The sequence below is a fragment of the Trachypithecus francoisi genome, unplaced genomic scaffold (genome assembly GCF_009764315.1).
Source record: "Trachypithecus francoisi isolate TF-2019V2 unplaced genomic scaffold, Tfra_2.0 Lachesis_group17, whole genome shotgun sequence".
NCBI classification, from domain to species: domain Eukaryota; kingdom Metazoa; phylum Chordata; class Mammalia; order Primates; family Cercopithecidae; genus Trachypithecus; species Trachypithecus francoisi.
The window spans coordinates 53,536,501-53,824,858 of record NW_022681462.1 but is presented as its reverse complement, the minus strand read 5'-3'; the positions used below and the strand labels follow the sequence as shown (position 1 = coordinate 53,824,858).

The 288,358-nt window shown below is 40.1% G+C and overlaps 3 protein-coding genes across 16 annotated transcripts; 2 read left to right on the top strand and 1 right to left on the bottom strand.

Moving 5' to 3' along the window:
* Positions 1-115,513: 115,513 nt before the first annotated feature.
* Positions 115,514-237,845, bottom strand: ASB3 (ankyrin repeat and SOCS box containing 3). Of its 9 annotated transcripts, none has more exons than XM_033175719.1 (10): positions 237,562-237,845; positions 211,904-212,112; positions 199,777-199,935; positions 177,951-178,063; positions 177,200-177,335; positions 163,872-164,049; positions 161,774-161,971; positions 147,012-147,275; positions 140,698-140,828; positions 115,514-116,197 (listed from the first exon to the last, which is right to left on the bottom strand). In XM_033175719.1, exons 2-10 carry the CDS (start codon positions 212,097-212,099, stop codon positions 116,010-116,012), a joined length of 1,563 nt encoding a protein of 520 aa, XP_033031610.1. In that variant the 5' UTR covers positions 212,100-212,112; positions 237,562-237,845; the 3' UTR covers positions 115,514-116,009. The 9 variants fall into 9 exon arrangements, with proteins under 9 accessions (XP_033031610.1, XP_033031611.1, XP_033031609.1 ...); XM_033175720.1 differs by lacking the exon at positions 237,562-237,845 and adding an exon at positions 237,360-237,554; XM_033175718.1 differs by lacking the exon at positions 237,562-237,845 and adding an exon at positions 236,686-236,818.
* Positions 214,252-221,676, top strand: CHAC2 (ChaC glutathione specific gamma-glutamylcyclotransferase 2). 4 transcript variants are annotated; one of them, XM_033175733.1, is made up of 4 exons: positions 214,380-214,490; positions 216,383-216,453; positions 218,242-218,282; positions 220,480-221,676. In XM_033175733.1, exons 3-4 carry the CDS (start codon positions 218,280-218,282, stop codon positions 220,861-220,863), a joined length of 387 nt encoding a protein of 128 aa, XP_033031624.1. In that variant the 5' UTR covers positions 214,380-214,490; positions 216,383-216,453; positions 218,242-218,279; the 3' UTR covers positions 220,864-221,676. The 4 variants fall into 4 exon arrangements, with proteins under 4 accessions (XP_033031621.1, XP_033031622.1, XP_033031623.1 ...); XM_033175730.1 differs by lacking the exon at positions 216,383-216,453 and having other exon boundaries at positions 214,252-214,490; positions 218,242-218,277; XM_033175732.1 differs by lacking the exon at positions 216,383-216,453 and having other exon boundaries at positions 214,287-214,490.
* ERLEC1 (endoplasmic reticulum lectin 1) lies at positions 236,807-270,896 on the top strand. 3 transcript variants are annotated; one of them, XM_033175727.1, is made up of 14 exons: positions 236,807-237,246; positions 244,700-244,804; positions 246,282-246,362; positions 247,860-247,937; positions 248,074-248,137; positions 249,082-249,116; positions 251,759-251,982; positions 252,075-252,204; positions 259,621-259,782; positions 260,536-260,595; positions 264,559-264,683; positions 266,350-266,427; positions 266,671-266,746; positions 269,988-270,896. In XM_033175727.1, the coding sequence occupies exons 1-14, from the start codon at positions 237,085-237,087 to the stop codon at positions 270,057-270,059; spliced, it is 1,452 nt and encodes a 483-aa protein (XP_033031618.1). In that variant the 5' UTR covers positions 236,807-237,084; the 3' UTR covers positions 270,060-270,896. The 3 variants fall into 3 exon arrangements, with proteins under 3 accessions (XP_033031618.1, XP_033031619.1, XP_033031620.1); XM_033175728.1 differs by lacking the exon at positions 260,536-260,595 and having other exon boundaries at positions 236,906-237,246; XM_033175729.1 differs by lacking the exons at positions 251,759-251,982; positions 252,075-252,204 and having other exon boundaries at positions 236,918-237,246.
* Positions 270,897-288,358: the final 17,462 nt, after the last annotated feature.

Below are 288,358 nucleotides of genomic sequence, written 5' to 3'. Positions count from 1 at the left end.
TTACCCTCTGAACTGAGGCAGCGGGAACCTTTTTTTTTTAATAATACCACTTGGTTTTAGCAGTGAAATCACTACTAAAAGGGAGAGTATTGTGCAAATTAAAGTTATAATTAAATGCTTGGTACTAAAGTAATCTTGGGCCAGTCTTTCCCTTTGTTTCTGCTTTGGAGACTTGGGGTTCCCCAAATCCTCTTGGATGACGTTCAACGGCCAGCCCTGGCATTAGAGGGAGGACAGTTGTTCATGTTAAGACAGCTCCAGTTTTGCATGATCAGCAGCCATGCTCTACACAGGATTAAGATTTATCCCTCTGATAATATGAAAAACAAGTAAACAAAAGGCACAGCTTGAAAATAATGATTTACCACAGAACACATTTTGCTTTAGTCAAACCTTTTTTTTTTTCCGAAGGAAAAAGTGTGTGGGCTTATCTCTTGAAAATGCAAGCATGGCTGTGAACACTGGGGAAATTAAAAGACTGAATAGAATAGATTTCTTATGTATGCCTACGCAGGGAGTTGCATGGCTTATTTATTAAGTTGTATGCTAGGGGAGGATTATCTGCTTCGGACTTATCTATTACTTTGTGACAGTGATTTTTAAATATGGGGTAGTTTTGCATTGTATAAAGCCAAGTTCAAATGGAATCTTAAACTTAGTAACTTTGGGAGCTTTGGCTACGACTTAGAATTTGGAAAATCAGAGACATAAACATTGTCTTCACCGCGAGCCTTTGCCCAGAAAAGGAAGGAATTTGATGATATTCTATAGCCTTTTGACATCGCATCAATTATTCTTTCATAAAAATAGAGGTCAGTAGAACATTAGCGCAGGTGTCTAGAGTAATGAATGCTGCCTAACAAGGCTGATGGTCAGTACATCCCCCTTTACTGCAAGAGCCAAAAAAGAACTAAGACAGAGATGTCTCTGTCATGTGAGAAAGAGATACATACTCTGGAGTCACATATTACAACAGGGAAACAATGGACACAAGTGTGAATATCAGTGCAGCTTTCAGCTCCGTTCAAAGGCAAGAGTGGTCTCATTTATTAAATGGGATAGTTATGAGCTGGTGCCTTGAAGTTATATGTCACTAGTTAATATTCTGCACTAAAGATGCTTCTTATTTTTAACGTGAAAAGTATGCAATAGCTATTAGTCAGTCTTCAGAATATTGCTCAGAATCTAAGTTAATGCTATTACTCTTATTGTATTTGAGGAGAATAAAGAGAATACATATACAGAGAATAAAGATGTATATTGACCTTCAAGAATGCTTGCCCCTAGTCCTGATCAAACTTACACTTTTGACAAAAAATATGAGTCTCTACAAAGAGTTTGTGAAATACTCTGTGATACCTCTTTAAAATGACATTATCAAAATATCAGTTCATTTTGGACCAAAGCATAGAATGTGCAACATTAAAAATAGGATGGATTTTGTCCTACCCTGATACCCACAGTTATGCCTGCAGCTCCTGCACAGGTAACCCTGTTATTGCCTCTTGACAATAACCCAGTTGGACAAGATATTTTATTAGAAAATTCTTTTGGAATGCATGGGCCTCTTGCTATTAGAAAATACTTTCTAACTAAAGAAAAATGTATTGTTTCCATTGAAGGGAATGAGTGGCCTATTATTTCAAAGCAGATCCTTTCTTCCACAGATAAGTCAGTCAATATTTGTTTTCATTCAAGAATCAGAGTTCCAAGCTAGCACAGTTCTTACAAGTATTGTCATGGTTGATAGGCACTAGGAAACACAAGTATAATGAAACTCATCCCCTGCTCAGCCCTGGGCAAACTGGTATGGTTAGTCACACTATTTTAATAGCCAGCAAGAAACCAACAGTCCAAAATCCCTTTCTAATACCTCTTTAAGAATCTAAAAGTATCTTATTAAAATGAATCTCCTTTTAGTTCCTGAGTTCATATCATACTTCTAAATGATGCAGAGTAGCAGGTATATTTGCTTCTAGGGATGCCATAACCAGATGACTTAAAACAACAGAAATGTATTCATTCACAATTCTGAAGGCTGGAAGTTCAAAATCAAGGTCTTGGCTGGATCATCTTCCCTCCAAAGGCTCTGGAGAATGATCCTTCCTAGCCTCTCATATCTTCTGGTGGTTGCTGGCAATCCTTGGCATTCCTCGATTTGTGGCAGCATCACTCCAATATCTCCTTTTGTCTTTACATGGCCTTCTTCCCTGCGTGTCTACTTCTCTCTGTGTCTCTCTTCTTCTTATAAGCATATGAGTTATAAAGGATTTAGTGTTCACCCTAATTCAATAGGACCTCATTTTAACTTAACTTATTACATCTGCAAAGATCCTATATGGTAACATTCACAGTGCAATGAACTGAATGCATGTCCCACCAAATTCATATGTTAATTACCCAAGGTGATGATATTAGGAGGTGGAGTCTTCAGCAAAAAATTAGATCATGAGGCTGGAGCCCTTATAAATGGGATTAGTGCCCTTATTAAAGAATTCTCTTGTCCTCTCAGCGCCATGTGAGGATTCAAAGGGAAGTTGCAGTCTACAGCCTAGAAGAGGGTTCTCACCAGCACCTGATCATGCTGGCACCCTGATCTCAGACTTCCAGTCTACAAAACTGTGAGAAATGAATTTATGCTGTTTATAAGCCACTCAGTCTATGGCACTTTGTTATAGCAGCCCCAACAGATTAAGACACACAGGTACCTGCAATTAGAACTTCAATATATTTTCCACAATGGTTGAACTAGTTTACAGTCCCACCAACAGTGTAAAAGTGTTCCTATTTCTCCACATCCTCTCCAGCACCTGTTGTTTCCTGACTTTTTAGTGACCACCATTCTAACTGGTGTGAGATGGTATCTCATTGTGGTTTTGATTTGCATTTCTCTGATGGCGAGTGGTGATGGGCATTTTTTCATGTGTCTGTTGGCTGCATAAATGTCTTCTTTTGAGAAGTGTCTGTTCATGTCCTTTGCCCACTTTTTGATGGGGTTGTTTGTTTTTTTCTTGTAAATTTGTTTGAGTTCTTTGTAGGTTCCGGAGACTTCAATATAGCTTTCAAGGGACACAATTCAACCTATAATAGTAAATCACCCCCATCTTCATGATTCCAGTGGTTCGCACCTCTGAACACACATTAGCATTACTTGAGGTAGTATTAAAAACAAACAGGCCGGGCGCGGTGGCTCAAGCCTGTAATCCCAGCACTTTGGGAGGCCGAGACGGGCGGATCACGAGGTCAGGAGATCAAGACCATCCTGGCTAACACAGTGAAACCCCGTCTCTACTAAAAAATACAAAAAACTAGCCGGGCACAGTGGCGGGCGCCTGTAGTCCCAGCTACTTGGGAGGCCGAGGCAGGAGAATGGCGTAAACCCGGGAGGCGGAGCTTGCAGTGAGCTGAGATCCGGCCACTGCACTCCAGCCTGGGCGACAGAGCGAGACTCTGTCTCAAAACAAACAAACAAACAAACAAACAACAACTCCTCCTCCATTCTCCCCACTGCCATAAATTAAATTTTAATATCTAGAGCAGAGGTGTCCAATCTTTTGGCTTCCCTGGGCCACATTGGAAGAAGAATTGTCTTGGGCCATACATAAAATACACTAACACTAACGATAGCTGATGAGCAAAAACAAAAAAAAATTGCAAAAAACTCTCATAATGTTTTAAGAAAGTTTATGAATTTGTGTTGGGCTGCATTCAAAGCCATCCCTGGGTTACATGCAGCCTGTGGGCTGCGGGTTGGACAGGTTGGACAGGCTTGATCTAGAGGAAGCCTGGATGCCATTATACTTTAAAGCTCCTCAGGTAATCCTCATACACAGCCAGTGTCAATAACCCCTCACAACCTTGAGGAATGATATCTGTAGCTAAACACAAGAAGGACTACTAAAACGGCTTTTACTATGATTTTCTTTGTCCAAAAATGTCCCCTACAAGCCAGCCTGGTTTTAAGATGTAACTCAAACTCTTGCAACTTTTTCAGTAAATTTTGAACTGACAGTAAAAATGTATATTTTAACACTGAGAAAGTTCCCAACAATCTAATTCATCCAAAAGAAAAAGTATATGGTGATTTAATCTCAAAAGTCAATTTTTTAAAATGTAAAGTTAATGTAAATACCTGTTTCACTGTTTCGACTGACCGGAAACTTGTCTCAGAGCAAGATAAGTTTCTTGAACATGAATGTTCTATGTTGTTCATTCCAGGGATACTAATAAATATTTTCAACTAGAAGAAACTGTGACCTTTCTAACATGAATGTCAACCAAGAATGCAAACTTATTTACAATAAATGATTTAGGGGAAAGAATTCCTAGTTTCAGATAAGTGAGGTTTTTCTCCTAGACTTTCTGACTGCTTAGTGTTTTTCTCTCTGCTTAAGCTGGAGCTAGGAAGGTACTTTCTGTATTTGTTTCCTCACTCTCATTACCAGTTCTTTGTTTTTGTTTTTTTTTTTTTAATTAACATTTCCAAGAAATCACATTTTCTGAAGAATACTCATGCTGAGATGACAGGCAGCAAGCCACTGAGATCCTATTATATGCTGGATGGGCCAGGAGGACCAAGTAAAAATGAAACAGGATGTTCATTTAAGCAAATCAAATATACTCCCTCATGCACCCATCCTATTTCTTTTCTCTGGGCGCTGAACATCCACATGACCACAGTGCTTTCACTGAGGTACTTTTCTTTCCTGCCAGATCTGGAAGGGGAAAGATTCACTTCTCTTTCCCAAAGTGTCAAGTTTTGTTGTTATTGATGCCGCCAAGCCTGCAATTACTTGATGAAGATAATGGGCAAAAGCACTTAAAGGGCCACGCTTTGTGGTTCCATTGTCATAATCCATGTAAAATGAACCAGAGCCAACACAGCCTGACAAGCTTTCAGCCTAGTATTATTGGGGGCTTATTTAAATTACAGGTTTGATTAAATTTGTCATTTGGCCATTCTACTTAGCACACTTGCCTTTTCTTTTAAAACTAGCCTCAAGAGAGACATTTACAAAATTCCTTTGTCCTGCTGTCAGATGTGAAAAATGTCAGTGGCATGGGTGGTCACAGGGAGGGGTTGAAGTGTACTTAGAATAGTAAACTTAAATACAAATGGAATTTCACAGCTAACTATTCTTTACTGCTATGTCAATGGATATAGCATATGTATTTATTCTTGTTTTAACTCCCCTATTAATCCTGCCATAGCACTGGGAAAAGAGTGCTGTGAAAAGCAAGTTCCCATATAATCCTCTTCTCTCTTTCTTATCCTGATTAGATAAGCCCTTAACAAAGCATAAACTATTTAAAGCTACTGCATTCAACACTAATATTTTAGCTGAGGCGTAAGGATATCACTTCAGATGTCCTTCTCTGGAAAAGAACAGTATTTCCCTGAGAAGTCAGCAACATACAAATATGTTTAAGATTGGGCAGTTAGGTTTTAGGCCATTCAAAGTCTGTACCATCAAAAGTGATAACTAACGACACCCTCACATAAATATTTTATTGCAGCAAATGTGAAGGTATCTTGCAACAAAATTAAATCTAACATGTATGATACATAGCAAATTTCATTGTTCATTTATTCAAACAATAATTACTAGGCATGGACCCAGGGCCAAACACCATGCTAAGTGCTGGGAAAACTTAGACACAGCCTCAGTGATGAACTGGGAAGATGGGCATGGAATGGATAATTGTAAGAGGTTCTGATTAAGTTCTGTAAGAAGACGGTGTGCCTTGCTGAAAATGACCAGAGAAATGGAACTCTGTGTCTCTACCTTATTGTGGGGGTGGCAGGGAGGTTGTGAAAGGCTTGACACAAGAGATGACTTGGGCATAGATCTTTAAGAATAAATTATTTACAAAATTAATCAGCCAGGGAAGGGCACGGCAAGGAACAGCAGATACAAAAAGTATGGGGTTACGAAATGGGGAGGTAGATCCAGGTGAAAGTTTGAAGTTTAGCCTGAGTGTCTGTGGAGCGTCAGAAGAGAAGTAGGAGATGCAGAAGGCAATACAGACAGAATCATGAAGATGTTTTGTGTCAAGCTAAGTAGTTTGAGCTTATCTTCTGAGCCAAAGGTTGTGTAATCAGGTGGCTCTTAGACATAGTTAATGGCTCCACATTGTGTTGTGTTTTGTTTCCGTTTGTTTTAAAATATTGAGCTGATATTTAAAACTCAGGAGTTTCCCCCAAAATAATCTGACATCTGGCTTTTTTAATTTTAACATAGAACTTCTGCCAACACTAGGCCTATGTTTCCACATGGATTTATTTATTTTTACTTTTTTTTTTTTTTGAGATGGAGTCTCGCTTTGTCACCCAGGCTGGAGTGCAGTGGCACGATCTCAGCTCACTGCAAGCTCCACCTCCTGGGTTCACACCATTCTCCTGCCTCAGCCTCCTGAGTAGCTGGGACTACAGGCGCCCACCACCATGCCCGGCTAATTTTTTGTATTTTTAGTACAGACGGGGTTTCACCGTGTTAATCACCTGTATTTCAGTAGCAGCTGGCTTCCCCACACAGGAAACATATTTGGCCACAGTTCCTACCATTCCCTATAATATTTCCAGTATGAACAATGAGTGTTAGCTGCCATTTATCATTGAACATAGCCTTGTTTTCCTTGTAGTAGAGAGAAATGTTTCTCTGTACCCATTTCTGTATCACAGAAGGGGAAATAAGAGACGGTGAGGAAGCCGGGCGCGGTGGCTCAAGCCTGTAATCCCAGCACTTTGGGAGGCTGAGACGGGCGGATCACGAGGTCAGGAGATCGAGACCATCCTGGCTAACGCGGTGAAACCCCGTCTCTACTAAAAATACAAAAAAAAAAACAAAACTAGCCGGGCGAGGTGGCGGGCGCCTGTAGTCCCAGCTACTCGGGAGGCTGAGGCAGGAGAATGGCGTAAGCCCGGAAGGCGGAACTTGCAGTGAGCTGAGATCCGGCCACTGTACTCCAGCCCGGGCGACAGAGCAAGACTCCGTCTCAAAAAAAAAAAAAAAAAAAAAAAAAGACATGGTGAGGGGACACATGATTATTCACAGACTAGTCATTTATGTTACCTGCCTGGCTTCTAAAGTTTACAACCCTAAGTTTGTAATCCCTGCTCTAGGCAGAATGAAGGTAGTGACAAGGTGAAATACCTTTTTCTAGTAAGTTTTAGGGCTTTGACTGGAGCATTATTAAGTACTATCTGACCACAGAACTCAAAATACTTGAGTCCTGTCTTAGATTTTCTTCCCAGTGATCATCTTGAGGGAGATAAACTCCCATGTGACAAAAGAAAATGGAAAGCATGACTCATTTCATCATTATAGACCGAGCTTGTGCCCACCATCCCATTGCAGAGCTTGTTTATTAAACTGGACTAAAGCACCTGGTTTAGGCTTAACACAGACAGGGCATCTCTAGGCCTCTTCCAGCTGGGCAGGGCTCAAGTGATAGTACCAGTCCACAGAGTGCTTCAGAGGAAGAGAAAGAGTAAGGTGGCCACACCTGGATTGCAAAGGTAGGTTCTGACTCAGCTTACCCCCTGGGACAGGACAGGACAGAGGAGTCATATTCATGGACATGGTCCTGCATATTTATAAGGTGAGCCCAACCATGTCTGGGAATTTGACGGCCCCTCTGCCTGAGACCTTCAAAAAGGAAGCTCTGGTTATAGCGTGAAAAAGGTGGCTTGAGAATGGGGAGACTGGTCACAGGAACAGCACTGAGTAGGCAAATTTAGTTGTCTGTGCAATAAGTGGCACCTCATAACATCAAGGTTGGGTGGAAACAATTTGTGTTTAACAAATGGTACAAATAGAACAGCAGGGTAGCGAAACCTGGTACCACCTCCCCAGTACACATCCTATGCACTGCACAGGTCACCTCAGCTCCATTTATACGCCACTAGATTCTAAACCAGGAAAATTAAGTGGACAAGACAAAAATGGGTCCCTGCGGAGTATCACTTTATACTGAAACTAGACTTGGCAGAGGTCTCAGGGAAATCCATTAGGAGATTAGATGCCCAACCAGGGCACAGTTTAAGGGCAAGGGGAACATTTTGTTGACAAAAGGTCTCTCCTGCCTCTGTCATGACTGGGAAGAGAGGCAGATCCGCCTCTGGGAAACAGACTGCTCGTCCCACATAGAGACACAAGTAGCAAAGGCGAGACTGCATGTGTCTCCCTAAGAGAGGGAGGCTTGGGTCAAACACTTCAAGCAGATCAAGTCAGAATCTGGCACAGTCTTCCCAAAGCATGTGGTCAGAGGAGGGCAAGTGCAACTGTTCCCAGGGCCACATAGGACCGATTGCTACTTGGCTCTAACTCCCCAGACTCCCATTTGAGTAAGGAGAGTGCTCAGCTGCAGTAGCAGAAACACAGACTTTTGGGTGGCTTAAGCAGAGAGGGGTTTATTCACCTCATGCTACAGAAAGTCCAGCATGAGCAGCCCAGACCTGATGCAGTGGCTCAGCCATGTGGCCAGGGATGCTACATCCCTCCTCCATCCTTAGCTTCTTGGCTTGTCACTTTATGATTGTTAGCAAGAGGTTGCAGGCTCCCTACCCCATCCACAGCTTCAGGTTCACATTCAAGGCAGGATGCTATCTACAGACAGGAAAGAGAATAAAGCAACTTCTCAAAGACAAGCAGAGATGAAAGGAGGAGCCCACGGCATAGCCTGTCAGCTTCCTAGATCTCCCAAATATGCAGCTCAATTCCTACCCATGCATTTCTGACAACACCTAGTATCCATACAATAAATGTTTCATTTTATTTTGTCTTGTTTACACTAGCTCAATTTGTTTTTTTGTTGTTGTTGTTGTTGTTGTTGTTTTGTTTTGGTTTGGTTTTCATTTTCGTTTTGAGACAGCATCTGGCTCAATTGCCCAGGCTGGAGTGCAGTGACGCCATCTTGACTCACTGCAACCTCTGCCTCCTGGATTCAAGCGATTCTCCTGCCTCAGCCTCCCAAGTAGCTGGGACTACAGGTGTGCACCACCACACCTGGCTAATTTTTGTATTTTTAGTAGAGACAGGATTTCACCATGTTGACCAGGCCGGTCTCGAACTCCTGTCCTCAAGTGACCCATCTGCCTCGGCCTCCCTAAGTGCTACAAGCCACCATGCCTGACCTACGCTAGCTCAATTTTATTTCTGTTATCTGCAATTTTTAAAAAGTGATATCTAATGCATCCACAAGGTCAGATACACCTGTGATACCCTGAGATACCTCAGGGTTTTGTGTCCTTTCAACTCTATGCTGAAGGTCCATTTCTTTTTTTTTTTTTTTTTTTTGAGATGGAGATTCGCTGTATTGCTCAGGCTGGAGTACAGTGGTGCGATCTCGGCTCACTGCAACCTCCACCTTCCTGGCTCAACCAATTCTCCTGCCTCAGCCTTCCGAGTAGCTGGGATTACAGGTGCCCACCACTACGCCCAGCTATTTTTTGTTTTCTTAGTAGAGATGGGGTCTCACCATGTTGACCAGCCTGGTCCCGAACTCCTGACCTCAAGTGATCTGCCCGCCTCAGCCTCCCAAAGTGCTGGAATTGCAGGTGTGAGCCACTGCACCTGGCTGAAGGTCCATTTCTTAGCATTTCTGTAATTACAACTAATGGCTTATACCATAACAATAGAAACGGAAGCTACTATTTACTGAATACATGCTATGTGTACTGTTCAGGACATTTTACATTCATACTTTTCATCCTGACCTAACCTTGACAAGTAAATGGTCTTATACATAAGGACCTTGATGCAGAGAGAAGGTACTTTGCTGAAATGGAGCAGCTCAGAATGATAAAAAGCTAGATTGGCCTGACACCAAAGCTCATTCTCCTCTGCTAGGGTTTTTCAAAGTGTGATCTGAACCATCTGTATGTATTAAATTTACATTGAGTATTGTTAAACATTGAGATTCTTGAGTCATTTTGTTTTGTTTTGTTTTTTATTTGTTTGTTTTGAGACAGAGTCTTGGTCTGTCACCCAGGCTGGAGTGCAGTGACGCGATCGCGGCTCACTGCAAGCTCCACCTCCAGGGCTCACGCCAGTCTCCTGCCTCAGCCTCCTGAGTAGCTGGGACTACAGGCGCCCGCCACCACACCTGGCTAATCTTTTTGTATTTTTAGTAGAGACAGAGTTTCACCATGGTAGCCAGGATGGTCTTGATCTCCTGACCTCGTGATCCGCCCACCTCGGCCTCCCAAAGTGCTGGGATTACAGGCGTGAGCCACCACACCTGGCCCCAAGTCTTTTTTTTTTTTTTTTTAGACAGACTGAATTAGAATCTCTGGGGTTGAGACTGGAGGATAGAATTGGGAATCTGCAGTTTAAATAAGCTTCCCACATAATTCTTCTACATGTTAAAGTTTAGAAAACATAGCCTCTCTCCTCTTAGAGGCCCTCCTATGGTTAGTTCTTGCTAGGATGTTTCGTGGAGTCAACAGTAGTATAAAGAAAAATAAAAATTAAAAATAAGAGGCTTAATTGTCGCTGTTGAAAAGAAGCAAAGAAACTTCTTCTTTTGCTCACAGGATTTACTTTAGAAAACCTATAATTATAAGTACTTTCTCCTCTCTTTGAAATGCACATAAATCCTTTTGAAAACGAGATAGGTCTTTTACACGCTTAATGGCCCAGGAATGTCTTTCCCAAGGACCTGAGAACCATCTTTCTGAAAAGCAATTGCCAGGGAAGATAGTCCCCCATCTCCCAGTTTCTGTGGGAAGGTAGGAGCCTAACTTCCACGGGTGCCTTGTTTCCATTTGCAAAACTCTCTCCTGTCATAAAGATAGGGGTTTTGTTTTTCTTCTGGATAAAGCCAAAAAGCTAACACTGACGGTCACCCCAGTTACCAGGAAAAGTCAAAATGAACTACATATGACAAATGGTGCCATCAAGCCCTCTTGCTTGAGGACTAGTTATCGTATCTTTTGAAAACATTTGCAATGGGTAGTAACTGCTTGGCTATAGAAGGGGATGAGATTGCTTTCTGTCTCTGAGATCTCTTAGTGGATTGCCTATGATGTGTATCACACTCTGGTTTAATGCTTATTCAGTAATACAACTGTTTTTTCTCTTCTACCTTTGTGGACAGGAATCCTGGGTTAAGATAAGATTTTGTTTTTAATTCCATTTCCCCAGCAGTAGCAATGTTCCTACAAAGTAGGATGACAAAAAAAATTTTGAATGCCTCCTGAATCAGCTTGGTAGAAAAGATCCCTGGAAAAATGATACGTTTCATGGCCATATCGGGGCAAAGATATAATGCACAAGAGACATGGGCCACAGCCTCATCTCACATGTACTGCACACTCCCCCTTACGCTGTGGATAAATCCCCTCCAAAGAACCACCTCAGTGTTTTCATCGGTGACCAGGGATTCCGTAACAAGACATAACCACATGGAAGCTCAAGTCACTTCCCTACACAAGATTCCGGTGAAAGTGATTACCCATGAAAAGGTCAGGTTAGAATGATGCTGGGAACCGTACTTGTAAAAGCTCATTTCAGGCAATAACACACAATGGAATAAGATGATCCAGTCTAGAAAGGTTAAAACTGAGAACTTCCACCCACATCCTTCCCTGAAAACTCACCTCCACCTCCCCAACTCCCCAACCCCCCAGGGCAGATTTTCCTGTGAAACCTGAAGAGGCCTGGGTTCTCTGCACGAGCTCATGCTGCAGGCTGGGCTGGTAAACTAACCCCACCAGCAACTGAAGGGAAGCTGAGCCAGGGACACAAAGGTCCTGGGGAAAATAAATCAGTTCCGTCAGGGATGGAAGCACTTATTTTCCTTAAAACTACAGAAAGAAGACTTACCCTTCTGCCATTCTAGAGTTTTCATCTGCAAGGTAGATAAGAGAAAACTTAACTGAAGGAATTGAGGGAAATGAGAGTCAAGAAGATTCCAGGAGTCTCTGTGTTTGGTTTTTGCTTTTGCCCTCAGTTATTCTAGTGCTTTCTATGTGGAGAAATTGGCCGAAGCAAAGAAAAGATGGCATGAGAATACAGTTCTCAGAACTCTACCAGATGACAAATGGAGAAATGAGTATTATTTATCTTTACAATAAGAATGTTTACACATTTACATAAGAAAATCACAATGTTTTCTTTATTAAACATTTTTGATTGCCAGCTAGGGTACTAGGTGCTGGGAATAAACAGGTGAACAAGATAAACACAGTTCTGTCCTCCTAAAGTTTACAGTCCAATTAGAGGAACAAACAGTCCAACGAGACAACAATCCCCAGTTGTATAGTAAGTACTGAAAAAATAACTAAAAGGCTGATATGAGAATGACTGGAAACACCTTTTTGAGTTAGGGTAACTCGGAAAGGCCTCTCTAGGTATGGCACTGGTGCTGTTATGCTAAGAGTATGCCTCCTGGATAGGATGTAATGAAATGGCACTTCACATCCTCCCGACGTGAGAAATCATGAGAAAAACATCAGAAAAGCCAGAATGAGGAGCAGTCTACAAAATACCTGACTAGTACTCCTCAAACTACCAAGGTCAGGAAAAACAAGGAACATCTGAGAAGCTGCCTCCGCACAGAGCTGAGGAAGGAGGCATGACAGCTAAATGTGGTGTGGAATCCCGGATGGGGAGAGGAAAAGGATGTTAGTGGAAAAACTAGCTAAACCAGAGTAAATTCGAAGTTCAGACTAACCATCCCAGTGTCAACTAGTGGGTGTTGACAGATGTACAGTAGGAGACATGATGAACATTAGGATAAGCTGGGTGAAGGGTATGCACTATTTTCTATAACCCTTCTAGAACTTTACTGTGAATTTGAAATTTTTCCAAAATTTTAAAATTTATTTTTTTAAACGTAAGATGAAAACACACTAGCCCTGCAAAGATGGTACATGTGTGTATCCTAGTACGTACAGGATCCTGTTCTGAGTGCTAAGGATTCAGTAGGGAACAGTCTTCTAGTTACTGATTCTTATTTGATTTAGGAAAAAAGAGCCATACTTGGCACACAATGCTTGCCAATTTTTAACCAGCCAATGCTGTGATATTTCTTGCTCTCCTAAATTTTCTAAAGCAAGCTGAATTGGTTGGCTCAAATCACTTAAAATATTTTGTTTCAATTATTTTCCACAGAGTCAATTAAAAACTCTTAAACTGATAAGCATATTATGAAACAAGGAAGGAGGCCGGGCGCGGTGGCTCAAGCCTGTAATCCCAGCACTTTGGGAGGCCGAGGCGGGCGGATCACGAGGTTAGGAGATCGAGACCATCCTGGCTAACACGGTGAAACCCCGTCTCTACTAAAAACTACAAAAAACTAGCCGGGCGAGGTGGCGGCGCCTGTAGTCCCAGCTACCCGGGAGGCTGAGGCAGGAGAATGGAGTGAACCCGGGAGGCGGAGCTTGCAGTGAGCTGAGATCCGGCCACAGCACTCCAGCCTGGGTGACAGAGCGAGACTCCGTCTCAAAAAAAAAAAAAAAAAGAAACAAGGAAGGAAACAGAACTGACTTCATCTTTCATTTAAAATTACCTGCAGCCAAAAGCAACGTTTAAGTTCCCTGTTTCTTAATGTTTTCTATTAAATGAATAAAAAATATAACAATAATCAAAGCTTCTTTACGAAAAATCCAGCGTTTGCATTTTCACTCACTTGCAATTCAGTTAAAGCATAAATGTTGAAAGAAAACTTCCTCTATGCTTTTAAACACAGGAATGGACCACTTGCCCAGAGCCTGGGCCCAGAGCCTAAGTCAAATCCTTGACTTATCTCTAATTTAACTCTAGGTTCAGACTCTTTGTCATTGAGTATAACAGTGACAATTCACCTTAGATTTCCATTTAGATGAACGTGCTTCTGTCCCGAGAATAAGTGTCCAGCCCCCGCTTCATCTAATGTTTCCAGCTAATCCTTAACAGCTCCAAAACTAACTCCAAAGAGAGCAACACAGTCAAACTGTGTGTCTCTCTCTCAGGACAACGTCAATAATGTACCCACGGGCATTCAGAATATAATTGCAAACTTCAGCCCAAGGCCAATAAAACTTCTTATCCAGTAGACAGACAAATAAAGCATGTAATAAAAAAAAATAAAAATAAAATAAATAAATAAATAGGATGTGTTACGTGGAACGCCTTGGTTGAGCTCACTATGGCTATGCCCAAAGTATGGAGGGGAAGATACAATATGAAAGGGTCATATGTAACTTCATATGAAGTTGCAATATGAAAGGTTTAGCAGTCCTTTCTTGATCAAGAGAAGACGTTGCTGGGTACTGAATGTGTGGCCCACCTCCACTCCACTCAAGAAAGGTAATACAAACAGTTAATCTAAGCTTTATAACTGTCAGAAAGCAGCAATGTGCAACACTCTACTGGTCGCTCTCTAGCACACTGCTGCAAGAGTGGTCGTGGGGAAGAGGTGCCCCTCCGAGATGACAAACTGTGTCTTGGATATCCCCTCTCTGTCTTACTCTTCCCTCTCTCCAACCACTTCCAACCGTCACTTACAAAACAAGACCACAACCCAACTATCCATAAGTCAAATCTGTCACTGCTGAGGGAGGACACATTCTGGGACAAGGAAACATTAACATAAAACAAGGCTGAAATAAAAAGTCAGTGTGTGGACACTTATTTGCCTCAAATGATTGAACCTGCATTTCCTCTGTGCTGGGTAGAGCTCTGATATTAATATTGAATACTTTCATTGTGCATTATCTCTGGATCTCTAATGTTTAGGACTTGGAGATTAGTTTTGCTTTTCATTTTAAACAAAAAAAGCATTTGCTGGCTGAAAGTCGTCTGTTACTGGCATCCCACTTTTCCCTTTATTAGCTGCCCAAAGATATATGTGTGTGTGTGTGTGTGTGTGTGTGTGTGTGTGTGTGTGAAGAGCAGAAAAGCTCAGTTGTTTGCTTTGCAGCTATCAAAAGACTTTAGAACTGAGCTTGGGGGGGTTGGGGAATGACATAAATCGGTTGGTTTCCACGTAGGTGTGGATCTGAGGAGGAGGTAGTGCCCTTGAAAACATATGGATTCAACATGAGGACATTTCCCCACTTTCAAAGTGGGTGCTCATGGTGCCTGCTGTGCCCTGAATCACAGCGAGAATAAAGTTGAGAAAAGAGGTCCTTTTAGGGCTTTCATGGAACAGCCTGTTCCATGTGGCTCCCAATGGCAAGGAAAATGAACAAAGCGGTACACACTGTTAGCTGCCTACATAGTACCTATTCCTCCTTCTTCCTGCTAATATAACCTTAATTTTGACTGGAGTGAAAATATGTCCCACCCCACAGAATAAATTTTGACTAGTCTAAATCAATCATGACCATCCCACTGCCAACTTTCCCAGACATTTCTGTATCAAGGGATGGCCATATGATCCAGTTCTGTTAATGACTTGTCAAGGAAAGTCAGGCAGGGGCCTTCAGGGAAAGTTGTACCTTCCTAACAAAAGCAAGAGAAATGCTTAGCACTATCTTTTTCTTTCCCTTTTCTTCCTGCCTTGAACACAGATGTGATATTCAGCTGGAACATTTTGCTATCCAAAAAAAAGGCCAAGAGAATCTTAGACATGCTAGCTCTAATGTCACTGAGCCACTGAGCTAACAATATCAGCTTGTTACATGAAAACAATAAGCCTGTAGTCAGGGTTTCTATTATTCACATTAGAAATCATTTCTGGATTTAAATATTTGCTCATCTTCTATTGCTTTGATGGAAGAGTATAAAACAGTGTTTTCTCTTGAGGAACATCAATCCTTAAATCGATGTTTATTTGGGATTTCCTTTATACTCCATTATCTGTTCAGCTTTAAAGTTCATGTTTCCATGATGGTCACAAGAACCTGCCCTAGTGAGGGACCAACCTGTAAAGAAATGACAGCCGTGTTTTTCCCTCACAGCTCAGAACTGTCTTAATCAAGGTAAGACATCTGCCTACCCTCTGACCCCTGGATTCTCCTCCACCCATACTAATCTGCCTTAGCTACATACAGATAAATGGTTTTCACAGCCAGTTAACACCGTGGTATGGTGGGAGGCTCAGGTGCAGAAGGAAAAAATTATTCTCAGTAAAAACAAATATAAAAGAACTGCCAATGAGAAGAAGGTGGATTTTAATATTAATGTCACAGCAGGAAAGTTTGTGCAAGAGTATTCTCCTATAAAGGGAAGAAAAGTTTGCCTAACAGAATGAAAGGCTAATATCTTTCAGTAATTGGCAAAACAGGAAAGACAATCAATCATTCAGGACTCAGGGTCATACATAGGCAAACAAGCTGTTCATCTGGTGACAGACAGTCTTGCATCAACTATAGATGACTACCTACTGTCAAGTGGCCACACAAACCCCATGGTCTCTTGGAGAGCTGCTACAAGAATTAAGTGCTGTGTGTGCTGAAAAACACTGCCAGCGTATAGTAGGTGCTCAGTAAATATTTATTTAATGAATGAACATTTTCTGACTTTGAAGGGACAGAAAGCCACTAGCTTCTGCAAAGTGACACTGGCCATATTTCAGTTTATATAGAAGAAACATATGAGCAAGAGGAAATTACAGTTTACCCAGACTATGATGAGATGACCTGGTTTCTGACAACACCCATATTTAACCTGCAGGAAGCAGCCTATGTGCACCCAAGCATTTTGTACGAAAACAGGGATAATTTTCAGGGAGTGTGGTACGGGCTCTGGAATTAGACTGTCAGGGTTCAAACTGAACCCCACCCCAACAGCTGTGTAACATGTGGAAATATTTAGTTTCCAAAATTATTAAGTCTCAATTTCCTATGCAGTGCAAGACAGAACAAGAACAGTAATGACTGCAGAATTCATTTATGTGATAGTCAAAGAATTAATCTATGTGTAGTACCAATGTACGACAGTCACTCACTAAATAGTAGCTATTTTTGTTGTTGTCAGTTTCCTCATTGGCAGCATCTAACTTGTCATCTCACCCATCAAGCTTAGCCATCAATTTTGCAGAATTCACAATTTCTCTTTTGCTTTTATTCAAAATAATTTGATTTTTTTTTTTTAATGGAGTCTCACTCTGTCACCCAGGCTGGAGTGCAGTGGTGCAATCTCGGCTCACTGCAACCTCCGCCTCCCAGGTTCAAACAATTCCCCTGCCTCGGCCTCCCAAGTAGCTGGGACTACAGGCACATACCACCACGCCGGGCTAATTTTTTCTATTTTTAGTAGAGATGGGGTTTCACCGTGTTAGCCAGGATGGTCTCGATCTCCTGACCTTGTGATCCGCCCACCCCAGCCTCCTAAAGTCCTGGGATTACAGGTGTGAGCCACTGTGCCTGGCCAATCATCTGATTTTTTAAATTTTATTTTATTGTGTGTGTGAGACAGAGTCTCGCTCTGTTACCCAGGCTGGAGTGCACTGGCATGATCTCGTCTCACTGTAACCTCCGCCTCCCAGGTTCAAGTGATTCTCCTGCCTCAGCCTCCTGAGTAGCTTGGATTACAGGTGCATGGCAACATGCCCAGCTAATTTTATGTATTTTTAGTAGAAACGGGGTTTCACCATGTTGGCTAGGCTGGTTTCGATCTCCTGACCTCAGGTGATCGACCCGCCTCAGACTCCCAAAGTGCTGGGATTACAGGCATGAGCCAGCACGCCCAGCCCAATTTAATTTTAACATGAATGATTTTGTCTATTCAGATCTTATGAGGCGTCTCTAATGATTACTGGCAGTGGTTTGGTGCTCTCAGAAGGAAGTTCCAAGACATTAGTCATTCAGCCCAGGGGGCTTGCATTTACAAAGCAAGTGGGCTCCCTGGCCATGGCATGCCACTGGGCTGTGGTCTGTGCTCAAGACAGAGAAGAAGCGTGGCCAGAACCTTAGAAAGAGTCCAATGAAAGGGCTGCTCAGGGCGCCCTGCCTGTCTTTCGCTCTTCCCCATCAGCGCTCCATAGCACCTAATAATGCTGTCTAGGGAAATACACTCATTTACCACATGTGCTTTCCTTGACATTTTTTTAAATTTATTTTTATTTCATTTCATTTTTCAACTTTTATTTTAGATTCAGGAGGTGTACGTTCCGGTTTGTTTCCTGGGTATATTGCATGACGCTGAGGTTTGGGGTACAAAGGATCCTATCACCCAGGTACTGAGAATAGTATTCAACAGTTGGTTTTTCAGCTGTCGTCCCCCTCCTTGTCTCTTCCCTCTAGTAGTCTCCAGTGTCTATTGTTTCTTTGGCATTTTTAGATTCATTAGGAACTCTTCTCCCTGCCTAAGAGCCATCCACTTTCAAGAAGTGGCTCTCCATGACCAAGTTATTACACAACCTAGAAAGCACTTCAATCATAGCTGAAATTATCTCATGTCCCAGTTCGTTGGCTTGTTTATGTCTCCTCCCACTGGGATGTTAAATTCCATGAGGATAAGGACAATTTCTGTCCTGGTCTCCTAACATAGTACCTAGGAAACAAGTGTTGCTTTATATATACACTATAATTAATAATTATTAACAAATATAGTATAGCTTTATTTATTAATTCTAATTATAAATAATAATGTTATCACTAAATATAGTATAGCTATATCTATTCATTATAATTATAGCTCCTTGGAGGCTACCTGACTTTTTTCTTGCCTGTATCCTCCACTGGACCATAATTATTATAGTATATATATGGAGGAATGAATGAACAAACCACAGGGAATACAGAAGTTGTACACTATGTCTACGAATTCAGAGTTGCACAGATAATTGAAAAGTTTTTCTTCATTGTCATTATGATCATCATAAAAACAGCTGCAGATTATTAAGTACCTAGTAAGTGCCAACACTATTGGGCATTTTACACATCTCATTTAATCATCATAAGCCATATGGCATACATTATTATTCCCGCTTTCCAGATTAAAAAAACTGAGGCTTAGAGAAATTATTCGCCAAAGGTTTCCAATTGCCCTTGAGATGGGACTTCAGTTTTCCTTCTCTTCCTGTATTATTATTATTTTTCTTAATTGACAAGTAAAAATTATATGCATTTCTAGTATACAACATGATGTTTTAATATATTTATACACTGTGGAATGGCTAAATCAAGGTAATTAATGTATGCATTACCTTACATACTTATTTTTTTGTGGTGAGAACACTTAAAATCTATTTTTTAGCCATATTCAAGTATACAATATTTTGTTATTAATTATAGTCACCACGATGTACAGGACTTAAATTTCTTAATATGGTTTACAACTCTAACCTCATCCTCTTTCTTTCATGGCTCAAATGCCAATCTAATGTTTCATTCTCTTCAGTTAGAAATGTGGTAGAAAGTGGATTAAACAGTTTATTTTTTCACCTAGGAATTCTGGAAGTAGGAAATGTGGGGCTGTCACAGTGGCCCCATGATATAAGCAAGGCCCCAGGCTCTTTTAATTGTTCCTCTCCACTATTCTGGTATATTGCATTGTTACCTCATGGTCACAAATGGCAGCTGTCCTGTATGCATTGTGTCAGCATTCACAGCGAGGAAGAGGAGGAAGGGCAAAGGTCTGTGCTAGTCAAGTGTTCCTCCTTAATCATGAAACAAAACATTTTCCAGAATCCCTCCAGGAAATCGTGCTAATATTTCATTGACCAGAACTGTATCACATGGCTATCATTAGCTGCAAGAGAGTCCTCTATGACAGAAGGTAGAGAAGAAAAAAAAAGATAGAAATAATTTTCAGGTTAGCCAACCAACAATATCTGCACTCAACCATCCAGAGTTACTGTGAAAGTGACAGAATGGCAACGATTGCTGTTATTCCTAGAGCCTTGCACATGTTCTTCCTTCTTCTCTCTTTACCTGGATGTGTTTCCTCTCCTTTGACATCTTCCCTGGCTCAAACACTTCCCACTATCAAGAGTGGGTAAATGCTGTCCTATCAGTTTTCTGAGCTCCTTGGAAGCTACCTGCCGTTTTTCTTGTCTGTATCCTCCACTGGACCAAACTCTTTGAAGATGGTACCGTGTATTTTCATCACTGTATTCTAGCATCTATCACAGTGTCTGGTACAATAAGCCTTTACTGACTGAATGAAGTGACAAAGCAAGGAGTCAAACTCAGACCTTTCCAATTCCAAAGGCTACACTCTGTTCATTATGTAACACTGACTACGAAAACAATAAAACAACATGTTTTAGAAATTCATTGTAAAAACTCTCCAGCCTCTCATTCAAAGACACCATAGAGTTTTACTGTTTATTATCATCATCCTCATTATCACATTTCTCTCTTGCCGTCTAATAGAGGACCCAGAAACACGGAGAGAAACCAAAAGCTGGGCAGGAAGACAACAGAGCCTGAAAAATAGCCAAACTGAGTGACTAGTTTCCAAGAAAAAATAAAAGCTGAATATAACCAAGAAAAATATTTCAAAGTTCAAGTAGGCAGCTCTGGCATACCTAATTGCAGCCCCAGCACTAACTGGCACTTGCTTTTTATTTTTCCACACATATTTAGTATTTATAGACCAAAGCTCATGTTCTGTGATTTTTTTAAAGTGACTTCCAAATGCATTGCGATCACTCAAAGGTAATTATTCATTCAGATGAAATGTACACCTAACAACCAGAGCTTTCCCAAGCAGAAAAGGCCCCTCGGAGATGGTTGAGAAAATGTTATGCTCAACCTGTTCAATGTTGTTAGAAAGAAAGGGCATTTCTTGTCATCTGCTGGCAAGATGCCATTCCTCCACCTGCCCCTCTCAACCCATGTGAGAGGCAAACCATCAATACCACACTTTTGGCTAACACAATGACAGAAGTAATTACCTTCACCCGGTACAGTCTAAGTTCTTGGTTGGATTTTTGTTTGTTTTCCTTTTTGGCATTTTAATTTGGTCACTTTTTTTTTCCATATTTCCACCATTCGACACTCAAACCTCATACATGTTAAATGAGTCACCCTCTTTTCTGTTTCAGCATATTTTTAATGAGAAGAAACTGTATATTCCATGGTGGCTTAAATATGTCCACAAATGCTTTGATACGTGAAATATGTTCACACCTCCTTTCAAAAAACAAAGCCTAATTCCATTCCCTCTGAACGTGGGCTAAACTCCATAACTCATTTCTGACAAATAGAATAAAATGGAAAGGACAGTGCATAACTGGGAGACTAGGTTGTAAAAGGCATTGTGATCTCTCCACCATCTCTCTCTGTCTCTCTCTTTCTCTCTCTCTCTCTCATTACTCGCTCTGGGAAGAGCCAGCTTTCATGTAACAAAGTCACTCAAGCCTTGTGGAGAGACCCTCATAGAGAGGAACTGAGGCCTCCTGCCAACAGCCACATAAAGGAGCTCAGAAGCAGATTCTCTAGTCTCAGTCAAGCCTCAGATGACTACAGCCTCAGATTGTTTACTGCAAACTCGTGAGAGACCTTGAGCCAAGACCATCCAATTAAGCTGCTCCCAATTTTCTAATGCATAGAAATAAGTGTGTATTTATTTCTATTATAAGAAATAAGAAGTATTTATTGTTGGAAGCCATTAAGTTTGGGGATGATTTATTGCATAAGAATAAATCACTAATTCAATTACATTAAAAATATATACAATTATCACCAAAAACCCATCATTCTAATATGGTTTCCATCTTTGTATATTCTCTTCCACATGTAAATGCTTTATATAATTGTTATCATAAGCTATTACAATTCTTATTCTGTCATATTGTCATATTTAAACATGTCCTTTGCTGTTATAATGTCTTTATAATTGATATTTTTAACATTTAAATAACACTTGTTCATGTGGATATGCCATAATTTTAAAGTAATTTCCATAATATTGAACATTTCAGTGGTTTTCAGATTTTTTTCTATTAGACCTTTTACTGTAGTGCATATTTTTGAATATATAGCTTTTTGCTTCTCTTATTTGGTTAAGATAAACTTTCTATATTCAAATTACTGGGGGAAAAAGTATGAACATCTTTGTGCCTCTCATTAAATAATATCATATTTTCTTTTCAAAAAGATACATCAATCTATCAGCAATGAATAAGTATACCAGCTACACTACAACCATAATTATATTATAAACATTTAAAGTTGTGCTAAAAGGTACAAAATTGCATCTCAAGTTTGCTTTAATTTAAATTTCTTTGATTCCTAATGAGATTGTATGGGTTTCTTTTTTACATGTATAATTATTGTTTCTACTTTTGTGAATTATCTCCTCCTATGTTCTGTGATGATCCTAGTTTTAGTTTCACTTTTCTTATAAATTTGGATGTAAACTTACAGATTGGAAATATCAACCTTTTATAGCCTTTGATCTTTGATTAAAATGTTTTTCCAGTCAATTGTCCATTTATACAAGTTTGCTTTTCTTGGTACACAAAAATTTATAATTTTTTACATTCAAGTATATCAATACTTCTATGTTATTTCTTCCATTGCTTTCTAGTATTGCATAGCTATGAGAGTTCACATTTTCCCTCTGATCTGAACTGCTATTTTCTTCTAGTTTCTCTAGAATTTATGAAGAGATGTTTCATTTTGTTTGTACCCCAAATCCATCAGGAATTAATTTTCATATATACTGTAAAATGTAGATAGTTTTCAGAATTGTTCTTATTTTTAACTAAAAACAGTTCACAGTAACTTGGTTTTTAAATGCCTACAATATTCCTAAGGCTAACTGGTGATCACAGAATTGTCACCGAAACAATGGCAAAGAATGACATAACCAAGACCTAAGATGGACACTATAACTGGAGACTTCTCTCTCTTTTTTTTTTTTTTTTTTTCATGTCGATAGAAGAGACAAGTGCTTCTGGGAGACTGGGCTCCTCCCTAGCCCAAGGGGGTGAATCATGATTGGCCCAAGCCAAATATTTTCTTTTTCGGTGACTGATTCAGGCCTGGGTTTGTCTTACCATGTTGGCCAATGATATGTGAGGAAAAACCTGCTGGGGGCGGGGTCTCTGCCAATTGCATTTCTCACTGAACAGAAAGAGACATACAAAAAGAAAGATCCTTCTTCCATCAAAATTGCTACCTGCCTGTGCCTAGGACATATCAGGAACCTTGCAACCATAAAAAGACAAGTCAGAGAACAAACACTGAAGATGGTGGAGCAGACAGATGGCAAGACGGGTATTAGATGATGGTGTTGTGCTATGGAATTAAGCAATTCTAGCACTGCCCTACCTAAAAATGTGTTCTTTAACAGAATGTGTATTCTTATTGTTACTGCCACTGTCAGATCTCTTTTCTGTTATTTTCAGCAGCAAGTATCTTACATTTTAAAACCTCTTTAATGTTTTTCCCCTTGCTCGTTGATTTCTCACACATCATCTAGAAACGATGTCACAGGTTTAAGCTCCTGATTGTTAAATTCCAAGAGGTAAAAAGCCGGAGTGTATCTGGGAGAGTATTCTGTGAACCCCCCCATTAGCAGGAGACGGGGTCTTCACTCTCCCAAGAGCCTTTGCCAACTCTGTATTTCTCCCATATTCCAACTATGCCTTTGTGCTCAGGGCCCTTTGCCTTCTTTCTCAGTAACAAAGCACACCTATTAGAACCCTAAGTACTTACAGGCTCCAACTTTCCCAACGGGATGAGTTGCAGTGAATGACAAACACCATTTTCCACCGCCATTAAATGCAAATCTCTAGACACTTCCTTATCAGCAACAATACAATGAAAACTGAACATTCTGCTAACAAGATTTTGATAGTAAGAGTCCTAAACTGCCATGTTCTACAAATCCTGCCACAGAGTAACAAGTTTCCCCATTTAGCAACCTTCTTAATAATAACAGCAAATACACATTCAAACAACCTGAGACTAGATGAAAAATTCAAATAAATTAGAAGTTTGGTCTACAGCAGTGGTTTTTAACTGAGTTCCCTAGAACCCTCGAGATTCTCTACAGAAACACCTCAAATGAAAGTGAAGGGGGATTGAGGAAATGGCTAAATCCTGGGCCCCTGCTCAAATGAAAAGCTCTTCTTTTATCTGTGCTTTTAATATATTGGTCTTGTACAATACTCAACTTGAAGAAAGGCTTTCTTGTTGTTGTGAAACACTAGTTGACACTCTTAATGTTTTGGAGGCATAATAAACAATAAAATTTTTGCAAAATTTATACCAAAATAAAAAACCACATCATTAAGGGAAAGACAGGAAGTCAGAAGGTACTCTCTTTTTTCTTGTTATTTTTACTTTCCTTCTTGTCATTTTTAGTATAATAAGTTAATGAAAAGTCAACATATACGTGTATTTTTCATATGAGAACTGAAATAGATGAGACTTTCATTATTGGATCCTTGTGCTCTATCTGGTCTTCTTGATGTATGTTGGATGAGAGGGGATGGTAAGAAGGAGAAGGCTGGTTCTCATTGTTACATTTTAATATGATAACCTGTCCGCACAAATTACTGGCATAGCTTTCATCACATTGGCACACACAGGCTATTTCTATTGATCCTGAAACTTAAAGATTCCATGACCTCATCTGAAGTATGCTTTTTTATAATACACTCCATTTAAAGACCCATTAAAATGTCAGAACTGTCATAAACCTTGTAAACATTTTGTTACTTCTAATGTCTTCAAAATAATAATGCATTATTGATGAAAACTTGGTTCATAATCACATTACTCCCATTTGACAAAGCCAATACAGGATATGCTTTTTCCACATCCCAGAACTTGTTCGTTCCTCTTCAGCCAAGTTACTTTGCTGCTAGGCCTCCCCGGGTTCTTCCAAAGAGTTCTTTGGAATCTTCTCATGTCCCAAGCCAAGACTGACTTGCGGGCTGACTTACTTCAAAGAGGACACTAGTGCAATGATATGATTATAAATTTGCCTGGAGAAGCCACTGACCAGAGAGTACCAAAGAAAGAAGGAGCTGGGGAGTTAGAAATCCACTGCTAGGCCATGAGTGGTGGCTCATGCCTGTAATCCCAGCACTTTGGAAGGCTGAGGCAGGAAGATTGCCTGATCTCGGAGTTCAAGACCAGCCTGGGCAATATAGTGAGACACCATCTTTACAAAAAAATACAAAAACTAGCCAAGTGTGATGGCGTGCCGCTATCGTTCCAGCTATTCAAGAGGCTGAGGCAAAAGGACTGTTTGAGCCCAGGAGTTTGAGGTTGCAGTGAGCTGTGCTCATGCCACTGCACTTGATTCTGTCTCTAAAGAAAAAGAAAGGAAAGAAAGAGAAAGAGAGAGAGACAGAGAGGGAGGGAGGGAGGGAGGAAGGAAGGGAAGGAAAAGGGAGGGAAGGAAGGAAGGAGACAGAGAGACAGAGAGAAAGAAAGAAACAGAAAGAAAGAGAGAAGGAAGGAAGGAAGGAAGGAAGGAAGGAAGGAAGGAAGGAGAAATCCACTGCTAGCTGACATGTTGACTTCTTTGGATGCATAAGGCTTTCTCCTTCAGAAATTCCTAGGTATAAACACACAAACTTGATTTCAGGTGCTTTTTCAATGTAGCATGAATACAAAGAACATATTAGTTTGATTATCAAACAAACTGGTAAAATGAACAAAATTCTCCAAAATATGGGATTCTCCCTAAAAGTAGAGTTGCCAGGTAAAATGCAGGATTCCCAGTTAATTTTGAGTTTCAGATAAATGACAAATAATTTTTAGTAAAAATATGTCCCAAATAATGCATGGGACATGTACTAAAGAAAGATTTCTCATATATCTGAAATTCAAATTTTCCTTGGCATCTTGTATTTTTATTTGCTAAACCTGGCGATGATACTGGAAAGGTACATTTTAATGCCTCACCTAACATTAAGAATGCTGATGGTGCCAGCTTAGTGGTCCCCAATTCTGGCAACACATTAGAATTACCTGTGGTTGCCTAGGACCACTCTTTAGAGCAGCTAAATCAGTTTGAGGAATAGTACCCAGGCATTATTTTAAGCTCCCCAGGGGGTTCTAATGGACATCTAAGATTCAGAATCACGCTGCTGGTAGATATAATAACCCTCTCAGAGAGGCACATCTGAGGCATATCAAAGATGTCTCAGGATCTAGTGATAGGGAAATACATGTATTTTTTAAAGCATATTCAACTTTTTAATATAAATTTATATTTGAAAAATAAAATTGGTTTGTTATAATCTACAAACAAATAAGAGTAACCAAGTTATTCAAATCTGGACAGCTAAAAGAGACAATAAAGCACACAGCCAGAACCTGGGGCAAGTCCCAGTGGGGCAGAGCACCTGGGAATGGAGAACAGGGGTCACAAGGCAAAGAACAGGCAGGATTTAATGGGTGCACAGATGCCCCAGGTCAGAGGGTAACAAAGACCAGGGTTCAGGAAAACAGACAACAAGAAGTAGGTCATCGGGCCAAGAAGCTAGACAGTCACCAGCCAGGCACCAGCAGGTGCGCAACCAATCACGTAGTTCTGCCAATTACAGGACTATGGGGGCATCAATACCAGCACCTGGCTGGCCCAGGGTTCAAAGGTGACATCGGTGTGAGCACTTGGCTAGAGTGGGGAACAGAGTTACAGAGAAGGGCAATGGTAAATTCACTTCTCTGAGTGAAATGCCAACTGACCGCACCTATGGTGATTTGAAACGAGTTTGACGCTTAGAAGTCACAGATTTAGTCCTGCATATTTTTTTCCCTTGAGACAGGGTCTCACATGAATGCCCAGGCTGGAGTCCAGTGGTCACAGCTCACTGCAGCCTCGACCTCAGCTCCGGTGATTCTCCCACCTCAGCCTATCGAGTTCCTAGAACTACAGGTATGCACCACTTGTAGCTAGCTTTTTGTGGGGTTTTTTTTTAGTAGAGATGAGGTTTCACCGTGTTGCTCAGGCTGGTCTCGAACTCCTGGGCTCAAGCAATCCACCCAACTCAGCCTATCAAAGTGTTGGGATTACAGGCATGAGCCACCATGCCCAGCCTAGTCCTGTGTACTTTAAGTAGGGTGATGTGTTCAACCTGAGTTCTTTTCTGAAAAACAAGGAACATAACCTTCTTCGCAGGGATGTGTAAGCAACATACCCAGAGACAAGCTTGCACTGAATGCTACAGCCCTAGAGCAGAAGCCAGGCACTCTGAAGTCACCCACTGCCCAGGGAACCACAAAAAGGAGTGCTAAATGTACTACAACTCTCATTGACTACACAATAATAAAAGTCATCTTGAATTTGCTAATCCTCCTCCACCTCCATTTTATGTCCTAGGTCTACATTTTACTGAGATTTCTATTCTCCTAATAAAATAACATCCTGCTTTTATGATCTTCTTCATGTTAAAAACCTTGAACCACAGCAACCCATCCCCCAAAGGCATAAAAGTAAACCAAAAAGCCATATGGCACTGGTATTAAAGTCAGCATATTGTTGTGTTGTGTAATTCACCATTATTACAAATGATTTCTCAGTGATACTATGGTATTAACCCACTCCAGTGTGCAATAATTCATTGTAGTTCTGTTTTCCACGAAGCCCAGCCGGCTGTATTTCAAGTGGAGCTCAGCTGAATTTAACCGCACAAACAAGATATTGCCAGCGCCATTCCCCTACCTAGCCAGCTGACTCATGTAAACTACATGTTTCAGGCCATCCGCAGGGCTTCTAGCACTCAGCACACAAAGAATGCTGCAACTCCGTATCTACAAGATCCCATCCTAATTTGTGGAGATAATCCGTTCCATCCATCCTTAAAGACATCTGAGGTGATTTTTGGGCAAGATGGCCGAATAGGAACAGCTCCAGTCTCCAACTCCCAGCGCGAGCGACACAGAAGACCGGTGATTTCTGCATTTTCAACTGAGGTACTGGGTTCATCTCTCTAGGGAGTGCCGGACAATGGGTGCTGGTCAGCTGCTGCAGCCTGACCAGCGTGAGCTGAAGCAGGGTGAGGCATCACCTCACCTGGAAGCGCAAGGGGGAAGGGAATCCCTTTTCCTAGCCAGGGGAACTGAGACACACAACACCTGAAAAATCGGGTAACTCCCACCCCAATACTGCGCTTTAAGGAAACAGGCACACCAGGAGAATATATCCCACATCTGGCCGGGAGGGTCCCACGCCCACGGAGCCTCCCTCACTGCTAACACAGCCGTCTGCGGCGATCTATCCGCAAGGCAGCAGCGAGGCTGGGGGAGGGGCGCCCGCCATTGCTGAGGCTTAAGCAGGTAAACAAAGCCGCTGGGAAGCTCGAACTGGGTGGAGCTCACAGCAGCTCAAGGAAGCCTGCCTGTCTCTGTAGACTCTACCTCTGCGGACAGCGCACAGCTGCAGTCCATTAGGGGAAAGAGCGGGGGCGGTGCAGACGCGAACGACTCTGACAGCTTTGGGGAGAGCCGTGGATCTCCTAACGCGGAGGTTGAGATCTGAGAACGGACAGACTGCCTGCTCAGGTGGGTCCCTGACCCCTGAGTAGCCTAGCTGGGAGAAATCCCCCACTAGGGGCAGTCTGACACCCCACACCTCACAGGGTGGTGTCACCCCTGAGAGGAAACTTCCAAAGAAAGAATCAGACAGGTACACTCGCTGTTCAGCAATATTCTATCTTCGGCAACCTCTGCTGCTGATACCCGGGCAAACAGGGTCTGGAGTGGACCTCAAGCAATCTCCAACAGACCAACAGACAGTCCTTCTGACTGTCAGACGGAAAACTATCAAACAGGAAGGACACCTATACCAAAACCCCATCCGTACGTCACCATCATCAAAGTCCAGAGACAGATAAAACCACAAAGATGGGGAAGAAGCAGGGCAGAAAAGCTGGAAATTCAAAAAATAAGAGCGCATCTCCCCCTGCAAAGGAGCGCAGCCCATCACCAGCAACGGATCAAAGCTGGTCAGAGAATGACTTTGACGAGATGAGAGAAGAAGGCTTCAGTCCATCAAACCTCTCAGAGCTAAAGGAGGAATTACGTACCCAGCGCAAAGAAACTAAAAATCTTGAAAAAAAAGTGGAAGAATTGACAGCTAGACTAATTAATGCAGAGAAGATCATAAACGAAATGACAGAGATGAAAACCATGACACGAGAAATACGTGACAAATGCACAAGCTTCAGTAACCGACTCGATCAACTGGAAGAAAGAGTATCAGCGATTGAGGATCAAATGAATGAAATGAAGCGAGAAGAGAAACCAAAAGAAAAAAGAAGAAAAAGAAATGAACAAAGCCTGCAGGAAGTATGGGATTATGTAAAAAGACCAAATCTACGTCTGATTGGGGTGCCTGAAAGTGAGGGGGAAAATGGAACCAAGTTGGAAAACACTCTTCAGGATATCATCCAGGAGAACTTCCCCAACCTAGTAGGGCAGGCCAACATTCAAATTCAGGAAATACAGAGAACGCCACAAAGATACTCCTCCAGAAGAGCAACTCCAAGACACATAATTGCCAGATTCACCAAAGTTGAAATGAAGGAAAAAATCTTAAGGGCAGCCAGAGAGAAAGGTCGGGTTACCCACAAAGGGAAGCCCATCAGACTAACAGCAGACCTCTCGGCAGAAACTCTACAAGCCAGAAGAGAGTGGGGGCCAATATTCAACGTTCTTAAAGAAAAGAATTTTCAACCCAGAATTTCATATCCAGCCAAACTAAGCTTCATCAGTGAAGGAGAAATAAAATCCTTTACAGATAAGCAAATGCTTAGAGATTTTGTCACCACCAGGCCTGCCTTACAAGAGACCCTGAAGGAAGCCCTAAACATGGAAAGGAACAAGCGGTACCAGCCATTGCAAAAACATGCCAAAATGTAAAGACCATCGAGGCTAGGAAGAAACTGCATCAACTAACGAGCAAAATAACCAGTTAATATCATAATGACAGGATCAAGTTCACACATAACAATATTAACCTTAAATGTCAATGGACTAAATGCTCCAATTAAAAGACACAGACTGGCAAACTGGATCAAGAGTCAAGACCCATCAGTCTGCTGTATTCAGGAGACCCATCTCACATGCAGAGACATACATAGGCTCAAAATAAAGGGATGGAGGAAGATCTACCAAGCAAATGGAGAACAAAAAAAAGCAGGGGTTGCAATCCTAGTCTCTGATAAAACAGACTTTAAACCATCAAAGATCAAAAGAGACAAAGAAGGCCATTACATAATGGTAAAGGGATCAATTCAACAGGAAGAGCTAACTCTCCTAAATATCTATGCACCCAATACAGGAGCACCCAGATTCATAAAGCAAGTCCTTAGAGACCTACAAAGAGACTTAGACTCCCATACAATAATAATGGGAGACTTCAACACTCCACTGTCAACATTAGACAGATCAATGAGACAGAAAGTTAACAAGGATATCCAGGAATTGAACTCATCTCTGCACCAAGCGGACCTAATAGACATCTATAGAACTCTCCACCCCAAATCAACAGAATATACATTCTTCTCAGCACCACATCGCACTTATTCCAAAATTGACCACATAATTGGAAGTAAAGCACTCCTCAGCAAATGTACAAGAACAGAAATTATAACAAACTGTCTCTCAGACCACAGTGCCATCAAACTAGAACTCAGGACTAAGAAACTCAATCAAAACCGCTCAACTACATGGAAACTGAACAACCTGCTCCTGAATGACTACTGGGTACATAACGAAATGAAAGCAGAAATAAAGATGTTCTTTGAAACCAATGAGAACAAAGATACAACATACCAGAATCTCTGGGACACATTTAAAGCAGTGTGTAGAGGGAAATTTATAGCACTAAATGCCCACAAGAGAAAGCAGGAGAGATCTAAAATTGACACTCTAACATCACAATTAAAAGAACTAGAGAGGCAAGAGCAAACACATTCAAAAGCTAGCAGAAGGCAAGAAATAACTAAGATCAGAGCAGAACTGAAGGAGATAGAGACACAAAAAACCCTCCAAAAAATCAATGAATCCAGGAGTTGGTTTTTTGAAAAGATCAACAAAATTGACAGACCGCTAGCTAGACTAATAAAGAAGAAAAGAGAGAGGAATCAAATAGACGCAATAAAAAATGATAAAGGGGATATCACCACCGACCCCACAGAAATACAAACAACCATCAGAGAATACTATAAATGCCTCTACGCAAATCAACTAGAAAATCTAGAAGAAATGGATAATTTCCTGGACACTTACACTCTCCAAGACTAAACCAGGAAGAAGTTGAATCCCTGAATAGACCAATAGCAGGCTCTGAAATTGAGGCAACAATTAATAGCCTACCCACCAAAAAAAGTCCAGGACCAGATGGATTCACAGCTGAATTCTACCAGAGGTACAAGGAGGAGCTGGTACCATTCCTTCTGAAACTATTTCAATCAATAGAAAAAGAGGGAATCCTCCCTAACTCTTTTTATGAGGCCAACATCATCCTGATACCAAAGCCTGGCAGAGACACAACAAAAAGAGAGAATTTTAGACCAATATCCCTGATGAACATCGATGCAAAAATCCTCAATAAAATACTGGCAAACCGGATTCAGCAGCACATCAAAAAGCTTATCCACCATGATCAAGTGGGCTTCATCCCTGGGATGCAAGGCTGGTTCAACATTCGCAAATCAATAAACGTAATCCAGCATATAAACAGAACCAAAGACAAGAACCACATGATTATCTCAATAGATGCAGAAAAGGCTTTTGACAAAATTCAACAGCCCTTTATGCTAAAAACGCTCAATAAATTTGGTATTGATGGAACGTACCTCAAAATAATAAGAGCTATTTATGACAAACCCACAGCTAATATCATACTGAATGGGCAAAAACTGGAAACATTCCCTTTGAAAACTGGCACAAGACAGGGATGCCCTCTCTCACCACTCCTATTCAACATAGTGTTGGAAGTTCTGGCTAGGGCAATCAGGCAAGAGAAAGAAATCAAGGGTATCCAGTTAGGAAAAGAAGAAGTCAAATTGTCCCTGTTTGCAGATGACATGATTGTATATTTAGAAAACCCCATTGTCTCAGCCCAAAATCTCCTTAAGCTGATAAGCAACTTCAGCAAAGTCTCAGGATACAAAATTAATGTGCAAAAATCACAAGCATTCTTATACACCAGTAACAGACAAGCAGAGAGCCAAATCAGGAATCAACTTCCATTCACAATTGCTTCAAAGAGAATCAAATACCTAGGAATCCAGCTTACAAGGGATGTAAAGGACCTCTTCAAGGAGAACTACAAACCACTGCTCAGTGAAATCAAAGAGGACACAAACAAATGGAAGAACATACCATGCTCATGGATAGGAAGAATCAATATCGTGAAAATGGCCATACTGCCCAAGGTGATTTATAGATTCAATGCCATCCCCATCAAGCTACCAATGACTTTCTTCACAGAATTGGAAAAAACGGCTTTAAAGTTCATATGGAACCAAAAAAGAGCCCGCATTGCCAAGACAATCCTAAGTCAAAAGGACAAAGCTGGAGGCGTCACGCTACCTGACTTCAAACTATACTACAAGGCTACAGTAACCAAAACAGCATGGTACTGGTACCACAACAGAGATATAGACCAATGGAACAGAACAGAGTCCTCAGAAATAATACCACACATCTACAGCCATCTGATCTTTGACAAACCTGAGAGAAACAAGAAATGGGGAAAGGATTCCCTATTTAATAAATGGTGCTGGGAAAATTGGCTAGCCATAAGTAGAAAGCTGAAACTGGATCCTTTCCTTACCCCTTATACGAAGATTAATTCAAGATGGATTAGAGACTTAAATGTTAGACCTAATACCATAAAAACCCTAGAAGAAAATCTAGGTAGTACCATTCAGGACATAGGCATGGGCAAGGACTTCATGTCTCAAACACCAAAAGCAACGGCAGCAAAAGCAAAAATTGACACATGGGATCTAATTAAACTAAAGAGCTTTTGCACAGCTAAAGAAACTACCATCAGAGTGAACAGGCAACCTACAGAATGGGAAAAAATTTTTGCAACCTACTCATCTGACAAAGGGCTAATATCCAGAATCTACAAAGAACTCAAACAAATATACAAGAAAAAAACAAACAACCCCATCAAAAAGTGGGGAAAGGATATGAACAGACATTTCTCAAAAGAAGACATCCATACAGCCAACAGACACATGAAAAAATGCTCATCATCACTCGCCATCAGAGAAATGCAAATCAAAACCACAATGAGATACCATCTCACACCAGTTAGAATGGCAATCATTAAGAAGTCAGGAAACAACAGGTGTTGGAGAGGATGTGGAGAAATAGGAACACTTTTACACTGTTGGTGGGATTGTAAACTAGTTCAACCATTATGGAAAACAGTATGGCGATTCCTCAAGGATCTAGAACTAGATGTACCATATGACCCAGCCATCCCACTACTGGGTATATACCCAAAGGATTATAAATTACTCTACTACAAAGACACATGCACACGTATGTTTATTGCGGCACTATTCACAATAGCAAAGACTTGGAATCAACCCAAATGTCCATCTGTGACAGACTGGATTAAGAAAATGTGGCACATATACACCATGGAATACTATGCAGCCATCAAAAAGGATGAGTTTGCGTCCTTTGTAGGGACATGGATGCAGCTGGAAACCATCATTCTTAGCAAACTATCACAAGAAGAGAAAACCAAACACCGCATGTTCTCACTCATAGGTGGGAACTGAACAATGAGATCACTTGGACTCGGGAAGGGGAACATCACACACTGGGGCCTATCATGGGGAGGGGGGAGGAGGGAGGGATTGCATTGGGGAGTTATACATGATATAAACGTCATGCACATGTACCCTAGAACTTAAAGTATAATAAAAAAAAAAGATATCAAAAAAAAAAAAAAAAGACATCTGACCTTGTCACTCAAATTAAACTAGAAAATTCTGAGTCAGGTGCCCAGCTTCCTAATTTCTTGATGGGCAAATTTGAAGGTAGTTAATGAAAGTCACAAGAGAGATTGTGAAATTTCTCCCAATTATTGAGGAAGATGTAAATTTGCCTTCCTTTCACAGAGGGAACTTGGTACTTAACATGTATATTAAACAACGTACATTAAACAGCATACATTAAACAACATACACTAAACAACTATGTAGGAAACTTTTATGTATACATAAACTACATTACATATGTATGCATATAAATATGTGTTTGTCATCTTGATGATCCCAATCTCACAATTCCTTGGGTTCACCCTGTCTCTTAATATTCAAGTAAAACGATTCAAACACAACCATACTACTGAGGAGACAAGCAGACCCTGATTATCTAGGAACTGGCCTGGTACTATGAGCCACACCTTGATGTATTCTTTTGTTGAACACAAATAACTTTACAGGACCATCAGCATCAAACAAGGCCACTCTGTGCCCACGATGGATCAAGACAAAAACAAGACCACTCCACATGTGTGAACATAGACAAAGCAGGAACATTGTCCAGCCCACGAAATACGAGATGTCCTCCTCTCTGAGCTAATGTGGGCAACTGCTGCTTCTTTACCAACTATGGTTTCAGCCTCATTCTAGCCTGCCCACCCTTGCATAAAATAGTTAAGATAACCAATCATAGAATTATCTCCGCTTCCTGACAGCATTCAATTAGAGCAAAGCCCACTTCCTTAAAACCTCCCCTAAAATCACCCAACACAAGACCAAGCCTTTTTAAGTCCATTCACTGAGACACCCCACAGCTCCCTGCAATGTAAGTTCTCCCCTGCTGCAGCTGCAATGAGTAGTAGACCCAAGTTGTTCAACTATTAATACATATGTGTTCCTGGCGGTCTTTGGCTACAGGATATTGAGACACGGAACATCAGAATTTAACCTCATCTTTTCAAATGCCATTTCCCCTGACATATTTGAGAGAAAGGGGTTATCTAGCTTCCATACCTGGGTCAATCCTGCTTCATGGCTATTCTCTGGATCCTAACCGACATGCTCAGCTCCATTTTAGGAGTTCTGGGACCACTGTCTTTTGCCCTCTTTCTGCAGAACATCACAAATACAAGGTTATGAGCAAAATATTTGTGTGAGGATTTGGAAGTAATGGAGTGCAGCATGGAATATACAACTTGAAACTGACTATCATAAATAAGTGCCAACATTTCTCAAAGACTCCCTCACCCCTTCCCTCTACTTCCCTCTACTGCCACCTTCCTTTACCCCCGGCTTTTTTTTTTTTTTTTTTTGAGACGGAGTCTCCCTCTGCCACCCAGGCTGGAGTGCAGTGGCGTGATCTCGGCTCACTGCAAGCTCTGCCTCTTGGGCTCACGCCATTCTCCTGCCTCAGCCTCTACAGGTGCCCGCCACCACGCCCAGCTAATTTTTTTTTTTTTTTTTTGTATTTTTAGTAGAGACAGGGTTTCACTGTGTTAGCCAGGATGGTCTCAATCTCCTGACCTTGTGATCCGCCTGCTTCGGCCTCCCAAAGTGCTGGGATTACAGGCAGGAACCACCATGCCCAGCCGTCTTTCCCCCTAACTTTTAAACAATTTCTCACTATCTGGGTTCTCCTTGCTCCTCTACCTCCATGCCACCAGCTTTGTTTATGTGTTTGTCCTTTCATCCTTCTGTCATCTGAACCCCCAAACTTCAGTTTCCAGCAGCCTCTCCCCAACATTCCTCATGTTTATTTGCAGAGCCTCCAAACCCTGAGCTCTCTTGCCCACAGAACAGTGGTGGAAACTTTATCATGCAAATCATTTCTCTCATTTGCATGCCCTACCCTAAGCACCCTAGCAGCAGCTGGCATGGAGGTGAATGGTGTAGTAAGCAGAAAAATCAACATTTCTATACAAGCACCCCAATAAGGTATATGAATTTTTAAAACAAAAGAAAAACGTTCCTCCTGGATGGAATTCTGCTCTAATCCTACTACAGTAGTGGATTTCAAACTTTCTTGGTTGAGAACCTCAGTAAGAAATAGATTTACATTGCAACTCAATATATACACATACAAACATGATGGATGAGAAAGACACTGAGAGAAAGAGACAGAGAGAGATCTCTTACCCTTACTAAAATGCTCTCTGGCCAGGCATGGTGGCTCACGCCTGTAATCCTGGCACTTTGGGAGGCCAAGGCAGGAGGATTGCTTGAGCTCAGAAATTCAAGATCAGCCTGGGGAACATAGGGAGATCCCGTCCCTACAAAAATAATAATAATAATAATAATAATAATAAATTAGCTAGGCATGGTGGCAGACACCTGTGGTCCCAGTTACTCAGGAGGCTGAGGTAGGAGGATCACTTGAGCCCAGGAGTTTAAGACCAGCCTGGGCAACATAGTGAGATCCCATCTCAACAAAAAATAAAAAATTAGCTGGGTGTGGTGGTGCATGCCTGTAGTTCAGCTACTCAAGAGGCTGAGGTGGGAAAATCATTTGGGCCTGGGAGGTCAAGGCTGCAGTGTGCTGTGATCACACAACTGCACTCCAGACTGGGCATCAAAGTGAGACCCTAAAAACAAGTAGTCTCTACAAAAAAAAAAAAACACACTACTTAGCCGAGTGTGGTGGTGCACACCTGTGGTCCCAGCTACTCAGGAAGCTGAGGTGGGAGGACTGTGTGAGCCTAGGAAGTCAAGGCTGCAGTGAGCCGTGTTTGCATCACTGTACTCCAGCCTAGGTAACAAAGTGAGACCCTATCTCAAAAAAAAAAAAAAGTAAAACACAATAAAAATAAACTGCTCCCTGATTATTTTCCTTTTTAATTCTACTTTTTTTATGGAAAAATTCTAGTTGGCTGAAACCTGTTACACTGATTTCATTACCCACTAATGGATCTCACATGGTAGTTTGAAAGTGCTCTCCTAAAGCAACTAGCATTTAAAATGACAGACTTTTCTTCCCACTATAGGTAGAAAGATAGATCTTACGTACACACACACACTCACACACACACACACACACTCACGTGAGGTATCACCTGGCAGGTTCTTGAGCTGGAGGAATAATACACAAGAGAGAAAAAATGTGAATCGCCTCTTCTCTGTAGCTTGAATTCACCTGACTGCAGCAAGGCTCAAAGTAAAGTATCAATTCATATGGCGACCAGTTCATCTGAAGGAGTTCCTTTCAGGTGAAGAGATCTCTTGAAGCCCAGCCAAAGATGGAGCAAACCAAGACCCAGATGAGAGGCAACTCAGGATGTGACTTCAGTGGCCTCCAGGAACAGACACAAAGAACCCAGCGGCCCAGCAGTTACACAGAACTGCAAAGTGGGAGAATGCAGATAGGCAAAATAAAGAGTAGTAAGACCACAACCACAGCTAGGGCAGTTCAGGGAGCCGATGTCAATATAGAGAAGGAGAAGTGGTTGACGGGAATTACAGAGGGACAAAAAGCCCCAGAAACAGAAACCAGCCATGGAAGAAGGGGTGGAAACCACACAGGTAAAGTGATACCCTGGAAACAGACCCAGAAACTAGAGATCCTACAGGAAATGGATGCAGCTTCTTAGAGCTGTAACATACCTTTCAACGGATTGGCAGCTCTCCCCTGAGCAGAAAATCCACCTGTGAATTTGATGGTCCCCCATATTTTTGCAGCCTTATTTTGGAGCCTTGTTCTACAAAGGCCAAAGACAAAGTACGGTACATTAAGCCAGGCAAGGTTAATGAGAATGATGATGATTAAACATATTGTTTTTACCAAAAATTTGAGACAGTGACCCATTTTGACTACTTTTCACACCTTTACCCTTAATTCATACATCTTCTCAAATAGAGGTTTGTAAGTGTGCATTCATTATCTTTCCCTGGAGTTATAAATTCATTTTCACTGACTTTTAAGCTCTAGACAGCCTTGCTAGTATGTTTACATTGTGGTGTTTATTTTCAGAGGTAGAACTGCAATAAATGAAAAATATTTTCCCTTCAGTAGAAAGGGCAATATTATACTTAGATATTTTTAAGTATGAGTGGTTATTTTTAAAATGCTAAGACAAAAATATTATAATTCTTATACATTGCTGACAATAATTTTCTGAGTGTTTCCAGTTTAAAGACGAAGTAATATTCATGACATGAACTATACTTCAAACTGAATATGGAATAAAAATGTATTTAAATAATGAGAGCAAACTGCATATCTAAGTGTACATGCAAATCAGCTTAACTGTTTTATGTTAGAGTTACTGTGATGGGAAATCACCATAATAAAAATAATAAAGCTACTATTTTTTGAGTACCTATTTTATGCCAAGGGCTGTGATGGATATTTTTTATGTGCTCTCTTAGTTAATAGTCACAGTAACCCCAAGAAGGAGGTAATGTTAACCCTATTTTGCAGATGATGAAATCAAAGTACAGAGAGATTAAGTCATCTGCCCAAGGTTACACTGCTAGTAAGTGGCCAAACTAGGATTTAGACCTGTATCTCCCCCAACAAGTCTATATTTGCTTCCTGTTTCTACATTGCCTCCTCCATCTCAACCTCTGGGGAAATGACATCCAGGTGCTTATTCTGCTTACAAGGCTTTGCCCAGTCAAATGCCATCATCTTTAGAACCTGCCAGAGAATACGGATGTGAAAACTCTAGACAGTTATGTTCTCTCACCGAGAAGTAAGCAGACGGTACACACTCATGTGAAATGCAAGACAGACTCAAGTGGGTTTCCGAGGATTTCTTTTCAGACATGAGATCTCAGCAAGAGCCTTCTAGGACACCACCAACGTCTGCAGAGCCTGGTTTGGCCCGGGGCTTCAGATCATTTTGGATGTTCCCCTCAGCAGACTGCAGGCTCTGTAAAGACCATTGTACATGGCACAGAATGGACTAGTCACTGAGGACACAATAAATGCTGATTGTCTGCTTAGGGTTTCTCCCACAGAACACTGCAGAAGGGCTCCATCCTACAATGGCTCACACCATTTTCCCTAATCCTCTGTTCCCATAATTTCCCTTAGAAGTAAAAGCATCTCGGCCGGGCGCAGTGGCTCACGCCTGTAATCCCAGCACTTTGGGAGGCCGAGGCGGGCAGATCACGAGGTCAGGAGATCGAGACCATCCTGGCTAACACGGTGAAACCCCGTCTCTACTAAAAAATACAAAAAACTAGCCAGGCGAGGTGGCGGGTACCTGTAGTCCCAGCTACTCGGGAGGCTGAGGCAGGAGAACGGCGTAAACCCGGGAGGCGGAGCTTGCAGTGAGCTGAGATCTGGCCACTGCACTCCAGCCTGGGTGACAGAGCCAGACTCCGTCTCAAAAAAAAAAAAAAGAAGAAGAAGAAGTAGAAGTAAAAGCATCTCCCACCCTCCCTAGAGGCACCTTCCTGCATTCAAATAAGAGCTCAAATAAGTGCTTCAAGGCACAAGTCTGCTTCATTATGTTCCTCCACTGGCAGGAAAGAGGGGCTGAGGAAAATTCTCCTCCATCACATCCTGCCTAAATTCCACAGCAGCAGCCCAGGTGTTCTTTAATAAGGAAGCAAAATGGACACTTAAAATGGGTGAAAAAGTATTCATTCTTTGACCAAGAAGACACTTTGCATCATAAATATTCAATGTTAATTAGCTAGTAATTCGTGTTTCCTTGGATTTGGAACCTGCATACACTTTTTAATGGGCACTGTCTTCTCTCAGGAGTAGCCATCTGTAGACTTTTTGGCATAATTATGTGATATGTGAACTAACGATGATTACTTATACTAATATAAAATTTTTAATAGGGGGAGGGGAGAAACAAAATAGAGACCAATCTTCAAATTTAACATAAATGGAACAATAAACAGTCATGAAGGAAATTTTTATGATACAATAACTGTTATTAGCTTGATGTGCTGACTGAGAAAAGATATAGTATGCATTTTTAAAAGTGACTTTTAAGGAAGAATAATTTGTCTGCATAAAATATGATTACTTACCCTCATAAATGTTTATTTGAATTTATTGCACTATAACCAAAGCCAACTGCATCAGCCGCAGCAGGGAAACCAAATTTTGAATTGCAAAGCAAACCAAAGGTGTGACTGGGAACACATCAGCATCCAATGCTGACTCAAAGAAATTAAGACAGTTAAAATTCTGCTGATTTTTCAGCATGTGAGATTCTAATGAGGCGGTATCGTTTAGAAACAGAAAAAACTACAACTCAGACTGGGACCCACCTCTTCTGAAAAAACAACACCTGGATGACACCGGTCAGCACCTTTCTCAGCTTCACCTCACTTTCCACCTGCCACCCACACTAGAATCTATCAACTGGCAATTTGAGGCTGAATCCAGCTGCAGATGCCATTTTCATAAGTTTACATTTAAATGCATTTAGAAGAGTTTAAAATAAAGCTCAAGTGGGCTGTGCTTTCCCAACTCACCGGTCTCCATCATGCCCTCTCTTCTTAGGCTCCTACCTTCATTCAGGTACCTGCCCCATCTAGTGGGCCCTGGAACCCTTGACCCACACACATGCCTTCCAAGGACTCATGAAATACTCCTGTCTACAGCCAAACGATAAAACCAAAAGCCCTTCGAGGACAAGGGCTCACATTGTCTCCATCATTGGCTAGAAGGAGAAGAATGAGAAAAGGAGGAGGAAGAAATCTTGATCCTTAGATGTGCCTTTACACTAATTTTCTCAATTGAGGCTGCCCAAGGAACCACACAGTAAGTCAGAGGTAGAGGAGGCTCCAAGGCCTCTCCTCCCCTTTTCCCAGTGCCCAGCTCTTCCAAAGATCCCAAAACTACCTCTACTCCAAACCAAGTGGATGCTTTGCCCGCAATCACTGATAAAAGATACCAGATATTATCTGCTGAGGAACATCTTGGAGGACATGAGGAAGGACAGGCAAACCTCTGCAGAACAGACCAGGACATCTTGAAATCTTTCCACCATGTGGAAATAAAGTTTTTTTTTTGGTGATGATCCTCCATAATCAAATGACTCTGTTTTTTGTTGTTGTTGTTGTTGGTTGTTGTTTTTTTTGTTTTTTGTTTTTGTTTTTGTATTATCCAGGAAAATGTCTTTAATTTTGTGATTTTTGTTTTTAGATTCACAGGAAGGCTTGGTTTCTGATGTTACCTTGTTACTCCTTTTAACTTTGTCACACTAAGATAACACAAAGAGGGACAAGAAAGGGGGTGGAAATGAAACAGTAAAAATGTTGAACCTTACAATGTGCCAAGTACCAGTCTTGGTGAATTAACATGTGGTATGTCATAAGACCCTCACGCATCTACATTTTAGGAATCAGGAAGCAGGGCTGGGAGCAGTGGTTCACATCTGTAATCCCAGCCCTTTGGGAGGCCGAGGCGGGTGGATCAATTGAGGTTAGGAGTTGGAGACCAGCCTGGCCAACATAGTGAAACCCCGTCTCTATAAAAAAAAAAAAAAAATACAAAAATCAGCTGGGCATGGTGGGGGGCATCTGTAATCCCAGCTACTCAGGAGGCTGAAGCAGGAGAAACACTTGAATCTGGGAGGAGGAGGTTGCAGTGAGCCAAGATTGCACCACAGCACTGCAGCTCCAGCCTGGGTGACAGAACAAGACTCCATCACAAAAAAGAAAAGAAAAGAAGAAAGAGAGAGAGAGAGAAAGAAAGAAAGGAAGAAAGGAAGGAAGGAAGGAAGGAAGGAAGGAAGGAAGGAAAGAAAGGAAGGAAGGAAGGAAGAAAGGAAAGGAAAGGAAGGAAGGAAGGAAGGAAGGAAGGAAGGAAGGGAAGAAAGATCAGGAAATAGGAGTTAAGTAGCTTGGCCAAGGTCCCAGAGCAAGTAACAAAGTAGCTGGCCTATAATTTGTCTTTTAGAACTGCTGGCCAACTGCTATTTAGACTCACTGCTTCATTTTTTAGGATTGTATTACATGGGTTAGGCTTTGATTTGTAAGTGGAAATAAAAATGCAACATATTTACTGTGACATCTGCATTTACCTAGACAACTTTCATTTCCCCTTCACATACTTAGTTAAGGCTTTCGTGGTCCACAGTTCATTGAATAGCCACAATTTTAAAATCTGATTTCCAGTGTGTTTCTTTAAAGAATGTAGTTATAGGCCGGGCGTGGTGGCTCAAGCCTGTAATCTCAGCACTTTGGGAGGCCGAGACGGGTGGATCACAAGGTCAGGAGATCGAGACCATCCTGGCTAACACGGTGAAACCCTGTCTCTACTAAAAAATACAAAAAACTAGCCGGGTGAGGTGGTGGGTGCCTGTAGTCCCAGCTACTTGGGAGGCTGAGGCTGGAGAATGGCATGAACCTGGGAGGCAGAGCTTGCAGTGAGCTGAGATCCGGCCACCGAACTCCAGCCTGGGCGACAGAGCGAGACTCCGTCTCAAAAAAAAAAAAAAAAAAAAAGAATGTAGTTATAGAGGACAAGAAGGAGCAGTTGTCAGTATTCATACCAATGCACTGAGACAATTACTGGAAATTTAGCCTGAAAGAGGGTTTTTCTGAACTCTACTAATCACTGTTTCAGCTCACTTATTTCTTTCAGTTATAGAAGAGCTGAGGTTTAGTGAACAATTTCAGCTTCTTCCTACAGAGAGCTCTTCACCAGTGGTTCACTTCATCTGGAGAACCAGCAAATAGCTCAAATGTCAGGGCTGATGACTGTATTTCTAGACACCAGGTTATGACGGTGTCCACTATAGGAAGTTTATTTTGTCTTTTTAAAATATCATCATGAAAGCATCCTCACAGCATGAAACCTGAGAAAGAGAGCTCAATACTTCCTACAACGTGTCAAGAGGAGCATTAGCCACAACAAAAAAATTTACAATATTTTATTTCCACGTTATTTCCCTAAGCCCCCTGTTGTCCAGACCTTTCTGGCCTTCAGAAACCACAGGTAGCTTCTGGCAAAGCTTGAGACAGATGGCAATGTGAAGTTCCTGGCAAGTGAGATAAATGTGAGCAATATCAGGCACCCACCTCACAACTTTGGAGGCTCACGACGCACCAGCTCCTGCCTGAGGCCTCAGGAAGGATCGCCTGCTAAAATAATTTTCTGGTTAACGAGAAACCCATGCAACATTTTATGCCTGGGTGTTTCAAAAGCCCCCTCTGAGGGATCCACACTCTGCATTTTAATTTAGGTTTACACGTTTTGTTTTTTAATAGAATGAACTGTGCCTAACAACACATTTCACAATATAAAATAAAAAGTCCTTGATACAGTTCATCTACTGGAAGGTTTTAACTCTAAATCCAGAACAAATAAAGCAAAGTAAACACAGCAGGACTCCAACTTTCCTCTTCCAGCATTTGCTAATTTGTTTGGCCATAGATTTAGGGGAGATTGGGGATATGGAGGAAGACAGAGGAAATAGTAAGACACAGGAACATTGGTGACATGCTAAGGAATCCTTAATATCATCTGGAATCAATGATCTTTCATTGAAAATCAGAGTGCATAAAACAATGTCCTGAATTCTTCTTACTCATTTTGCCACATTTGCTGGAAATCAATCCTTCTGCAATCAGCTCAGACTTCAAATAATCTTTGAGAGGCTTTATGCCCTTACAGCATGTAAATGTGTATTTTAGATCCATTTGAAAACACAATAGAAGGGTTAATTTGAAGATCGTAGACATTTTCTATTTGTTTTGGTTCAATTCCACAAGATTTTATAGAGTTCCAGGTTGGTACACAAATTTTCTAACAGAAGCTCTGTCCAGGAGCTGTCAGTGGCCTTCAAGAACATCCACTTTATCCCGAACTCTGATGGATGAGAAATAAAACCCAGAACACTTAGATGATTTGCCTGTAATTACACAATATGGGGAAGAGGTACCTTCAAATGTATCATCAGAAGGTCGTGTTTTCCATGTTTGGCATCTGATTCTCCATCCGCATCAGCAGGACTTGAAGGCACCAGTGTCCTCTGGGAGACAGACCCATTTCTCCAAGGACTTGGATGTGTTTGACTAGTGGGATTGGGCAAATGACACTCCTTTAGAGAATCTTTTGTAATTACACCAGTCATGAACATATCTTTGCTTCATTCCATAAGCCTGGCAACTTCCGAAAATCTAGAATTCTCCTTTCCATTTATTTTCCTTTGTCCCATGAAATCATCTGAGATAGAAAAATAACTGTGCTATTTCTCTACACTTCATCAGTCTAAAAGTTAAAAGAACTGCAAATGAGGCTGAAAAGGCTCCCTTCTTCCTATTTTCTGAATTATATTCATCCTCCAAGACTCAGTCCCAACAAATCTTCACAAGATGTTTCTCAAACAATCACAACCCACGAGGACTTACTATGGATGTTAACTTCAGTATCATATATTCTTCAGGTCTCTTCCCAAGTTGGTTTCTGTAAAAACTGAGAGTTAAAACGAAGAATAAATATGAAGGCCAAAATATTGACTTTATTACTACGTGATTTTGCTAAGAGTAACTGCTAGTTTATTTATTTAGGTATACTTACCCCCAGTCTCAGGCAGCCCTGGTGCAGAGCAAGAGGTGGATGCACACCAAAGTGAAACACACACCTTGGAAGGGAAGCATTGAGGAAGGCCCATGCTCGGTGTAGACAAGCGAGCTCCCAAGAGGAGAAAGAAGGATGGAATTGTCCTGAGCTTGCTGTTCAATCCATGAAGGTGGAGTGAACAATGGGGAAAGAGAAACCTGGAGTGTGCTCCATCCAACTCCCCCTCAGAAAAGCCAGTGATGGGAAAAATGTTCTCCTCCAGTACATAGTCTTGCATTACATTTCTCTATGCATGTTAGTTCTCTTCTTTCATCTGGATTTTTAAGCTTCTTCAGGACAGAAACTATGTCTTAAATGGCTTGTGTCCCTCACTGAAGCAAATACAATACTGAGTAAATAATGAATACTTAATACATACTTGGTTTTTAAAGGATTGATAAGAGCAAGGGTTATACAAAGTTAACTTTTCAAATTTGTGAAAAAACAAACCTTGAAACACTAATGTGTTTCATCAGTAGGTTGACTAGGTTGGACATGGATCCAAAGCCAAATTCTCATATCCAAAAGACCTGACTTAAAACCATGCAGCCTTATTCTCTATTACAAAAATCCTCTATGTTGTTATTTGGAAAACATTATCACCTAAAGACTTTGAGCATAATTTGGCATACATTCATTCTCTACACACAACCTACATGTTTGTTCTCCTTTAATGAAATGGTCATTAATAACATTGCAAGGTTTCACCAAAAGAAAAATAAATACTTATTAAAAGAAATAAGAATTAGAAACTGCTGGCCGGGCGCGGTGGCTCAAGCCTGTAATCTCAGCACTTTGGGAGGCCGAGACGGGCGGATCACGAGGTCAGGAGATCGAGACCATCCTGGCTAACACGGTGAAACCCCGTCTCTACTAAAAAATGCAAAAAACTAGCCGGGCGAGGTGGCGGACGCCTGTAGTCCCAGCTACTCCGGAGGCTGAGGCAGGAGAATGGCGGGAACCGGGAGGTGGAGCTTGCAGTGAGCTTAGTTCCGGCCACTGCACTCCAGCCTGGGCGACAGAGCAAGACTCCGCCTCAAAAAAAAAAAAAAAAAAGAATTAGAAACTGCTGCTTAATGTGCAAATATGGGTAGGATATGCCCAAATTCCTCCAAATTGGTTGATGAAAGTCTTGCAGTTATGCTATAATCAGAAGAAGAAAAAAAAAAAAAACTAAGCTCTGAAAAAATGCCCTACCAGCACACTAAGAAAATTATGGGTATAAAATTCCTGAGTTTACACACCATCTGCCAAGATATTAAAAATGCAGTTCCAGACATAAAGGGAAGCATAACAAATTAAAGAAATTTCTAAATTGGAATGTCCTGAAATTGAAACTCTAAAAATTCCCCCAAGTGGGAACTGATGAGGTCTTCTTTCTGAACAGACACAGATTGCAACAGCAGTCGTGAAATGGTTACCTACATATTGATCAGTGTCCTCCCCTAGGAAGAGGTCATTTTTAAACATTCCTAAAAGAAAAAGAAAAAACAAACCTCCTTAGTTGCCTCAGCCTACAGACAGATTAAAACTTCCCCACTGTGGCCACTGTCATCCTCGGTTGTCCTTTGTAAGATTAACCCTTTGTTCCAAAAATATACAGATTCCAGGCCCATACGTATTTTGATTTTTCAATTGATACGTGTTTTTACATATTTCTGGGGGTACATGTGATATTTTGAGACATGCATACAGTGCATAGGTCAAATTACAGTATTTAGGATATTTATCACCTTGAACATTTATCATTTCTTTGTGTTGAGAACATTTCAAATCTTCTCTTCCAGCTATTTTGAAATACACAGTATAATGTTAACAACAGTCACTCTACTTTGTTAGCAAACATTATAACTTATTTCTTCTATCTAACTGTATGTTTTTACCTATAAACCTATCTCTCTTCGTCTTCCTCCTACTTCCTTCACACAAATGCACACACACACACCCTTCCCAACCTCTGTTAACTATCATTCTACTTTCTACCTCCATGAGTTCAACATTTTTACCTCCCACATGTGAGTGAGACCATGCAATATTTTTCCTTCTGTATCTGACTTATTTCACTTAACATAATGACCTCCATTTCCATCTATGTTGCTACAAATAACATGATTTCATTCTTTTTTATGAATAAATGGTATTCCTTTGTGTATATGTACCATGTTTTCTTTATGTATTCATCCACTCATGGCCACTTAGGTTGATTCCATATCTTAGCTATTGTGCATAGTGCTACAATAAACATGGAGGTACAAGGTATCCCTTTAATATACTGATTTCCTTTCCTTTGGATAAATATCCAGTAGTGGGATTGCGGGATCGTATGGTAGTTCTGTTTTTAATTTTCTGAGAAACCTCCACACTGTTTTCCACAATGGATATACTAGTTTACATTCCCACCAACAGTGTTTGAAAGTTTCTTTTTCTCCACATCCTCATCAGCATTTGTTATTTTTTGGTTTTTGTAATAGCCGTTTTAACTGGGATAAGATCATATCTCGTTGCAGTTTTAATTTGCATTTCCTGTACGATTCGTGATGTTGAACATTTTTTCATATAGCCATTGGCCATTTGTATGTTTTATTCTGAGAAATATCTACTTTGATTTTTGCCCACTTTTTAATGGAATTATTTATTTTTTTGCTGTTGAGTTCTTTGAGTTCCTTGTATATTCTGGATATTGGTTCCTTGTTGGATCAAAAATTTGCAAATATTTTCTCCCATTCTGCATGTTGTCTCTTCACTCAGTTCATTGTTTCCTTTGCTGGTCAGAGCTTTTTCTTTTTTTTTTTAGATGGAGTCTCACTCTGTCACCAGGCTGGAGTGCAGTGGCACGATCTCAGCTCACTGCAACCTCCACCTCCAAGGTTCAAGCAATTCTCCTGCCTCAGCCTCCCAAGTAGCTGGGACTACAGGCATGCACCACCACACCCAGCTAGTTTTTGTATTTTTAATAGAGACAGGGTTTCACCATGTTGGCCAGAATGGTCTTGATCTCCTGACCTCATGATCTGCCCGCCTCGGCCTCCCAAAGTACTAGGATTACAGGCGTGAGCCACTGCGCCCGGCCCAGAAGCTTTTTAATTTAATACATTCACATTTGGCTATTTTTATTTTCAATGCCTGTGCTTTTGATGTCTTAGTCATAAAATCTTTGCCTAGATCAATGTCTTGAAGCATTTTCCCGATGTTTTCTTCTAGTACTTTTATAGTTTTGGGTCTTACATTTAGGTCTTTAATCCATTTTGAGTTGATTTTTGTATATGGTGAGAGATAGGAGTCTAGTTTCATTCTTTTGCATATGGATATCCAGTTTTCCCAGCACCGTTTATTGAAGAAGTTGTTCTTTCCCCGATGTATGTTCTTGTGGGCCCATAATTTTTGTGCATAAAGTTAGCTAGTGTGCCAGAAAGTGAGGTCCCAAACTCCTGTAGACCCAGATTCCTTATATTTGGAAGAACCTGTTTTCAAGAAATGCCTACCTGAGACCTCTAACCATATCCAAGCCAGGTAATTGCATCCAAGTCAATCCTGGACCCAGGCCAGTGAAATTGCTTCAATAAAATCAGAAAGTTCGAAACATAAATTTGCACAGCTCAAATCCAAGAGGGAACTCACCCACAACTCCAGTTGCGGTGAGAGATCAATAGGCACGATGGGCCCTGCTTGTGCCTATTGATGGCACATATGGAATGTATGGAACATTTTAGAATACATGAGAGCTCCTTCTTCAAGTAACTTAGACATAAAGGTATAGGATCATGGTTCTCAAACTATAGCAAGCATCAGACTCACATGGAAGCCTTAGGAAAACTCAGATCGTTGGGCCTCATTCCTACAGTTTCTGATATAGTGGGTCTTGGGTGGGGCCAGTAAATTTGTATTCCAAAAAAGCTCCTAGTGGTTGCTGCTGCTGCTCAAGGGGGCCACACTTTCAGAACTACTGGCCTACAGAGTGAAATAAGAGCATGTGAAGGGCATGCCCTGGCCAGGACCTCCACAAGGGCAATCATCCACGTGTGCCAACAAACTGAATATGTTCATCGAATCTGTTTTCACTGATGAGCATCTCTTATGCTTCTTATTCCAAATCATGCCCTGTTGACCACAGCAAGAATGTCTCTGCCTTTGATTACCTCTCTCAGGTCTAGGGTCTTAAACAGTCCTCCAGATGTTACCCTTTCTCTGCACTTTGGGAGTCACATTTTCAAAGCCAAGAAAACCAGTACCTCTATGAATTTATTTCTGCAATCCAAAAATCAAGCCATTGCAGATAGAAATGACTGCCCAGTGAGAGCTCAACTACAGTTATAAATTAAAAATAGATCAGCAAAGACATATGCAAAGTCACCTTAAAAAGAAAAATGCCTTGAATGTGGCTTTTGTTGAAATAATTTTTTAAAAACAAGGAAAGAAAAATGCCGGCCGGGCGCGGTGGCTCAAGCCTGTAATCCCAGCACTTTGGGAGGCCGAGACGGGTGGATCATGAGGTCAGGAGATCGAGACCATCCCGGCTAACACAGTGAAACCCCGTCTCTACTAAAAAAATACAAAAAGCTAGCCCGGCGAGGTGGTGGGCGCCTGTAGTCCCAGCTACTCCGGAGGCTGAGGCAGGAGAATGGCATAAACCCAGGAGGCGGAGCTTGCAGTGAGCTGAGATCTGGCCACTACGCTCCAGCCCGGGAGACAGAGCCAGACTCCGTCTCAAAAAAAAAAAAAAGAAAAGAAGAGAAAAGAAAAGAAAAGAAAAATGCCATCCAGATGTACAAGCCTTGACTTTCATCAGATTGAAGCTACTTAGACACCTAAAATACCATCAGTCAGAAAGAAGATATAATTGGTCCTAAAAAACATGGGAAAGATGGGACTTCTAAGAGCCAATCTGTCAGGCCCCTTTGAGCAGCATCCGGGTATCAGTGAAGCATTTTATCCAGTCCAGCTCAGACACCAATCTACCTGCTGTGGATTCTCTTTTGTGAAAATACATGCACTGGGGCACACCAGCAGGGACTTATGACATGAAATATTTAAATTATATTATTAAATCTCTTAGACTTGATTCCATCGTCACCAAGTGGCCTTCTGATAATTTGGTTTCTCATGCATGGGACATATCTCCAGGAAAAGTGTGCCCAGTCAGGCCAACCAGGAATGTCTGGTCCTGTGGTAATAACATTTCTCTTAGTAAGCCGGCGTCCTGACTTCATATATCAGCCTGTTGAGAGCTTTGCTCATGTGAGGAATTTCCCTTAAGTCCAGTTTAACTCAGGAATACCAGCAAGATCTCAGTTTCTAGGTTTTGGAACCCAAAAAGCAAAACTTTGACTCCCCCAGGCGTATGCCATCTTACGAAGCCTCCTAATGAGTGGTCAGCTGTTATGCAGCACCCTGGGAGGATGAACTCAACAAGATAACTAAGACACTTGGTGGTTGAGCAATAGGATCACACTCCATGGACAAAGAAAGTGTAAAAACGACAAGCTGGCTGGGCACAGTGGCTTAAGCCTGTAATCCCAGCAATTTGGGGTACCTAGGCAGTTGGATCACGAGGTCAGGAGTTCAAGACCAGCCTGGACAAGATGGTGACACCCCATCTCTACTAAAAAAAACAAAAATTAGTCGGGCACGGTGGCAGGCGCCTGTATTCCCAGCTACTCAGGAGACTAAGGCAGGAGAATTGTTTGAACGTGGGCGGCAGAGGTTGCAGTGAGCCAAGATTGCACCACTGCACTCCAGCCTGGGCAACAGACTGAGACTCCGTCTCAAAAAAAAAAAAAAAAGGACAAGCTTCAGAGTTAGATAAACTTATGGTAAATCCTCTCTCTATAGCTTACTAGCTTTGTTATTTAACTGCTGACTCTTCATTTTCTCATTTACAACATGGGGAATATGCCTATGTTATAAATCAGAGATTCTCAAAGTGTGTTCCCTAGACCAACAGCATCAAAATTCCTAGGAACTCGTTAGAAATTCAAAATCTGAAATCCATCCCAGACCTACTGAATCAGAAATTCTGGGAGGTAGGCCTGCAATCTGTGTTTTAATAAGCCCACCTGATGCTCACTAAAGCTTGAGAAGCACTGACAGTGATTTTTGCAAAGATGAGAAATTATGTATATGAAGTATTTAGTATAGGTCCTGGCACAAAAGCAGATACTCAAGATATTTTTGTGACTATTATTATTACTACCCCAGTAAATTTGGAGAATGAAGAATTCTTTAATCTCAACACTCTATAACTAATAATTTCATTTTTTACTTGGCCGAAGACACTTGTTTCTTTTTTTGTTTTTGTTTTAGATGGAGTCTTGCTCTGTTGCCCAGGCTGGAGTGCAGTGGCACGATCTCGGCTCACTGCAAGCTCCACCTCCCAGGTTCATGCCATTCTCCCGTCTCACCTCCCGAGTAGCTGGGATTATAGGTGCCCGCCACCACGCCCGGCTACTTTTGTTTTCGTATTTTTAGTAGAGATGGAGCTTCACTGTGTTAGCCAGGGTGGTCTTGATCTCCTGACTTCGAGATCTGCCCACCTTGGCCTCCCAAAGTGCTGGGATTACAGGCATAAGCCACCAGGCCCAGTCAACACTTGTATTTTAAACATATAGTTAAGATCCTTGTATTTGTTTTTGTTGTTGTTGTTGTTGTTTACTTTTTTGCTCGTTTGTTTTTGTTTTGTTTTTTGAGACAAAGTGTTGCTTTATCCCCCAGGCTGGAGTGCAGTGGCGTGATCATGACTGACTGTCACCTCAACTTCCCAGGTTCAAGTAGATTCTCCTACCTCAGCCTCCCAAGCAGCTGGGAGTACAGGCATGCACTATCACAGCTGGCTATATTCAGCTTTTATAGATTTTCCTTCTTTACTCAACAGCATAGATACTTTTTAATATGCTGTATGGTTTTCACATTTCAGTGGTTGCCTAATATTCCATCATTGACATGCTATAGTTTTGTAATTATTTCCTTAGTTTTGACTACTTATAGTGCTTCTAATTTTTCATGAGATGTCCTGGCATATAAGTCATTCCTTTTCTTTGAATATTTCAAACTCCTAAACAGAAAAATATTATGTCACAGTGAATGAATTTGTGTGTGTTCTTACGTATGGTCTAAAAACAAACTAGTATTCTAACGTTTTCACTGGACTATCCTCAACTAGAAATGGCATCCCTTGGGAATTTATGAAGCTGAAAAATTGTTTCTACTGTTAGAAGTGTTTTAAATTACTATCCCGTTTGAATATTTGTACTTAATAAAATGTGATGTGACTACATAAACTGTTGTTTGAGTTGCTCATAGAAATTCACAATTATTCTTACCTGTAAGTCCACATAAATGAATGACCTTTTTTTAAACCTTAAGTTATAATTCTAAACTGGCTGAAAACTGATGGATTCCTGAATTCCTTTATGTGAAAGAATATTCAAATAAAACAAAATTGAAAATAGATTCCTTTTTCAGTCTTATATTTAAATATTTAAATATCTGGTGAATTTTACTATTAATATATAATTATGAATCCTGACTTGTGTTAAATTAATGTATATGATATGTGAATAAAGTGAAAAACAATATGACACTGATGTTTATGTTATAAACAAAGACAAGTATGCTTAATGAAAGAAAAAATAAAAACATAACATTTACTTGTGGTATAGTAACTTAAACATGTAAAAGGTTGATATATTCATTTATGCTTCTGAATTATTATGCTAAAAATATTGAAAGATTAGTATTTTTATTGCTGCTAATGTTATCATTAACATTAGGAAAGATACTGTGTTTGGGAATGTGGTTTGGTGTGATTATAATTGGAAAAATAGTTATTATCCCTAGCTGTCGTTTCACTAAGGTCCTGGAATTGTACATTTTGTTTACCCTTATGAAAAAAAGGGACCTTAAATTTTGCACTTTTACTAAAATTAGAATTTCAACTTTCAGGCAGTGAACCATGAACTTCAGTTCCAAACTATAATCAATTGCAGAAAATGTAAAAATCCAATAAAATAGAGATAAATTATGGGATCTAATGAGAAACCTCAGCAAGGTTACTAGAACAGGATCAATTTATGAAAATCAATATTTCTTTATTCCAGCCCTAATCAAATAGAAAATAACATACTCTTTACAACAAAGCATTTAAGAATCAACCTAAGAAAGAACACAAAAGATTTTTATGGGAACTAATTTAAAATTTTAATTATGAGACATAAGGAAAGGATATGAATGCATAGAAGTGATAACAACATCGTAAAGATGACATTTCTCTTCAAATTAATTACAGACTTAGTATCATTCCAAATACAATTTCTGCTTTGAGGAATGTGATAAAGTCAGTCAAAAAATGTATACAGCGGAATAAAATAACATAACTATGTTAACTTTGAAAAAGAAGAACAAAAAAGGACTCACTCTACCAGATACTAACACATATCACATTCTTTGTATTAAAAATCATATAGTACTCACAGAAGAACAGATAGATACACTAAATCTAGTACAGCTCAAAGACACTTATACACACACGCATGCACACACCACACACATATGCATGCATACAATACACACTCGCACACACATGCAAAGGCACTTGATTTGTGATAAAGTTGAGTACCACAAAGCAATGGGGGACGACAGATTATTTAGTAGATTTTGTTGTATAGACTTCTCGTCACCTCACCTGTCAGCATCCTGTCTGAACCACTATCATCTCTCACCTAGATTCCTTCAAAAGCCTACTATCTGGTCTTACTGCTTCTTCGTGGTCCCTGTCAGCCTATTTAACAGTAATTCCATTAAAACAATCAAATTATGCTTGCGCTTCTAAAATACAAACAACTTATATTAAAAGATACTAAGAACCTTTTCTAGTCCAACCAAATTAGGCAAAGAAGAATGGCTAACAATTTTCACACTTTCTGTAACTAGGCACTATTTGATTTCACGTATTAACTCATTTAACCTTCACAATAAACCTGTGAAATAGGCACTATAATTTCCCTCATCTTAAAGAGTCACAGAGGTAAAGTAATTTACTAAAGGTCACAAGTAACTTAACCTCTCTGTGTACAGAGAGAGTTGAGATTCAAAACCTGGATTTCTGGCTCCAGAATATTTGGGCAAGGTTTGCAGCACAAAAAGATTTGTTGACTAGACTTTTAGATCCTCCATGGAGTTTTATAATAATTCATTAGAACATTAACTCACGATATTCATAATTGATTTTATAGCCATTATTCAATTTCATGGTAGGAGGAAATTATTACAAAATGTATTACAAAAGTCCAGCATATTGCCTGACTCTGCCCCAACTTTCTGATATGTGCCTTCTTTCTACCACACTGCTTTTTATGTTATTCTCTTCTGCAGCACGCACAGTGGACTGTGTTCCTGTGTTCCTTGGTTCTGTGTTCCTTGGTTCCTTTGTTCCTTGATCTCGCCCATGGGAAGTCAGACTATCAAGGAGGCCTGCGCATTCCAAGCATGCTCTACGTTTGGCTGTGATGTAGCAGCACAGGTGTGGAGGTGTAACAAGACACATCACTTGGTTTTGCTGGGGCAAAGATAGGCTGGAAAAGAAGCCAGGCAGTAGAGCTGATCTGGGTTGAGGGGATTCAGTTTGCGATGAAATCAAAAGCCACTTAAATACTTTAAAGCAAGAAGTGTAATGCAATGTGCAGGATGGACTGCAGAGTGTGTGTGTGTGTCTGTGTGTGTGTGTGTGTGAGAGAGAGACAGAGAGAGAGAGAACATTTAATGTGTCAGGACTCGCCTCCGTGTCCAACACATTTAGACAGGTTCTGCCTGAAGCATCTCAATTATCTAAATTATCTAAAAAGTCAAGGACATTAACCTAGCTTTGAAAACAATATTGACCTATGCGGTCATGACCTCAGGGAAAGACTTAATTAAACGCTAAACATGAAAAATTAAATGCATCACCCATTTTTCAGGCTGAGGTTTTGGAATTCGGATAGGCAGGAAGGGAACTGATAAGGTATTTGCTATTGACAACTGACATTATTTTACTTTAAACTTAATATGCATATATAAAGAGCCTTCTAGAATTATCATCGGCCGGGCGCGGTGGCTCAAGCCTGTAATCCCAGCACTTTGGGAGGCCGAGACGGGCGGATCACGAGGTCAGGAGATCGAGACCATCCTGGCTAACCTGCTGAAACCCCGTCTCTACTAAAAATACAAAAAACTAGCCGGGCGATGTGGCGGGCGCCTGTAGTCCCAGCTACTCAGGAGGCTGAGGCAGGAGAATGGCATAAATCCGGGAGGCGGAGCTTGCAGTGAGCTGAGATCCGGCCACTGCACTCCAGCCTGGGCGGCAGAGCGAGACTCCGTCTCAAAAAAAAAAAATAGAATTATCATCAATTCTAACATTAGTTGAATGTTCAATATATGTGCCAGACACTGTGCTATCTGTTCGGCTTGCAATCTCTCATTTGCTCCTAACATAACCTACAGAATAAGGAATTACTATTCTCAGTTTATGGATGGGAAAACTGAGGCCGAAAGCAGTTAAGATACTTGCCCTTGCTGCTAAAGAGAAGAAAAGGGATTTGAATTCAAATTCAACTCCAAAATACAGGGTTTTTTTATTTTTCTTTTGGTAATAAAAGACTTTGCTCATTTGAAAAATAAGATACAAGAGACCATCAAGCAGCAGAGGATAATAGAGTGACCTTGACCTCACTACTCAGTTTGAGAATAAACATTACAAACACAGTTAAGATCCCTTATGTGCATTCCACTCCCTCCCAGCAATAGCCATAAATATGAACTTGGTGTTTATTACTCCCAACTATTCCTTTATATTTTTACTACATATGTGTGTATACTTAAACAATGTATTCTATTGTTTTGGCTGCTCATTTAAACTTTAAATAAATGTTATATTGTAAGTATCAATTTACAATTTGCATTTTCACTCATCATGGTGAAATTTATTCATGTTGGTAACTTTAGCTCTAGTTGATTTATATTCTCTGCTATATAATATTCTACTTCATAAATGCACCGTGATTTATTATTCATTCTCCTGTGGATGGATATTTAAATGCCTTTGACTTTTCATAATTACAAGTAATGCTGCAATGAACATACTTGTACTTTTCTGGTGCAAGAATTTGTTCAGAGGATATAACTAGAAGTAGAATGGTTGGGTCATAGCACACATGCATCTTCAAATTTACTAGATGTTGTAAAATTACACCAAAGTGATTGTTCTAATTGCCACTACCATCAACAGTGTACGGCAGGACCAGTTGCCTGCATCTATTTCAGCACTTGGTCTTACTAGGCTTTTTAACTTTTGTCAGCCCTAAAAGTATGAAATGGCATCCAGTTGTGGTTTTAATTTGAATCTTTCCTAATCACTCCTGAGGTTGAGTTGCTTTTTATACATTTATTTAACTGCTAGTTTTCCTCTTCTGTGATTTGTCTGTTCATCAACTTGAACCAAGAAGATACAAGAAGATGCATGACTCCTCCTCAGGACAAAACATTATAGCTAAGTGCTCAGTTTAAAGATGCTCATTAACTAGCAGAGCAGACAGGTGAAGGCAGACATTTGCACCTCTGCGGGGTAAGTGCCATAGACGCCCACAAGTAGAATGTACTCAGTAGAAAGGTAAGGCTTCCTGGAGAAGATGGCCGTTAGCTAATAGTTTAGTAATTCATGGTGGCCAGGTACAGAAGCGGGAAAGAGCGTTCTAAAGTGAGGAAATAGTATCTGCAAAGTCATGCAGGTAAAGGAGAACCTGATATGTCCAAGAATGTAACAACTAGCTCAAATTAATTGGAACAGAGGCTGCTTAAGGCATACATATGACTAAGAAGGCGAAGGGGCGGCCAGGCCTTGAAGGCCTTGTATTCAGCACTAAGCAATGCATTGTTCTGGAGTCAGAGGGAAGCATTTAAGAATTGTGAGTAGGGGAGTGTCATATCTGCACTCTAGGGCTGAGACAGAGGTACAGAGGTGAAGAGGGATGGGCTGAAATAGAAACATTTCATTCTCTGTATATCTCATTCTCTATTAGCAATGAAAACTGTTAGAAAGCTGCTGCAGTACTGATAAGATTCTATACCAAGGCAACGGCACAAAGGCCAGAGAGAAGAATTGAATTTAGGAGAAATCAAGACCAGGTAATCAACAGAGCTTGATGGTCTATTTGAAGGATACTGGTGGGGTCTGAAGAGTTAATAAGTAGTACCTCCCTTTCCCAAGCCTGAGTTCAGAATCCAATTAATAGATAGACATAGGTGTCCAGCAGATAAATATCAAAATATAAGCTTTATTGCTGATAAGGCCTATGTAGAAGGATATGTCTCAGGCATGTAGCCACATGGGCTTACTAATACCAAATATGATAAAGGAACATGTGTTCATCCAGGCACTGGCAGTCCTGGGCACCTAGAGGACACCCTCTGACTCCCAGGGGCCTGCCAAGGAGCACGTAAATCCTCTGCAGGCAGGTGACAAAACAGAGGAAGGAGGAACATGAGCCACCATGCTCAGTTCCTTCATCAAAACTTAGCAACCAGATGAATCATTCCTCTTCTTCCAGCGTGGAATAAGTGTAAGTGTGTCAGGAGGGGAAGGGGCAACCAAGAAAAATGAGCATTTAATGAAGTGTCCTCCAAATGGAAATTTAAGTGTGGGGAAAAGAAAGATCAGACTGTTACTGTGTCTATATAGAAAGAAGTAGACATAAGAGACTCCATCTTGTTCTGTATTTGAGATGCTGTTAATCTGTGACCCTACCCCCAACCTTGTCCTTGCAAGAGACATGTGCTGTGGTGACTCAAGGTTTAATGGATTTTGGGCTGTGCAGGGTGTGCTTTGTTAAACAAGTGCCTGAAGGCAGTATGCTTGTGAAAAGTCATCACCATTCTCTTAATCTCAAGTACCCAGGGATGCCTTCACTGCCAAAGGTTGCAGGGACCTCTGCCTAGGAAAGCTAGGTATTGTCCAAGGTTGCTCCCCATGTGATAGTCTGAAATATGGCCTCATGGGAAGGGAAAGACCTATCATCCCCCAGCCTGACACCCATGGAGGGTCTGTGCTGAGGAGGACCAGTATAAGAGGAAAGGAATGTTTGGCCGGGCGCGGTGGCTCAAGCCTGTAATCCCAGCACTTTGGGAGGCCGAGACGGGTGGATCACGAGGTCAGGAGTTCGAGACCATCCTGGCGAACACGGTGAAACCCCGTCTCTACTAAAAAATACAAAAACTAGCCGGGCGAGGTGGTGGCGCCTGTAGTCCCAGCTACTCGGGAGGCTGAGGCAGGAGAATGGCGGAAACCTGGGAGGCGGAGCTTGCAGTGAGCTGAGATCCCGCCACTGCGCTCCAGCCTGGGCGACAGAGCGAGACTCCGTCTCAAAAAAAAAAAAAAAAAAAAGAGGAAAGAAGGCCTCTTGGCAGTTGAGATAGAGAAAAGCATCTGTCTCCTGCCAGTCCCTGGGCAATGGAACATCTCGGTGTAAAACCCGATTGTATGTTCTATTTACTAAGAAGGGAGAAAACAGCCTTAGGGCAAAAGGTAGGACTTGCTAGCGCAATGCTGCTCTTTATGCACTAAAAAGGTTTATGGAGATGTTTGCATATGCTTATCAAGGCACAGCACTTTCCTTAAACTTATTCATGTCACAGAGATCATTATTCATATGTCTTACTGCTGACCTTCTCCCTACGATGATCCTATTATCCTGCCACTTCCCTTTTTCTAAGATGGTAAAGATAATGGTCAATAAATACTGAAGGAACTCAGAGACCGGGGCCGGCGCAGGTCCTCTATATGCTGAGCGCCGGTCCCCTGGGCCCACTTTTTCTTTCTCTATACTTTGTCTCTGTGTCTCATTTCTTTTCTCAAGTCTCTCGTTCCACCTAACGAGAAACGCCCACAGGTGTGGAGAGGCAGGCCACCCCTTCATTAAGAATGGAAAGGTCCTCCAATGAATAATAGTAATAAGACTAACATTTCATTTTGGGCAGTGATATGAGTTGGCTCCAGGACTTCTGCGCCAACTCATAGCCCTGTGATTTCAAGTAGGTTATTTATAATAATATGGCTAACTTGTACAGAGAAATCACTATGTACCTCCATGATAAATGCTTTCCATACACAAACTCACTTACTCTTCACATCAACTCCATGAGAATACTGTAAGTATCCCCATTTTACAGATGAGTGAACTAAAGAGTTTAAGCTATTTCTCAAAGTCACCTTTGTAAATGGCAGAGCCAAAACTGAAACACTAGACTGTCTCCAGAGCTTTTGTTTTTAACCAGGACACCTCCCAGTGCCTGGCACACTGAAAACACTCTGTTTTTATTACTATGGCTATTCTGTCATGGTCATCTCTTCACAGAAGAAAGGACGGGGGTCTTGAGGTAGAAGTTAGAAATGTCTGATAAATGTCAAGAGAGGCAACATAATTCAAACCAATCATTTTGGGAGATGGAGTACATCTTCTCTGGATGGCAAAGGAAATACGCTTGTAGGTTCTGCTGTTAGCAGAGATTTTATTCAGCTGTAAAGGAATAAACACAGTACATTCTGGGAACAAAAAGAAGAATGTCTTGGCTGATACAGCATATCCCCAGTGGGGTACGGTGTGTGATAGAAGTGTATTAAGTGCAAAAGGGTCAATTGAGGAAGACAAGGCTGTATTACAATTCTGTTTTGTGTTTAATTTCCTCCAAGAAGAAATAATCAACTTGGAGCTTTTCTACTTCATGTCCAAAATAGTGATGGACCAAATTTGTGTGCTTATAAATACTTTTATTTTGGATAAGGTATGTGCTATAGACTGAACATTTGTGTCCTCCTGAAATTCATAGGTTAAATCCTAGTGCCCAAGGTGACGGTGTTTGGAGGTGAAGCACTTGGGAGGTGATGAAGTCATGATGGTAGAGCACTTGCATATGGGATTAGTGCCCTTACAAAAGAAGCCCTGGGGAGCCCTCATCCCTTCCACCATTTGAGAATGCAGCAAGAAGACATCTATCCATGAACCAGGAAGTAGGCCTTCACCTAACACCAAATTTGCCAGCACCTTGATCTTGGGCTTCCCAGCCTCTAGAACCATGAGAAACAAATTTTTGTTTTTATAAACCACCCAGTCTATGGCATTCCATTACAGCAGCCCAAAAAAGACTAATACAGTATATAAGATGGTAAAATATTCTTCTTTCCCAAACCATGCAGGTTTTGTACGCTGGCAAAGGGATAAGTGGAATTAATGTAATTAGAATTAATGCCATACCTCACTGGTAATAATATTGTTTAAAGTAGACGTGGTTTCTTTCTAAAACAAGCCAGGCTCAGGAAAGCAGGAAAGTGCCATAACAATTGAACCTACTCTAAAAACTGCAAAGTCAAAGCCATGCTAAATGGATAAACGTCCCTCCTCCCATGAGACTGAACTGTGTTGTTTCTAAGGAAAAATGAATGCTTACATTGGTGAGGAGGTGAGTAAGAAAATCAGGCACTGAACCTTCTTGGTAGTAACACAGAACTGTATTCCAAAGATCCACATAAAACTTCACACACAGGAACAGATGCCACCCCACCGCCGCCCCAGGGCCTTGCAAAAGGCTCTGAGACATTGTTCATTACTGCAACTGCAGGAAGCCCCCAGTAAGCAGAATTGCTGCCTGAACCCCATGGAGTGTTGCTCATGAGTGTGCCTGACTCGGTGATCTGAAGCAGGGGTGCTATCTGGGACTGGGGGCTAGCGAGAAAGAGGGATCTAGATCAGGTAACACTCTCCTAGCAAAGTTCCGAGCATGCAAAGACCTCCCCATCTTTGTGCAACTTTAAGTAAGATAAAACTCACACCAAGCTGCCATTCTCAGATTCCCTATCTCGTCAGTAAAAATTTCATAAATTTGTCTAATAGTCCTGTGAGGTTTATGGAGCAGAGACCAGAGTAGCAGGCGGATTCCAGGAAGGGGAAGGACTTACCCACTTCCACTCTGCCACGAGCTCCACTGGAGACAGGCTGGAGGACCACCTTTCCCTTCTTCTCCAAGTGGAGTTTCAACTGGAATGGTGGTGGAGAGACCCCGGGATGCCTGAGAATGCTGTGTTCCCTGATTGCCTCCCTTGCCCAGGTTAGGGAGGAGCACACTCCAGGACAGGACAGAGGGGTACTGATACCCTCCAGTCACACACAAATGCCTAGACAGCATGCAGTGCTGTTCTTCCTGCCTGCCCAGGTGGACATACCCAAGTTGGCAGGGAGGTCGTGTAAAACGAAAAAGGAGCAAGCAGGTGGGACTACTTACTATGTGCTACAAGCTCATGATACATATTAATAAGACAGTGAAGACGAGAAACAGAAACAGAAAAACATTTAGCAAATCTGCAATCCCAGGATCATCTGCTAGAATCAAGTCACAACCCTATCTAGAACTTAGTCTCCTGAATTTCTCCCAGAAGATTTTTCAGGAAACCAGAAGATGTGGGAGTCCTTCCCTGCCCCTCAACATTTAGATAAGACTAACTTAAACCCCTTCTTACTTGCTCTATGGAAAAGTAAACACTTTCCCATGATTTCTGTAAACTCCTAGGAGGTCAAGTTGTCTCGGACCCTCTGCCTCTAGGCTCCTGCTGAAGTTGATCTGTTCCTCACAACATCCACTAAGCATGAACTCAGCAGCCTGTTTATTTCTGCAATCCAAAACATATGTAGGTTTAACATAATCTACTAAAGATTTCTTATTTATTTATTTGTTGAGCCAGAGTCTCACTCCCATCACCCAGGTGGGAGTGCAGTGGTGCAATCATGGCTCCCTGCACCCTCGACCTCCCAGGCTCAAGCAACCTTCCCGCCATATTTTTTGACTTTTTGTAGAGACAGGGGTCTTGAACTCCTGGGCTCAAGCAATCCTGTCACCTCAGCCTCCCAAAGTGCTAGGTGTAATCCTAGCAGTGTGGCGTGAGCCGCTTCTCCTGGCCTCAACTGAAAATTTCAATGAGACAAAGATGGTTTATACCCCAATGACACACACCTCTTCAAACGGAAGGGTAAGTAGCATTATTATGACAGCCTCTGTGGGCGACATGACCAGGGAGTGTTCTATATCCCCTTTCGCCCAGCACAGCCTCTCTGCAGATCAGTGGCCCTGTTTTCCCAATCCATCCTTCCTTCTCTCCCTCACCCTTTTCTTCTCAGAGGAGAAAACAAAAACAACTGGGTGTGGTGGCTCACACCTATAATCCCAGCACTTTGGGAGGCCGAGGCAGGAGGATCACTTAAGCCCAGGAGTTCAAGACCACCCTGGGCAACATAGCAAAACCTTGTCTCTATGAAAATAAATAAATAACTGAGCGTGGTGGTGCGCGTCTGTAGTCGTAGCTACTTGAGAGGCTGAGGTGGGAGGGTATCTTGAGCCCAGGAGTTCAAGGCTGCAGTGAGCTATGATTGTACCATTGTATTACAGCCTGAGTGACAGAGCAAGACCCTGTCCCAAAAGAAGAGAAAATCAAATTCCTCTCCTTGGTCCTGCAGTTCAGTTTAGTGATCATTTGTTGTTGTTCCTACCCTTATAGTCTCATCACTCACTTCACTGCAGTCGGGTATTTTTTAAAACAGACCATTCTCTCCTCAAATTTTCGTGGCAACAAAGCAAAGCCAAGATTAAGGTGAGGCATGGGAGGCTGCCACTGCAGGCCCAACAATGTAACATCAAAGAACTCTAAAATCAAGACACAGAAAATTTTAATGCAGTCCTTTTGTTTGTTTGTTTGTTTGTTTGAGACAGAGTCTCACTCTGTCACACAATTCTCCCACTTCAGCCTCCTGAGGACCTGGGACCACCGGCACATGCCACCACACCTGGCTAATTTTTCTTCTCAAATTTGTTGGAGAGACGGAGTATCCCTATGCTGTCCAAGTTGGAACTGAACTCCTGGACTCAAGTAATCCTCCAGCCTTAGCCTCCCAAAGTGCTGAGATTACAGGTCTGAGCCACTGTCAAATGCAATCTTTTAAAAAATAAAAATGAATGCCAAAAAAAATCCATGATGGAAACAAATCAAAACTGTAAATAAAGACGGCCATGCTGTTTGTTTGTTTTACCACCCTGTGTTATTTTATAATGGGTACAGTCATTCCCAATCGGCCCAACCTCCCTGGGCCATAGGAACCCTGGGCCAACCCTCCCCCTGCCCTACTGACCCCTCCAGGTTTATGAAGGTTGACAATGGTATAAGAATTGGGCCATGTGGCCAGGTGCGGTGGCTCACGCCTGTAATCTCAGCACTTTGGGAGGCCAAGGCGGGAGGATCACCCGAGGTCTGGAGTTCGAGACCAGCCTGGTCAACATGGTGAAACCCCATCTCTACTAAAAATACAAAAAATTAGCTAGGCATGGTGGCGGGCGCCCGTAATCCCAGCTACTCGGGAGGCTGAGGCAGGAGAACTGCTTGAACCTGAGGAGTTGTACTCCAGCCTGGGCAAAAAGAGGGAAACTCCATCTCAAAAAAAAAAAAAAGAAGAATTGGGCAATGTTTGGCTTTACATGTAGCCTTTTTGGGGTTTTTTGTTGTTACTGTAGAGCTTTTATTAACTGTTTCCACTTGTTTCAAAAATAAGAGGATATTCTGATCAGTGTCTCTAGGGGTGCACACTTTTCCTTTTGCCTCAGTCTCCAATGTGGCCATGAGGACACCGCAGTGAGAGAAGTACCACGTTTGCCTTGTGTTAAAGGCGACACTGGTAAAACGCAGAGGGCAGAGGCAGCAGGACACAGTGGGCAAGAGCTCTGAGTCGAGACCAGGGCCAAGGCCTACCTCCTAAACTGCCCGCCATGTGACTTTAGGCAAGGAAGCCATCCTCTGTCAGTTCGGTGTCCTCCCCAGGAGCACACGGATAACAGTCGTGCCTGCGCACCAGAATGGCTGTGAGGATTCAATGAAATATTGATGGTCAAACACTTGGCACATACTCAGTAACGAATAAGTGTTAGCTGTTCTTATTCTTCTGTGTAATCATGTAATAGTGATAATTGACAAACAGGTTCATTGTGTTTAGATGATGTATCTTCTAATCTAATAATTTTCCCAATTAATTGATGATGCTGTCTGAGGGGGATCTTCCTAGCATGTCAAAAAGTTTGTTTGATAGGAACAAATGGCACTTATGCATATTCTTTCTCTTCAGAGATTTATTATTGGTCTTTTCAAGTCTATTTTGATAGACTCAGCAATTCAATCCAAGACTGCAAATTTACCGGGTGCGGTGGCTTACACCTGTAATCCCAGCACTTTGGGAAGCCGAGGCGGGTGGATCACGAGGTCAGGAGATCGAGACCATCCCGGCTAGCATGGCGAAACCCCGTCTCTACTAAAAATACAAAAAAAGAATTAGCCGGGCGTGGTGGCGTGCGCCTATAGTCCCAGCTACTCAGGAGGCTGAGGCGGGAGAATGGCGTGAACCTGGGAGGCGGAGCTTGCAGTGAGCCGAGATCGCGCCACTGCACTCCAGCCTGGCGACTGAGCAAGACTCTGTCTCAGACAAAAAAAAAGACTGCAAATTTGCAGACACTAAGCAGGAAAGCATCAACAGATACACAAAGTGCCTTGCTGCCTAATAAAAACAACCATTTACTGTGTACCTACTACGCACTCTGTGTGAGCAACTTAACAAACTCTAACCTTGCAACAGAGCAACAAAGTTTTGCAACTGACAGAAGAAACCTCAGAGAGTTAAACAATCTACCCAGTGTAGCACGGTTAATATGTGGTAAAATGGAGACTTCATCCTTGCTTGCATAGGCTTGTTTACAGATTAGGAATATTTTTTCTCTTACATAATCCTCTCTTTCTCTCAGGAATTATCATCAAGTACAGTGAAAACAATTATGTGGCCATAGTTCTTAGAGACTAGAGGGCATCTGTAGTAGTCCATCTCCTCTCTGGTGCAATTTTCTGATTACCTCTCAGGATTGAGTCTCTGAATAAAAGCAAATGAAAAATTGCTAAGAGAGGTTAAGCACATCTTCGTTTGTTTTCATCAACTAGGTTTCAAGGTAATAAAAAATCAAACCTTTTCAACAAGTCCTAGGAAAGTCAGGGCTGCTCCTGGAAGCCCATCGGGAAGAACACCAAGCTGGGAAAAATCTTTCTAATTCTCTCAAAACTAAGAAGGGGGCTAGGGGATACACGCAAATGAAAACATGTGAATACACTCGGTCTGTAAATTCCTTTGCAAACCAGGAAGTTTAAGCAGGAGGGCCTTTTGAGAGCCCAGATGTTGTATCATGTCTCCTTCTTTTTCTGCCCCTCAATCTACTTGGAGCTTTTCTTTTTTCCTTCTAATGCTCTAACGCTGATGATATTGTGTGAGATCAGCCTGGGACTGGAGAAGAAAATGCAGATGCAGTTATAGAAGCATGAACAACTGAAGCATGAAACTAAAACGATCAAGAAAAGTAATAGAAAAATCCTAGAGGCTGATTTAAAAAAAAAAAAAAAAAGACAATGCTGAATCTGAATCTCTACTACTGGGTAAATGAGCTGGAAGGACCGTTACTGGAAAGAAAGTGATAATTATTCACACCAACTTTAGCTAGGCCTGGGCTAGCTGTGGGTGGCATCAGAGCAAGGAGAGGGTGTGCTGCTTTGCTGGGACATTCCTTTAGTTTTCCCCACTCTCATTTCTGTGGCTTGGTCAGAAGGGATATCTAGGACCTGGTTCGAACTCTGAGATCCAATTTGGAACAGAATTCCTGCCACCTTCTGGGATGCTACAAACCCAGCTGGAAACCCTGAGCCTCTGTGACAGCGCCACACCATACTTTCCATGAGTTACATCCTCAATGCCTCCTGAGGCTGCTGGCCAAGATTGTGCACAGAGAAGGGAGGCATCTTTCCTGGGGCTGAAAGGAGGATGTGTTAGAAAATGTAGAGCAGAGTACAGCATTCTTCCCTCCTATGGACTCAGAAAAACAAGGCACAGCAAATACCAGCTAGCAGCTACTTTGCATTCTGGGCAAACCCCTGCAATGTGAGACCATCAGGCTGCAAAATCGGCCCCCCAGGCAATAGTGAAATCAGCAATAATGTGGGGAGGAGGAGGTACTAGGAGGAGTGAAGCTGAGGCAGTTCCCATGGCTTTCTGTGTTGATTCCAAAAATTATTGCCAAAACATCAAGTCCAGAGTCACAGGTGAGTGCCCCCATGTTAGTAAATCCTCCCGTTCAGGCTTCTATTCCACACACTACTCCCCAGTCAGACACCCACAAGCTCCCTTCCTGCACATGTGCCCTTGGGCCCTGCAATTCCTTTGGCATGTAAGCTATTTCTCCCTAGAGCAGACATAGCTTAGGGTCCCAGAAAGAATCCTGGGGTCCCAGGATTTGTATGCTAGCATGTTAGTAGAGAGTGCAACCCTCAGGAGCAGGAGTGAGGAACAAGTGGGGGCCAACATACTGATGCGCCATTGAACTGGCCACCGCTAACTGTGACTGCTTGAGAAGTCACAGAACAGCATTTCAGGATTATACCACATGGGGGAGAAAGGTAAAGAATATATCCACTGGCTCCCATTCTCCTTTGTTAGAAGTTTACTACTTGTGGGCGTGGAGGAGTGGGCGGGGGTGCCTGCTACAGTTCAACTAGAAAGCCCTGGGTGGGGAGCAAGAAGGCTGATTAGAGGGCAAGGGACAAGGTGATGTCAGGTTGTACCTGGCGGAATTCACTCAGGGTTCTGCAAAGTTGGAGCAAGAGACAAGTGAGGCTGAGAAAATGCAAACAAGTGCACAAAAGGTGTCTGATACAATGAGTTTTCTAAGCTTTGGGGAAAAAATAGAAAAGCAGACTAACACCTAATGGTTCGAAGAGGCGCATCGAAACCTCTGGGTAATGATAAAACCAGAGGTGGAAAGTTAATGGGACATAAACAGAAACTCTAGCGTTCACAACCATGTGAAAAACAACCAGTCTTCTTCTGGGTACACCAAAAGAAAAAAAAAAAATAAATTGTTCACCTCCATATGAAATGTTCATTTTTATGTGATCATCCACTACCCTGTGATTAGCTTCAATTCACTCTATCAACAAATATGAAATTTGCTGGCATACCCTCGATGACTTTTTGCAATTCCTTTATTCCCCTTGGCATGACATTGCATTGAGTTCTTAAATAAAACAAACTGTAGGGTTTGGATGGTGCTATAATTTTCTGTTATATTTCTGGGAAGGTGCCTAGAGGCAAACATGTGAAAAGGTGAGAGGGAGGGGAATATAATATAATAGTTTAGTAATGCAATCCTCTCCACCCACTTCTCTAACATTAGTTATTCCCTAGACCAACACTCAGCAAACTAAAGCTCACAGGCCAAATCTTGCCACCACCTATTTTGTAAATAAAGTTTTATTGGATCACAGCCATGCTCACTGATCTGACTGCTTTCCTCACTACAATGGCAGAGTTGAGTAGTTGCAACAGAGACGACACAGCCCACAAATCCTAAAATGTTGACTACCTGGCACTTTACAGAAAAAGCTTGCCAACCCGTGGCCTAGACCAAAGCCCTTCGTGAGATTTCTCTTACAGGTGGTATTCCACTTTAGCAGTAAGCCAAGGCTAGTAGCTGATCCCTTGGCTAATAACAAGAAAGTTCCATTTACTAATCACCATTGTGTTGAAACCCAGCTACTCTTCTTTCCATTTGAAACCCAGATACTTCTTTCCATCTCCAAAAGCTGTAACTCTGATACCACAGAGAACAGGGATTCATTAGTGAAAACCACACAAGAGAGGTGGTAGCTTCCCTCTCCTTTTAACTAAGAACACAATTCTCAGAATCTTCAGTCTAAGCCCATGTTTAAAAAGCTACTTTACACACTTGGCCCTGATTAAACTCACATCATACCCGAGCAATCCCAGTAACTGCAATAATATAAGATAGGTGCCGGGGAAGAAAGGATCTCTTTCTAACAGACTAAACAAATAAATATGCTTGCACTGCATCTGCCCAAAGCTCAAGAACCTGTATATATATGACCATCTATGAAAGTGAGCCCAATTCTGCTGGCTTTTAACTTCCTCCCTGAGGGCAGTTTAGGTGCTTTGATGAATAAACCAACTCCTTCACGGCACCAGAGGCCCATGTTAGTAGCCTTTCACAGCAAATAATGTTTTGCTATATTTTTATGCGATTCCAACTCAACTTCTAAAAGAAGGAAAGCAAGATATTCCTTTAGCAAAGAGTGAAATATAAGGAGATGGAATTCTGCCAGATCATAAAATCACAGAATGTTAATTTGCTGATCCATTAACGGGCATAACTAATCTCATAACTTACTAAACTACAATGCAAATACAAAAGAATTTCACCACTTTTAACATTCAGCTGCATCATGAGCCTAACTGCATCCCCACAAACACAATAGATAGAAAAATCCTCAAAAATCACCCATAGCCCGTAGCACTACTCACGTGGGAATGGTAATGACATTCTTTTTTTTTTTTTTTTTTTTGAGACGGAGTCTTGCTCTGTCGCCCAGGCTGGAGTGCAGTGGCCGGATCTCAGCTCACTGCAAGCTCTGCCTCCCGGGTTCACGCTATTCTCCTGCCTCAGCCTCCAGAGTAGCTGGGACTACAGGTGCCCGCCACCTCGCCCGGCTAGTTTTTTTGTATTTTTTAGTAGAGAGGGGGTTTCACCGTGTTAGCCAGGATGGTCTCGATCTCCTGACCTCGTGATCTGCCTGTCTCCGCCTCCCAAAGTGCTGGGATTACAGGCTTGAGCCACCGCGCCCGGCCTGGTAATGACATTCTTACTGGCTTCTCTACTTTGAATTTTCTTCCCCTCCAATTCCATACACATTTCTGCCACGGTTTGCTTCTAAAACATACACCAGAGAATTTCAGTTCTCCTGCTTAAAAATTTTGCAATGACTCCCTCCCTGTTACCTTTGGACAGAGTCCAGGTTCCTGAGGAAATGAGGCTCTTCACAATAAGAGCCAAACCTAAACCACCAGCCTCATCTCGATCTTTTCCTGACTCCACACATGCAGGACATAGCTTGACTGCAATCAAGTGTGGTCTCTGCCCTGGGTGATGACACACTATCCTTTGCTTGGTACACAGTCATGGTCAGTACCTTTTCCTGAATAGCTAGCACTCTGACCACAAAGTGTGAATGGAACCTTAACTGTGTTAAGGAGTTATTTAAAGCCATTATAAGGTCCATCTTGCAGTTGGTTCCTCAAAAAGACCCAATGATCTAGACCAAAGAAGCAAGTCCAGTGCTGCCTTCCTGGTGATGCTAGATCACACAGTCTTCCAGGTGGCCTTTGTTCCCTGCTGTGACTGGCAGGACCCCACTCACACACTCTGTTCCTAGGCATTTTCCTTTGAGGATATGGTCTGATGGGGCTCAGTCTTGATCTCTCTCTATCTATCTTTTTTCTCTCTCTCTCTCCATTTCACATAGAAAAATAGAGGCAGCTGAGTGGGCCAGAGGATCTGCAAGGAATCAGTAGGGTATTTCACAACATTCATTTATTCATTGAACAAACATTTTAAAGCATTTACTATGTGTCAGACTCTGCACCAATATGAGTGTATAAGACAAGTATTCACTACTGTAGGTATACCATGTATGTGCCCAGTGAATGAATTCGTGCCATCAGGAAGTTCACGGTCCTCCGATGAGCAGCTCTTGCCTAACTTGTCAACATCTGTGCCGCTTTCCCAGGTTTCACATGCGTCTTGGATGCTTCAGGGCAAAACCCCAAATATCTATTGTCTAGGGATATCCAAGTCATCACATGGATATGTGGGCTGATCAAAGATAAGAAAGGCTCAGTGGACAGTAAGCTCCGTGAGGCAGGACCCATTACACCACAGCAAGGAGCACAGAGGCACAGGCAATTATAGTCAATTATAAAGTAGCACTGCCCAAGTTTCTGCCACAAATGCTATTCTGTCATTTACATTTCAGAGGAATGCTGCAAACGCAATGTACCTGCTACCCTAAGTGGCTCCTCATTTAAGAGCTTTAGTAATTGGGGCACATCATTGGAATCCACAAAGAGAAAAGACCAATGACTTTCCCTAAATGTGTTGGTCATCTAACTCTAAGTTTGCATGTGGCAGGACCAAGTGGTGGGCTCATCCATCAGGTAATATACAGGCATCCCAAGCAACCCTTACTCAGAGATGCCCACCCAGGTGGTATGTTTGAGGGATTGTGGGAGGGCCTCTACATAAAAATATGAGCATAGCTCTACTCCTTGCCTGTAGTGATGCTTGGTAACCCGATGCATTGGTATTCATGCCTGCCAACAGTTTTTGGTCTCTAAATGTATATACATCTGTATCTTCCTAAGAGTAAAACATTAAGGCTCTAACATCTTGGGATAAATTGCTTTTTGTCAGAGGACTAAACACCAAGGAGAGGAAAGTAGAACCATGTGTAAAATAGACTAGAGGGGTGCAAGTGTGCCCCTGCGCCCACCTCTTTCCCCCACTGACAGCCAGTCACCAAGAGCTGCCTGCTTCTGCTTCACATGAACTAATCCTGCTTTCCCTGTTCCTTCCTGTGTGCTTCCCAAAGTCCTGTCGATCTCTCCTATGGATAAGTGCAATACCTGCAATACCTGCAATCTTAGATCACCAGTTAACTGCAAGCCTTGCTACTGGATTAATCTTCCTAAATGCCAGTGGGATCATGTGCTCTCCCTACCCAGAAGCCTTCAAGCTCCCCACTGCCTTCAGCCCAGAAGCCTCACCCAGTGTTGAAGGCCTCCATAACCTGGCCCTAAGCCTACTTCCAGTACAAATCTTCTTGCTGTCAAATCAGTTTCCTCATTGTCACCGAACAGGCCATGTCCATTTCCAGCATAGGCCTTTTAAGATTTCCTCTCTTTCTCAACATTCATCAAAATCCCTAAATCACTCAAAACCTACCCACAGTACCATTGTCAAGAGGCTTTCTTTGCATACTTCAATCAATATGAAGTGATCTCTTCCTCCCAGAGCATCAGCTTTGCATTGGCCCACTCATTACAGACAGCTGTCCTGCTGGTGAGATTCTCAGATGAAGCTGTCTCATCTTTTATTTAAATAGCAACCTTTTTCTGAATGCAGGAGCCAGGTGTTATCATTTTCATATTTAGCATCTAAAATGTTGCTGTGTTGGCATCCTTGAGAAAGCAGGAAGATCTGCATGTCTTCTTTTGAGAAATGTCTATTCATATCCTTTGCCCACTTTTTGATGGGTTTTTTTTTGTTTTGTTTTGTTTTGTTTTGTTTTGTTTTGCCAACAGGCACATGAAAAAATGCTCGTCATCACTGGCCATCAGAGAAATGCAAATCAAAACCACAATGAGATACCATCTCACACCAGTTAGAATGGCAATCATTAAAATGTTTGGAAACAACAGGTGCTGGAGAGGATGTGGAGAAATAGGAACACTTTTACACTGTTGGCGGAATTGTAAACTAGTTCAACCATTGTGGAAAACAGTATGGAGATTCCTCAAGGATCTAGAACTAGAAATATCATATGACCCAGCCATCCCATTACTGGGTATATACCCAAAGGATTATAAATCATGCTGCTATAAAGACACATGCACATGTATGTGTATTGCGGCACTATTCACAATAGCAAGGACTTGGAATCAACCCAAATGTCCATCTGTGACAGACTGGATTAAGAAAATGTGGCACATATACACCGTGGAATACTATGCAGCCATAAAAAAGGATGAGTTCATGTCCTTTGTAGGGACATGGATGCAGCTGGAAACCATCATTCTCAGCAAACTATCGCAAGAACAGAAAAACAAACACCGCATGTTCTCACTCATAGGTGGGAATTGAACAACGAGATCACTTGGACTCTGGAAGGGGAACATCACACACCGGGGCCTATTATGGGGAGGGGGGAGGGGGAAGGGATGGCATTGGGAGTTATACCTGATGTAAATGACGAGTTGATGGGTGCTGACGAGTTGATGGGTGCAGCACACCAACATGGCACAAGTATACATATGTAACAAACCTGCACGTTGTGCAAATGTACCCTAGAACTTAAAGTATAATAAAAAAAAAGAAGCTGTTTTCTAATATTTTATTAAAGGTCCAAATGTTCACGATTAAAAGTTAAAGGAAACAACAACAACAAAAAAAAAAACAGGAAGATCTGTAAGTCTCACAAAAAGATCGAAGAATCCAGGCGATCACTATTAAAAGGAAATAGTGGGGTCTGAGTCCACAGAGAGCTTCCTTGGTCAACCCTGCCAGCAACTTCTTGAACACTTCTGAATGAGCATAGCCAGAGGACTAAATCCCAACTGCCAGGCTTCTCCTAATGAAACCAGCCCAAATGTTCCATAGAACTGGTGCTAAAAGGTTTGGGGTGAAACAGAGAAATCCATCCTCTGTAGGCTTGAAACTTAAATTTGTCTTATCTGAGATCCTTCAGGAACTCCACCTTCAGGCCTTCCAGATAGGATCAAGGAACTGAAATTCACCAAATCACCACATCCAGACAACAAGATACCATACCACTCACCCATTTTGATTCCTGTTTACCATCTCCTCTTCCCAACTGCTCCCTAATTCCTGGTTTTCCACATGTAGTTACATTTATCTCCTGCTATATAAGCCCCTAATTTTAGTTGGTTGGAGAGACGGATTTGAGACTCATCTGTTCTCCTTGGCTGCAGCCCCCAAATACAGCCTTCTTTCCTGTCTCAGTGATTGGCTTTCTGTGCAGTGAGCAACAGGACCTAAACTGAAACCTTGGGTTTCAGTAACACTAATGGAGCACAAAGCAAAACGAGCCCAAGCTTTAGGACGCACCCCTTCATACTAGACTCCACCCACTCAAAGAAGTCAGGCCTCTGGCTCATATTTACTGAAGGGAGACAAGCCACTGAGGAGATGCAAATTCACATAAATGTAGTGAATTAAGTGTCTATACAAGCACATTTCCTTCCACATAAAGTGATGGTCCCCTACCCCCATGCTCCCTTACTGGAGCCTCCATGGCACTTGAATCTTGGGATAGAAGACAACTCCATAGGCTCTTTTCCTTTAATGACAAAAAAATAATAACTAAATATTCTTTATTTAGTTGTTATATAACAACTGGTCCCTTCCTCAGTCTCTCCTCTTTCTACCCTTGCCCTCCCTCCCTCTCCATGGACCATTACACTGGTCTCCTTTCCATTCTTGAAGCTCTTCTACCTCCAGGGCCTTGTGCTTGCTAATCCTTTCCTTTAGAATGTTCTTCCCCCAACTCATGGCATCTCAGCCCCCGGGCTTATTGCCTGTAGAATCATCATTTTATTAATTTGTTACTTGTTGTGATCTGTTTTAGCCTTCAGTGAGTGCAAAACAAATGAGTGAATGAAATAACAACTAAATAACTAATTAAAATAAAACTAAAAATTTCTCAAAGCCAAACTTCATTATGTCTAAACTCCATGAATCATTCATCTGCTTCAAGTGAAAGAGATCAGATTTGATTTTTATGTTGTGAGAGGGGCATCTTCCCTAGAATTAAATAGAAAATACCCTCATTTGTCTACTGAGCTGTTTTAAGAACAGGTTGTCGTAGGCTTTCTCCATAACTGTATATCCTGAGAAACAAAGGAGGGCTCAGCATAAGGGAAAACATATGAAACCAGAGAGTCCTTTCCATCCCCACATGGAGCTTGTTTCTAAATTAAAACCCGGCAAGAATGACACCTATACCAATACGTGCACACCCTAATAAATTAGCTGCACCCAATTATTAAGAAGGCAGCCTTAGGTCATAAAAACGATTTTGTGGAATTGATCTTAAATGAAAAATGTGTAATTACACTCAAAGTAGTTACAGGCCACTAGTCAATGAAAAATTTATATTTCCCGTGAAGTTGTATAGCTTTCTGTGCATATAAAATTAGTTCGACTGGTAGAACTTACATTACAATCAGAAGTGATTCAGGAGACAGAAACATTTTTCAGTATAAGCCTTTAAATGATTCCACAATCTGGCCAGCTATGCACCCAATGTGCACATTGTAATTTTATTGCTTTTGGCCAAAAGCCACTGTAAGACCAAGCGTTCAAAATTCTGCATAAGATTCACAACATTTTTTAAAGCCATGAATGCACTCTTTTCTATATTCCTTTTGTTTTTCTTTCTCCTTAAGATTTGAAAGACTTATAGTAAAAGCAAAAATGAACTGGAGGAATGGGATCATATAGATGAAAAATTATGGGATTCATCCTTCATTCACCTCTTACTTTATCCCCACACCCCATTCATCATCAACTTCTGTAGGTTTCTTTTTTTTTTTTTGAGACGGCGGAGTCTTGCTCTGTCGCCCGGGCTGGAGTGCAGTGGCCAGATCTCAGCTCACTGCAAGCTCCGCCTCCCGGGTTTACGCCATTCTCCTGCCTCAGCCTCCCGAGTAGCTGGGACTACAGGCGTCCGCCACCTCGCCCGGCTAGTTTTTTGTATTTTTAGTAGAGACGGGGTTTCACCGTGTTAGCCAGGATGGTCTCGATCTCCTGACCTCGTGATCCGCCCGTCTCAGCCTCCCAAAGTGCTGGGATTACAGGCTTGAGCCACCGCGCCCGGCTTTCTGTAGGTTTCATCTGCAAATTTATCTCAAAACCGTACACCTCTCTCCATGTTCACTGCTGACACCCTGGCCCAAGCCCCTGTAACCTTAACCTCTTAACTGGTCTTTTCCCTTCTGCTCTTCATTTTATTTTATTGACACATAATAGATGTACATATTTTCAAGGTACATGTGCTAAGTTAATATACTCATATAATTTGTAAAGATCAAATCCATGTAGCTGGGATATCTATCTTCTTAAATATTTGTCCTTTATGCTAGAAACATTCAAACTATTCTCTTCAAGCTACTTTGAAAGAGATAATAGATTACTGTGAACTATAGCACCCTACTGATCTACCAAACACTAGGTCTTATTTCTTATACCAAATTCTATTTTGGCACCTATTAATGATCTCTTCATCTCCTCTTCCCTACTTTTCTTCTGCTCTTGATCCCTCCAATTCATTCTTCCCACAGTAGGCTGAGAGATCTTTTTGAAAACTTAATCAGATCCTGTCACTGCTCTGCTTCAGACCTTTCAAAGGTATTTGTTACCCTTTAAATAAAACCCAAACTCAGGCCGGGTGCAGTGGCTCACGCCTGTAATTCCAGCACTTTGGGAGGCCCAGGCAGGCGGATCACGGGGTCAGGAGATCGAGACCATCCTGGCTAACATGGTGAAACCCCTTCTCTACTAAAAATATAAAAAATTAGCCAGGAGTGGTGGCAGGCGCCTGTAGTCCCAGCTACTCGGGAGGCTGAGGCAGAAGAATGGTGTGAACTCGGGAGGCGGAGCTTGCAGTGAGCCGAGATCCAGCCACTGCACTCCAGCCTGGGTGACAGCGCGAGACTCCGTCTCAAAAAAAACCCCAAACTCCTGTGCCACAAGAGGCCTTGCTTGATCCAGCTGCTGGCCCCATCCTCAATCTCTCTTTCTACCCTTGCCCTCCCTCCCTCTCCATGGACCATTACACTGGTCTCCTTTCCATTCTTGAAGCTCTTCTACCTCCAGGGCCTTGTGCTTGCTAATCCCTTCCTTTAGAATGTTCTTCCCCCAACTCATGGCATCTCAGCGCCCCCGGCTTATTGCCTGTAGAATAATCATTATATTAATTTTTACTTGTTGTGATCTGTTTTAGCCTTCAGTGAGTGCAAAACAAATGAGTGAATGAAATAACATATTTAAGAAATGGTAAATTCATGAAAAAGTATTTTCATAAATAAGCAAATGACTTAAGGGAAGTTCAGGTTTAAGGTTACAACTTTCTGCCCAAATAGAATCTTTCCCTTTCATAGCTATACTTCTGCTTTTAAATTGCACTAACAATTATATTATGCTAGCAATTTTTTGTTTCTTATCTGCTTAAAGATGCTACTAAAGATAAAATTTATGCTACTAATAAACACATGCAATTTTGTGGCCTCTTTTATAGTAAGCATTTCAAAATTTAAATTACACATTAATTTCATTAGTGACAGCCATTTAAAAAGCTAATCTAGCCCAGGCACAGTGACTCACACCTGTAATCCCAGCATTTTGGGAGGCCGAGATAGGTGTATCGCCTGAGGTCAGGAGTTCGAGACTAGCCTGACCAACATGGTAAAACCCGGTCTCTACTAAAAATACAAAAATTAACCAGGCATGGCCGGGCATGGTAGCTCAAGCCTGTAATCCCAGCACTTTGGGAGGCCGAGACGGGCGGATCACGAGGACAGGAGATCGAGACCATCCTGGCTAACACGGTGAAACCCCGTCTCTACTAAAAGTACAAAAAAATTAGCTGGGCGTAGTGGCGGGCATCTGTAGTCACAGCTTCTTGGGAGACTGAGGCAGAAGAATGGCGTGAACCCAGGAGGCAGAGCTTGCAGTGAGCCGAGATCACACCACTGCACTCCATCCTGGGCGATTGAGCCAGACTCCGTCTCAAAAAAAAAAAAAAAATTAACCAGGCTTGGTGGTGGGCTCCTGTAATCCCAGCTACTCTGGAGGCTGAGACAGGAGAATAGCTTCAACCCGGGAGGCGGAGGTTGCAGTGAGCCAGTATCACGCCACTGCACTCCAGCCTGGGTGACAGAGTGAGACTCTGTCTCAAAATAACAACAGCAAAACTAATCTGTCTTATCTTTTGGTTATCCTTTGGTAATTATATATGACTTGAAAATATTTTCATTAGATAAATATTAAATATTATTCCCAATATTGTAGAATGGACTCAAGAAATTTTTCCACAATACGTACCAACTAACTATATGTAGGTTTAGAAACTGGGGAGATACAAAGAAGTAGAAAATAGAATTGTACCGGCAATGGATCTCTCAATCTATTCTGGAGATAAAACAAAGAGGAGAGGAGGATGAATGAAGGAAAGAGTAGGATTCAAGAGAGAAAGAGAACATCTGGAGAGGGAGTGGTCTGGGCAGAATGGGAAGGCCTCAGATAGGCAAGGAGAGCAGGAAACATTCCAAGGAAAAGAAAAAGGTGACCAACACGCATGGAGAGCTGTAAGTAACTTAGCCCAATTGGACTAGAATTGAAACTGTAGAGCAATAGGAAGTCAAGAGAAGTTCAAGAGTATTTTGGAGGCTGGGCGTGGTGCCTCACGCCTATAATCCCAGCGCTTTGGGAGGCCGAGGTGGGCGAATCGCCTAAGTCAGGAGTTCTAGACCAGCCTGGCCAACATGGTGAAACCCCATCTCTACTAAAAATACAAAAATTAGCTGGGTGTGATGGTGCACACCTGTAGTCCCAGCTACTCGGGAGGCTGAGGCAGGAGAATCGCTTGAACCCAGGAGGCAGAGGTTGTAGTGAGCCAAGATCACACCACTGCACTCCAGCCTGGGTGACAGAGTGAGACTCCATCCCAATAAATAAATAAATAAATAAATAAATAAGTATTTTGGGATGAAAAGTCAGATTTAGCTGGCAGCAACTTAACATGTTTGGGCCCTAGAATACTGAATATGAAGGATTTTGGCAAATGAGTGGATTAATGGGCAATACATCCTTCTCTGGTGAGAAATTGGCCATTTTAGGACCTACATATTTAAGAATATGTCTGTAAATCATACAATAAAATCAGTACTCAAAATAAATGCTTTTTTTTTTTTTAGCCTTCAAGTCAACTACATTTCAAAACTTTTTAATTGCGGAAAATAAGAATTTTAGAAACCTGGCATGAAGCTTGGTCCACAATGAAGGAAAGAAGTGGCCCAGAGAAAAATGGAAAATCAGATTGTAAAATAATGACCACTATGGCCTAAATGCTAGTGTGCCCTCAAAGTTTGCATGTTGAAATTCTAACTCCCAAACTGAGGGTATTAGGAGGTGGGTCCTTTGGGAAATGATTGGGTCATGAGAGGAGAGCTCTCATGAATGGGATTCGTGCCCTTACAAAAGAGGCCTGAGAAAGAATCTTTGTCCCTTCCACCATGTGCAGACACAGCAAAAAGGTGCAATCTATGAACCAGAAAGTGGGCCCTCACCAGACACCAAATCTGCTGGTGTCTTGACCTTGGACTTTCCAGCCTCTAGAACTGCAAGAAATAAATTTCTGTCGTTTATGAGTTATCGGTTTATGGTATTTTGTTCTAGCCACTGTAACAGACTAAGACAATGACCATATATGATTGAGTTGTAAAATAAACACCCATCCATGTATATACATCATTTATTAGCACGTCATTTTTTAAGGTAATTTACAATGATTAAGTCTTCAAAAAAAACTCTGTGAACCTGGTTTCTCAAATAAGAATGAGGAATTGGGTGACATGTTCAAGGTTACAAAAACAATGTAAACAAATAGGTAGGACAAGGACTTTCAAAATTCTAGTGACTTGCTTCTCTGGACCCTTTTACAAACAGTTGCTAAAATCAGTGGTAGTTATTACATGAGCATGAAGACAAGATTATGGTAGTATAACCATTAGAAGAACTTACTAGCTAAAGATAAAGGCTAGAAACACTCATAAGAATAGGAATCCAAACCACCTGTCTGACATACGCTCTTGGGTAGATTTGCACCTGTTCCGTATCTCATAACCATCCTACTTAGTATTTTGTAACTGAAAGAAATGTGTCCTTGCTAGATTATTTGTAATATGTACCCTTAAGACATCAAGACTGCAAAATGTTATTGTTATCTCCTATGGAATGTAACCATTAATCTCAAATATGCTAATTATTTGTGATGGGAAACTATACTCAACCTATATGGTTATGGGGTCTATACCATCACCAAAAATTCCTTCATTCCTTTGTTAGTAGAAAGAGCCACAAGTCTGTGTGTCTGACTCATTTTCTTTAGGGCCTAGTTGAATTAAAGAAATCAGTGGCTCTGCCGCATCATTTTTCAACAATGGCACATGAAAAATTTTACTTTTTGTCAGTCCACACACACACACACAGAAAGACAACACAGATCATCAAAGCAGAAAGTACCAGAGGGAATGAGCTAACTTCAGATACACAAGTTGCACTCTTCCAGTTCAATCTCAGCTCTCTGCCCGCTCTGGTAGTCTATTTGCCAGAATAAGCAGATGCAAACATATATAACATACACCCTACTTTTACAAAGAAATTGTTCTTGGAAAAAACATTCAAGTACTTTTCAACATAGTATAGTTTAAAATACATTAAAGTGATTTTACCAGGGAGAAACGCTTTGTGAAAATACAGTATATTTTATACTAAAATACTAACCTAGGTTGGGAGGTGGTAAAATAAAAAGCCAAAGGAGATTTAGTGGTATCAGGACATGGCTAGGGTTGTACTAGCAACATGTTTAAATTGAAGTTGTCAGTGGAATATTCAGACAACCTTGATCAGCTGTGCAACTCTGAGGGTTGTTGCTTTTGCTGGGAGTGCAGATTCGATGTGAAAATTATATCTTGTGCTGCAATGTTTTTGCAAGATGGAGACATTGGACACAGGATAACTTGTAGCTACCGTGGAGGTGGGGCGGGGATAGCACTCTCTCGCACTGGCATATAGGAGGCACTACATGGAAGGAAGACCGCCCCCCTCCCTTTTCCTGACAGAGCCAAGGAAGAACAATTGAAACTTGAATAAAGCACCTGAAGAAAAGCAACCTGTCAACTTCTAGCCATTGTAACTCTGTTTCTTTGTTCTACATTCACTTCTCACTTATATATGTCAATGGAGAGAATTGGGGGATGGGGAGCTGCAGATCAAATGACTTTTTTTTTGGCTTCTCTTCATGAATCCAGCAGGAATCAGACGGCAGCTTTGATGCGAAGCAACAGCAGTGGGCAGATTCTTTTACTGTCACCAGTTTATGGTTCAGAGATGACCTTCCGAAGGACACAGAGCAAGTGATGGTGGAAGCAGAGCTAGAATCTCGTCCCCTCTGGCTCTAAAGTCTGGGCTTGCTGCGTGCGCAGGAAAGAAAAAAACTCATCGAAAACTGCCACCTGCCTCCCCTCACCTTGAGCTCCCAAACTTTTCAACATGCCACAGACTACACAAGACATTTCATGACCTACGCTCCAGAACACTTAACACACTATGTTGTTTTCTAAAACGGCTATGAACTTGAAAAACAAATGGAGCACATAAGTCCTTGAACATAAATTTATTTCACCTCTGCATGGCCCAGTAAAGATATTTGTTTCATGAAAACCAGAGTAAGATGACATCCCTGCCAAATGATTTGAAATTGCTCCCTTGTTTCTGATAGTTTTCTTTCCTTCAGGCTTTCCAATTCACAATACTCAGGTCTTCTCCAACCACCCTCAAATGTTACTTCTTTGCATCCTGCTTAACTTGGGTGCCTGTCTTACTTCTTTGAAAATGCTTGGTGAGCAGTTACTACTCTCGAAGGACCTACTGTGCATCTCGTCAATTGGGCCAAGTGCCTTATATAGAGTGGACATTTAGTACCTTTCCGGGACTTTTCAAGTTGTATTTTTTTTCTAGTTGTACTGTATCATGCATTGTCCTCTCTCAAGTAAAGGTAAGCTTTGGAAAAATTCATTCTTCTGTATCTTGCAATCCCATGTTCCCAGATACTTCCACTTCTTATCCGATACGACTACCACAGATCCCCTTAGCTATGAGTAATCTACACTCCAATCTGTCTACAGCCTCATTTGATCTGCCCTGAGGCTGTGTAAGCCCACAATATGCCTTCTGAATTATCCAAGATTAAAGCATATTCATTATTATGTAATTTATTGTCTAATCAATACAACAAACAAAAATCCAAACAGTTAATTTGAAGCTTTTTCCAATAGGTATATGTAAGGTATATTACAACATTAAATTACAAAAATAAAAATAAAAAATTGTGACTTTAGAGTTTAGCATACTTTAGTCGATTTTACTAATATATCTCATATAGTATATGTTAACCCAATGTTGGACTAACCAGAACATATCCAGCCCCAATAATAATGTATGAGACTACATAGTCAGTTTTCTAAAAATGTGCTGTGCAACAAGATGCACAGTAAACATTTTTTGAATGATCTTCACAGCTATCCTATAATGTCCTATGAATCATATTATCTAAATCATAATTACATTTTAAGTATGCCTCTCATCTATCCTTCCTAAATGGTATCTTCTGGAGAGCAGGGAACACTGTCTCCTAATTCTTGGTATCCCTCTCAACCACCTCTGCCATTTAATATTGCCTTGAATTCAGTCTAATGAATCCTTCTTTCTAGACAAAGTGAGGGTGCAGGGACAAGGTTCAGGCCAAATGGGAAGACCTGGGAGCCTGGGCACCTAGAGGTCTAACCCTTCCCCATAGACTAATATTGTCAGAGGCAGCAGCATCATGGGAAAGAGCCCAACCAAAGCTCACACAGACTATGCACACAAGCAACTATCAAGGGCTGGAGACAAAACATCTGAATGCAAAGCAGCAGGACCATCTAAGATTTAAGGTCCTAGGGGTCCAGTGCAGAGGAACATGCCTGGAAAACTCTGCACCTGAGAAAGCCGCTGCTGTGCCTTTTTACACAGTGCCAGTAGCTTTAGCTACAGGGGAAGCCAAGAAAGTCACCAACCTGACCAGGATGATTTTCTCTCATTGAATGGGAAAAAAAGTGGGGAAGAAGACAAAACTTTAGATACAATTAACTTCTTCCTTCTATATGTTATACTTTGTGATAAAAAATAATGAATAATTCACATGCTTTTGTTTAGTTGGGTTGGGGAAGAAAAATAAACTCCATCACAGTTCTTTTGCCAGGTTCTCCTAGACTAAGTGGAAAGTGGAATTTCAGACAGTTGACCTTGTTCATGTATGAGCTTCTTGATGGACATCCTGAATGTGGTCCAAGGTGGGAGAAAATGACCGAAAGTGGTAAGTCCCCTCAAGCGATTCCTTTTAAGGAAATGTCTTCCGCCTGGTAGGAGGGGCGTAAGGCACCAGCAAAGCTGTACCAGTTATTTAAATTCGGGCTTTATAATAAGGAACCTCCAGTTTATGAGCTTAGGGTGGTTCCTTACCTGACATGCATTGTCACTGACAACCTAATACACTCCGCTGACAACCTCAACAGAGCTTATAGCTTACTTCATGTGCAACAGCAGGGACTCAAGAATCCCAGCACTTCAGATAGCCACAATATTCCCTCTAATAAGCTTAGACCTTTCTTCAGCTTCCCGATTATTTCCTCTAAGACATACAGAGAGAAAAGCTATTGAGAAGGGAGATATTCCTGCCATTTCTTTTGTACAGGGTATAGTGATTTGGGTTTATTGCTTAAGTCATTAATTTCCCATCATTTTCCAATGAGACTCTCATTTCATTAAAGGCAATAATATTTGATAATCTATTACTATCCCTTATGCCCCGAATTATTATTGCTATATTTTAACATAGAATATAAAAATAATATACATACACTGCCATAGATCATCAATTCAAAGCAAGCCATTCAAGAATTTTATTATCCAATGAAATATTCTCTAGGGAGCTGTATTTCTCATCTTGGGCATTCCAGTATTCTCCAAGTGTCCAAAAGAGGGATATTAGCATGTTCTAAAGCTCATCTGCATTACGGTTATTTGAAATAGACGGACTGCACTGCTGGACCAAGTAAGATTCTTAAAGCTCATCCAAGGCAGAGGGGAGAACATGTCTTTTCTCTGAGACCCTGATGGATTCTGCTAGATAGAGCTCCTCAACTGAGGGCCTGAAACCAGCAAAGAATAAATTAATTTTACTGTTTGGGATAGTGAGATCAGGAGAGGAGAAAAGTAAACACAACTTACTGTTGGATCTTGGATAAGCTACTTACATTTTCCATCTTTAAAATAGTAAGACTTTTAGTACCAAATTGAAAGCACTTCCCCCAATATTTGGTACATAGTTTAAGGCTTAATAAACATTAGTTGCTATTATTGAGTTATTATTATTTCCTTGGGAAAGCAGCATTACATGAGATTAAAAACATACATTAAGGATCAATCTTATTGAATCCTGAATATGATGTTAAGGAATCTGGACTTCAGTTGGCAAGAAAGGAGTCAGAAAAGATTATGGTAACAGGAATGACATGATCATATCTGAGCTTTAGGAAACAAAAAATTAAACCCAGATAGATATAAATAAGGGTAGAGATACAGATTTAAAATTTTTTAATTTCCATTTTGTCCATCTCTCACAATGGTCCAAAACTATTAGCACACTTCCTTCTCGGACATAATTAACACTTTACCGTAAGTACTACAAAATGCCTATACGGCCAATTTATACTTTCTGGTGATATAATGCCAATAGCTCAAATAGGTAGTCTTTATCAAGCAGTCTTTTAATCAATAATCTCCTGTAATAGGCGTTAGCATAATATTATAGATTCTTAATAGTCAAGTGGCTGTCGGCCTTGATTTATATGCAAGTCATTTCAGCTGGGAAAGTTATCTTAGGACACCTAGATGTATAGTCTGAAGGAAAAAAACAGATTTGAAATAAATTTTTAGAACGTTAATTTAAAATATTACATGAAGTGTTTTTTATAAAGAGAAATCCTTGACATTTTTTAACCTCTCAAATTGACAAAGATTTATAAAAAGATAATACCCAGTGTTGGAGAGGACACAGAGAAATGATTGAAACTGCCTTTGCAAAATGATGACTGAGACAGTAAAAGAGATCTAACTTAACTGACTCCATCTTGCTTTTTTTTTTTTTTTTTTTTTTTTTTTTTTTTTTTTTGAGGCGGAGTCTCGCTCTGTCGCCCGGACTGGAGTGCAGTGGCCAGATCTCAGCTCACTGCAAGCTCCGCCTCCCGGGTTCCCGCCATTCTCCTGCCTCAGCCTCCCGAGTAGCTGGGACTACAGGCGCCCGCCACCTCGCCCGGCTAGTTTTTGTATTTTTAGTAGAGACGGGGTTTCACTGTGTTAGCCAGGATGGTCTCGATCTCCTGACCTCGTGATCCGCCCGTCTCGGCCTCCCAAAGTGCTGGGATTACAGGCTTGAGCCACCGCGCCCGGCCTCCATCTTGCTTTTAACCTCCAAACTGTCCTTGTTCATTCCTGGGTGTAGGCTGAACTAACTTTGGGAGAAATTTATACTTAATAGTTTTTAAAACAAAGATGATAACAGCCTTTTCCCAAAGCAGACCTCCTTCTTGCCTGGGGACTAGATTACCTTTACAGGACTAACACTAGCCACAAGATTAGAAATTACAGTTTAGGAGTCTTGCAGCTGGAGGCTACAAGATTCTGACCCTCCCTAAACTGCTCCTAAGATCGGTGCTTCAGATATTTTGCAGACCCAGGACTTGATGGATCAGCTGGCACCACCCAGATCAATAAACTTGTTCATCTGATCTTGCGGCCCCACCCAGGAACTGAGTAAGTGCAATAAGACAGCTTTGACTCCCTATGATTTCCTCTCTGACTAATCAGCACTGCCCACTCACTGGCTTCCCCAACCCACCAAGTTGTCCTTAAAAACTCTGCTCCCCAAATGCTCAGGGACACTGATTTGTGTAATAATAAAACTCTGACACCACCTTTGTAGAGGGTAATTTACTAATATGTATTAAAGATTTTAGGTGCATAACATTTAGCCCAATAATTCTACTTTTTAAGAATTTTTCCTCAGTAAATAATTGTAAATAGACCATAGATTTAGCTACCAGGATGTTAATCTCAGCATTCATTCTAATAGCAAACATTTGGAATTATCTAATATTTATCTAGAAATATTAGTGATACGGCTCCGATGACTGGAGGAACACCAGGGTCCTTGGCCTTGTGCCAATTAGATAAATGACATGAACACATGTGGAGTGGTTTTAAGGAGCAGAGAGTTTAATCAGCAAGAAAGAACGAAAAGGCTCCCCTGTACAAAGACAGAGGGAGCGGGGCTCCAAGTGGAGACAGAAAACCCCAGTGTGCGGTGGAAAAGTAGATGGTTTCTTTGGGAGGCTGGAGGAGGTGGCATCTGATTTGCATAGGGCCCAGGGGATTGGTTTGACCGAGTGTGTCATTTACATAGCTGACAAAAAACCTGGCCCTCCTACTCTAGCCTTTTAATATGCAAATGCGTGGCACCATGATGTCCTGTACACATGGTATTATCTGGAGGTGGCCATGACACTTGGCACACTTGGTGACAAGGAGAAGAGGGCAGGAATTGCCATGTTGGATGGACCCAGTTTCTAATCGCCAGCATTTGCATATCAAAGCTTGCCAGCTTGGCTCTTCAAGCCACCTGCCTGTTAGAAAAGAAATGTTGTGGGGGTTGGTTTTTATTAAAGACATATTCCACTGAGAACCTTTATGCTTTCTAGCTTCCTAAAAAATATTTCTTAATAATTCCTGTATTAATAGGATAAACCAAACCACAGCCCACAGACCAAACCTGACCCCATCACCTTTTTTCATTCAACCTGCAAGCTAAGAGTCATTTCCACATTTTTAAATGGTTGAAAGAAATCAAAAGAAAACGATTTTATTACTCATAAGAAGTATATGAAATTCAAATTTTAGTGTCCATAAAGAAAGTTTTACTGAAACACAGCCACATCCTACTCATTGACATATTGTCTATGGCTGATTTCACGACACAATAGCAGACGTGGGTAGATGCAACAGCTTGTATGTCCTTAAAGCCTAAAATATTCACTGTCTCACCTTTACATGAAAAGTTTGCCAAACTCTGGGTTAAATAAACCATGATCTAATCATAACCTAAATTAACGTAGCCATTTAAAATTATATAGAAGATTATTTACTACTTTGCAAGAATGTTTAATTAATTAAATGAAATAGACAGATTACACCACAATGCATCAAGTTATGACCACATTTTATTACTTTTAATAATACATAAAATAGGAAAAAAAGACTGGAAGAATGTGTAACAAAAATTAATAGTTTTTATCTCTGGGTGATGAGATTGCAGGATTTTTTTTTTGGTAACAACCATACTGCTTACATTTTCTAAAAGAACATATTGTTTAATATTAATAAAGTAGCATTGTATCAGACAGAGTCTAAAATAGCCCCCAATTGTCTTTACCTCTTTCCAGTCACATCTTGTGTAATATGATCCCTTTGAGTGTAGTCATGACCTTTGACTTGCTCTAAACAATAATTGGATATGGCAAAGGTGACAGGTTGTCGTTTCCATGATTAAATTATAAAACAGTGACTTTCATCTTGCTAGCAGACTCTCTATTGCTTGCAAGCAGCCACATTAGGGACAACTATGTGGCAAGAAATGGAGTGTGACCTCAAGCCAACAGCTAAGTAAGATTGAAAGCCAACAGCCAGCAAGAAAGTGAGGCCCTCAATCCAACAGGCAGCAAGGAACTAAATCTTGCCAACAACCATAGGAACTTGGAAGCAGATCTTTCTTTGGTCAGGCCATCAGATGAGATCCTAGCCCTAGCCAGCACCTTGATCACAAATTCATGACAAGATCCCAAAGCACAGGATCTGACTAATCCATCCCCAGATTCCCAATCCACAGAAAGTGTGAGAAAATAAATGTGTGTATGCTTTAAGCCACTATATTTGTGGTAGTTTGTTATGCAGCAACAGATAACTGATACAAATATAAAATACTGGGCCAGGTGCGGTGGCTCACGCCTGTAATCCCAGCACTTTGGGAGGCCGAGGTGGGTGGATCACCTGAGGTCAGGAAATTGAGACCAGCCTGACCAGCATGCTGAAACCCCGTCTCTACTAAAAATACAAAAATTAGCTGGGCGTGGTGGCGGGCGCCTGTAATCCAAGCTACTCTGGAGGCTGAGTCAGGAGAACAGCTTGAACTCAGGAGGCGGAGGTTGCAGTGAGCCTATACCACGCTGCTGCACTCCAGCCTGGGCAATAAAGAGTGCAACTCAGTCTCAAAAAAAAAAAAAAAAAAAAAAAAACTTTTTAAAAAATATGAGTATTTAGAATGATATACAAAGAAGAAAATAGTAACTTTTAAGTGACTAAGCAATTTTAATTTTTTAGATGGTAGATACAGTTAAAAAAGTGAACAGAACAAATTGATGGGTCAAATTTTGCCCTTTAGACAAAATCACGGTGATAGCAAGTGTGTGGGTTGCCTCAGACTCTGTAGCTGCTCATGTCTAAACTTGAATATTCTAGAAAAAAGTTCTAACTGAAACTATCTTTGCAAAAAGTATTAACAACGAGAAAATAATGACAGCAAAAGAGACCTAATCTAACTCCCATCTTGCCTTTAACCTCCAAATCGCCCTTGTTCATTCCTACACTTAGGCCAAGCTAACTTTGGGAAAAATTTAGCTTATAGTTTAAATGATAATAGACCTTCCCCAAAACTAAACTGCCTTTATAAAGCTAATGAAAGGCTACCAGGTTAGGAGAATAAAAAGGACCTGAATTTTGCTAAGACACAAGCATAAACCATTACCAGCCATTATTCTGGAGGTCACACCATTTGCAGTTTCTCCAATTCACTATAGTATTGGCCTTTTGAGATGTCTTTTCAGGCTTCTGCATTTCTGACTACTGGATGACTCCATGCCGACCCTCAATTCTCTGCTCAACCAGTCCTGTGGCCCCACTCAGAAGTGGATTCTGTGCACAAGGACTATTTTCCACACCCCTGTGATTGCATACCCAACCAGTCAGCAGCACCTATTCTCCTAGCCTCCTGCCCACCAAACTATCCTTGAAAAAGCCTAGACTCCAAATTTTCAGGGAGATTGATTTGAGTAATACTTCCATCTTCTGCTTGGTGTCACTCACCTCATGACAATTACAGTCTTTCTTTATCGAAATGCCATGCTCCCAGTGAATTGGTTTTGTCTGTGCAGTGGGCAAGAAGAACTCATCAGGCAACTGCATGACTACTCAAACTTCCCCATAACCTAGATATGCTATTGTCTAGGAATAAAAAGAAATAATCATTTGATTCCCAGTTCTCTTTAGAGTTCTGCACTCCCTTTCCCCCCATCTCCCTGCCAAAGCTCATCCCATTTAAAGTGAAAACTACTACTACTACAGGATAATTACTCCATAACTGCAGCCACCGCCAATATCTAACCTCTTCCCAAGACTCATTACATACAAAAAGAATAAAATAAGCATGCCCTCTTACATTTTTTATATAAGCAAATTATGCACCTTCACCTTGATCAACAGGATAATTACATGTGTAAATTTCCATTTCGACCCAAAAATTGTTTTTAAATAAGTTTCATGCAATTTTTATGTCTAAGAAGCCATTACATTTTTATTACTGAAGCAGTAATAGCAGTTTATTAGATTTTAAAAACTGCCCTACTGACCACTGAAAGCCTTTCCCCTTCCTTAAGTAGCTCTTAAATGAAAAAAAAAAAAAAAGCCATTGTTCATCATGATAACTAGATATTAGTCACAGGTCATAAATATCCCTATTTCTTACAGTAGGTTTTTAGGGAATTAAAATAGGATAAAATGAATAAACTGCCCTCAGAACTAGTTACAAGCATCTCATTTAGGCTTATAAATGTTCTGGAGATATAATCAAAAGATTGCCAAAGCCAGTATTATTTGCATTTTTTTGGAAACCAATAAATTAATAAAGCTGAATTCTGATTGTGTATTGCCCAAAAAACTGTACCACTAATAATGAACAGGCAAAAAGTTCTTCTCCTGAGGTTCCCCCCGTCCTCAGTCTGAATCACACTTAAATATTTATGGTTGCTCTTATTATAGTAAAACTACTCTCACATCCAGTTCCGACAGGGTAAAATCTCCACTTTAAAGGACTCTTCAGTAATTCTGAATGTTTGTTATACAAACTATCTTATAAGCTTTTGCAGCTGGAGAACTAAAGACTGTGAGAATGAAAGCTTATAATGGATGCAAGGATCAATAATAATCTCAAGTGGAGTTGTTCTAAGGGAAGTTACAAGAAATGGATATTCTACTTCTTTGACTTCCAAGTCTCAACATCCACGAAGTCCTTGGGAACGTGGTGTAAGTTTCTATTCTTTATTTCTGTCTGTTTTCTGCCATGCTCCTATGGCCTGAATGTTTGTGTTCCCCACAAAATTCATATATAGAAGCCTTAACTCCAATTGTGATGATATTTAGAGATGGGGCCTTTGGGAGATAATTAGACTATAAGGATGGGGCTCTCATGATGAGATAAATGTCCTTATAGGAAGAGGAAGAGACAAGAGATATTGAGATACAAGTTAAGAAGAAATTATTTAGGCAGACAGTGAGGGTACAGGAGTCCTTGGTAAGGTTTTCCTTCTAATGAAAAGCAGTCCCAAAATCCTTTTCTTTTCTAACAAAGAGCAGCCTGTAAAATTGAGCTGCAGACATAGACAAGCAAACTGGAAGCTTGCACAGGTAAATGCCAGCAGCTGTAACAATAGGAAAAGGCTACCTGGTACTAGGCATGTTCAAAATTGCAGCTCCATGTTCCCTTCTCTTTGCCAGGCATGTGTACGGTAAGGAGCAGACAAGATGGCACCAGCTAAGTGGAAAGCCCGTTTGCATAGTAAGATTAGGGTGGGGTGACCAGCCTTCCCCGCATGCTATGTAAACGTCACAATTGGTCCAACCAAGCTGTGGGCCCTACGTAACTCAAGACACAGCCTCCTCAACTGTCTATAAAATCCAGTGCACTCCACCACAGGCTGGAACTCCCACTCAGGTGCCCCTCTCCCTCACAAGACAGAGAGCTGCTCTCCTTTCTCTTTTGCCTATTAAACCTTTGCTCCTAAACTCACTCCTTGTGTGTGTCCATGTCCTTAATTTTCTTGGCATGAGACAACAAACCTCAGGTATTTATTACAGACAATGACAGCACTTCAATCTCTCTCTCTTTCTCTCTGTCTCTCTCTTTCTCTCCCTCCCTCCCCACCTCCTCCTTCCCCCTATGTGAAAATACAGAAAGAAGGCACCTGTCTGGAAACCAGAAATACGGCCCCGATCAGACACTGAATCTACCAGCACCTTGATCTTGGACTTCTCGGCTTCTAGAACTGTAAGAAATAAATGTTTGTTTGTGTAGAGTAGAAGGAAAGCTTCCTCTCTGCCCACTGAAGTTTTGCTGAAAATGAACTGACAAAAGAGAGATTGATCAGAGAAAGAGGCACACAAAATTCATTTAACATGCACAGGGGAAAATCACAGGAATGCGATTACCCAATAACCCAATGAGGTCCAGATGCTTATATATCCTTCTCCACAGGGGAAGGGGAGATGATGGGTGTAGGAGTAAATGCTTTTCAGGGGAAATGAACGAGTCCAAAAAACAACAGCCTGAGACAAAAGGTGATAAAAAGGTGAGGGGTGGAAGTTCTTGTGAATAAATGTTGTCTTATTATGTAGATGAAACTTCCCAAGTAATCACTCAGAGCTGCCCTCAGGGGAATAGATGAAAAGTCTGTTTGTGGTGGCAACTCTCAGTTATGTCTCTTCTCTTAAGACGGCCTAGGGAGGAGGTCTTAATACAATTGCTTTTCTTTTGGAAACAAGTTTTGTTTTGCTTTGTTTTTCAGATAAGAATATTCCAGAGAGAGTCCCTTCCAGTGCTTCAGGAAAGAAAGGAGATGGGGTGGGAGTGGGGGCACTTGGGGAGGGGAAGGTCAGAGAGAAACTTTGGTTCTGAGGCTTTTCTTTCTTTTTTTTTTTTTTGAGACATTGCCTCACTCTGTTGCCCAGGCTGGCGTGCAATGGCCCAGTCTTGGCTCACTGCAGCCTCTGCCTCCTGGGTTCCAGCGATCTTCCTGCCTCAGCCTCCTAGGCAGCTGGGATTACAGGCACACTCCACCACACCTGGTTAGTTTTTGTATTTTTAGTAGAGACGAGGTTTCGCCATGTTGGTCAAGCTGGTCTTGAACTCCTGACCTCAGGTGATCCTCCATCCCCCGCCCCCCCCCCCCCCCCCCCCCCCCCGCCTCAGCCTCCCAAAGTGTTAGGATTACAGGCGAAAGCCACCGCACCCAGCCTCTGAGGCTTATTTCTGAGGCTTCTCAATTTTATTTACTTCAAAGCATTCGGCATGACAAAGCATTGAAACAGCGTCACTGTCTGGGGTAAACACCTGGGGTTCCTCATCTGGCACCAAGGAAATCGAGTATGCAGACACAAGAAGTGGTTTAAAGAGTGGAGGTTTAATAGGCAAAAGAGAAAGAATAGCTCTCTCTCCTGGGAGAGAGAGGGGTTCCAGAGTGGGACTTCCGGCCCAGGGCAGAGTGCACCGGATTTTATAGACAGGTTTGAGGGGGCAATTTCTGATTTACATAGGGCCCACAGATTGGTTGGACTAGGTGTGACCTTTACATAGTCTGCAGGGGAAGCTGGCCACCTCACTCTAATTTTTTTATGCAAATAGGCTTTCCACTTGGCTGGCGCCATCTTGTCTACTCTTTACTGTACACATGGCTGGCAAAGAGAAGAGAAGATGGAGCCACCATGTTGGGCTTGCCTATCCCTAGGCAGCCTCTTTCCTGCTGGCATGGCTGCCAGCATTCACCCATGCAGGCTTCTAGCCTGCCTTTCTATGTCTCCAGCTTGATTTTACAGGCTGCTCTTTGTTTGAAAAGAAAATGATTTGGGGGCTGCTTTCCATTAACAGGAAAACCTTCCCGAGGACCTTCTTACCCTATCTGCCTAAATAATTTCTTCTTAACTCCTATGTCAGCATCATATTTTGAAGTATCATTTTCTGCACCCAGCAGTTGTTTAAGCCACTCAATTTATGGTATTTCGTTATAGCAGCCCCGACTGTCTAAGATAACTGTATAGGCCTCTCTGGACACCACAGCCACTATGGCCTGAAAATGAGAACAGGGTTCGCTTCCTTTTCTCAAATCTCGCAACACTTTATTCATCCAAAGCCTATCACATTATTCTTCGTTTCATAGTTTTTGTGTACACACAGCTCTTTCCTGCTAAGTAATTTCAGGCTATTCATCCTCCTTTACAAACTTCCTAAAGCCTTGGCCGGGCGCGGTGGCTCAAGCCTGTAATCCCAGCACTTTGGGAGGCCAAGACGGGCAGATCACGAGGTCAGGAGATCGAGACCATCCTGGCTAATAAGGTGAAACCCCGTCTCTACTAAAAAATACAAAAAACTAGCTGGGCGACGAGGCGGGCGCCTGTAGTCCCAGCTACTCGGGAGGCTGAGCCAGGAGAATGGCGTGAACCCGGGAGGCGGAGCTTGCAGTGAGCTGAGAGCCGGCCACTGCACTCCAGCCTGGGCGGCAGAGCAAGACCTCCGTCTCAAAAAAAAAAAAAAAAAAAACTTCCTAAAGCCTTGTACAAATTAGTCCCTTTAAAATGTTGGGAGATGTATAGATTTTTAAAAAGAGATTTAAAGACACATTAACCGATTACAATGCACAGAATTTAACTGAATCCTGATCCAGACAAATAAGTTGCTGAAAAAACTTGTGAGACAATTATGAAAAGTTGAACATTGATTGGGTACTTGACAATATTAAAGAATTGTTAGATGTGATATAGGCATTGTGGTTATGCTGCTTAAAAAGAGTTGTGTATGTATGTATGTATAAATGGAAAAATGATGTGAAATGTGGAATCTGCTTCAAGATAGCTGGGAAAATAGGTGGGCATATAGGTGAAACAAGGTTGACTATGGATTGAATTGGGTGATGGGTACTTGGTATTGTTGCTTTAAAACCACCCAAAGTTAGTAGATTAAAACATTTATTTTGCTAAAGCATCTGTGATTTGGGCAGGAATTGGCAAGGATAGCTTCAAATGATTTCACTTGGTGTCAGCTGGGGTAGTTTAAAAGTTAAAACTTGTAATCCTCTGAAGACTCGCTAACTCACATGTCTGCTGGTTGATACTGGCTGTTTGCTGGAACCTGAGCTGGGGCTATTGGCCAGAACACCTACATGTAGCCTGGACTTCCACACAATATGACAGTTAAATTCCAAAGGTGGAAAGTGAGAAGGGCAGAAGTTGTATTGCCTTTTGTGACCTAGTCTCTTAAGTCATTGCTTTTAACACAGTCTGTTGGTTAGATGTCACTAAAATGCAAAAATAGGTATGAACAACAGGAAAAATCTATGATGTTCTCAGATAGGAAGACACATCACAGAGACGTTAATTGTCTCTAAGGTAATAAATTTATCACAAGCCCAATGAAAATACAATAAAGCATGTTCCTGGGGTGAGAAGAACTATTTAAAGTTTACCTGGAAGAATAAACAAGGAAAAATTGCCAGAACAATTCTAAGAGAGCAGTAAAGAGGAAATGGTCTTGCCAAGCATCAAATATATTATAAATCTTTGATAACTAAAACAGTTTGGTACAAGTGTGTAATTACAGGGCAGACTAATGGAAAACAAAACCGCATATAGAAATTCAGTGTCAATTAATGGTAATAGCTCAATTGGTAGGGAAAAAATGGGCTTTCTAATAAATATTGTTGGGATAACTGGAGAGTCACATGGAAATAATTAAAATTGGATCAGTTTCTCCCATCAACATGAAAAGATGCTCCATCTTACTCATAATAAGAGAAATGCAAATCAAAACTATGCTTAAGTACATTTCTCACCTAAGAGATTGGCAATATCCAAAATGTTTGACAGTTTTCTCTATTGGTACTCTAATACATTGCTAATATACACCATTTGCCCATAGAGGGGAATTTGGTAATATCTAGCAAACCTGAGAATGCATTTACCTTTTGAACAAGAAATCCCACTTCTAGGAATCTCCCAAAGCTGTACTGGCAAAAATACAAACAGCACAAAGCTATTCATTACAGCACCATCTGTAATAACAAAAGACTAGAAATAATTCAAATGCCCATCAATAGGGGAAAAGTTGAATAAACTGTGGAATATCTGCACAGTGAAGGAATATGATGCTATAAAAACCAATACGCTCTCTATATACTATTATGGCGTTATCTCCAGGATATATGTTAGTGACAAAAGCAGGATGAATAAAACTGTATACATGACTTTTCTGCTTATCAAAGGAAGGGTTTTGAAAATATATGCTTATGTTTAAAGTGAATAAAAGAATAAACTATGGGCCGGGCGCGGTGGCTCAAGCCTGTAATCCCAGCACTTTGGGAGGCCGAGACGGGCGGATCACGAGGTCAGGAGATCGAGACCATCCTGGCTAACACGGTGAAACCCCGTCTCTACTAAAAATACAAAAACTAGCCGGGCGAGATGGCGGGCGCCTGTAGTCCCAGCTACTGGGGAGGCTGAGGCAGGAGAATGGTGTAAACCCGGGAGGCGGAGCTTGCAGTGAGCTGAGATCCGGCCACTGCACTCCAGCCTGGGCGACAGAGTGAGACTCCGCCTCAAAAAAAAAAAAAAAAAAAAAAAAAGAATAAACTATGAACAGGCTTCCTTTGGAAGAGGGAGAAATAGGATGAGGAGGATAGAAGACAGAAGCTACATTTCTTTGAATATACTTTTTTCTTGTAAATTTGACTTTGAAACCATATAAATATTCCCACAATCATAAAGCAAAAATAAAAATTTAAATTCCTAAAAGACAAAAATGAAACACAATCCTGTACATACAAATGACTTTAAAACACAGCAATCTGAGTGTACACCCCTAGTGAGCTATACTTAAATGACCAAAAAAAAAAAAAAAAAAAAAGGTGGTTGAGGGGAAATAAGAATTATAATCAGTTTAATGATTGAAGATTGAAGTCTGGGTAGAAGCTGTTATTCCGAGACCATTGTGTGTCAGTCTTGTATAAAACAAATGAGTAATTGTTAGTGTCATTGAGAAGTAGCATTTTCAGCATATAAGAAATACACAGATATAAGATCCATGAAGTTGAATAAAAAATCTACAGTACCGGCCACACGTGGGGGCTCATGACTGTAATCCCGGAACTTTGGGAGGCTGAGGCAGGCAGATCACCAGAGGTCAGGAGTTCGAGACCACCCTAGTGAACATGGTGAAACCCCGTCTCTACCAAAAATACAAAAATTAGCTGGGCAGGCACCTGTAATCCCAGCTGCTCGGGAGGCTGAGGCAGGGGAATCTCTTGAACCTGGGAGGCGGAGGTTGCAGTGAGCCAAGATCGCGCCACTGCACTCTAGCCTGGGCGACAAGAGCAAAACTCCATCTCAAAAAAAAAAAAAAAAATTTACAGTACTGAATTTGAAGTACTTGTATAAAGATTATAAACAGAATGAATACATACAAACAGCCATGCATCACTTAACAATAAAATACACTCTGAGAAATGTGTCTTAGGCAATTTTGGTCATTGTGTGAATGTCCTAAAATGTACTTAAACAAACATAGATGGTATAGCCAGCCTACTACACATCTAAGCTATATGGTGTAGTCCATGGCTCGCAGGCTACAAATCTGTATATGATGTTACTGTACTGAATACTGTAGGCAATTATAAGAGTATTTATATATATAAACATAGAACAAGTACAGTAAAAACACAGTATTATCTTATGGGACCACCATTATATATGCAGTTTGTCGATCAAAACATCATTATGTGATGTAGGACTGTATTTCTTAGCTCTGTACACTAAGTAACCAGTAGAAATGAGTTCCCCAATGCATGTAATATGTATTACAGTCCATATAACACCATTTCTGAAAAAACAAAATACTTTGGATAAATGTATGATTCAAAGTCTGAAGGGAAATATACAACATAAGCCTAAACTATCTTATTACCAGAACACAAGAAAGCTATCAAAGAATATTTAAACATGAATTAAAGACAGGACAATTAATATCAGTAAGAGTAATTAACTGCAACAGATTAGAAAACATCAAAAATCTATGTTTATATTAATGCTGTTTGCGAAGAAAAAGAAACACTTATACACTGTTGATGGGAGTGTAAATTAGTTCAACCATTGTGGAAGACAGTGTGGCGATTCCTTAAAGACCTAAAGACAGAAACACCATTCGACCCAGCAATCCCATAACTGGGTCTATACCCAAAGGAATATAAATCATTCTATTACAAAGACACATGCACACATATGTTCATTGCAGCACTATTCACAATAGCAATGACATGGAATCAACCTAAATGCCCATCAGTGATGACTGGATAGAGAAAATGTGGAACATATACACCATGGAATACTATGCAGCCATAAAAAGAATGAGATCATGTCCTTTGCAGGGACATGGATTAAGCTGGAGGCCATTATCCTAAGCAAACTAATGCAGGAATAGAAAACCTAATACCACATTTTCTCACTTATAAGTGGAAACTAAATGATGAGAACACATGGACACGTAGAGGGAAACAGCACACACTGTGGCCTACTGGAGGAAGGAGGGTGGGAGGAGGGAGAGGATCAGGAAAAATAACTAATGGGTACTAGACTTTTTTTTTTTTTTTTTTTGAGACGGAGTCTGGCTCTGTCTCCCAGGCTGGAGTGCAGTGGCCGGATCTCAGCTCACTGCAAGCTCCGCCTCCCGGGTTTACACCATTCTCCTGCCTCAGCCCCCCGAGTAGCTGGGACTACAGGCGTCCGCCACCTTGCCCGGCTAGTTTTTTGTATTTTTAGTAGAGACGGGGTTTCACCGTGTTAGCCAGGATGGTCTCGATCTCCTGACCTCGTGATCCGCCCGTCTCGGCCTCCCAAAGTGCTGGGATTACAGGCTTGAGCCACTGCGCCCGGCCATGGGTACTAGACTTAATACCTGAGTGGATGAAATAATCTGCATAACAAACTCCCATGACACAAGTTTACCTATGTAACAAACCTGCACATGTACCCTTGAACTTAAAAGTTAACAAAAAGCCTATTGACCATCTTTAAAGGATATTAGAGAACCAATTCATTATTCTGAAAACTGGCAAATAAAGGAAAATAACTTTTTTCTATACAAACCAGATCTCAGAGTAACCAAATTATCAAGGGAATTTTTTTTTTGGAAATTATTACAGCTAATATGTAAAGAAAACTATAATGAATTAATAGATCTAGCTAGTGATCATCAATTGCTGCTAATATCACTAGGAAAGATGAAGTAACCAACATCTGTGAAACAGTACTGCAAGAAAGAAAGTGTATGGGTATTGAATCTGAATCCAAGAAAGCCTCTACATCTTTCATAGGTGTAATCTATTCAGTTTCACAGGGCTCTGAGCTGAGAAGAGTCCCATTTTATGTTCTGCTGCCCTGTTTTGACCAGCCAAGGTGGCTCATACCTGTAATCCCAGTACTTTGGGAGGCCAGGGTGGGAGGATCACTTGAGGCCAGGAGTTCGAGATCATCCTGAGCAACATAGTGAGACACCGTATCTACACAAAATACAAAAATCAGCCAGGCACGTGGGTGCATGCTTATAGTTCTAGCTACTTGGGAGGCTGAGGCAGGAGGATCCCTTGAGCCCAAGAGCTCAAGAATGCAGTGAGCTATGATTGCACCCCTGCACTCCAGCCTGAGTGACAGAACAAGACCCCGTCGGAAAGAAAGAAAAAGAATTAGTTCATTTTTACACTGCTATAAAGAACTACCTGAGACTGGGTAATTTATAAAGAAAAGAGGTTTAATTGACTCACAGTTCCACACAGCTGGGGAGGCCTCAGGAAACTTACAATCATGGTGGAAGGCAAGGAGAGGCAAGCATCTTCTTCACAAGGTGGCAGGAGAGAAAGAGCACGAGTGGGGAAGTGCCACATTATTTAAAACATCAGGGCTTGCAAGAACTTATGAGAACAGCATAGGGAGTATCTGCCCCCACGATCCAATCACTTCCCATTAGGTCCCTCCCACACATGTGGGGCTTACAATTTGAGTGGGGATACAGAGCCAAACCAAGGGAGGGAGGGAGGAAGGAAGGGAGAGAGGGAGGGAGGAAGGGGAGGGAAGGGTTGGGGAGGGAACGGGAGTGGAGGGGAAGGGAGGGGAAGGAAGGAGGGAGGGAGGGAAGGAAGGAAGGAAGGAAGGAAGGAAGGAAGGAAGGAAGGAAGGAAGGAAGGAAGAAAGGAAGGAAGGGAGAGAGAAAGAGCAAGAAAGAAGAAAAAGAAGGAAAGGAAAGGGAAGAAGAGAGGAAGGGAGGGGAGGAGAGGGGAGGAAGAGAAATTTGAACAAGTCCCACATTTTCATTTTGCACTGGGCCCAAAGTATGTTGCATTCATGTCTACATCTGACTACCAATTTACAGGAAGTAAGTGTTGTAGTTTAAAGAGCTGTCCATAGATTCTTTGATACTCCTTCCTTCCAAAATCAAAGCCTAGTTCCTCTCTCCTTAAGTATGGGCTGTACTTTGCGATTTGCTTCAAATGAATAGAATAGATTAGAAATGATGGTGTGTGACTTCCAAGAATAGATTATAAGACACTGTGACATCCACCTTGCTTTAAGGTCACTTGCACTGGAGTACTGCCCTAATCCAGCTTTTAGATCACTGCAGCCCCAGCTTACAGTTTGAATGCAACCTCGTGACAGACCCTGAGTCATAACCACTCAGCCAAGCCACTTTGAATTCCTGACCCACAGCAATTGTAAGGAAAGGTAATGCTAATTATTGTTTTAAGTTGCTATGTTTTGAGGAAATTCATTACACAGGAATACATAATACAAGAAGAAACAAGGAACATGCTCAAGGACAGTGCGGGATTACTATCACCAAAATCCAGGCCGGGCATGGTGGCTCACGCCAGTAATCCCAGCACTTTGGGAGGCCAAGGCGGGTGGACCACTAGGTCAGGAGATCAAAACCATCCTAGCTAACACCGTGAAACCCCGTCTCTACTAAAAATAGAAAACAATTAGCCAGGCGTGGTGGCAGGCGCCTGTAGTCCCAGCTACACGGGAGGCTGAGGCAGGAGAATGGCATGAACCCGGGAGGTGGAGTTTGCAGTGAGCCAAGATTTTGCCACCGCACTCCAGCCTGGGTGACAGAGCGAGACTCCCTCTAAAAAAAAAAGACAAAATCCAGCCTGTGGGAAAATCACCTAACACCTTCAACCAAAACAATTCAAGGAAAAATGAGCACATCATAGGCACCTTTTTTGGATCCGGATTCAAACAAACTACTAAAAAAACAGTTACAGGGCAATTAAAACCATGCAGATACTGACTGGATATCTGATGGTATTAAGAAGTTATTGCTGGCCGGGCGCGGTGGCTCAAGCCTGTAATCCCAGCACTTTGGGAGGCCGAGACGGGCGGATCACGAGGTCAGGAGATCGAGACCATCCTGGCTAACACGGTGAAACCCCGTCTCTACTAAAAAATACAAAAAAACTAGCCGGGCGAGGTGGCGGGCGCCTGTAGTCCCAGCTACTCGGGAGGCTGAGGCAGGAGAATGGCGTGAACCCGGGAGGCGGAGCTTGCAGTGAGCTGAGATCCGGCCACTGCACTCCAGCCTGGGTGACAGAGCGAGACTCCGTCTCAAAAAAAAAAAAAAAAAAAAAAAAAAAAAAAAAAAAAGAAGTTATTGCTGATCTTTTTAGGGAGGTGGGTATGATGATAGTATCATAGTTATGTTTTAAAAGGGGAGTCCTTAACTTCTGGAGATACACACTAAAATATTTAAAGATAACATGTCTAGAATTTTCTTCAAAATGTCTATGGGAGGGAGAGAATTGGTGGGAAAAAGAAAATAAGATTCACGATGGGTTGATTACTATTGAAGCTGGGTGATAAGAACATAGTTCATTTCATAATTCTCCATAGTAAATATTTTTTAAAAAGAAAACCATAATGAATTAATAGATTTAGCTAGTGATCACCAATTGCTGCTAACATCACTAGGAGGGATGAAGTACCCAACTTCTGTGAAGCACTACTGCAAGAAACAAAGTGTATGAGTATCAAATATGAACCTGTTCAAGCGTCTACATCCAGGGCTGGTTATATCAACATACATAAACAAATACCACACAACATTTTAAGACTGGGCTTAACAAAACTAATTCCAAACAAGATGAAGACTATAAGCATTATAATGTTTTATTATCTAATATAATTAAAAGTAAATAATGATTTTTAAGTGTCAAAACCAAACTCCAGACTCCACATTACTAATTACTCCATCTATTGAAGGAAATACTCTGAACTGGAATTGGTATCTTTGGCACATATTATTTGACCCGGTAATCCATAATAACCTCAGAAGTCTTATGCCTTCTTTTTAATTGTTCAATTCGAATCATAGTCGTATTTAGTCACCAGATGGACTTTCTTCTTCACCTACTCCATCATGTTAGAAAGAGTGTAAATTAGCACCTTACAATGACTCATGATAGACTTTTATCATCCACATAGGAAAGCAGTGAGAAGGTTATCCTAACTATTCAATGGTAAAAGGGACATAAACAGATGCTATTCACAAGTCTCAGTGTGCCAGTGGCAATTACCACCTGTTCTGCTCCATCTATTAAGGGCTATGCATGAACAAGAAGCCAAGAGACAGAAAAATCATGCAGACACAAATCTTCACTGCAACAATTGCATTTTAAATTTCTTCATTAAAAATACACACCACACATAATTATAATAGAGTAATACAAAGGACATGCAATTACATGACTACCCTGAGCTGAGACCAGATTGGGGCAGGTTCACAAAGGTCTCACTTCCGTTCTCTTCTTTCCTTTACCAATAGGAGGGAGGGATTGGTTGCTCTATGCAGATGTCTTAGGAAAATAATCAACTGGAGAGGCCTCGTAATTTCTCATTCTTACCAATTCAGAATTTGTCATAACTCTTGGCTTGAGCTTGGCTGCAGGTATCACTAACATGATAAACAGGAGGATTGATCAGCAATACCAAATTGTAAATGTGGTTTAACTATGAAAAAAAAAAAATTCTCCGTCAAACTTGTATATAGATATTTTTTTAAGTGAGAAAAAAATATTCCAATACATATGTTAACATTAATAATGGGTCTGGATAAGACTATAGATCCATCTCTTTTCCTCCCTTCCTTATTTTTTTCTGAATTTTAAAATATATTTATGTTCTTTCTTTTTTCTTTTTTTTTTTAATCATAGCTTACTGCAGCCTCAAACTCCTGGGCTCAAGGGATCCTCCTTCCCCAGCCTCCCAAGCAGCTAGGACTACAGATCTGTGCCACCCTACCTGACTAATGTTTTCATTTTTTGTAGACTCAGTGTATTAGGCCACTCTTGTGCTGCTATAAAGAAATACCTGAGGCTGGGTAATTCATAAAGAAATGAAGTTTAATTGTCTTAAGGTTTTGCGGCTTTAAGGAAGCATGGTGCTGGCATCTGCCTCTGATGAGGCCTCAATAAGTTCACAATCATGGCAGAAAGCAATGAAGAGCCAGTCTGTCACATGGCAAAAGTGGGAGCAAGACAGAAGTGGGGAGTGCCACACACTCTTAAAGAACCAGATCTCCAGTGAACTAAGCGAGAACTCACTTAGCACCGAGGGAATGGTACTGAACCTCTCATGAGGGATCTGCCCCATGATCCAATCACCTCCCACCAGGCCCCACCTCCAACACTGAGAATCACATTTCAACCTGAGATTTGGAGGGGACAAACATCCAAACCTTACCAGACGGGTTTCACTGTGTTGCCCAGGGTGGTCTTGAGCTCCTGACCTCAAGTAATTCTCCCACCTCCGCCTTCCAAAGTGCTGGGATAAAGGCGTGAGCCACCGTACCTGGCTTACTGTTTCGTGAATATCATATATTTCCTTTTAAATGAAACACTTAAAATGTGCTATTATTGTTATTCCTATATGAGAATTAAAAAAAAACATTTATCAGCACAGTGGCAGGTTAATAAATGTCCTTTATTTAAAATTTAAATACATTTCATTCACTAAAACAACTGCAGAATAAATGTACTTAAAATTCGTGCCTAAGTTATTTCAAAGTATTTTTCCATAAAAAATATAATTCAGACTGGCCTCCTCTCAACGTGATTCACGTGTTGTTGCGAATAGGGGTTATATATTTTCTACCAATGTCACAGAAATACGAAGCATAATGAGTTCCTTATCTCACAAAAACCATACAATTGTATTGAACAAAAAATAGTTCACTTACTGTAAGGTATTATGTTTCAACGACCATCTGTCACTTAACAACAACAAGCCAGGCACGGTGGCTCACGCCTGTAATCCCAGCACTTTGGGAGGCTGAAGTGGGTGGATCACAAGGTCAGGAGTTCGAGACCAACCTGACCAACATGGTGAAACCCCATTTCTACCAAAAATACAAAAAGTAGCCAGGGGTGGTGATGCAGACCTGTAATCCCAGCTACTCGGGAAGCTGGCTGAGACAGGAGATTTGCTTGAAACCAGGAGGCGGAGGTTGCAGTGAGCCAAGATGGTGCCACTGCACTCCACCCAGGGTGACAGAGCAAAACTCCATCTCAAAACAACAACAAGAACAATAAATACAAATGAAAATAAACAGACAATTCAGCCTTAAAGAGAAAAATAATGAGAAAAAGCAAAACAGGAAAACTGAACGGCTGCACACAGGAATATTAAATTGTTCTTAAATGGTTTGTAAAGCAATTCAAGAAGTATAAAGGGTGGGGGAAAATGTATGTTTATAACACTCTCATGTTAGTCTGTAAGCTGTCAAATATGAGCCATCTTTACCTTAAGTCATGAACAGTACCTTTCTCTAGAGGAAATGTACAGGCGTAAACGCAGAGATCCAACATTAGGTCTTAATAGAATGCATGTACACCAACACCGTGACCTCTCAAACAACTGCCCCAGGTCATACAGAGCCATGAGTAATGGAATCTCTTGGTTTGGGCTCCATCTACATGTTAGTTTTGACACCTCAGTTATGTATGTCTGAGATAAGAGAGATGAGAAGAGGCAAGTGCTCCAGCATAGGAAATTAAGAGGAATTAATAGTACCCAAGGTGCTATTATGTTCCTTGCTCAAAGGAAAAGCTTTATAGATTTGTTTGGCTTGGAAATCCTCTTGAAACTGAGTACTTGGATGGAGCCAGTGGGCTGACTTTCTATTTACTTTATACAGAGGATGAATTCATGAAACTGTAAGAAGGCAATCTGTAGTTTTTCTGGTTATTCCCCCCAAAATGTTAAGTATAAAACACTTGATCATAAATCTTAACATAGCCACATTACTAGCAACTTCACTAGCCCATCAACCATTCCCCACCATTTAAAATCTTTCCCCAGTGGCACTAGGAACCTGCTGGCAATAATTATACTAAGTGTTCCTCTTCAAACAAGTATTTCTAGAAGTAATCAGGGAATACAATTAACAGAATATACTTCTGAGGATGTAAAGGAGTATAAGATGGAAAAGGCAAACTTTCAGATGACTATTCTCAACTTCTTTATATATGCCACCCCAATAAAACCATTAAGTCCACTGTTCCAGAAAAGATGTAGTTATACACAAATATTCTCACTACAGTTATTATTCATGATATTTTTTGAGAAGCCACAAAATTATAGAATTTTAAGGTATAGTCAGTAAAAAGTACTCACAGGTTTTTTTGTTTTGGTTTGTTTTTTGTTTGTTTGTTTGTTTGTTTTGAGACAAGGTCTGCCTCTCTGGCCCAGACTGGAGTGCAGGGGTGCTATCTCACCTCACTGTAACCTCCACCTCCCAGGTTCAAGCCATCCTCCCACCTCAGCTTCTCGAGTAGCTGAGACCACAGGAGACTGTAACAGATCTCTGGAAAGTAGGAACACCAGAAAGCTGTAGATCAAGAGACCTGTGACTGGCAAAAGAGGGGAGAGAAATTAGAAAAAAGGATGACCGGTGTATTCGTTGGTTTTCACACTGCTGATAAAGACAGTCCTGAAACTGGAAAGGAAAAGAGATTTGATTGGACTTACAGTTCCACATGGTTGGGGAGGCCTCCGAATCATGGTAGGAGGTGAAAGGCACTTTTTATATAGTGGCAGCAGGAGAAAAATGAGGAAGAAGCAAAAGTAGAAACCCCTGATAAACCCACCAGATTTCATAAGACTCATTCACTATCATGAGAATAGCATGGAAAAGACCTGACTCCCATGACGCAATTACCTCCCCCTGGGTCCTTCTCACAACACATGGGAAATCTGGGAGATACAATTCAAGTTGAGATTTGGGTGGCGACACAGGCGAACCGTATCTTTCCATCCCTGGCCCCTCCAAATCTCATGTCTTCACATTTCAAAATCAATCATGCCTTCCCAACTGTCCCCCAAAGTCCTAATTCATTTCAACATTAACCCAAAAGTCCACAGTCCAAAGATTCATCTGAGACAAGGTAAGTTCCTTCCACCTATGAGCCTGTAAAATCAAAAGCAAGTGTTACTTCCTAGATACAATGAGGGTACAGGCATTGGGTAAATACAGCCATTCCAAATGGGAGAAACTAGCCAAAAAATGGGGATTACAGGGCCTATGCAAGTCCAAAAATCCAGCAGGGCATATTTTACAGCTCCAAAATTATCTCCTTTGACTTCAGGTCTCACATCCAGGTTACACTGATGCAAGAGGTGGGTTCCCATGGTCTTGGGCAGCTCCACCTCTGGCTTTGTAGGATACAGCCTTCCTCCCTGCTTCTTTCACAGCTGCTTAAGCACATACTTAAGCAGGGCACCGTTTTAAAACTGCCAAAATGCCATCCTTTCTTGATCGCATGTTTTCCTTTCATTATGGTTTCTGCTGACCCTTCCTGTCATGGGATATCTTTGATCATTTGTATAATAACAGTAACCTGCTTAAGTTATTAAAACTTAAAAACGGTGCCCTGCTTAAGTATGTGCTTAAGCTGCTCAGCTGGTGCTGAGGGTATACAGCTTTTCCAGGTGCACGATGCAAGGCGTCAGTGGATCTACAATTCTGGGGTCTGGATGACAGTGGCCCTCTTCTCACAGCTCCACTAGGGGGTGCCCCAGTAGGGACTCTGTGTCGGGGCTCCAACCCTACATTTCCCTTCCACACTGCCCTAGCAGAGGTTCTCCATGAGGGCCCGCCCCTGCAGCAAACTTTTGCCTGAGCATCCAGGCATTTCCACACAGCTTCTGAAATCTAAACGGAGGTTCCCAAACTTCAATTCTTGACTTCTGTGCACCCACAGGTTCAACACTGTATGGAAGCTGCCAAGGTTGGGGCTTCAACCCTCTGAAGGCACAGCCCGAGCTGTACATTGGCCCCTTTCAGCCATGACTGGAGTGGCTGGGACAATGGGCACCAAGTCCCTAGGCTGCACACAGCACAGGGACCCTGGGCCCAGCCCATGAAACCACTTTTTCCTCCTGGGCCTCCAGGCCTGTGATGGGAGGGGTTGCTGTGAAGGTCTCTGACATAACCTGGGGACATTTTCCCCATGGTCTTGGGGATTAACATTAGGTTCCTTGCTACTTATGCAAATTTCTGCAGCCAGCTTGAATTTCTCCCTAGAAAACGGGTTTTTCTTTTCTATTGTACAGTCAGGCTGCCAATTTTCCAAACTTTTACCCTTTACGTCCCTTCTAAAACTGAATACCTTTATCAGTACCCAAGTCACTTCTTGAATGCTTCTGTGCTTAGACATTTCTTCTGCCAGATACCCTAAATCATCTCTCTCAAGTTCAGAGTTCCACAAATCTCTAGAGCAGGGGCAAAACGCTGCCAATCTCTTTGCTAAAACGTAACAGGAGTCAACTTTGCTCCAGATCCCAATAAGTTTCTCATTTCCATCTGAGACCACCTCAGCTTGGACCTTATTGTCCATATGGCTATCAGCATTTTGGGCAAAGCCATTCAATAGGTCTCTAAGAAGTTCCAAACTTTCCCACATTTTCCTGTCTACTTCTGAGACCTCCAAAGTGTTCCAATCTCTGCCTATTTCCCAGTTCCAAAGTCGTTTACACATTTTTGGGTATCTTTTCAGCAATGTCCCACTCTACTGGTACCAATTTTACTGTATTAGTTCATTTTCATGCTGCCAATAAAGACATACCCAAAACTGGGGGGAAAAAAAGGTTTAATTGGACTTACAGTTCCACATGGCTGGGGAGGCCTCAGAATCATGGTTGCAGGTGAAAGGCACTTCTTACATGGTGGTGGCAAGAGAAAAATGGGAAGCAAAAGCAGAAACCCGATAAACCTATCAGATCTTGTGAGACTCATTCACTATCATGAGAATAGCATGGGAAAGATACGATTCTATTACCTCCCCCGGGTCCCTCTCACAACATGTGGAAATTCTGGGAGACACAATCCAAGCTGAGATTTCGATGGGGACACAGCCAAACCATATCAAGCAGGTTACTGTTATTATACAAATGATCAAAGATATCCCATGACAGGAAGGGTCAGCAGAAACCATAATGAAAGGAAAACATGGGATCAAGAAAGGATGGCATTTTGGCAGTTTTAAAATGGTGCCCTGCTTAAGTATGTGCCACCTTTAGAGAACCATTGTGTTAGGATTCTTCATGAGACTCATAATACTACAAACTGAGAGTATTAAATCACCATTATGCATTTGGGGCAGGGCTTAAGATTCACACTAACTAGATGTATCATTTTGATCAGAAGCTGTAATTATAACTCCCCTAACCTTTGCACACCTTTAGATTACATTTCTGAGTCCCTGCTGTAAATCATAAATATCATAAGTATTTTTATTATAAAATAGTCTAAAAATACATTATATACAATAAGGTGAAATCATTCATCAGTTTTAAATACCAAAGGCTTTTTAAATGTTTCTGAAATACTGATTTTCAGATTTTTAAGAATAAGAACTCAATGATAAGTTACAGATAACTGAGTTTTTATCATACGTTTGAACATGAACAAAACACAGAAAGATTCGCCATCAAATTTAAACATTCAGGGGACTTGCTGGCAAGACGGTCAAATAGGAACAGCTCTGGTCTCCAGCTCCCAGTGAGATCGACACAGAAGGTGGGTGATTTCTGCATTTCCAACTGAGGTACCCAGTTCATCTCACTGGGACTGGTTGGACAGTAGGTGCAGCCCATGGAGGGCGAGTTGAAGCAGAGTAGGGCGTCGCCTCACCCAGGAAGCACAAGGGATGGAGGGATTTCCCTTTCCTAGACAAAGGAAGTCATGAGAGGCTATACTAGGAGGAACAGCGCACTCCGGCCCAAATACTGCACTTTTCCAATGGTCTTCACAACCAGCAGACCAGCAGATTCCATCCAGTGCCTGACTTGGCAGGTCTCACTCCCACAGAGCCCAGCAAGTAAGATCCACTGGCTTGAAATTCTCGCCACCAGCACAGCAGTCTGAGGTTGACCTGGGACGCTTAAGTTTGGTGGGGCGAGGGGCGTCCTCCATTCTGAGGCTTAAGTAGGCACTTTTACCCTCACAGTGTAAACAAAGCTGCCAGGAAGTTCAAACTGGGCAGAGCCCACTGCAGCTCATCAAGGCCGCAGTGGCCCGACTGTCTCTCTAGATTTCTCCTCTGTGGCCAGGACATCTCTAAAAAAAGGCAGCAGCGCCAGTCAGGGACTTATAGATAAAACCGCTATCTCCCTGGGACAGAGCACCGGGGGGAAGGGGCGGCTGTAGGAGCAGCTTCAGCAGACTTACACATCCCTGCCTGACAGCTCTTAAGAGAGCAGCAGATCTCCTAGCATAGCGTTCAAGCTCTGATAAGGGACAGGCTGCCTCCTCAAGTGAGTCCCTGACACCCATGTATCCTGACTGGGAGACGCCTCCCAGTAGGGGCTGACAGACACTCATACAGGAGAGCTCTTGCTGGCATCTGGTGGTGCCCCTCTGGGGCGAAGCTTCCAGAGGAGGGAACAGGCAGTAATTTTTGCTGTTCTGCAGCCTCTGCTGGTGATACCCAGGCAAACAGGGTCTGGAGTGGACCTCCAGCAAACTCCAGCAGACCTGCAGAAGAGGGGCCTGATCATTAGAAGGAAAACTAACAAACAGGCATATTAGCAACATCAACAAAAAGGACACCCACTCAGAGATCCCAGCCAAAGGTCACCAACTTCAAAGATCAAAGGTAGATAAATCCACGAAGATGGGGAGAAACCAGCGCAAAAAGGCTGAAAACTCCAAAAGCCAGAATGCCTCTTCTCCTCCGAAGGAGCACAACTTCTCGCCAGCAAGGGAACAAAAGTGCATGGAGGATGAGTTTGACGAATTGACAGAAGTAGGCTTCAGAAGGTGGGTAATAACAAACTCCTCCAAGCTAAAGGAGCATTTTCTAACCCAATGCATTCATCAGCTAAGAACCTTGAAAAAAGGTTAGGTGAATTTGCTAACTAGAATAACCAGTATAGAGAAGAACATAAATGACCTGATGGAGCTAAAACACAGAGCATGAGAACTTCGTGAAGTATACACAAGTATCAACAGCCGAATCAATCAAGCAGAAGAAAGGATATCAGAGATTGAAGATCAACTCAACGAAATGAAGCAAGAAGAAAAGATGAGAGAAAAAAAAAGAGTGAAAATAAATGAACAAAGCCTCCAGGAAATATGAGACTATGTGAAAAGACCAAATCTACATTTAATTGGTGTACCTGAAAGTGACAGGGAGAATGGAACCAAGTTGGAAAACACTCTTCAGGATATTATCCAGAAGAACTTCCCCAACCTAGCAAGGGAGGCCAACATTCAAATTCAGGGAATACAGAGAATGCCACAAAGATATTCCTTGAGAAGAAAAACCCCAAGACACCTAATCATCAGATTCACCAAGGTTGAAATGAAGGAAAAAATGTTAAGGGCACCCAGAGAGAAAGGTCGGTTTACCCACAAAGGGAAGCCCATCAGACTAAGAACGGATCTCTTGGCAGAAACCCTACAAGCCAGAAGATAGTGGGGGCCAATATTCAACATTCTTAAAGAAAAGAATTTTCAACCCAGAATTTCACATCCAGCCAAACTAAGCTTCATAAGCGAAAGAGAAACAAAATCCTTTACAGACAAGCAAATGCTGAGATACTCTGTCACCACCACACCTGCCTTACAAGAGCTCCTGAAGGAAGCACTAAACATGGAAAGGAACAACCAGTATCAGTCATGGCAAAAACATGCCAAATTGTAAAGACCATCAGCACTTTGAAGAAACTGCATCAACTAATGGGTAAAATAACCAGCTAGCACCATAATGACAGGATCAAATTCACACATAGCAATATTAACCTTAAATGTAAAGAGATTAAATGCCCCAATTAAAAGACAAAGACTGGCAAACTGGATAAAGAGTCAAGACCCATTGGTGTGCTGTATTCAGGAGACCCATCTCATGTGCAAAGACACACAAGAGGCTCAAAATAAAGGGATGGTGGAATATTCAAAAGCATATTCAGAAAGCAAAAAAAAAGCAGGGGTTGCGATCCTAGTTTCTGATAAAATAGACTTTAAGAAAGATCAGAAGAGACAAAGAAGGGCATTACATAATGGCAAAGGGATCAATTCAACAAGAAGAGCTAACTATCCTAAATATATAGGGATCCAATAAAGGAGCACCCAGATTGTAAAGCAAGTTCTTAGAGACCTACAAAGAGACTTAGACTCCCACACTATAATAATGGGAGACTTTAACACCCCACTATCAAGACTAGACAGACCAACAAGACAGACTATTAACAAGGATATCCAGGACTTGAACTCAGCTCTGCACCAAGCAGACCTAACAGACATCTACAGAACTCTCCACCTCAAATCAACAGAATATACATTCTTCTCAGCACCACATTGCACTTACTCTAAAACTGACCATATAATTGGAAGTAAAACACTCCTCAGCAAATGCAAAAGAACAGAAATCATAACAAACAGTCTCTCTAACCACAGTGCAATCAAATTAGAACACAGGACCAAGAAACTCACTCAAAACCACAAAACTACATGGAAACTGAACAACCTGCTCCTGAATGACTACTGGGTACATAACAAAATGAAAGCAGAAATAAAGATGTTACTTGAAACCAAAGAGAATGAAGACACAATGTATCAGAATCTCTGGTACACATTTAAAGCAGGGTGTAGAGGGAAATTTATAGCACTAAATGCCCACAAGAGAAAGCAGGAAAGATCTAAAATCAACACCCTACCAACACAATTAAAAGAACTAGAGAAGCAAGAGCAAACAAATTCAACAACTAGCAGAAAGCAAGAAATAACTAAGATTGGGCCAGGCACAGTGGCTCACGCCTGTAATCCCAGCACTTTGGGAGGCCGAGGTGGGTGGATCACGAGGTCAGGAAATCGAGACCATCCTGGCTAACATGGTGAAACCCTGTCTCTACTAAAAAAAAAAAAAATACAAAAAAACTAGCCAGGCGACGTGGCAGGCATCTGTAGTCCCAGCTACTCGGGAGGCTGAGGCAGGAGAATGGCGTAAACCCGGGAGGTGGAGCTTGCAGGGAGCTGAGATCCGGTCACTACACTCCAGCCTGGGCAACAGGGTGAGACTCTGTCTCAAAAAAAAAGAAAGAAATAACTAAGATCAGAGTAAAACTGAAGGAGCTAGAGACTGAAAAAGCCTTCAAAAAAACAAGTCAATGAATCTAGGAGCTGGTTTTTTGAAAAGATCAACAAAGTAGATAGACTGCTAGCCAGACTAATAAAGAAGAGAGAAGAATCAAATAGATGCAATAAAAAATTATAAAGGGGATATCAACACTGATCCCATACAAACTACCATCAGAGAATACTATAAACACCTCTATGCAAATAAACCAGAAAATCTAGAAGAAATAGATAAATTCCTAGACACATACACCCTCCCAAGGCTAAACTAGGAAGAAGTCAAATCCCTGATAGATGAATAACAAGTTCTGAAATTGAGGCAGTATTTAATAGCCTACCAACCAAAAAAACTCCAGGATCAGATGGATTCACAGCCAAATTCTACCAGAGGTACAAAGAGGAGCTGGTACCATTCCTTTCGAAACTATTCCAAACAATACAAAGAGAGGGAATCCTCCATAACTCATTTTATGAGGCCAGCATCCTGATACCAAAACCTGGCAGAGACACAACAAAAAAAGAAAATTTTAAGCCAATAACCCTGATGAATATCGATGCGAAAATCCTCAATAAAATACTGGTAAAACAAATCCAGCAGCACATCAAAAAGTTTATCCACCACGATCAAGTCAGCTTCATCCCTGGGATGCAAGGCTGATTCAACATATGCAAATCAATAAACATAATCCATCACATAAACAAAACTAACGGCAAAACCACATGATTATCTCAATAGATGCAGAAAGGGCCTTTGACAAAATTCAACAGCACTTCATGCTAAAAATTCTCAATAAACTAGGTATTGATGGAACATATTCTCAAAACAATAAGAGCTATTTAAAACAAACCCACAGCCAATATCACACTGGATGGGCAAAAACTGGAAGCATTCCTTTGAAAACCAGCACAAGACAATGATGCCCTCTCTCATCACTCCTATTCAACATAGTATTTGAAGTTCTGGTTAGGGGAATCAGGCAAGAGAAAGAAATAAAGGGTATTCGACTAGGAAAAGAGGAAGTCAAATTGTCTCTGTTTGCAGATGACATGATTGTATATTTAGAAAACCCCATTGTCTCAGTCCAAAATCTCCTTAAAGTGAAAGCAACTTCAGCAAAGTCTCAGGATTCAAAATCAATGTGCAAAAATCACAAGCATTCTTATACACCAATAACAGACAAACAGAGCCAAATCATGAGTGAACTCCCATTCACTATTGCTACAAGGAGAATAAAATACCTAGAAATACAACTTACAAGGGATGTGAAGGAACTCTTCAAAGAGAACTACAAACCACTGCTCAAGGAAATAAAAGAAGACACAAACAAATGGAAAAACATTCCATGCTTATGGATAGGGAGAATCAGTATTGTGAAAATGGCCATACTGCCCAAAGTAATTTATAGATTCAATGCTATCCCCATCAAGCTACTATTGACTTTCTTCACAGAATTGGAAAAAACTACTTTAAACTTAATATGGAACCAAAAAAGAGCCTGCATAGCCAAGACAACCTTAAGCAAAAAGAACAAAGTTGGAGGCTTCGCTCTCCCTGACTTCAAACTATACTAAAAGCTACAGTAACCAAAACAGCATGGTACTGGTACCAAAACAGATACATAGGCCAATGGAACAGAACAGAGGCCTCAGAAATAACACCACATATCTACAACCATCTGATCTCTGACAAACCTGACAAAAACAAGAAATGGGGAAAGGATTCCGTAATTAATAAATGGTGTTGGGAAAACTGGCTAGCCATATGCAAAAAGCTAAAATCAGATTCTTCCTTACATATAAAAATTAACTCAAGATGGATTAAAGACATAAACACAAGACCTAAAACCATAAAAACCCTAGAAGAAATCCTAGGCAATACCATTCAGGACATAGGCATGGGCAGAGACTTCATGACTCAAACACCAAAAGCAATGGCAACAAAAGCCAAAATTGACAAATGGGATCTAATGAAACTAAAGAGCTTGTGCACAGCAAAAGAAACTATCATCAGAGTGAACAAGCAACCTACAGAATGGGAGAAAATTTCTGCAATCTATCCATCTGACAAAGGGCTAATATCCAGAATCTACAAATAATTTAAACAGATTTACAAGAAAACAACAACCCCATCAAAAAGTGGGTGAAGGATATGAACAGACACTTCACAAAAGAAGACATTTATGCAGCCAACAAACATATGAAAAAATGTTCATCATCACTGGTCATTAGAGAAATGCAAATCAAAACCACAATGAAATACCATCTCATGCCAGTTAGAATAGCAATCATTAAAAAGTCAGGAAATAACAGATGCTGAAGAGGATGTGGAGAAATAGGAACACTTTTACATTCTTGGTGGGAGTGTAACTTAGCTCAACTATTGTGGAAGACAGTGTAGCAATTCCTCAAGGATCTAGAACCAGAAATACCATTTGACCCAGCAATCCCATTACAGGGTATATACCCAAAGTATTATAAATCATGCTACTATAAAGACACATGTACACGTATGTTTGTTGTGGCACTGTTCACAATAGCAAAGACTCGGAACCAACCCAAATGCCCATCAATGATAGACTAGATAAAGAAAATGTGACACATATATACCATGGAATACTATGCACCCATAAAAAAGGATGAGTTCATGTCATTTGCAGGGACATGGATGAAGCTGGAAACCATCATTCTCAGCAAACTAACACAAGAACAGAAAACCAAACACCGCATGTTCTCACTCATAAGTGGGAGTTGAACAATGAGAATACGTGGACACAGGGAGGGGAACATCACACACCGGGGCCTGTCAGGGGATGGGGGGAAGGGGGAGGGATAGCATTAGGAGAAATACCTAATGTAGATGATGAGTTGATGGGTACAGCACACCACCATGGCACATGTATACATATGTAACAAACCTGCATGTTCTGCACATGTACCCCAGAATTTAAAGTATAATTTAAAAAAAGAATGGAAAGATTGTTAAAAAAAAAAAAAAAAAAAGAGCGAAATAATTACATTTGCAGCAACCTAGATGGAATTGGAGACCATTATTCTAAGTGAAGTAACTGAGAAATGGAAAATCAAACATCGTACGTTCTCACTCATGAGTGGAAGCTAAGCTATGAGGATGCAAAGGTGTAAGAATAATACAGTGGACTTTGGGGACTCAGGGAAAAGGGTGAGAGGAGGGTGAGGGATAAAAGACTACACACTGGGTACAGTGTACACTGCCTGGGTGACGGGTGCACCAAAATCTTAAAAATCACCGCTAAAGAACTTAGTCATGTAACCAAATGTCACCTGTTCCCCAGTATCCTATGGAAATTTTAAAAAATTAGAAATTTTAAAAAACCTTAAACATTCTACATACATTTTTCCCCAAGAAAAAGCTGGGTGCTATCTTACAAATCAGAGACTTAGGTTTTGGAAAATAAAGATTTATGACATTTAAAAAAGACTACACGATATACACAGTTTTGGAAATTCTTTATGAAATTATCAGAATTTCCACCTGGTTTTCTAAAGGCAAACTTATTTCTGCCTGTACACCCACATTCAAACTCTTATCTCCACCCCACAGGTAGTTCTAGTCTGAGGTAACAGTTCAGTCATACCTTTGGGTCTTAGCAATGTCATCCTTGTTTGGTCCACCTTCATCACTGCTTTTGCCTAACACCAAAGGCCTATCACAAACGGGCATGGCTGACCCACTCTCATCTATTTTAAGCCACAGGATCCCAATAGGACAGAAGACTTTGCCTCCTTGGACCTCATCTCTGGTAGTCTACTGTGACAGTAATGCTCTCATAACCTTTTTCTCAAGGTCAGTCTCTATAGCCTGTTAGCACGGCTCACTTGATCCAGTGTTTAGTTCTTCCTGACTCTAAATTTAGATCAAGCAATTGTAAAAACCCATGAGGTGGCTCCTCATTAACCTAGGATTCTGAGGTCTTTATTTCATGGACTGTTTGACAGCTTATCTAGATAATAAGAAGGGAAAACACCATAATATTAATAGAACCTGCTATTACTGCTTCATAGGAACAAAGCTGCTCAATGATTCTGGAGCTGAATGGAGCCTGAACTTTATATATAAATATACTAACTAACTCAGTAATATCTACTTTTTTTTCCCTCCCTCCCTTCCTTCCTTCCTCTCCTTCCTTCCTCTCTCCCTCCCTCCCCCCTTCCTTCTCCCCTCCCCTCCCTTCCTTTCCTTTCCCTTTCTTTTCCTTCCTTTCCTTTCCTTTCCTTCTTTCTCTCTCTCTCTCTCTCTCTCTCTCTGCCAGGCTAGAGTGCAGTGGTGCGATCTCAGCTCACTGCAAGCTCCGCCTCCCAGGTTCAAGCCATTCTCCTGCCTCAACCTCCAGAGTAGCTGGTACTACAGGCGCCCACCACCATGCCTGGATAATATTTTTGTATTTTTAATAGAGACGGGGTTTCACCATGTTAGCCAGGATGGTCTCAATCTCCTGACCTCATGATCCGCCCGCCTTGGCCTCCCAAAGTGCTGGGATTACAGGCGGGAGTCACCATGCCCAACCCCTTTCTTTCTTTAAAGATGGTCCCACACAATCATTAAAAAGTCAGGAAACAACAGGTGTTGGAGAGGATGTGGAGAAATAGGAACACTTTTACACTGTTGGTGGGATTGTAAACTAGTTCAACCATTATGGAAAACAGTATGGCGATTCCTCAAGGATCTAGAACTAGATGTACCATATGACCCAGCCATCCCACTACTGGGTATATACCCAAAGGATTATAAATCATGCTGCTCTAAAGACACATGCACACGTATGTTTATTGCGGCACTATTCACAATAGCAAAGACTTGGAATCAACCCAAATGTCCATCTGTGACAGACTGGATTAAGAAAATGTGGCACATATACACCATGGAATATTATGCAGCCATCAAAAAGGATGAGTTTGCGTCCTTTGTAGGGACATGGATGCAGCTGGAAACCATCATTCTTACCAAACTATCACAAGAACAGAAAACCAAACACCGCATGTTCTCACTCACAGGTGGGAACTGAACAATGAGATCACTTGGACTCGGGAAGGGGAACATCACACATCGGGGCCTATCATGGGGAGGGGGCAGGGGGGAGGGATTGGATTGGGAGTTATACCTGATATAAATGACGAATTGATGGGTGCTGACAAGTTGATGGGCGCAGCACACCAACATGGCACAAGTATACATATGTAACAAACCTGCACGTTATGCACATGTACCCTAGAACTTAAAGTATAATAAAAAAAAAATAAATAAATAGATGGTGCCACAGACATGCCCCTCTCAGTCTCCTGATTAAAGTCCTAATTGTGCTAACATGCTCATTTATCTCAAAACTGAAACCAATTTTTTTTCCCAACTGAGCATGTCTTTAAGTTTAGGGCTGTTCTTGCCTTTGCAGATTAGAATTGGGTGGGTTGATTGTTGTTGATTTTGTTTTCGTCAAACAATAAAAAGAAACTGGAAGGGAAAACCCAGCAATATGGTTGATTTTCTATATTCTTTTAAAATAATTTTTTCCTGTGAGTTTACATGTGAAAAGGCAATGAGTATCAATTCTTCATAAAAGTGACGGAATTACCCTGGGTCAGAGGTTGCAGTGAGCCGAGATTGTGCCACTGCATTCCAGTCTGGGTGACAAAGCAAGACTCCATCTCAAAAAAAAAAAAAAAAAAAGCGATTTAATTAGGAGATGAAATGAACTGCGATAAAATAGGAAAACGTGTTCTTTAATAAACATAAGACATCTTCAAGTCTAAGTAAAATAATAACAACAACAGATTCTACACCACAGTTGTATACACTTCCAGTGAAGCTTTATGCATTCCATTCTGAGCTCCTAGCACCAGGTAAACATGAATCATAGGTGGAAATATGCCATGTTTAGCACTAGAAGCAATATCACAGTTTATTAGCAAAATAAAGCAGAAAATGGTCAGGTAAATAAATATTACAGCATATAATGTACTGGTGATGAAGCTGCAATAAAGTAATATAAGTGAGGTTTACTTTTTTTTTTCTTTAAACTGGGAAGGCTAGTTGTAAACATAAACATTCACATTAAACTACTAGCCCCCCAAATCCTAACCTATCTCACAAACAATAATCATTTTTTGACTATAAAATCATAAAAACTTGTACTCCATGGCTCTTTTGTCTCGATGGTTTTTCAGAGAAAAAAATGAGCTGTGTTAAGTAGTTTCACTGATTTATCCATCTTGAATAGCTGCCAGTTCCGGAACCTCATACATCCTCAGAACATCTTCGTAGAGCAAATAATTATGTAGGCTTCTGGGAAGTGGCAACTCACTAATATAACTGTCAGACCGTAGACGTTCCGATTTTAGACTAGACCGAATTTCCAAACGACAAAGATGGGTCAGGGATGGAATAGTGGCTGGAGAAACAAAAAAAGCAAGGTGAAACTTTTTTTAAACAGAAAGATGTAATAGTGCATTAAGGGAAATTCATTTTTTTTCTTTTTCCCAACTCTTTGTAATAAAAGTGATATATTGCTTAGAATTACTTTGAAAGAAGACTACTTTGAGTCAGTATGACCACAATAAACCTTATTTCTTCTTTTCTACAGCCTTCAACTGGCTCCTCTCCCTTCGGTTGTTGGCCACACATTTAAAGTCAGTATCCAGGGCCGCAAACACTAAATGCCCAAATTCTAAAGATCTGTCAATAACTGCACTTAAGAAATGGATGAACCAACTTTAGAAATGGTAGAAGCTCACAGTAGCAAATGCTACCTTTCTCTTAATCTATTTCATTACAAATGGTTTCCAGACCTATCACATCAAGTGAATAGATGTACAGCTTGCAAGTTTTCCTTTTTATCCATAACACAGAATGAAAATTTTTAATTGGCTCTGAGAGAAAGGGAAGTATTTACTGAGTGCCTTCTATGTCATAAGCCCAAGTACTTCACTCAAACTTTCTTTTTATCTTCATTAAATTCATGAGGTATATATTATCAGGCTATTGTAGAGATTTAAAAAAACAACTTTCCAAAGTCCCAGAGCTAGTAAGAAGCAGAGCCAGGATTCAAACTCAGATCTAACTGAACCCATAGCGTGTGTGTGTGTGTGTGTGTGTGTGTTTATCTGCAAGGCAATGCAGCCAAAAGCTAATTACCAATTAAAGGACAATCCACGTGCACATAATTAAGAACTGTATGAGCCGGGCGCGGTGGCTCAAGCCTGTAATCCCAGCACTTTGGGAGGCCGAGACGGGCGGATCACGAGGTCAGGAGATCGAGACCATCCTGGCTAACACGGTGAAACCCCATCTCTACTAAAAATACAAAAAAATTAGCCAGGCGAGGTGGCGGGCGCCTGTAGTCCCAGCTACTCCGGAGGCTGAGGCAGGAGAACGGCGTGAACCCGGGAGGCGGAGCTTGCAGTGAGCTGAGATCCGGCCACTGCACTCCAGCCTGGGTGACAGAGCAAGACTCCGTCTCAAAAAAAAAAAAAAAGAACTGTATGATAGGCCAGGCATGTTGGCTCACGCCTGTAATCCTAACACTTTGGGTAGGCCAGGCGTGATGGCTCACGCCTGTAATCCCAGTATTTTGGGAGGCTGAGGTGGGCAGATCACCTGATGTCAGGAGTTCAAAACTAGCCTGATCAACATGGTGAAACACCGTCTCTACTAAAAATACAAAATTAGCTTGGCGTGGTGGCACACGCCTGTAATAGCAACTACTAGGGAGGCTGAGGCAAAAGAATCACTTGAACCTGGAAGGCGGAGGTTGCAGTGAGCCGAGATCACACCATTGCACTCCAGCCTGGGCAACAAGAGCAAAATGCGTCTCAAAAAAAAAAAAAAAAACCATATGATAGCAGTTTCATTTTCCAAGATGAAAAGTGTTAAATAAAGAAGTTAATGTCTGCTTTTATATGAATCGGACCTAAAGCCTTTTGTTAGTTCAAGAAATCTTTTATAAATCCCTGTGAAATGTAACAATGATTAACAGACCAGGATCTGAGCATCAAAGACAAGTACTATCAAGAGCACAGCTGATACCAGACCAGCTAGTCTGATTCCAGGTCTAGGGTTCTTTAAACTCTAATACCCAAAGGGCTTGAGACAAATTAATTCTCTAACATCTTCAGTATCTTCCAAGCCACAGAAGTTAACTTATCATCGTTTTGGTTTACTAGTTTAGGTTTAGTTTATTCAGAATTAAAGAAATCACTCAAACTGGTGTTTTAAAATGCCAAATAAGAAAGCAAAAGTTATCAATTTTGTACATAAAACCTGAGTCTAAGCTGGGCATTTTCTTAAACCATGAGTCATAGATTCCCTATTATAAAATAATAAGATTACAGTATCTACAGTATATAGCACATTTATTTCCAATATTTTTCCTATCCATATCTTACTTAAATTTGACCCTTTTCTATAAACTTAAAGGAGAAATGATGGTTCGCACATGAAAGACGGGAATACACAGGTAAAGGGGCAACTGGAGGAAGTAGCAGGAATACATATGGAAAGCACACCCAAGCTGCAAACACCACGGTTTTCCAAAGGTTTAAGTAGATTGACTATGTTCAACTATCAAGTATAAGGAAGCCTTCTTAGGAGGATCATGAACAATAATTGGTCAGTTAATAGAAACTCACCTTAAAGCAGGTGACCAAAACACCATACATACTTTAAACATTCTAATTTAAAATGGATACATGAACCACATCTAGAATGTAACATCTTAGGCTTGCAGTTTATTTATGTATTTTTTACTCACCACTATATAAATAAGGACACAGTTTCACTTTCTTTAAGGTACAGCATGGATTTAAAGGTATGTATAAAACAAGGTGAGTGCATAATCCTTCCATATTTTCACAGGCATTTCTGCTTTCAGTTGTTGTAGCCACATCTAATTCAATATCTTTTTTTTTTGAGACGGAGTCTCGCTCTGTCACCGGGGCTGGAGTGCAGTGGCCGGATCTCAGCTCACTGCAAGCTCCGCCTCCCGGGTTCACGCCATTCTCCTGCCTCAGCCTCCCGAGTAGCTGGGACTACAGGCGCCCACCACCTCGCCCGGCTAGTTTTTTGTATTTTTTAGTAGAGACGGGGTTTCACAGTGTCAGCCAGGATGGTCTCGATCTCCTGACCTCGTGATCCGCCCGTCTCGGCCTTCATTCAATATCTATTTCTGTTCTGTGCTTATCTTTATCAAGTCTTTTTAAAGGATTCTACTTTGCCTTAACAGAAACAATCATTCTCTTTTCACACTCACAATTCATTAGCTTGTGCAATCTGGAATTATTCAACTACAATTGTTGGGAGCAGGCCCCCCAAAATCTGGCCATAAACTGGCCCCAAAACTGGCCATAAACAAAATCTCTGCAGCACTGTGACATGTTCATCATGGTCCTAACACCCAAGCTGGAAGGTGTGGGTTTACAGGGATGAGGGCAAGGAACACCTGGCCCGCCCAGGGCGGAAAACCTCTTAAAGGTGTTCTTAAGCCACAAAAAACAGCATGAGCGATCTGTGCCTTAAGGACATGCTCCTCCTGCAGATAACTAGCCCAAACTATTCCTTTAATCTGGCCCATCCCTTCGTTTCCCATAAGGGATACTTGTAGTTAATCGAATATCTACAGAAACAATGCTAATGATTGGCTTGCTGTTAATAAATACGTGAGTAAATCTCTGTTCAAGGCTCTCAGCTCTGAAGGCTATGAGACCCCTGATTTCCCACTTCACACCTCTATATTTCTGTGTGTGTGTCCTTGATTCCTCTAGCGCCGTCGGGTTAGGGTCTCCCTGACCAAGCTGGTCTCAACATACAATAATATGCACAATGTAATAAAAAGTTTCAGAAATAAACATAACTGCTGTTTGGTAAGCACACACCTCTGCTGGTAGGAACACTGGCATTCTAGAGTGTAGCTGGCCAGCTGCAAACACAGAGCATGCCAATAGACACAGTCAGATGGAAATGAAAGAGAACATGACAAGACTGGTTAATCCAGTGTGTGTTTTTAAAGTGAAGTTGGTGAAGACAATTTCTACTTATATTCAGTTAAGAGTTTAATAGGCATCTGTTAAATTGAATCTCTTCATTCTTAGGAACATGAATACTTACTACACACCCAGAAGAAAGATAAAGGACGGCTGTGCAACCCGGAGGAGAGCTGCTCACTTGGAGATAAGGGATCCTTAATGATGCTCCAGCTTCTCAGAGTAGACAGACTACACTGGCTTAAAATTCTATGGGCTGACTGGGAAGAGTTCCTCCACATGCCCTAACACTTCATGTAGCGCTGACCAGCTTGTCTAGGTTACATGACTACATCACTGGAGGTCTATCTTTAAAGCTTAATAAATCATTTGTTTATGCTAATTATGTGTGTAGAAGCTTAACCATGAGTGATCAAGCCACACTAGACCAGTTTGGCGTTTGTTAGGAGAAACTTAAGTGACTTGCCCACTGAGATGGTGCACATCACAACACAGCTGTTGTTAACTAGATCTAAATGATTTGAATCCCAGTCCAGGGTTCTTTAAACTGTGACAAGCTCAATACAATTCTCCAACATCTTCTAAACCACTGAAATTATCACACATTTCAGAATATCTTTCCATTTAACAATAAAAAAGGAAAAGTATAGCTACTTCAGGTATTGGTTCAACTTTCAATTGCACCATTTTGGTTTTCCTTCTAAGAGCACAACAGATCACTGGCCTAATGAACAATTAGAGGTAAGAACTATGTTCAGCTGAACTGAGGGAGTCTTTCATGTGTACATTGTTAACACAGACAATAATATGCCTGTCAGTGCCATTTTAGTTTACTATGCCAGTAAATACTACGAGAATTTTATAACCATATATGCAATATTTCAAAGCGTACAAAATCCCTTTGAAAGTTTTAGTGACGCATAGTATTTCCAGACGTGTTGCCACTAGGCTAGAAGATCAAGTCATGCCTTGAATTTATAATACAAAAAGGCCACAGAAGCTGTAGGTAAAACTTACTTTCATGAAAACCTATTAAAACCGTATTTAGTTTATTTAGTTTTAAATAAAACTCCATGTTTTTGGATTATGGCAGTGACTGTAACCTAGAAAATGGTATCTGAAACCATGCTACACTTTTAAGTCACTTTTCTGACCCAATCATTTTTATTCAGTACGTTAAACTTAGTTTATCTATACATCTATTAGCAGACAAGTAACACTTAACTTTTAATTCCTATACAGAATTCCTCTATTTTGTTCATTTTGTTATATGTACTGGCAGAACAATCAAAATAGAAGACTACATGTTGTTATATAAAGTTTTGTTAAAATCAAAAGCAGACACAATGATCAAATTAAACATCGCAATTCTTAATTCATTATGTTCATAAATGCCAACTTTACTATAGCACAAAACTATATCTATATCATACACACCCACTGTATTTTTTACATTCATCTCTAGCCTGCCCTCAGGCCAATGTTCAAATGACCTATCTTCCTGAATTACATTTCTCTGGTTCCTTTGAAATGTTTTGCACATCAAATGTATTTATCTGACTTCTGAGTCGTCTACTACCATTTTTATTTTCATCATTAATATATTGTCTTTCTGGTTGGCTTCCATCCTTTTGTTCCCAATTTTTCTTAATTTACTTGTGTTGTCTCTCTCTCACTGACTATAACTAAAACCGCTAGAGAAAACACACAAAAAACGACTACCTGAGGACTCTGAAAAATAAGTACTAGATTAGGACATGAAGTCAAAACAACAGCAATGAGCAGGATAGAAGAATGACCAATATAGAGGCAATGAATGGATTCGATGGAAAAGCATCATCTAGTAATAACACCTGTGCTGGCGCTGACGCGCCACTATTAACTAGCTGTGTGACCTTGGGCAAGTCACCTAAATATTCAGACTTTCAGTTTCCTCTCCATAAAATGAGAATAATGCCTCATCTACAAAATGGGCATCATGACACTTCCCTGCATCAAAAGACTGTTGATGAGGTTCAAGTTGGAACACATTTGCAAAAGCGTTTTATGAAGTAAAATACCACACAAATCCTAGGCACCACAGAATCTACTGATCTCCAAATGTTTTGATTACACACTAAATTAGCAAAGTCTCTGAGCACAGAACCCAATGTATATGTTTTACATATAAATTATATGTATACTACTAACCAAACATTATTTGTACTATAAAATAAAATTAAGATAAGCCAATATGAAATATTTTAAATAATTTCATTTTTAACTAAAGGTATAAGACTCCTTTAAATATTAATATTTTAACAAGAACATGGTGCTTGACTAGGATTTATTAATTTAATTCTTAGTGATCTAGCAATTCCAAAAGTTGGTTCTAAGCCCAGTTTATTCTGATACATGGATGTAGCTGAAAAAACATCTAAATGGGAGAAGTACATTATGGCTTAGCTGAACTAAATCAGGATTCTATTCTAGCCTATCTAGCAATTATGAAAAAGTTATTGTCAAAATTCATCTGGTAAATTTCTATTTTTTCCTGATATCAATCAGCTTATAAGCTAATTAGAAAGTTTTGCATTTTTACTAAACGCAATTCAAAACAGAGGGGAACTATTTCCAAGTGTTTTAAAGATGTCAATGTAAGAGTTTTTCCAGGTGATATATACTACTACTCACAAGAAAATCAGATAACAATAAAAGTATTTCCTAGTACCTATTTTCAAAATCATCTCCACATAGCAAAAGTTTCTTTCAGGGCTTGGTTTTAACTTGTGTTGGGGGGCATGGAGGGGAGTTCCTTTCAGAAGGCAGTTACCTTCTCACTTAGTTAAAATGCCATCTCTTCCCTAAATCAACAGAATTTTTACAAAATATGTGGTAGGTTGCAAAGTACTGACAGTTATTTATCGCCAAGAAAGAAAAGGCCCAAGAAAACTGGAAAAGCTGTATTTTTGTAAAAGCACATAATTTATCTTTGAATTTAAGGGTTCTTTTATATATTGTATCACAGATAATAAGCAAAACTTTGGATGTATAAACAATAATTATGGTCATTCCCACCTCATTATAAAGTACTGCAAAGACCCTAATATATTTTAAAGGTCATGTTTTAAAAAACTATCCACAACGACACTACTTTGTGCAATTCTGGATTCAAATGATTCAGCTCTTTTCCTGTACTAGCCTATGAATGATGCAGCAAACTCATTTCATGTTATCTCCATTACCTTACATTTGGAGAAAAGCAGCCACCACTCCATCAATGGTCATTCTTACATAGCTTTTCCAAAACACATCATTCTGTTAAATAAGCCATTACTGTTGCCAATACAGCCATGTGCTGCATAAGGATGTTTTAGTAAACAACGGACCACATATACGATGGTGGCCCCACAAGATTATAATGGAGCTGAAAAATTCCTATTATCTAGTGATGTCACAGGTGTCATAACATCAATTAATTTTTTTACAAATTTAGTGTGGCCTAAGTATATGGCGTTAAAGTATATAGTAGCATAGAGTAATGTCTGAGGCCTTCACATTCACTCTCCACTCACTCACTGATATCACCCAGAGCAATTTCCAGTCCTGCAAGTCCCATTTATAGTAAGTGCCCTATACAGATCTATCATTTTTTTTTTTTTTTTTTTTATCTTTTATGCTGTTTTGTTTGTTTGCTTTGCTTTGAGATAGTCTCTTTCTGTCGCCAGGCTGGAGTGCAGTGGCACGATCTCAGCTCACTGCAGCTTCGCCTCCCAGGTTCAAGTGATTCTCCTGCCTCAGCCTCCCAAGTTGCTGGGATTACAGGCACCCACCACCACGCCCAGTTAATTTTTGTATTTTTGGTAGACACAGGATTTCACCATGTTGGCCAGGCTGGTCTCGAACTCCAGACTTCAGGTGATCCGCCCTCCTCAGCCTCCCAAAGTGCTGGGATTACAGACGTGAGCTACCACGCCCCACCTATGCTGTATTTTTACTGTATTTTTCCTATGTTTAGAAACACAAATACTTACCAATGTGTTACAATTGCCTATCGTTTTCAGCACAGTAACATGCTGTACAAGTTTGTAGCCTAGGAGCAATAGGCTATACTATGTAGCCTCAGGTGTGTAGCAGGCTCTACCATCTAGTTTACATAAGAATACTTTATGATACTTGCACAATGACAAAATCACCTAACAGAGCACTTCTCAGACTGTATCCCCGTTGTTAAAAACACCTCACTGCATCTCTTCTCTGGTGCATTTTTCCTTTAGTGGCTCTTAAAAATTTTTCTATATTCTCTTGGCGTAAACCCAGGAGGCGGAGCTTGCAGTGAGCTGAGATCCGGCCACTGCACTCCAGCCCGGGCGACAGAGCGAGACTCCGTCTCAAAAAAAAAAAAAAAATTGTCTCTTCTCTCACTGAAACAGAATCTTAACAAATACCCTAAGTTGTAACATGTTATAAATACCACAAATCTCCTTCCAACTTAGTATGCCAAACTTTCTATCTGCAGGGTTTTTCTAAAAAAAACTCTTCTTTAATGCTTTAGTAATGTTTTCTATGCTCCTTTAACAACATTTGCTAATAAGGAATGCATTTTGTTTTGTCCTCATATTATTTCAGCCAGTTTTACTGTGGCAGGAAGGACATGTGTTTCCCCAATGGTCTGTGACTTTTTGTCTTTTGCTATTGAATAAGAAAACTCAAAAAGAGTTCTAAGCCTTTATCATTATGGTTAGTAAATTTTGTAAAAAATAATGGACTGGGCATCCTAGGACTTAAACATTGAGGAAAAAAATCACAGGGCTTGTCCTCATGTTCTGAATGTGTAGATTATAGTGTCTTGCTGAGTATGGTTCTTTCATTAGCTAATTATCTCAAGGCACACTACATGTTAAGGACAAGGTTCACTGTTAAAGTAAAAGTGAGACTATATTTCAAATACTTTCTTGATAATTTTAAACTTCTTGTCAGTTGCAATTAGGTGGTAGGTAGTCATTTCTATTTTAGCTCTTTTTAGCTTTTTAAAATTTTTATTCTTTTATTGTATATATTTAAAGTGAACAATGTGATGTTTTGTATGCTTATGTTGATATACCTACCATAATGAAGTGATTACTATAGTCAAACAAATATTAATATACCCATCATCTTATACAGTTCATATAGTTACCTTGCTGGTGTGTGTGTGTGTGCACACGCACGTGTGTTTGTGTGTGGTGAGAGTGCCTAAAACTTACTATCTTGGTAAATTACCAGTACACAACACAATATTTTTAACTATAGTCCTCATGATCTCTAGAACTTCCTCATCCTACATAACTGCAGCTTTATACTCTTTGACCTACATCTTTTCATTTCCCCCACCACCAACCTGCCTTCAACCCGGTAACCCAGGTGGTCATCATTTTTATCACATAACATGCCTGGTAAAGAACAAGAGGATGCAGCTCTACAGTGATTACATTGGTTCACTTGTGCTTGCACTTTTAATAACACTATTTCCTTACAGAAATCCTTTTAAGCCACTTGACCAATTTGTGAGAAGTGGTTAAATTAAAACTACATAATATCATTATAGGTGAACTAAGCAATCACACATGAACAAAAATTCACTACAGCACACCACAAATGTGGTGGCACAGTCAACCCCATGCACCTGACTTTGGGAAACCCTGATGTAACCCCTTCAGATATGTAGGTACAAGGCACTGGGCCATGTATGCTAAGTGGGGCGTAGGGAAAGAGATAAGTCCTCGGGAATCCCCATTCTACCATGAACACTGTACAGAACATTCTGCCTTCACCTCTTCTCACAAAAGCCTGATTCTTGCAAGGAAATTACTTCCTTGGCCAATTTTGAAAATTTTCCACGCCTTGCTATACCTGCTGCAAGGTCTGGGGGGCAATGTTAGCATTCTTATAGTTCTTGTGCACCACTTCAGATCCATGCTTCTGTCTTTAAACTCCAACAGACACTAGTTTCTATTCTTTCAGAGTTTGCTCTCCCTTACTGCCATAACTGATCTTTAACATCATGGAGACCTCAGGTCCCAACTCCTCCCCTACCTCATCCTTCAGGTCCCATCCTTTCTCATTTCTTTTCCTATCTAGACTGGATTCCATGGGCCCATCACTGCAATTATTTTATCCTCATTTCCTTTGCCCCTGTTCTGACAACACCCAGGATCAATCTAACCATTTTCCTTCTGCACCCCAATACAAAGAAAACTAAGCAATACTGGAAAATACAACTACATGAACTAGTTCTACTTCCAACCTCTACCAGACCTGTAGGGTTTTGCTCTGCAAATCTTTCAGTGGTTCTCAATTGGTTTCCCACAGCAAACATTCCAAAACACCAAGTCCCCTACCCAACTCTCACTTCAATCTCCTCCTTAGCCAGGCTTTACTCCCTACTTCAGAGTAAAAACTGGTCTTACGGGCTTTTTTTCCTGAGCTTCCAATCCCCCAACTATAAATTTATCTATGTCCACTCCATCCTCATCTTTCTTCTCTATCTCAAATAAATGGGTCTACCTGAAGCTAATCCCATCTCCATCCGGCCTGTATGAAATCTCACTAAACAAATTATCCCTTTATCTCTGAATCTGATGTCGTTTTATAAACTGAGACCCTCTTGATCTATAAAACATGATCAAACTCCTCCCATCTCAAAAAGAAAACTCCCACAACCCTGAATCCTTCCCTTTTAGCTACTGTACTAATCAAAGAGCTATGTTGACTTTATTTTTTCATTCACATATTTTTTTTCTTTTTTAATTTAACTTTTAAGTTCAAGGGTACATGTGCAAGTTTGTGATGTAAGTAAACTTGTTTCATGGGGGCTTGTTGTACAGCTTATTTTGTCACCCAGGTATTAAGCCTAGTACTCACTAGTTATTTTTTCCTGGTCCTCTCCTTCCTTCCACCCACAGATAGGCCACAGTATCTGTTGTTCCCTTCTATGTGTCCCTAGGTTCTCATCATTCTGCTCCCACTTAGAAGTGGGAACATGTAGTATATGGTTTCTGTTCCTGCATTAGTTTGCTAAGGATAATGGTCTCCAGCTCCACCTATGTTCCTGCAAAGGACATGATCTCATTCTTTTTTATGGCTGCATTGTACTCCATGGTGTGTATGTACCACATTTTCTTTATGCAGACTACCACTGATGGGCATTTAGGTTGATTCCATGTCTTCGTTACTGCAAATAGCGCTGCAAGGAACATATGTGTACATGTGTCTTTATGACAGAATGATTTCTATTCCTATGGGTATATACCCAGTTACGGGACTACTGGATCGAACAGTATGTCTGTTTTTAGGTCTTTGAGGAATTGCCATACTGTCTTCCCAATGGTTGAAGTAATTTACACTTCCACTAACAGTGTATAAGCGTTTCTTTTTCTCCGCAACCTCACCAGCATATTATTTTTTAGTTTTTAGTAATAACCATTCTGACTGCTATGAGATGTTATCTCACTGTGGTTTTGATTTGGATTTCTCTAATGATCGGTGATGTTGAACTTTTTTTCATATGACTGTTGGCTGGATGTGTGTCTTCTTTTTAAAATAGAATTTATTTTTATTTTTAAAACTTTTTTATTTTTAAATTTTGTGGGTACATAGTAGATGTATATATTTATGGGGTACATGAGATATTTTGATACAGGCATGCAATGCATAATAATCATATCAGGGTAAGTGGGGTATTCATTGCCTCAAGCACTTATCCTTTCTTTGTGTTATAAACAATCCAATTACACTCTTTTACTTGTTGTAGAATGTACAATAAATTATTGCTGACCTTAGACACCCTATTGTGATATCAAATAGATCTTATTCATTCTATCTAACTATATTTTTGTATCCATTAACCATCCCCACCTCTCACCCTCCATCCCCACTATCCTTCTCAAGCCTTCTACTCTGTATCTCCATGAATTCAACTGCTTTAATTTTTAGCTCCACAAATAAGTGAGAACATGCAAAGTTTGTCTTTCTGTGCCTGGCTTATTTTACTTAATATAATGACCTCCAGTTCTATCCATATTGTTGCAAATGACAGGCTCTCATTCTTTTTTATGGTTGAATAGTACTCTGTTGTGTATATGTACCACAGTTTCCTTATCCATTGATCTTTTAATGGACACAAGTTGCTTCCAAATCTTGGCTATTGTGAATAGTGCTGCAATAAACTTAAGTGCAGATTATCTCCTCAATATACTGATTTCCTCTCTTTTGGGTATATACCCAGCAGTGTGACTGCTGGATCATATGGTAGGTCTATTTTTAGTTTTTTGAGGAAACTCCAAATACTTTCTCCCCTTCTGTGGGCTGTCTCTTTTCTTTGTTGACTGTTTCCTTTGCTGTGCATCAGAAACTTTTAAACTTGATGTGATCCCATATGTCCATTTTTGTTTTGGTTGTCTGCGCTTTTGGGGTATTGCTCAAGAAACCTTTGCCCAGTTCAATGTACTGGAGAGTTTCCCCAATGTTTTCTTTTAGTAGTTGGAGGTCTTAAAGTCTTTAATGGATTTTTATTTGATGTTTGCATATTTCCAGAGATAAGGGTCTAGTTTTATGCTTCTGCATATGGATATCCAGTTTTCCCAGCACCATTTAATAAAGAGACTGTCCCTTCCCCAATGTATGTTCTTGGCACCTTTGTTGAAAATGAGTTCACTGTAGGTATCTGTATTTGTTTCTGTGTTCTCTATTCTGTTTCATTGGTCTATGTGTCTGTTTTATGCCAGTACCAGGCTGTTTTAGTTACTATAGCTTTGTAGTACAATTTGAAGTCAGGTAATCTGATTCCTCCAGTTTTGTTCTTTTTGCTCGGGATAGCTTTGGCTATTATTCTTTTGTGGGTCCATATACATTTTAGGATTGCTTTTTCTATTTCTGTGAAGAATGTCATTGGTATTTTGATAGGAATTGCATTGAATCTGTAGATTGCTTTAAAGTAGTATGGCCATTTTAACAATATCGATTCTTTCAATCAATGAACATGGAATGTATTTCCTCTTTTGGGGTGTCCTCTTTAATTTCTTTCATCAGTGTTTTACAGCTTTCATTGTAGAGATCTCTCACTTCTTTGGTCACACTAATTCCTAGGTATTTTATTTTATTTATTGCTATTGTAAATGGGACTTTTTCTTTTTCAGATTGTTCACTTTTTGTTTTTGTTTTTGTTTTGAGATGGAGTCTTGCTCTGTTGACCAGGCTGGAGTGCAACGGTGTGATCTCAGCTCACTGCAACCTTCACCTCCCGGATTCAAGCGATTCTTCTGCCTCAACCTCCTGAGTAGCTGGGATTACAGGCATCCACCACCACGCCCAGCTAATTTTTGTATTTTTAGTACAGATGGGGTTTCACCATGTTAGCCAGGCTGGTCTCGAACTCCTGACCTCAGGTGATTTGCCCAAAGTGCTAGGATTACAGGTGTGAGCCACCACACCTGGCCTGTTCACCGCTGGCATATAGAAATGCCACCAATTTTTGTATGTTGATTTTGTATCCTGAAAATTTACTGAATCTGTTTAAATCAGTTCTAATAGGTTTTTGGTGGAGTCTTTAGGTTTTTCCAAATATAAAATCATATCATCTCCAAACAAGGACATTTTGACTTCTTCCATTCCAACTTGGATGCCCTTTATGTCTTTCCCTTGTTTGACTGCTCTAGCTAGGACTTCCAGTAGTACTCTGTTGAGTAATAGTGGTGAAAGTGGGTATCCTTGTCATGTTCTAGATCTTAGAGGAAAAGCTTCAAGTATTTCCCCCTTTCACTATGATATGAGCTGTGGGTCTATCATACATGGTGTTTACTGAGTTGAGGAATAGCCGGTTTTTTGAGGGTTTTTGTCATGGAGAGATGTTGAATTTTATCTGATATTTTTTCAGCATCAATTGAAATGATCATATGGGTTTTGTCCTTCACTTTGTTGATACAATGTATCACACTGATTGATCTGCCTACGTTGAACCATCCTTGCATCCCTGGGATAGATTCCACTTGGTCATGATGAATGGTCTTTTAAATGTGTTGTTGAATTCGGTTTGCTAGTATTTTGCTGAGCATCAATATTCATCACAGATATTGGCCTGTAGTTTTCTTTTTTTTTCTGATGTGTGTTTGTCTGGTTTGAGTATCAGGGTAATACTGGCCTCACACAGTGCATGTGGAAGTATTTCCTCCTCTATTTTTCAGAATAGTTTCAAGAGGACTGGTATTCGTTCTTCTTTAAATATTTGGTAAAATTCAGCAGTGAAGCCATCAGGTCCTGAACTTTTTTTTTTGCTGGGAAACTTTTACTACAGCTTCAATGTTATTACTTGTTATTGGTCTGTTCAGTTTCTGGATTTCTTCACTGTTCAATCTTGGAAGATGTATGTGTCTAGGAATTTATCCATTTCTTCCAGGTTTTCCCATTTCCTGGCATAGTAGTAGCCTCCAATGATCCTTTGAAATTCTATTATATCGGTTATAATGTCTTCTTTTTCTTCTCTGATTTTATTTGGATCTTCTCTCTTTTTTTCTTAGTCTGGCTAAATGTTTGTTAGTTTTGTTTATCTTTTCAAGAAACCAACTATTTGTTTCATTGAACTTCAGTACTGTTTTCTTTGCTTCACTTTCATTTATTTCTGCTCTGATCTTTATTATTTCTTTTCTTCTAGTAATTTTGGGTTTGGTTTGGTCTGGCTTTTCTAGTTCTTTCAGATGCATCATTAGGTTATTTGGAGTTCTTCTACTTTTTTAATGTAGATGCTTTAGCTATATCATTCACAGGTTTTAAATCAGTGTCTGATACACAGTTGATATGTAATTAAGGAATCCACTCATTAAGGAATTAATAAATAACTAGATTTGTACATGCCTACCTATAAAAATACTTCCATGAGAGCCTCTCTTCACTGAAGACTTCTGCCAGTGGTCCACATTTGGAACTAACTAATACTACAGACTGAGTGGTTAGACGTTCTCAAATGGACAGACTATGAGAAGCTACAGCTTCTGTCCTAACCACATTTCCACCTTCAATTATGCCACTCTACCCAATTATACCAAACCAAGTTCATTATTATTGCTTTTACTATTCCTGACAGTAAATAATTCCTAATTCATGAATAAAGGAGATTATCAGAATTCAATTTAGATGAACAATTTTAGGAGTCAGTCATAATGATTCTCAAGGTTCTCACTGATTATGAGAAAGAGCATTTCATTAAAAATGTATTGTCACCAGCAGCAACTAGACAGAAGCTGACCTCCCACCATCCAATCTTCAAACCCTTTTGGATTCAGCCAGTTTATCCTGGGTAGTCCCACTGTCTTCTTGTCAGTTTACAGGAAATATCTCATGGAGTTAAACTGAGAAGATATTTTTATGATCAGATGAGGAGAATGTGAAAAATGCTCTTCTGTTTTTAAAGGGTGCACTCTCAAAAATCTGCAAGTGCAGTGCAGTATGACAGGTACCTACCAGGTGTTAGGAAATCTGATGAGACCCTTAAGGTAACCAATATGTAAAGGAGAGAGGAAATGGTTAGAAGAGTGTCAGGAAACATAAGCTGAGAAGAAGATGATTCAGAGATGAATTACTACAAGTAAGAATCAATAACATTAAAAGCAGCAGGGGAGGAATGTTAGAGGATCTTAACGTCTTGGAGAAAACATTGGCACATTTGTAAGGTGGAGTATTCAGGAAAACAAGTACTCATGTGCAGTACTCATGGTAGGACAGCATGGGGAGGCATGGAAAGGGCCAGAGTATGAAGAGCGTTGCTAGAGTTTGACCTTTATTCTGAGAGAAATGAGTTCTTTTATATTCTCTTTTTTAAGGGGCATGGTATATTCAAACACATTTTATTTAACAGCGATTTTGAGAATAATAGAGGCTGAACACTCAGGAGTGTACTCAAGTAAGTCAGAAATGATCATTGCAATCAACAAAGGCAGTAGCAGAAGAGATGGAATAATAATAATGGATTTGGAGGATATTTACAAAGTAGAACTGACCATATATGGCAACCTATCAACTGTAACTAGTGTTTCTCCAAAAATGGAAGAACTCTCTCATCTACAATTAAAGCGACTGAGCAGGATGACCAAACTAAGGAAATACCTGTCCACCTTTCCCCCACCAGAGAAAATAAAAAATGACATCATAGAAGACAGTCTTTTTATGTTTCAATTTTATTTCTAACTTAGCACATTCTAACCTCCCAACCTTCCCTGTTACAATTTTGTGGCCCATTATCTTAGCCACTAAGAAGCGAGTCCACAGAAATATATGTGGTATGGAAAGACCACCTTATAAAAAGATGAGGGTTATGGCAACTGACTCTTTCTCGATCTGCATCTACTACTTCTTTGTCTCCTCAAGATGAATTCTGTACCAACTATGAATCTCTATCCAAACAACACGAACCATGTTACAAAGAATTTTCCCCAAAATCACATACTCTAGAGCAGATCACACATTTAACCCAGACAAAGGGCAATGGCTGACATTTCACATAATCTAGTCCTTCTTTATATAAGAAATGGTGGGTCCTAAAATTCCACAATCTCCAGCAGATACAAATGATGTGTTTTTAGATGCTTCATCCAGTGCCTTGGGCTGATCCTGTGAGGGACTGTCACATGGGAACTCCCTCAAAAAGGGTCATGACAGATAGAAGAGGCAATAGGGATGCAGAAGTGAGGTTCTGGTGCTACCTTTACAACAGCCTTTTCTAAGCCTCCTTATTATCACATGATTGTGCTCCCCTTCCCTTTCTGAAGTATCAGGGAAGAAGCCTCTTGAAGTGCTACTCTCTATAGCTTCCTTTGATCATCTTGAGAACCAAGAGGAAACTTGGGTAAAATGAGAGATCTTGTGGTTGGGTCAGTTCTACCTCTGGATGGTTATTTTAATTTTTAAGGTTCTAAATTCTGTAATTCAGGCCTACCAAGAAAGACAAATCATAAAGAAAATAAAAGGTATATCTCATTTTCAAACCAAGGACCATGAACTCTGCCTTAACCCCTTAATTTTTCACCCACTGCCCCCAACACTCTCCTCAGAGCCATGGTTTTGTGCCTTTTATATATTGGTTACCTTTAATTTTTTCATGTTCAACGGAGCTGTCATCTAGGCAGCTGCAACGAGAAACCTTTCCTTCTAATCTTGTTCAGTTCCCTAAGAAGCTGGATGATATTTAATACTAACTTTTTCATAATACTTATTTCAGACAGGAACCTAGTAACATCCTATAGTCTATAAATAAAGTAGTTATGTGGGAAGAGTGGGATGGGCTTTCAAACCAATACTGGTGATCTCATACTTAGAACATGTAAAAAAAAACCTGTTTACTCTAAGGCCATAATTTCTCCTTTTTTTTTTCTTTTCTTTTTTTTTTTTTTGAAAGACAGAGTTTCATTCTTGTTACCCAGGATGGAGTGCAATGGCAGGATCTCAGCTCACCACAACCTCCGCTTCCCAGATTCAAGTGATTCTCCTGCCTCTGCCTACCAAGTAGCTGGGATTACAGGCGCTCGCCACCACACCCAGCTAATTTTGTATTTTCAGTAGAGACGGGGTTTCTCCATGTTCGTCAGGCTGGTCTCGAACTCCCAACCTCAGGTGATCTGCCTGCCTCGGCCTCCCAAAGTGCTGGGATTACAGGCGTAAGCCACGGCGCCTGGTCAATTTCTCCTTTCTTAATGTACCAACAGACATGCTGGTAACTTTAAAATAGTTTTAACAGCAAAATGTCCCAGCAAATATGAGTACAACCCATTAGTATCTAGTTTAAAAAGAATTTCCCCACAAAAACAAAACCCAAAAAACTTGGATTAACAAGAGGCTGTGTGAAGTTAAAACTGTAAGTGGGCAGTTGGAACCCTGTTAAAATTTCAAGTTTAAGTATAAATTTCTCACTAAAAAAAAACAAAAACAAATTTATCAGTCTGGCTCTTAAATGTAGACATAAGGTAGAATGTAGGCAATGTTAACCAAGGCATGAATCTGCTAAATTTGTGAAGGTCCACAACATGGCTGGTGTTTGGGAGGTTGAAAGTTTCCCACTCAACAAATGAAAGGTCATGTGTCCAGTTTTTTAAGATAATAGGAAATTACTGATTGGGTTCTTAGTAATAATGCCTCACCCAGGTGAAAAGCATCCAGAGGAAATGAATCTAGAGTTAAGAACTACTGTGAAGAATGGGCTCTCATTCTCACTAAATATTTAGCTTTATTAACTCTATGAGCATGGGCCCCATGGTAGACAAACTGCACAATTTATCCCATATATTTTAAAAGGCCCACTATTACCCCACTTCCCATCAAACTTGGTTTATTGAACATGTGCTTTAAAAACTGTAAGTTAGGGCTTTGCATATCAATGTTTAAAATAAGGAGCAGGTGGCCTGTAGTTGAGTTATCGCACCATATATCACTCATATAAATACTCTTACCAAGTATACTGCTCCATTATTTGTAGCTCTTTTTTGTTCATTTAAGAGACAGAATCAGGTTCTGTCATCCAGGCTGGAGTACAATGGCATGAACACAGCTCACTGTAGCCTCAAACTCCTGGGCTCAAGCGATCCTCCTGCCTAGGCCTCCCAAGTAGCTGGGACTACAGTCATTCACCATCACGCCTGGCTAATTTTCTTATTTTATTTTGTAGAGATGGGATCTTACCATGTTGCCCAACTGGTCTTGAACTACTGGCCTCAAGCAATCCTCCCACCTCAGCCTCTCAAAGTGGCATTACAGGCCTATTTGTCGCTTTTCGTTTTTTTTTTTTAATACTTTGTGTTCTAGGGTACATGTGCACAACGTTAAGGTTTGCTACATACGTATACATGTGCCATGTTGGTGTGCAGCACCCATTAACTTGTCATTTACATTAGGTGTATCTTCTAATGCTATCCCTCCCCCTCCCCCCACCCCACAACAGATCCCACAACAGATCCCGTGTGTGATGTTCCACACCCTGTGTCCAAGTGTTCTCACTGTTCAGTTCCCACCTATGAGTGAGAACATGCAATGTTTGATTTTCTGTTCTTGCGATAGTTTGCTGAGAATGATGGTTTCCAGCTGCATCCATGTCCCTACAAAGGACATGAACTCATCCTTTTTTATGGCTGCATAGTATTCCATGGTGTATATGTGCCACATTTTCTTAATCCAGTTTGTTTTGTTTTTATTGCTCTTTCCTTGGTCACTGACTCTGGGATAGGATCTGGTTATAAATTAACTTGACTATAGGCTAGGTTATGCTATGCTAACAAATAAACCCTAAAAACCAGTGTCTTAATACAACACAGGTCTACTTCTTGCTCATGCAAAATCCTCTGCAGGTCAGGCAATTCTCCTAAAATGACACTTGAGTGTCCCAGGTGTCACCCATCCTGTGTAACCACCATCTCAAACATGAGCTTTCTAATTGCTTTCAACAAGGGAAGGGAGAGCAAAGAGTGCTTACCTGCCATGGTTTATGCTTTGACCACTTGCCTCAATCATGTAACAATCAAAGCTGAAAAATCCAGTCTTTCTTTGTTCCAGGGAAGATAAAAATGAAATGGAACTCAGTTAACTGAGGTCTGTCTCTGCCACAATGACAATGTCTATTGTGAAAATGATATGAAGTAGCTACTATTACCATCTCTTCTTATAATTGAGGAAACCAAAGTTCAGGGATGTAAGTAACTTCTCTGTAGCTAAAAAGTGATAGAGGCTCTCAGCAAACTGACCCAGGAACAGAAAACCAAACACCGCATTTTCTCTCTCATAAGTGGTAGTTGAACAATGAGAACACATGGACACAGGGAGGGGAACGTCACACACCGGGGCCTGTTGGGAGGTGGGGAGCTAGGGGAGGGACAGCATTAGGAGAAACACCTTATGTACATGATGGGTTGATGGGTGCAGCAAACCACCAGTGCACGTGTATACCATGTAACAAACCATGATGTTCTGCACATGTATCCCAGAACTTAAAGTGTAATTAAAAAAAAAAAAAAAAGGATTTGCGGTACATGATTATTCCTCCAGGACCATATAAACCAGATTACAATGGCCTGAAATAAATTGATCGAAATTTTTTTTTAAAATTTTACCCAATAAATTTTAAATATATGTCATAAATCCTTTCTTTCCATGAAAATTTAAAGAGGTTCTAGTGCTATATTAAGAGTTAAAAAAGATAAATCATGTCAAGTTTAAAATGAATAAATCTGGGTAGTCAAAGGAAAAAAAAGAGAGAGAAAGTGGTGGAGGCATGTCTATTTAATTCTAGAGCTCCAACCTTCAACCATTATATTCTGTCTGCTGTCCATGCAGAACCTGCACCAGATCATTACCATAGGGTTGAAGTCAGCAGAAAAGTTAAAATTTTTCTTTGGCATAAAATAAGGGTGTGCTCCAACTCTCATCTTTTTAACAAGTAACTTAATGATGTGTTTGTTATAAACTAAACAAGATATATGTTCTTGCTAAAGAAAACAGAAAAACAAATATTCTTTTAAAAACTAATATGTTTTATTATCCTAAACTAGAAATGGTTTTAGCAGACAACTGGAATGCTAGTTCATTGTTACCAGAAAGGATTACAGACCAACTATTCCTAACCCTAAGCTTTGTTTCTGCATCTAACAATCACATAAAATAAATTATCATATGTAGTTACCTTGGTGTACTTACCACAGATTATTTATCTTGAAGGCTATGTGAGAAAAGAACATTGCTCAAAACTAGGGGCATTGCTCAAAGTTTCAAGGGAAATTTTTGCTTAACCTGGATACTTGCTGAACCCACCATATTTAGCTAGGAATCCTCATAATGTTCCTGGAGTACTCACCCTACCGCAGATCAACCTTCAATATTCATTTTTCTTTTGCTTCTACTTTTAAGATCAACTGTTACTTAAAAATATGTTCTCAATCCAATTTGCAATACAAAATATCTGTATTCTCATACTTCTTAGGTAGTATAACTTTAAACTCATTGCTACGTACTACTATTAAAAACTAAGCTGAAGCTAGGCACAGTGTCTCGTGCCTATAAGACCGGCACTTTGGGAGGCTGAGGCGGAAGGATCACTTGAGCCCAGGAGAAGTTCAAGAGCAGCCCAGGAAATATGGCGAAACCCTGTCTCAATAAAAAATACAAAAATTAGCTGGGCGTGGTGGCACATGCCTGTGATCCCAGCTACTCAAGAGGCTGAGGTGGGAAGACTGCTTGAGTCCAGGAGGTAGAGGCTGCAGTGAGCCACGATCGTGCCACTGCACTCCAGCCTAGGCAACAGAGCAAGATCTTGCCCCCACAAATTAATTAATTAATTAATTAAATTAAAAACTGAGTTGAGACACAGAATATTTAGAGAGAACTGCTCAAAAGGCACACAGGCCATCCATTCCCAGATATTCTAAAATCTAGCTCTTCAAGTCACAGCAACAGAAGTCTGGGTACCTGAACCACACTGTAATGACTACTTAAGAACTGCTTTTACTGAATTGCACTTTGGTATGAAAACAACAGTCCACGTAAAAGAAGTCCCGAGAAACCACAGCTACCAAGACATTGTCTAGGAAGCTGTAACAGCATCCAAGAAAATCTATTCTGAGGAACAGGTTTATTTGATCTTATGAACCCTGTCACCTAGTGTCAATGACAACAGAGCTCAGAGTCAAACATACAGCCTAATCCACAGACAAGTATCAAATTCCCATTGCTACGCTTTCTCTGACTCCATTTTTTTATCTATCCCCCACCTTTTTTTTTTTTTTCATTTTTCTTTTCCTTCTACTTTTGTTTTACTGTTTTGTGATAATATATATGTATTATATAAACTGTTTTAAATCCTTTTCAGAACAAAGCAAGGAAACACTGAAATAAAAAGATCAAGAGAGTTTCCTGGAGTCCTTTAAAGGACCCTTTGTAGGATCCAGATCCATTTAACACTCTGGAGAGAATTATATATATCTAATCATTAAAGGTTCAGGACGAACTAAAGCCATGTGTTTTTATCCATAATAATTTAATTACTTAGACCTGACCAGGAGTTGGCAAATTTTTTGAGTAAGACATCTATTGCTACGTGGTTAGCCTGATGTTTCTAAGAGGTATGTAAGAGGCACTTGATTAAAAGACGGTTACTGAAACTGCAACCACTCAGTAAATTTTACCTGGTATACATTTCCTTTTGGATGCAAGAAACTTTTTGAAGACACATCTGACTCAATGATTAAAATATGAGAAGCAAGAAATGTGTTGTTACTTTTGTTTATAAACTACCATGGCAAGTTGCTACTTACTTAGGGAGAAAAAAGGGGAGGAAAGAATAATTTTGACCAAGTACATGGCATCTATAGGACTTGAAAAGGGCTTAAATAAAAAATGGGAGAAAAATCTTTCCCAAGGGATAGATACTGAATACTGAGTGGAGCTAGGAAGCTAGGAATTATCTAAGAGTTTACTAACAGTGGCAGAGGTGCAAGAGGTATCTTTTCAAAAAAAAATTTTTTTAACATATTGATAAGGCAGCCGTTGTTAATATCATGATAAGTTATTGGAGGAAGAGGGGTAAAAGCAAGGTCAGTCTTGTAAAGAGGTTAATCAAACAGTTGTCCTGCTAGGCTCGTGCCCATTAGTGTTAAAACCCTGACCATGCTTCTGCTTACTAGAGATCCTGTAGCTCAAAATCCCAGTAAAGGAGGGAGTACTGATGACCAACATGCAGAAATTTGTTATCCTGAAAACTGATGATAAAAGGGTGCCCCCAAGAGAGCCCTGAATTATAGAAAGGAAGAGAGTCACAATCCCATCTGAAAGCCAGGCAACTAAGTTTTTCTCCGTCTTACTAAAATTCCAGCATTGTAATGGTGCCTACTATCTGCAGAAGAGGAAGCACCAAAGAATACCCTGAGAGACCAATATAAGTAGGAGGAAGAATACAAGCTTTCCCCAGGTAGGCTGTAACAAGGAGATGGATAAAAAGCCTTTCCATGATAGGACAACACAAGAATCACTGTGGATCCGGATTTCTCAACCTCGGCGCTACTGACATTTGTAGCCAGATAATTATTTATTGTAGGAAGCTGCCTTGTGCACTGCAGGATGCTTAGCAGGATCCCTGGACTCTACCCCTTAGATGGCAATAGCATCCCTAACCATTGTGACAACCAAAAAAATGTCTGCAGACATTACCAAATGTCTACAGGGGGGCAAAAATCACCCCTATGCTACGGATAAAAAACAGCTTCCAGTGTTAACTCGCTCTCTTGGTAAATAACACTCCCAAACCACCTCACCTTCTGAACCAGGAAAAAGAGACAGAACAGAAGAATCTGTAGTAAAAATAATAAGTTCAATTTTGGATATGTCAAGATGTGAGACAGCAAATGGAGATGTCCAAAAGATAGTTGGATATATGAGACTGGAAACAAGAAAAGAGGGCTTGGCTAGAGAAACAAACCAGAAAACCATTAGCTACATTAGCTCAGAAAAGGCCTCTGAGAAAGGCTTTTTTGAATCTTCAGCTGAAATAAAAATCTCTCAATAGATGATGATTATTACCCTACACAAGCTCTACCTAGTACTTAATTAAACAAGAAGCCCTTGATGGATTTAGTCTACTGCAGGGTAATGTAGTACTCATGCACAATTTTTACCTTCATCTGGACAAACCTGCCATATGTTAAGGTCTTCAGGGTAAACTCCCACATATCCTTACTAATTGATACGTTAGCAATACTTTTCCCATTTGGCATATGCTCCCTCTTTTGACTCTTTGTTCTCAAATCCATTGTTCCATAGTCTATCTGTTCTGAATACATATTTTGTTCTCTACTGCTGCAGACACATAATCAGTAAAAGCAGATGCAATTCTCAACATTAAGAGTTACACAGAGTGAGTTTTCCAGCATTATCATTAAAGAAATTGTATACTAGAAGGCTCAAAGACTCCAAATGAATTATTTTTCTTTAACAGAAACCTCTCTAACAGTTTGAATATACCTCAGTTCAAAGGCGTATTTTCCTGAATGTCTGTTTTTGATTGAGAAAATTTACTTAAATGTAATTTTCCAAAAAATTAGAAGACACATTCCTACATATGAATAAGTTCACTTGTTAAAAATCTATTCAAAACGTTTTATGAAGAGTTATATTTCATGTAAAAATAGCAGTGAAGAAACAATTTTCCTAACATATGGTTAACAAAATACAGTCAAAGCAAAATAAATCTGAAAAAGTAAATAGGGATACTTTGTATATGTTATGTTTAAACTTGTTCCTTGTGCGAAATCTTCCACCACTGTGTGTTCTTTCATTTTTTCAACTAGTTTAAAATTTTTTTTAAGTGAGGTAAATTGAAATTTTGTTCTAGAATAGTCTTTTAAAATATCGACCAATTCACAAAATGTTCACTCAGCTTATCTCTATAGTTATACCATATCAACAGACTGGTATACATTCGGTAAGGACAGGTATAAAGAATGGTTACATTTCCTTTTAGATATGATAAAATATTACACAGAGAACATAAATCCACAGACATTCCAAAGAGAAAAATTAAGTTTAGCATTTTTCTGACCAGAAACTAAATACAGAATAAGCAGATTTTTAGGACCTACTTTTGTGTATATAATCCTTATTAAAAATAAAAGGATATCATAAAATTAAAATATCAGTAATGATCTGCTTTTCTTTGTATGTTCCTTAGGTTAAGCTTATAAAATCAGATATGATTTTTACTGAAGGGAATTAGTAGCCGTCTTCCTAACAACACCATCTTTTCCTCACATAAGAAAAAATGCAAAATTATGTCTAATTTGTGTTTGCCAATGAATCTTTTCACTTATAATTACAACACAGCTACAGAAGCAAGAGAAGGAAAAGAAGAGAAGCGTGTTTAAAAGTTATTCTTTCTTACCAATACGTTGCTGTAGAATCCAAGCGTTTGAGGCACGAGCAGAGAGCATCCTTTCAACAGCTGGCGGAAGTGTCTTCCAATTAGTAAACTCCAAAGTGAAGGTAAGGGTGTCAATGCTGACTGAGTCAGTCCTATGTTAGCAAGATGTTAATATATTAGAAACAAAACATGCCAAGGGTTCGTACTAGAAACAAACACCATATACCTATTCTTACAAAATCTCAATGAGGAGGGCAGACAGAAAACCAGGGCATGTTAAGTATTTATGTAACTACATGCAAAATCAGTGGATATGAAGAATCATCTACAGGTTCCTATTAACTGAACTGACTTTCTATGTAGCTGTCTACGAGATGACAAAAGGAACCTCAGAGAGAGTAGGAACTTTCCTTCTCATGGGTGACAGAACCAATGACATCAGTGGATCTGCCGTTATTTCCTCCCATTTGGACTATCTTGCCAAATGTAAATTGACCATCCTTAGAAACATATAATTTAATAATCCTAAAAGGATAAAGCCCAAACACCCCAAGTTATCCCTGAGTGTACAAGTATGGCTTGTTTCTGCCCAACTCCCAGGGATGCACAGCTGTTCTCCTCTAACAACCTTCCCCCCATTATAAATTCAGCCCTAAGCGATGTAACAGAATAAGACTTGTCTTTAAGGACTGAAAGAAGGGGTTCCAAAAAGGCTTTCCTCTGTTCTTTCAAAATAATGTCAGATTCCCTACCAACCCACTCAAAAGAGGCTAACCCAAAATTTATAAGTACTTGAAACCTAATGGAAAGAGCACTGGCTTAAGAAAAGTCCTGATGTTTAATACTGCTTCTGCTACTTATAAACAGGTTGCCTGAATTCTTTAAGCTCTAGCTCCTGCTCTTTAAAATGAGAATAATACATAATCTGCCCATTACAGGGAACTATATGTGAAAATAACATGAGATAACATAGTAAACATACTTTTAAAACTATAAAGTATTATATGAAAAATTGGTATTACCAGAAATGATTTGAAAACTTCAGTATTATATTTTTAGAAGCTTTAAAATTCAGTCAAACCCTTAAAAGAACTCTAAATCCTAACAAGATTACTTATCCTGTATTCAATCAGACACTCCCCTACCATCACAATGGCTGGAGAAAAAAAAGTCACTAGGGCTTCTGGTAATTACTACCAAAACAGAAATTCTTCTCACGGTCACCTCTTTGGAAATAGTACTGAACAACAACTAAAGAAGGAAAGGAAATACAAGGAAAGAAAAGCTAAATAATAATCTAAGCTTATCATCTCAAAGACACTTCTGGTAATTTACAGTCAAAATATCTTTGAAATGATGGACTAAAGATTATGAAAATTATTTCCCAAATTCTTAATTCTCCCACATGCAAACACTTAAGGAAGAACTTAAAGTGTAGCACAGATGTCTTGGGAAAACATTTTATTTCTCAGGAGACATCAGTGAAATCACAACTTATCAGGAAATACTGAGGATAAATGAAATGATAAAATATATTCAAAGACTAACAATTTCCTTGACTTCTTATGGGTCCCAAACCAAAGGTTACTTGGTTCTGGTTCTTTATTTCTTTTTTTAATGATTTCATTTTTCTGCCTTAATGTGCTTTAGGTCTTACTGTGACCAAACACAAAGTCATTTTTATGCAGTTATCTGAACATACACATGACAAGTAAATCTGTTTGCACAGCTTTAGTTAATATGATGGTGAGTTTATTTTACCAACACTGACAATGCCACTAAAAATGTATTGTTATTTTACTACAGTGACCATTACATTGTACAGAGCAATTGTACAATCACAAACGAGTGACATTTAATCAACTAAATACACAAATGACATTTATGTTCTATTCTCCCATTACATGGGGGTGGGGTGCGCAGGTAAAGGAAGACTTAGTCTTGCATTTAAATATTGTGACAGACAATTATTCAGCCACATACACTTTTAAGACTGCTTAAGACAAGCAATACCCAGAAAATATGTTTATAATTTACATGACAAAGATTAAGCAACAGATCTGCACTTTAACAACATATTGGAATTTTTATAGAATGTTTCTTGTAATAGCTCTTTGAATGTAAATTTGATCAAAGAAAGCAAAACAATATGCAGTGTAAACACTGGTTTACCCATTCAATAAAATATCAGTGAACAAAAATTTGAACATGTTAAGCATTTTCATTACTAAAAAAATTTTCCACTGTACTTTTTCTAATGAATATAAAGTAACCAAAGTTACTTACTCTTCAGGAATAAAAAACATGTAATTGGCATTCTGCATTCAGAATACTGAAAGTTTTACAACTGACTTCAAAATAGTTTCTAGTTTACTAGTTCTTAACTCTTCTATTTCACATATCCGATAAATACAGCACACACCCAATGGCTTATTGTCACAAAAATTCTCAACTGTTCACAAGTGGGGGAAAATGGGGAAGCTGTATCAGAACTGGGGAAAGGGAGGATAAATTTACAAAGCATTCTAAGAGAATAAAGCTAAATAAATCCTTCTCCCTACAAGTAGTTCATTTAGTTGGCTGGGGAGGAAAGGATAACAGGCAACGTTTGATTTTTTTCCCCTGCTTAGGTTTTTCCTAATTTAGGAGCAGAAAGAAGCATGAAAAATTGGTACAGATCCCTCAGGTTAGGCAAGGGATTAAGGATTACTAAAATTGAGTAACAGAACTCATCCTCCACATCCGAAGAGTCAACCAATGGTAGATTGAGAATATTAACAACAATAATAAAAAATAACAATACAATAAAAAATAACAACAATTTAAAAATACAGTACAACTACTATTTACATAGCATTTATATGGCATTAGGTATTATAAGTAATCTAGAGATGACAAAGTAGATGGGAGGAAGTGCATAGACTAGACACAAATACTATGCCATTTTACAAAAGGGACTTGAGCATCCATGTGTCAGAGGTGTATGAACCAGAGCAACTCCATCTTGAATAGGGGCTAGGTAAAATAAGGTTGAGACCTACTGGGCTACATGCCCAGGAAATTAAGGCATTCTTAGTCACAGGATGAGATAGGAGGCCCGCACAAGATACAGGTCACAAAGACCTTGATGATGAAACAGCACTTGTCAAGAAGCTGGCCAAACCCCATCAAAAGGAAGATGGTGATGAAAGTGACCTCTGGTCATCCTCATTGTTCATTATATGCTAATTATAATGCATTAGCATGCTAGAAGACACTCCCACCAGCCCCATGACAGTTTACCAATGCCATGGAAACTTCAGGAAGTTACCCTAGATAGTCTAAAAAGGGGGAGAACCCACAGTCCTGGGACTTGCCCACCCCTTTCTTGGAAAACTCATTCATGAATAATTCACCCCTTGTTTAGCATGTAACCAAGAAGTAACAGTAAGTATAAGGAGCTCAGCAGCCCATGCTGCTGCTCTGCCTATGGAATAGCCATTCTTTTGTTCCCTTTGTTAATAAACATCCTTTCATTTTACTCTATGGACTTGCCCCGAATTCTTCCTTGTATGAGATCCAAGAACCCTCTCTTGGGGTCTAGATCGGGACCCCTTTCCAATAACACATGGATTTTGGTATCTCACGGGGGTGAGACTCAAGGCATAATTCACCTTAAATTTCTGCCAGCTGTGAGCCTGTGAAATCAAACAAGTTATAGACTTCCAAAATTCAATGGTGGGACAGGCGTAAGACAAACATTCCCATTCCAAAAGGGAGACATATCCAAGAAGCAAAGAATAATAGGACCCAAATAAGTCCAAAATTCAAGAGGATTATCTTGAAACTCCAAGATAATCTTCCATGACTCCATGTCAAGCTTCCTGGATAAACTGGGATGGGAGTTGAGCCTCCACTACCTCAGGAAGCTCCACCCCTATGACTTTGCTGGGCTCAGTCACACCCCTGTGGCTTTGCCCAGACTTCAGCTCTCCCAAGATGGCACTGCATGCTGGTAGCTCTACAGTCCTGAGGTCTCAATGGCAGCCCTGCTCCCATGGGTCCTCTAGGCATTGCCGTGGCAGAAACTGTGGCAGCTCTAACCCTACATTTCCACTGGGCATTGCTCTAGAAAGGCTCTCTGCAGTGGCTCCTCCCCTGGGACAGGTCTCTGCCTGAGCCCCTAGACTGTTTTCAACAACCTCTGGAATCTAGGTGGAAGAATCCATTCCCCCACAGCTCTTGCATTCTACATGCCTGCAGAATTAGTACCACCCCACAAACCCTCCTGAAAACCATTCTGACCTCCTAGAGCCCTGGGCCTATGATGGGAGGGGCAGCCTCAAAGATCTCTGGAATGCCTTCAAGGTTTTTTTCTAATTGTCTTGATGGTACTTTCTATTTGTACAAATCTGCTCAGCAAAGGGTTGCTAGTCACAACTTTAGGTTCCTCTCCTGAACATTCTCTTTCATTCTTTTCCACACAGCCAGGCTGAGAATTTTCTAAAATTTTCTACTCTTCTTCCCTTCTAATTATAGACTCTGTCCTAAGTCATTCCTTTGCCCTCACATCTCACTATAAGTGGCCAAAAGTAGCCATGCAGCAGCCTGAATGCTTTGCTACTTAGTTATTTCTCCCACCAGATATCCTAGTTTGTAACTCTTAAATTCAGCCTTCCATAAAGTCCTTAGGCATAGACAGAGTTCATCCCAGTTCTTCACTAATTCATAACAAGGATGGTGTTTACTCCAGTTTCCAACAGGGTTATTGCTCATTTTCATCTGAGACCTTGTCAAAATGGCCTTTGCTATCCATATTTCTATGAACATTTTGGTCACAACTACTTAAATAATCTCTAAGAAAGTTCAGACTCTTCTAGTCTTCTCATCTTATGAGCACTCACCAGAGTCACCCTTAACACTCCATTTATGGAAACAGGCTTTTTCTAGACTGTTCTTCCAAACTTTATCAGCCTCTACCCATTACCTAGTTCGAAAGCCACTTCCACATTCTTAGGTAATCATTATTAGCAACAGCCCCACTTCTCAGTACCAAATTTCTGTCTTAGTCCATTCTCTGTTGCTATTACTCAATACCTGAGACTGGGTAATGTATAAAGAAAATACATTTATTTCTTACAGTTCTGGAGACTGGGAAGTCCAAGGTCAAGGGGCCCACCTGATGAGGGCCTTCTTGCTGTGTCATAACATGGCAGAGGTCATCACTCGGTGAGAGAGCAAAAGCATTCCAGCTCAGGTCTCTCTTCTTCTTATAAAGCCACCCACCCCATCACTGGGGCACCATCTTGATGATCTTATCTAATCCTAATTACCTCCCAAAGATCTCACCTCCAAATATCATCAACAAATGAATTTGAGGATTGTTTCCAACACCTGAAATTTGAGAACACATTCAAACCACAACAGTAGGTATCAGACAGCTTCTATGTTTTGGTTAAAGAAAGAAAGAAATTAGAAACCAGAAAGGAGCATGAAGGCTGAAAGTACTGGGCAAGTCATATTGAGTCAGACTTAATAGCTTTGGTAGAAGAACACAAGGAGTGTGGCTAAGAAGAAAATGAGTGCCTTAGGGACAAACACCACGTGGGGGGAGAAATGAAACACAAAAGTGAAGACTTCTAGATATTTTATTGAAATTCTATAAAATAACATGTCCTCTATTTTCCTGAAGACTTCCATTTTATTTTCTCATTTGACTTGAATTATCAGCCCAAGAGAGTCCTCTCGCTACTACAATTACCTGTCTTAGGACCCCAACAATTTTTGCAAAGGCTGGAGGCTAATAGTCTTCTTCTTGCCCCCCCAAAAAATACTGACTCAGCATTTGTATCATCTGTCACTGAGGGCTGCCCTTCTGAGAAACTACCTGAAGTAAACAAGTTATATTCTCAGATACTTCAGAAATCAGTATTTATTAAGGGTGACATATTTCAAATAGACAGGATGCTGTAGGGCAGGAGTATTCAGTCTGGTTGGCTGAGGGATAGACAACAGAAATCTTCAAAGCAGCTCCAAGCATTCATTCTTCTGTCACAGGCATTTTAAGAGAAGCATGAGGAATGGCCAGAAGTCGAAGAAATATCTCTCTTAGAAGAGTTCACTGGCATCTATCCCCTCATACCTCCTTCCAGTCACCTCTTATCTTTTCCCAGGACTCTGGGCTTAAACTCAATCTCACTATTAGCAGCCACCAACTCCTTCACCCCAATTCAGCCATCGCAGTCAAAACACAGACACATCCTTCTCCAAACACTGCGATCTCAAGAAACTGAAGGAAATTAAAGGTAGTGTATTCACTCAAAAAGGGTAAGCCCCACTATGGTAGAATTTCTTACCAAGAACTACACAGTAGAAGCAGTGGGTCAAATCCAGCAACCAGAAGATGTGGTAACCACTCCTTATATTTTGCTTGTGCTTTAATTGCATGATTTACAAATTCATATATATGGTTCCATGGTCCCAATGAGCAACCTTTCCTCAAAAAGTAGCGAAATATTGAAAACTTCTCGTACTTCAGGCAGTATGCCAAATGAAGTTCATTTATCCGGGCTCCATATTTCAAAAGAATGTTCACAATTCCAAAGAACTCACAGCTCCACCATAAAAAATAAAAACAAAAAAAGAGCAAGTTAGACTTTGACATAAGATACTTCTTACAAATTGCTTTTTTGTTGTTGTTGTTGTTTGTTTGTTTTTTTGAGACGGAGTCCTGCTCTGTCGCCCAGGCTGGAGTGCAGTGGCCCGATCTCAGCTCACTGCAAGTTCCGCAGCCCGGGTTCACGCCATTCTCCTGCCTCAGCCTCCTGAGTAGTTGGGACTACAGGCGCCCACCACCACGCTCAGTTTATTTTTTGTATTTTTTAATAGAGACGGGTTTCACCGTGTTAGTCAGGATGGTCTTGATCTCCTGACCTCTTGATCTGCCCACCTCAGCCTCCCAAAGTGCTGGGATTACAGGCACGAGCCACCGCGCCCAGCCACAAATTGTTAATAGTATTTACAGCTGCAGAATAAGTATGGTAGATGAGACAGTGGATGGTTTTTACACATCTAGTGGATTGAGATTAGAGAATGTGGTGGGGCTTTTGCTTTTTACACAGTCCTTCATGGTTTTTAATTTTCAACTGTGAACAGGTATTATAATTTAAAACATTCATCTTAAATAAATATGTCATTTTAAAAATTATCATTGACAAACAGAAAACTCAAATTGTGACATTTTGCACAATTAAGTATCTTTACTACAAAATGCCTTGCTTAACAAAATCAATAAACAATGTGATCAGTCCTTAAAACTAAATGATTCTTTCTAGGAATCTCTAAGATATCATTTTCTTCAGCAATAACCTTAGCCAATTTCCCTCCCACTTTTAAATTTATTTATTTTTCTAGAGACAGAGTCTTGCTCTGTGGCCCAGGCTGGTGTGCAGTGGCACAATCAAGGCTCACTGTAACTGAACTCTTGGGCTCCAGTGATCCGCCCACTTCAGCCTCCTGACTAGGTGGGGCTACAGGTACATGCCACCATGCCTGGCTAATTTTTAAATTTTTTTGTAGAGACAGACTCTCACTATGTTGCCCAGGCTGGTCTCGAACTCCTGGCCTCAAGCAATCCTCCTGCTTTGGTCTCCCAAAAGGTATGACAGCGTGACTGGCCTTACATTTATAACGGTATTTAAAAAAATTTAAAAACTTTTTAATGAACAAAAATTTAATTTATGGTACTACATCTTAAAATTAATTAAGTTCTATTACTGTCTCCATTGTAGATGCAAAAACTGAAGCTGAGTCACAAAGCTAGTAATTGGAAGAACTGGGATAATGATATCAAACCAAAATCTAACAGTGAATATGACATTGCAAATTGCTGCAATATCTCTTCTCTATTATGAAAACTGAACACTTCATAATACAGTCAAATTGAAGAATATTTTAAAGCCAGATCTATGTTTTCCAAAGTAGGTTACATGGAACTTTAGTTCCTGAAAATGATCCATATGAAAAATACTCTCCAGTGAAAAACACTGAGAAACCTTACACAGTATACAGTGAGTCTGAGAAAGAAAGATAGGATGAATGTATTTTTAAACAGTATGTTAGTTACATTTCCAATTATATGCTGTATGTTTTCATTCAACCTCCAGATACTGTTCAGAAGAAGTACCTTTAAAATTAAAGCAATGGGTCCAATCATTAATCTGAAAAAAGCAAACAAAAGTATAAAATGCCCTAAACTCTGTAAACACAAGAACAATTGTATATATACTTAAATGTAAGTTCTATCCTATGTTTCTGGACTTTTCAAATCTTTGTAGATACATTCCTCTTTTAGGAATTCACAAAGCACGCTTCAGTAAGAAAAATTCTCAAAAGCCCTCCACAAAAGAAACATATTCAAACTTATTTAACAATACAACCCCTTTGATCCCACATAATATCTATTAACAATCTACAGAATTAGTATTCTACCAAAACACACTTTAGAAAATTGCTCTAAACCTCTTCCAATTATTTACATCGCCTTGTATTAGAAGGGGCAAGAGCAAATCCCAAAGCCTTATAAAACGGCAGAGTGCTACAATATGGACCCTTTTCCAAAAAAACTATTTTTTTGAAGAATAAAATAAACACAAAATAAACTGGAGAAGCAAAGAGTTTTGTCAGCATGCCCTGAGCTTCTGGGAAAGTTATTAAAGAAGGTCTCAAATACATGTGCAAACTACAAAAACACAAGCAACTTCAACTTCAGGATTCTATATGACCTTCATTATTACATGTCACTAAGCACACAGTAAATCCTTGAGCAGGGATAACCTCTCGTTAAAATATAAATTAGTATGTATTTCTCTTAACACTTTGACAAATTCTCTCTGTAGCCCTAATATCAAATTGAGAAAACTCTTCAAGTACCCGAGATTTAAACAAAAGTCTCTCTTGTTTAACATAAATCTCAAGAGTTAATTGTGACATAGAGAGACTATATATTATATAAAAAATGAACAACATCAGATACTGAGAGGAGAGATTTAAAAATTAAGATCCAATGTTTAGACCTTATTTTGAGGGTCTGTACATTTTCTACCACTCTGCTCCTTGAAGTTCAAAACTGTGCAAAAAAACAGTGCTCACATATAAAAGAACAGTAAGGGAAAATTCAACAAGAAAACAAAATTTCTTTTAAACAAATAAAAATGAGCAAATATCTTCAGCATTTTAAGCTCAATTAGCAAACAAAATATCCAACCAACTTATCAGATGAGTTATAACAGGCCAAATAGTGAGTTTTACTGAATGGCTTTTGACCATTAGCTGAAAACAAGATGAAGACATTCAGTTTTGTCAGATGTGCCCACACGACATGGGGGCTAGAACGAACACAATGAATTCTGTGAAACTAATATAATAACAATGATTAGTATCAATTAGAAAAACAGATAAAATCAGGTGAGCTAAGCCACAATTTACTTCTACGGCCACATATAAAAGGCATTCATATTTGCTCAGTCCTAAAACTTCTCAACTTCCCTCTCCCCTCCCCATTCCATTTGGAGGAATCTTTTTCTTATATTTCCTCATTCGAGATGGATTACTCAATTACTCTTGAAAGATTGGCTTCATATCAATATACCTGCTAACTTTTTAGCTCCAAAGGACAAAAACTGCTTTTGTTGCAGGATCTGTACAGTAGTGGAGGAGACACCTTTCCATCACCCCTGGGAGTGATGAAAGGAGGTAAGGGTCATTCTCACAAAGAATACTTACCAAAAATGTTTCAGAACACTGATAGTGAACTTAAAAGTTGAATTAGCTGAAAAAATAATAAGGAAGAGAAAACTTAAAACCTGGGGCACTTTAGGAGGCCAAGGCAGGAGGATCACTTGACCTCATAAGTTTGAGGCTGCAGTGAGCAATGACTGCACCACTGCACTCCAGCCTGGGCAACAGAGTGAAACTCTATCTCAAAACCACAACAACAATAATAATGAAAACCCAAAGCTGTTACCTATCAATTTCATCACCTTTTGGTATTAGTTGTACTATTTATAAAAGTAGATAAAAGTTTATTAGCATACAACAGGTCAATAGTGCAAGAAAGACCACAAATACTAAATTAATAGAGTTCAGAGAAATACTAGAAAACATACAAATGAGAAAAGGAAAGTCTTTTAGCCATTAACACCTGAAGTCAGATAGGCGTTAATTACAACAATCATACCAAATTAACACTATCATAACACACTGTTGCTATAAAAATAAAAATTTTAAATTTACACCATTAAACTTATCTATTACCAAATCCCTAAAAATTAGAATATCAAGTAATTAATTTTGGAAAATTGAGTCTTCTAAGTTACCTGGTACTAGTATTGTGACCAAATTTGAACTCTTATTAATAACTGGTAAAAGTGATATAGGAAATTCATGTATGTCGCATTAAGAAAAGTAAGAAGGGCTGGGCGTGGTGGCTCACACCTGTAATCCCATACTTTAAAAAGCCAAGGCAGACAGATCACTTGAGGCCACGAGTTTGAGACCAGCCTGACCAACATGGCGAAACCCCATCTCTACTAAAAATACAAAAATTAGTCAGGTGTGGTGGCATACACCTGTAATTCCAGCTACTCAGGAGGCTGAGGCATGAGAAACGCGTGAACCCAGGAGGCAGAGGTTGCAGTGAGCCAAGATCACGCCACTGCGCTCCAGCCTGGGCCACAGAGCAAGAGACTCTGTCTCAAAAAAAAAAAAAAAAAAAAAGAGGAAAAAACAACATATGATAGCTATTTTAAAATGAAGATTATATTCAATTGTCCTTGCTTTATAATTGGTGACTCTAATTAATTTAATTAATTTTAGTCATGTGATTGTAGGCAACCCAAATTTTAAAATGCTTACTTATTGAAAGAAATAACCAAAAACATATTTTTCAGCTTCAATTTTTTTCCCTCAGACACTGGTTATATGACCCTCTTGACATACTAAAGCAAAACCTACTGGGAAAATGATCATTTTCTTGCCTAATTGGCAAAGCTTCATACAGAAACTCAAAATAAATGAGTCTCACATTACACATACAGGAACTGTATAAGCAACCAGCCAGACATTAGATAATAAAAATGTGGTATTTAGTTTAGAAATAATGAAAGGTTTTCCTTCACCTTTTAAGTAACTGGTCTAAAAAAACAAAGATTCTGCATTTTATCAAGATGATTCCCTGTGCTTCATGTTGTCTTTATTCTATCTGATTACTTATGAAAACTCTCTAATAAAGAACTAAGGTTTTTCTACAACTATATAACTTTCTGCATTTGCCTTCTGAGGCCATTTAATTATCACTCTAGTTGAGATAAGTGACTATTATTTCACATTGACCTGTGATCCTACTTCGGTAAATTTTGAACCTTGATATTTATGACAAAATTCCCACAACCAAATTCTAAGTCTCTTTGTCCTTAAAGTTTGCTATGTTCTATTTTATAGAATAAAGTGTTGCCCAATTCTAGAATGAAAAATAAAAGACAAAGAGAATATACACTCGTAAAACAGATATTTTGATGTTTTGACTTTATTTTTTAAAGGCTAAAAATATAGCATTTTACAATGACTACTCATTGAAAATCGACCTAATAATATATTGGTTCAATTACAAGTCTCACATGAAAGAAAATACTGCATATGCAGCTTTCGATAGCCACACACAAAAAAATTGTAATTATGCTTACACGGCCACTTCAAGGAGCAAAATTACTAAGAGATGCAAAAACAAAAACAAAGTTTGTTAACTCGTGTCTGTGACCAAGGACTACTGTACACCATACTGCTTCCCCTTTACTTTTGTTTTTCTTTTTCTTCTTTGATCTGGGGAGAGACTAGGTCTCCTTTACATTTGGTTTATAGCAGTTTGATTTTTCTGACCATGCCTTTCTGTGAGTTTATTCTGTTTGGGTTTAACAGGCTTCTTAAATCTGTAAATTTATATCATTATCCAATAATAGGAAGTTTTTAGCAATTATTAATTTACATATTTTTTCTGTGCCCAATCTCCTCTCTTTCTGGATTTTAATGACATGATTGTTAGACCTGTTGATATTGTCCCTTGGTTCCTGGAGGCTCTTGCTTTTCTCTTCAATCTTTTTTCTTTTCCGTACTTCTGTGTGGATAACTTCTTTAATTTTTTTTCAACTTTTAAATTTGTTAAACATTTGTAAATATTTATAAATTGCAAAAACTAGTTGGCCAGAGAGGGACAGTTTGAAAATATGAGTGGATGTTCCAAACAGGCAATACCCTAGAATGAGAGAACAAGACAGACACCTGTGCAAGGTGATCTGTGTGTATATGGACATTGAAACCAAAGACCCTCTCACCCAAAAAACTAGGGATTTTTAAAGATAATAATTATAAATTACAAAGCGTTTCACAACTGTTAGTTCATTTGATCCTCAAAATAATTTTCTAAAGCAAGCTTAAGTGTTATTACTATCCATATTTTAAAGATAACAGAATGTGATTTAGCAGAATGAAGTAAAATACCCGAAGTCACACAGCCACTATACATCTGTGACTCATCCAAGCCCAAGAATCATGCTCCATCCTTCTCCCTCCACAAGGCACTGAAGAAGACTAACATATAATAAATATGCTAATCTGATATAATTATTGATTCATTAATTCACAAATATATTTTGAATGTCTAATAGGAGTCAGATCCAGGGCAAATCCCTGCTCTCAAGGAGCTTACAGTCTAATGAAGCAGCAGATATGTAAACAGACAGACAAAATATTATGTCTTTAAAAAGGAGTCAAAAGGCAGCTTCTTTTGTTTTTTTGTTTTGTTTTGTTTTGTTTTTTGAGACAGAGTCTTGCTCTGTTGCCCAGGCTGGAGTGCAGTGGCGCGATCTCGGCTCACTGCAAGCTCCGCCTCCCGGGTTCACGCCATTCTCCTGGCTCAGTCTCCCGAGTAGCTGGGAGTAGCTGGGACTACAGGAGCGTGCCGCCATGCCTGACTAACTTTTTGTATTTTTAGTAGAGACAGGGTTTCAGCATGTTAGCCAGAATGGTCTCGATCTCCTGACCTCGTGGTTCACCCGCCTCACCCTCCCAAAGTGCTGGGATTACATGCGTGAGTCACCGTACCCGGCCAAAAGGCAGTTTCTTAATAGGATGTCTTCCCCCAGCATTCTCAGCCCTGATTCTTATGCCCAATACTAGTTATTAAGAAAAATATACTTCTAGTGTGAAGAAAAGCAATTCATCCATTCTCACAATCTGGTAAACATATCCAACCTCTTTTGCTCAGGTGCTGAGCTAACCAAACAACCTTCCATATTGTCTTTGGGAACACTGAGTTGTCCGTTCCGGAAAGAGGAAATAAATACTGTAAGTAACCTGTTGCTGTTGACCCTGCCCAGGTCTTCTTTTGCTGTGAATAAATAATTGTTCGGGTCTAAAAAGTAGCTGTGGGAGAGTTACTATGAGTCAATTCTCTATACCACCACCATGCAGTGGAACTTTCTGTGATGATGTACTATTCGGTAGGGTAGCTAGCCACACATGATTCTGGAGCGTTTGAAGGGTAGCTAGGGAAACTGAAGAAGTAATTTATAATGCTACTTAATTTTAATTAATTTAAATAGCCACATGTGGCTGGTGGCTACCAATCTGGGCAGCACAGCTCTACAGTCCTGCTACTCACAGTGTGGTCTGTGGATCAGCAGCATTGGCACCATCTTGTTAGCTTGTTAGAAATGCAGAATATGGCCTAGGCATGGTGGCTCACGCCTGTAATCCCAGCACTTCCGGGAGGCCGAAGCCGGCAGATCACCTGAGCTCAAGAGTTCGAGACCATCCTGGCTAACATGGTGAAACTCCTGTCTCTACTAAAAACACAAAAACAAAATTAGCCAGACATGATGGCGGGCACCTGTAGTCCCAGCTACTCGGGAGGCTGAGGTGGGAGAAGGGTGTGAACCCAGGAAGCAGAGCTTGCAGTGAGCCAAGATCGCACCACTGCACTCCAACCTGGGCGACAGAGCAAGACTTCGTCTCGAAAAAAAAAAAAAAAGAAAGAAAGAAATGCAGAGTATGCCGGGCACAGTGGCTCACACCTGTAATCCCACCACTTTTGAGAGGCTGAGGGGGGCAGATCACTTGAGCTTAAGAGTTCAAGACCAGCCTAGCCAACATGGTGAAACCCCATCTCTACTAAAAATACAAAAATTAGCCAGGTATGGTGGCACATACCTGTAATCCCAGCTATTCGGGAGGCTGACGCATGAGAAATGCGTAAACCCGGGAGGTGGTGGTTGCAGTGAGTCGAGATGGTGTCACTGCACTCCAGCCTGGGTGACAGAGTGAGACTCTTGTCTCAAAAAAAAAAAAAAAAAAAGGAAGAAAGAAAAGAAAAAGAAAGAAATGCAGAATATCAGGTCCCACCCTAGATCTACTGAAGTGGTTTGGATCTGTGTCCCCACCCAAATCTCATGATGAATTGTAATCCCCAGTGTTGAAGGTGGGGCTTGGGGGGAAGTGACTGGATCATGGGGATGGGTTTAGCACCATTCCCCTCAGTAGTGTCCTCACAGTAGTGAGTTCTTGTGAGATCTGGTTGTTTAAAAGTATGTGGCACCTCCCACACTCACTTTCTTGCTCCTGCCGTGTAAGAAGTGGCCTGCTCTCACTTCACCTTCTGCCATGATTATGTTTCCTGAGGTGTCTCCAAAAGCTGAGCAGACACCAACATCATGGTTCCTGTACAACCTGTGGAACTGTGAGCCAATTAAACCTTTTTCTTTATAAATTACCCAGTCTCAGGTATTTCTTTATAGCAATGCAAGAACGAACTAATACAGAAAATTGGGACTAAAGAGTAGGGCACTGCTATAAAGACACCTAAAAATGTGGAAGCAACTTGGGAACTGGGTAATGGGCAGAGGGTGGAAGAGTTTGGAGGGCTCAGAAGAAGACAGAAAGATGAGGGAAAGTTTGGAACTCCCTGGAGACTGGTTAAATGGTTGTCACCAAAGTGGTGATAGTGAATAATAGTAAAGGCTGGGCTGACAAGGTCTCAGATGGAAAAGCAGAGCTTACTGGGAACTAGAGCAAAGGTCACTTTTGTTATGCCTTAGCAAAGAACCTGGATGCATTGTGCCCCTGCTCTGGAGATCTGTAGAACTTTGAACTTGAGAGTGATGATTCAGGGTATCTGGTGGAAGAAACTTCGAAGCAGCAAAGTGTTCAAGAGGTAGCCTGTCTGCTTGTAAGAACCTAGGCTCATATGCATCAGCAAAGAAATAACCTAATGTTGGAACTTACATTTAAAGGAGAAGCAGAGTATAAAAGTTTGGAAAAGTTGCAGCCTGGCAAATGGTAGAAAAGAAAAGCTTATTTTCAGGGAAGGAATTCAAGAAGACTTCGGAAATCTGCGTTAAGTAAAAAGGAGCCAAGTCCTAATAGCCAAAACCACCAGGGGGTGGTGGAAGGCCTCAAAGGCATTTCAGAGACCTTCCCAGCAGCCTCACCCATCACAGGCCCAGAGGCCTAGGCAGACTGAATTGTTTCATGGGCCAGGCCCAGTGCCCCACTGCCCTCCACAGCCTTGGGACACTAGTCCCTGCATCCTAGCTGCTCCTGCCATGGCTCAAAGGGGCCCAGGTACAGCTCAGGCCACTGCTTCAGACGGTGCAAGTCATAATGGTGGCTTCTACATGGTCATGGTGTTAAGCCTGTGGGTGCAGAGTGTAAGAGCTGAGGCTTGGGAGACTCTGCCTAGGTTTCACAGGATGTCTGAAAAAGCCTAGATGCCCAGCACAAAGGGCCTTCTTTCTTTGTAATGATCTTGCCTCTACCCCATAAACATATCAGAAAGAGGAGAGAAGGAGAGAGCCTGGAACACTGAAATCTAAAAAAAGTTAGTATACGATGTTTGGATGAAGGCTGGAGGTGGGAAGAGCATGTGTTTCTCAGGGATATTTGCAAAAAATAAAATGATGGCATTCATTTCCTTGATCACTACTGAGTATGAATAATGGGTCTATGGGAGTTCATTGTACCAATCTCTCTACTTTTATGTATGTTTAAAAATTTCAAAATTAAAAAATAGCAATTTCAGAGATAATGTGTGAGACAGCTAGCCTCCAAGATGGCTCCCAATGATCCTCTCTTCCTCACATTTGTGCTTTTGTACAGTCTTTCCATACTGAATCAGGGCTTGTATATGTGATCTGTGGAGATGACAGCCATAATTTCAAAGAACCAGGTCACTATGACTTCTGTCTTGTTCTCTCTTGGATCTCTTCCTCTGAGGGAATCAGCTACCATGCCATGAGGATATTCCAGCCGTCCTGTGGAGAGGCTTTTATAGAGAGAAACCGAGGTTTCCTGCCAACACCCAGCCATATGAGTGATCCATGTCAGTAAGCCTCTGTGGAAGTTGATCCTCTGGCTCCTGTCAAGCTTGCTAATGACTGTAGCTTCAACTAATATTTAATGCAACTATAAGAGAAACGTCCAAGCCAGAACTGCCTACCAAGCTATTCCTGAATCTCTAACCAACAGAAACTCCAGAAGCTGCATGGTTGTGCCAGGCCAGCCTGCACACTCCAGCTGCCAGAGAGCATGTCTTATCCTATGTTAATAATTTCTACTGGTTTACTTTTAAGTTAATTTACTCTTTCCTATATCTTTCATTCTGCTATGGAGTCCATGTAGTAAATTTTTTATTTCAGATTATTGTATTTTTTATTTTTTTATAGTTTCTAATTCTCAGCTGAGAATTTCTACCTTTTCATTTTTTCTAGTACGTTAGCCTCATGAAGCACTGTTATGAGAGCTGCTTTCAAGTATCTGATATTTCTAACATCTGGACCATCTCAGCACTGGCATCTCTTAATTGCTTTTTCAAACCATGAGATTTAGTCATGTTTTATCAGTTTTTCATATGTCAAATAATTTTAGGTTGTCTCCTGGACATTGTGAATTAACATTCACATGCTATATAAATTCTGAGTCCTGGGTCTCGTTATAATCCTTTGAAGAACACTAGTTTTTTGGTTTGTTTATTTCAGCAAGCATATAACCTAGTTAGGTTCAAACTACAATTTCTGTTTCACCTTATACAGTGGTTCCAATGTCAGTTCAGCTCTCAAAAGCCTCTGCTTTCCTGCTTTAAGCCTGGACCCATGAATGTGCCACTCAGAGTCTAGCCTGAGACTTTGATGATAGTTCAAATCTTACTTTCAACATTTTGGGTTGGCTGGGTGCCATGGCTCATGCCTGTATTACCAGCAGCACTTTGAGAGGCCAAGGCAGGCAGATCACTTGAGCTCGGAGTTTAAGACCAGCCTAGGCAACACGGCAAGCCCTGTGTCTACAAAAAATACAAAGAAAAAAAAAAAAAATCCAGGCATGGTGGCATACAACTGTAGTCCCAGCTACTCAAGAGGCTGAGGCAGGATATTTACCTGAGTCCAGGAAAGTTAAGGCTGCAGTGAGTCATGATCATGTCACTGCACTCTGTCCTGGGCAACAGAATGAGATCCTGTCTCAAAAACAAAACAAAATAAAAAACAATTTGGGTCTGTCTTGTGCATTTAAAGCTTGGGGTAAGTCGGGAATATGCAAATTCATATGCCAAATTAGGGTATCCGCTTCTCCAAGCTCTCTCTTCTCCAAGACTCCCCTACCATTCTCTGGCCCATAGGGTTCCATTTATCTGATTCCCCTGACCAGAAAAACAGGTTTTCTATTGTGTCTGTTTCAGCTTTCTCAGTAAGTTTAATAGGATCTGTTTAGTGCTCTATTTTTTTTTTTTTTTTTTTTTTTGAGGCGGAGTCTCGCTCTGTCGCCCAGGCTGGAGTGCAGTGGCCAGATCTCAGCTCACTGCAAGCTCCGCCTCCCGGTTTACGCCATTCTCCCGCCTCAGCCTCCCGAGTGGCTGGGACTACAGGCACCCGCCGCCTCGCCCGGCTAGTTTTTTGTATTTTTAGTAGAGACGGGGTTTCACCGGGTTAGCCAGGATGGTCTCGATCTCATGACCTCGTGATCCGCCCGTCTCGGCCTCCCAAAGTGCTGGGATTACAGTAGTGCTCTCTATATTAAACAACTGGACAATTAATGTTACTGACTGATTTTAACTGCTGGTGCCACTGGTGCTACTCAGTTCCAGTTCAGGGTTGGCCCTCAGGGCAACACAGCAAAAGAAAAAGGAGGCCAGGCACAGTGGTTCATGCCAGCACTTTGGGAGGCCAAGGCGGGCAGATCACTTGAGGTCAGAAGTTTGAGACCAGCCTGGCCAACATGGTGAAACCCCATCTCTTTTAAAATACAAAAAGTAGCTGAGTGTGGTGGCACTTGCCTATAATCCCAGGTACTCAGGTGAGACAAGATAATCGCTTGGACCCGGGAGATGGAGGTTGCAGTGAGCCCAGATCATGCCACTGTACTCCAGTCTGGGCAACACAGCGAGACTGTCTCAAAAAAAAAAAAAAAAAAAAAAAGGAAAAGGAAATTAGAAAATTCGTTTTCATGTGGGTCTCTTCATCAAGTTACCACCCTCTTACTCTCTTTCATAATCTATCTGCTTTTGTCCCTTTGAGAGTCCTCAGGTAGTTTTGTTTTGAATTTTGACCACAGTTTTTTGTAGTCATTAGTGAGAGAGAAAGGAAGAGGCTGTAGTGGAATTACTCCACATAGGCTACACAGCATGTTAAGAACTTCTTAGCATCACTGAAGTTGAAACAGAAAAAAATTCTACAGAGTAACTGAGACATAAAAAGCAAACCAAACTGTGGAGTTCCTTAAAAATACAACTTTGGAGTACTTGTGAAAGGAAAATAAAAAAATCATTTATATCACTACTCAAGAATGAGATAATAGTTCATATTTGCAGTTATCCCAGACACAGCAGAAAAAAAATAGGAACCTTTCCTTCTATGAGTCTGTAAAAAATACAAAAAAATACATTAAAAACGCTTCTTTGCCAAAGATAGCAGAAGATAGTGAAGCAAACGCCACTAAATACTATTTTCCTCATTAGGTTTTAAATTCTCAAAGGATAGTGTCTATGTTTCAGCTTCCTCAGTAAGTTTAACAGGATCTATTTAGTGCACTCTACATAACAAAATGGTCAATTAGTGTTATTGACTGATTTTGTAGAAATCTAAGGAGAAAAAAGGGTCTGCCCCCCTAAAATTTCAACTAATCTTGGAAAATCTAAAAACCTATTTAAGATCTTTCCCACCTAATTTTATTTATCTGAACTTATAGATGGCATGAAACATACGGCCCAGCTCCCAAGGAATATCATTAATTTTAAGGTGTTTCAGGTTAACAGTAGTACTACGTTATATGGCTTAATTCAAACTACACTTATAAGGTAATGAGGCATGAGCTTAGCTGCTGTGATCGTAAGGACCAAACACATTGTTCATCCAAAAGATAAGATGAAGGCCAAAAAAGACCACCATCATACTGAATACACACACACACATACACATGCACATGCACACATGTGCGCAATCCAAAATTGTTATATTCTGGTCTAATAAGAAATGTTCAGCTCTGTAATGGAGTTAAGATTTGGGATAGAGAAGGGCAACTAAAAGTCATCAGTGCAACCTCACTGAAGGTCAACTGAAGTAATTACAGCTCTTCTGTTTAAAAAGACAAAACTTAATGGGGTACACAAGAAAATCCTATGAGATCATGAAAGTTATGCATAAAGTGGGTCCCAGATACTCAGATTAACCAAAACCCAAATATTCAAACTAAAATGTATAAGTTTAAGAGGCCGGGTGGGGTGGCTCACACCTATAATCCCATCACTTTGGGAGGCTAGAGGCAGACAGATCACTTGAGGCCAGGAGTTTGAGACCAACCTGATGAAACCCTGTCTCTACTAAAATGTATAAGCTTAAACTTCAAACAAATATAGTGAACTACTAATTTTACATGGCAAATGTTAAGAGATAGTAAAGGCTGAAAAGCGTAGTAAATAATTTCTTGATAACTACTTAAAGAGATCCATAATAGTGAATTCAAGAAGGCCAATACAATTTGAGGTATGCCTGCAACCTCTTCTGTGTCATTAAACACAATAGCATCTATCTTCACAACTTACTCCATTACTGAATGATCAGATATTACTCAATAGGCTTTTCTTACACATGGCTTTATTCTCAGTGTTTTAAAACCGTACGAGTGTTATAGACAAAGTTACTGGCCAGACACTAACAAGGCAGCAGTAATTCTTTACTTAGTCTATTTCACAGAATTATGACAGTTTAGAAAAATAATTAATTTGGGGGCTTTTAAAAACTTAACTATTCAGATTCACATCAAAAAATAATATACAGCCAGGCATGGTAGCTCACGCCTATAATCCCAGCATTCTGGGAGGCCGAGGCAAGTGAACTGCTTGAGCCCAGGAGTTCAAGACCAGCCTGGGCAACATGGAGAAACTTCATCTCTACTAAAAATAAAAACATTCACTGGGAGTGTTGGTGGATGCCTGTAGACCCAGCTACTCGGGAGGCTGAGGTAGAAGGATCACTTGAGCCTGGGATGTGGAGGATGCAGTGAGTCAAGATGGTGCCACTGCACTGCAGCCTGGGCCACAGAGTGAGACCCTGTCTCAAAAAAAAAATTTTTTTTAATGCTATGCACTAAATACATTAGAAACACAATAATTTGTATAAAACTAAAGTTTTATTTTTAGGCTTGTATCTTATAAATTTGAAATGGTAAATGACCTGAAACAGTCACTGCCTTACTTGATAAAGTCCCATTTTTAATTCTTGAATTGTTTTGAAGACCAAAAATATCAGTGAATTTCTGCATCTACTTAAATTGTAAGTATTCCCTAAAATTGCTGCACTAAAAATGTAATACAGATCCCAAGAAGGAAGGAAAACAATCTGATATTATCACCTCATTTATGCTACAGCTTGACTGAAACATCCGTTTTTTTCCTATCTGTGTTCCAAGCTAGCAATTTAGCACTAACAGAGATACTAAGTTTCACCGTGAAAGAAAGTCACTTCAAAACATATCTCCATACAGCAAAAAAGAATAAAAATAAAAACATAGCAAATATACATACTCCTTTTGGAAAGCCATGCACACGGGAGAACTGAATCCAAAGACAAGGCACGCCTGGGCGTCTGGGCTGTAGCCATTCCGGAGTAATATTTCTAGGCAATCTTCATGTCCCCCAAACACTGCTGAGTAAACAGGGCTTACTTTGTTTAGCCCAGTGTCACAGGCCCGGTTAGTAAGTGGTATTAATAAGTCCAAGATTCTATAAATACACAAATTCAGGATAATTTAGTGTTTTTATAAGGGCATAAGTGTAGGCAACATTTCTAAAGCACAATTTTTTCAGAATCACCAACTGATTCATTTAAAGAAATATTTCTGTCTAGGGTGTACCTTCTACCAACAACATTAAACTATTACATGTTATATATTTACTCTAAAATGTTACACTTATTATCACTTAATATAAAGGTCTTTAAATACATGTGAAACAAAATTAACATCCCTATATGTAAACAGAAAAGGTGCTCTTTTAATTTGATTATCTTACTGGCACCACCTTATTCCCCAAAATTCAAATTTTATGTTAGATATTTTAGGGTCTAATAAATTATTTAAAACATCATTCTTCTAAGTATAAACTGGCATCAAGAAAATGCACTATTTTCCTTCTTAAAGTACCAATTAGTTTTTCTTTTCCAATTAGTAAAAAGTTTTAAAGATGATAACTGACATGAAATTAAGACTAATATTTTCATCAGGAAGAAATTATAATTTCTGCTAAAATATTCTATTATCTGGAAAAAAAGTGAGCTCATGAAATATGGAGGCAGACTTATAAAGAAGCTGGTTCCTAGGAAGAGAAAGTTCTCAGAAAATAATTAAAACAAAAGTTCTTAGGTTATTTGTAAACTGACCTCTGGCAGTCAACTGGAAAGAAAAAAGGACTATTCCACCCTTCTAAAATTAAAAATAAAACTGTATAATAAAGCCAGGAAATTCCCTCTTTCTGGGAAAAGACAGACAGGGCTACTCTTAAGTATTTTTATAACAGTAAATTTATCTTTGTAACTGTTCCTCATGTAATGTATGTCTAAGATAACATTTAAGTAGAACTTACATTCACAAAAGGGGCTACCTTTGAAGTAGGCTATAAAGAAAATCATCAGTGACAATGAGAATTCTCAAAATTGAGAACAAATGCCCAAGAGACTTTTGGTATCATTTAAGGCTCAGAGTATAATATCTAATACTTAAGTTTAAACAAATGATCAAGAATTGGGGAAAATATCAAATTTTTAAATCTAAGCATTTTGTTAAAATAGTCTAATGTCTCTTAAATTTAATGTGTTTAAATTTTTTAAATAGGCTGGAAAAATTATACTCTCCCACAAGACATAAACATGCTTACAAATATTAATGAAATAGTAAGGTATTGTGTCACCTAGTGGCACAATGACCAAATCGCAGAATCTGTTTTCCTACTATGTAAACAAACTAAATTAAGTAATGAATATTTTACTATTACTTTTTAAATCAGATAATACTAACAACAGCTATAAAAAGTACTATTGTAGAATTATGGCTGTAAAGATTCTAAACATATATTTCTAAAAATTATTGACTACCAATTTAAGATAGACAGCCATATTCTCACAGGATATAGCTTCTAAGATTCCTGGAACCCCCATTTACTCTCTCTCCAACTTGAAGTTAGATCAAGAAAAGTTCAGTCAAAGGGTTTAAGACAGGGAGGACTACTTAGCATACACTTCAACAGGCATCACAAACTCAAAAGCTTTCTGGGGTCAAAGAGGTAACATGGATGGCCTCATCAGATTGATGCTTAAAAGATGCCTGGGATAAAACTAAGGAGGAGGAGGCGGTGGATACAGCCATTACTAGAGAAATCAATGGGAAGAGTCAATACCCTGAGAAAGTCCCTGAGCCTACCCAGCCTCTAGCAACTCTGCCTCACAATATCAAAGTGCAGGACTAGTAAAAGCAAAAGACAGCATGAGGGACAGATTAGGGGTAGATCTATTCACCCAGCAGATTGGTAAGGAAGAGAATTTTGCTTAGAGGTGAAGGGTCTAGCCCAGATTTATTCTTTATTAGCTTTTGATTAAGAGACGATGCTTATTTTTTGTTTTAACACTTACTTTGTATGGCCCATTTGTGCAGCTGCATGAATAGGTAACTGCCAATTGTCCTCATTACAGTAAAGATCAGGATCTGCCCCACTGGAGAGCAAAAGCTCCACACATTTTGTGTGTCCCTCTTGAGCAGCAATGAACAAGGGAGTAGCTTTGTCCAAGGCTTGACAATTGACATTTGCACCTAATACAAAATAAACCATTTAACAGATAATCCTCATATTTAAAAAAAAAAAAAAATCAACATAAATTTCAAAGGAACTACTACAAAAGGGTTTCACAGCACAATAAGCTTTTCCCTCATCACTGGATGTTGGATGTTGTTAAATAAACATATTAACTTTGCTAACTTCTTGGTAATCATTTAAATTGTCTTTGCTAAACTGACAGGGTAGCTCATGCCTGGAATCCCAGCAATTTAGGAGGCTGTGGCCAGAGGACTGCTTGAGGCCACGTGTTTGAGACCAGCCTGGGCAACATAGTAAGACCCTGTCTCTATCAAAACTAAAAAGGTTTTGCTTTTATGTCAGCAAGAAAACAAGTGATTCATATCTTAGAATTCATTTTTAAGCTAAAACAAAAATCCTGTTCAATGAAGGATACATTTCATTCCAATCCTTCCTCCAACGAGCATTCTGGGGCCCAATAAGTAAACATTTAAAAAGAAAAAATGCAAACTATCAAACATGGATAATATTTCTGACAAATGTTCAAAAAGATAAAATCTAAATTATGCCACTAATTGATTCAGGCTAAGATTTATGATAAATTATCAGTAAATATGACATATATGGGAACTATACCTTAAAACTAGTATTGACTATACTCTCTATTACATTTCTTTCTTCATAACCACTGCATAACAAATAATGCCTACAATCAGAGAAAAAGGGTCTCTTTCAACAGGTTTCTGAGTTGATATTTAAAATCACAAATGTGAAAGGGAAAAACAACATTATAGTGAAAGAAAGAAAAAGAAAAAATCCCACCCGCATTAAAATAATTACAAAAATTAGAAGTGTGAATGTCTCCAGATGAAAAGGAACTACCCCAAGAATTTTGGATTTGTGAAAAATCTAAATGTAGTGACACCACTTAAGGATTACAGTCGTGTTCCCACAATGGCTCCTGACCCAAATGGAAACTCAGAAATGACAGATAAAGAATTCAAAGCAAGGATTGCAAGGAAGCGCAACAAGATCCAGACAAGGTTGCAAATAAACACAAAGAAACTTCTAAAGCAACTCAGGAAATGAAGGCATCTTAAGGTAAACATCTTAAAAAGGAATCAATGAGAGCTTCTGGAATTGAAAAACTCACTTAAGGAATTTCAAAATATAACTAAGTTTTATTAATAGACTGGATCAAGCAGAAGAAAGAATTTTGGAGCTTGAAGATCAGTTTTTCAAACTAACTCAGTCAGACTAAAAAAAATTTTTTTTTAATGAAAAAGGCTTTGAGAAATATTTGATAATGTAAAGCAACCAAATCTATGAATTATTGGTATTCCTGAGAGAAGGAGAAAAAGTAAATGACGTGGAAAACATATTTGAGGACATAATTTAAGAAAATTTCCCTAATCTTGACAGAGAGGAAGATATACAGATAGAAGCAATCCAGAGAACATCACCATGGCATATAGACACCAGACTGTTGAAGGTTAACGCTAAAGAAAAAATCTTAAAGGCAGCTAGAGAAAAAAGTCAGATCACATACAAAAGGAACAGTGGACTTCTCAGTGGAAACCTTACAAGGCAAGAGAGATGGGGGGTCTATTTTCAGCATTCTTAAAGTGGGCAAAGGATATGAACAGACATTTCTCAAAAGAAGACATTCATACAGCCAACAGACACATGAAAAAATGCTCATCATCACTCGCCATCAGAGAAATGCAAATCAAAACCACAATGAGATACCATCTCACACCAGTTAGAATGGCAATCATTAAGAAGTCAGGAAACAACAGGTGTTGGAGAGGATGTGGAGAAATAGGAACACTTTTACACTGTTGGTGGGATTGTAAACTAGTTCAACCATTATGGAAAACAGTATGGCAATACCTCAAGGATCTAGAACTAGATGTACCATATGACCCAGCCATCCCACTACTGGGTATATACCCAAAGGATTATAATTATTCTACTACAAAGACACATGCACACGTATGTTTATTGCGGCACTATTCACAATAGCAAAGACTTGGAATCAACCCAAATGTCCATCTGTGACAGACTGGATTAAGAAAATGTGGCACATATACACCATGGAATACTAAGCAGCCATCAAAAGGATGAGTTTGTGTCCTTTGTAGGGACATGGATGCAGCTGGAAACCATCATTCTTAGCAAACTATCACAGGAACAGAAAACCAAACACCGCATGTTCTCACTCATAGGTGGGAAATGAACAATGAGATCACTTGGACTCGGGAAGCGGAACATCACACACTGGGGCCTATCATGGGGAGGGGGGAGGGGGGAGGGATCGCATTGGGAGTTATACATGATATAAATGATGACTTGATGGGTGCTGACGAGTTGATGGGTGCAGCACACCAACATGGCACAAGTATACCTATGTAACAAACCTGCACGTTATGCACATGTACCCTAAAACTTAAAGTATAATAAAAAAAAAAAAAAAAAATTATACCTGCCTCACAGGGAAGTTGTGAGGATTAAAAAAAAAAAAAAGAAAGGACACTACAATCAAGAATTTCATATTCTACCAAACTAAGCTTCACAAATGAAGGAGAAATAAAATATTTTACAGACAAACAAGCACTAAGATAATTTGTTACCACTAGATCAGCCTTAGTAGAGATCCTTAAAGGACTTCTAAACATGGAAATGAAAGAACAACACTGATACCACAAAAACACAATGAAGAACATAGCCCCAAGACCCCATAATGCAGCCACGCAACAGACATGGCAAAGCAACCATCTACCAATTTAATAATGGGATCAAAACCTCACCTGTCAACATTAACCTTGAATGTAAAGGGTCTCTTCAGATTATATAAATCTTTCGCCTTTTACTAAACATCCTGCTTAAAAGGTACAGAGTTGCAATTTGGATTAAAAAGAAAGAAAGAAAGAAAAAAGACCCATCCATCTGCTGCCTTCAAGAGACATGTCTCACAAGTAAAAACATCCACAGGCTCAAAGTAAAGGGTTGGAAAAAGCAAGCAAATGGAAAACAAAAAAGGTCAGGGGTCTCCCTTCCCCTTCCTCTTCCCCTTCCCCTTCCATTTTTGAGATGGAGTTTTGCTCTGTCACCAGGCTGGAGTGCAATGGTGCGATCTCGGCTTACTGCAACCTCTGCCTCCCAGGTTCAAGCAATTCTCCTGCCTCAGCCTCCCGAGTAGCTGAGACTACAGGTGCACACCACCACGCCCAGCTAATTTTTGTATTTTTAGTAGACAGAGACGGGGTTTCACCATGTTGGCCAGGATGGTCTTGATCTCTTGTCCTTGTGATCCATCCACCTCGGCCTCCCAAAGTGCTGGGATTACAGGCATGAGTGACTGCACCTGACCAGGGGTCACTATTCTTATATCAGATAAAATAGACTTTAAATCAAACAACAGGGCCAGGCACAGTGGCTCACACCTATAATCCCAGAGCTTTGAGAGGCCGAACTGTGACAGAGTAGGAGTATCACCATCTTGCACAAGCACTGTTATTTTCCAATTCACCTTAATCAAAAACTGCCTAAATCCAAAGGGCATCAGTCTAAATGGCTAAGGTCAGCATGACCATAAACCAAAAAAACATCTCCAACGAGAAACATTCCAAACTCCTCCGCAACCAGAGACGTGCTAGCCACCCACCTCTGGCTGGGAAGATGCCAGCCCCAAGATAACTCCCTTCCTGCTGGAAAGATGTCAGCCCCAGGATAACCCCCTCTTCGCCAAGAGACATTCCAACTTCACCATAAACTTCTCCCCCACACATAAATATTCCAAGCTTGTGATAAGCCCCCTCACCCTAAAACCAATATATACTCATGTACTCAGTCTGTAAGAGAAAGTACTCCTGAACAACAACAACAAAAAATCCGCCAGAAGCCCTTCTCAGGTTTTATCTAAAGTAAACCTGTCTCTAACTGCCAAGCCATCCTATGTGTCTCTTTCCCCTTTCTTTAACTCTTACCAGGTAGGAGGATTGCTTGAGCTCAGGAGTTCAAGACCAGACAGGGCAACATGAAAGGAAAAGAAATATTGGAACCCCACAATCACTAAGCCAAAGGGAGAAGTCAAGCTGGGAAATGCTTAGTGCAACCGTGCCTCCTATTCTATTCCTAAAAGATAGCTACTAAGATTAGAAAAAAGTTACATACCTCCCTCACAAGGAATTTCCCTGCAGATGAAGGACAGACAGAATTCAAAGCCATCCCTCTGCTCACTGGGATAAGTGCGTATCTGAGTGCCTCCTTTGGAAAGCCTAATCAGAAACTCAAAAAAAAAAAAAAAAAAAAAAAAAAAAAAGGCAACCATTTGTCTCTTACCTACCTACGACCTGGACATACTCTCCCCACTCTGCATTGTCCTGCTTTTCCAGACACAACCAATGCATATCTTATATATATATTGATTGATGTCTCATGCCTCCCTAAAATGTATAAAACCAAGTTGTGCTCCAACCACTTTGGGCACATGTTGTCAGGACCTCTTGAGGGTGTGTCACAGGCACATGCCCTTAACATTGGCAAAATAAACTTCCTAAATTGACTGAGATCTGTCTCAGATATTTGGGGTTCACAGCAACACAGTGAGACCCCATTTCTATTAAAAAAAAAAAAAAGAAAAAAATTATATATAAAAAACCAACGACAGTACAAAAGAACAAAGAAGGTAATTACATAATGATAAAGGGTTCGATTCAACAAGAAGACTTAACAATTCTAAATATACACATACCCAACACCAAAGCATCCAGTTTCATAAAACAAGCTCTTAGAGATCTATAGAGATAGTAATAATATTGGGAGAGTTCAACATCTCATTGACAGCATTAGACAGATCATTAAGGCAGAAAATTAAAAAACAAATTCTGGGTATAAATTCAACATTTGACCAATTGGACCTAATACATATCTACAGAACACTCCACTCATCAACCACAGAATATATATTCTTCTCAACAGCACACAGAACATACTCCAAGATGGACCACATGCTTGGCCAAAAAGCACATCTCAATAAATTTTAAAAAACTGATTCATTTGTGAGGCCGAGGCAGGTGGATCACTTGAAGGTCAGGAGTTCGTGACCAGATTGGCCAACATGGTGAAACCCCATCTCTACTAAAAATACAAAAAATTAGTCGGCCACAGTGGTGCGTGCCTGTCACCCCAGGTACTCAAGAGGCTGAGGCAGGAGAATCACCTGAACCAGGAGGCAGAGGCTGCAGTGAGCTGAGATAATGCCACTGCACTCTAGTCTGGGTACAGAGCGAGACCCTGTCTCCAAATAAATAAATAAACAAATAAACTGAATTATACCAACCATACTCTCAGAACATAGCAGAATAAAAATAGAAATCAATACCAAGAAGATCTTCCAAAACCACACAATTACATAGAAATTAACTTGCCAGGCTGGGCGCGGTGACTCAAGCCTGTAATCCCAGCACTTTGGGAGGCCGAGACGGGTGGATCACAAGGTCAGGAGATCGAGACCATCCTGGCTAACCCAGTGAAACCCCATCTCTACTAAAAAATATAAAACACTAGCCGGGCGAGGTGGCCGGCACTTGTAGTCCCAGCTACTCGGGAGGCTGAGGCAGGAGAATGGCCTAAACCCGGGAGGCGGAGCTTGCAGTGAGCTGAGATCCGGCCACTGCACTCCAGCCTGGGCGACAGAGCGAGACTCCGTCTCAAAAAAAAAAAAAAAAAAAAAAAGAAATTAACTTGCCCTTGGCTGGGCGCGGTGGCTCACACCTATAATCCTAGCACTTTGGGAGGCCGAGGCGGACAGACTGCCTGAGCTCAGGAGTTCGAGACCAACCTGGGCAATGTGGTGAAACCCCATCTCTACTAAACTACAAAAAACAAAAAAAAATTAGACAGGCGTGGTGGTGTGCGCCTCTAGTCCCAGCTACTCAAGAGGCTGAGGCAGGAGAATTGCTTGAACCCAGGAGGCGGAGGTTGGAGTGAGCCGAGATGGTGCCACTGTACTCCAGCCGGGCGATACAGCGAGACTCTGTCTCACAAACAAACAAACAAACAAACAAACTTGCTCTTGTATAGCTTTTAAGTAAACAATAAAATTATGGCAGAAATCAAAAAATTCTTTGAAATAAATAAAAACAGACACAAAACATATTAAAATGCAGCAAAAACTGTTAAGTTCATAATGCTAAACATCTAACTCAGAAAGAAAGATCTCAAATTAATGATCCAATATCACACTTAGAAGAACAAGAAAAACCAGAACAAACTAACCCCAAAGCTAGCAGAAGAAACAAAAATAATTAAAATCAGAGTGGAATTGAATGAAATTGAGACCCAAAAATCCATACACAGGATCAATGAAACCAAAAGTTGGCTCTTTGAAAGGATAAACAAAATTGATAGACTGCTAGCTAGATTAACAAAAAAAAAAAAAGAGTGACGATCCAAATAAGTACAATCTGAAACAACAAAGTTGACATTACAATAGATTCTACAGAAATACACAAGATCCTCAGAGACTATTATGAACACCTCAATGAACACAAACTAGAAAATCTAGAGGAAATGGATAAACTACACAATCTCCCAAGACTGAATCAGAAAGAAATTGAAATAGAGCAATATCCAGTTCCAAAACTGAATTCATAATAATAATAAAAAAATAACCTACCAACCAAAAAGTCCTGGACCAGATGAATTCACAGCTGAATTCTACCAGATATACAAAGAAGAATGGGTACCAATTCTACTGAAACCATTCCCAAAAATCAAGAAGGAATTCCTCCCTAAGTTGTTCTACAAAGCCAGCATCGCCCTAATACCAAAACCTGGAAAAGACACAATGAAGAAAGAAAAGTACAGGCCAATATCCCTGATGAACATAGAAACAAAAATCCTCAACAAAATACTAGCAAATCGAATCCAGCAACACATCAAAAAGTTAATGCATCATGATCAAGTAGGCTTCATTGTTGAGATGCAACGTTGGTTCCATATACGCAAATGAATAATTGGGATTCACCACATAAAGAAAATTAAACACTATATATGATCACCTCAATAGATGTGAGAATAGCCTTCATAAAATCCAACATCCCTTCATGATAAAAAAACAAAACCCTCAACAAACTAGGCATTGAAAGAATATATCTCAAAATAATAAGAATCATCTATGACAAACCCACAGCCAATATCATACTGAACAGGCAAAAGCTGGAAGCATTCTCCTTGAGAACTGGAAGAAGACAAGGATACCCACTCTCACCACTCCTATTCAACACAGTACTGGAAGTCCTTGCCAGAACAATCAGGCAAGAAAAAGAAATAAAAGGCATCCAAATAGGAAAAGAAGAAGTCAAACAATCTCTCTTCTCTGACAATATGATTCCATATCAAGAAAACCCTAAAGACTCCACAAAAAGGCTCCTGAAGCTGATAAACAACTTCAGTAAAATTTCAGGTTACAAAATCAATGTATAAAATCAGCAGCATTTCTATACATCAATAATGTTCAAGCTGACAGCCAAATCAAGAATGCAACTCCATTTACAATAGCCACCAAAAAAAAAAAAAAAAAATTAAAAACCCAGGAACACATCTTACCAAGGAGGTGAAAGAGCTCTACAAGGAGAACTACAAAATACTACTGAAAGAAATCATAGATGACACCAACAAATGAAAAATCCATGCTTATGGATTGCAAAAATCAATTATCATTTTTTAAAATACCCATGCTGCCCAAAGCAACCTATAGATTCAACACTATTCCATTTTTTTATTTTTTCCCCTGATAAATGTCAGAGTCTTTGGTTTTTGTTTTTATTTCCATAAGTTATTGGGGAACAGGTGGTGTCTGGTTACATCAGAAAGTTCTTTGGTGGTGATTTGTGAGATTCACCTCATCACCCAAGCAGTATACACTGCAACCAATTTGTGATCTTTTATCCCTCACCACCTTCCCATCCTTTCCCCAAGTCCCTGAATTCCACTGTGTCATTTTTATGCTTCAATGCTATTCCTGTCAAACTACCAACAGCATTTTTCACAGAATCAGAAAAAAATTTTCTTAAATTCATATGGAACCAAAAAATGGCACAAATAGCCAAAGCAATCCTAAGCAAAAAGAATAAAGCTGAAGGCACCACATTACTCAATTTCAAACTGTACTTGAAGGCTAAGGTAACCAAAACAGCATGGTCCTGGTACAAAAACAGACACACAGACCAATGGAATAGAGAATCCAGAAATACAGCCACACACCTACAGCCATCTGATCTTTGACAAAGTTGACAAAAACAAGCAATGAGTTAGAGACTCCTTATTCAATAAATGGTGCTAGGATACGTGGCTAGCTATATGCAGAAGAATGAAACTGGACCCCTACCTTTCACCATATACAAAAATCAACTCAAGATGCATTAAATATTAAAATGTAAGACCTCAAACTATAAAAATCCTAGTTAGAAAAAAAAGAGAAAACACCGTTCTGGACATTGGCCCTGAGAAAGAACTTATGACTAAGTTCTCAAAAGCAACTGCAACAAAAACAAAAATTGATAAGTGGGACCTAATTAATCTCTTTAGATTAATTAAGCTCTTTAGCTTCTGTAAAACAAAAGAATCCACAGACAATCCATAGAATAGGAGAAAATATTTGCTAACTACATATCTTTATAGATTCTGGACATTAGACAAAGGTCTTTATCCTAACTTTCTCTAATATCTAGAATCTATAAGGAAATTAATTCAACAAGCAAAAAACAATGCCATTAAAAACTGGGCAAAAGAACTGAGCACAGTGGCTCACGCCCGTAATCCCAGCACTTTGGAGGCCAAGGCGGGTGGATCACGAGGTCAGGAGATCAAGACCATCCTGGTTAACATGGAGAAATCCTGTCTGTACTAAAAATACAAAAAATTAGCCAGGCATGGTGGCTCGTGCCTGTAATCCCAGCTACTTGGGAGGCTGAAGCAAGAGAATCGCTTGAACCCAAGAGGCAGAGGTTGCAGTGAGCAGAGATAGCGCCACTGTACTCCAGCCTGGGTGATAGAATGAGACTCCATTTCAAAAAAAAAAAAAAGTGGGCAAAAGACATGAAAAGACACTTCTCAAAAGAAGACATACGAGCAGCCAACAAACACATGAAGAATTGCTCAACATCACCAATCACCAGAGAAATACAAATCAAAACCACAATGAGACATAATCTCATACCAGTCAGAATGGCTATTACTAAAAAGTCAAAAAACAACAGATGCTAGAGAGGTTGAAGACAAAGGGGAACACTTATACATTGTTGGTGGGAATGTAAATTAGTTCAGCCACAGAGGAAAGCAGTTTGGAAATTTCTCAAAGAACTTAAATAAAAACTACCATTCGACCCAGCAATTCATCACTGGGTATATATCCAAAAGAAAATAAATAATTCTACCAAAAATACACATGCACTTGCATGTTCATCACAGCACCACTCACAATAGCAAAGACATACAATCAACCTAGGTGCCCATCAATGGATACCTGGTGGATTGGATACAGAAAACACAGTAGATATGCACCACGGAATACTACGCAGTCATAGAAAAGAATAAAATCATGTCCCTTTAGCAACATGGATGCAACTGGAGGCCATTATTCTAAGTGAATTAACAAATTAACAGAAAACCAAATACTGCATGTTCTCACTTATAAGTGGAGGCTAAACACTGGGTACTCGTGGACATAAAGACAGCTACAACAGATACTGGGGACTAATAGAGAAGGGAGGCAGGGAACAGGGCAAGGGCTCAAAAGCTAACTGCTGGGTACTATGCCCACTATCTAGGTGATGAGATCACTCATATCCCAAACCACAGCAACCGCATCACACAATATACCTATGTAACAAACCTGCATGCGTACCCTCTGAATCTGAAATAAAAGTTGAAATTATAAAAAATAAAATAAAATCATAAATCTAATTAAATTATGTGTACATCATTGTATAAAGATTTTTTAAATCCGACCTCAGTTTTTGTGAAGATTGTGAAAATAGCAGTCATCCCCAAACGTTTCTTGTTGGCAAATAATGTATTAAATATGCTAAATATGATGTTGTTACATGACCATGAGAGTTTTTTAAATTTCTAGAATACATCTCGGTGGAAAGATCATCATCAAGAGGGAGAGGACTACCTTCTATTTAAAAGAATATTCCATAAATGCACCTTGAATAGAACAAAGTTTTATGTACACAAAAACTACATAGAACACAAACGGTAAATTAAAGAGTCTATAGATCCTTCAGAAATTCCAAATGCTAGAAACTAGAACCTTCATGATTTACATGAGGGAGATGTTTTACCCACTGTCAGTTTCAGAAAGAAGTAAACACTATAACTGAAAAGAGACTAAGTCAAGAAAGAAACCTTAACTTTTTTTTTTAATCAATGTGTTATTTTGAGTGACAATTTCAAAGTATCAGAAAGAATAAGGAACCAATTTCTTTAAAGACTACTGGTGAAAAAGTTGGAAAAATGAGAGACAACTCACTGAAAGGAAAGTAGTGGGGGTTGGAAACATGTATAGTTATATAATAAACATACCTACATACCTTTTCAACTGATTATTTAGAATAATTCAGAAAAAAGAAATAAAAAGAACAAAGCAAAACAAAACAGGAGCTCAGAGCTCCAGGCGACAAGATAACAGACCTGACATGAGGAGAGACATTAAGGTGCAGTTTAATCTATTTAATTAAAAAGAAAATTTTTGGGGGGGAGATGGAGTCTCACTCTGTCACCCAGGCTGGAGTGCAGTTGAGAGATCTAGGCTTACTGCAACCTCCACCTACTGGGTTTAAGCAATTCTCCTGCCTCAGCCTCCTGAGTAGCTGGGACTACAGGTGCACACCACTACACCTGGCTAATTTTTTGTATTTTAATAGAGACCGGGTTTCACCATGTTGCCCAGGCTGGCTGCAAACTCCTGAGCTCAGGCAATCCGCCTGCCTTGGCCTCCCAAAGTGTTGGGATTACAGGCATGAGCCACCGGACCTGGCCTATTTAATCTAAATATTAACTAAACATACACACACACACACACATTTTTTTTCTTTTCTTTTTTTTTTGAGACGGAGTCTCACTCTGTCACCCAGACTGGAGTGCGGTGTTGTGATCTCGGCTCACTACAACCTCCGTCTCATGGGTTCAAGCGATTCTCCTGCCTCAGCCTCCCCAGTAGTAGGGACAGGTGTGTGCCACCACATCTGGCTAATTTTTATATTTTCAGTAGAGACAAGGTTTCACCATGTTGGCCAGGATGGTCTCAAGCTCCTGACCTCAGGCAATCTGCCCGCCTCAGCCTCCCAAAGTGCTGGGATTACAGACGTGAGCCTCTGTACCCGGCCTAAACACTAATAATTGAAACTTATGGGACTGCAAGTCATAAACTGAATTAGGATAGTCCTCTGGAAAGTATGATGTAGTAGAAGGAAGATCAGAAGTCAGAAGGCCTGGGTCCATGCCCTGATTCTGCCAGGAAACAAGAGTCTAGATCTTTGACAAGGCACTTAAACATTAAGTCTGGACTCTTAATCTAAAAACGATTATGTTTGAAGAGGTTATTTTGGGGATTCCTCTTAACTGTAAGATTTATAGACTCATTATTTATAACACATGCCTTAAATCGGCACTTAATGAATATTTGTTTCTTTTACTTCCTACTCTGACTTAAATGTTTGAAGGTTTGTAAAAGAAAGCAAAAACAAGAAAATACATGCCCTGCTGTTTAAATAAACTGTGGATTGCCCGGCAGGCATAGTGGCTCACAGTGTAATCCCAGCATTTTGGGAGGCTGAGGCAGGAGGATCACCTGAGGTTGGGAGATTGAGACCCACTTGGCAACATAGCAAGACCCCATGTCTTTAAAAAAAAAAAGGTTTTTTAATTAGCTGGGCATGGTGAAATGCACCTGTAGTCGCAGCTATTTGGTAGGCTAAAGCGGGAAAATCGCTTGTGGCCAGGAGTTTAAGGTTACAATGAGCTGTGATCATACCATTATACTCCAGCCTGGGTGATGGAGCAAGGCCTGGCCTCAATTAATCAATAAACAAGCAAACAAACAAACTTTGTATGATCTATTTGAAGGAAGTTTATAAAAAGCCTAGATTTTCTTTCTTTCTTTCTTTCTTTCTTTTTTTGAGACAGAGTCTCGCTCTGTTGCCCACGCTGGAGTGCAGTGCTGCAATCTCGGCTCACTGCAACCTCCGCCTCCTAGGTTCAAGCAATTTTAGTGTTTCAGCTTCGCTAGTAGTTGGGATTACAGGCGCATGCCACCATGCCCAGCTAATTTTTGTATTTTCAGTAGAGATGGGGTTTCGCCATGTTGGCCAGGCTGGTCTCAAACTCCTGACCTCAAGTGATCTGCCCACCTTGGCCTCCCAAAGGGCTGGGATTACAGGCATGAGCAAGTGTGCCTGGACAAAAAATGTCCAGGTTTTTTTTTTTTTTAATTGCCTAGGCTACCGTGATTCACGCTTCATCAAGTTAGCACTGTGAAGCGCATATCTGGTGTTTGGGAGAGATTTAAAAGCCCCTACATAATAAACATTTCTGGTCACAAAACTGTGACTTAGAGTAAGAATGCCACCTGAACACCAACTTCCCTGGCAATGCTGAATGTGGAAGCGTTGTCAAAGAAAAACCTTTAGCAGGTTATGCTACTATTAACATAATAAAGTGAAAACCTACTTTGAAATAAACCCATTTAAATAATGACAAAATTAACAAAACATACACCTCAAGGCCTTAATACACAAAATAGCCATCTAATAAGGTAATTAAGCCTAAACTAGTCTTACACCCTAGAAAGTTGAAACTGCTCAGTTCTCTACAGGAAAGGACAGCCCCGTCATTCAACTTGCCAATAAACCTGCTTTAGTGACAGATCATTACGTTCCTACTCAGTTAAATTAGTAGCTATGCATTGCATTGTTAGTAACAGACACTGAATAACCAGGTTTATAAATCAACTTTTATTTACTCTTATTTACCACTTACATAAAAACCATAAATTTCACAACCTGATTTACATTTTAGTCAAGAATTATTCCTCTAGGAAATATAAAGTTTAAAGCTCATGATCTTAACAGTACAAAGGCTAATGGATATTCTTACCGGATGAAATAAGTATGCGCAAGCTTTCTAGCTTGCCATACTGAGCAGCCACAAATAAAGGTGTGATTCCAAAGTCATCCTGGCATTCCTTGTTGGCTCCTTTTTTAAGAAGCAATTTTATGATCTCAGCATTTTCCTAAAGCACAGATTCACACATTTTAAATAAGAAAAAAAAACAAAGAAAATAAAAGGTATCTTTTTTCTTATTGTGTTTTTTTTTTCTTTTTTATCCTCTCACTAAAGGATAACTTGAAGAAAAAAACAAAACAGTATACTGCTGTATTGGTTGGAAAGAAATTGGCCAAACAATCAGATTATCCTATACTTCTCAGTTAATTCAATAAATGTAAACATGAAACACTGATCTCTAGGAATTATAAACCTTATAGAATCCTGCAAAATTAGCTTGCTAACCCAAGTACTAAGGAGCCATCACAATTTCTAAACACACTATTCTAAATAAAATAACCCATTGCTCTTCATCAATTTATATCCCAAATAACTGACAGTTTCTTAAACATGGCATCAACATTTTTAAAATGTAGGTAATCCCTATAGCCCAGAGCTTCTACAGCTACTACAGAAGTTGGTTTATTCAGAATCATCATTAGCATTTAGACTGCCTTTTCTGTACTGCACTAACCATCATAAATCACAGGCGAGCAGAAAGCAAAAACTGCATAGGACTGTCATTTTAAGAGGGTAAAACACACAATTTACATGGAAATGAAATAATACATTCAGAGGTTACCTGAAAAGAAGCCTGGTGCAAGGAGTTCCATCCACACATAGAATGGGATCCATTAACATTTGCTCCGTGTTGAAGCAACAGCTTTAACACATCTATCTGTCCATTTTCAACAGCTGCAATACAGCAGTTAGAAAAATTAATGTCAGCAAAAAGGCATGTTTGTAGGACTGGACACTTTGGTGATGTTCTCATCACTTATTCACCTCAGAACCACAATGCTCTCATTATTCCTAAACATTTATCACAATTTTCTTAGCCTAAATCTATTAACATATATCTAATTCTTTCTGAACACACACAAAATTATTTTCAACAGCATGTTAAAAGACACAGAGGAACTGGAAGCAAGAAGCAAACGTTTATTCTCTCTGAAAATGGAAATAGCCTAGTTCTAGTTTGTTAAAATGAAACTGGGAGGATATAAGATGGACAATTCAGAAACAACAGTACCAGTCTGGAAAAGCAATCTCAAAAGGACTGAAAGGTTTGTTATTACTACATTTGATCACAAATAAAAAGAGTCACTGACAAAATGAAAAAGCAAGTTCTTCATCTTAGTTTTTTTTTTTTTTTACCATTATGAACCGTAAGCATTGTCAAAATGTTCTTATATCCATCAATGAAAATGTAAATGTTCTTGCTTATGTGAACTAAAAGGGGATTTCAGAAAAAAATAAAAAATGTTGTTAAAGAGACGCAAATTATTTTGCATAAAACTTTGCTATGAAGGTGGCACTAATTATGGAGGAATTTAAGCACGACATTAATGAAAAACAGAATGCCAGAATAGAATTATAAAGTGCTTTACAAAATAAGTACAAACACATACACACATTATTAGCAAATTAGGTATATTGTGAATGTTGTTACGTGTAAGGCTACTGAGTGACATCTTTAAATTTTAAGTTCAGAAACTTAAAATTGAGAAATAGTAATATTTATAAGAAAGAAAGGTAAGATATGTATAAGAAGGTCTGGCTAACGTGCTTGGATATGGGAAAGAAGATTTAACTTGATTTCATATCTTGGCGATTGTGAACGGTGCTGCAATGAACATACGAGTGCATGTATCTTTATGGTAGAATGATTTCTATTCCTTTGGGTATATACCCAGTAACGGGATTGCTGGGTCAAATGGCAGCTGTTTTCAGCTCTCTGAGGAATCACCATACTGCCTTCCACAATGGCTGAATTAATGTACACTCCCATCAACAGTGTACACATGTTCCTTTTTCTCCTCAACCTCGCCAGCACCTGTTATTTTTTTACTTTTTAATACCAGCCATTCTGACTGCTGTGAGATGGTACCTCATTGTGGTTTTGATTCACAGGAAAAAAGATTTGAAGAATAAGATTTTTTTTTTTCATTTCAAACATATAGTTATTCTGTATCTCCTACTATAGCAGGAGGCAGGAAATGGGAATCAACACTTCTCAGTCACAAAATTAGAAAGGCACATTTGGATAATGAGTCACATTAGAAAACGCTAATATACATGAAACAATGGGAATATAAAAATCCTTAAAAGTGTAAAGCAAGAAATGATAAGTATGCTCATTACTACTGAAGATGAGTAACATGCCACTGATATTCTACTAGTTTTATATATTGAATTTATACCAAAGCTTATTTCCCCATAAGACTCTCAGAAGTTCTTTAATAAAAAATTATCCACCAGGTGTGGTGTCTTACACCTGTAATCCCAGCACTTTGGGAGGCCAAGGTGGGTGGATCATGAGGTCAGGACATCGAGATCATCCTGGCTAACACCATGAAAAACCGTTTCTACTAAAAATACAAAAAATTAGCCGGGTGTGGTGGCATGCACCTGTATTCCTAGCTACTCAGGAGGCTGAGGCAGGAGAACTGCTTGTACCTGGGAGGTGGAGGTTGCAGTGAGCCGAGATTGCGGCAGTGCACTCTAGCCTGGGTAACAGAGCAAGACTCCATCTCAAAAACAAAAATAAAAACAAAAACTCTTACTCTAAAGGGTTTCAGAAATGTAACCAATGGCTGTGATAGTGTACCACTGAGGTAGGAATCTAACATAACTAAGTTAATATTCAAAAGCATTTACCATAAAGAAAACAGTTTTTCAAGCTAAGCAATTTCTGTATAAACGATCTAAAGTCAATCTAATTTGGGGTGGCTTGCAGGTACCCCATAAATATATACACTGACTTTACCCACAACACTTTTTCGGGCTTTTTTGGGTTTTTTGTTTGTTTGTTTGTTTTTGTTTTTTTTGGGATGGAGTCTCGCTCTGTCACCCAGGCTGGAGTGCAATGGTGCGATCTCAGTTCACTGCAACCTCTGCCTCCCCGGTTCAAGCAATTCTCCCACCTCAGCCTCCTGAGTAGCTGGGATTATAGACACCCGCCATCATGCTTGGCTAATTTTTGGTATTTTGGTGAGACGGTGTCTCACCGTGTTGGCCAGGGTGGTCTTGAACTCCTGACCTCAGGTGATCCACCTGCCTCGGCCTCCCAAAATGCCGGGATTACAAGCGTGAGCCATCACACTCGGCCCCCAAAACAGTTTGTTTTGTTTTATTTTGAGACAGAGTCTCACTCTGTCACCCAGGCTACAGTGCAGTCACCCAGGCTAGAATGCAGTGGTGCAATCTTGGCTTACTGCAACCTCCCCGTCCTGGGTTTCACGCGATTCTCCTGCCTCAGCCTCCCGAGTAGCTGGGATTACAGGCGTGCACCACCATGTCTGGCTAATTTTTGTGTTTTTAGTAGATACAAGGTTTCACCATGTTGGCCAAGTTGGTCTCGAACTCCTGGCCTCACGTGATCCACCCGCCTCAGCCTCCCAAAGTGCTGGGATTATAGGCATGAGCCACCACACCCAGCCCCACAACAGTTTTTTAAAAATAACTGAAAATTTCAAAAAAAGAAAAATAAAGAAATTACAAATGAAATTACCATATAAAAAATAAAGTCTGAAAATAACAGTAATAATTTCGGGTGGCAGTCATAAAAGGAAAAAAATCTGTTTCATATCAAATTCATACATCATTATCAGTGATTGTTAGCAAAAATCATTCTATAGCCAGTCCATGACTTGAAGTTTATCAGGTTGTCAGCAGTGATATATGAAGGAGAGTGAAGATAACTTTGTTTTCCAGAAGTTAGGCTGACCTTATAAAAATTCAAGTCAAAAAAAAATGTGTATTGATTATTAAATACAATATAGATGACAGGAAATTTTTTTTTTTTTTTTTGAGATGCAGTCTTGCTCTGTCGCCCAGGCTGGAGTGTGGTGGCCCAATCTCTCCGCCCACTGCACGTTCCGCCTCCTGGGTTCACACCATTCTCCTGCCTCAGCCTCCCAAGCAGCTGGGAGTATAGGTGTCCGCCACCATGCCGCGCTGATTTTTTTGTTGTTGTTGTTGTTGCATTTTTAGTAGAGACGGGGGTTTCACCGTGTTAGCCAGGATGCTCTTGATCTCCTGATCTCGTGACCCGCCCACCTTGGCCTCCCAAACTGCTGGGATTACAAGCATGAGCCACCGCACCCAGCCAAAATTTTCATTTTTTTAACCTCATGATGCAATAGTATGTTTTCACTTTTAATATCATAAATACATTAAGAAATCTGATATCTGCAACTATTAAAAACATTTCCCAACGACAAAAGTAAAACCTACACATGAGCAGAAAAATATTATTTTCACAGCCCTTGTTAATTATTTCAAAATAAAGCAAATTTAATAGTTATCAATTGAGAAATTGTGGTTTAGAAAAGTGTATTTAGAGCTCAGATTTACTACCAAAGCCTCCGCTTTGGAAGAGGAGCATTCACTTTGTCTATTAAAATGGAATTATCAAATTGGATGGGCTGAATGGTTTGCTTCCAAAAAGGAGGTCATTACTTTACACATACATACATACACAGACATACTTTCTCAAGCCTACTGAGAAAACCAAATATAAGAGCATGTTTAGAAACTACCTAGCAAATAAAATAGACTTTGCAATCTTTTCTAAGAACAGAGTCAACCACTCAAGTATCTATAAATATTGAGTGAGTACCTGTGAATTCCATGGAGATAGTGGGAACACAGATGAAAGGGGAAGGATAGAGAAGGATATCAAAGTATAAAAAGAGTGCTTCTGCCTTGAGAGCTATCTAGATATACAGAAAAATGATACATGTCAGCAACAGCAAATTAACCCCACCCAACTGAAACAATGATGCTAACAGAAATGAACTACACAACGATATTTTACATTATATTCTGTGTAGAAACTTGATTTACTTTTACTTTTTCCATATTTCATAAGAAGAAGCAGGCTTCCACCTTTTTTTTTTTTTTTTTTTTTGAGACGGAGTCTCGCTCTGTCGCCCAGGCTGGAGTGCAGTGGCTGGATCTCAGCTCACTGCAAGCTCCGCCTCCCGGGTTTACGCCATTCTCCTGCCTCAGCCTCCCGAGTAGCTGGGACTACAGGCGCCCGCCACCTCGCCCGGCTAGTTTTTTGTATTTTTTTTTAGTAGAGACGGGGTTTCACCGTGTTAGCCAGGATGGTCTCGATCTCCTGACCTCGTGATCCGCCCGTCTCGGCCTCCCAAAGTGCTGGGATTACAGGCTTGAGCCACCGCGCCCGGCCGCTTCCACCTTTTTAGAGTTTCATCTGTGTCCTTTCCCTCGACCCCATACCTTCTCCATTTCTTTTTTTTTTTTTCTTCTTTTTTTAGATGGATTCTCACTCTGTCACCCAAGCTAGAGTGCAGTGGCACTATTTCGGCTCATAGCAACCTCTGTCTCCCGGGTACGAGCGATTCTCCTGCCTCCGCCTCCCAAGTAGCTGGGACTACCGGCATGTGCCACCAAGACCAGCTAATTTTTGTATTTTTAGTAGAGACGGGGTTTCTCCATTTTGGCCAGGCTGGTCTTGAACTCCTGACCTCATATAATCTGCCCGCCTTGGCCTCCCACCTTCTCCACTGCCGAGACCAGCTCAATGGGGGAGACCCTAACCCAGCAGCGCTAGAGGAATTAAAGACACACACACAGAAATATAGAGGTGTGGAGTGGGAAATCAGGGGTCTCACAGCCCTCAGAGCTGAGAGCCTTGAACAGAGATTTACTCATGTATTTATTTATTTATTTTTTATTTATTTATTTATTTATTTATTGAGACAGAGTCTCGCCCTGCCGCCCAGGCTGGAGTGTAGTGGGGAGATCTCGGCTCACTGCAAGCTCCGCCTCCCGGGTTCCCGCCATTCTCCTGCCTCAGCCTCCCGAGTAGCTGGGACTACAGGCGCCCGCCACCTCGCCCCGATAGTTTTTTTGTATTTTTTAGTAGAGAGGGAGTTTCACTGTGTTAGCCAGGATGATCTCGATCTCCTGATCTCGTGATCCGCCCGTCTCAGCCTCCCAAATTGCTGGGATTACAGGCTTGAGCCACCGCGCCTGGCCTACTCATGTATTTATTAACAGCAAGCCAGTGAGTGATAAGCATTGTTTCTACAGATTCTAGATTAACTAAAAGTATTCCTTATGGGAAATAAAGGGCTGGGTTGGGCTAGTTATCTGCAGCAGGAGTATGTCCTTAAGGCACAAAGGTTTAAGAACACCTTTAAGCGGTTTTCCACTCCAGGTGGGCCAGGTGTCCCTTGCCCTCACTGAGGTAAACCCACACAACCTTCCAGCGTGGGCATTAGGGCCATCACAAACATGTCACAGTGCTGCAGAGATTTTGTTTATGGCCAGTTTTGGGGTCAGTTTATGGCCAGATTTTGGGGGGCGTGCTCCCAACACTCCACTTTGGAGTTTGCTCCTCATATTGTCTCTTCTCCAATTTTCTCTCATTATTCCGTCTCTATTGGGCTCTACTGTTCAACCTGCAAACAATTTAGGTTTTCCTTTCCCTAAAAATAAAACAAACAAATTATCTTCCAATCTACCATTTTCTCTCGCTTTCTTTTTTTTACCACTAAACTTCCCCCAAAGACTACACTTAATGAGTCTACATTCAATGATCACATTTTCCCACCAATCACTCATTCATTCATTCAACAAATTCTACTTAGTGTCTACTATGTACCAGGCAATATTCCAGGTACTAGAGACATAGAAGTGAATAAGAGACAAAAATATCTGCCTCCATGGACCTTTTAATCACTTAATCAATAACTATCATGTAAATTCTACTGCCATAATTCATGTGAAGCTATTCCCAAGAAAATAATCATTAAATTCAATGATTTGAATCAGCCTTGAACCTCCTATTCAGTTCCTACTGTCTCTGGCATTAAGTTCTCCATATTTTTCTAATATAAACTTTTTTCCCATGTCAACAGCACTGTTTAGTGTTACAACTTTCTGTAACAACTCGTTCTTCTTGTTTTACTTTTTCTATCCTACTATTTCAGAAATGTGATGACTCACCAGGATTCTGTCTTCAATCTCTATTTTTTTTCCTTTACTTTGTACATGTTCTTTTTTTTTTGAGATGGAGTCTTGTTCTGTTGCCTAGGCTGGAGTGCAGTGATGTGACCTCTGCAACCTCCACCTCCCAGGTTCAAGCAATTCTCCTGCCTCAGCCTCCCTAGTTGCTGGGATCACAGACGTATGCCTCCATGCCCAGATAAATTTTGTACTTTTAGTAGAGATGGGTTTTCACCATGTTATCCAGGCTGGTCTCGAACTCCTGACCTCAAATGATCAGCCCGCCTCGGCCTACCAAATTGCTGGGATTACAGATGTGAGCCACCATGCCCGGCCTATGCATGTTCTCTATTAGTGAATTTGTTCAATTGTGAAACGTTACTGAGCAAATTCATCTCTAGGTGAATGATTGCTCCTAACTGAACTTTCCCTCATGGTCCAGAACCAAATTTCCAAATATCTGCCAAATATTTCCATCCAGACATTCTATCAGCCCCTTAAAATCGACGCGCTTAACACAGAACTGGAGGCATAAATTTAATAAAACATGCAAAACCTCTATACTGAAAACTATAAAATACTACTGAGAAAAGCAAAGATCCAAAAAAAAAAAAAAGTAGCATACACCATGTTCATGGATATAATGATTCACTATTATAAAAATATCAATTCTCCCCAAATCAATCTAAAGATTCAATATGAGCCCAATCAAAACACCCAAAGGTGCTACAGGTATTGTCTTAATAGTTGGGGAAAAAAAACAAAAACTGATTCATATAGATGGGAGTGTAAACAGCCAAATAAAGCCAAAACAATCATGTAGAATAAAGCAAGAGGACTCATACACCCAGATATCAAAACTAATAAAGCTGAAATAATTAAGGTAGCATGGTATTGGTACAGGATAGAGAAAGAGACTAATAAAACAACTGAAACTGCAAAAACAGATACCCCCAACAAATGGTCACTTTTACGACAAAGGTGACAATGGTTTGGGGTCCACTGAATATTCATATGGGGGAAAAAAAATCTTGACCCCTATCCCACACAATACACAATAATCAATTTCATATGGATTGGACATTAAATTCCAGATTGGATCTGGGAACAATAAAGCTTCTAGAAAAAAAAAAAAAAGCAGAAAGGAAAAATCTATAAACTGACCTTGGAATAGAAAAATAATTTTTAATCTTTATATTAAAAGCAATAAACATAAAGGTAAATAGTGATAAATTGAACCATGTTAAAATTAAGAACTCCTTAAATCAATAAAAAGATAAATTATTTTTAAAACATGGGAAAATAATTAGAGGTAAAACACTACTGAGGGGCCATGGAACTCCTAAGACTTCTGGCTGTGCCAGAGTGATGAGACCATACTGTTCCAAAAGAATGGAGATCAATCCTGGGTACTTGTGAGAGGAAGGGGGAGGATGTCTCCACACTTTTGTGTACGTAGGAAATTGTCCATGACATTTTAAAAAAGGAAAAAAAAAAAAAAAAAAAAAGACTGCCACAAATGCTGAAGGGAATTCCAAAATGAAAATTTCAAAAACACTTTGAGTATCTAAAATATTCCTAATGTGCATACAGTATACTCTGAATTTTTTAAAACACATCAGAATAAAAATCAAAGTGAACATTGTCCTATTCACTCAGTAATATTAAAGTCACATTTTGTATATTAATTGAAAAATGACTTAAAACCTAAAGAAACAGGGAGAGAGAGAAGAGACAAGAAATAGATAAATCCACGGCAGAATAATAACACAGTAATTAGGACAGAACTAACCTTCATATACTTTGCACCTCTTATGGTATTTATTACAGCCTATCTTGAATTCTGGTTATTATAATATCCTCAATTAAATTGTAAGCCCATGATATCAGGAACTAAGTCTGATAGTGTAGAAGCCTGATAATCACCTAATCAATGGAGGATAAAGAGAAAAAATCAGTTGTGACTTTTACTATCCTACTGATAAGCAAAACTGGTTGGCTAAGCTGGTGTTTCTTTGCTCCTTCACCTTTTTATGTGAGACCTATCTAGGATCACATCTCAGGGTAAAGGAGATAAATATTTCAAAAATAAAACAGGACTATTGTTCGGTTAAGGATGTATGAAGAACTGCACTCATTCTGTTGCTATCCAGAACTGCTCTCGAATATAGAAGACACAAGCTTCATTTGGCTGTTTAAATTTAAATTTGAATTAATTAAAATGGAATAAAATTAAAATTTGAGTTATTCAATCAAACCAGACAAACTTCAAGTGCTCAAGAGCCCCATGTGGCTAGTGACTATCATAAGGGACAATGTAGATACAGGACAATTCCAAGTTCTATTGGGTAGCACTGGTTTAGAGATTAGAACTGAATTGAATTGAAATTTAACCTAGAATACTAGGCATACCTGTCTTCAAGATACATGTTTAGCATTGGAAACAGAGAGTCAGTCGATCAATTGCAGGTCTTAGAGTACGTGTCAAAGAGAGAAAGAAAATGTGTAATTCTAGAAGCTAGAAAAGTACTGTGGGTTCCTGGAAAGAAAAAGAAAGCAGAATCATAGTATCTGGTATTAAAATGGTATCAACAGGGACCAGAGACCAAGGAAAAAGATTAAGGATGAAATAAAAGACCCCACTTTGGAAGGCAGAGCTCCAAGTAAGTGTCTGAAGTACACAGAGAGATGGGAGAAAGACTTTCCTTTCTTCAATGCAAACAGGTAAGACTCCAAGTGAGATAGTAGAAGAGAAAAGCCAGAACCTCTGAGGGTAGGAACACTGCTTTTCCCACAACAGATCACATAATGTAGTGTGGAAGAAATCTCTAATTTTAAATGCTTAAGAAAGCAAGAATGGCATGAGAACATTTCCTGCAATAATTTCTAGGCAGATGTTTTCTGATTTTGAAAAAATACCTTTTTCTATTTCCTAAATTAGAGGAAAAATGAAGCAATCTGGGAAAACATATCTTAGGTAACAAAATATTTTTGAAAACAAGAAATTGAGAAACTAGAAGCAGCCTTTGACCCACACAAAACTTTTGACCAAAATCAACTCAGTTGTGTCATGCAATATACTGAATACAGTTAAAAGCAAAGCCTCATGAGAAGATTTCATGAAGGCAAGAACTCAAAAGGGGATTCTCATCTGGGAGAAATATGGTAGACCTATATACACATGTAAGTACTAAATTTAACTAGAAATAGTAAACAATCATCATTGTTTAATACAGCATTCATTAAAGAATAATTTTTAAGGGACTTTTAAAAAATGTAATTATATTACTGAATGCTTTTAGAAAAATGCTTAATGTGACTATTGAGTTCTACGGAATTACTATAACAATTCTGTACAAATTACAATTATAAACACAATTCTGTACCAAATGAAAATTACAGTGAGGTGAGTTTTATATCTATTAGTTAGAAAATATACTCTTCCATAGTTTTGTTTGTTTGTTTTGTTTTGTTCTTAAGATAGGGTCTTGCTCTGTCGCCCACAATGGAGGAGAGTGACACATTAACGGCTCACTGCAGCCTCAACTTCCTGGGCTCAAGTGATGCTCCCACCTCAAACTAGTGAGTAGCTGGGATTACAGGCATGCACCACCCACACGCCTAATTTTCCATTTTTTGTACAGACAAGGTCTTGCTATGTTGCCTAGGCTGGTCTTGAACTTATGGGCTCAAGCGATCCTCCCACCTCAACCTCCCAAAATGTTGAGATTATAGGCATAAGCCACCACACCCAGCCTAGTCTTTCATTTTGAGGCTCAGATTTTGACATCAATTCTAAAAAATAACATGGTCAGTAAGTCTGCAATGAACAGTTTAACCACAGGCTGTCCATCTCCTCCAGTTATAGCAGCAGGCTGGCTGGCTCTGCAGAGATCATCTATATATTCAATTTTACATTTGAATTATATATGAATTTTTAATTGTATCTCTACTTTTTTGAGTTCTACATGTATTCTGTTCTCTATTATACATTTCATTTTTCTATACAATTGAACAGTAAAATGATCTTTTCATTGTATACCTAGTTTATGTAAAACTTTTTTCCCCACCTCTTTTATGAAGCAAAAAAGAACATTCATAAGAACATTTATCTCCTGCAGTATTTCTCTGGTCCTGTGTTCATACTGACATCTGGTGGCACTAGAAAAGAAACTCCATTGCTATGACAAAAGGTATTTTTTTTCCAGTGTTGTCCATTTATTCTGGTATCCTCAAGTTTATGTTTTTCCAGCACTTTATGCCTACCCAAGACAGCAGAACAATTAAAGTACCATCCCAACTCCAGTTGATGATATACGTTAATTGCATCCCTTCACTCTGGCAATGTGAATGGCAAAGATGTAGAATCTTCCACTATTGCAAGAATGTCACTAGCAAAGTAGGACTATCCACTTATTTAGTTCATAACTAAAGTTCATGATCAGAATGGTTATAAAATGAGGCTTTCACATCAAGTACAGAAACATAATTTCAAACCACTCTCTAAGGAATCAGATAGATTCCTACAATGTCTTGGCCATGAATCTTTAGTTTGAAATGTAGTATTTTATTGATATACAGAATTTTTTAAAATTATAATAAAAAGTTACATTTCTGTTTTATAAATTTCTTCACGTCTGCCCAGTGGCTAACAATCTTAAAGATGTATACTGATGGGAAAAACCATGACCTTCTGGGCAAAACTCATTATATTAGGGATATAACAAAAACGTTGTGGTGAATATCCCAATCCATTTATCCATGTTATCACTGACATTTCTCATGGTTTCTAACAGACAGGGAGAAGTCTAATGGCCAATTAGACATCAGAGACCACATCCAGAAAAATATATCTTTCAATCAAATGAAAGTATTAAAAGACAAAAAGCTAAAATTCCACTATCCTATTATATATTGATTATTTTTCCGTAAGTCTCCTCAGCAACAGAGTCAAGAAACATTTGATTTAGATAACACATCCCTAAACTTACACCTTCTTCTAGGGCTATAACATTGTAATTCTACTACTTTCAGAAATTATTCAACTTTTTCAAGCATTCATACAGCAGTATTCTCCTTACTAGATCCACCCTGTAAGAATGACCCATACTAAGTCTTAAAGAAACAAAATATTCTGGGAGTTCCCTATCAAAAAACTATAGAAAAGACTCTATTTATGTAGGAACAACATTTCCATTTTAGCCATACTAATCAATGATAATCACATATCATTAGTTGGCCAATGGCATTAGTAATCACGAAGAATGAAGAGACAATTGCATTAACTATGTAACAATCCAGTTTGATGGCCACAAAGGCATGGCATACTGTACAGCAGGGCTACTCAACATTGTAACAAACTGGCTGTCAATGTGCAAACTGTTATATTAGTCCTCAACAAGGTAAGACGTTTTGAACAGAATGTAAACAACTATGTCCCTAAGCATACTGTATTTTAACTGACATTTTCCTTGAGACAGGACTTCCTTGATGAAGAAACCAGTATGTTGATTTATACAATGGCTCAAGCTTCTTATATAAATTGACTGACATTTTGAGTGACACTGCTCTACGGTAAACCTAACTAGAACACAGACTGTATTGTATGGACTGGGGTTGGGGAGATTTTGTCTAGTCTATTCATTTCTACAATATACTAGAATATCAAATTATTACCAAAATACTGAAATCGCCAGGCGCCGTGGCTCAAGCCTGTAATCCCAGCACTTTGGGAGGCCGAGACGGGCGGATCACGAGGTCAGGAGATGGAGACCATCCTGGGTAACACAGTGAAACCCCGTCTCTACTGAAAAACACAAGACACTAGCCGGGCGAGGTGGCGGGCGCCTGTAGTCCCAGCTACTCGGGAGGCTGAGGCAGGAGAATGGCGTAAACCCGGGAGGCGGAGCTTGCAGTAAGCTGAGATCCGGCCACTGCACTCCAGCCTGGGCGACAGAGCGAGACTCCATCTCAAAAAAAAAAAAAATACTGAAATCAAGAATTTTTGTTTTACTTTAAAAATGAATATAGACTTCCAATTTTAATATTGTAGCACAATATAGGCATTTCCCTTTACTTTTCTTAGAAATCATCCAAGAGCAATTAATCCAAAATCAGCAAGGAAAGTAAAATAAAAACACACTCTCCATTTTAAGTAAAATTGTAATTCTAGTTTTAGATTTTTGAACTCCAGATCAAAATTTGTAAAAGGGGCTCCAAAAGAACGAAGATCAATCCTGGGTACTTGTGTGAGAAAGAGGACAGAAGTGTCAGCTGCACATCTTAGAAAAAGCTAGCAAAGAACACTTCTCAAAGGTCAGAGGCTCCCTCTGAGGAACAAAACTAAGTACCAGGAAAAAATGCACAGGCTAGCAGCAGGAACTTCTCTGGGGCAGTTGAAATGTGAAAATCAGAGGGACTGGATCCAAACAAAGAATCACAAAAAGTGGTCTATCTCTGCTACCACAAATGGGAAACTGCATTGCAAAAATCCCACAGCTGCCAACCCTCACTGGCTAGTGAAAGATACTAGCTAAATGAATTCAAGTCCAAAAATCCTGAGTCTAAAGGAATTCAGACATATTAATATGCAATGTGCCTCTACCTCCTCCCTATTATAAACCTCCTGAAAGCAGCTAATTGAGCAAAAACTCACATATTCCCAAGATGATTTATCACAAAGGTACCAGCACAAATCCATACAAAGACACAAGAATAAAGGAAGAAAAGTTACAGAAAAACAATTAATAGATCAACAACAAAACAAAGCAAAAACCTCTCATCAGAAAAAATTACCACAAACCAAATGAAAACTGTAGCTAAATCTACAGCTGTAAATTTTTAAAAAGAAGTTAAGGAAGCAATTGTCTCTGTGAAAAGAGCACAACACTGAAATACAAGTGCTCAGTAAAAAATGGCTGACAGGAAAATATATAATTTAATGAATTCAGGAAATACCTGGGAAAAACAAAAACAATCATAAAAAATCCAACTGAAATTGAAACAGAAAGAAACACCAGAGAGAATAGACATTTCTGAATAGGAATATAGAGGCTTTAAAAAAAACCAGGAAAAGTAAAACAAAAACACAGAGAAAGAAAAATAGAGAAAAAACAGTAGACATTGAAAACAGATAAGATACCAACATGTAAATATGCTGGCCCAAGAACACCACCATAATAACAGAAGAGACAAATACTTAAAGATATAATTCCAGAAAGATTAACTCAAATTTAAAATATCCAAGTCTACATTTTGAAAGGGCACACACTGTGTGAGAGAAAACTGATAAGGAACAGACATGCAAAAGTATTGTCACAAAAAGAGAAGATTAGGCTAGCTTCAGACTTCAACTCTCGAACAGAAGGATCATCATTTTTAAAGTTCTCAAGGAAAGAAATGTAATTCAAGGATTTTGTACCTGATCAAACTATTGTTCAAGTTTGAATCATTATTGAATTGAATCATTATTCAATTAAAATGATTCAATTTTTTTACTTTTTTTTTTTTTGTAGAGATGGGATGGTCTCGCTTTGTTGCCCAGGCTGGTCTCGAACTCCTGGCCTCAAGTGAGCCTCTCACCTCAGCCTCCCAAAGTGCTGGGAATACACACATGAGTAACAGTCAAATTATTCAATTTTGAACATGTAAAAACTCAGGGAATAGTATTGCCATAGGTCCTGTTAGAGGACTGTGTTAAAGAAGTAATTTAACCAAACAAGGCTGGAAAAAACATGACAAAATAACTAGTGATAAACTTCTAAGCTATTTAACTGTAGAACTAAGAATAAAATTAAATGATAGATTTAACATGCCAGAACAAAATGCAAAATGTTATTCCCACTAACAATGCAAATATAACTGACAAAAGTTGGAAAAGTCGGGGGAGAAAGAGAGTTACATAAGAACAATGTAAGGATACTGATTTTCTCATCTTTAAAAGCTAGAGGTTTAAATCTATTAATCAAATGTGACTAATAAAGTAATGTATTATATAAATATATTTAATTATATGAAGGTAAAACCAGAAAGATAATGAATATCCTAGTTTCATAATTGCTTACATTAGGGAATTAAAAGCCAGGTGCAGTGGCTCACTACTGTAATCCCAGTTCTTTGGAAGGCCGAGGCAGGCAGATCACTTCAGGTCAGGATTTTGAGACCAGCCTGGCCAACACAGTGAACCCTCATCTCCACTAAATATACAAAACTTACTCTGGCATGGTGGCAGGCACCTGTAAGCTCAGCTACTCAGGAGGCTGAGACACAAGAATCACTTGAATCCTGCAGGTGGAAGTTGCAATGGGTGGAGATCGCACCACTGCACTCCAGCCTGGGTGACAGAGTGAGATTCTGTCTCAAAAAAAAAAAAGTAATTAAAAGACATTGTGTTAAAACATAGAAAGAAATATAAAATATAAAGTTGTATCAAGGACCATAAAACTAAAAAGACAAACAGAAGTAAAACCAGAACGTGAAATTAACACTTTTTAAATGTAACTTTTAGTAAACTCCGTACTTTTAATCTAAGAAAACTCAAACTCGTATTTTAAAAAAATGTCCTCAAGTAAAAATGCTTACATGACAATCCTGAGGAAGATGATTAATCTTTTAGTTGAAAAATCTAAAAACAAAACTCCAAAGCAAAGTTTACTTATATATATATATATATATATATTTTTTTTTTTTTTTTTTTTGAGGAGGAGTCTCGCTCTGTCGCCCGGACTGGAGTGCAGTGGCCGGATCTCAGCTCACTGCAAGCTCCGCCTCCCGGATTTACGCCATTCTCCTGCCTCAGCCTCCCTAGTAGCTGGGACTACAGGCGCCTGCCACCTCGCCCGGCTAGTTTTTGTATTTTTAGTAGAGACGGGGTTTCACCGTGTTAGCCAGGATGGTCTCGATCTCCTGACCTCGTGATCCGCCCGTCTCGGCCTCCCAAAGTGCTGGGATTACAGGCTTGAGCCACCGCGCCCGGCCAACATAATATATATTAAGAGATATGAATGTGAAACCTCAAAATTCTTAGCACATCAAAAAATAGCCTTATGAATGATCACTTATCCATGAAGACACTAATGAAAAGTGAATCACATGGTGGTTTGTTCAATTTTGGAATATGTCAGCAGAGTCACAGTTTAGGGATATGCTATGTGAGCTGAAGTATGACACATTTTACAGTGAAATACTGAAATAGGCAGTCTCACCCAACACTATAAAACATTCTGTTCTTATTAAATATTACAGTTATGTTTAATATTGAAGGCTACACAGAATAAGCAAACTCAGAAGAACAAAAACTGAAAAACAATCCATCAAAAGCCGAAAGCGCACACCATGCAGTTCCCATGGAGTGTTCTGTGAAATCACACTGGTTTAGATTTCAGCCTCCAATTTACCAATGTTTTCTACATATAACAAAATAAAAAGGAAATTTATTTCCTAAACACTAGCTGGATTTTTCATTTAGAATTTATTATAGCTATCAATAAGAATATTTTTATTTCCAAAGCAGTTTTACCTACCCTTAGAATATTTATTATGTGATATGGAGCAAGGGGAAGGGAAAGGGAGCAGGGCAAGGACGAGGCAAGGGTAGAGAAAAGAAATAAGGCAGCAAGACTTCTTGTTAAAAAACTCTAACCTGTGTGCTAGCAAAAAGATTTTCTGGAAGGACAATATTCATGTAGAAAGATGAGATGTTCCCTGCATTTCCCCTTTCTCATGAGGTTTTCTCATTTTGATTCCTACTGCCATCAAGTTGAAGAGGTCCCTTTTAAAGCTCATCTTTATTAAAATGTTGGTGGGTTCTGTGAAGGGAAGATATTCCCATTACCAACAGTGGAGTAGTTGACTTTCTAGAGTCCTTCCATTTAGCTTTACATTCAATCATAATCAGATCCAACACACTTCTCATGTCAACAACTTTTCCGGGCACCTGGGAGATTTCCATAGTTCTATATTCACTTTCTACCCTTCGATCCCCTGGGTTTATATTCTATAGCCTCCAGCAATAGGCTGGTGGTAACTGGGCCATCAGGACAGGTCCTACAACATGTAATAGAGTATTCCTTCCCTTGAGGGAGAGAAACAAAATACCTCAAACAATATCTTCCAAACGTTCAATTTTGGAAGATAATTCTACAGATGGGAAAGAAAGCTATTCTAGACAGGTTAACCTTTCTTTCTCACTTTAAGTCCAATTGGTCCAGCTACTCTTCCTCATCTAGAAATTATCCCTAGTTTGACACAAACCTTGAAGTATTTTGGATTTTGTTTTAATTTAAAAACTTTTCCATTATAGACTGAAGCATGAATCACTATACGGTTATTTAAAAGACAGACAGATTGTCCAAGTGCAGTGGCTCAGGCCTGTAATCCTAGCACTTGGGAAGCTAAGGGAGGAGGATCGCTTGAAGACCAGCCTGGGAAACACAGCAAGACCCCACCTCTACAAAAATTAAACATCAAAAAAAAAATTAGCTCGGTGTGGTGGCACATGCTTGTCGTCCCAGCTACTCAGGAGGCTGAGGCAGGAGGATAGCTTGAGCCCAATAGTTTGAGGCTGTAGTGAGCTATGATTTTGCCACTGCACTCCAGCCTGGGCAAAAGAGCAAGACCCCAAGTCAAAAAAAAAAAAAATGTAAAGGTGACCAAGGCAGAGTGCTAAAATTTGTCCTATCATTCATGAGGCAGAGAAGACACTGAAGCCCATATTATCTAATCAAAGAGTCGTATGTCCATTCCTTTTTTTTCCAAACACAACACAGATGTAGACATGTCCATTCTTCCACACTATATTTATTTATTTATTTATTTTTTGAGACAGAGTTTCACTCTTGTTGCCCAAGCTGGAGTGCAATGGTGCGATCTTGGCTCACTGCAACATCCGCCTCCTGGATTCAAGCGATTCTCCTGCCTCAGCCTCCTGAGTAGCTGAGATTACAGGTATGTGCCACCACACCTGGCTAATTTCTTGTACTTTTAGTAGAAACAGAATTTCACCATGTTAGCCAGGCTGGTCTTGAACTCTTGACCTGAGATGATTCACCCACCTCAGCCTCACAAACTGCTGAGATTACAGGCATGAGCCACCACACCCGACCCTTTCACATTACGTTTTCACAAACACTAAGGCTCTATTTTCCTTTTTTTAATACTATATTGGCCGGGCACAGTATTTTGTATTAGTCAATACAAAATATTTATTTATTAGTCAATACAAATTTACCATTTACAAAATGGTAAATTCACTGCCAAAGAAACAAAATAAATCCTACTACTAAAAATAAGCAATTTAAAGTTACTGGTTTGAATTATCTCCTATCTCTTGCTTCATTAACATAAAAAGTTCAAGTTAACTATATGTTGAAATATAAACCCCTAAAAACTCTGCATCTCTTATCTTCTCCAAATACTAATAAAAGTCGATACAATACTGAATTTCATAAATGGGACTCTAATAATAATAATTTGAAACTGTAAACTATGTGGCCAGAATAGCATTTCTCAAATAGTCCCATGGAATATCAATGTTCCTTGAGGTATTCCTAAATGCTCCATAAAGAAAAAGAATACAGCAGGGCCAGTGGCTCACGCCTGTAATCCCAGCACTTCGGGAGGCTGAGGCAGGCAGATCGCCTGAGATCAGGAGTTCAAGATTAGCCTTGCCAACATGGTGAAACCCCATCTCTACTAAAAATACAATTAGCCGGGCGTGGTGGCAGGGGCCTGTAATCCCAGCTACTTGGGAGGCTGAGGCAGGAGAATCACTTGAACCCGGGAGGCGGAGGTTGCGTGAGCCAAGATTACACCATTGCACTCCAGCCTGGATAACAAGAGCAAAAGAATAGTATGGTCAAATACGTTTCAAAGCTCTAGGTTAAACAAATGTTTAATGAGAGGTCTTCTCAGAAACCTTCATTCTTTTATTTAACAAATAATTTACTGAACGCCTACCATATACCAGGCACTAAACTGAATTTGGGAGTTAAAACAGTGAACAACATGAATAAAATCCCTGCCTTCATGGAACATTCTTTCTAGTGAAGGGGGAAGTAAATAAACAATAATTAACCAGAGTCAGTGACGAAGACACTAAGAGAATGCATAAAGATCAGTAGATACCTCAGACTGGGTGGGCACAATAAGTGACATGTGTAATGTCTTCATGTTTTTCTACGCTGGGAGATACAGCACATAGTGTTTCGCAAATGTACGTGATTAGGAAACCTTTTGTCAATAAACATGTTTTTAATAGTTCACTAATCAGTTTTCTAGCCAAAACACAGACAACAGCAAGATCAAGATTCCAGGATAGCTCTTCTCTTCCTAAATCCAGTCTTTCTAAAGTTTCCTCACCTGTAAAAGTGGGAATAATAATATTACATGTCTCAGAATCATACTGAATATCCAATTATCTACTTCATGTAAAACACCCACACAAGGCTTAGTATACACTCTGCTCAATAAATATTATTGTTACTGTTAATACAGCACTCTGCACGTGAAGTCTTCTGTCATTCAAGGGTGACTAATTATTCTCCCTTTTAAAATCCCAAACTTGTAAAATCACTTTTTTTAGTCCTCTACATAGAAGATTTCTTGAGGAAAGCAACTAGAATACAGACTGTATATAGCTGAGCCTCAATAAATGCTTCCCCTGTAGTTGTACAGAATATCCATAACTTTCCGTAAGTCTGAAATTATTTCAAAACAAAATGTCTAAATACAAAACTAATGAGGAAAAAAGGAAAGATGGACAATAATCATATGAATAGATGCTCAACATCATCAGCAATTAGGAAAATGCAAATTAAAACCACAGTGAGATACTAGATATCGGGAGAACCTGCTCCCGATGTTTAACGTGGGTTCTTTTCTATTTTTCAAGTGTCTTGGCTGGGTTGAGAAATAAAGGGAAAGAGCACAAGAGAGAGAAATTTAAAGCTGGGTGTCCGGGGAAGACATCACATGTCGGCAAGATTCGTGATGTTCTCCCGGCCATAAAATCAGCAAGTTTTTATTAGCGATTTTCAAAAGGGGAGGGAGTGCACGAATAGGGTGTGGGTCACAGAGATCACATACTTCACAAGGTAATACAATATCACAAGAAATGGAGGCAGGGCGAGATCACAGAACCACCGGATGAGGAGAAATTAAAATTGCTAATGAAATTTCCGGCACGCATTGTCATTGATAACATCTTATCAGGAAACAGTGTTTAAGAGCAGGTAACCTGTCTGATCACAATTTATTAGGTGGGAATTTCCCATTCTAGTCAGCCTGGGAGCACTATAGGAGACCGGGGCTTATTTCATTCCATCGGCTTCGACCATAAAAGACGGGATGCCTTAAAAGGAGCCATCTACAAGCCTACCTTAAGGGCGCATTCTCTTTCTCAGGGATGTTCCTTGCTGAGAAAAAGAATTCAGCAATATTTCTCCTATTTGCTTATGAAAGAGGAGGAATATAGCTCTGTTCCGGCCAGTTCAAAGTTACCTCTCTCGTTCCCTGAACATCGCTGTTATCCTGTTCTTTTTTTAAGATGCCCAGATTTCATATTGTTCAAACACACATACTCTACAAACAATTCATACAGTTGATACAATCACAGGGTCCTGAGGCGACATTCATCCTCCTCAGTTTACAAAGAAGATGACAGGATTAAGAGGCACAGGAAATCACAAGGATTTTTATTGGGGAAGTGATAAGTGTCCATGAAATCTTCACAATTTATGTTCAGAGATTACAGTAAAGACAGGTGTAAGAAATTATAAAAGTATTAATTTGGGGAACAAATAAACGCCCATGAAATCTTCACAATTTATGTTCTTCTGCTGCAGTTTCAGCCAGTCCCTCCATTCAGGGTCCCTGACTTCCTGCAACAACTACTAAACCCCACTAGAATTACTAAAATATAAGGGAGAAAAAGAAAAAGCTGCCAATAGCAAATGTTGACAAGGATATAGGGCAACTAAAAGTCTCAAACATTACTGAAGGAAATGCAAACCAGTAGAAAAAAACTTCCAACTTGTTTTCCAAAGTTAAACATTTATTTACCATATGTCATACCAATCCTAAGTATTAACCCAAGAGAAATAAAAACTTACATTGATACAAAAAGTGTCTGCAAATGTTTTTAGATTTAGTCATAACCACTGAACACTGAAAACTCTAATATCTAACTGATAAATGGATAAACTGTATTACATCTATTTAATAGAAAAGATTCAGCAACAAAAAGGAATGGATTATTGATACATGCAACAATATGGATGAATCTCAAAAGTATCATGCTAGCTAAAGGAAGCCAGTCTCAAAGGCTATATGGTGTGTGTATGTATATATATATATATATATATGTTATATGTCTATGACATTCAGCAAAATGCAAACTACAGGGATAGGAACAGATCAGTTGCTGTCAGGGGTGGAGCCGGGGGAAGGAGGCAAATATTGATTAAAAATTGGCAGCATGATGGAATTTTGAGGAGTGATGGAATGGTTCTATATTTCGATTGTTGTCATTACAGAATTTTATGAATACATCAAAACTCACAGAACTATTATATCAAAAAGAATGAATTTTACTAAAGTACATAAATTTAAATAATATTTTTAAGTCCACAAGGAAAAAAAGTACTTTCATAGACAACTCATTTTATTCTCAGCCAGACCAGATAGGTACTATTACTCACATTCCGTAAGTGAGGACACTGAAACATGCAGTAAATAAATAAATATACAAATTACATGTGGCAGGACCAAAACCACAGTCCAGATGCACTGATTCTATTCCAAACACTTCATTGACTCAATTTTCTCATGTTCCACTAAACTTCATGGGACACAATGTCCCTGAAGACAAATAGAATCAAATAGAAGAAAGGAGGAAAAGGAGAAAAAAGATAGTTATTGGAAGAAAGCCATTTAGAATTTGGCTGTCATCCTTAAGGAATTAAAAAACAGTCTTTAATGGAAGAGGTGTGAACCGTGATCCATACAGGCAACACATTAACTGGCATTAAAGTATTAGCTGGTGATTTCTTCCATAAAAGCTTCTTAATTTTTTAATGCTAAGAAAAGGCAAAAGCAAACATAAAACATTCACAGGTAACCTTGCAACTACTGCTACTATTTCAGTGATGCCTGGTCTTCAGAACTACACTGAGAACAACGATGGTGCCTACAATTCAAAACAGATTTTGCACCTTTAAATAAACAAAGTCCCAGAAGCTACCATCCAAGAATAGAAAACAAGAGCAAAACCTTTAAAAATATCTTTTCATTTTCAAAATCAAAGAAGTAGTGGTATAATAGTTGCCAAAAAGAACATACTATAATTACAACAGCTGAAGGAAAAGTTGAGCTTAGTTTAACAAAAAAATGATGAAAAACTGCAATGGTACCACAAATAGCACACTTACCTAAAAACAATGGTGTCGTTTCTTCTAAAGTAGTTGCATTAGGATCTGCCCCAGCTTCTAAAAGAATCTGTACGATTTTCCAATGTCCTTGACTTGCAGCGAGATGTAAAGCACAGAAACCTTCAAAGGTCTTCATCTTAATGTAGTTTTCAGATGAATCTACGGAAGAATCAAAGCCCATCAACTAGAAGACATTACTTCTATTTCCTGGTTTTAAAAAGCAAAGATTCCAAGAGTAATTTAATGAACTATTAAAATGTCAGTAATTTATAAATGACAGGTTTCACCATTTAAAACTCTAGCAAATCAAGAAAAAGTTCTACAGAGATCCCAATGTGGACAGCTCTTTGGTATTCTTAATACACAAATCCTGCCCACTCACTCTCATTTTCTCTTCTCTAATTTTTGGTGAGTAAGGGAAAAGGAGTGGCAGAAATTGAAAGGTAACACAAAAGCAATAATCTGGGGAGGATGCAGCACTAAAGATTCGCTTAAACAAAATTTATCGAAATATTAATCAATTTTATTTTTTTATTTTTAAATTTCCATAAAGGAAATGGTCTGATCTCTAGCATTACTTCCTTGTACTCAACTAATACCATCAGGCAGTTTTAAATACTCCTTTCCTAATTTAAGACTATGGTCTAATAGTTAATGAAAACTGCAGTTCTGGCCGGGCGTGGTGGCTCAAGCTTGTAATCCCAGCACTTTGGGAGGCCGAGACGGGCGGATCATGAGGTCAGGAGATCGAGACCATCCTGGCTAACACGGTGAAACCCCGTCTCTACTGAAAATACAAAAAACTAGCCGGGCGACGTGGCGGGCGTTTGTAGTCCCAGCTACTCCGGAGGCTGAGGCAGGAGAATGGTGTGAACCCGGGAGGCGGAGCTTGCAATGAGCTGAGATCCGGCCACTGCACTCCAGCCTGGGCTGCAGAGCGAGACTCCGCCTCAAAAAAAAAAAAAAAAAAGAAAACTGCAGTTCTAAAAGAATAAAATGCACTCCAACACAACCAAACAGTGACATATAATAAGGAATTTATGAGTTAAAGTTTCTGAAATATACTTGTTATGAAAAAGCCAAGGTTCTGGTAACACTCCAACTGTCCATTATAGAAGGATGGTCTCTAAAGTGAACGGTGAAGACATTTCTGATAGTTGGAATAAACTAAACAGAAAATAAAAAAAAAAAAAACTTTTAAAAACATTTTCTTGAAGTGTCAGAATTGAAATGAATGCTCCTAACTGGTCATCTATTTTAAGTAATTCTTGTAATTGTAACTCACTGATGAAACAAGTAGATTAAGCCATAATATCACAGTAACAGCTTCTAAGAACATATATTCAAAGAAAATAGTCTCAAACTTTACAGATGCACAACTAAATGGCAAGATAAGGCAGTCATTATTAAAAGGGCATATCACAGAAACAGGGTTTCAGACATTAGTCAGAAGTTGACTCTTACTCAAAGTAGTCTATTGAGATTAGCCAGAGATTAGTCAGACACGACCCTTATTTCATGTATTAACCTGACAGTTTTGTGAATACAGACGACATGAACACCTAGGAACACAAAGATATATATAGATAATTGACATTGGTAGATTGGCTCCTAACTGGGAAATTTCAATATTATAAAGATGCTGAGTCTTCCCAAAATAATTAATAAAGTTAATACAATTCTAATAAAAATGCCAGTAGAGCTGTTTGCTTGTTTTATACCTGATAAAGTAACTCAAGTTGATAAGGCTAAGGTAGTGATGCAGGATTTTTTGCTCCTTAGTTCATCTAAAACCCAGGTTCTTATGTCACCACCAGGAAAAATCAGGCATGTGGACACACTGAAAGATGAGGAGAGTGGAATTTATTAAAAGAAAGCTCTCAGCTAACAAAGGGGGACCTGCCAACAGGTTCCCATTCCACAGATTGAATACCAGACCACCACACATGAGCTGAAGAGACCAGGCTCCTCCCCTCACATAAGGCAAGAATTCCTAGTGGCTTCACTCCATTTTTCCAGTGCACAGGCAGCCCCTTATTCTGAGCCACTCCACACTGATTTATTTCCCTTCTGTGCACATATTAAGGGACGGAATTTTTCACCCCCATGGGCATGTTCAGGCAAGTTCCCTGTGCACAATGACCTGGGCAGCATTTGGCTGTCTCCTCTATCAGTAGGGCAGGTAAGAGTAACAAAGAATTTAGAAAAATGAACAAGACAAGCATTGAAACATGCCTAGACTTACTATATATTAAACCATGTCTTAAAGTTAGAAGAAGTAAAGTAATGCGCTCCTGGTACAAATGCAGAAAGGAAGGTATCCATCAGGGAAAGGAATCAACAGATGCAATAAGAGACTAAGAAAGATGATCGCTCAAAGGTAGGAGACGTAGACCAGTGTTATATTACAGAGGCCAAGGAATTTTCTCTTGTAAAGAAGAGAAGATGTTCTCTTCCACTTACAAAGGAAAAAAAGAGATAAAGTTTAATCCTGGCCATTTAAATATTATGCCTTACAGCAGAAAGAGTGAACTTTAATGTATGCAACATAAAAAAAAAAAAAAAATCAACCAGGAGGTAAAAGGAAGGGGGATCCTAGAATAGAATGCAGACTGTGACAAAAGAATCTAATTGGAATACAAATATATGTCATAACCACACTGAGAGATAGAGAAAAAAGATGCTAGTCTATATAACTTTGATAAATGATGCTATGACTGAAAACTGTAAGACTAAAGACAAAAAGAACTGCAATAAACACTATAGTCTAGCTGGTAAAGTTGTTTCTAGGAGTAGAGATTAACAATTCTGAAACCACTCTACGTGAATACGAAGAACAAACAAATAAATAAACAGATGGCAGATCTGCGAGCCAGGTTTCTTACTGTTGTAGAGGAACGTTACAATTAAGGAAAAAGGGAAGGCTAGAATGAACCATGTGGTTCTGGATTAGAGTCCAGACATCAGTATGAATTCATGTTTAGCTTAAAATCAATGACAGTCCATGTGGTTCTGGATTAGAGTCCAGACATCAGTATGAATTCATGTTTAGCTTAAAATCGATGACAGTTCAGTAGCAACAAGCACACCCAATCCTCAGATCTTGCTCCCCTCCCCTCCCCCGCCTTTTTTTTTTGAGATGGAGTTTCACTCTTATTGCCCAGGATGGAGTGCGGTGGTGCGATCTTGGCTCACTGCAACCTCCACCTCCCGGATTCAAGCGATTCTGCTGCTTCAGCCTTCCGAGTAGCTGGAATTACAGGCGCGCCACCACAGCCAGGTAATTTTTTGTATTTTTTTCGTAGAGACGTGTTTTTGCCATGTTGGCCAGGCTGGTCTCAAACTCCTGGCCTCAGGTGATCCGCCCGACTCGGCCTCCCAAAGTGCTGTGATTACAGATGTGAGCCACCGTGCCTGGCCTCAGATCTTGGTTTCCAATATCATTCTCCCATAAAAGAAACCAGCGCTCTTATGAAAATGGCTGATCCCAGGGCTGAGGTGGGAAACATACAAAGAGTCTGGAGCATACCACAGGTCCAAAAAATAAAAAGTGCTCAAAAAACAAACAATGGGGGCATGCAAAAGAGACACAGGAGCCACTCTGAAAGGGCATCCTATGACCAAAACAATATGAGCAACAAAATAAATTACTTTGTATTGGATTGTAACCTAAAGTACAGGTATAAAATAAGTAATAATGAGTCCATGCAGATATAAATGACTAAATATATAAATTAATGGGAGAGAAGAGATAAATCTCCAATATAGAAGAATTCCAAATAATTTATGTAAAGACTCCTCCATCAAGGAAGTAGAGTTTAATTCTCACTTCTTGAATGCAAGCCACCTTTAGTGACTTGCATACACACTCATCTTAGGAAAAGGAAATAAAATCTCCTGTGTGATTATCTATGAAGTAAAGAAAACAAAAGGCACTTCTCACACAGGTGAGAAATACTGAAGTCAATTTACTACTAATTTGAGATCCTGAAATACTTTACCTATAGAAAAAAAAGATACTAACTTTAAAATCACTGGACCAGGAAGGTAACATTTGAAGTTGGATTTAGGCTGCAATTTTGACTCTGCCAGAAATAATATGGGTTACACTTTGGGCCAATTACTTAAATCTCTCTGAGGCTCAGGTTCTGTAACAGTGAAACAAGGATAAATTAGCTGGACCAACTCTCAATGGGGTTCAATACAATTAGGTATATAGTCTGAATTTTTGTAAAATACAAATGCAGACAGATATGCAATTTAAGTACTGTCAAAGTTGTTACGAATGTAGTAAAGTCTCCAAAGTACCATTTTAAGAAAGTTTTCAGCACCCACTATAAATTAGTTTTGAAAGTTCCAAAGATAAACTGCTTTCCTTAAACTGATACATGAGCTTTAGCAAAGGGATCTTATCTACCTTGTACTGGACCATCAATCACCACCTTCTCACTCTCTTCCCTTCTCTACGGGGGGGTTTCCTGAAAAAGAAATGGCTCATCCTACTCACTGTTTTTAATGCTTTAATCTCTCTTTACCCTAAAAGGAAGGCAAGGTGATTTCTCCTTCTCATCTACTTACTGCAACTTTAAATGGTATGGGTATTAAACACATTCTTTTTTTTTTTTGAGACGGAGTCTCGCTCTGTGGCCCAGGCTGGAGTGCAGTGGCCAGATCTCAGCTCACTGCAAGCTCCGCCTCCCGGGTTTATGCCATTCTCCTGCCTCAGCCTCCTGAGTAGCTGGGACTACAGGCGCTCGCCACCTCACCCGGCTAGTTTTTTGTATTTTTTAGTAGAGACGGGGTTTCACCGTGTTAGCCAGGATGGTCTCGATCTCCTGACCTCGTGATCCGCCCGTCTCGGCCTCCCAAAGTGCTGGGATTACAGGCTTGAGCCACCGCGCCCGGCCATATTAAACACATTCTTAATGGACAAACACAATGAGCACTTCAGGTCTTTCACAACTTGTGAGCTCTTTCCTGGGACTACTTGGAGAATTAGAGCCACCGCAGCTGAACCAATGCCAGCCACTGACGCCTGTGTAGCAATGACAAGAGTTGGCCCAAACACTGCCAATGAAACCACACCCTATGTTTGCTGACATAAAGTGTCTTTTTACTTATGAATAAATAAACTTGCCTATTATTTCTTATAAAAGTGGTAGTGATGGGTGGTAGACCATTATTTTTGTTTTCTGCAAACTCTAACAGGGAAAGTAAAACCACAAGGTTTTCAGTAGAGGAGATAGGTTAAGTATTAAGATCAGAATCTTTCTTAACAGCTGAGCCAGAATTTGATGACAAATTTACTACATGCCAATCACAAGTGTAATAAATGTCAAGATTATATCACCACATCATTTACACAATTTATATCATCTTACTATATTTTATTTAGGAATTATAAAGTTAGATATAAAATGATTTCCACAATACAAGGAATTTTATTATATGAAAACTTCTCAGATAACCCTCAGGAGAGACTTCATAATGCACACAAAATGCATGAAAGAAGTCAGTGAAGAGGAAGAGGTTGCAAGGCATTACAAAGAAAGTAGACACCATAAGAAAAGTGAAGAGAAAATACCTGAAACACATATAACACCAAAGGATTAATATCCAGAATATACATAAAGAGCTCCTTACAGATAAGGTAAGGCCTAATGCAGTGGCTCCTGCCTGTAATCCCAGCACTCTGGGAGGCCAAGGAAGGAGTATCACTTGAGGTCAGGAGTTCGAGACCAACCTGGACAACATAGCAAGACCTCCCATCTGTACAAAATATAAAAAATAAAAAATTAGCCTGATGTGATGGCATGTGTCTGTGGTCCCATTTATCCCAGAGACTGAGATGGGAAGATCACTTGAGCCCAAGAGTTGGAGGCTGCAGTTAGCCATAATCACACCACTGCACTCCAGCTTGGACAACAGAGTAAGACCCCATCTCTTTAAAAAAATTTTTTTTAATTAAAAAAATAAATAAGGTAAGTCTAGAACTTCCAAAGGGAAATCCTGCCTGTCTAATGATATCATTCTAACAGCAGAATCCAGCAATCTCTGAAGAGACCTATCATTCAGATTTACATTTACTTGAGCTACTATATTCCCTTTCTTTGCTTAAGCTAGTTTGAACTAGGTTTCTTTCACTCACTATTGAAAGAATCCTGATTAACACAGCATACAATTTAGCAGGATCTATCAATATTTTAACTTGGCATGGTGATGATTAATTTTACATGTCAACTTGACTGGGTTAAGGGATGCCTAGATGGCTGCTAAAACATTTCTGGGTATATCCGTGAAGACGTTTCAGGAAGACATTACCATCTGAATCAGTGGACTGAATAAACAAGACCCGCCCTCACCAATGTGGGCGGGCATCATCTAATCCTTTAAGGACTTAAAAAAAAAAAAAAGGGCAGGCAACCCCCTTTGGGCCCCCTCCCATTGTATGGGAGCTCTGTTTTCACTCTATTAAATCTTGCAACTGCACACTCTCTGGTCCGTATTTGTTCCGGTTTGAACTGAGCTTTTGCTCACCATCCACCACCGCTGATTGCTACTGCCGTTGACTTCCACCCCTCCAATCTGGCAGGGTGTCCACTGCACTTCTGATCCAGTGAGGCGGCGCCCATTGCCACTCCCAATTGAGCTAGAGGCTCGCCATTGTTCCTACACGGGCTAAGTGCCTGGGGTTCGTCCTAATCGAGCTGAATAGAGCTATAACACTCACCACGTGGCCCAAGATTCCATTCCTTGGAATCCATGAGGCCAAGAACCCCAGGTTAGAGAACAAGAGGCTTGCCGCCATCTTGGAAGCAGCCCACCACTATCTTGCAAGCTCTAAGAACAAGTCTCCCCCGGTAACATTTTGGTGACCACAAAGGGACCTCCAAAGCGGTGAGTAATATTGGACCACTTTCACTTGCTATTCTGTCCTATCCTTCCTTAGAATTGGAAGAAAATACCGGGCACCTGTCAGCTGGTTAAAAATGATTAGCGTAGCTGCCAGACTTGACTCAGGTGTGAGGCTATCTGGGAAAGGGCTTTCTAACAACCCCAACCCTTCTGGGTTGGGAGCGTTTGTCTGCCTGGAACCAGCTTCCACTTTCAATTTTCCTGGGGAAGCTGAGGGCCGACTAGAGAAAGAAAGCTGTTGTCCCGAACTCCCACAGCCAGAAGTTTCTACTTAACAGTTGCCCATGCATGCGCTACTACCTTTCCTTCTGACCCATACCTCCTGGGTCCTGACCACAACTTTCTTGAAAGTATAGCCCAAAATTCTCTTTATCTCTGATTCTCCTTCCTCCAATCCCTGCCTCCTAGGTACTAATGGTTCAGACTTTCACTTCCTTTCCTAAGTATTAGAGCAAGTTGTATCTCCAAAGGGATCTAAGGAAACTCTATGCTGTGTCCTTAGGCATCTAGGCTATGAACCCAGGGAGTCTTGTCCCTGGTGTCCCTCCCAGTTTAGATATACAGCTCTTGACATGGGCAGTTATGTGGGACCCATTCCCTACCACTGTTGCCAGGGCCCCAAGTTTGTAAATGGCTAGGAGGATTACTCTCCCATTGTGTAAGATGCTCTCCTCCCCGATTTCTACCCAGCTTACCCCTCTGCAATACAATCTCCAACCCTTGGCTCCTTGGCCAGGGCCTTAGAACTGATGACCCAGTACTTTAACAACTGGAACTGGGTCTACAACAACGTAATAGATCAGGATGAAAGCGAACTGAGTAAGTCAAGGAGAGAAGAGATAGAGAGAGAAAGAAAAGAGAGAAAAGAGGGAGAGAGAGAAAAAGACACATAGAAGTAGAAAAGAAAAAATTGTGCCCTATTCCTTTAAAAGTCAAGGTAAATTTAAAACCTATAATTGGTCATTGAAGGTCTTCCCTGTGACCCTATAACACTCCAATACTACCTTGTTGTCAGTGTAAACAAGGGCGTAGCCTGAAAACACTGAGACCACTGGCAACCCGTAGCCTTCCTATCAAAAATCCTTAACCCAGTAACCCACGGAAAAAGGCACATAGGACAAATAGGAGCCATCTCTCATATTACATATCCAAAAGGACTTAATCCAGGGCAACAAAAAGTTTAAGATCGATAATTAGGGCATATTCCTGCAAGGGAAAAGAAGGACAAAGGCCCTAATGGGCAAAAACTGTATCTCAGTCCTGACTCAAAAGGTTACCTACACCTTCTCTGAAAATAATTTGCATAAGAACTGTTGTTTATGGGAATGCATCTTGATGGGGCAGCTGCGCTGTTATGAAATACTCAGGAACCCAGCCCAGCTCTAGAACTCACCCGATCGCAGAGGCAATGTTGGGCACGCTGGTAAAAGAACGCTAGAATCCAGCAGCCTGGACCCCTTTCTCTGCGGTCAAGAAAGGTGGGAAAACAAGTGCAGGACTGCTACATCGGTGAGTGTAACTAATCCGACAAGCAGAGGTCCACGGGTGGTTACGCACCCTGGAAAGGAATAAGCATTAGGACCATAGAGGACGCTTTAGGACTAATGCTCATTGGAAAATGACTAGGGGTGCTGGCATCTCTATGTTTTTTCAGATGGGAAGTGTTCCCCGCAAGGCAAAAATGTCCCTAAGATGTATTCTGGAGAATTCAGCCCAGTCAGAGTATATGTACCTTTTTCCCTGTCAGACTTGAAGAAAATTAAAACAGACTAGGTAAATTCTCAGATAACCCTGATGGCTATATTGATGTTTTACAAGGGTTAGGGCAATCCTTTGATCTGACATGGAAAGATATAATGTTACTGCTAGATCAGACACTAACCCCAAAAGAGAGAAGTGCCACCATAACTGCAGCCCGAGAGTTTGGCTATCTCTAGTATCTCAGTCAGGTCAACAACAGGATGACAACAGAGGAAAGACAACAATTCCCCACAGGCCAGCAGGCAGTTCCCAGTGTAGACCCTCACTGGGACGCAGAATCAGAATATGGAGATTGGTGCCGCAGACGTTTGCTAACTTGCATGCTAGAAGGCTAAGGAAAAGTAGGAAGAAGCCTATGAATTGTTCAATGATGTCCACTATAACACAGGGAAAGGAAGAAAATCCTACTGCCTTTCTGAAGAGACTAAGGGAGGCACTGAGGAACATACCTCCCTGTCGCCTGACTCTATTGAAGGCCAACTAATCTTAAAGGATAAGTTTAATCACTCAATCAACTGCAGACATTAGAAGAAAACTTCAAAAGTCCGCCTTAGGCCCGGAGCAAAACTTAGAAACCCTATTGAACTTGGCAACTTCAGTTTTTTTAGAGGAGTAGTCAGAACGGGATAAACGGCATAAGAAAAAGGCTACCGTTTTAGTCATGGCCGTCAGGCAAGTGGACTGTGGAGTCTCTGGTACAGGGAAAGTCTGGGCAAATTGAATGCCTAATGGGGATTCCTTCTAGTGCAGTCTACAAGGACACTTTAAAAGATTGTCCCAATAGAAATAAGCCGCCCCCTCGTCCATGCCCCTTTTGTCAAGGGAATCACTAGAAGGCCCACTGCCCCAGGGGACGAAGGTCCTCTGAGTCAGAAGCCACTAACCAGATGATCCAGCAGCAGGACTGAGGGTGCCCAGGGCAAGCACCAGCCCATGCCATCACCCTCACATAGCCCCAGGTACGCTTGACCATTGAGGGCCAGGAGGTTAACTGTCCTGGACACTAGTGCGGCCTTCTCAGTCTTACTCTCTTGTCCCGGACAACTGTCCTCCAGATCTGTCACTATTCAAGGGGTCCTAGGACAGTCAGTCACTAGATACTTCTGCCAGCCACTAAGTTGTGACTGGCTAACTTTACTCTTTTCACATGCCTTTCTAATTATGCCTGAAAGCCCCACTTCTTTATTAGGGAGAGATATCCTAGCAAAAACAGGCGCCATTATACACTAGAATTAGGAGGAGGAAAAAGGGTAAATATATATACAGACTCAAAGTATGCTTACCTAGTCCTCCACGCCCACGCAACAATATACGGAGAGAAAGGGAATTCCTAACTTCCGAGAGAAACACCTATCAAACATCAGGAAGCCATTAGGGAGGTAGGAAAATTATATAACAAAAGACAGCAGGTGTGGTGCATCACACCTGTAATCCCAGCACTTTGGGAAGCTGAGGCAGGAGGATTACTTGAGCCAAGAGTTTGAGACCAGCCTGGGCAACAAAGTGAGACAGTTAGCCAGGCACTGGTGGTGTGCACCTGTAGTCCCAGCTACTTGGGAGGCCGAGGCAGGAGAACCACTTGAACTTGGGAGGTGGAGGTGGCAGTGAGCTGAGATCGCACCACTGCACTCCCACCTGGGCGACAGAGTGGCAAGGGCAAGACTCCATCTCAGAAAAAAAGGAAATACAGTCAGCCTCTGTATCCATGGGTTTTGCACCTGCAGATTCGACCAACTGGGATGGAAGATAATAGCATCTGTGGGATGTGGAACCCACAGATGCAAACGGCTGACTTTCTGTATCTGCGTATAAGACATTTTTCTATCTTCAGGACAGACTGCAGAACTTGAGGAGCATCCATGAATTTTGGTGTCCGTGGATATTTTGGAACCAATTCCCTGTGGATACAGAGGGACAACTGTAGAGATGAATTTAACAGCCAGTTCAAATCCCTTTAGCCAAAAGCATGCCTAAGTTTACTCAGCAGATAAAGGAAAAAAATCTGTAACATAAACTATGCTATTCCGATATGAAGAAGAGACGTAAGAGTTTATTGGAAATGAGCTTTTTGCCTAGAAAAGGATATTCAAACTCACGTCTTTGTTACTACAAATAGTCTGGGAACTCAGCTTTATAGTTAACTTCAAACAGATTCTGAAAACATATCTTAAGCATTTGAAATTAGAGGAATAACATCTATTTTTCCAGTATCTTCAAAAACTCAACTATAATAGACACTAGACACTTGAACACGTGATTTTAAAAACAATCATGACAAATTTCCTGCAGTACGATTTAGGGAGTTTAGCCTTACCATCTCTTAGCTGTTAAGACAAAAAAAAAAAAAAAAAAATCACCTACCACTACCAAAAACAATGTAAAGATTATTTCCTTTCCTGTCCAGGAGGTAACAAATTAGTAGTTCTGATGAGCTATGGACCCAGAAGTCTATATTTTAAGCACCTATACCTGGTGATGGTAAGTATGCAGGGAAGAGGGTCTGAATTTCCATGATCAATGAATGTAAATGGTTCTCTGAGTGTTACAATGCAGAGTATTATAGTCAACCTCAGTTTACCTGAATGCTATAAATTCATTCAATTAAATGTTAGAAGTATGGTATGAGAGAAAAAAAGGGCTTCAGAGTCAGAGAAATGGGTTCAAATCAAATACCCTAGTTTATTATGTAACCTTTTACAAGTCAGCTTCTCTGAGCCTTGGTCTTTTCACCAATAAAATGAGGAGAATACTGCCTCTAACACCACTTTTATAAATATTAGATAAAGAAGATAAACTTGAGCATCTGGCACAATGACTATTACAAAGCAATGCTCAATCCACCATCTGTTTTCTTCCTACCCCCTCTCTACTAAATGTCAGAATCTCGCCTTTAGTCAGTCCCCTTCACTCAGTAGCGTGCTGGTTAACATTTAACAACTAGCTGTCCAGGAAGAAGAAAACCCAGTTTATAGCACTGGTTTGTAGCACTGGCTTATTTCTGTGCTGTAAATACTCATGCTAAGTAGTTGTAAAGATTCCCAAAAGTATTAAAAAGTGTTTAAAAAGAAAAAGACTAATTCAATCAAAACACATCCTCAATTTCAGTACAACTGTTCTTTCTGTTTGGTAAAGGAAGAAAGAATAAACATGACCAGTAACTACCAAATGCTTAAATTCAAACAGCAGACTACTTCTCCCACGTCACCTAGCTCGGTCAATAAAAAGAGGCCAGACAGAGGCACTTGCACATAAAATGTCCAACTAGAATATCATACTAATTGAATCCAAGGCAAGTAATCTTACTATCCTTAATAAATAAATTCAGGCAGTTATTTTATGACTATAGAAAAGGAAACAAATATTGCTGTTAATAAGTTATCTATTATAATTTTTATTATGTTTTATTAATCCAGCTTGTAAGCGAAGCCTCCATACCTTAAATTTACTTTACCTGCATTAATTAACATCTGCAAACATTCTACAGAGTTGTGATAAGCTGCTTCATGAATTGGCATCCATCCCCTGTTATCAGCAACATCGACACTTCGGCCCTTTTTGAGCAGTTTCCTTAAGGCTTTAACATTGCCTTCCCTGGCAGCAAGTCCAACCGTAGAGCACGTGTCCACATAAGCCTCTGTAAAATCCATTTGTTTGACCAGTCTACAAAACAAGGTAGAAGGATAATACTATAGTCAATAAAACAACACTTCACTCCTAGAGGTTAGCAGATCACAGTGGGCCTGTCTAGTATCTCTCACATGACTGCTGAAGAAGGGCCCACAATACAGAAAGTGACTACCATGCCACAGTCTGTGCTGGTGCCTAAACCAGGAAGTTTCTCTGTTTGGCACATTAGAATTCCTTGGAATGTTCCTGCTAAAAACATGAAGGGACTTTTAAGTGTTCTATCTTTCCTCCTCTGGAAATGTTTGAGCAGCAGGCTTCTGCTCCTGTTCATACCCCACCACAATGTACTCTTAGGTGCTCCATTGATGAGAGCACCTCTACTTAATCCCCAGTGTACACTACATTATGCAGAGATGACCATTCAACTACCAGCAATGCTCAGTCTCAATATATAGCCCTCTATAGGAAACAACTAAACCCAAAAAGTCCAGAAAAGCAGTGAAAGATAGGTGTCATTCTAGTCTTCCTGCACCTGCTGGTCCCTTCTAGAAGAGGTTAAACACTCAGGTTCTCTACACTTGACCAAATAGTCCTACTGACTGAACATATTGAAACCAACAGAGAACACCATAAAGAGATGAGCCCCACTTTCCTACCTAGCCCAGAAAGTTCTTAACAGAGTTCTTGCCTGCATCATCATCTCCCTCCAATGCTCACTTCAAGTTCCCCTCCAGTCAGAGTCCAGTATAGCTCTCACGTGACTCTCTCGAAGACACAATTTCTTGTTAGTGACTCTATGAAGCAGTTTGGATATGGAATACATATTTGATTACATAACCACTTAATTTTCTTAGATGTGATAATGGCATTACAATTATTAGGAAAATGTCCTTATTCTTTTTTTTTAGGGAACTTGTTCTAGGATGAATGTCCTTATTCTTATAAGACACATGTAGAGTATGTGGCAGTAAAATGTCATAACACATGCAACTTCAAATGTTTTCCATTTAAAAGTATAGAGTAAAAAGGAGGTAAAGCAACTGTGCAAAATGGTAATTATTGGATCTAGATGAAACGTATTGGTCATTACACTCTTTTTATCTAAGTTTTCTGTATATTTGAAATTTTTCAGAAAAGAAGGGTTAGCAAACATGTCGGGCAATTTGAAACTACAACTTAGAGAAAATAGGAAAAGACTTGCTTTTCGTTTGTTTGTTTGTTTGTTTGGAAGCAGCTTCCTGCTTATTTCTTTATAAGAAAGAAATAATACCCCTTGAATCGGAATGTTTTAGCATTCAAGACCATAGTATAAAAATCTTCAAGAAAGAACAATCGCTTGCTAAGGCTTCTGTTTTCACACAGAGACACAGCCATGATAGTCCAAGCGAGTTTCCTAAACAATATTTTGCAGCAAGAGCTCTAACGAGCAGATCTTCAAAAACTTTTAGGATCCCTGACGCCTTGGAGAAACTCAAGAAAGCTGTCGTTTCCCCTCAGAAAAGTGTACACCCCAAATTTTGTACACAAATTCAGCAGGTTCCCCAGCTCGTTTCCAAAGCCTTGACAGGGGCCCCAAGTTAAGAACATTTGCCTGCTCTTTTGTGAACAAGCCACTGATAATACTAAAGATGAATAAATTTGTGTAAAATGTAAGTATATAAACAATTCCCATTGAAATGACACACACTCTTTCACTTCCTGCTTTTATTTGAAAGGCAAAGGCATTCTTTTGAGGACATAAAATCATATATGGATTACATTCCTCCGGCTGCTGTTACATAGGCAAAAATCTAATTTCCAAAGCAGAACAAAACGTGTTTCTAGGTGCTGCCTGCGGTGCTGGTACACCGCCTCCGTATCTCGACACCACGAGCGACGACTCCTGCCCTTTTCTCCTTCCTCGCCCCCGTTAGAAATAAGTCCAGTTCCAATTTCAGAGCCAAATAGCACCAAAAAGCATTGTGGGTGTTGTAGTTTTCTGCACACGCGCACTAAAGGTAGGTTAGGGTGATTTACGGAGGCTGCAAAAGAATCCGTTGCTTACTACACCGAAGGTTAATGCCTCTTGACTCCCTAATCAAGGAAATAAAATAAAGCTGACTGAGACTCACTCGGAAAACCTTTCTGGATCCAAACTCCCAGTGAGCTTTGCGCCCCAAGTGGCCATCGCGCCTGCGCCCCGCGCAGCCGGTTACTCGCTTACCGGAGGCTGCAGTCTCCCGCGGCGCGGCGACAGCTAGGGTTCACCGTCGCCGTGGCAGAGGAGCCGCGAAAAGATGTGGGTTTTTGGTTACGGGTCCCTGATCTGGAAGGTGGATTTCCCCTATCAGGACAAGCTGGTCGGATACATCACAAACTACAGCAGGCGCTTCTGGCAGGGCAGCACGGACCACCGCGGGGTCCCCGGCAAGGTGAGGCGCCGGCCAGCTCCCCACACTTACTGCCCCCGGACCCCCGCTCCCCAACTCCACACACAGCACCCACACTCTAGGGAACCACACCTTAGCGCTTCACGGGGGCCAAGCACATGGCTTGGGGTAACACTTATTTCTGTAGATTTTTCCTGCCACCTGCCCGCCATCTCTAACCCAGACCGGCCACTCCTTCCGAAGCTGCTTAAGATGCCGGTGGTTAGTTTCTAGAGGCGGCGAGAAGCGCGGGCACAGGCACACGAGCTCGCGCCAGGCTGAGTGCGGAGAGGGGAAAAAAAAATCCCACTGGCGGGAAGATGAATTTTCATGTCACTACATAGTTGAAATAGTAAAATCAAGTTGCAAATTCAGCTTTTTAGCAATAAAACTTGTTAGCATTTCTGCGTTCTAGCCGACTTTCATGGGTTTGCGATTAAACGTACATGTTACTTATAGGATTTCTTTACATCTTGCAAAAGTTTTATTTTCTGACACCTAGGATTGCAGAACGAGTTTCCGAAATTTTCTCTAGTTATTGAGGAACTCACTTTGGTTTTCAGGTACTAGCGAAGTTAAATGAAGTTCTGGTTATATGAGTAACACAGTACCAAACTCATTACTATATCCAGCATTATTTTAATGTTACTTTCTTGATGCTTCTCATAATGTGAAATGTAAGTTCTTTGATCCACTTTTCAGTCGGTCATACAAAGGCATTAATATATGTATAGAGAATTAGCAGCAGCTCATTGCTTATGCAAATCAGCTTTGTACTGGCTACAAAACAACTAACCCATAAAGAAAACTAAGATTGAGGTAACTAATAATTTGGAAATTGGTCAAAGGAAAGGGGAAAAGATCAAGGCTCTAAAGTAGTTTGCACCTGCTCATAAAAGAGACACGGGATTAAAATCACGAAAAGAAGCTGAGTCTCAACTACAGTTGGTCAATTAAGAATTTGGCTTTTAAGTAGACTATACTGGCCTATTGGGACATTGGACACAATGACCTGAAAAGAGGCAAATGGCTTAAGGTAAATGCACATTTATAGAACAACAGAAATGTCATGGCCAAAGTATCTCCAAGAATGTTCTAAAACAATATTCAAGACATTAAAGAATTAAGCTAAATAAAATGGCTTCTGAGTTGTCAGTTTTGGCAGGGCCCAGTGGCTACGCCTGTGATCTCAACACTTTGGAAGTTTAAGCCACGAGAACTGCTTGAGGCCAGGAGTTTGAGAGTTGTCAGTTTTGATACGAATATTTAAAATTGCCAGTCTGAAAAGAAAAACTTTAGCCCAGCCTCCAATTATAATGGCCAAGTATTAAATATTTATGTGTATGGCTATAACAACATACTTTATTACTCTAGTCTTGACCAAAACGTACAGTGTATTACATAACACATTCAGATATGTATGCTGTCAGAACAGACTGATGATCAGAAATTGCCTAGTCAACACAACAGTCCGTGATTTTTTAAAAGGAGAAAGGAGCTGGGCCGGGCGCAGTGGTTCCCGCCTATAATCCCAGCACTTTAGGAGGCCAAGGCGGGTGGATCCCCTGAGGTCAGGAGTTCAAGGCGAGCCTGACCAACATGGAGAAACCCCGTCTCTACTAAAAATACAAAATTAGCTGGGCGTGGTGGTGCACGCCAGTAGTCCCGCCTACTCTGGAGGCTGAGGCAGGAGAATTACTTGTACCCGAATAAATCGGCAGAGGTTGCGGTGAGCCGAGATCGCACCACTGCACTCCAGCTTGAGCAACAAGAGTGAAACTCTGTCTCAAAAAAAAAAAAAAGGAGCTAAAAAAAAAGGTATTTCTGATCACCTAAGACTCACTGCACCTTAACACCATACTTAGTCCATAAGCTCTATTTATTTCATATGTTAGTTTGCATTCTAGAATGAGAATATAAGCTACTGGAACCAAGAATCAAGAGTTCCTCTTCTCCATAGCACACAGTAGGTATTCATAAATAACTTCTAATTAACTTTGAAATTGAAAATAATATGGCACTATCTACTTGACCCTCACCAATCAATATATGTATCCTCATTGTAGCATTATCTTAAAAAGAAAACAAGTCAGAAATCTAAATGTCCAAGAACACAGGAGTGTTTATAGTTCATCAATGACACAATATTATGCAACTATTAAAATGTATGAGAAGACTAACAGGAAAATTAAATGAGAAATCATAATCCAAAATCCCATGTTTTCCATGATTACGAATTATCTATATGAACAGATAAAGACTAGAAGGAAATAGCAACAAAGATGACACAAATGCCTGTATGATTTAGGCTATGTGCCAGACACTGGCCACACAAGTAGGTAAAATTGTGGCTTATGACTCAACATTCCCACGAATGATGTTAAGGTATCAGTACACATACAGCCTTTGTACTCTGTGGATGACTTTTATTTTAAAAAAAAGAAAAGCTTGCAGGCACTGATATGTGTCACCTTTGTGCCTTAAATTATGGAACATTCCAAGTCTGAACTTTCTCTAAGGCTTTCCATTTATAAACAAAGATTGTTTTATCAGTCTTTGAAATGGGAAAACAAATAAAACTTGTTTTGGCTTCATAATATATCATTTCAACCTCAAGCTGAATAGTAAAAAGTGAAAGTTTCCATAATATTGTTAACTGACCTGTGTTAAAACCAAAATGGGAAAATAAAATTGCCTAGAACACAAGTGATTGTTCCATATAAGAACTAAACGAATAGGCCAGTTCTAATACTGACCTTTCAGTAGGGCAAAGTAAAGTTCATTTAGGAATGTAAAAGGAATGCCTACCTTGAAGCACCATTACCATGTACAGAAACGTAAGAACCCTTCATAACTCAGAATTGTAAATCACTCAATCTCTAGCACTTAAAAACAGTCGTTCTTAAAGTATGAGCCCCAAAACAATTTCTGAAATCAGCGGGAAGTTGTTACAAATGCAAATTCTTAGACAGCTCCAGACCTACAGAATCAGAAACTCTGGATGTGTGGCCTCACAATGTGTTTGTCAAGCCCTCTAGGTCATTTTGATCTACACTAAAAGTTTGAAAGTCACTTCCCTATATATAGGAAAACACCCTTTATGTCTTTTTTTTTTTTTCTCTAATAAAACTATAGGTCGGGTGCAGTGGCTCAGGCCTGTAATCCAAGCACTTTGGGAGGCCAAGGCGGGTGGATTACTTAAGGTCGGGAGTTCCATACCAACCTGGCCAACATGGTGAAACCCCTGTCTCTACTAAAAATACAAAAATTAGCTGGGCATGGTGGCGGGCACGTGTAATCCCAGCTACTCGGGAGGCTGATGTGAGAGAATCGCTTAAACCCGGGAGTTGGAGTTTGCAGTGAGCCGAGATTGCACCATTGCACTCTAGCCTGGGCTTGTTCCTAAGGGAAAAATCAGAATATTTATAATTACTGCTTCCATTTGCCTTTCATTTTAGATGACCTTTAGTTACTGGTATGTTTTCCAATATATCCATGTAAAGTGAACATAATATACCTAATATGTATAAATTCATGGAAATCTTTTAGAAATAAGGCCAACACAGTCTCTAGATGAGGTAGGTTCTCTTAATTCACTTTAGCTTTATCATAAAAAATAACTATGCTTAACAAATAGTGCTTCTTATAAGCAAATATAGTTCATATATTCCATGTCAAAAATGTTGCTAATACTCAGCTACTTAATGAACTTTATTAATTCAGAAAAAAAATTTGTTTACCTTTTTCAAAACAGCCTGGAAGAGTTGTGACTCTTGTTGAAGATCCTGCGGTATGGTATAAATATTCTTTTTGTATAATTATAATTTTATAAAATGTTGAGATGTTTCTCAGTTTCAATTTGATTAACAATCATTACAGACAATTTGAACTACCCTAAGTTTAGAATTCTTCTCTGTATTTGTGGGGTTTTTTCGTGTTTGTGAAAAATGAGGCCAGTAAAAGTTAGAATGCAGAGTGCAAGGTAGACAACAATGTACATACAAATGGCATGTAGTTTTCGTTTTTGTGGGGTTTTTGTTGTTGTTGTTGTTGTTTTTTGAGACGGAGTCTCGCTCTCTCGCCCAGGCTGGAGTGCAGTGGCGCGATCTCGGCTCACTGCAAGCTCCGCCTCCCGGTCACGCCATTCTCCTGCCTCAGCCTCCCGAGTAGCTGGGACTACAAGTGCCTGCCACCGCGCCGGCTAATTTTTTGTATTTTTAGTAGAGACAGGGTTTCACCATGTTAGCCAGGATGCTCTCAATCTCCTGACCTCGTGATTCGCCCGCCTCATCCTCCCAAAGTGCTGGGATTACAGGCGTGAGCCACCGCACCTGGTCGTGGGTTTTTTTAAAAAACAAGTTTATTAACTAAGAATTTTGTGGTCCCCTTTGACATTAATGGAAATACTCCCCGGACAGCCAGACCACCACCAATAATTAAATGGAACCCTCAAAAGCTCTCTTCACTTTTGCTACGAGTCTCATTTTCAGCAGAAATCTAAGTGAGGAATTATTTTATTACTTAATTGTATCAATAGCACTTGTGTGTTGTGTTTTGTTTTTGTTTTTTTAAGTCCAGAAGTACATGTGCAGGATGTGCAAGTTTGTTACATAGGTAAACATGTGTCATGGGGGTTTATTGTACAGATGATTTAATCACCCAGGTATTAACATTAAGCCTAGTATTGATTAGTTGTTTTTCTAGATCTTCTCCCTGCTCCCATCCTCCGCCCTCCAGTAGACCCCAGTAGCACCTGTGATTTTAAAACTGGTTTGGAGCGCCAGAAAGTTTTATTTAACCAACAACCTCAGTTTCTTAAATATTTTCAATCATTTTATTGGGGTACAGATTCAGAATTTTATATTGTGAAATTAAATGTTTAACTTTGGAAAGAACTTTAACAAACAAAAATCAAGCAGTTAGTAATGGCAGATAAACAATGGTGTGGATTAGGAAATGCTTTCATAATTTATACTATGAAAAGCATTTATAAAAAAGACCTTCAAATTAGTAACTAATAACTCCTAATTAAACAGTTAATAAACAAATGGCACTTTGTTTCTAGAATTTTTTAATAACCAAGTGAAAGCCTCGTATTTTTCATTTCAGTCCCATTATTTAAAAAAAAAAAGATCAAATTAAAAAAAATTTTAAGATAAAATATCTTGCTGTGCCTATGATACAAAGAAATTATTCACAATGGAGATCTTAAAGTGCTTATTTCCTTTATTGTTTAGTATGTTCTTCTGTGTACTTCAAGTGAAGAAAAACTGTATTGACTGTTTTTTGGTTGGTTGGTTTGTTTCTGAGTCAGTCTCACTCCATCACCCAGGCTGGAGTTCAGTGGCGCGATCTCAGCTCACTGCCACCTCTGCCACCCAGGTTCAAGCCATTCTCCTGCCTCAGCCTCCCGAGTAGCTGGGATTACAAGTGCCTGCCACCGCACCTAATTTTTGTATTTTCAGTAAAGACGGGATTTCACCATCTTGGCCAGGCTGGTCTTGCACTCCTGACCTCGGGATCCACCCGCCTAGGCCCCCAAAGTGCTGGTATTACAGGTGTGAGCCACGGCTCCCGGCCCACTTTTAGGACTATACAAGATACGGCCAGGCATAGTGGTTGACGCCTGTAATCCCAGCACATTGGGAGGCCGAGGCAGGCAGATCACTTGAGGTCAGGAGTTCGAGACCAGCCTGGCCTATATGACAAAATCCCTTCTCTACTAAAAATACAAAATTAGCTGGTCATGGTGGTGCATTCCTGTAATCCCAGTCACTCAGGAGGCTGAGGCAGGAGAATTGCTTGAATCCGGGAGGCTGAGGTTGCAGTGAGCCAAGATCGTGCCACTACACCGCAGCCTGGGCAACAGATAAGACATCATCTCAAAAACAAACAGAAAAGAATATATGAGATACTTCTTAAATCACAACCTATCTTCATTTATTTTAATTAGCCTTATAAATACTACTGTATTCTTTTCATTTTTCAACAGGGATGTGTATGGGGTGTTGCTTACAGATTGCCAGTAGGAAAGGAAGAAGAAGTAAAAGCATACCTTGACTTCAGAGAGAAAGGAGGCTACAGAACCACAACGGTGATTTTTTATCCAAAAGATCCCACAACAAAACCATTCAGTGTGTTACTATATATTGGAACATGTGATAATCCTAATTATCTTGGTCCTGCACCTCTGGAAGACATTGCTGAACAAATTTTTAATGCAGCTGGTCCAAGTGGAAGAAATACAGAATATCTTTTTGAACTTGCAAATTCTATTAGGAACCTTGTGCCAGAAGAAGCAGATGAGCATCTTTTCGCTTTGGAAAAATTAGTAAAGGAACGTTTAGAAGAGAAACAGAACCTCAATTGCATATAAAGAACTAGTCATTGCCTTTTCTAAACAAGCAAAGCTTTTAGTCTTCGGAGAATTATCTTCAGTGCATGATGGCAATATGATTTGGAAATACGTTTACTTAAAGATCTTATTTTTAATGTAGTCAGGATATTATCTAAACTTGTATTTTAACTGGAAATGTCCTAAAACACATAATATTCAAAAGAATGGGATACAGTGAAAGAAAAATTCAAATTTTAATAACATAAAGATTTCCTAACTTTATGCTATTGAACACTTACTCATTAGAAGTGAGTTATTTAGAAAAATACAGTGAAGGACTCAGTTCAGTCTTGTTTTTATCAGAGTAACAATAATCCTGTTTCATATCCTAATACTATGTTGAAGTTCTAAAGAATTAAACCAAAAGTCCAATAAATATAAGGTTATGCCTTCAATATATTCCTATACAATTCTGTAACCGTGGTTTAAAATATACAAGCTTAAAATAACGTGATTAGAAATACACAATAATATGAACAGTATTTCAGCCTTAATTGTGAATTTCCTTGTTATTCAGGTATTAAATGAAACCCTTTCAGTTTTACGCCAAAAATTGGCTTTTTTTAAATATAAAAATTTCCTTGGAAGTATAATGTACTGTACCTCTTTTTTAAATAAAGGCATTTTACTATATGGAAGGTAAAAAGCATAAATTACATTATACAAATCGTGATCACTAATGATGTGGTCTGTCACTCACTTTGTATTAATCTTATACCAAAACTGAAAAAGATGGGTTTTCTCATAATACAAATTAATGGCATATATAATGAAAATTTAGTTTTTAAAACAGCTTTTGGAATTCTTTGTCTCTCTCTCTGTCTGTGTCACTCTCTCGATGTATGTGCGTGTGTGTGTGTATTTTTTTTTTTTCTTTGCAGCCTGCAGTCTGGCCGTTCCACAGACTGGAAAGTGTAACCTCTGGCAGAAGCCTGTAAGAACAGGCACTTCCTGGAATTATAATTTTGTTTTGTTTTTTGAGACCAAGTATCACTCTGTTGCCTAGGCTGGAGTGCAGTGGTGCCAGTCTCAGCTCACTGCAGCCTCCACTTCCCAGGTTCAAGGGATTCTCCTGCCTCAGCCTCCCGGGTAGCTGGGATTACAGGCACGTGCCACCACACCCAACTAATTATATTTTTAGTAGAGACGGGGTTTCACCATGTTGGCCAAGCTGGTCTCAAACTCCTAACCTCAGGTGATCCACTCACCTCAGCCTCCCAAAGTGCTGGGATTACAGGTGTGAGCCAACATGCCCGGCCTATAATTTTTTATTTGTATAAATTTATGGGCTACAAGTGCCATTTTGTTACATGCATAGATTGTATTTTTTTAAGAAGTAGCATTACCTGATTATTTGTACATAACTTTTTTTTCCTTTATCTTGTCACCTAAAGAAGAGTATCAATTGGGTGTATGCTGCTACTCAACTAGGAAACAAATTATTAACTCACATAGAATTAACTTTGATTCAAACTATTCAGGTTATTCCTGATTATAGGTTATTTCTTTCTCAATAGGATATATAAAGTCTCTCTAGAATCTTTCACCATAAAAACTTCAGTATAAAACTAAATGTAATATGATACTTACTAAAGCTCCTTAAACCCAGTCATGATTAATAATTAGTACAGAAGTTTTTCACATAAAACTGTCCTACATGTCCTTTTCATGTTTTCCTGTTTAGTATCTTAGTAATTTACTCAGCTACATAACTACTTTAAATATCTTCCAACATTTTAAATATTAGTTTTCCAGAAGGCATTTAACTTGTCCTGTAAAACAGAAAGGGTGATAAATGTATTAATGAATATCTCATAAGGATGTGCTAGGCACTTTACATATGGAGGCATATGTCCTCATTTTTTGGGTAATTCCTCTAGCTTGTTTCCATTGTAACTTGCACTCAGTTATGCATCTAACATGGCTAAAATCCAGGTTGCTCTGACTTTGGAGCACAGGATTCTTCTATGATATGTCTTTAAAAACCCATATGGACTTAACTTTTCTTACTACCCTGCTTGTTTTTTCAGAAGGTAAACAAGATTAATGATTAAACCAGATTAGTGATTAATTTCATGTGTATAATGAAATAGTATGTAACTGGTTACATAAAGATGGTTGAGTTAATTTTGACAGATGTGTATATATTCCCACAAATATAATGAGCCTATCTAAGACTGACATGCTCAGAATCATGTTAGTCAATGCAGAGATCTAGTTTTTCATTTTACAAAGTCCAAAGGAGTACGTGACTCCCCAAAGTCAATACCACTTAATAACTAGCTTACAAAATATCAAGAGGGAGGGATTACTTTGGGATCCCCATTTATACATCTTTCTAGGTTTTCCATTAGAAGTTAAACTAGAAGATTTGTGAATATACACGTGGTACACCATCATCACTTACAGGGAGATTGTGTTCTAACAGCCCAGGGAAGGGATATTCATTTTCGTTAGGATGGGGAGAAACCTGACTGAAATGGAGAAGTTAAATTCCATTATCAGAAGCTGGGGTTTGCAGCCTCCAAGCTAGGAAGAAACAGAACTCTGGTGCCAAATTACTTACGTATTTTCGTTTTCTTAGCAAAGCTCAAGTCTCTCTTTACAGCCCTCAGATCTCACTTTCAAAACATTTTCTCTCCTTCTGCCCTAATTACATGTAACACAAAACTCAGATTCTCATTCCTCACAATAGAAATATTAGGGAGGTGTTCAGTTTTAGAAATTCAAGAAAAGAGTGTGAACCCTACATTTAGAAAAGAAACTAAAATTTCCTTTTAAATCTCAGATTAAATTTTTAGAAGTTAGTCTTTGTACTCCTACACTATTATAATACTTTTTCCCACTCCCAAACAATACATTCATAAGAACTGTAAGCATCTAAATGCCACTATCTCCATATGTAAAGTTATCATTTAGGGAAACAAAGATTATGATGATGTCAACTCTGAATATTTAAAAGCATGAACATGACTCATTTCATTATGACTGACTTTAAAAGTTTGATCATTGTCTTTTAATATATATTCATCTTGAATGGCAAAATTTTTAATTTTCTAATCAAGTACCTGAAATGTATATTATTATACATCTTTAAAGTGCCTATTTACTTTTAATATATGTAAAACATTATACAATGACTGATATACTTAATAAATATTATTTCAAATATATCACATATTCAGAGTATCACATATTCAGAGTATCATGGGTTCAGTGTCTCTTCAAGACTCCTAATGATTACAATCATGCCAGAACCATATTTGATCTATTAGATATTTTTCAAACATTTTCCAGTCAACATTTCACTATATTAGATTTCTCTTTTCCACAGATAAATCTTGTTTTTAAATTACAAATTCAGAGAATACTCTCTCAATGAGTAAGTACATATCCTTACATCCTGGGTAGTTGTGAATATCAATGTAAGCATCATATTTGTAATTTACCATCTCCGGTTCTTTCTTTCCAGGCAATTAGATGATAAATGTGCTTTAAAAGTCTCTTTCATCACATCATGTTAAAACTTACCTATCAAATGTTCCTGTTATGCCTATCTTTTTTCAGGAAAAATATTGACTGCATTCTCTAGTAATTTATTCAGCTTTTAGCAATCTATTTTTATGGATTTCTAAAACCTTGAATTTGGCCAGTGTAGTGGCTCACACCTATAATCATAGTACTTTGGGATGCTGTGAAGGGAGGATCACTTCAGGCTAGGAACTAGAGACCAGCCAGAGCAACAGAACAGCACCCTGTCTCTATAAAAAAATTTAAAAATTAGCCGGGTGTAGTGGCATGCACCTGTAGGCCCAGCTACTCAAAAGGCTGAGGCAGGAGTATTGCCTGAACCCAGGAGTTCGAGGCTGCAGTGAGCCATGATCACACCACTGCAGTCCAGGCTGGGCAACAGAGCAAGATCCTGTCTCAAAAAACTAAAATAAAACCTTGAATTCACTCTAAGCATATATTACACACGCAAAGATTTTGTAATCCTGTGGCTACTATGTCAAAGAATTTTAACTCTTCCTAAGACAACTACAGTACTAAAATTTTTATTCTGTATGTCAAATTTATATGATGAAAATTAGCTTTATTGGATTTCAGGGGTTTTTTCAGTTCATTTTACCTTTCTAAAATAGTATATTTCAATTTCATTTTCTTGATTGTTTTACTTAACTGTACTGAGCCTCCTTCTCTTTATAAATGGTTCACCCACACATGTACACACACTGTAACTGGAAAAACTACCACTAATCCTACAGTTTCTTGTGTTCTTCCAGCTTTCTTATTCTTCACAGAAATTTTTTAACTACACAGTGCTTCACTTCCTTATCAACTCATCTTAATCCCTTTCCAATTCAACTTTACTCTGCCAAACCACTCAATCATTGTAGTATCAAGTCTTCAATGACCACTTCCTCATTGAACCCAAAGATTTCAATTTTCATGCTACTCTGGTGCATCAGACACTAGTGAGCAGACACTAGTGATCAAGTATCCCATGTCACTAAAGCCAAAGACAAAAACATTTCATTGTGCTTCCAATTACAACTCATACACTATTCTTTATCAGATACACAAACTCATCAAATCTTATGCTTCAGTTTTACTCGGACAGCTTCCAATCTCCAGCCTACTCTCTCAACCTCTTCATATGTCTGTTACATGAAGGCATCTCCAGTTGTGCTACACACAAGCATGGAAACTTATTGTACTAAAGCCAGTACTCATCTCCTCTCCCAACTAGAAAATTTGGTCCCACATTACCTCCCTGCACATAATACACATTAAATGGTGAACATACTTAGTACAGGAAAAAACCAAACAGGTTTATGATACTCGCATCAATTTATAAGCTTTTGGAGAAAATAGATGGTATTTTCACAATATATACAAAATGTGTTTGTGCCTTTTTAATATTAAATTTTACCCTTTGTTTTACTAAAAACAATATATATATAATTTTTTTTTAAAGTATAAGCAATCTTGGCTAGGTGTGGTGGCTCACGCCTGTAATCCCAGCACTTTGGGAGACCAAGGCGGGTGGCTCACCTGAGGTCAGGAGTTCGAGACCAGCCTGACCAATATGGTGAAACCCCATCTCTACTAAAAATATAAAAAAATTAGCCAGGCATGGTGGCGGGCACCTGAAGTCCCAGCTACTTAGGAGGCTAAGTCAGGATAATGGTTTGAACCCAGGAGGAAGAGGCTGCAGTGAGCCAAGATCACGCCACTGCATTCCAGCCTGGGCAACAGAGTGGGATTCTTGTCTCAAAAAAAAAAAAAAGTGTAAGCAATCTTTAATTGGAAGGCCATTAGGCTAAGATGGGTTCCTATGTAAGCAAACTGAAGCCCAATGTAAACAGTAAAACAAAACTTAATCTTTGCTTTTTATTTTTTAATTATCAACTGACTATAGTTTCATATTTATGGGGTACAAAGTGATGATTTATGAATATAATGTGGAATAATTAAATCAATCTAATTAACATATCCATCACCGCAAATATTTATTTTTTGTAGTGAAAACTTTTGAAATTTATTCTTAGTAAGTATAAAGTGTACATTATCAGTCACTATATTCACCATACTGTGCAACATATCTCAAAGAAAAAAATTCCTCCCCTTTGACTTTCATCTCCCCATTCCCCCATGCCTTCCCCCTACCCCGTAACCACTGTTCTACTCTCTGTTTCTTTTAGTTCAAGAGTTTTAGATTAAATATATAAGTAAGCACATACGGTGTTTATCTGCCTGTACTTGGCTTATCTCATTTTGCTTAAAGTTCTCCAATCCATCCATGTTGTCACAAATGACAAAATTTCTTTCATTTTTAAGGCTGACTAGTACTCCACAGAGTATGTATGCCACATATTTCTTTATCCATTCATCTGTCAAAGGACACTTAGGTTGATTCCATGTCTTGGCTATCGTGATTAATGCTGCAATGAACATGGGAATGCAGATATCTCTTCAACATATTGATTTCCAATCTTTTAGGTAAATACCCAGAAGATGGATTGCTGGATCATATGGTAATTCTATTTTTAGGTTTTTGAGGAACCTCCATTGTTTTCCATAATGGCTGTACTAATTTACACTGCCATTAACAGTGTACAAAGTTTCCCCTTTCTCCATATCCTCACCAACACTTATCTTTCATCTGTTTGATAACAGTCATTCTGACACGTATTGGGGTGACATCTCATTGTGGTTTTAATTTGCATTTCCCTGATGATTAGTAATGTTGAGCATCTTTTCATGTATCTGTTGGCCATTTGTATGTCTTCTTTTGAGAAATGTCTATACAGGTTCCTTGCCCATTTTTTAATTGGATTATTTGTATTCTTTCTATAGAATTATTTGAGTTCCTTTTATATTCTGAATTTTAACCCCTTATCATATGTATGGCTTGCAAATATTTCCTCCCAATCCATAGGATGTTACAACTTAATTTTAATCAGAAACCAACAACTATTCTCTAATGAGCAACTTTCTGCCAGATTGTACCCAAATAAGACAAACAAGTAGCTATGACAATCAAGTAATTTTTTTTTTTTCAGACAGGGTCTCACTCTGTTGCCCAGGCTGGAGTGCAGTGGCACAATCACAGCTCACTGCAGCCTCAACCTCCCAGGCTCAAGCAATCCTCCCACCTCAGCCTCCCAAGTAGCTGGGACTACTGGCATGTGCCACCATGCCTGGCTAATTTTTGCATTCTTTGTAGAGATGGAGTTTCACCATGTTGCCCAGGCTGGTCTTGAACTCCTGATCTCAAGTGATCCGCCTACCTCAGCTTCCCAAAATGCTGGGATTACAGGTGTAAGCCACCATGCCCAGTCCAATCAAGTAATTTCTTTACTTCACTTCCATATTCAGCCTGCAAAGGTCTGCTGCTTACACTATTAAAACAGAGCTCCCTGAATTTCTTCTAGTTTTGGGTGCTGCCTCATTCATTAATCCTTTAACACAAAAATAAATTCTGTCTTCAGACAAAATTCATTTTGTCTAAAGTTTTTCTTTTAACAAAGTCAAAATGAAGTTACCAAGGAAGCCCTGAAGCCTTTTTGTGATAAAGCTTAAAAGGTTACATGATAGTAAAAGGTTACATGCTGAAAGATTCTCAACTAAAGAGTCTTATCATAAGTCAAGAGCCAGAGTTTCTTACATATTCTTCTTGTTTCTAATCTCTTTTCCTCTTTCCAATAGATGCTCTACTCTGCACTCATAATTACTTTCCTAAAATATGGAACTAAGGTCAGTAATCAAAAATCCCTTCCTACTGCATATAAAATAAATTCAAATCCTTTAATCTGGCATTCAACTATTTGCAATCTGGTCAATCTGGTGGTGTCAGTGTATTTGTCAAATTTCACTTCCCACTGATGTACTCCCCTGCCCCTCGCGCTCCAATCACACCACCCTCCTCATTCCTTAAGACCTAGCTCAAATGAGAGAACTAATGATAGGGGGCAAGCAATGACTATGCACTGAGACCACCAAAATAACTAAGATAGTCCCCAGCTATCAAGAATCATATTTGGTGGAGAAACAAACAAGGCTGGGCACAGTGGCTCACGCCTATAATCCCAGCACTTTGGGAGGCCAAGGCGGGCGGATCACAAGGTCAGGAGATTGAGACCATCCTTGCTATCACGGTGAAACCCCGTCTCTACTAAAAATACAAAAAATTAGCCGGGCGAGGTGGCGGGTGCCTGTAGTCCCCAGCTACTCGGGAGACTGAGGCAGGAGAATGGTGTGAACCCGGGAGGCGGAGCTTGCAGTGAGCCAAGATGGCACCACTGCACTCCAGCCTGGGCGACAAAGCGAGACTCTCCATCTCAAACAAACAAACAAACAAACAAATCTATGTTATTTAATATAAAAGATGTGATATAAAATACAAGCAGAGGGATGGGTATGGTGCTTGTGCCTGTAATATCAGCAATTTGGGAGGCCAAAGCAAGGGAATCACTTGAAGTCAGTAGTTTGAGACCAGCCTGGGCAACACAGTGAGACCACGTCTCCACAAAAATGTAAAAATTAGCTGGGCATAGTGGCACATGTCTGCAGTCCTAGCTACTTTGGAGAATGAAGCAGAAGGATCTCTTGAGTCCAGAAGTTCAAGGCTGCAGTGAGCTATCATAATGCCCCTGCATTTCAGCCTGAGCAACATTGTTGCGGGAAGTCAGGGACCCGGAACGGAGGGACCGGCTGAAGCCATGGCAGGAGAACATAATTGTGAAGATTTCATGGACATTTATTAGTTCCCCAAATTAATACTTTTATAATTTCTTATGCCTGCCTTTACTGCAATCTCTGAACATAAATTGTGAAAATTTCAAGGACACTTATCACTTCCCCAATCAATACTCTTGTGATTTCCTATGCCTGTCTTTAATCTCTTAATCCTATCATCTTCGTAAGCTGAGGAGGATGTATGTCACCTCGGGACCCTGTGACGATTGTATTAACTGCACAAATTGTTTGTATAGCATGTGTGTTTGAACAATATGAAATCTGGGCACCTTGAAAAAAGAACAGGGTAACAGCAATATTCAGGGAACAAAGGAGATAACTTCGAACTCTGACTGCGAGTGAGCCGGGCGAAAAAGAGCCATATTTCTCTTCTTTCAAAAGCAGATAGGAGAAATATCGCTGAATTCTTTTTCTCAGCAAGGAACATCCCTGAGAAAAAGGATGTGTCCCTGAGGGGAGGCCTCTAAAATGGCTGCTTTGGGGATGGCTGTCTTTTAAGATCATAGACAAAGGTATGAAATAAGCCCCGGTCTCCTGTAGCATTCCCAGGCTTACTAGGACAAGGAAATTCCCGCCTAATAAATTTTGGTCAGACTGATTGTCTGGTATCAAACCCTGTCTCCTGATAAGATGTTATCAATGACAATGCATGCCCAAAACTTCATTAGCAATTTTAATTTCACCCCATCCTGTGGTCCTGTGATCTTGCCCTGCCTCCATTTGCTTGTGATATTTTATTACCTTGTGAAGTATGTGATCTCTGTGACCCACACCCTATTCGTACACTCCCTCCCCTTTTGAAAATCGCTAATAAAAACTTGCTGGTTTTACCTCTCAGAGAGCATCACGGAACCTGCCTACGTGTGATGTCTCCCCCAGACACCCAGCTTTAAATTTTCTCTCTTTTGTACTCTTTCCCTTTATTTCTCAGACCAGCCAACACTTAGGGAAATAGAAAAGAACCCACGTTGAATATCGGAGGTGGGGTTCCCCGCCTGGGCAATATAGTGAGACCACATCTCTACAAAAATGTAAAAATTAGCTGGGCATAGTGGCACATGTCTGCAGTCCTAGCTACTCTGGAGGATGAAGCAGAAGGATCTCTTGAGTCCAGAAGTTCAAGGCTGCAGTGAGATATCATAATGCCCCTGCACTTCAGCCTGAGCAACACAGCAATACTCTGTCTCTAAAACTAATAACAAATAAAAGCAGAATACAGAAAGACAAATTACCAGTTCAAAGTAGCAGAATCAGAGAAAGCTTCACAGGAAAAAACAAAAAGGTGTTCATGTGTCAGAGAATAATGGTTAACACTTATGTAGCACTAACTATATGCTAGAATCTATACCAAGTGCTTTATGTATATTAACTCATTTAATCCTTATTTTCTATGATGATGAAAATGAGAGGCAAAGAGTTTAAGTAAAACAAACGTAGTATCATTTATTGAACATTTTCAACATGCTAGGCACTATGCTAAGCACTGAATAGGAACGAAATGAAATTAAGGCCTACAATTTTAAAAAGAACAAAAAAGGCAGCCAGGCACAGTGGTTCACACCTGTAATCCCAGCACTTTGGGAGGCTTGAGGGGGCAGATCACTTGAGCCCAGGAGTTGGAGACCAGCTTGGGCAACACGGCAAAACCTTATCTCTTGCAAAAACATACAAAAAAAATTAGCCAAGCATAGTGGCGCACACCTGTAGTCCCAGCTACTGAGGAGGCTGAGGTGAGAGGATCACTTTAGCCCAGGAGGTTGAGACTACAACGAGCCAAAATCATGCCACTGCACTCTAGCCTAGGCAACAAAGTGAGACTCTGTCTCCAAAAAAAAAAAAGTGAGAGATGGTAGTTACCTCATTTTGTAACTCCATTGGTAGGGCTTAACCCCATTGAGATTGTTTTCTTTTTTTTTTTTTAGAGAGGGAGTTTCACTCTCGTTACCCAGGCTGGAGTAGTGCAATGGCACCATCTCGGCTCACCGCAGCATCTACCTCTCAGGTTCAAGCAATTCTCCTGCCTCAACCTCCAGAGTAGCTGGGATTACCGGCATGTGCCACCAAGCCTGGCTAATTTTCTATTTTTAGTAGAGACAAGGTTTCTCCAAGTTGGTCAGGCTGGTCTCGAACTCCCAACCTCAGGTGATTCGCCTACCTCAGCCTCCCAAAGTGCTGGGATTACAGGCGTGAGCCACCACGCCTGGCTGAGATTCTTTTCTAAAACAGGACAAAATAAAAATAGGACTTTTTAAAACAGGATTTAAAAGATTCACCTAATCACCTATATCCTACAGCCATAATTTTCTTTTTAAACAACAGTATGCTTTGCCCAATTTTCTCAACAGCATTGATTTATTCAGCAAATACTGGCTGGTTGCCATGGCTCACATCTGTAATCCCAACACTCTGGGAAACCAAGAATTCAAAAAATAAAATAATTAGCTAGGCAGGCTGGTGCACACCTGTAGTCCCAGCTACTGAGAAGGCTGAGGTGATGGGTGGATTGCTTGAGCCCCAGAGGTTGAGGTGGCAGTGAGCAGTGATCACGCAACTGCACTCCAGCTGGGTGACAAAGCGAGACACTGCCTCAAAAAAAAAAAAAAAAAATGGATTACTCACTCTATGCAAGACAAACTAAGCACATACACTTTCCTCCGCTTCCTAACAAAATCCCACTGAAATGCATTCATTCATTCTGGAAGACAAAGCAGGTGGGATCATACTGAGGTTTAGGCCAGTGCAAAGAAAACTGCAGTCCAGAACAAACACACACGCATACATGAGAAGGCTATAGCAATGCAGAAGACATTCTTGCCAGCAGAGCCTGGAGATGTACCAATCTTAGAAACAGAAGCAGAAGAACGATGTAGGACTAAAATCAGAATTATTGTAAGATTTATATGAAACAGCAAGTCAAACTTTTTAACACAGCCCTTTACATATAAAAAGCATGGCAGTAACAGTATTCGTGTCTGGCTAAAACCACATCTATTTTGTTGTTGTTGCTCTTTTTAATTTAACAGTCTACCCTGGAAGCATTTGAGCATCCTCATGTTCCATAACAAAGCATTCCTTATTTGGGTACAGGGTAGAATGAGAGGAGGAAAGAGGTAATTCGTTTCCTGCACTTCTCTCAAGGACCCTAAAGTGAGACCCAACAGCTAGTATCCTGCTCACTTATAAAAGAGCTCAATAATTTTATTTTTTAAGATGAAGTTTCACTCTTGTCACCCAGGCTGGGCAATGGTGCAATCTTGGCTCACTGCAACCTCCGTCTCCCAGGTTTAGTGATTCTCCTGCACCAGCCTCTTGAGTAGCTGGAATTGCAGGAGCCTGCCAGGACTTTTGGCTAATTTTTGTATTTTCAGAGAGACAGGGTTTCACCATGTTGGCCATGCTGGTCTCGACCTCCCAACCTCAGGTAATCTCCCAAAGTGCTGGGATTACAGGTGTGAGCCACTATGCCAGGCCAAGTTTTTTTTTTTTTTTTTTAAGGAAAATCTCAACAGAAAAGGATGAAAATAAACAATTGACCTGAAAGAAGTAGAGCTATTTCCATGAATGGGGGATAAATATTTAAAAGTTATAAGTGTTATCCTCAAAGAAATTCATGTCATAAGAACAATGCATCCATTAAAAATCAGTAACTAGAAACTGTGGGGGGGAAAACCACTGAAAAAGAAAGTGAAAAAAACTGAAAGTCAAGGAAATGGTCCTCTTGGATTGATCCTTCATATTATATATTTTTTCTTTTTATATTTTTCCCTCTGTATTTGGAAGAATCTATCTAAATGTATGTGGAAGAATGTATCTAAATTCTGAATAGAATAGAGAAAATGTAAGAACATAATTAAAGAAATAATTGAAGAAAATTTTCCAGAAGTGAAAAATAGGACTCATAGAGTGCCAAGAAGGATGAATGAAAAAAGATTCACCACCTAGAAACACTCTGATAAAATATCACAGAACCAACGATAAAGAAAACAGTCTAATAAAATCTTCCAGAGAAAAAAGTATGATACCCTCAAAAGAAAGAGACGGCATTAGACTTGTCATCAGATACACTAGACGCTAAAAAGCAACAAAATGTCTTCCAAGTTTTGAAGAAAACAAAATGATTGTGGACTAAGTCTATTCCCAAGCTATCATTAAACGAGCAGGAAAGGTAAAGGCATTTTCAGACATATGAAGCCTTTGGAAATTAAATTACCTGTTTAATCCTTTCTGAAAAAAATTGCTTTAGTTTTACCCCAACAAGGTGGGAAAAAAATCTGTGACAAATGAGGACATGGAATACATAAAGCAGTAGACCTAACCCAGGCATGATACAAAGAAATCTCAGAAAACAGGTATGCAACTGACTTGGAAAGTAACTAGTCTAAATTACACGTGTGAGAGCTGGAAAGATAGCTTCAGGAGCAAAATGAATTTATTTTAGCAAATATAGTGCCATTATTAGGAAGCTAATAGGATACCTTAATTGGCAGAGGTAGAATTACATTTTTTCTCTGCAGATGCAATCATACTTACTGGTTTTATAGTGAATGATGACTGCATAATTATAATATGGTAAATAGCTGAGAGGTTTTCAATGTTTAAGAATCAACCTATAAATAAAGCATAGAAGACTTGTATTGATTGATGTCTTATGGCTCCTTAAAATGTATAAAACCCAAGTGTAGCCCGACCACTTTGGGCACATGCTGTCAGGACCTCCTGAGGCTGTGTCAATGACATGTCCTTAACCTTGGCAAAATAAACTTCTACATTGGTTGAGACTTGTCTCAGCTACTTTTTTGTTTTCACCCTCTATTACCTTCCTGAGGCTGCTGTAATAAATTACCACAAACTGAGCAGCTTAGACAACATAAATTGATTCTCTCACAATTCTAGAAACTGGAGGTCAGAAATCAAGACGTCAGCAGGGCTATTCTCTCTCTGAAAGCTCCAGAGAAGGATTCTTCCTTGCCTCTTCCTAGCTTGTGGTGATTACTGGCAATCTTTAGCGTTCCTTGGCTTACAGACACATACTCCAATCTCTGCCTCCTCCTTCATGGCATGGCATTCTCCTTGTGGCTCCATCTGTATTCAAATTTCCCGCTTCTTATAAAGATACCAGTCATTGGATTAGGGCCTCCTTCGATTCAGTATGACCTCATCCTTACTTGAATTACATTTGCAAAGACCCTATCCCAAGTAAGTTCACAGTCACAGGTTCTAGGGGATAGGACTTAAATATATCTTTTTGGGGAACACAATTCAACCCACAACACCCCCTATAATCAATTTTCCACACAGCAGCCAGAATGATCTTCACAAATGTACATCAGGTCCTGTCCACTCTCCTGCCTACAGAGCTGTGTCTCCCTGTCCTCTTTCTGCTTCTCAAACTTCTACCACGTTCCTCTTACACTCCAGCCACACCAGCCTTCCTTCTATCACTCCAACACATCAAGCTCATTCCTGCCTCAGGGCCTCTGCCTGGAAATCTGTCTGGCTCCCTTCTCATCATTCAAGTCACAGCTTAGATGTCACTTCCTCACAGAAGTCTCCTCTGCCCTACGTACTAAAAGCAACACATCCCACGGGTATTCTCTTTCACATAACCCTAGTTTCTTCGCAGCACTTACCAATACCAGAAATTATTTTTACTTAAGTCCCCTCTTACTTGAATATCAGCTGTATTGAACACAGATTCAATCACTGTAGTTCTAAATGCTAAAACAGGACGTCACAGAAAGTTTTCATTTTTATTTAGTCAAGTACATCTCTTTTCCTTCATGACTTAAGACTAGTGCTTAGCACAGAATAAATGCTTAAAAAAAAAAGGAAGTTAACTGTTATTACTACCATAATAGTTTGCAATTATTTGTTTGTACAATCTCCCTGGCTAGACTGAGACTGAAGACAGAAACCCATTTATTTGCCATTTTACCAGTCCCAGTGGAGCCGGGCACAGTGGCTCAGGCCTGTAATCCCAGCACTTTGGAAGGCCGAGGAAGGTGGATCACCCCAGGTCAGGAGTTCAAGACCAGCCTGGCTAACATGGTGAAACCCTGTCTCTACTAAAAATACAAAAATTAGGGTGTGGTGGCACGCGCCTGTAATCCCAACTACTGGGAAAGTTGAGAAAAAGGAAAATCCCTTGAACTCGGGAGGCGGAGGTTGCAGTGAGCCCAGATTATGCCTCTGCACTCCAGCCTGGGTGACGGAGCGAGACTCTATCTCAAAACAAACAACCAACAACAAAAATCCCAGTAGTCTGGAACATATTAAGCATTAATAAGAAGTGCTGGCCGGGCGCGGTGGCTCAAGCCTGTAATCCCAGCACTTTGGGAGGCCGAGGCGGGCGGATCACAAGGTCAGAAGATCGAGACCATCCTGGCTAACACGGTGAAACCCCGTCTCTACTAAAAAATACAAAAAAAAACTAGCCGGGCGAGGTGGCGGGCACCTGTAGTCCCAGCTACTTGGGAGGCTGAGGCAGGAGAATGGCGTGAACCCGGGAGGCGGAGCTTGCAGTGAGCTGAGATCTGGCCAGTGCACTCCAGCTTGGGTGACAGAACGAGACTCCGTCTCAAAAAAAAAAAAAAAAAAAAATTAGTGCTGAATATAATTAGCGAATAACAATTCTGAATAAAGTTATTTTCTTTGAGACTATGGATTCCTTATGTTAAAAATAAATTTTTACAGATAGAAAATGGGGTTGTTCTTCCTGCTTTTTGATTTGGTTCAAATCTGAGGCAGTGAGGGCGACCAGTCTTGAACAGATCTAGCAAGACTGTCGAGCTTTTCCAACCTCGCAGGAAGAGAATGGTAATTGCTCTAAAGCTAACACTGTATGTCCATCATATTGGAGATCAAAACAGACAACGGCATTTTTTCTGAAGAGGGGGAGGGGAAACCAAAACTTTTTGTTTAATTTGGGGATGCAGTCAGACGTGACTTAGTTCATAACCACACATTCATCTGGTGCTGAACCTCACATAAGGAACCTTACCGGCTTCCTTGATAAAACAACATCCCAACATTTCAATCTAGAGACGGAGGAGCCCCACTTGGGGTAAAAAATGTAGGGCTGTATGTAATGTCTAGCTGTCCATTCCACGAGAGTCTCCCACCATGCCAAATTTCGGAGGCTGGCGGTATTCTCCTACTGGGAGATGGCGGGCTACCTCACCCCAGGTTTCCCCTAACACAGAGTTGCAGTCGCTGAACAAACTGCCCTGCGTTAGTCAGAAGCTGTTAGGTAATTAGACGGCCACGGTGTACAGCAGAAGAGGTGCAGGGAAGCTTCAGGCGGGAAAGACAAATGCTAAACGCGGAGAAAAGGAAGAAAAGCTGCGAGAATGCAGGTCAGTCAGGAACACCGCCATTTCTCACAACTCATGCTACTTCGAATTTTCTCATCTAAGGACCTGCACCCGCACGGTTCACACTGTCTTCTTCCCACTCACTCCGTGTGGGCCAAACCACTACCTGCCCACTGGAGAGCAGCGCGAGTGGCTTCAGGAAGCGGCTGCCGCCCCCAAGACTCACCGGCCTGCCGTGCTGCCACTTCTACACCGAAATGGCTGGTCCGAGGCCGCGTCTCCAGATGCAGCGTCCCAGAAGGCCCCCGCTTTCGAGCCCCACCGCGATGTTGCAGCGGTCCGAAAACGAGAGACGCTCAGCCGACGTCCCGGCCCCCGTAGGCGGACGGCTCCGCGACCCCCGGCCCCGGATGTTGATATGTCGTCTGCCCCGGAAACGGTGACAAGAAGCTCAAGGGGGCGGAGGCGGCTTTGCCGGCCTCTCCGGAAGGAGACGTGGCGGCGGTTGGGCCGGGGCTACCCGGGCCCTTTATAGTCCCGCCGCCTCCTCCTCCACCTCCTCCTCCTCCTCTCCTTCTAGAGCAGAGGAGGTTGTGGCGGTGGCTGGAGAAAGCGGTGGCGGAGGATGGAGGAAGGAGGAGGCGGCGTACGGAGTCTGGTCCCGTGCGGGCCGGTGTTACTGGTCCTCTGCGGCCTCCTGGAGGCGTCTCGCGGCGGCCGAGCCCTCCCTCAACTCAGCGATGACATCCCTTTCCGAGTCAATTGGCCCGGCACCGAGTTCTCTCTGGTCAGTGCCCTCACTAACCCCGCAGCCACCCCTCCTCCAGATACTAAGGGTTCGGCCTCTTCCCTCGTTTTTCTTTGCTTTTTCTCCCCAAGACCTTCTCTGCAGACTCTTACCTTCTTAAGCCAAAGCTGCTTTTATGTCGCGTTCATTCATTGATTCGTTCTCACGTTATGTGGAGGCGTCCCCCTTGCTGAGCATTAGGGATCCAGCGATCACCTGCTGTCTACCTTTTTAATTCTGTCGCACTAGACCTTGCTTCCCAACACTCCCAACCTGCAAAAGCAGCTTTCGTAGAATAACGTCAGGTGCACTTACTCATCTTCCTTTTGGAAAATTAACGGTGGCTCTTTCTCCACCAGCAGACTTCTTTCTTTCAGTATTACACGGCACGCTGCCCACACCACAGTACTTGACTCGAGTTCCCTCTCTCGTATTCGTTCTGCCTCTGTTGTATACACACACGGACATAGGCAAACGCACAGCTCCAAGGGAACCTTTTCCTTTCAGAGTTGTTTCTGAGAGGGCTGTTTGGCCTGTGAGATGTTAACGACCCTTTATGCAGAATATGCTTTCCAATTTTCATGTATTACGACTGCTATTCGAGTCCCCAGAACATGAGCTTCTATGTTGTTTTCCTATAGTAAAGAACGTATTTATAACCTCGCGGAAATGAAAATTCAGTCTCGGGGGAGTGGACCGCTGAAAAGTCTTCCTGTCCACGTGTACCTACTGCAGGCCCATACAAATTGTACTCTTATGACACTTACCGTGTAATAATTAACTCATTTATTTCAAAGTGAAGTCCCGGGAAAAGCAAATTTATTTTAACTTTTTATTCCAAATACCTTCAAGCATTCAACTTGCAATACTTTATTATATTCTTTTATTACGATATCATTGAAACAGTAAGTGATACTATGATGTCAAAACAAGATGTATCAAGTTAATGGATGTTATGATTACCAGATAGCTTTCTATTTGCAAATGTTAGGGGTTTTTTGGTTTGGTTTGGGTTGGGTTTCTTTGTTTTTGTTTGTTTTTTGAGACAGGGTCTCAGTCTGTTGCCCATCCTGAAGTGCAGTAGCACGGTCACAACTGGCTGCAGTCTCGACCTCCTGGGCTCAAGAGATCCTCCTGCCTCAGCTTCCCAGTAGCTGGGACTACAGGGAAACTCCACCACTCCTGGCTAATTTTTTTTTTTTTTCTAGAGTCAGAGTCTTCAACTCCTGGGCTCAAGCAATCCTTCTGCCTCAGCCTCCCAAAGTACTGGGATTACATGTGTGAATCAAATGTTAAGTTTTTTTGCTTATTTTTCACATCTGGTTTGTTTCTCCAGCCCTTGTTCTCCCATTCTGGTTGTTCAGTGGCTTCTGAATTTATCTAGGTAAACATTTTTCGGGAAGTCAAATTTCTCTTTGTATTGCCACGAAATATTGATATATTAAAATACTTATGTAAAATTTTGTTATGAATCAGATATAACTTTAGCAAGCTTGGATGAGAATACTTTAATCTCTGTTGTTGTAGCCAAAGAGCACACTTGGAGTGAATATGGTAGATGTTTGAAGAATTATGTCATTAAAATTTTTTTTTTTTGAGACAGAGTCTCGCTCTGTCGCCCAGGCTGGAGTGCAGTGGCCGGATCTCAGCTCACTGCAAGCTCCGCCTCCCGGGTTTACGCCATTCTCTCGCCTCAGCCTCCCGAGTAGCTGGGACTACAGGCGCCCGCCATCTCGCCCGGCTAATTTTTTGTATATTTTAGTAGAGACGGGGTTTCACCGTGTTAGCCAGGATGGTCTCGATCTCCTGACCTCGTGATCCGCCCGTCTCGGCCTCCCAAAGTGCTGGGATTACAGGCTTGAGCCACCGCGCCCGGCCGTCATTAAAATTTTTTACTCTTGCACCTGTGGTTTTTTTTTAAATTTAAAAAAACTTGCTGATACATAGCCCTGAAAATTTAATTACCTATAAGTGAGCGATTAAAACTAGCATTTTTAGGGGTCACTACCAAATTGTCATTCCATTTTCTTTCTGTCTTAGCATATGCTACACCAGCCTTTCACATATCTAACAATTTTATTTCAAAAAAAATTATTTGGCTAGGCGCGGTGGCTCACGCCTGTAATCCCAGCACTTTGGGAGGCCGAGGCAGGCGGATCGTGAGGTCAGGAGTTCAAGACAAGCCTGACCAACATGGTGAAACCCCTGTCTCTACTAAAAACACAAAAATTAGCTGGGTGTGGTGGTGCACACCAGTAATCCCAGCTACTCGGGAGGCTGAGGCAGGAGAATCGCATAAACCCGGGAGGTGGAGGTTGCAGTGAGCCAAGATCGCACCACTGCACTCAAGCCTGGGTGACAGTAAGACTCCATCTCAAAAAAAAAAAAAATTTTTTTTAAAGGCTGGAGTGCAGTAGGTACTTATAGGCATGATTATGCTCACTACAGCCTCGAACTCCTGGGCTCAGGCAATCCTCCTGCCTCAGCCTCTGGACACGTGGTCACCATTGCATCTGGCTTTTTTTTCTTTAAGTCTGCGTTAGTTTGAGAAAAATTAGAGATATCGTTCTATGAGTTGGCACAAGGCCTATGTCCTTTATGTAAAAATAAGCCACAATGGTCATTGTCATTGGTATTTTTTTTTTGTTAATATTTCTCTAATCTTAAGGCTTCCCTTTGCTGGTGCATTTAACTGAAACTACTGGCTGGGCACAGTGGCTCACACCTATAATCCCAACACTTTAGGAGGCTGAGCTGGGTGGATCACTTGAGGCCAGATGTTTGAGACTAGCCTAGGCAACATGGCAAAACCCTGTCTCTACTGCAAATAAAAAAATTAGCCCATCATGGTGGCACATGCCTATAGTTCCAGCTGCTTGGTATGCTGAGGCAGGAGAGTTGCTTGACCCTTGGAGGCAGAAGTTGCAGTGATCCAAGATTGCGCCACTGCACTCCATCCTGGGCAACAGAGAAGGCGTCTGTCTCAAAAAGAAAGAAAAAGAAAAAGAAACTACTGCCCTCCTCACCTGGCACTGCCATTTTTTTAATGGGCCAGTTGGTTGGACATTTGTGTGTGTTTGTGACAGAGTCTCGCTCTGTCATCCAGGCTAGAGTACAATGGTGCCATCTCAGCTCACTGCAACTTCTGCCTCCTAGGTTCAAGCGACTCTCATGCCTCAGCCTCCCCGGTAGCTGGGATTGTAGGCATTCGCTACCACACCCGTCTAATTTTTTTTGTATTTTTAGTAGAGATGGGGTTTCACCGTTTTGGCCAGGCTGGTCTCAAACTCCTGACCTCAAGTGATCCGCCCACCTCGGCCTCCCAAAGTGCTGGGATTACAGGCGTGAGCCACTGTGCCTGGCCGCTGGTTGGACATTTGTATCTAATATGCAGCTGTATGAAATAGGATAAGGTCCTTTGTCTGTCTACTATCTGAAATTGGAAGAGACTGGATTAGAAGATCTGAATTTTTTAAGCTTTAAAATTACCTTATTTAAATCATCTTCCCATTCAGATATATTGAAACAGTATATAATCATTTACAATCTTGCTTTCAGATTTGCTTAGAAAAAGTATTAAGCACCAAAACTGTAAAATGGGGGTTGTTTGTGTGTTTTAGTAGAGATAGTTTCCCTATGTTGCTCATGCTGGTTTCAAACGCCTGCTCACAACTATCCTCTGGTCTCAGCCTCTTAAAGACTGGGATTACCGACATGAGCCATCTCACCTGGACAAAAAATTTGTGAATTTTTAATGTGTACATTAACTAGTTAATAATTATTATATTTTTTGCTTATTGATGTTTAGCATTCAGTTTTGTTTTTGTGTATATATTTTCCTTCTGAAGTACCACCTCTGTCATTATGTTCAATTATTCGTTACTTCATAGAGTTCATAGATTTCACCAAATTAAACCACGAATCAGTCTAGTTTTCTGTCTACTTCTGTTGTGGATGTAGAATATATTTTACTCAGATTTTCCCAAGCACTACTCTTTGACCAACTCCGTGGTTTATAGCATGTTTATAGCATTGACAGGTTCTATCGACAGGTGTATTTTATAGCCTCTACCATTATAGAAGTTCTCTCATCCTCTAACCATCTTAATTCCTCCAGACTCACGTCAAACATTAGGAATTTCTCGCATGCCAAGATATTTTTAAAGTTCCTTAACTTTTAAAGTACCCCAGCTCCTCTGATTAGTTTCATTATATTAAAGTTTGACTTTATATCAAATCTCTAATAAAATTTGACTTTATGTCAAATCGCTGATTTCCTCTTCTACTGAGAATAGCTTGTTATATAAAAAAAGTTTTTTATACTATCTAATTCTGTATATTCTGAGTTTATTATATTTTGTTTTCTTAAAGTAAGAACCTGTTTTACAAAATCAGAATCCTGATTTTAGTAGATCAAAATGTTTAGAAAAATCACAAAAGATTAACCTTTTCTCCGTAATTGCTGTTACCAAAAAGTAAAATTTGCTAAAAATATATTTTGTGGTCCCAATAAATGACTCAATATTTCAGCAAAGAGTTTTCAGATAGAATTGCTATTTGGTCTATTTTATTGGGAAAGCAGCCTTTCCTAAACAAATGAAAGACAATTATTTGCATCAAGAATTGTCTTCCTTTTTTTGCTGTGGATCCAAACAAGCATTTTCTTTTTACATTGTAAGCATTTTGGAGACCATTTTGAAAGGAATTACAAATGTTATGTCTTATAGCAAATCGTTGGCACAATAGAATGTTTCCAAGAAACTCTTTGTAAGTTTAGCTTTGCAACTCTTACTTTCAAATCTCTTTGATTCCCTCATCATCTATAATGCTTTTTTTTTTTTTTTTTTTTTAAAGAGAGACGGGGTCTCACTAAGTTGCCCAGACTGGACTCAAACTCTTGGGCTCAAGCAATTCTCCCGCCTCAGCCTCCTGAGTAGCTGAGATTATAGGTGCACACCTGACTTACAGTGGCCTTTTAAACAAGTGTCCTTGGCCACAATTGAAGTCTACATAGTAATCTAGAAAAGGTTTGTGAAAGCTCATTCAAATCTGTTAAAATATTTAAGAGCTTACAGAATACGGAGCCAATCTGTTTGAATTCTCTGGGCTCTGCTACCTCTAGGTTTTTTAACCTTGGACAAATTGTTTAAGCTCTGGACTTTAGTGTCTGTTTCTGTAAAAATGAGTGTAATGCTTGTTTTGAGGATTGAGTTAATGAATGTAAAACACTTAAAACAGTACTGTCCTAGAACTAATACAGCTAATACTTACTGCTTTGTTTTGTTTTGTTGTCTTGCGGAAAATGCTGTAATTTGCATTTGTGTTTAGGATTACATTGGTGCCAAGTAGTACTGGTTTTATTATAGTTAAGGGTTGTTAGGCCAGGGCAGTGGCTCATGCCTGTAATCCCAACACCTTGGGAGACAGAGGCTGGCAGATGGCTTGAGCCTAGGAGTTTGAGACCTACCTGGGCAACAGGACAAAACCCCATCTCTACAGAAAAGTTACCGGGGCATGGTGGCACGTACCTGTAGTCCCAGCTACTAGGGAGGCTGAGATGGGAGGATCGCCTGAGTCCAGGAGGTCAGGCTACAGTGAGCTTTGATCATGCCACTGCACTCAGCCTAGGTTAGTGAGAGACCCTGTCTCAAAAAAAAAAGTTATTATTAAATTGAGAATAGAACAAAAGTCCTTAATAAGAAGAGGTTCTCCTTGCCAGGAATAGCTAAATAGTACCATAGTTGCACAGTACCATAAGAGGAAAGTGAAGAGAGAATTATCTTAGAACACATATCATAAAACACAAACATTTCTGCCTTAGTAAAACAAGTATCACATTTTCTATCAGACAGCAGAGATTTGTTTTTACTAAAATAATATCAGTTGTATTAATTGAAGTGTTTATTTGAATTCTGTTGACTCATACCAATGTGAATTTGTTTGGTTTCATAGTGTAGAAAGCTTTAAGGTAAATTTTGTCAATATATGCCAGAAGTCGGCAAACTACAGGCATGGTGCTGTCCCACCACGTATTTCTATAAATAAGGTTCTATTACTATATCATCATCCCTATTTGTTTACCCATTGTTTGTGTACTTTGGTTGCTAGAGTGGCAGAGGCGCAACAGAGACCATATGGCTCACAAACCCTAAAATATTTACTCTCTGGCCCTTTACAAAAGTTTGCTGACCCCTGATATATACTAAGAAAAAGTTAAGTTGCCCGGGTGCGGTGGCTCACGCCTGTAATCCCAGCACTTTAGGAGGCCGAGGCAGGCGGATCACGAGGTCCGGGGGTCGAGACCATCCTGGCTAACACGGTGAAACCCCATCTCTACTAAAAATAGAAAAAATCAGCCGGGCATGGTGGCGGGCGCCTGTAGTCCCAGCTACTTGGGAGGGTGAGGCAGGAGAATGGCGTGAACCCGGGGGATGGAGCTTGCAGTGAGCCGAGATTGCGCCACTGCACTCCAGCCTGGGAGACAGAGCAAGACTCCACCTCAAAAAGAAAATAAAAGTAATAAAAATAAAATAAAATAAAGTCAAGTCAACACAGATGATCTGTAGTAATTCTGCTTTTAAAAGGAATTTATTTGTGGATAAATTCATACATTCTCCAAATATGAAAAATACTGCATTACATTACTTTCATGTCCCATGCAACAGAAATGAGAGTACTGTATATTTGTAAAGTGCTGTGGATTGTCATATATAGATGGTAATTGCTAATAGCAGTAGTAAGTGTTCAGTGATGGTGTATCTATGAACATTCATTCCCACCTCTTAGTGCCTTTGTTTTCTTTTCTTTTCCCTTTTTCTTTTTTTTTTTGTTTCGTTTTGTAACAGGGTCTTGCTACGTTGCTCAGACTGATCTTGAACTCCTGGGCTAAAGCACTCCTCCCACCTCAACCTCCCAAGTATAATCACTATTTTAACTTCAATCTATTGCATTCCTCCTTTTTTTCTTTATACTCCAAACATTATTTTGTTCATCTATTTTCCTATTGTGACTCCAGAATAAAGCTTATTACTTTCATTTTGTAATTAATAAGTATGTTGATGAAGCCACAAAAAAGAATGAAAGCATGTCCTTTGCAACAACATGGATGCAGCTTAGAGGTCATTATCTTAAGTGAATTAAGACAGAAACTAAAAACCAAATACCGTATATTTTCATTTATAAGTGGAGGCTAAGCGTTGAATACACACTCAAAGACAAGAACAATAAACACCGGAGATTCCAAAAGACGGGAGAGAGGAAAGGGTGACAAACTACTTATCAAGTACTGGGTACTTTAATGTATGTAGCATATTTTCCCTCCCTTTAAAATAATCATCTGTTGAAATGTTAAATTAGTTTAAAGAATCTTTTTTTCCAGCTAGGACTGAAGTTATTCAATGTGATACAATTTCACAGAGAAGAACATGATGAATATTTTTTGTTCTGTTTGCAGCCCACAACTGGAGTTTTGTATAAAGAAGATAATTATGTCATCATGACAACTGCACATAAAGAAAAATATAAATGCATACTTCCCCTTGTGACAAGTGGGGATGAGGTAAGTTTTTATAAATATATCGATAATCCTGTCACCAAAAATATTTATGTAAAACATTGTAACTACATACTTTGAAGTAAAATTAAGTAACAGATTTCTCAATAAGACTGTTTTAGCATAAAAGTATTAATTGGTTTTAATATTCCTGAATTCTTTGATTTTGCAGTTTATCTTGGAAAAATTAGCAACCAACTTTTTTGTTTTTTTTTTTTTTTTGAGACGAAGTCTTACTCTGTCACCAGACTGGAGGGCAGTGGCGTGATCTTGACTCACTGCAACCTCCGCCTCCCAGGTTCAACCAATTCTCCTGCCTCAGCCTCCCGAGTAGCTGGGATTACAGGTGCACACCACCACGCCCAGCTAATTTCTGTATTTTAGTAGAGACAGGGTTTCACCATGTTGGCCAGGATGGTCTGGATATCTTGACCTCGTGATCCACCCATCTCGGCCTCCCAAAGTGCTGGGATTACAGACGTGAGACACCATGCCCAGCTACAACCAGTTATTAATGTTTTGAATAAAAATCTAACTCCACACTTGCTTTCTTTATAGACATTAGAGTTTTAAAGCAAGATATAATTTTTAAATGTATATGTGACTTTTAAAATAAAGAATTGTTTATAAGTAAGTCTGTAGGTACCCCATACTTTCTCATTACCTTAGCTCATGCCTTTATCTTCCTCCTAAAATGCCCTAACTGTCTCTTACCATCCTTCAAGGCAATGACTTCTTTCAAGATGAAACAGGAGAGGCAGTATGGTAAAATGGAAAGGACACCAGCCTAGGAGCCAGGAGGCTGAGGTATAGGCTATAGCTAGCTGTGGAACCTTGAACAAATTTGAAACTCACTTCCTCCACTCAATAAATTTATTAAGCCAATTCAATAATATTTTCATGATCTGGAAAATAGAAATATTAAACTCCGTGCTTTATTGGGTTTTGTTCATATTTGAAATCTAAGACCACTATTTTAAGTCTCCTTGAGACACACACACACACACACACACACACACACACGGCATTCAAATCTGAAATATAAAAATACATAGAAAACTGAAAAGTACCTTAAAACTTTCCAATATATCCTGTAAGATTCAACTATTCTAAGGCTTTCATATCTAAGAATTTGTTTGGGTACAAGCATTTAAAAATTCTGAAATAAGTTTATAAGAATTGTTCAGGAAACTGATACTTAAAAACCTTTTTTTCCTTCCATTCTTGCCTTGTGAAAAACAAAAATACATTTTAAAAGACCTTTTTTTTAAGAAAGAATGAACTCTATGAAAGATTATTTTATGGCTCCATATTTTTTACTTTAGTTCATTTGAAAGCAGTGGCATACCATAGGATCTTGTTAAACATTTTGACTTTTTTATTTCTAAGCATTTGTGATTTGAGTAATGAGTTAATACCCAAACAGCAAAGTTGGGTGAAATTGTAGAAAGACTGTAAGTATTAAACTCCAATTCTTTCTTAGGAAGAAGAAAAGGATTATAAAGGCCCTAATCCAAGAGAACTTTTGGAACCACTATTTAAACAAAGCAGTTGTTCCTACAGAGTATGTATTTTATGTTTACCTGATGACTAGAAAATGATTACCAATAGCCAATAGACCTTTGAAAATACCATTTCTTCTTTATTATGTTGTATCAGGTTTTTTTTAACTATTATTTTAGGTTTAGGGTTACACGTGCAGGATCGTTACATAGGTAAACTGCATGTCATAGGAGTTTGGTGTACGGATTATTTAGTCACCTAGGTAATGACTATAGTACCTGATGGGTTGCTTTTTTTTGTTTTTGTTTTTGTTTTTATCCTCTCCCTCCTCTCATTCTCTAGCTTCAAGAAGGCCCCAAGGCTGTTATTCCCCTCTTTGTGTCCATGTGTTCTCATTTTTTAGCTCCCACTTATAAATGAGAACATAAAGTATTTGATTCTCTGTACCTGTTGTATCAGATGTTAAGTTAGGTATAAATCTAAGTTATTTCTTTTTGTTTTTTTGCTTTTTTCTTTTTGAGAAAAGGTCTCATTCTGTCACCCAGGCTGGAGTGTAGTGGCACGATCATGACTAGCTGCAGCCCCAACCTCCCATGCTCAAGCTGTTCTCCCACCTCAGGCTCCCCAGTAGCTGAGCACCACCATGCCCTGCTAATTTTTGTGTTCTTTTGTAGAGACGAGGTTTTTCACAGTGTTGCCCAGACTAGTCTCAAACTCGTGAACTCAAGCCATCCTCCCACCTCAGCCTTTCAAAGTGCTAGAATTACAGGCATGAGCCACTGTGTCTGGCTAGTTATTTCTTAATAATATCTTACTCATTTCAATTCCTGTCTAGTGTATGCAGCAGATACCAAATAATACCAATAACAAATCGTATCATTTACCAAGCTGTTTTGAATGTTTTTCGGTTGAAACTAAAGTTTTCTGCCTTTTTTTTTTTTTTTTTTGAGACAGAGTCTAGCTCTGTCACCCATGCTGTCCATGCGGGAGTGCAATGGCACGATCTCAGCTCACCGCAACCTCTGCCTCCCAGGTTCAAGTGATTCTGCCTCAGCCTCCCAGTAGCTAGGATTACATGCACGCGCTACCACACCCCACTAATTTTTTTCTGTTTTTTAGTAGAGATGGGGTTTTGCCATGTTCACCAGGCTGATCTCGAACTCCTGGCCTCAAGTGATCCACCCACCTTGGCCTCCCAAAGTGCTGGGATTACAGGCATGAGCCACTACACCCAACCAAAAGTATACAAGATAATTTTAATTTAAAATGCTAATTTTTATTTTTTAAGCTATGTAGAAAATTATCCCTAAGCCAGGTAATTATTACAGACTCCAAGTGTATTCTAATCTATTTACTTCACAGAATTCTCACATAGAGCTAGTGAAAATAATGAATAGACTTCGGAAATCTCACATTTTTCTGAGGCATAATTGTAAGTGTCATTTAATGAAAGCTTACTCTGAAATCTTAGGGGAAATCTCAGCTGCTTCAAATATCAAAAAGTAATTCAGCTGAGTTATGTGGCTTTTGTATATTGAAATATATCCGTCTTTCTTAGATTGAGTCTTATTGGACTTACGAAGTATGTCACGGAAAACACATTCGGCAGTACCATGAAGAGAAAGAAACTGGTCAGGTGTGTTTTTCTTCAAAATATTATGAAACATTATAAGATGAGAACTTGAATAATGAGATTGATACTTTTAAAGTTGTATCCTTAAAAATGTCTTTGCAAAATACTTAGTATATTTTTATTTTATTTTTCAATATAGAAAATAAATATTCACGAGTACTACCTTGGGAATAGGTTGGCCAAGAACCTTCTATTTGAAAAAGGTTGGTGTCTACCCAGTGATTTGACAGTAATGCTGGAATTTGGTTTAAAATATATGTTCAAATTGGAATTTAAGAGATTTTTTTTTTTGAACAGTCTGTGAATTTTAAAATACTGAAATAGGTTTCTGAACTGTCCCTTACAAAATTTTTGAAGAAGTCTTTGTTTTCACCTTTTTTTTTTTTTTTTGAGACAGAGTCTCTCTTTGTCACCCAGGCTGGAGTGCAGTGGCATGAACACAGCTCATTGCAGCCTCGACCTCCTGGGCTCAAGTGATCTTCCTGCCTCAGCCTCCCAAGTAGCTGGGACCACGGGCACATGCCACCATGCCCACTAATTTTCATATTTGTTGTCGAGATGGAATCTCACCATGTTTCCCAGGCTGGTCTCAAACTCCTGGCGCAGGCGATCCACCCACCCCAACCTCCCAAAGTACTGGGATTGTATGCATGAGCATGAGTCACCATGCACAGCCTAAAAGCTTTACTAAAATAAGTAAGAAAAAGACATGTTTATCAAAGCAGAAAATAGTGAAAACAATGCCAGGTGCATGTTAGTGTTATATTTATATAGTGTTAGTCTTCTGCTTGGTTTAAGCAAAGTTATTATATGTAGAAATAGATGTATCTCTCAAATGGTGATATATGTTTATTCTATATTCAGATTGGTCAACTAATTTAATATTAAATTTTTCACTGAGATAAAAATACTTCAAAAGAAAATTGTTGTGGCCAGTTTTCTGCCTGAAATACAGTATTTCCTAGGTAAAGATTAAATATGACTGTCTTTTCATACAAAACCATTCAAGGAAACTAGCTTTAAGTAAAATCGTATGTGTTTTGGACCTTCTTTAGAAAGAAGTTTAAGGTTACAAAGGTGGTTGAAAACTTAGTCATTTGTATCACATATGCCACTGCTCATTCTTTACACTTACCTTATTCCACAGAACGAGAAGCAGAAGAAAAGGAAAAATCAAATGAGGCAAGTGAGAGATGTTGCTTTTTTTACTCTTAACACTTATTGTTAGTGAGGTATGAATTTATATAACCTAACTGACAGAATATAGCTTTGTGTTCTTATTCTTCATCTGTCAAATACCTCAAAGGATTGGGTCAAAGAACCTTTGCAGTATATTCGTTTTTTCTGAGAAAAGTTACACTATTTACTCTTAAGATTATACAAAAATAAATCTATCACTGATGTGTCTGGGAAAGATTCTGTTATAGCATTATATCACTTCTGTGCTTAGCAGTGGTTCCCTCTGTGTAACACTTGAAACTGTTAAGAGGTTTTGCATTTTTTTCTCTTGTTTGATCCCCCTCTCCTGTGGGCAAAACGGGTAGACTATAATGTAAATAACAAGCTACCAAACTGCAAGCATCTTAAAAGCAGGGACTGTCTTTTATCTGTTTACCCCATAGTACCAAGCAGAGTGTCAGACATATTGTAGGCACTTCATAAATGTTAATTGAAAGAATGGATAAATGATGTCTGCAACATAGGGTTGTTTAAAAAGAGTAATTCCTCAGGAAACCTAATCACAATTTTTAAATCCCAAAAATTTTTATAGAGTTTTTTAAAAAATAACTTATTAATAGAGGATATTTCCATAAATGGCTTAATATCATACTGAGACTTTTTTTAGAAGTAAAGTTAAATGGCAGAGGCCTTGAAAATTACTTAAAAGTGATGCCTATAACTTAAAAGGGTAGCTTTGGAGAGACTTGATAAGCTAAGCATAGAAACACATAGCATTGCTATTTTAAAAGATTTTAATTTTCAGACTACCTTTGAGATTAAAATAGTTATTTACTGTGACTCTGGAAGACAGCAAAAGATGGAATTCAAAGTGTAAAATGATAAAGGAAGAGGAAGAAAATGGTAAAGGAAGAAAACTATTTTTTGAGCCCCAGTTTATAAGCCAGACACTGCTGGACATGTAACAAAAGCTAATGTTTAATTCTCCCAAAAACCTTTTAATATACAGTCATGAATCGCTTAACAGTGGAGGAGCATTATGAGAATTATGTGGTTAGGTGATTTTATTATTATTGTGCGAGCATACTAAAGTATACTTAACACAGACCTACATGGTATGTATATACATATATATATATATATTTTTTTTTTTTTTTGAGACGGAGTCTCGCTGTGTGGCCCAGGCTGGAGTGCAGTGGCGCGATCTCGGCTCACTGCAAGCTCCGCCTCCCGGGTTCCCGCCATTCTCCCGCCTCAGCCTCCGAGTAGCTGGGACTACAGGCGCCCGCCACCGCGCCCGGCTAGTTTTTTGTATTTTTAGTAGAGACGGGGTTTCACCGTGTTAGCCAGGAGGGTCTCGATCTCCTGACCTCGTGATCCGCCCGCCTCGGCCTCCCAAAGTGCTGGGATTACAGGCTTGAGCCACCGCGCCCGGCTTGTATATTTTTATTTATGTTTTTTTCCCATGGAAAACCAAGTTCTCGGTACCCTTACTGAATAGCAGTTATTTCCGCTACCGCAATGCAAATATCAAATGCAATATATCAGATTTCTGTATATGCTCCATTACAATCTTATGGGGCCACTGTCTTATATAAGGTCCATTGTTGACCAAAACGTCATTATGCAGTGCACGACTGTATATTATTATTCTACTTTTACAAATGACAAAAACTGAAATTTATTCAAAGTCATAAATCTAGTAAATTTAAAGCTTGGATTTGAACCCAGGATTTTCTAATTTTAGACACTGGCTTAAAAATCACATACATATAAGGAAATCTCAAAACATTTTTTCCTGAAGACATTTATTTATTGCTGGTTTTGGACATAGTGCTGACAGGGTACTAAAGTGATAGAAGATGAGATCCCTGCCTCCAAAGAGCTTGCTTGGAGATATTATAAACAGTGACTTTTTTTAAAATTCTTACAGTAGATTTTTCTTGTGTTTATGTAGAGAAAAGTATGGGAGCTAACTTCTTAGTGATCCTTGTCTTCTCAGGTTCTATCCTTTATTCCTTCATTCCATAAAAATTTTTTAATTTGTCTTTTGCTGGCCTTGAGTAGATTTATATAGGAGTTTACATGCTGGCTAGTATTGCTGTTAATATGCAAAACGAGGAAGAAGAGTAAGCAGATTGATGAACCAGTCAGCACTGTATTTAAACTTCTGTTTTAGAATACAGTGTTTTACTATACAACCCTATTTTTTGGCAAATCAGCCTTCAGACCTGTCAAATCTAAACTCTAACATTCACCAAGAGTTTAGAGAAGAAAGCCCTGAGCAGCCCAGTATAGTAAGTTTCTATAGTTTGTCTTAGTCTCTTTCTTTAGAACTGTTGAGAATAATTCATATTAATCATTATTTTGTGGCCCTTTATATAAATGTACTTTTACTTAACATGTTAATTTTGGCACCAAATAATCTTTCTGCTGTATTAAACTAGCTCTGAAAATACATATTTGCTCAAATAAAAACATGAATCAAAATAATATTAGAGAGAACTTAAAATATAGAAATATTACCTTTCAGTTAATAAGTAAAATGTATAGTTTTCTTTCTTTCAGAATAATAAGTTCCTCTCCCATCCTTAGTCCCATTTCCATGTCTAATGAAAAGTCTGTCTTATACTCTTTTTTTTAAGATTCCCACTAAAAATATCGAAGGTCAGATGACACCATACTATCCTGTGGGAATGGGAAATGGTACACCTTGTAGTTTGAAACAGAACCGGCCCAGATCAAGTACTGTGATGTACATATGTCATCCTGAATCTAAGCATGAAATTCTTTCAGTAGCTGAAGTTACAACTTGTGAATATGAAGTTGTCATTTTGACACCACTCTTGTGCAGTCATCCTAAATATAGGTAGGATGTGCATTTAATATTTTAAACATAAAATGCACACATGCTTTAAAGTGTTCTGTGCATAGCTTTAATGCTTTGTTCCTACTGAATAGGTTCAGAGCATCTCCTGTGAATGACATATTTTGTCAATCACTGCCAGGATCGCCATTTAAGCCCCTCACCCTGAGGCAGTTGGAGCAGCAGGAAGAAATACTAAGGGTGCCTTTTAGGAGAAATAAAGAGGTATGAGAATTGTCTAATGATAGCTTTTCAGTGCTTCATTTTTAAAATTTCAGAGCATATGTCAATATTTTAATGATTTCTGTAGTATAATAGTAGTAATTTATTTTACTGGCCCAACCTTTTGAATTTCATTTTTCATGGATTTTAATCCTTTTCCTTATTCTAGTACTACTCAAGCTATTTTGATATTCTGTTATATTCATAATTTCATATTTTAAAGTTTGACATCCTATTCATTATAATTTAATTTTTAGGTATTTGTCCCAGCTAACTCTCTTGAAAAAATAGACTAAAACTCCATCTCTGTCTCCTAATACATTATTAATTCTTCAGCTCATTGCTGCCCTTTTAACCACTTCTGTGCACTGCCTCCCCAGTTTAATATACTGTCTTCCATTTTCATCTGCCTACTGGGCATAGCCATATACATTTTTAATAATCTCACACTCATCATTTTTTTCTCTTTCATGCTGACCCTTTTCTTGCCTTCTCCTGTATTCTACCCAGTTGACCAATTAGAAACCTAAGTCATTTTTCTTACCTGTATCTCTTCATTTATCTCTAACTCTAATCATTCACTAAAAGGCATCAGTGTTATCTTCTAAAGGCTTTTCAAATCCATCCTGTCATTAGTTCAGGACCTCATTATTTCCTGGAACCAGAAACTTGTCTCTTAACACATCCCCTTTCTAATTCTTCCCACACAGCTGATAAAATGCTCTTTCTGAAATCACCTTTTGATTATGTGTTTAATCTCTTGGTAGTTAACACATACTACATTTCAGGATAGAATCATCACTCATGTAATACAAACCCCTTTGTGATCTGACTTCAGCCTCATCTTTCATCACCATTCCCTTTATCCCAGCTGTTTTGAACAACTTAGAGTTTCTTAAAAGTACCACAGAGTTTTGCTCTGTCACCCAGGTTGGAGTGCAGTGGCGTGATCTCAGCTTACTGCAGTCTCCGCCTCCCAAGTTCAAGTGATTCTCCTGCCTCTGCCTCCCAAAGTGCTGGGATTACAAGCGTGTGCCACTGCACCCAGCCCTCCTTGACTTTCAATATGCTGTTTTCTTCTCTTGCATTGTCTCCTCCCACCCCTTCTGCTCATGAACTTCTACTTATGCTTGAAAATGTGATTCCAATGTTACTTCCTTTGGAAATGAGCCAAAACTTCCAGTGGATTAACCCAGAAAGAGATAACTACTTTCTCTTCTGTGGTCTTGTATTTCATTCAGTCCTCCATCATAGCACTTACATGGCTAAGACTGGTTGTTTTACCTACGGGTGTTACATTAAACCAGAAGGCAGAAGAAACTAATACTTGGCTGCAAGGCTTGTTTCCTCCCTTCCTCTTGAGTACTTTTGCAAAAGTATTACTGGACTCTCTGTGGATGTTGTGACCAACACTGTCATTCTGATGGGAGGAAAAGGTGATTAATTCCACAGTTTAATTTGAAATGCTATTTTAAAAGATTTGGGCTAGAATTTTCTTCTGGTCTTCCTTTTGATAGTAAAGTATACTGGCACATACTTAAAAGTTAGCTCAATCAAAATGCTTCATAAATCCCAGCTTTCATTACTCTTCGAGGAAAAAATGCCAGTTTACTTCTCTTTAAATAATGTGTTTAGTCTGGGCTTGGTGGCTCATGCCTATAATCCCAATACTTTGGGAGGCTGAGGCAGGAGGATCGCTTGAAGCCAGGAGTTGAAGACCAAACTAGGCAACTAAAACCCTGTCTCTACAAAAAATTTTAAAAATCAGCCAGTGATACAAAAGTTGTGATAGCATATAGCTGTAGTCCCAGCTATTCAGCAGGCTGAAGTGGGAGGATCACTTAAGCCCAGGAATTCAAGGTTGCACTCAACCTGGGTAAAAAGAGTAAGACCCTATCTCAAAATTAATTAATTAATGTGTTTAATCTGCCAGTCGAGAAAAATTGAATTTTTTTAAGCTATAGATGATAATGCTTTAAAAATATTTAGCAGAGGCCAGGCACATGGCCCATGCCTGTAATCCCAGCACTTTGGGAGGCTGAGGCAGGCAGATCACTTGAGGTCAGGAGTTCAAGACTAGCCTGGCCAACATGGAACCCCATCTCTATCAAAAATACAAAAAAATTAGCCAGGCACGGTGATACACACCTGCAGTCCCAGCTACTTGGGAGGATGAGGCACAAGAATTGCTCAAACCTGGGCAGCGAAAGTCACAGTGAGCCGAGATTGCACCACTGCACTCCAGCCTAGGCGACAAAGCAAGACTCCGCCTCAACAAAAAAATAAAATAAAATAAAAATACTCAGCATTTTTTTTTAATTTCTAATTTTTGTGGTACACAGCAGGTATATATATTTATGGATTACATGAGATATTTTACATATACTCTTTTGTTGTTGTTGTTGTTGTTGTTGTTGTTTTTGAGACAGTCTCACTCTTTCCCCTAAGCTGGAGTGCTGTGGCGAAGTCTTGGCTCACTGTGGCACAGTCTTGGCTCACTGTAACCTTCATATCCAGGGTTCAAGTGCTTCTTGTGCCTCGGCCTCCTGAGTAGCTGGGACTCTAGGCACGTGCCACCTTGCCCAGCTAATTCTTATTTTTTTTAGTAGACGGGGTTGTGCCATGTTGCCCAAGCAGGTCTCAAACTCCTGGCCTCGTGTGATCTGCTTACCTCAGCCTTCCACAGTGCTGGAATTTCAGGCATGAACCACCACGTGTGGCCAGGTACATGAGATACTTCGATACAGATATGCAATGCATAATAATCACATCTTGGAGAATGAAGCGTCCATCCCCTCAAGCATTTGTCCTTTGTGTTACAAACAATCCAATTATACTCTTTTAGTATTATTGACTATAGTCACCCTGTTGTTCTATCAAGTGGTAGGTCTTATTCATTCTAAGGGGTTTTTTTGTACCCATTAACCATCCCCACCTCCTCCACAACCTCCCACTACCCTTCCCAGCCTATGGTAACCATCCTTCTACTTTCTATCTCCATGGATTCAATTGTTTTGATTTTTAGATCCCATAAATAAGTGAGAACATGGGATGTTTTTCTCTGCCTGGCTTATTTAACTTAACATAATGATCTCCAATTCCATCCATGTTGTTGCAAATAACAGGATCTCATTCTTTTTTTTTTTTTTTGGAGATGGAGTCTAACTCTGTTGCCCAGGCTGCAGTGCAGTGGTACCATCTCCGCTCACTCCAACCTCTAACTGCCGGGTTCAAGTGATTCTCCTGCCTCAGCCTCCTGAGTAGCTGGGATTACAGGCACCCACCACCATGCCCAGCTAATTTTTGTATTTTTAGTAGAGACGGGATTTCACCATGTTGGGCAAGCTGGTCTCGAACTCCTGACCTCAGATGATCTGCCCACCTCAGCATCCCAAAGTGCTGGGATTACAGGCGTGAGCCACCACACCCAGCGACAGGATCTTATTCTTATTTATGGCTGAATAGTACTCCATTGTATATATGTACCCCTTTTTTAAATAATTTTTTTTAATAGAGAAAGGGTCTCGCTATGTTGCCCAAGCTGGTTTCAAACTCCTGAGCTCAAGCATTCCTCCTGCCTTGGCCTCCCAAAGCGCTAGGATTACAGGTGTGAACCACTGCACCTGGGCGACCCTACATTTTCTTTATCCATTCATCTGTTGATGGACACTTAGGTTGTTTCCAAATGTTGGCTGTTGTGAACAGTGCTGCAACAAACATGGAAGTGCAGATATCTCTTCAGTATACTGATTTCCTTTCTTTTGGGTATAGACCCAGCAGTGGCATTGCTGGATCTTACAATAACTCTATGTTTAGTTCTTTGAGAAAGCTCCAAACTGTTCTCTATAGTGTTTGTACTACTTTACATTCCCACCAACAGTGTACAAGGGTTCCCTTTCTCCATATCCTTGCTAGCATTTCTTATTGCCTGTCTTTTGGATAAAAGCCATTTTAACTGGAGTCAGATGACATGTCATTGTAATTTTGATTTGCTTTTCTCTGATGATCAATGATGTTGATACTAAGTATCTTTAGGGTACATGTGCCATATGAGAATCTTAGGTAATACTGTAGAATGAGTAGTTACTTAAAACTGATAATCTTTTTTTCAGAATCACTTTTCTATAAATCTGTTACACATAACTTTTCTTTTGAAAATGTGTATCTGGCATATGGTTTGCCTCTTAAGTGTGGGGTCAGCCTTTACCATACAGATAAATAATTTTTTTCTTCTATAAACAAAAACACAAATCTGGCTATCAGAGTTTTGGTTTGATGTTCTGCCTATTATATTAATTTAGAGATTACTGGACTATTAGCAGTCCATTTAATGAATTTTCTACTCTATTATATAAACTACCATCCTATTTTTATTAGAATAATTTTCCTTAAAAATGAAAATGGGCCGGGCGCGGTGGCTCAAGCCTGTAATCCTAGCACTTTGGGAGGCCGAGACGGGCGGATCGCGAGGTCAGGAGATCGAGACCATCCTGGCTAACACAGTGAAACCCCGTCTCTACTAAAAACTACAAAAAAACTAGCCAGGCGAGGTGGCGGCGCCTGTAGTCCCAGCTACCTGGGAGGCTGAGGCAGGAGAATGGCGTGAACCCGGGAGGCGGAGCTTGCAGTGAGCTGAGATCCAGCCACAGCACTCCAGCCTGGGTGACAGAGCAAGACTCCGTCTCAAAAATAAAATAAAAATGAAAATGGATGTTCTGGCCGGGCGCGGTGGCTCAAGCCTGTAATCCCAGCACTTTGGGAGGCCGAGACGGGCGGATCATGAGGTCAGGAGATCAAGACCATCCTGGCTAATATGGTGAAACCCCGTCTCTACTAAAAAATACAAAAAACTGGCCGGGCGCGGTGGCTCAAGCCTGTAATCCCAGCACTTTGGGAGGCCGAGACGGGCGGATCACGAGGTCAGGAGATCGAACCATCCTGGCTAACACGGTGAAACCCCGTCTCTACTAAAAAATACAAAAACTAGCCGGGCGAGGTGGCGGCGCCTGTAGTCCCAGCTACTCGGGAGGCTGAGGCAGGAGAATGGCGTAAACCCGGGAGGCGGAGCTTGCAGTGAGCTGAGATCTGGCCACTGCATCCAGTCCGGGCGACAGAGCAAGACTCCGCCTCAAAAAAAAAAAAAAAAAAAAAAAAAAAAAACTAGCCGGGCGAGGTGGCGGACGCCTGTAGTCCCAGCTACTTGGGAGGCTGAGGCAGGAGAATGGCGTAAACCGGGAGGCGGAGCTTGCAGTGAGCTGAGATCTGGCCACTGCACTCCAGCCCGGGCGACAGAGCGAGACGCCGTCTCAAAAAAAAAAAAAGAAAGAAAGAAAATGGATGTTCTGTCCAGAAATAGTAATAAAAGATCTTGCTTCTATTCTTGCTACCTCTTCCCCTTATCTCAGCTTCTGGTTTCACTATGCAGCATTATTGTTTTTCTTCATTAACCTTAATAGAGGGTTTGTGTAACCCCAGGTTATTAGTTTAGTCTATTAGACCCTCACTCCTTTGGAGTAATGGCTATATTTGCCTGATTTTTAATACTGAGCACCTAAAATAATGCCAAAATATAGTAGGCTCTGAATGTGGAAAAAGGTATACAATAAAGTTCAAAGACCTTTCAAAAAATAAGACAACATCTTGACAGTCCTTGTTCTTCCTAATATTGGGAGGAAGAGAGAATAAGTTCATTGCTTTCTGGAGTAACTGTCCAATGACTCCTACAAGCTGAAATAGAAGCAAAAGAACCATAGTTGGTTAACGGTAACTACAGCAAGTGAAAAAGGAGACATAGTATCCACCATATATTTATTGGGAACCCATGTGCTATCTAAATTTTTATAAATTCTTCATTTATAATTGGTGTACTCACTTTTTAAATTCTGGTCTAGATTCATTTCCTTGCCAGTCAATACCCATTTAACCACCAGATCCTAATGTATTAACCTCTTTAATAGTAACTATCCTTTTCTCTACATCCAACCCTGTCACTCCCTTACTTTAGATTCTCTTCATCTCTCACCTGGGTTACTGTAACTCCTAACTTGACTCTCTTCCTCTAGATTTGTCCCTGCTATTCTTTCTTCCTTGCCACTGCTGAAGTAATACTTAAAAATATCATCACAGCACATCTTTGCCTAAATCCTATAAAATAATGTCCAAATCTCTCAGCATTTACTTTTCTACCATATATACTAAAAAATATCATCACAGCACATCTTTGCCTAAATCCTATAAAATAATGTCCAAATCTCTCAGCATTTACTTTTCTACCATATAGCACCTGCTTATCTCTTTAGTTTTAAATATCATACCCCCACATCTTTGTGTTACCTCTTCCTCAAGTCTATATGCACATATACACACATAGTCACAGAACACACAGATAAACACATAAATCACAAATTATTATTCATGTTTCAAGAATTGATTGAGGGTTTTTCTCTTTGTGAAGTCTTCATATTTCAGTTCTTGGTCAAAGCCTATTTGAGCCACCTCTTCCTCTCTGAGTCTCCTGTTCTCTGCACCCTTATTGCCTTTTTTTTTTCTTTGAGACAGAGTCTCGCTCTGTCACCCAAGCTGGAGTGTAGTGGTGTGATCTCAGCTCACTGCAACCTTCACCTCCCAGGTTCAAGAGATTCTCATGCCTCAGCTTCCCAAGTAGCTGGGATTACAGGCATGCTGCTGTTATATTTTAATAATTGTAACTAATGTGCATATCTATTCGAACCTAGCTCTCTTTACCCTATTTGTTATTCTTTATTTACCCTTAGTGACCACATTTTCCAAAACCAAATGTAGGGACACAGAGCTTAGCAAGTAGAGCAAAGTACTTATTAAGAAAAATGAAACAAGGTTGGGCACGGTGGCTCATGCCTATAATCCCAGCACTTTGGGAGGCCAAGGTGGGCAGATCACCTGAGATCAGGATGAAACGAGCCTGACCAACATGGTGAAACCCCATCTGTACTGAAAAAAAAAAAAAAATGCCAGGTGTGGTGGCAGGCTCCTGTAATCCTAGCTACTTGGGAGGCTGAGGCAGGAGAATTGCTTGAACCCAGGAAGCAGAGGTTGCAGTGAGCTGAGACCGCACAAGTGCACTCCAGCCTGGGCGACAGAGCAAGACTCTATCTCAAAAAAAAAAAAAAAAGAAAAGAAGAAGAATGAGATAAAATATATGAAATGGAAATTATCCCTTAATGTTTAGGATGGTCCTAACTGATAGATGGAACTAACATTCGTCTAGAACTTTCCCTATGCTAAGTGCTGCAAAGTCCATTACCTTAAAATGTATTAAAATCAAGTGGACAATTTATTTTTCTAATTTTCTGCAGTTTAAAAATAATAACTTAAGCTGTAACTGGAAAAAAAAAATTAAGTGTGGCATGGAAACCCTTAAACCTGTGTGTTTAATTTTAGGAAGATTTGCAATCAACAAAAGAAGAGAGATTTCCAGCGATCCACAAGCCCATTGCTATTGGCTCTCAGCCACTGCTCACTGTTGGGACAACCCACATATCCAAATTGACGGATGACCAGCTCATAAAAGAGTTTCTTAGTGGTTCTTACTGCTTTCATGGGGTGAGAAGTAAATCTTCCATTTAAATATTTATTTTACAACTTTACTTGCCAGGTATGGTCATTGGTGCATCAGCAGCACTGAAAAGGATTTTTTCTATAGAGAAATGACAGGATCCTGTCATCCTCAAAGAACATTTTCTTTCTGCAGTCTCATTTCCCCACGTGTCTATAATCTAATCCATAGCTTTTATGTTCTTTATTTCACAAGGTAAAAATTTGACCTTTTCTCTGGCAATCATATGTGATTCTGGTTGATTGCTAGAACGAGCATGCGATTGTATATCCCACATTTTGGTTATGTAGCAATCACATTTCAAACTTGAATTAACATCTCCCTTTAAAAAAAAAAATTAGAGACAGGGTGTCACTATGTTACCCAGGCTGATCTCAAACTCCTGGGCTCAAGCAATCATCCTGCCTCAGCCTCCCAAAGTGCTGGGATTACAGGTGTGATCTACCGCACCCAGCCAACATCTCTCTTTACAAAGTTAAAAATTTTGTCCCTGACTATTAGCACCAGTGGGAAATACAGTTACTAGTGGAATTTTTGTTTTATTGTATTTAAAATTTTACCAAGACAGTGCATATTCTCTGTATTTGTCTTTAATTTCTCAGTAATGTTTTATTTTAATATTCAGCCATACTATTGCTTTTACAGGTTTTAAAAATAACATGTATTTCCATTACTATCATGTGGCATTATTGAGAGAGGCCCAGTGCTTAACTTGATCTAATATGTTTTCTTTTATTTAGGGTGTTGGTTGGTGGAAATATGAATTCTGCTATGGCAAACATGTACATCAATACCATGAGGTATAGAATAGCATTTATATGTCATTCTACCACTAGATAAAGTTTTAAAAATCTATTGTAGAAAAAAAAGGGGGAATGGTGTAACTTTTAATTATGAGATGATTTTAATATGATTAGTATAATCAAAGTATCTCCAGATTTTGGAAAACAGAACACTTGGCGTTAACCAAATCAGTAACCTTAAAGTGATATATTGCTTATTAATTACTTACATGCTTGTATTACTATGAGCCTAGTAGAATAATGAGCTGTTGTGGCTATACCTCTTTAGCTTTGATCAAGAAATTAATCATTCTTATAACTCATCTTTAAATTAAGAAAATGAATTAGCCGGGAGTGGTTTTGCATGCCTGTAATCCTAGCTACTCAGGAGGCTGAGGTGGGAGGATCACTTGAACCTGGGAGGCGGAGGAGGTTGCAGTGAGCCAAGATTGCAACACAGCACTCCAGCCTGGGTGACAGAGTGAGACTCCATCTCAAAAAAATAATTAAGAAAATGAGGCTGGGCACAGTGGCTCATGCCTATATTCCCAGCACTTTAGGAGGCCAAGGTGGGCTGATCACCTGAGGTCAGGAGTTCGAGACCAGCCTGGCCAACATGGTAAAACTCCATCTCTACTACTAAAAATACAAAAATTAGCGAGGTGCATGCCTGTAATTCCAGCTACTCGGGAGGCTGAGGCAGGAGAATCACTGCAACCTGGGAGGCAGAGGTTGCAGTGAGCTGAAATCATGCCACTGCACTCCAGCTTGGGCAACAGAGCGAGACTCTGTCTCAAAAAAGCGAGACTCACCGGGCGCGGTGGCTCAAGCCTGTAATCCCAGCACTTTGGGAGGCCGAGACTGGCGGATCACGAGGTCAGGAGTTCGAGACCATCCTGGCTAACACGGTGAAACCCCGTCTCTACTAAAAGCTACAAAAAAACTAGCCGGGCGAGGTGGCGGATGCCTGTAGTCCCAGCTACCCGGGAGGCTGAGGCAGGAGAATGGCATGAACCTGGGAGGCGGAGCTTGCAGTGAGCTGAGATCCGGCCACAGCACTCCAGCCTGGGTGACAGAGCGAGACTTCGTCTCAAAAAAAAAAAAAAAAAAAAGCGAGACTCCTCAAAAAGAAAGAAAGAAAATAAATGGTAAGATCATACATTATCGCTAGGGTTACAAAAATTGGGTAAATACAGCAAGTTTCTCAGCCAAAAGAATAAGATACCCTGAGCCAGGCATAGTGGCTCATGCCTGTAATCTAAACACTTTGGGAGGCCAAAGCAGGAGGATCACTTGAGGCCAGGAGTTCAAGACCAGCCTGGGCAACAGAGCAAAATCCCATCTCTACCAAAAATTTTAAAAATGTTTAAAAAAGAAAATACCATATCATCTAAGTTAAAAATAAGTTTTAAGATTAAACTTTTTGAGTTCTTAGTCTTTTATTTATAATTTTATAACTCAGCATATTCTCCCATACTTGAGCTAGCCTGCTTAAATTCTGAGGTTCAAGTTCCAATTATGTTATTTGTCCTACTTATACTTTGTTTAGTAAAGTAAGCTGCTAGGTATTGAAGACAAGCTTTAATTAATGAATATGAACCTAGCTGCTTTAAAAGGCCGTTTTTATTATCAAAAAAAGAAAATAATACCCAAAATAGAAAAGTGTATATTTGCCCACTCATGTTTTGAACTGATCTCAAATTCCAAGATAGATCATACTGGGACAGATTGTCAGTTCACCTTCCACATTTAAATCTTCCAAAATGAATGAGACATCCATAGACTAGGATGTGTTGGGTTTGTTTTTTGTTTTGTTTTGTTTTGTTTTCACTTAAACCTAAGGGGTTTCATTTAGGTATTTTTTCCATTTATTCCTGCTACTTTGCAGATGTTTGTTTTTTTAATAACAGTACAGAAAAAGGATAAGTACCATCAAACTACAACCCTTATAATACCTGATAAGTTTCTTAAAGAAATGTATGCCAGAAATTTTAAATGAGAAGTATATGTCTCCTCTGCCATCATACCACTTCTTAAAAAAGTTTACTGTTAACATTTTCATTGCCCTCCACCAAAAAAAAATGCATATGTATAGATGTTGGTATAACTTTTTTATTTATAGAGAAGGGATCATGCACTGTTCTGCCACTTGTTCTTTTCACTTAGTATCTTGGAGATTGCTCCATGTCAGCAACACTCAATTTCATTCTTTTCAGCAGGTACAGAGGATTATGTCTGTACCACAGTGTATTTAACCAGACCTCTGCTAATGGACGTTTAAGTTGTTTCCAGTTTTTGCTGTGATATGTTTTAGTCAACATTTAAAAATAGTTCTGTTGCTATACTTTTGCAAGTATATTCATAAGGGACATTTCTGTCAACAGACTTCCTTGGTCAAAGTATCTGCATACTGCAGAATTGCCTTCCAGAGTTAGACCAGTTTACACTCCCATAAACAATGGCTACATTCCTATACACTTGCCAACACTAGGTTTTACAAAACTTATTTTAGCCAAGGTTGTATAACCTGGAACTTTCTAGGGAACTGTGTTAGGTGTTTAGAGAGATACTAAAAGTAATAGTAACTAGCAAATAGGGTGCTTACTGTATGCCAGGCACTATGTACTTTACACATATTCTTTTAATATTCATAACAACCTTAAGAAGTGGTTATTATTCCAAGATGAAGAAACAGAAATAAAGGTTCAATAACTTGCCTAAGGTCAAATAGGTAGTAACTGGGGAAACTAGAATTCAGACCCAGGCAGTCTGGCTCTATATCCAACCTCTTAAACACTTCACTTTGCTGCTCTAATTTCTGGCTATCCAGGAACTTATTCTAGTAGCTAAAACCAAATGTTATTAGCTGTCTCTTAAATTAGGCACTAAGCTCCACTGGGCATTGGCCCTGCTTGTTTCCTTTGCCACCATAGGGGTTTTTTGGTTTGGTTTGGTTTGGTTTGGTTTGAGATGGAGTTTCCCTCTTATTGCTCAGGCTAGAGTACAATGGTGCGATCTCGGCTCACTGCAACTTCTGCCTCACGGGTTCGAGCGATTCTCCTGCCTCAGCCTCCCGAGTAGCTGGGATTACGGGCATGTGCCAGCACGTCCGGCTAATTTTGTATTTTTAGTAGAGTAGTTTCTCCATGTTGGTCAGGCCAGTCTCGAACTCCCAACCTCAGGTGATTTCACGCACCTCAGCCTCCCAAAATGCTGGGATTACAGGTGTGAGCCTCCGTGCCCAGCCAAGGGTTTTTAATTCTACTAACCAGATATCTATTAGTGCCCAGCATGGTTGTCTGGCATACATTGTGAAGAAAGAAATCAAAGGAATGCAAGGAGGTAGGAAGGAAAAGGAAGAAGAAAGAAGGAAGGATGTCCACATGTAAGACAGTATGTAGTTAGTGTTTAAAAAAATAAAATAAAAGCAGGATGGGAAAAGGGGTTTCTGGATAGACAATTTCAATAGAGAAATAAGTATGGTACCAAATGAACAGTGTAAAGATCGGTATAACATTGCATAGGATGAAGTTAGGCTGCGGTGGAAGAAATAGAGGCCAAAGATTGAATTAAGAATTGCAGTAGTATGTGATAGTATTATTTAGGTATGAGAGATTAAACCCTTGGTTGTGGGGTGAGTTGCTGTCAGTGAAAAAGTAGAGGAAGAGTCTAAAGCTGAAAAATCTCCAGGAAAGAACTGATGGGACTGATCTGTAGAAGAGAAAAGAGATAGAAGAGCCAATAATAACTACATTTAGAGCTAGCCTGACTAGAAATTAGTTACATTATTCAGAGAAGCAAGGAATAAAGAAGATAATGTACTTAAATTTCCACTCATTGAATTTGACTAATACCATTACACCTAAATATAGATCCACTGTGCAGATAAAGACTAGCCTACAAGAAAGTCAGGTCATCAGCATAAATATCTACTTGATGATATCAAGGATGCATTATCACAAATATTTTTTCCTGTGTTAGGACAAGGATAGTGGGAAAACCTCTGTGGTTGTCGGGACATGGAACCAAGAAGAGCATATTGAATGGGCTAAGAAGAATACTGCTAGAGCTTATCATCTTCAAGATGATGGTACCCAGACAGTCAGGTAAAGATTCACTTTACTTGCCTTTGTAGCTAATTAGTAGAATTTCTAAAACTCAAAATATTGAAAAACATAAAAATTCAAACATTTAAGTAAAATCCCTGGTTAGATTTTTTCAAGGGACATCTTTTAGGTTAGTTTTCTTTTCTTGGGGAAGCAACACAGTGTAATAGTTCAGAGCACAGTCCCTGGAGTCAGACTACCTGGATTCAAATGCTGGCTCATCACTTCCTACTTTGGAGAAATGACATAATCTTTTTTATCTGTCACTTTTGTTGTCTAATGGTATTTGCCTCTTACGATTATTGTGTCATTTAAGAGGTAATTTATGTAAAGGAGAATGCCTGGCAATAGCATGCAATAAACCTGGGCTGCTGCCTTTAACAATGGGGGTAGTACATTAATGAGAGTGGCAGTGTTGTTAGTAACAATGACTCAATTCTGTTAGAACTGAGGCTGTTTTTTAAAAACTCTCTCACATCTGTTTTAGGATATATGAGTATATCTTGTCAAAACACCAGTAAGTTAATCTCATTTCCCAAGAATAACTACACTTTAGCTTTTCTTGTAGACTTTTACTCAGTATGTTTTAAATTATTCTTTCTTATTCCTTCTTGGGTATTACCTTTTCCTTCCTGAAACAGATGATTTGGATTGTTTTCAGAGTGTACTTACTTTTTGGGCTGATCAGAGTCAAAGTCAGCAAAATTAAAATGTAGACATTTAATTATTATACTAAACAGATTGATTTATCCTTGTAGGTATATGTTTTATGTGAAAACAGTTGTGGTATCATGTATAATACATGTTGAAGCATGAGTGTTAGACTGGTAAAATGAAGCTTTTCTTTGGATCTTGCTCATTTGAGATTGACAGTTTGGCCTAGGCTTTGTCTCCTATACTACAGTGCCTAACGTACAGTATTTTATTTATTTATTTATTTATTTTTTGGAGACGGAGTTCCGCTCTGTTGCCCAGGCTGTAATGCAGTGGCCGGATCTTAGCTCACTGCAAGCTCCGCCTCCCGGGTTTACACCATTCTCCTGCCTCAGCCTCCTGAGTAGCTGGGACTACAGGCGCCCGCCACCTCGCCCAGCTAGTTTTTTGTATTTTTTAGTAGAGACGGGGTTTCACTGGGTTAGCCAGGATGGTCTCGATCTCCTGACCTTGTGATCCGCCCGTCTCGGCCTCCCAAAGTGCTGGGATTACAGACTTGAGCCACCGCGCCTGGCCGGCACGTACAGTATTTTAATGGGAGTAGCTTGATGGAGGACGGAAACAAAGAACTGTTTCACAAAACAATATAGTGGGCTAGGGAAACTGATAACTTTAAAACAATTTTTTAAAGGGATCTAACCATAATTATTTGTATACAAATAAATAATATGCAAGCTGAAAATAATCATTATTAACTAAGCCACTATGAAGTTTCTGTCTCTTATATTCTCTTTATAGAATCCAAGAGACTGCCTCTTATATTCTCTTTATAGAATCCAAGAGACTGCCTCTATGAGATAATCCTAAAAATGCTCTTTTAAAGAATACAGTCAGGTTTTTTTTTTAGCTAATGTTAAACTGATCCTTCTAACCATCTTCTCACCTTACCCATTAAAATTATTCTATTAGTGAGATTTTAGTTTAATAAAACTTGTATGTTTCTCTGATTCAGGATGGTGTCACATTTTTATGGAAATGGAGATATTTGTGATATAACTGACAAACCAAGACAGGTGACTGTAAAACTAAAGTAAGTTAGACCATCATATAATGCTATATGCCTTTTTCTTTTACCTGCTTCCTATGGACAAAAGTTTTATGTAAACAAAAAGTATAATTATGAATAATTATGAAAGTATACTATTTAAATTATTGATAAAATTATATTAAATCATACAAGGTCCACTTGAATGGGATTTTTAAGAGTACAGCTATTAGCAGTGATCTCACTTTAAATGATTTGGGCAGTACCTTAAAGTTCTCTCTGTTTTAGGTGTAAAGAATCAGATTCGCCTCACGCTGTTACTGTATATATGCTAGAGCCTCACTCCTGTCAGTATATTCTTGGGGTAAGTTAAAAAGATAATAATCAAAAATTCAATTTTGAGCCTTGTGTTAATTTTTCTTTTTTTTTTTTTTTTTTTGAGACAGAATCTTGCTCTGTGGCTCAGGCTGGAGTGCAGTGGCACAATCTCGGCTCACTGCAACCTCCGCCTCCTGGATTCAAGTGATTCTTCTGCCTCAGCCCCCCGTGTAGCTGGGATTACAGGCGCACGCCACCATGTCCGGCTAATTTTTGTGTTTTTAGTAGAGACAGGGTTTCACCATGTTGACCAGGCTGGTCTCAAACTCCTGACGTCTGGTTATCCACCCGCCTCAGCCTCCCAAAGTGCTGGGATTACAGGTGTGAGCCACTGCGCTTGGCCGCCATGTTTTAATTTTTTGCATTAAATTTAGGAAGGACCTTCAGTAGTCTCCAAGGCTTAATATGGCCCACATACCACTTGTGTAGTAGTTGACATGGTCTTTTGTGACATTCTTTATTGAGAGATAATTTACATGAAATAAAATCCACAGATATTAAGTGTTGAGCATGAAAAGTTTTGACAATTATATATACCCATGTAACTATCACCCAAAACAAGATATGTCACTGCAGAAAGTTCTCTCATACTCCCTTCCAGTAAACACCACTTAGCCTTGCTCAAAGATACTCCTTTCTGATTTATGACATTGTAGATTAGTTTTGTCTCTTTTTTGGATTCCACATGAATGGAATCATATAGTATATAATATTTTTGTGCCTGAACTCTTTGACTAAGTGTAACACTTTTTGTTTGGTGTTGTGTTGTTTATTTTTTTTTCTATTGATACATAGTATTTGTATATGTTTATGGGTTACATATGATACTTTGTTACATCCATAGAATGTGTAGTGATCCAGTCAGGGTATTCAGAATATTCATCACCACAAGCATCATTATTTCTATGTGTTGAGAACATTTCAGGTCCTCACTTCTCAACACGTCTTAACAGAGGTCTCGATATTAACTTTGTATTTGTATTGCACGTATTTTTTTCTCTGTGGCTTGCCTATTCATTTTTCTTTCTTTTTTTTTTTAAATACAGATAGGGTCTTGCCATATTGGCCATGTGGGTCTCATACTCCTAGACTCAAGCGATCCTCCCACCTTGGCCTCCCAAAGTGCTGGGATTATAGGCATCAGCCACCACACAGGCTGGAATGCAGTGGTGCAATCTTGGCTCATTGCAGTCTCTGCCTCCCAAGTTTAAGCAATTCTTGTGCCTCAGCCTTCCAAGTAGCTGGGACTACAAGCATGCACCACCATGCCTGGCTGATTTGGGGGTTTTGGTTTTTTTTTTTTTTTTTTTTTGAAATGGAGTCTCACTCTGTCACCCAGGCTGGAGTGCAGTGGCGGCTCACCACAGCCTCCGTTCCGCCTCCTGGGTTCAAGCAGTTGTCCTTCCTCTGCCTCCCCAGTAGCTGGGATTACAGGCATATGGTACCACATGCGGCTAATTTTTGTATTTTTAGTATAGACAGGGTTTCACCTTGTTGGCCAGGCAAGTCTCCAACTCCTCACCTCAGGTGATCTGCCCGCCTCGGCCTCCCAAATTGCTGGGATTACAGTGTGAGCCACCCACACCCAGTCGCATTTTCTTACTAATGTATTTTGGTGACCAAAAATTTTTTATTTCATGAAATTCAGTTTATCATTTATTCCTCTTTAATAGCTAACGCTTTTTGTGTTCTAAGAAATTTTTATGGGCCGGGTGCGGTGGCTCACGCCTGTAATCCCAGCACTTTGGGAGGCCGAGGTGGGCAGATCACGAGATCCGGAGATCGAGACCATCCTGGCTAACATGGTGAAACCCCGTCTCTACTAAAAACACAAAAAAATTAGCCGGGTGCGGTGGCGGGCGTCTGTAGTCCCAGCTACTTGGGAGACTGAGCCAGGAGAATGGCGTGAACCTGGGAGGCAGAGCTTGCAGGGAGCCGAAATCGCGCCACTGCACTCTAGCCTGGGCGACAGAGCGAGACTCCATCTCAAAAAAAAAAAAAAGAAATTTTTACTATCCCAAAATCTTGAAAATGTTCTCCTATATTTCCTTCTAAAGACTTTATGGTTCTCCCTTTGATTATCTAATGCCTAAATGTGGTTTTCTCTGTATTTGTCTTGCTTGGAGTTCACTGAGCTTCTTGGATTTGTGGGTTGATATATTTCATCAATTTGGGGAAATTTTTGGACATCATCTCCTCAAAGATTTATTCTGCTCCATTCTTTTTCTCCTCTATTTCTGATACTCCAGTAAGACATATTAGTGTAAAATTGTCCCCAAATCTCAGACACTCCTTTATTCACACTTTTCTTCCTTTGTTTCAATTTGGGTCATTTCTATTAAGCTGTCTTCAAACTTGTTAATTCCTCTGCTGTGTCCAGTCCAGTGAATGAATTTATCACTAACGTATTTTTATCTCTTAACATTTCTACTTGTTTCTTTTTGTTTGTTTGTTTTTTATTTCTTTCTCTTATTTTTGAGATAGAGTCTTGTTCTGTCACCCAGGCTGGAGTGCAGTGGCACAATCTTGACTCACTGCAGCCTCTTCCTCCTGGGTTCAAGCGATTGTCCTGCCTCAGCCTCCCCAGTAGCTGGGACTACAGGCGTGTGCCACCGTGCCCAGCTAATTTTTTGTATTTTTAGTAGAGACGAGGTTTCACTGTGTTAGCCAGGATGGTCTCGATCTTCTGACTTCATGATCCGCCCGCCTCGGCCTCCCAAAGTGCTGGGATTACAGGCGTGAGCCACCGCGCCCAGCCTCCACTTGGTTCTTTTTTATCTCTGCTGAAATTTCCTATCTGGTCGTGCATGTTTTCTTCATCGTGTTTATTATAATTATTATAACATCTGATAATTTCAACATGTATTCCATCTTTGGGTTACATTTTTCTTTACCTTTTATTTTAAATACACTTAATTATTTTGCCGTAATGTTCTATCATTTTTGTTGTCTAAAATCTAGCTGTGTATTCCTGTCTTATTCCTGTCCTTTGTTCCTTTTCCCTCCCCCCCTTGTTTAAAAATATTTTCTCCACCTGTCTGATATTCTGTATAGATGACTAAAAGTTGTTTTTCAAGAAGCTTAATTTGTAGAAATAATGTTAGATGTTTATCTAAAACAAGGACTCATGCTTCTAGCAAATATAACTACATGTATCCATTCAGCAGAATAGTACTGAAAAGAATTCAGCTTAGCAACTTTTTAATGGCTTTGTTCTTCTTCTTTAGGTTGAATCTCCAGTGATCTGTAAAATCCTAGATACAGCAGATGAAAATGGACTTCTTTCTCTCCCCAACTAAAGGATATTAAAGTTAGGGGAAAGAAAAGATCATTGAAAGCCATGATAATTTCTGTCCGACCGTGTCTCATTATACAGTTCTCAGCCATTGGACCTCTTCTAAAAGATCATATAAAATGACTCTCAAACACTTTGTGAGTATATATGTGTATATAAGAGGTTATTGATAAACTTCTAAGGCAGACATTTGTCTCACTCTTTTTCATTTTTATTGTGTCTTATAAACTGATTGTTCTTCTTTGCTTGGATACTGTGATTCCAAAATAAATCTCATCCAAGCAAGTTAGAATCCAGCCTAATCAAATGTCATAATTGTTGTACCTATTGAAAGTTTTTAAATAATAGATTTATTATGTAAATTATAATGTATATAACTAGCTAATGAAGTAAAATTCATGAAGAAAGAAATGGATAGGTTTAAATGAGAGACCATGTAAAATATGTAAATTCTAGTGCCTGAAATCCTTTCAACAGATTTTTATATAGCAACTGCTCTCTGCAAAAAAGTAGAAACTGGGCACATGGTAGAGGCTCACATGGGAGTTGTCCTCACCCTTGTTAATCTTAAGAAACTCCTATTTATAATAGGTTGCTTCTCTCTCAGAACTTTTATCTATTTCTTTTTTCTGCTTATGAGTATGTTTACTCTCAGAGTATCTATCTGATGTAGACAGTTGGTGATGCTTTTCTGAGACTCAGAATGGTTTGCTCTAACAAAACACTGTGCTGTCTATCCCTTGTACTTGCCTACTGTAATATAGACTTCACTTCTGAACAGTTTACAGCACAATATTTATTTTAAAGTGAATAAAATGTCCACAAGCAGTGTTGTCATGTAGTCAATGGCAGATTATTAAATTCCTTTATTTTTTCCATTATCCTGTTGTACACATTTTAAACATACATATCTGAACAAGAACAGAAAAGGGTCATAAGAGTCTTTTCCTCCTTTTCAGTAGTTCTGGCCAAAGATAGTTTAAGAAAAGGCTAATATAATTGACTATTTTAGGGTTATTTATAGATTTTAGTAGGAAGCAGCACATAGAGAAAGAGCATGAACTTTGAATTCAGACCTAGGTCAAAATCCTTTTTTTCCTCTCTCTCTCTATCCAGAAATGGGGCTGCTCAGGCTGCTCTGAACCCCTGGACTCAAGTAGTTTTCCTACTCAGCCTCCCAGATAGCTGGGACTACCAGGCACACGCCAACAAGACCAGTGCAAAATCCTCTCTTTAACTTACTGTGTATAAGAGAGGAAAATCCAAACATACCCAATACAGCACAGAACACTAGGTCACCAAAATGTGTGGTTTTACTTCTTCACGCCAACCAATTTTCTGACACCAGTTGGGTGTCCTACAGTTCAGTTCAATTCTGACACTCGTCTACTTGGAGTTGACATCAGACCCACAAGTAAAGGACTCAGTTGCACAACACTGCTTCCACTTACTTCAGATGCCAATTGCAAGTCTGGGCATCTAGTACTTTTGACCAACCAGCTATAAATCAGAGGTTCCATGACTCCCTTCTTGGATTTAATAATTTGCTAGAATGCCTCACAGAATTAAAGGAAACACTTTACTTATGTTTACCAGTTTATCATAAAGGATACAATTCAGGGACAGCCAGATGGAAGAGCTGCATAAGGCAAGGTATGGCAGGTGGGAGGCAAGGGGGTGCCTGCAGACCTTCTAGGCTTCCTCTGGGCATGCCGTTCCCCCAACACTAGGTTCGGGAACCTGGAAGCTCATCAGATCCCAAGAGTTTATAGAGTTTGATTTTCAGACCCCCTTCCCTTTTTCCTTCCCCAGGGTCAATAGATGGGTCTGAAAGTTCCAACCGGCTATTCAGTCACTTGGTCTTTGTAGTAAGCCATGATAATCGGGATGTAGTAAGCCACATCCTGAGGCTATCTAGGGGCTCCACCTAAGTAACCTCATTAACATAAACTATCCAGCATAAATTCTATCCAGATAGCGATAGGGTGATCAAAAAGGGCTCCTTACAAGTAAGACATTCCCATCACTTGGGAAGTTCCTAGGGTTTTAGGAGCTCTGTGTTAAGAACCTGAGACAAACACCAAATTTCTTATAACACCTACTAGCTATGTGATCCTAGAGATGTCAGTGAATGTCTTTTAGTCTCTCTTCCTCTTTTGTGAAGAGAATACTTACTTCATAAAGTGGTTATATCAGTGCATGAATTTTACTGTGTGTAAAAAGTCTTGTCCAGTACTTGATACCAGTATGTGTTAACTTCCTTTTATTGGCGTTTGTCTACTGTTAACATAAGAAGATCAAAGCCATTAAAATACTTTTTCTTGAGATGGAGTCTCACTCTGACGACCAGGCTGGAGTGTAGGGGCGCAATCTCAGCTCACCACAACCTCTGCCGCCTGGGTTCAGACGATTCTCTTGTCTCAGCCTGCTGCGTAGCTGGGATTACAGGCGTATGCCACCATGCCCGGCTAGTTTTTGTATTTTTGTATAGATGGGGTTTTGCCATGTTGGCCAGACTGGTCTCAAACCCCTGACCTCAAGTAATCTGCCTTCCTTGGCCTCCCATAAGTGCTGGGATTACAGGTGTAAGCCATCACACCAGGCCAAAATTCATTTCTTTAATGAATTACAGAATCATTATATCAATTAGTTAAAATAACATAACTACCCTCATATGTAGTATAGGTAATAGGGGAGGGAGTTAATTAGTTCAGTGCCAGAAGATACATTGAGAATATATAGAACAAATTCTGTCTTAGAAGAGGGGAAAAAATCATCTTTTAAAAACTGTACTGGAATAGTTCACTAGGGAAGATTCTTAAAAACAGAATTCATTATTTTACAATGAAAAAGATTTTATATGAACGAGTCAGGCTTCTAGTTGAGTACATGCCTAGCTACTCAGTAGGCTGACGCTGGAGGATGGCTTGAGCCCAGGAGTTAAAGGCTGTAGTGCACGATGGCACCTGTGAATAGCCACTGCACTCCAGACTGGGTGACATGGCAAGACCCAATCTCAACAAAAAAATAGCTCTCTGTCTTAACTAACACAGCTCAAACTTCTTTGAGGGTAGGTGCTAGTCCAGGTATCTCCATATCTGTTTTAAATCTTGAGTCCCCTATCAGTAGTCTTTGAAGTCCCATTTGCTCTCCAGCTTACTTGCTACTATATGATACAATCATTCTGTATAAGCAGGCTGAATTGCTAATAGGGAAGGGAAATGGCTCAGCTATAATGTGTCTAATGCATTTTGAGAAGTCTATCTTGTCTCTATTAAAGGCGGTGCTATCCCACACCTAAATCAGATTCTTTTTTTTTTTTTTTTTTTTTTTTGAGACGGAGTCTCGCTCTGCCACCCAGGCTGGAGTACAGCGCCACCACACCCAGCTAATTTTTGTATTTTTAGTAGAGACAGGGTTTAAACCATGTTGGTTGGGCTGGTCTCGAACTCCTCATGATCCGCCCACCTCAGCCTCCCAAAGTGCTGGGATTACAGGCGTGAGCCACTGCTCCCAGCCAACCAGATTCTTAAGACAGGGCCTAAGAATCTGTATTTTAAATAAACATAGCAAGTGATTCTCTTTGTTAAATAAATTCTCCAGTGATTGAGAATTGTTGATGGGGACTTCACTAACTACTAGCCCTCCTGTCTCCAGGTGAGGGTTTCAGGGAAATAATTAGTAGTTCATCTTTACAAGAAGGATGTGACATGGAAACTGTTGGGGTTTTGTTTTGGGGTTGGTTTTTTTTTTTTCTGCTTTTTAAAATTTTACCTCTTTTCTTTGAGAGGCTACTAGGTGAGGCTTATAGCCCAGCCCTAGTTTGTTTGTTTGTTTGTTTACTTGCTTATTTGAGAGATGGTCTCACTCTCTTGCCCAGGCTGGAATGCAGTGGCATGGTTATGGCTCACTGCAGCCTCGACCTCTTGGGCTCAAGGGATCCTCCTGCCTCTGCTCCTGAGTAGTGGGACTACAGGCATGCACCAACACACTTGGCTAATTTTTAAACTTTTGTAGAGACAAGATCTCCCTACGTTGCCCAGGCTGGTCTCGAACTTTTGAGCTCAAGCGATCCTACCACCTTGGCCTCCCAAAGTGCTGGGATTATAGGGGTGAGCCTCTGCACTGGCCCCTACTTTATAATCCTTGATTAAAGGGACATTGGCAACAAACTGTCTCAGAATTGAATAGTTATGCTTTGTGTACTGTCCCCTGTGAGCTATCCCTTTCAATCAGTCTGCTACCCAAAGACCTAACCTGGCTTCTGACAATACTTAAGTACATAAACTTTATGCACTTAAACCTAGCACATAATCAGGCCAAATTATTGACCCAGCAGCACCAAAGATCTAGCATGAAAGGACTTAAGCTAAACAAGAAAATAAAGCTAAGACTAAATTTTGAATAATTATGTTTTGCAATCAGAGCTTCAAATGAAAATACGTATCAGCTACCCTAGAATGATTTTATTTTTTATTTGATGCTATTTTTAGAAGTGGTGTCTCACTTTTGCACAGGCTGGAGTGCAGTGGTGCAATCCCAGCTGACTGCAGCTTCAAACTCCTGTGCTCAAGCAATCTTCCAGCCTCACCTTCCCAAGTAGTTGGGACTACAGGTGTGCACTACCACGCTGGACTCCTAGAATGATTTCAAACTCTTACTAGTGTTGGGCGATTTTATTACCAGTGCCTGTCATGATAGCATGGCTTAGAACACAATCCATTTTTTTTTTTTTTTTTTTTTGGTCATTGTTATTGACCTACTTCATTTCTGACCTGGGCTGATTCACCCTTCTTGAGCAATCTGGTAGTCCCTGGCTCCCAGGAGGTCACCATAGTGAAGCCAGCCTTCCTGCAGACCACCCCATTGCCATAGCACACTAAGGCCCAGAACTCATGGGCTCAAGCCACCCTCCAGCTGCAGCCTCTTGGGAACTCAAGATGGGCGTCACCATGCTAGCTCTTTTTCTCACTTGTTTAGCAGGGAAGGTAAGGAACCCACTGCACACTCAAGAGCATGTTTTACCTCCTATGCTGATAGTCTCAAAAGTGGTTTCAGCAAGCAGGCAAGATGATGCAGTGGGTTGTAGGAAGAACATATTCGAAATTCTATTAGTTTTTAATCTGTGAAAGATGTTAAGCCTCACATATATAATATGTGGTACACACCGTAATTCATAAATCAGAAAGTCTTATGTCATAAACAAAACATCCTAAGAGTTGGTGTTACACGTTTGGAGGAGTTGATGGGATACCCTTCTTTATTTTTCACTTTCATCCTGTTACAGGATCATAGACTAAAGTAATTACCTTTCAGAAAATGGAATTGTTACTCTAAATGTAAGCATTAAGATCATACCTTGTCCGGGCGTGATGGCTCACACCTGTAATCCCAGCACTTTGGGAAGCCAAGGCAGGCCAATTACTTGAGGTCAGGAGTTCGAGACCAGCCTGGCCAACATAGTGAAATCCCGTCTCTACTAAAAATACAAAAATTAGCCAGGAATGGTGGCGCACACCTGTAGTCCCAGCTACTCGGGGCTGAGGCAGGAGAATCACTTGAACCTCAGAGGCAGGGGTTGCAGTGAGCCGATATCGCACCACTGCACTCCAGCCTGGGCAACAGAGTGAGACTCCCTCTCCCAAAAAAAAGAAAAGATTTTACCTTATCAGGTAGATAACCAATCAGAATTATGATGTGGAGGTTAAAAGGTGACTTTCACCAGCCATGGTTATAATCACTGAGGTTCTCGGATCTTGCAGGACTTCTCTTTTAGAAATAATAGAAGAATGCCTTCTGCAGGAGACAGTGGCTCATGCCTGTAATCCCAGCACTTTGGGAGGCCAAGGTGGGTGGATCACCTGAGGTCAGGAGTTCGAGACCAGCCTCACCAACATGGTGAAACTTTACGGTGCATGCCTGTAATCCCAGCTACTCGGGAGGCTGAGGTAGGAGAATCGCTTGAACCTGGGAGGCAGAGGTTGCGGTGAGCTGAGATCGCGCCATTGCACTCCAGCCTGGGCGACAAGAGCAGGGAAACTCCATCTCAAAAAAAAAAAAGAAAAGAAAAAGAAAAAAAGAAATAACACAGTAATGTCTTTTTTACAGTTATGGGGAAGAATGAGCATGTTTTCCTGCTTAGCAGCCGGAAGAGCCTACAGTTTGAAGACTACTAGAATTCCACTTTTTAATACATGGAGAAAATAAAGGCAAGCCTGACAGTCTCAAAATTAAAGTAGAAAGAAGAGCAAAATAGGCCGGGCGCGGTGGCTCAAGCCTGTAATCCCAGCACTTTGGGAGGCCGAGACGGGCAGATCATGAGGTCAGGAGATCGAGACCATCCTGGCTAATATGGTGAAACCCCGTCTCTACTAAAAAATACAAAAAACTAGCCGGGCGAGTTGGTGGGCGCCTGTAGTCCCAGCTACTCAGGAGGCTGAGGCAGGAGAATGGCGTAAACCCGGGAGGCGGAGCTTGCAGTGAGCCGAGATCCGGCCACTGCACTCCAGCCCGGGCGACAGAGCGAGACTCCGTCTCAAAAAAAAAAAAAAGAAAGAAGAGCAAAATAATTAACAAATAAAACACAGAGCTTGAAGTATCTTGCATCCATGGCTATTTGTAATTTTTTTTCTTTTTTGAGACGGAGTTTTGCTCTTGTCGCCCAGGCTGGAGTGCAATGGCCCAATCTTGGCTTGCCGCAACCTCCGCCTCCCAGGTTCAAGTGATTCTCCTGTCTCAGCCTCTGGAGTAGCTGGGATTATAGGCATGTGCCACCACGCCAGGCTAATTTTGTATTTTTAGTAGAGACGGGGTTTAGTCATGTTGGTCAGGCTGGTCTCGAACTCCCGATCTCAGGTGATCCACCCACCCTGGCCTCTCAAAGTGCTAGGATTACAGACGTGAGCCACCATGTCCGGCTGCTATTTGTAAATTTTTAAACATTTTAGTATTTTTTACCTTTGAAACAAAAAATTTTCAACAAAAGCAAGTAAATCAGGCAGGACTTTTGGAAATAGTAACCAGCTCATTTCCAAAGATGTCTGTGAAACTAAAATAGTGCTAAAGATCTCACATCTAATCACATACTACATTATGTGTTTCAAATCTATTTTAATTTTTTTCATCCTTTGCCACTACAGACAGTGCCACACTAAATAATAATATTTGCATGTCATTTCACCTTTTTGCTAGTATCCTTGAAATAGATACTTTTTAAATGTTTTTTATAGAGATGGGATCTTGCTATGTTGGTCAGGTTGGTTCTGAACTCCTGACCTCAAGCAATCCTCCTGCCTCAGCCTCCCAAAGTGCTAGGATTATAGGTGCCCAGCCTTCTAGGACCTTTTGATAGAAAGAATTGTGCTTTGCCTTGAATTTAAGAAAAAATACAACATAGCTTCCTGTATATTTTCCTCAAGGTCAAACATAAGTTTTATTTTATAAACACATATTAAAAAATAAACTTCCTTAAAAGTCCAGCAGTGTGGTCGGCTGTGGTGGCTCACGCCTGTAATCCTAGCATTTTAGGAGGCCCAGGCAGGAGGATCGCTTGAACCCAGGAGTTCAAAACCAGCCTGGCCAACATACCAAGACCCATCTCTACAAAGATTAAAAAATTAGCCGGGTGTGGTGGTGCACACCTGTGGTGGCAGTTCCTCTGGAGCCTGAGGCGACAGGATTGCTTTAACCCAGGAGTTAGAGGCTGCAATGAGCCAGTATTATGCCACTGCACTCCAGCCTGCGTGGCAGAGTAAGACCCTGTCTCTAAAAAAAAAAAGTGAGTCCGGGCGCGTTGACTCACACCTGTAATCCCAGCACTCTGGGAGGCAGAGGCGGGCGGATCAGGAGGTCAAGAGATCCAGACCATCCTGGCCAACATGGTGAAACCCCATCTCTACTAAAAATACAAAAATTAGCCGGGCATGGTGGCAGGTGCCTATAGTCCCAGCTGTTCGGGAGGCTGAGGCAGGAGAATCGCTTGAACCCGGGAGGCAGAGATAGCAGTGAGCTGAGATCATGCCACTGCACTCTAGCCTGGGTGACAGAGCAAGACTGCCTCAAAAAAACAAAACAAACGAACTAACTACTCCATGTGGCTGAGTCAGCATTTGAACCAACTCAGAGTCTATGTTTATAAATGTATGCCATACTGCTTCTCGGCCTTTCAGCTAAGATCAAATATAAATGAGCGCCATACTGCCTTTGCTTCACAGAAATGTCTTCTGCCTCATGCACCATTCTCTACTGTCATCTCCCACCTGAGAGAACACATAGAAGGGCTCGGCAAAATTCTCTGTAAAATGAGTACAGTGATTAATTTTGTCCCGGCAACATATGACACTCATTTTTTCCCATATATTATTTTTATTATGCTAATGCAATTCAAAAATCTGGCAAATAATTCATTAGTAAGATTAAAATGTCGCCTTCGGAATTCTGGCTAGGTTACATGCCAAACCCTCTCTTCTTTGATAATCTTTTGGTGACAGTAAACAATGCAAGCACAATGCCAATTATCTAGATCCAGATCATGTTTATGATTTAAATAACAGAATGATAATTCCTTCATCTTTTATGTATGGCTTTCTGTTTTGGAGTAAAGAACGCATTTTATTTTTGTTTCTCCTCAGACTGTGAATAAAAGTGACCCTCAACAAACACTTGCTGAATAAATGAATAACCCTGATCTTCTCTTAACCCACACCTTATCAGATCTTCCTCAACTACTCCAATTTTCCCTAGTACTTTTTTTTTTTTCAAAAAACTAGTCCCTCTGTTCACTCTCAGCACTCCTTATTTTTCAGTGTTTTGTACTTTGAGTGGAAAAAAAAATATGTTCTTCAGTTTTCAATGGTCAGGAAAGAAAAAGGAACCATTTTTATTGTTTTGTTTCATCTGTGTTCCTTTTCTCTTGGATTCCATACAGCATCATGTAATCAAATTTTTGCTGCCTTGCACTGATTTCTCACAGTCTCATATGTTGCTGCTCCAAACTAACGAGAATCCAGTGTCTGTGTCTCCCTCCTCTGTGGCATATTCATTCACCCCTCTCCATGAACTGAAAGCATTCCAGTTCTGAGGCACTCTGAACTCTTCCATAAAAAGTGGCTATTTTCATGGCCTCTTCGTGAAATGTAATTCTGTCTTCTCTTTCCTCAAGTAATCTTAATAAAACTAGTTTGTAAAATGTCTTTGACAAACATTGTTGCTAAAGCCAAACAAATGATCAACAAGCTTTCACAAGCCCTTGCTAATGTGACATAACTCTGAGGCATTTACACAAGTTATGAAACTTGTCCTAGTACATTGGCCTCTGAAGACAGGCATAAAGCACTCTTTGTGAACTGCTTAGCTTTGTAAGGTCTATCTGGCACCTGAACAAGCGACATTTTGCAAAACATCAGGCTATGCATGAAAATTCGGATTCTCACACTGAGAGTCCATTGAGTGATCTCCCACTCATTAGCATGCTACAAGGCTGCTGAAGGATCAGGAAGATGTCAAAAGGGCAAACCTTCACAGAAATGGAACTCAGAGAAACAAACTGAACTGAACTTAGCATCAGCCAAGTGTACGTACAAAAAAACACAAAACGTGTTTATTGGGATGAGAAGAAGGAAAATTCACTAATTTGTCCATATGTAACTAAGTGATATTTTTCGTTTGGTAAAATTAATTGCAAAGGCAGCCAGATGCGGTGGCTCCTGCCTGTAATCCCAGCACTTTGGGAGGCCAAGGTGGACAGATGGCTTGAGCTCAGGAGTTCGAGACCAGCCTGAGCAACATGGCAAAACTCCGTCTCTACAAAAAAATACAAAAGTTAGCCAGAGGTGGTGGCACACATCTGTGGTCCCAGCTACTTGGGAGGCTGAGGCAGAAGGTTTGCTTGAGCTGCAGAGGTCGATGCTGCAGTGAACTGTGATCATGCCACTGCACTCCAGCCTAGGCAACAGAGTGAGATTCTGTCTCAAAACATATGAATAAAAATAATCTCAAAGGCATTAGACCTAAAGTGATTGTCTATTAAACTATCTCTTGGGGAAAGTAACATTTCCCTCAATATCCACCTTTATTCAAATTATCCTATGCTTTAAAATAATTGGTATCCCCTCTCCTCTCTTTGCAAGAACCAGTTGTCCCTTTTTTCCTTTAATTCTTTTGTGGTTGCTGAAGAGTTTTATTTCGTCTTCAGGCAGTATAATGAGCCAAGGAATTCCAATGAGTATGAATGCAGGTTGTCTGGCAGCTCCTGGGCAGCCAGGGTTGTCCCCGGGAAAAGATGCCCTCTGAGCTGGCTGACGGTTCCCTTAACTGAGTAAACAGTCAGGAAGAGGGCCTTGCAGTCCTAAGTCAGAACCCAGGTCCCCTTTCATTAAAGTCCTGCTGAAAATCATCCTGGGAAAATAGACAGTCATACAAAAAATAAACATGAGGAAATTATAAGCCAGCCAGATACTGATTTGGGTTGACATCACTTCCATGGATCACTTCATCCATCCATTCATTTATTGATCCATTTATTCAACAATTATTCACTGAAAGCCCACAAGGGACAAGGACTGATAGGTACTAGGGGTATGGTGCTAAACAAAACAGACAGTGTTTGCTCCATTCAAGCTGTATTCTAGTGGGGAGACAGCCAGTAAACAGGAAAATGTAACTTGTAGACTGAACTGTGTCCCCTTCCAAATTCATACAGCGAAGCTCTAAATGCAACTGTGACTATGTTTGAAGACAGAGTCTTTCCAGGAAGTAATCAAGGTTAAATGAGGTCATAAGAGTGAGGCCCTTATGATGGGATTTGTGCCCTTTACAAGAAAAGACACCAAAGAGCTCTCTTCCTCTGTACCATGTAAGGACACAGAAAGAAGGTGGCTTTCTAAAAGCTGGAGAGTCCCTCACCAGAAACCAAACCTGACAGCACCTTGGACTTCCAGCCTCCAGAACCATGAGAAAATTGATTTCCATTGTTTAAGCCATGCAGTGTGTGGTATTACTGTGTTATGCCCACCAGAGCAGACTAATACAATAACATAATATTAGGAAATGATCAGAACTATGAAGGAAATCATGTAAGGTAGAGGGATAGATAGGTAGGCAGTGGCGGAATGGAAAGTGGCACTGAGTATGGGGACCAGGAAAGGCCACCAGGGAAGACCATTCCAGATGGAAATATTTCAGGGGCAATTCTCTGACATGGGGACAAAAATGGCGCATGTGAAAAACAGCCTGAAAGTCTCTGCAGCCTGAGCATATTGGGCAGGGTATGAATGAAAGTAAACAGAGACAGAGAGGAAACCAGGGACCAGTTCATTCTGGCTACACAGGCCATGGCAAGGACTTCAGATTTTGTTCTAAGTGGGATAGAAAGCTACTGGAAGTCTGTAAGCAGGAGAGTGACATATATGATTTACCTTAAAAGGATCACTATTACATAGGAGAGAGACTGTAGGAGAGAAGGACTGGAAGCTGGAAAACAACGATGGTGTTGGTTTAATTTTCCAGGTAAAAGATGATGGGGACATGGGCTAGTGGGGTGGGGATGGAAGAGGTGAGAAATTGTTGGATTTAGAGTCTATTTTTAAAATAACTCAGGATTTGTCAATAGGTTGGATATGGTGTGCAAGAGAAAGAAAAGAGTCAAGGATGCCAGATTGAGCTGTGCAGCTGGGTTACTGCAGTGCTTTTTACAGAGATGATAAAATGGTAGGAGGAGTTCGTGTGGTAGAGAACAGAGTTGAGTCAAGGGTTGTTTTGCACATGTTACTTTTGGGATGCCTGTTAGACACACAAGTGGAAATGTTAAATAGGCAACTTGATAGACCAGCATGGAGTGAAGGGAAAGATCAGGACTGGAAATAGAAAAGTGAGTGTCATTAGCATTTAAACAAAGTTGAAAGCAGAAGGCTGAGTATTATCGTAATTACTACCAGCACCTGCTTCTCAATTTACAGATCCTTCTTTAGGGATGCAGGAGGAAATGAAAAGCTATTTTTCAATCTTCCTGTTCCACCTTTCCCTTCTCTACCCCCTCAAGATTACCCCATCCAGCTTCAGGTGGCCACTGTCTGCTATTCCTGGAAGTGACTTTGCCTCTCCCGTCCTGCTTTTAGTGAATATAGGAGAAAAAATGTGTGTCTGTCTGAGAGATTAAAAGATCCCATTACAGCCTTCATCCTCATTACTTTATATGTTGCCACTGATCTGTGAATGACAAAGGTGGCCTTGAACGCGGGGGCTCTGTAAACTGACCTGGCTGGATTATGGAGTGTCATTTAAGTAAGAGCTGTTATCACAAGTCAGATATGGAGGGGACCCTGAGACTGCAACACCCAAGAGGAGCTACTGGTGGGCTAGACTAGAGGTCTTCCAAATGAACGGTAAGTACCATGGATACAAATAAAAGAGTGGTTTATAGTTACTCACTTTTCATGCTCCTAAAACTGACCTGTCTGAGAAATACACCTCTTCCCACATCAGAAAAGAATTCCCACCTTGCATCTTACTAGGGTGCATTGCTCCTGGATATAAAAAGCTACTAACTAAGGAACTATGAAAAATATTAATTTCAAAGGGTCATCTCTAAATTACTTATCAATGAACCATGATTTTGTGTCTTCCCCAGCGTACACACACAACATATCACCAAGTCTGAAATGTGCATTTTTTTCACATTGTAACTTCTCTGAAATTGATATATCTTCCCACCATGTGAGCTCAATAGCTATTGCTATTACCTGCACGTGCGCAGTATCAAGAACACCACATTTGGCTGGGTGCTGTGGCCCACACCTGTCATCCCAGCACTTTGGGAGGCCAAGGCAGGAGGATCACTTGAGTCCAGGAATTCAAGACCAGCCTGGGCAACATGGTGAAACTCTATCTCTACCAAAAAAAAAAAAAAAAAAAAAAAAAAAAATTAGCGGGGCAGAGTGGCACATGTCTGTAGGCCCAGCTACTCAGGAGGCTGAGATGGGAGGATCGCTTGAGCCTGGAAAGTCAAGGCTGCAGTGAGCTGTGATCACACTAATGCGTTCCAGCCTGGGCGACAGAGTAAGACCCTATATCAAAAGAAAAAAAAAGTACCACATTCAGAACGTGTTGAATGGGTATCAGCATATTGGTGTAATAGTGGAACATTATTTTACCTCCTAGGAAGCTAAGAGTTATAGGGAAAGGGTGAAGAGGAGGTTAATAAATCAGATTAGGTTAACAATATTCCCGAAGCAGTAGACAAAACACTCGTTCTACAGGTCAAGTAGATGAGTTTCTAAATGTAAACCCACAACCCACAGATTGACTCCTCATTACCAATTCAATTTTGACTCCTAGAAAGGCTCCTGTAGGGAAGTCCATAAAGAAACACTCTATTCTCAGTTGTTTCTTCTTCTTCTTCTTCTTTTTTTTTTTTTTTTTTTTGAGACGGTGTTTTACTCTTGTTGCCCAGGCTGGAGTACAACAGTGTAATCTTGGCTCACTGCAACCTCCACCTCCCAGGTTAAAATGATTCTCCTGCCTCAGCCTCCCAAGTAGCTGGGAATACAGGCATGTGCCACCACACCCAGCTAACTTTTGTATTTTTAGTAGAGATGGGGTTTCGCCATGTTGACCAGACTGGTCTCCAACTCCTGACCTCAGGTGATCTACCCTCCTCAGCCTCCTAAAGTGCTGGGATTACAGGCGTGAGCCACGGCACCCGGCCCTGTTTCTTTTTATTTTATAATTTTTTTAAGAGATGGGGTCTCACTGTGTTGCCCAGGTTCAAGTGATTCTGGACTGGAATTATAGGCGTGAGCCACTGCACTTAGTCCCAGCTCTGTTTCTAATTTGCTAGGTTACCCTGATGGAGTCTCCCTCCATATTACTTTCCTTGAACACACAGAGGTTGGGGAGTAACCTATAAAATGAATCTGCTCTTCAAAAGTTAGATGATATGATTTCAACAGAAGAGAATGTAAAATATGTACGTTCTGATTACAACTGTGTACACATGCACATTTATATAGTAATAAAGTTCAGGAATAAAATTTAAGTAACAACAATCTTGTTTTTTTTTTTCTTTCTGAGACAGGGTCTAGCTCTGTCACCCACACTGGAGTGCACTGGTACAATCACAGCTCACTGCAGCCTCAACCGTCTGGGCTCAAGCCATCTCCCCATCTCAGCCTCCCAAGTAGCTGGGACTACAGGTGTGCACCACCATACTTGGCTTTTCTTTTGTAATTTTTGGAGAGACACGTCTTACCATATTGCCCAGGCTAGTCTCGAACTCCTGGGCTCAAGCTATCCTCCCACGCTGGCCTCCCAAAATGTTGGGATTACAGGTGTGAGTAACTGCATCTGACCAACAGTCTTCCTTATTGGAAAATTTTTTTTTTTTTTTTTTTTTTGAGACGGAGTCTCGCTCTGTCACCCAGGCTGGAGTACAGTGGCCGGATCTCAGCTCACTGCAAGCTCCGCCTCCCGGGTTTACGCCATTCTCCTGCCTCAGCCTCCCGAGTAGCTGGGACTACAGGCGCCCGCCACCTCGCCCGGCTAGATTTTTGTAGATTTTTTTAGTAGAGATGGGGTTTCACCGTGTTAGCCAGGATGGTCTCGATCTCCTGACCTCGTGATCCGCCCGTCTCGGCCTCCCAAAGTGCTGGGATTACAGGCTTGAGCCACCGCGCCCGGCGGAAAATTTTAAACAATGCTGCCTTAGATACTCCCTAACACATCTCTGCTTTAACAATCCAGCAGTTCATTGAGGTGCTCTCCTCTCTCTGTAGACTCTTCTACGTAAGGCTTTGATACTGCATGCAAGTAGACTACTTTCTACACATAAGCACTTTTGCTGCTATCTCTCTCAGCAATTGACAGCTTATCAATGAGACAAAAAATAAATCAGTAATAATATATATTTGAATTATATAATCAGTGGGTGGGGCACAAAACCAAAAGGTTCTTTGCTACCATCCCTCAACCCTCCAAAAAAGAATTCCACAATCAATAAGATTGAACTACCTGACATACAGAGAACATTTTAGCCAATAATTAGAAAATAGCATGTTTTTTCAAGCATATTCAGATGACTTGCACAAACTGTCCATATACTGAAGCATAAAGCAAATCTCAAGTAATTTTCAAGGATTGGAATCATATAGATCTCACTGTCTGGCCATAATCTCATTACATTGGAAATCAATAAGTGAAAGATACTCTTTCAGAAATTAAGAGAATCACTTCTAAGTAACTTATGGATCCAATGAAAAAAAAATGATGCAAATTAGAGAATACTCAGAACCGAATAATGAGATCATACTGAAGTAAATGGCCTTATTGTTCCAAATAGTTTCTGCTTTACGCTGTGAAAGAATTATAGATTCCAGACCGGGTGCAGTGGCTCAAGCCTGTAATTCCAGCACTTTGGGAGGCCAAGGCCAGTGGATCACCTGAGGTCAGGAGTTCGAGACTAGCCTGGCCAATATGGTGAAACCCCATCCCTACTAAAAATACAAAAATTAGCCAGGTGTGGTGGCACATGCCTGTAATCCCAGCTACTTGGGAGGCTGAGCCAGGAGAATCACTTGAACCCAGGAGGTGGAGGTTGCAGTAAGCCAAGATCGCGCCACTGCACTCCAGCCTGGGTGACAGAGCAAGACTGTCTCAAAAAAAAAAAAAAAAGAATGATACATTCCAACCCATTGCTGTGTCCTTTCAGTGTTCACCCTGTGAGAAGATTTCTATTTTCCACACACTGACATCATGCTTGGCCATTTGACTTGCTTTGATCAATGAAATGTGAGTTGATTGATATGTGCCACTTTTGACCATATGTCTGTAAAAGCCACTACTTTTCCTTCTGCCCTAGATTGGGATGGCACGGATAACTATGTCTTCAGTGTGGATCCCAGAATGAGGCAGAGTCACAGTCAATTCATAGCCAACATGTCAGAAAGAAGTTTTAGTTGTGGCAAGCCAATAAAATTGGTTTGAAATTGCTTGTTACCACAGCACAACTTAGCCACAGTTAACTGATACAAATATCTATAAAAACGTCTAGTTGGAATAGTACTGAAAGTCCTGGCCAGAGAAATTAGGAAAGGGAAAGAAATAAAAGGGATGGAAATAGGAAAATAAGAAGTTAAATTGTCTCTGTTTGCATCAACATGATCTTATATGGAAAATGCTAAAGACTCCATCAAAAATTTTCAAAACTAATAAATGAATTCAGTAAAGTTACAGGACACAAAATCCAACATAGAAAAACCAATGGCATTTCTATACACTAACAAACTATTCCAAAAAGAAATTAAGAAAACAATCCAGGCCAGGAGCAAGGCTCACACCTGTAATCCCAGCATTTTGGGAGGCTGAGGTGGACGGATCACTTGAGCCTGAAAGTTCGAGTCCAGCCTGGGCAACACAGTGAGACTCCATCTCTACAAAACAAAAAATTAAAACTGGCAAATTGGCTGGGCATGGTGGTGTGTACCTGTAGTCCCAGCCACTTCGGAGGCTGAGGTGGGAAGATTGCTTGAGGCCAGGAGGTCAAGGCTATATGACTGTGCCACTGCACTCCAGCCTAAGCAACACAGCAAGACCCTCTCTCAAAAAAGAAAAGAAAAGAAAAGAAAAAGAAAAAAATTTACTATAGCTACAAAAATAATATTTAGGAATAAATTTAACAAAGAAGGTGAAAAATCTATAATCCAAAAACTATAAAGCATTGATGAAGAAATTGAAGAAGTCATAAATAAAAAGAAAGATATCCTGTCTTCATGGATTGGAAGAATAATATTGTTAAAATGTCCATACCACCCAAAGCAATCTACTACTCAAAGGATTCAATGCAATCTATTAAAATTCCAATGACGTTTCACAAAAATAAGAAACAGTATCCTAAAATTCATATGAAACAATAAAAGACTCCCAAATAGCCAAAGTACCCCCCAAATACCCCCAAATAGTAGCAAAAGAACAAAGCTAGAGGCATCACACTACCTGATATCAAAATCTGCTACAAGTCATAATCAAAACAGCATGATATTGGCATAAAAATAAATCTATAGACCTACAAAACAGAACAGAAAGCCCAGAAATAAATCTACATACTTATGGTCAGTTTATTTTCAACAAAGATGCCAATAACACACAATGGGGAAGGGACAGTCTCTTCAATACTGTTGAAAAACAGTATATCCATATGCAGAAGAATGTCACTGGGCCCTTATCTCAGTCCATATACAACAATCAACTGAAAATAGTGTAAAATTTAGATGTAAGACCTGAAACTGTGGAACTACTAGAGGAAAACATAGGGGAAAAGTTCCATGACATTGATTTGGGCAATGATTGTTCTGAATATGACCCCAAAAGCATAGGCAACAAAAGCAAAAGTAGATAAATGAGATTACAACAAACTAAAAAGCTTCTGCACAGCAGAGGGAACAATCAACGGTGTGAAAAAGATAACCTATGGAATGAAGGAAAATATTTGTAAACTATGTATCTGATAAGGAGTTAATATCCAAAATATATAAGGAATTCAAACACCTCAATGGCAAGAAAAAAAATTAACCAGATTTTCAATGGGCAAAGGAACTCAATAGACATGTCTCAAAAGAAAACATACAAATGGTCAACAGGTATATAAAAAAGCAGCATCAGCCAGGCGCGGTGGCTCACGCGTGTAATCCCAGCACTTTGGGAGGCCAAGATGGGTGGATCATGAGGTCAGGAGATCGAGACCATCCTGGCTAACACGGTGAAACCCCGTCTCTACTAAAAGTACAAAAAAGATTAGCCGGGCGTGGTGGCGGGCGCCTGTAATCCCAGCTACTCGGGAGGCTGAGGCAGGAGAATGGCGTGGAACCCGGGAGGCAGAGCTTGCAGTGAGCCGAGATCGCGCCACTGCACTCCAGCCTGGGCGACAGAGCGAAACTCCGTCTCAAAAATAAAATAAAGATCAGCATCACTAATCATTAGGAAAAGGCAAATTAAAACCGCAATAAGATATTACCTTATCCTTGTGAGAATGGCTCTTACCAAAAAGACCAAAGACAACAAAGTGTAGGCAAGGATGTAGAGAAGAGGGAACCCTGGAACACTGTTGGTGGGAAGGTAAACTAGTACAGCCGTTATGGAGAGCAGTATGGAAGTTTCTCAAAAAATTAAAAATAGAACTACCATATAACCCAACAATCCCACTACTGGGTATATTTTCAAAGGAAATGAAATCAATATGTTGAAGAGATATCTGCACTCCTATGTCTACTGCAGCATCATTCACAATAGCCAAGATATGGAATCAACCTAAGTATT

What these genes read in the sequence shown, in the direction of transcription:
- CHAC2 (XM_033175730.1), top strand. Translation starts at nt 214,356, where the DNA reads ATGTGGGTTTTTGGTTACGGGTCCCTGATCTGGAAGGTGGATTTCCCC. An exon ending in ACCGCGGGGTCCCCGGCAAG is followed by an intron (nt 214,491 to 218,241) that starts GTGAGGCGCCGG and finishes TTTTCAAAACAG; the next exon opens with CCTGGAAGAGTTGTGACTCT. An exon ending in CTCTTGTTGAAGATCCTGCG is followed by an intron (nt 218,278 to 220,479) that starts GTATGGTATAAA and finishes ATTTTTCAACAG; the next exon opens with GGATGTGTATGGGGTGTTGC.
- ASB3 (XM_033175716.1), bottom strand. Translation starts at nt 214,660, where the DNA reads ATGGCGGGCAGGTGGCAGGAAAAATCTACAGAAATAAGTGTTACCCCA. An exon ending in GCAGATGTTAATTAATGCAG is followed by an intron (nt 199,936 to 211,903) that starts GTAAAGTAAATT and finishes ATTCTTCCGTAG; the next exon opens with ATTCATCTGAAAACTACATT. An exon ending in CTTCTACTGTGTAGTTCTTG is followed by an intron (nt 140,829 to 147,011) that starts GTAAGAAATTCT and finishes TTGCTAACATAG; the next exon opens with GACTGACTCAGTCAGCATTG.
- ERLEC1 (XM_033175727.1), top strand. Translation starts at nt 237,085, where the DNA reads ATGGAGGAAGGAGGAGGCGGCGTACGGAGTCTGGTCCCGTGCGGGCCG. An exon ending in TTGTGACAAGTGGGGATGAG is followed by an intron (nt 244,805 to 246,281) that starts GTAAGTTTTTAT and finishes ATTCTTTCTTAG; the next exon opens with GAAGAAGAAAAGGATTATAA. An exon ending in GTTCTTACTGCTTTCATGGG is followed by an intron (nt 259,783 to 260,535) that starts GTGAGAAGTAAA and finishes TCTTTTATTTAG; the next exon opens with GGTGTTGGTTGGTGGAAATA.